Below are 212,962 nucleotides of genomic sequence, written 5' to 3' on the forward strand. Positions count from 1 at the left end.
AGAGAGAGAGAGAGAGAGAGAGAGAGAGAGAGAGTTGCTTGGACTGGCTGTGAGTTGTTTTTTCTAAACTAAAAGCAGTTTTCAGGGTTTTCTGTACTGTCGGCACTTTGTGATAAATAAACGGGTTTTGGGTTGCAGTTTGGGCACTCGGTCTCTAAAAGGTTCGCCATCACTGTCCTAAACCATTTAGGGTTTTATAGGTCATTATTAACACCTTAAATTGGGCCCAGACTTCAATTGGTAGCCTGTGCAGACAGTAAAGGACAGGTGTTATGTGCACATACCTACCTATATAATGGTAAGATGCAATGGGTCAAGTCACAGTTTTGTATGGGAAATCCAGGAAAGGATCTCTGCTCATTCCGCTTGTAAAACCACCTCTGATATACACATGCGTGCAAACTGAAATAGGCTTATGATGCTGGGGTGGGGGTTAGGGTTTCCCCAATTGAGATCCCCCATGAAGCTGCTATTGTGTGTGAGTGTATGCATACAAGCAGAATACAGGTCTGATATTCCCTCAGGGATTGTTTGAATTCCATTCTCCCTCTCCCAAATTGTTGGCAGTTCAGAGCAGCCTGAAAGAGCTCTTTCAGGAAAGCCCTACAGCATTCCACATATGAAAATATCAGTTGTCCCTTGCATAGTTAGAGAGCTCAATGGAGAAAGAATTTACTCCATGCAATAAAAGACAGATATAGCTTGACCATTCCACTGTAAACACAAGACCATTCCCAGGGCTTGCCCATGGGACTTATCTGTCCTTGAGAAAGTAATTCCTTTTCACTATACATTTTTGGAATATGGAGATCTCAGGGAACTTTGATGCCCTGGGAGGAGATGTGACAAAGTTCTGCCTTGCTGTCTTTCTTGGCTTACTGGGTCAGACATGCAACTTTTGGCAAGAAACATCTCATCTAAATTTATCACCCAGCTCTCCACCCAAACAGCTTAAATGCTCTTGACTGTTGGGCAATGTGAGGAAGTGATCAGGAGAGATTCTTTCTTTACTTACAAAGCCACAGGCTGCCACCTAAATATAAAACTGTTGCCACAACTATAAAGGAAAGATACTAGTTTGCATTCTCTCTTTCAGCAGCTCTCATGGCCCCTTCACACATTACATAACAAAGATAGATTTGCCACTGAGTGGGCATTCAGCACAGAATCAGAAGTAACTGTAGCTGCTTGTGCATCTGTGTGTCTATTATTTGTCATGCTGCTGACCCTATACAAATAATAAACAATGACATACACATTTTACATGTTTGATGTAAACTTAACATGTAATATTGGAGTTTCACTGGTTGATACTTATTTGTACATACTGGGAGCACAAGGTTGTCTGGATACAGGACTGAATGCCTCCCCATTCAGATCTGGGTTCTGGGATGACCTGCTGGTTCCAGTGGTTAGAGGCAAGACCCAGCCAATGCAACTACAACAAGGAGTGGATTCAGCCTGGCTACATCTGGCTGGCCAAAGGCATGCATAATGATGTGATCTTCTTGCTCTGTCTTTTGAGAAACAACTTGATGTGATGGTCAAAATGCACTGCATGAGGAGTTGGCTAGGCAATGTTCTCTCCCAAGACTGTTTGGTTGGTTTATGTTACACTTTTCTATAACAAAAATAGGATTCTTACATCCATATATAAGAAAATCTTTATTATAACAGTAATGAAACAAATACCTTAAAAGCACCATTAAAACAGTAACAGAATAAAAGCAGCACTAAGCCAACATATCCACTCACACATATAAAATATATTGAACCCTGCCTCCACAGAACCCTAGGCTGCTGCCAACAAAACAGAAATTTCAATAAAACAAATACAACTGTCAATAGGCATGATACCAATGACAAGAGAAATGCAGGTCCATACTCCTGACTCAGCAGTCACAGGAACTGTGGAATAAATAGGTTTTATATCCTTTCTGAAAAGCTGTGAGACACAGCAGGTGTGATTGTCATCAGGTCTTTCAAAGCAATTGCAGCAAAATCCTAGCTGAGAATTTTTTTAAAGTACAGAACAAATGTCTCCCCCAAACCAGGGCCCCCCAACTATGTCCCTACCACCCACTCTCTCCTGTCCCCAGGTATTTGCCTTGATGTTTACTCAGTTCAGCAATGTAAGAGGCAGCTGCACAGCGCATCTGTCTTGCCCAAGCTCATGTCACCTGCAGATGGGGAAAACCCTTCAAAAATGTTCTTGTGCACAAACCTGCAGCCATCAAACTTATAGAAACATGAGGGAGGGCTTTTTTAAAGGGGATCCCAGGGATTTCAATAGCAGCATACTCAGAGGTATGCCCTAGTGCAAATCCACCCATGTTTACCCCAAACCCCCTATTTGAAGGAACCCTGAGGTTTGACAGTTGCCTGTCAAAGCTGGTGTCCCGTCAGAAAAGTTAAACCCTTCCCAAAGCCTTTAGATGCTCTTGACAAAAGGGGAAACTTTGGTCTCCACTGGTACTATAGGAGGGCACATGAAAAAGATGTAGGGTTTGTTGAAAAACGAGTGTAATCACCCCCAAACACTCCTTTCCTGGCAAAGAATTCCTTGCACCTTTGCTTTCAATGGGCGTCTCACCTGCAGCAAGCTGTCAAGAGGAAGTGTGTGTGTGTGTGTGGGGGGGGTGAATTTACAATGTTGGCAGTGGATGTCTGCTGCCCTTTGGCAGAAAGCCCCCCCCACACACACACACAGTATCCCAGCTGAGGCTAGACCTGATGCAGAGTGATTCTAAATTCAAGCCAGTGGTTGTAAAATCACCCCAGAAAATTAAAACAAAATAATTGAACAACTGCTCGAAAGCCACTGGAATTTTGCCACAAAGTGCTCCAAAGGGCACTTTGAAGGGGCATATGGGGACTGGAAAATTAAGCCAGCTTTTGTGATCTCTGGATTTTTTTTTACTGGATAAAACAGTTGCAGTGGGCCAAAAATAACACAGTGTTGTGATGGGCAAGAAGGGACTTTTTACTCCTTCCCCTGGGAAACTGCCTGGAAGAATATGGAGGAAGGAGGGAGTGAAGTATTCATGATGAGCACAATCATTTTTGAGCTAATCACAGGAACACTGTAGAACAACTCACTCACTGCAGCAAATCACCACAATCACCATGTTATGTATTGTGACATGTCAACCTGTGCAAAGATTTATTTATTTATTTATTTATTTAAAACATTTTTATGCCATCCCCATCGCAACAAAGCCTCAGGGTGGCTCACAACAAGAACAAAATTATACAATAAAATAAAAGATGGTTGAACTCTGTAGAAATAAGTGAGAAGTTGTCAGCATATCTTGTAAATTTCCATGGGTTGCTAAAATGAATATGTCAGCAGTGTTCAGTACCTTTCTTTTTTCCACCTTATATTTAAACAATGTAAGGAAAATTCATGGGATTGACCTGTAGGGCAAAGCAATTAATATGGTGTATGGTTTTTACTAAACACAAGTAAAATAAACATTCTACATTTGATCTCCCTGGGGCGATTTGCCAAAATTGGCGAACCCCAAAGCCTCTTACAAAAAAATCCCAATAACAAAAATTATTCATTATTATTTTGTTTGCATTTGAATTCAGTTCTCTTTTGTCCATCAAGACAAAATCTAGAAATCATCTGAAGCCAAAGGCAGACTTGATCAGTAAGAAAGTTCCACATGTTGGCAACAATGTCAATGAGAATGCAGGAACAAAGAAGTCACTGAATTTTATGTTCACAATTGGGATTGATTTTACTGTTTACAATTTATTTCCAATTACTCAATTTATATTTGAATTTTATGCACTGAATTAAAAGCTTATTTTCTGAGTTCACTTTGTTCACGTGCAGTACTGTATGCGGTTCAATAATGAGAAATACGATCTCTTCATTTTCAAATATGATATTACTTTTGTAGGGGGTGCGAATGTAAATCAAACATTTTCTGGGTGTGCAGGGCATAGAAAAGGTTGGGAACCACTGCTCTACAGCCTTAATGATGAAAAAGGTGTGTGTTTCTTGCTATTGCCCAATTCAGGTGAGGGACGGACAGAAGAAATGAAAGACAGGCAAGACTGCTGATAGGTGGGTACAATATGAAAGCCTGCCGGACTACCTTTGACTTCTGTAAAGCATTATTTTATATCTCCTGCTTCATTTTAGCTTCCCACATGCTGAATTCTCCTGTCATGTATTTAAGGAGGTTTTCTTTTCTTTCTCTGCAGGCTTCAAAGTTTAAAGTTTAACTCTGATCCTAATTTATCCCCTCAAGACATACTGAAGGCTACCATGCCAACACAAAGTAATCACAGAAAGATTACTTAAGACGCAGATCCTGCTATCCCACTGGAAAAGAAATGTAACACCAACCTGAGTATCTATTCAGAATTAACTCATGTGAAATTCAGATAGATTTACACTCAAGAAAGAGACCCCAGTCCAGTACCCTTTTAAAAGGAAGCAAGACACATTTGGACTGTAAAAGTAATGAAATAACACTTTACCTAGCATTAGCCCTGACTTTTGCTAATATATTTGCTTCACATTTTGCCCAATCTATTCCACCTCTCACAGCAATTTTGTGAAATTAAGAAATGTTTTACATCCTGCTTACCACAGTTTTCATGCGCTAGCTGCTGTGTTTTTGCTTGATTAATAGAACTGAAGACTTTAGACACTTTTCCAAGCAAGACATGACTGTCTGTAACATATTTATGATTTATGTTTGATTTATGTCTGCTACATATGCTGATTTATGTCTGCTACATATGCTGTTGGCTATTAGCATAAAAAATCCAAAAACTGTTATTCTGTTTGTGTTGACTATGCCTGATGAAGAATGTGTGTCTGTAAATTTACAGGAGGGGGAGAGAGTACAAGTTTTCTGAGTCTAATCCACATTTCTGTGTGTTAGTTGAAAAACAGTGAGGAGAGACAGTATCATCTTTACTTTTTCTACAGGCAGAAATGTATGTAAGGTCCCAAGGCTTTTACTTGAGGAAACTTATGACCGCAAATCATCCTCTCACATGTATTGCCTGATGTGATTTATCAGTTTTAATTTATCTTCATACATTATTTGCAATTACGTCTGCTTTATCTTATTTATTTATTTAATATATTTATATTCTGCCTTTTTTCCTTTCAAGGAACACAAGGTGGCCTACCCTGTGAGGTAGGCTGGGCTGAGTGTTTGTGACTGGTCCAAAGTCACCCGGTTAGTTCCATGGCTTCATGGGGACACTCTTCATGGGGACACTGTCCCAGTCCCACACTCTTAATTGCACCACACTCTCTTTATTTCAAGATTGAACACCTCTGAGAAGCTCAGTTACGGCACAAGATCTGGAACAAGACCTGTTCATGGAATTTTGCAACATTTCCAAGGATTACATAAATGAGTCGTGGCTGTCCATTTCTACAGTGTTGCTTCTGGGCAGGAAATGCAGTCCCAAAGGAATGCCAAAGCACACACAATTCTATTGGATTGGCAGGGTTAGAATCTTCAAGTTGGCCTGCTACCTGCCAGCATGGAATCTGGTATAATGCCCATTAGACAGAGGCTTCACCAGCATTTCCAGTTAGTGATCTCATCCATGGCTCTTGTTGCCTATAGTTACAGAGCAAAGCACTGGATATAAAAGACTTGACAGTTTAGAGGTGAATAGTGCATTCATAATCTCATCCTTTAATGACAGCTTATTTTACTATCTACCAAAGCAGAGGCAAAACAGCAACATGTATAGGTGGTCAGCAAATGACAAATATCCAAATAAACCTGGTGCTAAAGAACATTGCAGCAAGGCAGCAGTGAGTGACACCATTGTGAGTTCTTGGGACATTAAAAAAAGCTAATACTGAGATTCTCAGATTAGTATAAGAAGTTTGTTGGTTGAACAAAATGAGTTCTTGAGTATACACATGGGCCTATCCCGATCTTGGCATATAAGTGGCATATAATACAACATTTCCTCATCTTTTTACTATGTGATCTGGAACACCTCAAAGTCTCACACACTCCTTCATGCTCCCTTCTCTCCTTTTCCCTTTCAGCAATAATCGAAGTGTAGTGTTCTCAACACTAATGTGAACCATGCTTAGCTTGTTAATGGTGGTTTGAAGGCCTGAGTGGCTGCAACAACACGTGACATGGATCTTTCCCCAGATTTCAAAACAACCACTCAATCTGCTAGGAACAGCTTTGAAATGCTGCTATCTTGAATTAAAGAATTGCAGATAAGTTCTGTACCCTGTTCTCCTTTAGCTGTTTTTGTTTAAAATCTCTCGTGCACTCCAGATAGGGTGGGTAGCAACAGCAAGCTGCATGTAGGAAAGGTGGCATTTAGCAGTCCCTAGGCTGCTTTGTTGTTTTAATTATTGAGAAAAGGCATAGATGATGGCACATCTACGTATCTAGGTATCTTTTCAACAGCTTCTAAAAGAAAAGCCTGAAGGAGTTCTGTTCTCCTTTCTAAAATTTCCCACCATAATAGGAAATTTTAGAAAGGCCTGCAACTTTGACCCCCTCAAAGTGCCCTTCATCTTCTGATTTTTTTGGTAGACTTTGCATGTGCCACTGAAATAATTGATGCTAAAGTACTTCTGTGAATTCAAAGATGTGGAAATGTTATAAATAATGATTAAGGAAAAGGATTATACACCAATTAAAAACATGTCCCTACTTATTCACAGAAAAGAAGTTAATACCTGCTTGGGCTCACTGAGCAAGACTGGGTCAATGTATGCAAGCTGTGGTTTAACTCTTGTTTCTCCCCTGCATAAATTTTCCTTCTTCCCTGAAGCTGCCAACAGTCTTAGGAAGTAAAGCCACTGGTATTGCCCAGCGCTAATAGCAGCTTGGTTAGAGGGAAGAGGATATTTTCATCAGGACCACTGAAGGAGAAAGAAAAGGTTACTCGACCCCAATGATCTGCCATATGCAGGGGATTCTGCAGCTATTTAATTTTTAATTGTCTACACACTATTAACATTGCATCCAGTTTGGCCCTTAAGCTACAAACCTATCTACACCTACATAATCATTTTACACTGGCTACTTTAGTTTTATTGAATTGTTTCACGTATTTTTAAAAGCTGATTTTTTAAACCTTTGTATGACACAAAAAGTTACACAATTCCTAGAATTTCCTAGCTGCATGCTGGGAGTTGTAGGATATTTTTCTGTCTAAGCATGCAGAGGATTATACCTGTAAAGTTATTTCAAATGAGGGAGTGACTTTAATTGTATTATCAATCAAAATGCCTGGGTGGATACTGTCTCTTGGCTGTGTCATTTCCATACACACAAACAATATGACACCTTCCATCAGACAGATTTGGACAGCTAGAGCTGATGAAGGCCCTACCATGGAAATCTTCTGTGCGAGCACTTGGCATTTAACATGGAAGTAACTGTGCTCTGAAGGAAGAGAAGTTACCTAAGGAAAGCATCTGATGTTCTGCTCTCTCAGGCATAGCATTACTACTGACTGGTAGATTCTGTAGAATAAACATTTGCCTTCAGAAGCCAATACCATTCTTTTAATTCCTGAATGGGTTCCCCATATGCACATAATCCACATAATGGACCCATTCCTACCATTCAGTAGAAATGTATGAGGGGTGGGGATGGGGGGGTAGAGTAAACTGAAGGGAATCAAGTGGCTTGCTACTTGCCTTCAATGCAGGATGTCAATATATGCTTCCTCCATGACCATCCCTCCTGGCCCCATAAAGATCTTTCAGACTGCAACAGGAAAATTCTCCCTTTGTAATTTAAAGGACTATGGGAGACAGAGGAGATATCCTTCCTTCAAGACCAATTCCCACCATTGTGAACATTTCACAGTATTTCTTTTCTGAAAACATTTATGTCTCGTCCAATACCAAGGGCCAGGGAATATAAATATACAATAAAACCAATCGTTAAAGCAGCAATAAACCTTAAAATATGGCCTGGCACTAATAAAGTGTTGGCACCAGGCACACTTCTCAGGGGAACAGGTTCTAAAGCCAGGGCACTTCCACAGAAATGGCCCTTCTCTGGGTAACCACTCTTCTGATCTTCTTCAAAGAAGGCTCCTGAAGAGGGACCTCATTCCAAGACAGAAACACAGAAACAGAGCTAGTCAGAAGGGGCCTCTGGGGCCATCTGGTCTGACCCCCGGCTCCAGCTGACTCTGCTCATGACATGCCTACCATGTGCATGTCTTAGCCTATCCTTGAATACCCTCACCGATGGGGTCTCAACCACCTCCCATGGAAGCCCGTTCTACACCCTCGGGGTCCTAACTGTCTGGAAGTACTTCCTGGCATCCAAATTGAACCTTGGTTCCCTGAGCTTGGCTCCATTGGAAATATTTTAGGGGTTGGGCAGGTGCATATAGAAAGAGACGTTCCTTCAGATACCCAGGTCCTAAACCATTTAGGGCTTGCTTGCTTATTTATTTATTTATTTGGAGCATTTTTATCCCATCCTATAAAGAATTCTCAGGACAACATATGTCCTTGTTAACACTTTAAATTGACTTCAATTGGGTCTCCAGTTCACATTTATCATTCTGGAAAAAAATCATCTTGGCGAATCTTCTCTGAACCCAACTATAAGCCGTCTAAGTTTATATAAGTAGTAACTACTGAATTTACTGCATCTTGCCTTGAAAGAGACTGTCCAATTTAATTCACTTGTGCATGACATATCTTCCCTTTTCTCTCTTTTCCATCTCCCTTTTTCCTCCTCTTGCACTCTGTTTCTTCCCTTTCTCCTTTTCTCAGTCTCTATTTTCCCTTTTTCCTTTACATGTGGTGTACATGAATGGGTGGAGAAGAGACAGCATGGAGAAGTCCATGAATTTAATGTTTTTCCTAAACTAAATGGCCAGATAGGGTGTATTTTTCAGGTCAAGGCAGTATATGAGGAAAGTATACTCTCCCCCAGCTCAGCTGCCACCCTCTATTTATTTATTTTATTTATTTATTAAAACATTTTTATGCCGCCCCATTCGCCGAAGCCTCGGGGCGGCTTACAACAAAAAATTAAAATAACATTTTAAAATATATACAATAAAATACAAATATATAATATAAAACATACAATATAAAACAAGCCGCCCTGGCCAAATAAAATTCAATAATATTAACATTTAAAATACTGCTTAAATAAAAAGGTCTTCGCCTGGTGCTGAAAAACAAATAACGACGGCGCCAGGCGGACCTCTCTGGGGAGCGCATTCCATAACTTAGGCGCCACCGCTGAGAAAGCCCTCCTCCGAGTAACCACCCTCCTAACTTCTTCCACGGAGGGTTCCCGGAGAAGGGCCTCTCCCGCCGATCTCAGGGGGCGGCTGGGCATATAAGGATGTAAGCGCTCCTTCAGGTAACCAGGACCCAAGCCGTTTAGGGCTTTATAGGTCATTACCAACACCTTGAATTGGGCCCGGACTTCAATGGGAAGCCAGTGAAGCTGACGGAGAACTGGAGTCATGTGAACATAACGTCCAGTCCCCGTCAGCAGCCTGGCAGCTCTATTTTGGACCAATTGAAGTATCCGGACCGTCTTCAAGGGTAGCCCCACGTAGAGCGCGTTACAGAAGTCCAGACGGGAAGTCACCAACGCATGTGTCACTGTCGCAAGGCAGTCGTTCTCCAGATAGGGGCGCAGCTGATGAATCAGGCGAAGCTGGAGGAAAGTGCTCCTCGCCACTGCTGTTACCTGAGCTTCCAGTGAAAGCTCCGGGTCAAGGAGCACTCCCAAGCTGCGGACCTTGTCCCTAAGAGGGAGTGCAACCCCGTTCAGGACAAGGTTCAATTCACCCTCTCCGAAGCCCGATCCGCCAACCAACAGGACCTCCGTCTTGTCTGGATTGAGCTTCAGTTTATTGGCCCTCATCCAGCCCATTACCTCGGCCAGGCACCAGTTCAGCACAGCCACTGCCTCACCTGGATTGGTGGAAAACGAGAGGTAGAGCTGGGTATCATCAGTGTACTGATGGTTCCGCAGCCCACACCTCCTGATGACCTCTCCCAGCGGTTTCATGTATATGTTGAACAGCAAAGGGGACAAAATGGACCCCTGCGGTACTCCATGGCATAGCTGCCATGGCACAGAGCCATAGTCCCCCAGCACCACCTTCTGGAACCGGCCATTGAGATAGGAGTGGAACCACTGCAAAGCAGTGCCTCCGACCCCCAATCCCGCAAGCCTATCCAGAAGGATACCATGGTCGATGGTATCGAAAGCTGCTGAGAGGTCCAGAAGAACCAACAGGGACGCACTCCCCCTGTCCTTCTCCCTGCACAGGTCATCGTACAGGGCGACCAAGGCAGATTCAGTACCGTATCCGGGTCTGAAGCCGGACTGAAATGGGTCCAGATAATCAGTTTCATCCAAGAGTGCTTGGAGTTGTCCCGCCACCACTCGTTCTAACACCTTGCCCAGAAACGGGATGTTGGCCACTGGTCTATAATTAGAGGCCATCTCTGGATCCAGTGACGCCTTCTTCAGGACCAGTCGGACTACCGCCTCCTTTAAAGGGGCAGGCACCCGACCCTCCCTCAGAGAAGCGTTAACCACTTCCAAGATCCAGGTTCCAATCCCGTGCTTGGAATCATTTATTAACCAAGACGGGCAAAGGTCCAAAAGGCAAGTGGTTGGACGTACTTGCCCAAGCACCTTGTCCACGTCATCGGGCCGCAGTAACTGAAATTCATCCAATAAATCTGGACCAGACGGCAGCGTTGGTGTCTCCTTTGAAACCTCTGAATCAATAGTGGTGTCCAGCTCGTGACAAATCTGAGCGATTTTCTCCCTGAAATGCCTGGCAAAGTCGTCACAGCGGGCCTTTGAGGGTGGAATCAGGTCTTCCTTTGGACCTGGACGAACCAGGCCTTGCACCACTCGAAAGAGCTCCACCGGACAGCATTGTGAGGAGGCAATGGAAGCGGAAAAGAATCTCTTTTTTGCCGCCCTCACCGCCACAACATAGGCCTGATAGTGGGCTCTTAAGTGTGTTCGGTCAGATTCATCTCGTGATTTCCTCCACCTACGCTCTAGTCGTCTCCCAACCTGCTTCATCGCCCTCAATTCAGGAGTATACCTCTAAATCCCTCCAGACATGGTAGTCAGGCTTAGGAAGGAAAGGTCTGAGCCATGCAAATGAGACATTTTTCCTAATACTAATTGTTACAAACTGAGCAGAGGCTAAATCCAAAGGTCTGCAGTCTGCACTGGGAACTAGAGGATTTGTGGGTTGCTTTTGGGGGTTCTCCACCCTTGATATAAAGACAAGTAGCTAGAAGAGAGGGAAAGGTTTCTATGCTTCAGGAGGCTGGAACCTTAGTTCATAAAGAAAGGTAGTAGAGGCAATAATTAAGCTCTCTCTTTTTAGGCAGAAAAAGCCCTGGGACCTTTTGGAATAATTATTAATCAAGGGGAAGAGGATCAGAAAGAGTATTATCATAATCAACTCTACAAACAGATTCACATTCTGGGTGTGAATGCATTACAAGTGCACTGATGTTGCTTCTTGTGCTCAAATCTGGAAATAATAGAGAAGTACCTGATACTTGGATTGTGGCAGAACAAGCAGAAAGATAGCATGTTCCTCCGCAGAAATGTGGAGGAACAAGATACAGAAAGCTGGGATGGGCAACTTTAGGCGGAGCCTTTTATTTTATGTCATTTTGCTGACAATATAACCTATTCATGAGGGCAGGGTGACCAAGCAATGCACAACTTTCTCAGGGTATTAATCAAAATTGCATGCAGTCCCAGGTGCTTCCAGAAGTCCTGACATTTCTCAGCTGTTACTGCAAGTAATTTTAAGAGCATATGAAAGAAGAGAACCACTACAAGAAGCAGCATCCATTGCTACATCTATTTTCATTTCACCTTATTTTTGCAGGATATTAGATATGCAGTATTTTTCAAATTGGTATCAAGAACTGCGGATATCTGAGGAATACACAGAGTAAAGAGTTACTCAGCCAAGAGCTATACATCTGAATAAACATAACCACTAAGAGCAATAACATCTGGTTCAGAAATAATAGAGCACATTGCAAGCTACTGGACTTGCAAAGCCTTGGACTTGTATGTATCCTTTCCAACTTTTCCTGCTTGTAAATTCTCCTTTCCCTGCCATGCTTTAATTTACCCATACTTTAGCATTCTATCAGCACAAACATGGTTGAAGCTAACCAGGATTTGCTCATCAATATGGTTTGTAAAACCTCTATAAACAATTGCTTCAAAACACAGTTATAAACTCGATTCACATTGATAGTGACACAAGTCATAGTTAAACCAAAGAATACACAGGGTGGGTAAATTTGTGTCTAAGTGGGGATGGCTCATTTAGCCTAGAACCTTTGCAACCATGGTGTTCCCCATTACATCTACACTCAAACGGTCTACATAAGAATCAATTTTTAAAGCAACATACAGCATCTGTTGATTGTAAGGTGTGATAAAAGCATACATACCTATTTAACTGGGTATATGCCAAGCAAAAACTGTGATGGGATACATCTGACCAACTCATGAGTATGAAACAAGGTATCTGCTTATACAGTCAATCTAAATGTAGATTACAAAATACTTCTTCAGTTTCCATGAAGTTATGTTGCCGTAGTTAGCATGATCCCAAAATGTGTTTAAAAACCATCTAAAACACTAATTTTAATCATTCTGTGCTTGTGTGGCCAGAACTAGAAATGCTATGGCAATAGTTAATCTAGATAAATTATCTACTATGATTATGAATGCCCACATGGGGTATCGAAACATTGGCAACAATAGCTCTGGCACATACTATATGCTGAAAGAACCTTCTAGGGAAAGTTGAACAAAGACTGTTCTGTTGCAAACAGCAAAATGGAAATGATGATCTACTAGAGGCCCACTTTTAGCCTTGGAAAATTACTAAAAAAATCTACCGTTGGGTTTCTGAACAACAAATGTGAGCGAAGGCTATTGCATCAGCAGAAGCAATGCTAGAAATGCTGGCCAGAATCCAACTGTGTGTTGTCATTAGGTTTCCCACCTGGGAGATACTGCAGGAAGATTTTAGAAAATAACAACAGAAAATAAATAAAATTCTGGAATAACTCCATTCCCAACAGCATCTGGGAACCATCTTTTCTATGAGGGAGGGGGAAACCAAAGCATGTCTCTACCTGCAAAAGATGGCCATTTTACTGAGCTAAAATAGCAAAATGAAAAAGTACTTGTTTTTCATTCCAACAACTCAAGATAGCTCTTTATTGGTAGTATGGTTGCCCTGGCAGTCGTCAAGGCTACTTCCTCAAACCACTAAAAAAACCCTCAATCATAAACTAAACACTGAAGTTTATTTTCTTCCTTTTTTTTTTTTTTTTGGCAGAAGTATTAGGAGGACAGTATACAACCATTTAAAAGAAAGAGACTCTTTGTCAGCCCAGACACTGAAGTATTGTAATTTTAAACTTTATTTAAAGCAGGTATGATCCAACCAAACACTTGGTCCTGCTGACTTCAATAGGGCTGTAAATGGTTAATTTAGCTGGACTGTGCAAGAAGGTACCTATATTTGTGAAAACATAACTAGATTTAACTTGAACTATTTTGCACGTATGTTTCCTAAAGTGTGTTTTTGTTGTATTTTACCTTAACTCACATTGCTTTGTCCTTATGTAAGCCCTGAGAGAGCTTGAAATTATAATCCTATTTCATTTTCTTCAAAATAAAACTATGCATCACGGCAAGGGCAAATGCTATTTTGTGATGCATTAACAGAAGTATTACAGTGGTACCTCGGCTCACAAACACCTTGGTTCATGAACAAATCAGGTCACGAACAAAAATTTCTGAAAATTTTTGACTTGGGTCATGAACACAGCTTTGGGTGGCGACCAAGATCGCAGCCATCACGCCCCCACCGAGTGGGGAGAGGGCCACAATCACAGTTCCATTTGTGCAGGGAAGGCGTCCGTGACCAGTTCATGCCGCTGCACTAAAGACGGGTGCAGCAAAGCAGAGCCGGGGGGTGGGGGGGAGATTGCCGAGATTTCGTTTGTCATTTGTGTAGCCGCATGCCTCTGATCACGGATTGCAGTTGCTTTCGTGCAGGGAAGGTGTCCATGATCAGAGGCGCGCTGCTGCAGGAAAGACGGGAGCAGCAAAGCAGAGCTGCGGGGAAGATGACTGAGATTCCGCCTGTCTTTCCTGCAGGAGTGTGCCTCTGATCAGGCACGCCTTCCCTGCACGAACGGAACTGTGATCGCGGCCATTTCCCCACCTCTAGCGCACCACTTGCACCCATCTCTCCCTCCCGCAGTGCGCCCGCAATCATGCTCGTCTCTCCCCCCCACCCCTCAACGTGCGGGGATGACGGGCACTTGCAGGGATGACAGGTGCGATCTTGGTCGTGCTCGGGAGGGGGGAGATGACCACGCTTGTGCTTGGGGTGGGGTGGGGGAGATGGCCGCGATCTTTGTTGTTCTTTGTCACTTTGCTTCACATTTTTCTGATTTAAAAAATGGTTACAGAACGGATTAACCTTATTTACATTGAACCTTATGGGGAAATTTAACTTGGCTCACGACCAATTTGGGTTACAACCAGAGTCCTGGAACGGATTAAGTTCATGAGCCAAGATACCACTGTATTTCCAAATCATGAGAAGTAGTTCCTCTATACTCCTCACTAGTCAGACCTCACCTGGAATATTGTGTTCAGTTCTGGGCACCAAGATTTAAGAAAGATGCAGAAAAATTAGAAAGGGTCCAGCAGAGGGCAACAAAAATTATCTGGGGTTTGGAAACACTGCCCTATGAGGAGAGATTGAAAGAACTGGGCATGCTCAGTCTTGAGAAGACTGAGGGGGACATGATATTCCTCTATAAGGACCTCAAAGGCTGTCACAAAGAGAAAGGTCAAGATCTCTTCTTGCTGATGCCATAATGTAGGACACAGAATAATCAATTAAAGTTGTGACAACCCAGATTCAGGCTGGACATCAGGAAAAGCTTCCCCACTGTCAGAGCAATACAACAGTGGAACCAGCTGTCTAGAGAAGTGGTGGGCTCTCCCACACTAGAGACATTCAAAAAGAAACTGGACAGCCATCTGAGTGGGATGGTGCAACATGGTGTCCTTCAACAGCACAGGGTTGGACTCGACGGCCTTCATGGCCCCTTCCAACTCTATTATTCTATGATTCTATAATTGTGTGTATGCACACATGCAAGGTTCAGATACCACTGAGATAGAGCAGGACCATACGCAAAGAAAGTATCCGGAACAATCAAGGGTCAGATACCCTGCATGGGCTGGCAGGTCCAGATGCAAAGGCAGCACCAGGAACTAGCAAGGGCCTGATGCCAAGCAAGGCATGGGAGGTCCAAGGGAGAAGGCAAGGTTGGATAATGACAAGAGATTAGGAGATGTCAAAGGCAGGGATTGGGTACCTGGCAAAGGGGGGTCAGGTACACTCAGGTCACAGGGAAGAGCAGGCAGTCAAGAGCAAGACTAGAAGTAGGCTCAGGGACAGAATACAGCCACCACAAAGGCCTGTGCTGCAGTGACAAACTTGAGCAGCACAGAGAAGCCCTTTATACAGCATTCCAGAGCCCCCAGCTACCCTGCAGGATTGCACAGGCTCCATCCCTACTAGCCCTGGTGTCTGGTCCTGACCTGACAGGCACTTGCAGGGTAAAATGCACTGCCTGTCACTGGAGAGAGGTGTGTTGTGGCTTCAGATCCTGATGCACAGGTGTAAACCTAGCAAAACTGTCTAATGTCACATATCATGAATCAGCACATAAATGCAGTACACATCTCTTGCACCAAAGTTAATAGTGTGAATTCATTTTGCCTGGTGAACCTATGGAAGTATAAGCCACTGTCTTAACCAATAATTTTTATCATACATTGTGGTAATTACTTGCTAGGTATTAGTAACTGTTTGCTCTAATCATGTGGCAGCAGACAACACCATGGTATATTATCCAATATCTACCAACAAAATCAAAGTTAAGCAAACAGTACATGCATGTGTAAGTGTGCAAGAGAGAAAGCAGAAGGTGTAAAGTCAAGATATAAACAGTAATATTCAAGGTATAAAGCAGTGTATTGCTATTAACAAGAACAGAAGTTAAAAGTAAGGTGTGGAATCACAAAGAAAACCTTGATGAGGATATTCAAAGGGACTGGGAATTGTTAATTAGATTGCAACTGAGTTTAACACCTTTGACTTGTGCATTTTTGATGCTGGCTACAGCTGCTCCATCGTCCAAGAAGTGTTTTGCAACCATGACACTACAAGGAAGCACCTTATTGTACAGATGACTAATTTGTTAATTAATTCAAAACTTTTTAATCAAATAAAAACAGACAGAATTTTAAATAAGTTCTTTTTACTGTTTACAGTACTTGTAACAAAAAAGGCATGCCCTCATTTCTGTGAAGGACTAGAGAATGGGTATGTTTTTATGTCATGTCAATGCACCATGCAACTTGGCTATGCAGGGTGAAACAAGCAACAGTGTGCTTGGCAGATAATTGGACTCACAATGGATTGTCCTCCTGCAAAAATCCCAGAACACCCTGAAGGAGTACCAGTTTTGTCAGACTTCTCTGCTGCAGTATCAAACTCTTTTGCACTTGCCACAGAATTTTCCCCTCTCTTTATCCAAACGAGATCACAAAAAACCATCTCCAAATTGACAGCCAGTAACAGCTCCTTCAAAACGCCCAAGTGGCACACTGGAGCAGCTGTTACTGGTTCATCACCTTTGTTTAAAAAAAAAAACAGTTTGGCACCACAAATGTACACAAATATTTTCTTAAATAAAAAAACCCAGGCTTGCACAAGTGTGCACTTCTGTAGGTTTCAAATGCCATGCCTTTCCTGTCAAACTGCCACAGCAGGCACCCCTCATGGGCACTGACCCATAGAGGCTGCTGAAGGCTTTATTTTTTACTCTGGTTGACAACTCTGATAACCTTCAAAGGATAAACTGTCAAGGGAAAGCACATGCATAAGTGATCTTTCCTCAAGGAAACGGAGTGGCCACTAGATCTTCAAGGAGGTTTTCTGTGGCCTGGGCACTTTCATGGTTCCCTTACCTTTCCATCCTTTCCTGAGATTCTAAGTGCTTCAGGAGTGTGAGCCACTGCCTTCTACCTGAGCACAGAGATTTGCCGATTAGCTGTTTAAGCACTGGTTGCTTCTAAAAGGGTTTAGGAATTTTTTTGTCAGGGCTCCCCATGGTTTCTTCACAGAGATAGTTGCAGACACAGTTGCTTATGTCCCCATTAATATAACCCCATGGGCAACCCTGTCCAAAAAATAAAGCACTTTAAAAGGAACTGGTGTTGTGGTAACTTGCTTGACTATCTCACACTTTCTACCTTCCCAAGCAACTAGAATCTTAGGAAAGGGTGGAAAAGATGGAGAACCCTCAAAGGAGCCAGGTCCAAATAAAATGGGTGGGGGGCACCTTTGAAGATTTCGTTGTGAAGGGAGTGATCTAATGGCCACCCACTTTTCATGAGCAAAGATCACTCACAACTTTGATTCATCTTGACAAGTCACCTTCTGAAAGCTGTCAAGACAAATCAAAGTGAACATCAAAGCCCTCTCTGGGTTAATGTCCATGAGGGGTGCCTGCTGCACTTTGACAGCAGACATTGCTGCTTACCTAGGCAAGGGATGCCATTTTAGTCCTGCAAAAGTGTGCAAGTGTGCACTTGCACAAGTCTTACTAAAAATATTAAATAGAAAGAAAAAAACTGTACACATTTGTGGCTTTTTTAAAAAAATAGGGTTGATGAACCAGTGAGAACTGCTCCAATGTGGCAGCATGCTAGAAACATGGCTTGATTCTGTCCACCATTCCCCTCCCCATGAGGATTTTTTTGCAGTAATAAAGGATGGAGTTAAACAAAAGGCCAATCTATCTCACCATTTTAATCTTTCAATAAGAAGTTCACACTCTGACTAACCTACATGGTAGTTCATATTCAACCCATCTACTTATGCAAAGTTTTCTGAATGTCACACTGGTCTACATAGTGAACTATTCACTAGAGCAGTGAAGCTAACATATTGCCAGAACAGAATACAAACCAATGTCCGGGGACACAAGCAAGACAAACCAAAAGGCATGACATCACCTACATTTCCTCTTTATTTCATTTTGTTCTATTTCATTGCTAGTCACAGAAGCCCATTTTACTGTTTTACTGAGTGGCTAGATGCAGGGCACTGAACCAGGTATTGTTCACACCCAAGCACTATAGGTAAACTGTAGGTTAAATAACCTACAGTTAATCTACAATTAGTTGTTAGATTAACTGTGGATTGCTTAGCCCACAACTAAACTATAGTATTTAAGTTTCAGCTGAAGGTTGCATATGCAAATGATGGCAGCATGCACCTAATTATGGAGTAATTAACACATAACTTGCCAGACTTACATGGGAATAGATCCATCACCACAGCCCTACACACCTTATTATATCCCACACCTAATTAGTCAACTTATGCCCCCTCTAATTTGCTAATTTTAGAACAAGCTGATGGGAAACAATCAGCCAAACCCAGTTAGCTCCAAAGATGACTCCAGCCGTGAGGAAAATCAACATTTTGGCTACATTCCTCTATGGTTCCGGAATGCCTTCATTATACGCTCTCTAATCATGTTTTGAGGCAGCTTATGTGGAGAAAGACTGATCCAGGCAAATATATCCTCAAGGAATAGCCTTAAATTCACATAACTTAATTTCAAGTAGCATGTCCAGATATATTTTAGAGAGCTAAATGTATTTTACAATACAATACCACTGTTACAGATACAGGGTCTGAAACCCACAGGTAGAACATCCCCCACTCATACCAAGCTTCCTGATATTTAAAATCTGCAAGTTTGTCCACCATCATAAGCAATTAAATTAGAGGACATGAGGACTAGAACTTTCTTATTCATGGTCTCTTATTTTCATTATGATCCCTTATAATTCCCTACTCCAGGATTTATGTTCCTTTCCTAGTTGAACTGGGCTTGAAGGCATTTCTATTTCAATGTCATTAAAATGAATTTCTAGTTTTTAGGCAGAAATGCTTATTATTTGGTTGGCTAATTTTTTACAAAGTTGAGCATTTTAAATATTAACGTTTTATGCACTTTTAGATTTCTTTCAACATTTTCCCTCTTTATGTGTAAACCACTATGTTGGAGCGGCAGGGGAGAATGGGCTGTAGATAATTTTGAAAAGCAGACTATGGATCATGTAAGAAACAGAGAGATAAAATGCAGCAGCTTCCCAAGGCCAGCCAGGGACTCAGCTCAGATCCAACCTGAGGACTTCTCACCTCCAGAACTCCTGCTGTTAATCATCCCAACATACATCAATGGAGTTGTTTTAACCTGGTCCCCAACCTTTGCGAGATCAAAAAAGCTCAGTCCCCACAGCTTCCCCCACCCACAAGAAAGCATCAAGCCAGAGCAGCTAGGAAATGCTCTGCTATGCATGCCCTAAGCAAAGTGCCTGGACTCACGCGGTCTTGAAAGCCACGTTCCCTTCGCCCTGTTCCCTGCACGGAACTTCTGGGCCTGCCTGGCTGGGTAGGAAAAGGCTCCCTACACATGACCAGGGGCACTCTCGTTTGCCTTTATGACGGCGGCACTTACTGAAAACAGGTTCCAGAGGCTAATCCCTCTGCAGGTCACACTTATGAGTAGGTCGGCCAACCACCCTCAAGCATGGAGGCTTTCTACACACACACGCGGAGCAAGGTACTTACTGCGGTTCAAGGGATGTCCTCCCCCGTCGGTGAGCACCACCACCTCCAAGTAGGCTGCGCAGAGCCCCACGGCCAGCACCCCCAAGATCAGCACGAGGCGGAACCTCCTCCTCAGCACCTTGCTCACTTGGAATGGGCGCTTCCTCATCCCGGCTCAGTCGAAGCGGTAGCGGGACACCATGCCGCCGCCGCTACCGCCTTTCCCCCCGTCGTTCCTCAGTAGAAACGGTGGCTGCGATGTCCAGCACGTCACCCGTCACTGCTCGCCTCAGGTCGGCTGAGGCGGGCCGCCAACATTTAATTTCTCCCGGCCCTGCTGCTCGGGGACTCTTGGATTCCTCCTCCGCCCCGCCCCAAACGCGCCTGCAATGTGGTCCCCTTGCCCGGCGCGGCAAAGGCAGCCTGTTGTGGCGCCCGTCAGTCGACCGCCACGAGTCGCCTTTTGCTTCAGCGCCCTCGGCTCCGAAATCCAGGCTCTTTCCCGCCTGTCCTGCTACTCTCTCCTCCGAAGTGGCGAGCGCCTGCGGAGGCTATGGCTGGGCGAAGGGCAAGGCGGGTGAAGAGCGGGCGAAGCCACAGGTAGGTGGAGCTAGGGCACAATAGGCAGAGCCGGCATCGCCGGGAAAGTCGACAAAGCCGCTGCAAAAAACCCAAAGCGGACCTAAACCCAGAAACACCCTTGCACTGTCGGGAACGTGGCGGCGGCGTTAGGAGTGCCTTTTCCAAACGGGGGCACGCGCCAAAGGAGCGAACTACGCATTAAAACGCGAGAGGAGAATGGGACAACTGCAGCAAGGAAGTTTTTCCCGCCGTTGGGGTTGTGGAAGTTTATACTCCCTCCTCTCCCGAGGCGCCTTGACCCCGATCCGGGCCGCACTCGCCTACTCGAAAGAAAGGCGGCTCAGCTACGCTATTCCGATGATTAGAAGTGTCGTTTGGACTCAAATGTAAAGGAACCGAGAACTTTAGGGATCAGTCAAAATTGGGAGGGAAGGACGACTCAGGGGCTTGAGAGAAAAAGGAATCCAAGGTAGGTGAATTAAAAGTATGTGTTAGGAGAGGCAGGGCCTTTTAAAAAGATCCCCCTCCTCAAGAAAGGACAAAAAAGTCCTGAAAAGCATTGCCTACCTGTTAACTGAGGTCTGGGCACGGCAGTGCTTTTTTGGAGGGCTCACGCACACACAAATCTAGGATGCAATCCTTTGCACGTTTAGACAGAAAAAGTTGCAACTGCCAGCATGCCCCACCCATCACGGGAATCTCAGGATTTTTTTCTGTCTAATTATGCATAACATTGTGCACTGACTTAATTCCCACGATTGCTGTAGCCAGCTGTGACTTCACATTCACAACGTATGAGCTTGTGGGTACATGAATCATTCAAACCACAGCCGTGGCTTCTGCCATCTGAACCTGGGCAACAGAAGTTGTTTCAGAGTTAAACATCCTTCAAATAACGCATGGTTTACTGTTTGTTTATTGAGGCTTTTTAACCCTCTAGCAACCCTCACTCCCAGGTTTGGATGGCACAACAAACCATGGCATTCCCCCAACTGGCAATTTAATATTCAAATGCCTCATAGATACATCATAACCTACCATCATGGGGTGCAGTGATTGGGCAAACCAATCATGCCTTTAATTCCTTTAAATGCACGAAATGTGTTCATTGTTGCACTGGTGTTCTGCCAATCACAACTTGAACCCTGCACATTCTCCAACAAGAACAGGATGTGGCCAGCACTGCTCCTGTTGGCTGCTCCTTTGAGTATGACCATCAAGAAATATTTATGACCCTCTGGGAGTGATTGTCTTGCCTTTTACTGCTCTTTCCTTTCTGCTGTGTTTCTGTGAATATTGTAGGGAAACCTCCAGTTGGTTCTGTGTATAAAGCTGGAAGTTTGGAAAATGCATGCAGATTGGACTTGCTGATAAAGGCAGCAATTTTTGGGAGTGCAGATGCTGCACTGAAAACAAAGCTGTAAGGATTTAAATAGCTTTCGTGGGTGTTGAGAGGGGAACATGTGGTGTAGTGGTTAAGAGAATGGGACTGGGACTCAGAGGATCTGGGTTCGAGTCCCCGCTCAACCATGGAGCCAACTGGGTGACTTTGGGCCAGTCACAGACTCTCAGCCCAACCTACCTCACAGGGTTGTTGTTGTGGGGATAAGATGGAGGAGGAGATGTAAGCTGCCTTGAGCCCTTTGTAGGAAAAAGGCAGGATATAAATTGAATGAATGAATGAATGAATGAACATAATGGTACAGCTTTGGTTGGAACTCTGAGACAACATTCAGGTCCCCTAAACATAAAGAGCAGCAAGTGATCAGTACAGCAGAAGCAAACTAACTTTTATTCCTGCACTCATAATGATGCTATGATATAAGTGAGTTTAAAATGCAGAACTGTGCCTGCTTGAAATCTTTGTTACTATTCTAAGATAGCAGAAATTTAGAAGCAGTTATAAAGTGTGGAATGGTGGTTGAGAGGAAAAGAGAGATGTTAGTTGTGTGCTTAGCAAGTGGAGTAACACACAAACCTGTTGGTACTCTGTGACTTAGATCAGCATTGGTCCCTACTGCTGGAGATTTGGACTTGCCATCCAGCATTGTCATGGGAGCAAGCAGAAAGGGAAGTAATCAGCATGAAAAATACTAAGATAATGAGTGAGCAGTATAATGGACTGTCACAATGCCACTGATCCTTTCTCAGGAGGAGAAGAGAGAAGGAAACTTGGGCCTCCAGCAGCAGAGCATGAAGAGGGTTTGAGAAGCTGTATGTGGAAGGGGAGGCATCATCAGTACAGCATGAGGATGTGTTCATTGTGCCATATTCCTTTGCACACCACCTATGCCATATAATAGGTAAAGGATGAGTATACTATCCAGTTCCCTTGTATTCATCCTCTTTTTTCAGGGGTGGGCAACCTCCTACCCATGCTGGCTCGCAGAGGTCGAACCTTGTCTTTCCCAAGCCCCACATTGGGAACAGTAGTGCAAAGATATATCTCTTTCTTAACACTGATCAGGATTTGTTGGGATTCCCCTGCACCATTCAGCAGGGGAATCTGTGCTTCACTGGAGTTTGCAAAGCCAGCTACTTCAAGTCCCTTCTAGTTCCCTTTATGATAGGATTGGACCACGGGCAGTGAGGGAAGGAGCAGTCCAGCACAGACAGGGTTTGCAGAAGTTGGTCCCTGCAATCTCCATCCATGCTTTTTCTCTGTGCCAAGGGAAGCATCAGGCTCTCCACCTCTCTGCCCAAAGAAAAAAAGTGGGTGTAGAGCAGGATGGGTGATGTCATGAGGAGAGCTCCCTTGGTGCACCCCCCTGACATCAGCTTTCATTCCACCTTGATTTGCTTGTGAAATCAAGCTTCTGGGCTAAAAATGGTTCTCATATCCTGAGATTAGGATACACTAGATGGGATTAGTTTACCTGGAAATGCACCTGGATATTTCTGAGTATACCATCATGTGTGTTAGGCTAATGGTATATTAAGTTTGTTTCAGATATGAGTATGAATACTGACAAGAGATACATAGGGTGATATCTAATAGAACTGCTTGCATTCCCTCTGATAGTGTTATTCCAGTGGGACCCTCTGGTTATGCAATGTGGAGATAGTACTTTGTAAAAGAACCCTGGAAACATACAGAAACATTTGTTTCTGGTTCAAACCAGGTCAGCAGAACTCCCTTCTGCCATTTCTATCAACAAGTCCTGTTCCAGAAACAATCATTCCAACTTGATTCAGACTTCTTTAATAACCACTGCCACATGGGCAACTTAGGATAGTACCTTTGGTACTATCAGAAAACTCTTCAGGAGCACTTTAAACAAATGGCACATAGACTGACCAATGAAACGTAAAGACTCTAAGACTAGAAATACTACTGTTCTGCTAGAGCAACCAGCAATCAGGATGGACAGTCTTTCCAGACAAGTAAACATGTCCTAACAGCTTCCTTTTTGCTGTTTTATTAGCGTAGGAAGGGTGGAGGAATTAGATCAGATTCTCAGAAGCTGCAGACAGCCTTAGAGACAGTTTTGCAAGGAGCCTAAAGTGACATACATGCTGAAAAATTGTTACAAACAAAATCACACTGTGAATGAATGGTACATTCAATAAAATGATCAATAAGGGAAAAAAGTTCCAATAGAGGACCATTCAGTAAGAAGGAGTGACTGTGCCCCCTAGTGTTTTTGACTGTTAAGACAAAAACAAGATGATGCTCCTGCAACTCAACTGAGAGGAATTTTAGGAAAGGAGCCAGGGCAAAGTAGGGGAGAATTTTTTTATTTGCAAAGTGCAGTCCCTGTTCAGTAACACATGGCATCTCCTGTTGAAAAGATAATGGAAACCTGACTCTGAAAAGCTTCTTTCAGTGAAAACAGAGTCCTCCTCAACCTGGTGTTCTTGAGATCTTTTGGAGAACTGGTCCCATTACCCCAGGTGTTGTTGATGGGAATTGTACTCCAGCACATCTAGAAGCTGCCTAGACAGATCACCTGTCCTATAATACTGTTTTTGATATTACTTTCCTGCCTGCCTGCATCTTTACGAAGTTTGTTGGAAAATGGGAAGAACATGGTTGAAGATGTGAGTCAGACATCTGAAATTAGTAACTCTCCAGTATCAAACTCACATATGACCATATTCCAGCATTACAAGATTCCCCACTTCCCTAAAAGTCTTTAATGCTAAGCCTTTATAAGCATGACCATTCCGCCACCCTCCCGGTCACCTTGGAGCAGCTGTCTGTGTGCATCTTTGTTAATGGCTCAGTGAATGATCAAACTTGGCTTTTCTTTTCAGTACATTTTTCTATTCTCCCCCTCCACATTTCTGCCCAGTTCCACGTCTCCACTTACACTGATTATAGATGCATTCTAGGAGCTCATTCCATGGCACACTAGCATGCCTGCTTGGTATTGTGTTTCAAGCTCAGGAAGATTCAGAATGTTTTCTTCTGGAGAAAAGGTATGCTGGGAAACTATTTTCCCTCTTGGAGGAAGTGAGGCAGGACAAGAGAGTATATTCTTGATTAATTGCATGCAATGAATGTATGCCATGCAGTTGAACTCCTTGGAAGAAGGTGGGTATGCAAATATAAATTCATTTAACTTTCCATTAATTATTGAACTCTTAGATTCAATTTTAAATTGGTATATAAGCAAATGACAAATGTAGAAAAACAAGTTGATACAGGGATCTCTAGTACCATTTGATAATTTTTACCCCATCTTTTCTTGAAGGAGCTCAAGGCAGCATGCACAGTTCCATCATTATCCTCAAAACAACTGTGTGTGTCAGTTAGGCTGAGAAACACTAATAAGCCCAAGATCTCATAGTACTTTTCTGGGTGAGCTGCTAATTAGACCCATGTTTTTTCTGTCTATCCAGTACACCAGGAGTAGAGATCATAGGCCCAAAATTTAAATCCAACTCCTCTGTGATCCCAGTCCAACCCTTTAGAGTTCCCTGATGGCCTTGCCTCCTGTTCCCAACCACTGATCATTTCTAATCTCCCAAATTTTGTGCAGTTCTCCTCCCCACCCGTCTAAAAGGTTGAAACACCTATTCTAAGATTTAATCCCTAACCAGCGGGAGCTTTCAGCTAAAACAAGCTGGTATTTTAGCTGAAATCCTCTCCCACCACTGGAATGCAGCCCTCAAGATGTTTCCAAAATTAGACTAAAAGAGTCCACCCAACCACTATACTATATCATCTATGGCAGAATTTCTGTCTGTGTAGACTTTAACTAAATCCTGTTCCCGAGAACAGTGGATGTTGTACTGGCATTTCTTACAGGGTACAGAGAAGAGAAGGAGCAGAACTGCCTGCAAAGAGTCTGTAAAAATGATCCAGACATGATTTTAGACCCGCTGTACACATAGCCTGAGATAGCTCTGAGCTGTTCTCATCTCAAGCAGCCCCTGGCCTCGTTATACATGGATAATGGAAAGGCATCAGATGTAATGACCCTTCTTTGGTGAGAACACCACTGGAGCCCTGTTGTATTGCAGCAGCTAAGGATGACCAAGAAAAAGACCTATGGCTGATGTCATCTGTACATTTAAAGCAACCAACCTCCTGTACACGTGAATACATTTAATAAAAGCAGAACTTATAAAATAAATATTTCTCCAAGTCTGCTTGAACAAAATATATGAATCAGTATACACAGGAAAAATAGTTGTATTGAAAACCATTGTGGTACAGTGGTTAAGAATGCTGGACTAGAACTCAGGAAATTTGGGTTCTAGCCTGCACTCAGTCATGAAGTCCACTGGGTGGCTTTGGGCCAGTCACTGTCAGGATCTGCTCAGCTCCAGTACTCCATCTGGTGGCCAGAACCAGAACTACCAACACAGTATTTGCAGGATTGGTCTCAGGCCATTCTCCAAATCAAGTTCTCGGCCTTCTGATGAGCACCAGCTGGGATCCCTGGTGGAAGAGCTACCAGCTCTTCCCTTTGCTAATGGCCACAGTAATGCAGTTTTCTTGCTAGTTGTGGTCTGTATCCTGCCTTATTTAAAACATTTGTATGTTGCCTTTGTGCCACAGCATCTCCGGGTGGCTCACAATCATATGATAAAAACCATAATAAAATTAAAACACAACAATAAAAATACAATAGAAATAAAATACAGATAAAATACAAAAACAGAGGTTAGTGGCATCAACTATTCTATTGTTTTTTTTTTAAGGTTGATCTTTGCCTGGCACCGAAAGAAATATAAAGGTGCCAGGCGAATTGAACAACACAGGAGTTCCTGTTCGCTGTAGTGCATTTCGGTGCCTGTATCTTTCTTGACCCTTGCTGTATCTAGTTCCGGCTTTGTTATCTAGCCTTGTTTGTTATTCCTGCTGCTCTTCTTAATCCTGCCTGGTTATCCTACCTCATGCACTGGCCCCCTGTTTTGTTTTCCTGGTTCTAGACTTGTGACTTTTGGACCTTTGAAATCTGCTTCTAACCTAAATACCAGGCTCTGAACAATTTGGACTTTGCCTTGCTTTGTGCTCTGTTGTTCTGGTCCTGGTGTCGCTGTCTTACTTCCTGCAGGCCAAGCCGCACACTGTGATCCTGTCTCTTAGTTTAACCTACCTCACAGGGTTATTGTTCTGAGCATAAAATGGACAGGAGAGCCTTGTAAGGTGCCTTTGGCTCCTTGGAAGTGGAAGAAAGGCAGGATATAAGTGCAATGCAATAACATTTCCTCTTTTTTATATATAATAGGGTTATTTCTTCATTGAATGTCATACAGCGTATGTGTGATGTTATTCTATCCCTCCACAAGCCTTGTTAAGGATGTCATGCTTTTTGTGGCAAAGACTGAATAAAACAAGTTTCATATTTCATGGAGGAAATTTCAAGGCTATTCTTCTACTCTTTGCTGTTGACAAATTTGGTTGGGATTTCGGTAGATGATACAACTACATGCACTTAAATTATTTCCAGGCCTTTTCTTTAGAAAACAGACTTTATCATATAAATTCTAAGATTTCAGCCTGAATTATGAGAATTATACATTTTTTTGTTTTATCAAAATATATTCCAAGAATATAATCAAAGATTTTATGCTAAAAAAACCTGGATCATTTAAATATTTTGTAGTGGTCTGTTGATAATATTAGTGACTACCTATATTTTCATCTCAACTGGTAGTTTTACATCTGCTTTTATTTTTCAGCAAAATGGGCTACTTTTAATCTAGAAGTTAAACTTCTTTTTTCTTCAAAAATCTGCTGTGTGATTTGGGCCTGGCTATTCTTATAGGAAAGTCTTCAAGCTCTGTTTCTTCACCCTTATATCTCACCTGCTGTATGTGTGTGTCTACCTGTCTTTCCTGACAAAGTCTTCTAAATCCTGCAAAAACTCAAGTAGGTTCAGCATATATTTTTATAAAATGGCTGATTTTAATAGTGTATTCTGGTCAGGGAACTGAGGTTATATGGCTATGTCACTTTCCAGAATATAGTCAGCTTTGCTTATCCTGATCTAAGGTGTAATCCTAGACAAACTGTGTATATACACACCCTTTCAAAAATAGGTTTATATTAAATATCATCCTTTAACAAAGTGGGAGGATCCTTTTCATGAGGCAGCTGGAGGCAGATGCTCCTGTAGGCAGGTGGATGACAGTCCAGCTGGAGACTTCGGAAGCATCTTTGCCTGCTTCCTCCCTTACCTCAGTGACACTTCTGGGCAAACCTACACAGGATTACTTGGTTCTTTAAACTTATGTTTTACACAGACCCATATGGCTTTATTTCAAAGTTGTATGAACCTAGTGCCAGGCACAGTAGTGATTATTATGATACATGAACTGCTGGCTCCTTTACACTACTCTTTATTACTTTTCAGGCTACTCACCTCAATGGGCTTCCTCCCTCAGTAAGTCTGCCTATTCAGCACCACTGTCACCAGCTGGGATTATGCCTCATCGTGTTTCACAAGTAGTGTTTACTAGCTTCACAGGCAGAGAGCCAGCACCACATAGTGCTGCTTTGTTGACACTATCATCATTGCCAGAGGCAGGTAAACAGTAGGTTGCAGTGATAAAAAGCAGCTGCAAGGGACTTGTGAGTCTCCACTGAAGTTTAGGCCATCGGCAGGTGCCTACCCTGTGAACCTAAAGCTGGTTTTCTATCCAATTACCGGAGAGTAAATCTCATTGACACTGATGGGAGTTATTTCAGAGTAGGCACATAAATTATTGTAGCATATAGAACTAGGTCACCCATGTATGTGTCTGCCTTACATTGTTTTTCCCATATGCTTTTCCTACTTCTAAGGAAGACTATGGTTGGTTTAGACTAAATGTTAATCAGAAGCATGTGTTAATATTGGTTTGTTGCCAAAACAGAATACTGAGATAATGATTTCGAACATACTTGATCATACAAGGAAGCCCAACTGCTTATCTCTATGCCTTTAATGGCTCCTAGTCTATAGAAAGCAGTAATTTAAGTTTACAAAATAAAGCCAAAGTTTGAAACAGTCTGCTGGCATGTTCATCTATCAGCAATGCTCAAAGGGAGAACACATATTCCAAAAATGCAGGATGACTTCTGAAGGAGCCAGGATCTGCTGGAAATATGTAACCACTGGAAAAGGTCAGAGTGCTTTACACACCACATATCCATAATATAATACAAAATCAGTTGGTAAAACTCATTTCCTTCTCTGAAAGTGGCTCCTTTTAGCAAAGAATGTAAAATCTGGATGATTGGAAAAGTGCTTATTTAGAGGTGCATACTTGTTCCAGCAAGGCTCAAGGTTTGAAACAGTCACAGGCCAAGTGCCCTCCAGCAATGGGTCATGTGAATTTATTCAACACTGGAGGGCAACAGATTCTAAATGGTGCTGTGCTAGGTCTAGCTGTAATTTTAATTTTCACAGTGTCTCCAAGCAGAACTACAGTGGGGACAATTGCAGAGAATTCAGATAGTGGCTGCTGGCCATGGTGTTGGGTCTATGACACCACCTGCCCACAATTGGTGATAGCTTCCCCCATTTCTTTTTACCTATTTTTCCTATAGACGTGTTTTCTAAGTGGGAAAACTATGTCTGACATGACTGTATGATTTTAAACATTTAATATTCAGTAGGTATGGCTATTCCTTGCTGCAAGATGTAACATCCTGTTTGGGAAGTAAAGAAAACTTCTGCCTTCATGTTTTTAAGTGGATGACCATGTTGGGTTTTCAATATTGCTTATCCTGAGCATCAGGGCCCCTTAGTTTATTCATCAAAATATATTTAGCTGACCCAACCATGAAGTCCCTCAGAGATGCTAGTTATATATTATTTTTTTAAAAAACAAAATAACAATTACAAACAAAAACAGTAGTCAGCAAAATTCAGAATTAGACATGCCAAAATCAAACATCTTTGTGCAAAATGTTGAATTACTATGCTAAAGCATACTGAAATATCAGGGAGCCGGATGAAAGCTAGCTATGCTTATAAAGTATGTCCACAGAAATGGTTGGGATTTCATTCACAATTAACTTACCCCATGGATTTCTGTGGGCCTGATGTAAACATGACTAAGTCTGGATCCAAGCAATAACTATATTACACCAACTGCAGAGTTTTCCAGCTCCTTAAAACATCTCTACATCTAGCCTGAAGATGTGTATGGAACTCAAGCCTCTCAGTCTTTTATTAAGTTCTAATAAAAGGATTTATGCTACAGTTATTTTTCCCCTAATGGGAACAGCACAGCAACTTGCAATTTCTGCATTATATATATTATGAAAAGCTTCGCCAAAAGGCCCTACTAAAAACTTTGAACTGCACTGGAATCCTTGCAAAGTTTGACTGGGAGCTAGGGATAGCCAAATTTGGCCTCTAGGGCCTGAGGTTTCCCTATCTTGATGTATATAGTTGAGCTTTGCATATTAATGTCACAAATTGTACTTCTTGCAGTACAAGAAGTATCACTTTTAGTGCCACTTTTTGCATTCCCTTCTTCTGTCAACTGAATAACAAGTGGGCACTAATCCCTGTATATTTATACTCCAATACATGTTAGCCTTTAACGCATGACTGAGCTATGATGCTTTTATTGAAAAGGGTTTCAACTTCAATATTGATAGTGTAAAATCTGAATTAGAAGAAATTTACAGGCATATGGTAACAGACATAAATACAAAGCAACAGCTCTAAGGCACTTTCAAGCATTAAAAAACATTTGCTCTCTGGAAAGTCTCAAAATATTCTGTGAATTTTACTTGGTACATAGTTACAGACCAGTTGAAGCAAGCCAAAAATATAGTGTAGATGTTATGTTGCAAGTGTAGGCAAATATGATATAGCACATCACATTTATATTTGAAGTAGAAACAGATGATTTGGTTTCATCTATTGCAGTATTTACCTTGTCCGATTTCTAACAGCAAAACACATAATCCAATTTTCTGTGGTGCTGTTTTGCATTCTCAGCTTCCTGCTTACCGTAAATAACTTTTAAAAAAAGACAGTGACCCCTTGTTTCTGATAGACTTGCAAGCTGTAGTGATTTAAGTTTTGACCCTGTGTAGAGGTGTATGCTAACGCTACAATTTGGCAACACTTAAATATCCAGACAAGAATAAAAAAATTCCAAAAGGGAGAGAGCATCTCATGCGATAAAGATTGCTTGAAATGATGCAAAACAGCTCCTTACAGAATAAAGTGTGAAAACTGATTGAAGATGATTATACATGGCAACTGCATATATTTCAATTTCACAGCATGTGCAGGAAAGCTGTGTGCAGCCACAATTTCCCAACTGTGTTATCAACAGCAAATCAGACTGTGGTGTAGTTGCCATAGCATACGGCTATAAATTTTGCTGTTTAGAAACACTTTTCTTTGGAGAAGTGATAGCTTGACATGTTGGTCACTGGCCAGCAGTTGTGCACATGATCATTTCTTTTACTGTTTGCAGAGCTGAATTAGTGAAAAATGCCAAGAAAAAAATGCCGATGTTGATGTTACAGAAGAACTCTTCCCTAGATATCACACACCAGAAGGAATTCTGTAACAGAAGTATTGCCTCTATCAGGGCCTGAGGAAGACTCATGATAAAAGCAGTGGTTCTAAACTGCTTCCCAGTTTATTTGGAAGCAGGTCCTGCTGAGTATATGTTGGATTGCAGCTTACATGCTGTTAATTCCAGGTGATAGTCCTGTGCCCAAGGCTGCAATACTATTACCTAGGATAAAGGGTAAATGCACCTTAAGTCTAAGGTACACTTAAAGTAAAACCCATTTTAAAATCAATATGGTTTACTTCCAAGGAAGTTTTAGTATGATCTAAAAATATTTGCTCCAGGGACCTGAAGATAGCTGAGAAAACCTTCTGAGTTTGGAGACAACATGCTTTGAGTAAGAGATCTGCTCCCTGCTGGGAGCAATAATCTTGAAAGCCTCAGAGCTCAGAAGTTTTTAAATTAACACATAACAGCTTCTCATCTTCATTCCTTCCTCCTTCATTCCTGATTACCTTCATCAACCCTTCTTTATAGAGTAGGTCTTGAAGGACATGTTGAAGCTGTTATCTCCTCCATTATATACCAGTGGCACAAATGGTACTTACTTCACTTAGTTGTTTTCTGGTGGTTCCTGCACAGTGCATCATTTGTAGAGTAGGCAGAAAGAATTCCTAGAGAGTGCAAGTAAGTTAACGGAGAACGTAAGAAATTACCCCAAATGACTTTGGCCCAGTTGCATCTACTGTCACTGCAAGAAGTGGAAGTCAAATCTGGACAAGTGTAAAAGAAAGGCCAAGTTTCCTTCTAAATCTCACATTCTGTTTAATAGGCTCCTTTAGTCCTAGAGCATAAAATTAAGTCCTAGGGTCAAAGCAAACTAAAAGTTCTGTCACAGAGCAGAAAAAGCTATTGGAACAAGGATCTTTGTCAATCTCTCTAGCATGTCCTTATCAGCAAACACGTAGCTCATTTTCCAAGCCATAGATCTTTGACTTTAAATTTTTCAGTTCCCCTTGAATCTTTCTAGTTCTCTTATTTCCTTGGCGAACTTCATGCAGAATTGCAAGGTCTTGGTCTGGCCCCACAGACATTGTCACCTATTAAAAGGCAAAAAGGATGGAAGGATGGAAATGCAAAAAATTGATCAGCTTTGAACAATAATTTGGAACTGAATACTTATTTTTGAAAAATGAACAGACACCCAAACAAAAGAAGTATAACGTACTTCTTGGTCTAGAAGGATAACATACCTGCACAGTCTTATATTTACACATCATCTTTAAGTCTATTGCTCTGGGTTCCAAGAGTAAAGAGATCCCCGCAACCATTTTCTGAAGGTGGCATTGCTGCCGTTAGCTGCTTTGGCTGGTATGGCAGCTACAACACTTTTGGACAATCGTCTGTTACCTCCAGGCTAATCTTCTATATTACAGTCTGTCAGGCTACCTTGAAAAATGTTCAGGTTGCCTCTATTGTTTGTGAATTTCAAACAGATGCAACATGCTGCTACCAAGGTGTTCAGAAGGTATTTTTCCTATTTTGGTTACCCCTTCATTTCCACACTCAATTCAAGGACCAATTTGTCAAGTTAGCATCTTCTTTTTTCTTAAACTTAAATTTGTTTTGTGAAATTTCTGCATCAGTCTGAGATTGATTTAAAGCTCACTTGAAAATTTGTATACATTTCTCCTAATATACACATTTGCCTGATATATGCATTATGCAAGTAATTTTTAATTACATGATGCTTTTTCTATGATATTTTAACTAAGTGATGCTTTTCTGTTCACTTTTCATTACTATACACGTTTTTATACATGTCTTTGATTGGAGAACTGTATCACCCAAAGTACAACTGCTAAAGGATAAGTACATATTACTTTCTGTATAGCTTTGTGAAGTGCAAATTAGGCAAGAATGAATTTCTCCCCATGCTGAATTGAAGATGCCAGTTTAACCTTGAAAGCCCTACACAGATAAGTTACAGAGAGTCTTAAAGTGGGGTGGCACTGCTCAGAGGTCCCTGCCAGCATGGTCAATGATCAGGAAGGCTGGCAGCAGAGTGGATGTCCAAAACACCTTGAGATCTACTGGTTGCTCGCTCATGCTTTAAGGACCACCTCCTTCCATAAGCTTCCTCCTGCATAAGCTTCTGTTCAACACATGTGATGTCCAGGGATCATTTTTCAATGAAATATGGTAGGCAGTCATGAGTAGCAGAGCCTTTTCAGTAGCTGAGCCCAGGTGGTGGAATGCCTTCCCACAGGAAGTTTATTAGAGCAATATTTTATTCTTTTGGGGATTTGGCAAAAGGATGGCTGTTCTGGAATGTTATTTTAAGCTGATTACTTCCCTTAAATTTTGGAATCCTAATTCAGAGGATGAAAACATTTAAAATTAATTCTTCCTAATAAATCTCATACTTGTCTGTCTTCTGGTCATAACAAGCATTACCTTGAAAAGTTGCCTCTCCACATCCTTCAGCCGTTGCCGAAGTTGTTTAATGTCAGTTTTAAAGCCTTCCACCTCCATAACACGTCGTTTTTCTAGTGCCTCATAGCGCTGGGTCATCAGCTGTAGGCGTTTTCCCATCTTTTCTGAGCGTTCCTGTAAAATGAAAGCAAACAGAAGATTACAAGTGGGGAGTATCACAGTAAGATCATGGAAGTAGCGATTGCAGCATGTCAGAGTGGCTGCTGTGCCAACAGCAGCCAAAAGTTATTACCTTGAAGAGCTCTCGCCCTACATCTCCCTCCTCCCGGATCTTAGCCAACTGCTCTTCCAGGGAAATACACTGTTCTCGGTACATGTCTGCTAACCGCTGCTCCTGTGTCAATTGCTCCTGTAGTCCCTGAGGTTAAGATAAAAAGCTGAGGATTATCAGATGTTATGCATGGGGGTTTATGGACAACTGCTTCCTTTTCAAAAGATGACAAATTCTTTCCAAAAGAAGACAGGGCTAAAATCTGGAATAAGCTATACATCACTTACAGCACCATGATGTGTACCATGCACCACACTTTTAAAGTGTGGTTGACTTAAGATAGCATCAATACACCGGGTTGGTGTTCTAGCTACAACTTGTTTAGGATGTGACATGACAACGACTGTGGGCAAACAGCAAACAGTGGGCACTAAACTATGTTCAGTGTTGTGTACTTTCTGGATGAGAAACGAGAAAACAGGAAAACAATAGCCTTTCGAACAAAGCTCAGTTTTAATAACTGAGTAGGGAGCAGGCAAAAGCAATGTTTGCAAAGCAAATTTTTGTGTTTCAACCATATCTGGCTTTCGTCCCCTGTGTTCAAGGCAGAAGCCTCTTCTCAATCCTTCATGTATTTGAAAACTAGCTCCAATCCCTGTGGGACTTTTTCCTCCAGACCAAATAGATATAATTCCTCCACAGTCTTCTCAAAATCCAAACTCTCAGCTAAAACCAGTGACAAGAATAGAGCATACTGAAATTATAACATAGCTAACAATATTGAAGTAAAAAGGGTAACTAGAGGCAAAGAAAACCTAACACTAGAATAAAATATGGCAATTGGCAGGATAACACAACACTGTATCAATGTGGCACAGCACCACAGATGTCAAAATTTCATGGTATATTACCAAGCCCTCAGAAATGGGCAGTTACATCACAGCAGCTGCTATTACCTTAATCTCTACACCATATCCTTTATGCAATGCATGCTGTCTTCGAGAAACATGTTTAGTATCTCTCTGTTTCCTCTTCTTGTAACCATCTACTTTCTTGCCAGGAGATGCTCCCTTGCTGAAGCTGTGTTGACAGGGACTGCTCTCCCACTGGTCTGGGCTACTCTCTTGTTGATCTGGGCTACTGTCTTGCCAGCTCTGACCACTGTCTTGACTTCTATTGTGGTCCTCCTGGTCATGCCGAACCCTGCGCCGTTTGGCTGGATCTTTGCTTTTGTCCAACTTCCTCAACAGAGTGTCTTTCTCTGCCATCCAGGATTTCTCATTTGCCCGTGCCTCAAACTTCATCTGGAGAAAATCTCTGGTGCTCTCATACAGCAAGTTTTGAGCTTTGTGGTATCTGGAGAGGCACTAAATGAATTAGTAATCAATTTGTCCCAGGGTGGATTTGATTTAAATCACTACTCAGCAAGATTAGGTTTAAATCATGCTTTTCTACATAATTTGCATACATGCCTGCCTTACCTGTAGGTAGAGGAACATAATTAAAATATTCCCAAACTGGATCCCTTTTACAGCCTGCTGCCATTATAAGTTTTCTCCTCCAGGGAAAGAATAACATGATAAACTTCAGGCTATACACAAAAAGATCCAAAGACTTGTGGAGTATTCTGCTCAAAAGGTTTCACTTTCATTTCTACTGCTTGTCCCTCCCTCCTCACACTTAGTTTCTTGTGCAGATCTATTCCATTCCCAACAATCTTCTATTCATTTACTTTTTTGAAACTTAACAATTAAGAGGTATGGGGTTGATTCTGTGTATATATATTTGCAAAGGAACAATGGGATTAAGGTCTTTTCAATTCTGCATGTTTATTTTTTAACATTTTTGCTGTGAAAAAGAGGCATGTGATCTCTGCAGTCACAAATTCACATTTTTGAGAACTGTAAAACCAAGCATCTGCAATATATCCTAGATCAAAAAAATGGTCAAAAACCTCTGGAAGAGCATGACATTGTGAATGGATTAATGAAATTCATTTACCAAAAAATGTAAATATTGCATGAATATACAGCCTCATGGTACATTATTAAAAACTAATCCTTATTTCATGATAAATAACCTTTGGACTATAATATCTCTTAAAGTTTTCTTAAACAGAAAACTGCATAAATTTTACTCAAAAAGCATTTTATTTTAATAAAATCCAATTTAAATTTTAAAATATCTAATTTAAATGAATAAATCTGATTTTTCTTAATCATGGATTTTTTTCCACCCTTATTTGTCCCCCAGTTCCTACATTTTACCATTTCCAAGCCAAAGTAGGGAATGAGAAGCAATGGCTTTACAGTTCTAGATCAGTTTACAGGAAAGAAAACATGTATTATCCTGTTTAATACAATTTTATCTAACATTGTATCTGCACTGGTATTCTGCCCATGGGCTGTTGTGGCCTATTTTTTTGGCCTACACTTTTGTACTACCATGAAGGACCTGAAAATATGAAACTGACTTGCACAGGTGCCATGGCATTTGTCCATCTAGCCAAGAGAGGCAGAGGATAGATTAGGATTTGCCAGAGATTCTGTGGGGAATCTGCCACAAAGCTATGCAACTTCTGACAATAGCAACCACTTAAAAGCACTCCCTCCCTTAAATTATGTCCCTGAAAAAGAATTTTAGGGAGAAACAAGGAGCAGATCTTTGTGTACAAAGACTTGTGAACTTGGTTCTGGTTACAAATGACAAAGGTCTGGGATGAGCTTCTGCTCAGGGCACCTTGCTCCTTAAGTGGTAGGGTACGTTTGCCTGCTTGCCTGAGCTGTTACTCTGTGACTTATTTAAATTGGTAGATGTTAGGTTTCTGTTAAAAAGCAATCAGATACTGGAATCTTGAAATCTGCCCAGCCTAGTCTATTATAGTACTATCTTTTCTAACAGGTAAGAACTCTCCAGGGTTACCAGGCACAAGGTCTTTCTCAGATCTGATCTGACTGGGAATTGAACTTGATGCTTCATATGCGTGCAAAGGTGTGCTCCACTACTATGCTATGTACTTGCTCAAATTAAAAATAATACCCAGAGGGAATAAGAAAGTTATCATTCCCTCCTGTGCTTGAGCAGAGGTTCATACTATGCACTGTCAGATTAAAAATCTCATTCTCTGCCAACACAACTCCCTGGGCAATTTGTATGGGTTTCTAGTCCATATCCACAAAGTAGGACAGTGCAAATTTGCTTTGATGTTATGTCAAGAGTAGGTTCTATGTGCTTCCCCCCTTGCTACCATACTCCTGCTTCCAGAGATACACGGATTCCAAAATTCTCACCATATCAAATCACCACCAGCAGGAGGCTTCCAGACACAGCAATTATGAAGCTGACAGGCCACCTATGGAGTTTATCTTTATATGAGACATACCCAGGCTCCCATCAAAGAAAAGTATACTTACTTTTCGGTAAGGTCTTTAATCTTTTCCTGATCCCTCTGATGCTGGACCTGAACTTCTTCTATACGGATTCGTCTGTCCTCTAGCAATGCTTCAGTTTGTTCCTTGGACAGCTTTGTTTGCTCTTCTAGCTGAGCCTGAAGAGCTTCCACCTGGAAAGGATAGGAAAGAGGCAGAGAATCTGCTTTAATATCAGGGTGAAGCTGTATAACCATACATTTCTGCAAGCTCCCACTTTAGTCATCACAGCTCTAGATTAATCCTGAACTGCATCCACAGAAGAGTCTGCCAAGAGCACTGCAGTATGTGTAATCTTAAATAATCCACCCTTTATCTGTTTGGGAATAGAATCCAGCTTTTCCATTTCTTCCATTTGTAAGCTGCTCTTACAAATACAGAATTTGTAACAGTTGCTCAAAAAGCCAATGCTGAGGCCTCAAAGTCCCTGTGAAGTGCTGCCTCTACATGTTATCACATGAGTCCCATGGTCCACATTCTCTATCAGCAGGAACAGCTGATGATGGAGGTAAGTGTTGCCATTAATGCATCCTGTAGTGGCACTCTGAGCTGGTCAATAACTTCCTGAGGGAGTATATACCAGTTGGAAGGCTTTGCCATAGCCAGATTGTCCCATTCAGCTTTACATACTTTCCTAAAAGAAGAGGGAGGAGGCATTCTGGAAGGCCTTGCTCCTCCTGAAGGAATACTGTGCTAGTTTCCAATGAGAGAGCATTCTTGTCCTCAGTCTCTAGTTTCTTATCTCCAGTGAGCTGAATGGTCGAACAGACTTTAAAACAGGAAAATTATTCTGGCTGAACAAGTCTGATAACTTGGGGAATCATGCAAGCACTATCCTCCTCAGATAATCCCCCTCTTCCTTGTGCTTAGAGTTGAATGGAGTATCTGAACTGTTAGGGGAAGAACTGGGAGAGAGCCTGAGAAACCACTCTGTTGTGTCCTACCCTATGTGTTGGTTTAAACTTAGGTACCTTCAGTGTAGGCCTGGTTGCTTTCCCTGATGCACCTGGAGGCTGTTCTGCAACCTTTCTGTGTTTGCCTCCCCTAGAGAACCTTGAGCTAGATGGAGAAGAACATTTGGCAGAGGGACTCCTGGAAGGGGGGGGGGGGTAGGGAAAAGAACAGGGGAATCTATGTCCCTTCTTGTATTTGCAATGAGACCAGACCCTGGAAGGTCTGTCTGTCTGTTCTTTCCCTCATGGGGCTTCTTGAAATGGCAGGGTGATCTGTTAAAGAATTCCCTGTCTGCCCCCACCTCCCAACACCAGTGCCAGAGCCCCTTTGAGGACTACAGCTTGCACCCACTGTACAGACTCAGGGTGTGCCCCATCCCCACTTAGGTTTGGCAATTTGGAGACTGCACGGTCAGGACAACCAAACAGCACAATACAAAAGAGTGAAGAAGCTTAATTCTGATTCCCATATTTGCTGAAGTCCTCTTCAAGAGTATCAACATCACTGAGCTTTTGTTGGCAAGTTCCTAAAATAATTCAGTGCCGACCCAATCCCAGTTCATGATTATTCCAACTGTCACATGACAAGCTGGCTATCTGAAGCAACTTACTCTTTAGCAGCTTTTGTTTCTTTCAAAATAAACTGTGCTTATCAGCATGAGAATGATATATTAGTTGGTCATCTAAAAAAGCCCCATTATGTTGGTTTACTAGTGTGTATATGAATACATAGGGTGTTGACATGATGAGCCATCTCAAGTACCGATTAAAATTTCTTTGAAGTCAAAGATGGAACAGACAACACTTCTGCTACACTTGCTGGTTCTCTCCTTTCACTGCTGGCTTTGAGGCAAAGCCTCAAACACTTAAAAGCAGAAATCAAAGTATGATTGTGTGTGAGAAGATCAAAGACAAAGAGAGTAGGGTCAGATATTAATGTACAGAGCAATTTTAAACAAATATTACAAGCTTGCCTCACTTACTCACTCAAACACAATATACAACCTCTTGCATTTGATTCAGATGGGAAGTAATGGGTTTATAATGTACTTACTAGCTTTGATCCTTAGCTAAGTTAATTTAAGTCAGTTCATAGAGGGAAAGGTTTCCATCTCTCCACTGGACCCCATCTCACAATGCTCTCTCCAACCATCAGAACAGGCTTTGGGGAGGGGGATTACAAATGGTTCCTGGGTGCAGGAAGGGAGAGGAAAAGGTCTTTCCAGGAAGTTCTTTAATTCATCCTTGGATCGATGCCATTATTTAATACATGGTCAAAACGTTTAGGAAATGGCCACAACCCTTCTTGCCCCGTGCTTCACTGCTGTCTGCCTCTTTTTAAAGTGGTTATCATGGTCCTGAACTGAAGTGCCTCAGATTTCAGTGGCAACAGCACACACAGAAGGCTAAATGAATCATCCCCACCACTGGCAAAGCTGAGGTTTCATAGATAATAAGTGCTTTGTTTTGAGATCTAAAAGCAGCAGAGGTCAGGTTGCACACATCCACACATGGCCACCAATTACCTGTAACAATAAAATTTGATCATCCCTCTGGTATTCATTTCTACTCTCTGGTTTCTCTGTCTTGGGTTTTGAGCCACAGTTTTTAATACCTGAAGCAGAAATAAAAGTTTAATTGATAAGCTATGAAACCCTTTCTTTTAACTGACTTGAAAAAAAATGTCCTATGCCACAGTGAAATACAGAAGAAAGAGGTATTTCCATCTCATATTACCCATGAATATTCACTGTACTGCGTATCACAAGGAACACACTCCTACAGTAAACTCAGATCTTTCCCACACACGTGCCCATGACACCCCAATGTTTTAGATGCTGCCTTTTCTGGAGACAATTTTTCTTTTCCCATTACCTGTTTTTAAAGTGTGCTTATTACTTTGAGTATGTGAATCCCTGCTCTTGGTTATCCTTTGAGGTATTGTGACCTATAAGAAACAAAGGAATTTGCTTATTCTCTGCCTTTGTATTTGAGGTAGACATTTCAAGAAAGTCCATGCCAAACAACAGTAATACAAAACCCTAAGAGGCAGTAATTTTCAAGAAATCAAAGGCTTAACAGTATGCCTAAAAAACAGTGTCATATTGTGGTTCAGCTTCTACTGCAGCTGGACCCTAAACAGTGCTGCCTTGGCGCTGTATCATCTAGGCCTGCAACTCGATGCAATAACTATGCATATGTTTGTAGGTTCTCATTACAGCACAAGGAGACTGGTAATGCGTTATAAGTCATTAACTAGGCTCAGAGTTGACACTTGAACAATTTAAATTTGGCTTGTGCTTTCTGACTTTCAAAGGGAACGTTGTCAGATCTTCCTGGATGCCTTCAGAATGTATAGAATTCAGTGAAAAAATTAGGAAATGGATTAATAAGCTCTCCACTCCACATCATCATGGTACTAAGCAGAGTTGCACAATAGCATATCTGAGCAAAGTCTGGTCAAAGACTGAAGTCTTCAGGTGGAAACTATTCAGTATAACTATTATCCAAAGTCTTTACTGTGATTTTTTTAGTAAATGGTGAAGTTCTGGCAATGTAAACGTTATAGCACATCCATTGTAGGTCTGCACATTTCTTAAAAGATGCTGTGGAATGCAGGAAACATGTTCCAAATAAGAGATATAGATAGTAACCCCTCTAATTACAGGTATCTTTCTCATCTAGGTTTATTTGATGTGAACATTGGTGTATGGGAGCCTAGAACTTTTTTTAACATCCTACACCAAACTCCCTTTACTTGGCACCTTCAAGATGTATTACACACTGTGACTCCTAGAACTGACCATACTGATAGGGATGATGGTAGTTATAATCCAAGACATGTGCAGTGCATCACATGAACAGAGGTAGGTGGCCTACTGAAATAGTTTTCAGTGACTTGCTTCCCATGACACAACAGCCTTCTGTGGCTTCATTTACCCACCAGGGTGGTTGCATCATGTTGGTCACCATTTTTGCATTGCACCTGACTTGTCAAGGCTAGTTGTGTCATATGAATCCATGTATGTAAGTATGTATGTATTTAAAACTTTTCTATGCCATCCATTATGCATGGCATCTCCGGATGGCTTACCATCATTAAAATCAAAATACAATACATACAAATATAATAAATAACATATAACCAATAAAAAATAAAAGTGACTGGTGAAATGTTAAAATACTAATTTCTAAAATAACGAATAAAATGGTTTTGACTTGGCGCTGAAAAGAATATAAGCTCGGCGCCAGGCGAACCCCTCCGGGGAGCGCATTCCACAATCTGGGTGGAAAAGGCCCTACTCTGAGTAGATATCTTTAAAGTGTTGGGCAAAGTTGTCACAGCAGGCTGCTGAAGGTGCAACCACTTCATTTTCCTGGCCAGAGTGTATCAGGCCTCTCGCACTACTTGGAAAAGCTCCACACTGTGAGGAAGCAATGAAAGCAGAGAACTGCCTCTTCGTTGCCCTCACCACCACAGCAAGGCTCGATAATGAGCACGTAAGTGTGTTCAGTCAGATTCGTCCCGAGATTTCCTTCACCTGTGCTCCAATCATCTCCCTGCCTGCTTCACCACCTGCAACTCAGGTGTATACCATGTTGCCGAGCGGGCTTTATTATGGCTATTGTTCTGGAGCAGGGGTCCTCAAACTTTTTCTAAAGGGGGCCAGTTGACAGGTGCCAATGGTGGGTGCGGACTGCCAAGGCGGTGCCGATGGGGGGGCATGGGCTGGTGAGGGGGTGGGGCGCGTGTGCATGCGAGATGGGGATGGGGTGCACTGGGCGAGGTGCCGGCTTGCTCGTGAGACATTTTCTCTGAGCTAGTCCAAAACGACCTAATTGTGAGCAAGCCACGAGTCCACGCGGTGACTGGAAAACCTGTGGGGCAGGCCAGTTAAATGAGCATGGCGGGTTGGGCTTAGTTTGAGGACCCATGCTCTGGAGCATTGGCTGGGGGATGGTGAAAGTTATAGGGTTTTCTGTTTAAACATATATAGGATTGTGCCCTTGATCTACTATATGAACCGCAACCAGAAACAAATCGAACATAATTTATAATTCCAAAAAGCAATATAGAGAGTTCAAAAAATGGGGTAATCCTGTGGATCATGCCCTTACTAGACAAAAGCCTTTGATCTCAGAGGTTTCTGAATCTCCAGTGCCCAGAGGTAGAAGTTACTTTTGCCTCTCTGTCCTTTATTTTACATTTTTTCCCTCTAAACCTTTGAGCCCATCTAGAGGAAGTGTGCTGGTATGATCAGGATAAGCAATATGATTTCTTATATTCCAGCATCCCCGCTCAGAATGACCTCATCCCCCTCCACATTTGGGACCTCAGGAAGCAGCTGACACAGTTTTTTCCTGCAGGGTTGCAATGGGCTGGGAGGAGAGATAGATTCTGCAATCATCCTTCCAAGGTATGCCACCATCTACAGCCTTGGAGGGCTTTTGAAGAACCTGACGTTCCTGAGAAACTTAACTGGGACCATCAAATTGCTCTCTAAATAGAAATGTCTACAATTTACCTTGTGAGTTATATTTACCTTGTGAGGTGGTTCCTTGTGAAAATAAGTTACTTCACCAGTGTCTGTTCCCACTAAAGCCAAAAGATGTTGAATCTTCTTTCTGTCCTCCAATTCCCTGAAATTCATTTAAAGAAAAGTGACTCATTTCTATTTCTCGATGCACCCACTGGCAGACCTTGTCTTTAGAAGTTGTCTAAAACAAGGTCAGGAGACATCTGAGAAAACCCCATATCCATTTATACTGGAGAGGTTCTCTTTTCTGCAGAGTCTGCCTGCTGCATGAGATCTCATGAAAAGGTAGCGACTAGCAGTTAAAAAAAAAAGCCAGGAAACCAGCCTTTTCTAACAGAATCACCTTTCCTATCCCTCTCTTATCCTCTTTTCCACATAAAGAAACTCTCTTGTAACCTCTCTTTCACATACTCAAAGTGTACCTATTCCATCAAGAACACAGGAACTAGATTGCTTCTCCTGCCATAACCCCAAAGAGGCAGCATTAGCAAGGCAATAAAAATTCAAAGTTGATTTCCCTACTGCATTCAAAGTTCACTTTAGGTTACAAAAGAACTGATTTTATAGACCAGAAACTGTCCAGTGTTTAGATTGTTTCTGGCATGGTTTTTTAAGGAAACATGCATATAGTCGGGAGACACACACATAGTAGAAACAAACAGGCATTCTTTCTAGAACACAAAACTCATCACTTAATAACTTAATGTGCAATTCTATGCATGTTCAGACAGAAAAAGTTGTACTACTAGCATTCCCCCAGCCAACATGACTTCAGTCTTTGTTCTGTCAGAACATGCATAGGACTGTACCTTTAATTATCCTTAAATTATATTTGCAAGTATGTACAATTGCTCTTGAGTGCTCTCTCTGGGGCAGAACTTATACACTTCTGTGGTATACCCCAGAGCTAAGAGCTATGAAACAAAACAAGACACCTGGAGTGCAGAGGGAGAAAAACTAATAGCCAATGCAATTGAGCCCTGGTATGTGCTTATAGTCAGTTATATTTATGGGCAGGAAGAGCAACAAAGAAACAGTATCTCACTGCCTCCATTCCCTCTTCTATTTGCCACCCAGCAGAGCTTTTTAGGGCCATCAAGGACCCGTGATATGCTGGCCTCAAGGACATCATGGATCAGTCTTTCCCAAGTTTTTCACCTTGGACAAACTCTTGAAATAATTTTCATGTCTCAGATAACCCTGCATAAAAATTATTATAAATTTTAATTAGTAGGAGTATAAATAGGAGTATAAATCTTTCAGTCTAACCTATGCCCATGCACTCAGAAGTACCAGAACTTTTATTTATATAACGACTGTTATTATTTATTTTATCAATATGATTGACTCTCCCCATAAGAACTGCTTTGTGGATTAAGAGGCCAAAGGCCACTTCAGCCCAGTCTGATCGGCTTGTGGGAAGAGTCACCAGCCAGGGACAAAAGAAGCAGCCTCCTCATCTTCTTTCTCCTAGCACCATGCCCCAGAGATTGACCATCTCTACCCATCCAGGCTTTACTTGGTGCTGCTGCTTCCTCAGCAGAGTCCATTAGTTACCCCTTCATCTCAGTGACTGGGGCCTGTCTGTAAATCGTGGCGGGTGTGTGCAATGAAAGGAAAACATAAAATAAGGTCTCTTGCTGGTCATTTAAAGCTGGGTACATTCAATTGCTGCTGTGCCACACTCCATGAGCCTGAGGATGCACTTCCCGCCCTGGCACTTCCCTCATGGGCTGCGGCACTCCTTGAGTCCCCTTCCATCTCCTAGGCAGCCAGGACAAGCGCAAGGGCTCCTTAGGCAATAACTCACGTGCGTATGCATGTGCATCTCCACGCCCCGCCCACTCCGCTCTCTCACAAACCCTTCAGTGAACTTTCATGAAATTGAGGGTTCCAGAGAAACCTAGTTGAGAAAGGCTGTCCTGGAGCTATCTGAGGAGCTATCTACGATGTATTTGCCAGGCAATTCTAGGAAAAAATATCTTCCATCTGCCGGGACTTTGTCTCACTATAACTTGGAATTGAGTCAGGTGAGCTAGTCAAAGCACAGTCCAGTTTTTTTTCAGATGAGTTTCAGCTGATACAGCTCAAAGATACTGACAAGGAACTTGAACAGCTTCGTGCAGCCACTTCCATATTGAATCCTTGACTCTCTTGGCTTATAAAAGCCAGCAGAGGGGTAACAACCAACTGGGCTAGGGAGATGTTGGCCATGGTCCCCAAAACCAGACCAACATATTTCAAATGCATAGCTTCCACCACTTTCAGATTCTGCTCTGTTATCTGCTAGCATATGACTCACACACAGAGATGGGGAGAAACTGCTTCTATTTTGACAACTTGTTGTTCTGACCTGAACAACAAACCTGATTTTCAGTCGATCATTCTCAGCATAAAGACGCAGAACGTGCTCTCTCTCCTGGAAGAGGTAAACCTGCATGTCACTTAAAGCCTTCTGCAGCTCTGCAATTTCTTCTTCCCGCTGACGCATTTCCCATTGTAATTTGTGCTGTGTAGAGAAAATGGAAGCATATTATTGATCACTTGGCAGTTAAAGCAAAGGCAGGACAGATATATTTTTCCTCATTGATCACTGTATCCCATTGCAGGAGTGGCAACAACAAAGCAGCCAGACAATGTTTGTAGTATACCAGCTTAGGATTCACTAGACTCTTCCAGATACTCATACTTAGCCACAGGGCTTTGAACCACTTTCATACATGGGTGTCTTTGTCCTAAGGCTGCTTTAAATGTATGTAAATACAAACAAGTTCCCCCTGCTCACTTCTTAAACCCATTGCTCGTCCTTAAAAAGTTATGATAGCACTTTTCAATCAAATACAGTATTGATTTAATTTTGACAAATTCTGTCATAATTAAATTATGGCAGAATAATTTGTCATAATTCATAATAGCATAGTTTATTGCTATAATTATAGCATAATTTAATGCTATGTTGGACAAGCATACAAGATGGTGGACTCCAGCACCCATTATTACCAGCCAGTATGGTCAATGGTCTGAGATGATGGGAACTGTAATTAAATATCTGGATGGCCATGGGTTCCTAAGCCCTGGAATAGATAGCCCCAAAGGATTACCACTCAAGCCCAGGGTTACACTTTTAAAACTAAATAGCACAAAATCCTCCTTCACTGCTCAATAATTTAAAGCAAATCAAGTTTGGTGGTCCCTCTCCAGCTATATAAGGAGCTGGCAAACATAGCCAAGTCCCAGACAATTAGTCTTTACTTATTTTAGTAATTTAAAAATTGAACAATGCTCCTTACTTGGGTTTTCCCAGAAAATTTAAGATGGAAAACGTGCTTTGCAAGAGAAAGGGCAGTAAACAAGAGTGCAAGCAATAAAGCTCATTCAAAATATTAAACCTGGATTTAATTATCTGGCTGGATAATTGCTCCCCTTTCCTACCTGCTCATCATATGTTGCCTTGTATTTCTCCAGTCTTTTGACCAGTTCCTCATGCTCTTCATCAAATTGTGCAATCTTTTTTCGGTAGTACTCCAGTAGTTCCCGGGAGGGGCGGAGGTAGGCTAGGCGTTTATTGATCGATGGAAGAGGAGTAGAGTCATTCTGGTGAGGAGATGGGGATCTAGCATATCTAGGGGAGCCACGGCTGGTGGCTGACCTGAAAGGTGTGGTTGAACACAAGAACAGTTACTGGCGCAATGCTATGCATTTTTTAAAAAATCCCTACACTTCCCAGCATTCCTCAGCCACAGCATGTCTAAACATCCATGGGATTAAATTCCAAGTTACTAATACCATAAAAACTGTCTAGTCACAATACTTGCATAATTACGAGAAGACAGAGTGATGCAATTTGCACCGTTTCATGCAGGTCAAAGAATGTAGGTCTGAAATTATTGTTTTTTAATACTGAAAATGTACCTTGCTGCACATGGGTGGGAAGTGTTTTCTTCTTTCAAGAAATTTCTGTACAAAATTACTTTTAGGAAATGATGAAAAGCTTTCCCATTTAGGTACAGATAATTTTGGGTCAGGGATGTCCATGCTGATCCTGTGTCTGATTGTGTTTAGATTTTATTTTGATCCAATTATCTTTATTAATTGTTTTTAATAATTATACACCTAACAGTTAAATAATTCTCAGATATTTTAATATATGCAAGCACGGCTGAATGGAATGAACATATACATTTCCACAGATTAAAGGTGCAATCCTATGTAATATACAGGTAAGAAGAAGTCTTGGAGGCAAGTTGGGAAGTACCAACTTGCTCAGAGTGCTCTGTATGAAGCAACTCTTCTGAATTGTGCCTGGGATGACCTAGGAAGTAGGGATAGATGCTGGAGCACTATGATGTTTTCCTGCTTACCCCTACCCTTTGTAACATTTCACTTGTTTCCATTGTGTGCCTAGAACAATATAAGAGTCTATTTCTAAAATAGAGTATTGATACAAATGCGTTAGCCAGGTGGAAAAGATAATGATAAAGGCACCTCAAATGAGCAAACATATACAAGAAATATGGGTCTTTTCACTTAGTCAAAACACACCGACCTTGTAGATAAATGAAAGGGAACCAACAGAGTCATGTGAAGGTAGCCACTAGTTATCCACCTTACCTTTTGCAGGAAGAGGGTGTTCTTGGAGAAGATGCCATGGCTCTCAGTCCTGTCACCTGCATGAATGATGAGCAGACCCTGTAGTAACAGACCCTTGTGTAACACTGAAGGTTCATAGTAACATTTGTTATATACCCCCCTCCACCAACATCAAGCCTCCTTACAGCTGCCTGCTACCCAGCCTCAATCACATAAAAACCTCCATCATTTCAGAACTTTATTTCACAGGTAAAGTGGCTTTCACTTTCAGTTCACATTTCACATTCAAGTTATTTAGGCAAGTTTGGAATGTTTTTTGAATTTCCATTATGTTTAGCTCCTTCCTGTTCAGCTTGATTGATCCTTCAGTGTACCTTAACCCACTGATCCATATGTCAGGTGTCTCTGGGGCTTATCCAGCTTTTCAATGCCAGATCTCAACCCTGAGATACATCAAATACTAATAAAGATGAAGAGCACCATGCTGCATGAATAATCAGTGTGTCCCTCATCACTGGGCAGTGTTTAATATGTATTATTGTGTCTAAGCAGATATCATCTCTGTAGAGAAAAACATTTGTGCAACATTCTGCCTGATGCACAATTAATATTTGCCACTCCATACCCTGTCCACTATAATAAACTGAAACATGATTTTTTCTACATAGACTCTCTGGTAGGAAGCAGCCCCATCTTCCCAGAACAAGCCGCAAACAAAAAGTTAAGTATGCTTTTCAGGGATAGTGACAAATATTCAATGGGCTTAATCGTCCATCATCTCTGCTTTTGAAAATTAGGGATTGCTATCTGCCTATGAAAGCTCAAGCCACCAAAAAAAAACCAAAGCAAAACAAGTTAATCTCTGGGGCGCCAAAACACTTTATGTCCCTTTAAAAACAAAACTTCACACGGATGTTGTGAAACTGGACAAGGCAAAATACAAAGGCCTCTTAAATCAGTTATCAAATGTACGGCCTGGACCGGGAGGTCATCCAAGTGCCAGCATGCCATCCCAACCACATGCCACATATATTCAGGCCTAGAAAACAATGCTTCCAGTAAGGCAAAGGGGCCAGGGGCGTCTGCATGCCTCAGCATCAGTCCCTTCTTCCATTCAAAGTGGTAGCAAAAATATCAAGCAGAGCAGAGTGAATTTACCAGGAGTTGCAGCTGCAGGAAAGAAGCAATGAATGTATGGCAAAATGGAAAAACATGGCAGGGATACTCAAGGCAGCAGGAATTTGGGATGGGGAAAGAATAGGTTGGCACATGAACATTCCTTGGGAAGGGGGCTTAAGGGAGGGCTGGTGCGGTGGTTAGTGTTGGGCTGGGGACCTTGAAACTCAGTGGGTGACCTGGGGCCAGTCACACATTCAGCCTAACCACCTCACGGGGTTGTTGTGAAGATAAAAACGAAGCTGTGTAAGCCATCTTGTGTTCCTCAGGAGAGGGGAAAAAAAGGTGGAATATAAACGCAATGTAATAGTAATTAAAAATACATTGAGTGGTGAGGTTTGTATCCAATCTCTCCCTATCTTGCCGTATTATTTTCAATGGGTCTATACTAAATACAATCCAATGGGATCTCCAGCATGGGCGCTGAAACAGGCGAGAACAGTACGAGTCACTCATTTTCTCTCCATGTGAGGGTTGACTGGGCTGAGACCATCCATGACTGGCCCCGGGCCACACTGCAGCTGAGGAAGGAAACTAAACCAATGCTTCCAAAGGCTGGCTGGCTTGCTTGCTTTCACCACCACGTTGCCAGCTGCCAGCCCTACACTGGCTTCTTCCCCACCATCCTGATGAGGGGACTGGCAGCAAAAGTATAAAATTATTTAGGCACGAGCGTGAGGACGAGGAGAACCGCCCCGTTCACTCAACTGAGCTTGACACTCCTGCTCTAAACTTCAGAAGAAGTGCTCCTCAATAAGGAGGTGCTTCTTCCCTCACCCGAACAATCCCCAGAGATCCGCCTCGGTCTCAGCCCCAGAGCGAGCAGTCCGCGCTCTCTGCCTCCCCGGACCGCTTCCCTTCAGCGCTCGCACTAACCGCTGTAACTCTCCCGTTCGCGCTGCTGCCAGTGCGGATCTCAACGGAAAAACCAAAAATCAAGCCCGAGGCGGTGCGGGAGCTCTCCAATCGAGCGAAACGTGACAAACGAGGTCAGCGTTTTTGTCCAATCATAGCTCCCCATCTATCCATCCGGCTTCCTTTTTAAAAGTTCGTTTACGGGGCCCCTTGGGAAATGAAGTCCCAACGTAAAAACAAAGACCCGATAAACATCTCAGAGATCTCGTGAGACTGTTTCAGCGGTGCAGTGGTTGTTTTTCAAGTTCTTCCTCCAGAAAAGGAAGCAAAGAGTGGATTAGTGCAATGAGAACAAAGAAATCCAGTTTTATTCACTTATGCTGCCTTGTATCCTAAGTGCGTAATTATTAATAGTGTGCCACTTTTTTCGAGAAAATAATTCCATTAGTTTGCAGCACCAAAACATCTTGTAGGATATTAAAAAGCGCAATCCTATATATGTTTACTCAGAAGTAAGTAACACTACGTTCAATGAGCTTAATTCCCAGCTAAGGGAACTCTATGCATTCTCCCCTGGGAAAACGAGTGCTGCACAGCTGCACGCCTATTGAACACAATGACGCTGTTTGCAGGACACAATAGCCCATTGCTCTGGTTTGTACGGATACTACGCTGTACAGTCCCTGCTATTTGGTTGTGTTGTTCAGGCGAATCTGTGTCAGGCTTAGGTAAAGATCGTTTAACACTCGCGTAACCAGCTCACCAGGTTTGCATGCTGCGATTTCCAAACGGGAGTTGGATTTAAGAGCTGGGTATATAGCCAGGTGCGGATGACTCAATGGGTCATGTGGTCCAAACCTGTGTTTAATTTTCCTAGTACTGAAGACCAGAATTATATGTTCACTGAGAAGAAAGGCTCAGTTAGTTTGTTCCTAAATAAGTATGCAAAAGATAGCAGTAGCAATCAGTGGAATCCTATGCCAGTTTACAGATCTGTTATTTGACAGAACAATCCTATGTATGTGTTTTTTTAGAAGCGCTGTGCTATTTCAGAGTGCGTAGTCTTGTAGCACAATGCTATTTCTGTGTGTCTGTAAGTCCCATTGTATTTTGTGGAACTTTCTCCCAGATAAAATAGTGTTAGGTTTACAGCCTCGGGCTGCCATCTTTACCCACCTAAATGGGAGTACAGCTTACCACTATATCTGCTGTATGTGAGGCTACCTTTGAGGATGGATTGGAAGATTCCGATACATTGATACAAGATGGGAAATAAGTGGCTCTACAGAACTGAAAAAGAAAAAGATCTTGGAGTAATTGTGGACAACAGGGTAAATATGAGCCAACAATGCGATGCAGCCGCCAAAATGACAAATGCTATTTTGGAGTGCATTAACAGAAGTATTACTTCCAAATCATGAGAAGCAGGAGGGCAACAAACATGATCCAGGGTTTGGAAACACTGCCCTATGAGGAGAGACTGACAGATCTGGGCATGTTCAGCCTTGAGAAGAGAAGACTGAGGAGAGACATGGTATCCCTCTTTAAGTACCTCAAAAGCTGTCACAAAGGTCAAGAGCTCTTCCTGCTGATGCCTTAATGTAGGACACAGAATAATCAATTCAAGTTGCGACAACCCAGATTCAGGCAGGACATCAGGAAAAGCCTCCTCACTGTCAGTAACACAACAGTGGAACTAGCTGCCTAGAGAGGCAGTGGGCACTCCCACCCTGGAGACATTAAAAAAGAACCTGGAAAGCCATCTGAGTGGGATGGTGTAACCCAGTGGCCTTCATGCTCCCTTCCAACTCTACTATACTGTGAATCTAGTGCAGAATAACCACCTGGCTGTTCTTGAGGACTAGGCCATCAGCTTATATTACACCAGTACTGCATTGAAATGAGTTCAGAAACTGTACTGGTTGCCAGTGTTTTTCCAAGTTCCATTTAATGTGCTGGTTTAACCTTTAGCTTCTTAATTAGTCTTAGTCCAAGCTGTATGAAGGGCTGCCTTCTCTTGTACCATTTTGCCCACACTTGGATAATTATGATGATGCTGTTGTTGTTGTTGTTATTTAATTTTATACAGCCCTTAGCTGAAGTTCTCTGTGTGGTTTACAACAAATATATGTATAAAGATAGAGAGAATTACAAGCAGAAGAATTAAAAAACAATTTAAAAGAACATACAAAGACAATAAAAAAGACCTGGCCAAGAGTAAAAGAAGGGCACCTGCCTAATCATGTCAGGCCCCTGAATGATCAGGGAGGTCTTTGAAAGCCTCCACAAAGAGGGCTGTCCTAACCTGGCTTCAAAAAGATGGCAAATTTGTTGCCTGGAGGGCCACAGCAGTGAGGTTGTTCCACAGATGGAGGGCCACAACAGAAAAGACCCTCCTGCTAGTTCCCACCCTCCAACCCTCTTGGTTGGTTTGCACTTCGAGGAAGGCCTCAGAGGTTCAGCATAGTGTCCAGGTAGGGTATCAACAGAAGCCCTTCACACCTGCCCCCTTGCCAAGGACAGTTAGGCTGACAATCTTCTCACTGATGGCCGTGAACTTTCTTTTGGGGTACAATGGACTCCATGGCTGGGCTTCAGGAAGGCTCTGAACACCCACCTTATGTCCAGAATATTGGGGTGGGTTGGGGTTGGAAGTGTTGCTCTTGTTTTAAATTGCCAGTCACCATTATGGAATTAGCATGTTTTTATGGACAAATCAATCTGCAGTTTTTGTGTTCTTTATCTTTTATACCAGCTTGAGAGGGCTTCATTATTCAAGGTAGCTTAAATAATTTTAGATACATACATGATGGTTATTTCTGAGTAAAATATATAGGATAGTGCTATTTTTAAGATGCTACAAGACTTTGCTGTTCATACTGCTTTTTATGCTGCTATCCTGCATTTTGGTTTTTAAAAGGTAAATTTTTTCTGGGAAAGTGAGCTATAAAGTACCTTAGAAGATCATACTGGACTACCTGAATGAGACAATGCAAAGTTATTCACACTGTGCATATTTCTGGGCCAGATTTTCTGGACAGACAGCAGCCTGTCTTCCAGCAGAATAGAACCAGGGTCATAGTGGGAAATTGCTTCTCTAGCATAGAATGGACAGTTGGTACATCTCCAGATATTTTGGATTTTAACTCCCATAAGCCACTGCCAGCATGGGCATTGCTCAGGAATTCCAAAAGTTGATCCAAAACATTTGGATACACCTTTTGCCAACCTAGCATATTTAAGCTAAATTCCCACATCACTTATGTTCTATTATTCCCTAAGCACAGTGCTTTTTTTTGTCATAGAACGCACCAGAACAGAGTTCCGGCACCTTTTTTCAACAGATTTTCCAAGTTTTAAAAGTAACTTGAAAATTTGATGTTTGGTCCACGTGGATTTGAGTCGCCCTGTTGAGCGTAGCAGGTCGGCGGCAAAATCATTAAAATGGTGCATGTGGGCTGCTTGTGTGTTGAGTCCGATGCATGCATACTTCGTCACGCTGGTTGTGATGGCGCTGCTCAGCTTGTGATTGGTCGTGTGATCGCGTGCTGAGTGCTTACTGCAGGTGGCAACCGTTATGTTTTGTTACACAACTGACATGTGTGGGTGTGTGTACAGTGATTGACTACGTGCGAAAGGTAAATAATTTCATGAGTTCCGGCACCTTTTTTCTTACAAAAAAAGCACTGCCTAAGCATATATCTGTAGACATGTATAGGGACAGGTCTTGAGGAAGTGTGGTAGCAATGTGACAAAGCAAAGACCTTTTGATTGAAGCAAGCATCTGGGCTGAAACCTGGTGTTTCCTGTTATTGTAGTGGTTTTGTTTAAATTCTTTTATGTTGTTTTCTTCATGATTGCAGGCCATCTTGAGTGCCCATCTTGATAGAAATATGGTATAAAAATAAAGTAGGTGGGGATAGCCCAGTTAGTCCAAGTAGTAGTAATCATTTCCTTGAGAGATGGAGAGATCTCAGAGCCTCAAGAAAAACAGCAATGTTGATGACTTTTGAAGAAACCTGCACAGAACCTAGAAAATCTCAATAGAGAATGGCTTGTAAAAACAGCACCTGGCAGTGCCATGGAACAGTGAACTGCACTCAGTTTGGGGGATCAGTTTGTTCAAGCATGAATTAGTCTTAGCATATCTTAACTTAATGTCAAGGTGAACCCTTTACCTTTTATCTTAACAAACGTATTGTAGTCATAACCCAGGAGGGTTACCCAATGGTAAAAATTGTGGATTGTTTCTAATTGTCATTAAATTAATTGCTGTTTTATGCTATTGTGATTGTATTGTTGTTGGGGTTTTTTAAAATAAACTTCCCTTGAAGCATTATTGAAGGATGCTTCATCCTTGAAAACAATCCAAATAAATATGGACTTGGATAGAAAAGACCCTTAGTTCTTGCTGACTACCTTGACAAAGGCTGAATTGTAGCATCAGGGCTGCCACAAGAAAACTTATAGAACAGCAAATGGCATCATGCCTTGTCAAATCAAGGTACATGATACTCAAAGCTTGTAAAGTCATTTTGGCAACTGAGGTTGAAAATCCCAAATGCTGCCCTTCCCAGCAGTAAAAATGTAGCAATAAATATGCTGCCTTTCATACCACCCATAATCAGCTACCTGAGGTACAACCCAGCTGCCATAGCTGAAGCTGTCACCCCCTCTACCTTTGCTTTTGCTCTGGCTGGAAATGGCAGATATGTAGTTCTTTAAACAATAAACAATCGTAGATGGTTTGATTTCTGTTCTTTTCAATAGATATTTTGAGCAATTAATGACAAAAACAGGAGTGTATATTCTATATGATGTAACCTGAAAATACACTGATTTCCCGAAGGTAGGTCCAGTAGTCTGTTGCAGCAAAAGCAACCAAGTTTTTTGGCCCCTTAAAAATAAACTTATTCTGCCATAAGCGTTTGTGAACTATAGCCCACTTGGAGTGTTAAGAGTTTCATGTTTATATACAGTACACGTGCGTTACATGTGGGTGGTGTTGGGGAAAACTGTAAACAGTGAAGTCGGAAGGAAATCAAATGCAGAAAGTAACAGTGACTGCAAATCTGAAACGCAAACTCTTTGTGCATGTAAGGAAGTGAGCAGTGCTCCACAAACCTTATGCTAGAATAAATATTAAGTTTAAGGTGGCACAAGACTCTTTGTTGTTAGCTTGATATTATTCAAAACAGTACCTTCCAGGTTTTAAAAGGCATTCAGGGAGGTCTTGCTCTCTTGACCATTTGGTCAACACTGGGAAGATTGCCCGCCAAGTTTTGTTGTTAAAAAGAGCTGTAGTTAGGCAGCCTTGCCCAACCTGGTTCCTTCCAGACGTTTTGGACCGACGTTTCAAAATCCCTAACCATTAGCCATGGTGGCTGGGGCTGATGAGAGCGGTAGTCCAAAACGTCTGGTGAGCAGGAGGCTGCAACTGAGAAAAGACCCATCCAATCGGCCCTGGCCTTCAGTACGTTATCAGGGGAAAAAGTGAGGGGAAGGCCACAGATGCCCGCTTTGAGCTCCTTGAAGTGGGGCAGACGTCATCAATAAGTAATATTAAAACGTGTTGCGCATGCAGGCCGCGTTTTTATTTACAGGCACGAAGACGTGGCTGTTGAGAAGTGATCATGTCGAAAACTGCCCTCCAGGCCCGGGCAGCACATCAAGTCCCGCGCGGCGGTGGCCTCGGAGGGTCTACGAGGGGGTCAAGGAGCTGCGGTGGTCCGGAGGGAGGGGGCGCGTTGCTCTTGCGATGGGGAGTGGGCGGGGGGATTTCTGAGCGGGGTGAGGACAGGTAACGCAGGAGGCGCGCTGGGGATTACAAGTGGGCGGAGCTCAGGTGTTCTGCGGAGGGAAGGACGAGGCGGCTTCAGCAGGTACCGTACGCGAGGAGCGCTACGGCTTGCGAGCGCGGGCGGGGCTCCGCGAGACTTCCACAGAAAGAGGCGGGGCCAGAGCGCTCTCGCTGCCTCGTACGCGCACACGCACAAAAAAGGACTAGGCGGCCTGTCGGCACCGGAAGTTCTCGAGTCGTTGTGCGGCCTCATACCAAAACACGGCACATTCCTCCGCGAGCGCAAAGGCCCAATCTCGGCCGCGTCTATCGTGGCCGTTGTAAAGGCGACGTAACGCCCATCTTGGCCTTGCGCGGTGTGGAACCGTGGATACAAAGGGTGACGGGCTGCATGCACGGAAAATTGCCTCCGTCTGTGGGAGAGGCCTCCGGAACTATTTTTTAAAAGAAAAAAATCTTACCGGCGGAAGAATATGTCATTCTAGCTTCCGTAAGAAAGAGAGGGTTTTAACTGAGACGCGTCACTTCCGGCGAGCCTTAAAGAAGGGGAGGAAAAGGAAAGAAGAAAAATAACAAACCCCCTGAAGGGGGAAACAAAAACAAACGGAGGCCTGTTCAGCAGCGGGCGCTGCGAGCTCGGCGGCTGATCCTGAGGGGCCTCGCTGCGCAAGGGCAGCAGCGCTTCTGCCTCTCGCTGGGCACCAGGATGTCCCTCCGCCCCCTGGCCCATCCTTGAGCTCCTTTGCCGTCCCTTCCCCGCCGCCGCCGCTCCCCCGCCCAGCCCGGTCCCTCCCCAGTCCTGAGGCAGCAGGAGCGCCGGTAGCAGCAGCGACGACAACGGCGCCGCCGCCATCGCCATCATGTCGGGGGACGACGACGGCCCTGGTGGGTCTCACTACGTGGCAGAGTTCGTGCCGCCTCCCGAGTGCCCCGTCTTCGAGCCCAGCTGGGAGGAGTTCAGCGACCCCCTTGGCTTCATTGGGCGCATCCGACCTTTGGCCGAGAAAACCGGCATCTGCAAAATCCGGCCGCCCAAGGTACTTGGGGAGTGGGGGAGAAGCTGCGAAAACTGCGAAGCTGGGATGGAGATGGGGCGCGTGTGGGTCCTCGAAACTCTGTTTCGGCTTTCCTAGAAGTCGCTCGTTTCTTCAGTTGCTTTATCTCTTGGCAAGCCCCGCTCGCCCCCAAAATTTATCAGGCCAGCGCTACGAGCCGCTGCTACTCTTGATCCAGCTGGTCGATGCTTCGCGATTGAAAGATGCCAAATGAGCACGACTAGCCCTTGGGCTTTCTGTAGTGCTTTCAAAGGCCTTCATGTACACCATAATTCGCAACAATGGCGCATCTTTCATGAGGAGGCGACTGTTGTTGTTTGTTAAATGGTGATCGGATTTTAACTTTGGCTAAAAATTAAAGCAAGAAGAGTAGACTACATACCAAGAAAATCAGGCAAACAGAATCGAAAAGGGGAAGGCGAGGGATAAATGCAGGGTGGAGCTCCCCAAGAAACTTAAAGGATTTATGTATCAATGATATGCAAAATACAGTAGCAGTAATAATTACAGTAAGATTATTTTGTTACTGTGTGGTGGGGGTGGATTTTAATACTAACCTTCTGCACAGACCATGAATTGTTGCTTCAGTCCTACTTCCTTTGGTTTAAGATACGAAGTCCTCAGGCTTTTAAGTTGTATAGAAGTCTCCATCAGAAACAAGTATATAGCTCCTGCATCAATGTAAGTTGGTTTTTTGCCTTTAGGGACAACACAGCAACAATAGAGGATTGCATATAGGTTAAAAAGGCTCAGTAATAGTTTGCTTAGTTGTAGGAGATGCTCTCTCCTGTATCCTTTCCCTTTCTAGTCTATATGATACTGTTTTGGTAAGTTAAACGGTTGTTTTAGTATGCATGGTGGCTTTTTAGAAAAGAGTTTAGAGTTTTAAAGAGTTTAGAGTTTCTGGGTCTCCTTTTGAACAATTCTTAATTGGTATAGAATCTGGTTGCTGCATCCTGTTTTGAATGTTGCTCACTCCCCTTCACTATCCAAGGTCACTCTAAGATACTGTCTTCCATCTTTGTTGCTGCTTTTTCTGTGTATACAGTTACAGCTAGTTTTTGTGCTATTGTACGAAAAGCAGATGAACACTACTTACTCTGTCTCATTTCATCCCAGAAATGATATGGCTTGGTAGAGGTTATGTTCTCTTCTTCCCTTTCAATTCCCCACCTTATAAACTTTAAGGATAGGAGTAACAATACCTGGTAAATTCTGCTCCCTTTAATAGCTGTGTGACAGTCAGGATTTCAGAAGGTGCTGTCAAGAGTCCTGCCAAAAGAAGAACTGGCAACTCTACTTGTCACACAGATTCTGTCAGATTCTTTTTTTCTTCCCTAATATCAGACTAGTGAGGGTTTTCTAGATTGGTTCAGTAAATGGTTTTAGAGGCTAAAACTGTTTGACAATCAGCTTATAAATACATTTATGGTACTTGTTACTAGAATAAATGAACTATGAAGTAGCAGTGTAGCCTTTCTGATTCATATTGTTCAGGTCAGAAAAGGATTGGTAAAATTAAAACCAGTAACTGTTAACATATTGTACTTTAAAACTCTCATTTTATTCAAGACAATACTAAATTATATGTAAGGCTGATTATTGTATTGCACTGTTAAAAACAGTGCATTGTTTGAACATGATGACAAAGTTAGACTTCTAGTAAAATTAGTCTTAGTTCACTTGAGATTTCTTTCTGTTGCGTAGATGAACATTGTGCTTTTAAATGCAAAGCAGATCAGTGTTATACTTAAATTCAAAATATTATCAATTACTCTTAGAAGAGTGTAGCTTACATATTGAGATATTTTGGGAAGTAGAAGTCTATTCATGCATATTCAAACATTGGAAAAAGCTACAATTTTGTAGCTCTTGGATTTTTTTTTTTAATTTTTATTTTACTGGCATTTTATGTTCCTGTGGAATTTACCTACTTGTCCTTGTGGCATGTTGTTCTGGAAGCAGTTGCATATTTTAGGATGACATCAAATACATTGGATTGTCTGGAGTGTCTACTGGGGCCTAAAATAATAAATAATTCTGTTCAGTTTAAATTACTTGTTATTTATTAACCACTTTAGCACCTGTGTAATGGGCAGGTTACACTGAGAGGTAATAATTAAAGACATGCACTAAATGGTGAATAATTAGATTTGTATTAGTACAATATTGAAATTATTACTCTGAATGCTTTTGTGACATACTGCATTACAAGTTATAATAAACTGTATCTAGAGTCTGCCCTTCAATGAGAGGAAGGGCTTTGCTCACATAAGATCCCTTTGTGTGAATTTGGGGGTCCACCCTACTGCTTTCTCCATTCAGCAGGGTTTCTTGACTTTATAACTATTTTTAGGTGATTGGAAGTGTTGCTGTGGGAATGGGGAGAGGGGGAAGTTCACCTCCACCAGTTCAGTTGATCAGCATAAATCTGGATCTGGACTTGTATCTCTTCGTTTATAGCCGTACACCTACTATTTAGTACTTAAGTGTAACAGTCACTTGGAAAAATACTGTTTTCTGTGTAAATGTTCCTTTAAATAATAATGAAAATGTGTAGTCACTTGTCTAGTGGCCTGCAGCAAGTGGTTGTCCCCTGCTGCCTTCAGGTCATAATAGGCCTCAAATGGCAAAGGGATGTGGGCAGGCAGGCAGGTAAAATAATTAATGGGATTGTAACTTGTATAGATATAGTTTCAGGACAAAGTACTAGAAAAATTGAGCAGTATTTGTTGCAGTCAGTATCTAAATGGGATTTTTAAGACTAACTGCTTGGAGAGGGTCTCTGGTATCCATGTTTCTTGCATGCCTATATCTCTCTCACATGAGTGAAACTGAAAACCAAAGTTTACTTAGATCTCAAATTATGTTCCTGCTCACATATACACAGTCATTAGTATAATAAGGTCTTTGGTCTTTTAACCCCAAATAGATTCTCAAACATGATACCATATTGGCATGTTACTACTGGGTTTAAACTGAATTAATCTGATTCTTTACCTGAAATCCACTTCACCTTCTAATTCAGTCTAAAAAGGTTTCAAACTGAAATAGTTGCTCTGGTGTACTGAGTCTTTGCAGATCATACAAGAATTTAAAAAAAGTTTTCTAAAATCTAGAAAGCTCATTAGCTGTGTAGTGTGTTAAGAGTTTTATGGAAATCTTGAAGCATTTTTTTCTCTTTCTCCTTAGGACTGGCAGCCCCCTTTTGCTTGTGATGTACAGAGTTTTCGTTTTACCCCACGAGTTCAGCGCTTGAATGAACTGGAGGTGAGATCTCCAATCAGTTCCATAAATTTATATCCATGCACATAGCATTAGGTCCGTTTCTTTAAGCTTTGATGAGGTTTTACAATCACCGGCTTAAGAAACTCACAGAACATCTTTTTCATCTTTTCTATTGACATGGTTTGAGTAAAATAACTCTCCCAAGTGTTTACAAAGGTACTTTTGTGTTAATTCCACATATTACTAAAGAGTATTTTATATGCTACTGGGAATATGAAATAACACTCTTCCTAGAGACAATTTGCTATTTGGGTGTTAGCCCTTTTATGAAAGGGGAGAATGAGGCCATACCATCTCCAACTTTTCCTAATGGCTCAGTTCCATCAGCTTTCCATATATTAGAGGTGACTTTCTGCAGTGTGGGGGCTGTTGTACTATGTAATTTTGCTGTGAAATTTGTTTCCATAATGGTAAACATAGGTTTGAACAGAAACATAGGCCCTATGTAGCTTTCAGGAATTCCCATGAACATAGTATTCTGATGTTTTTACATCTAAATTTACTTTGATACATTTATCTTATTGTGCAGAGGGTTCATTTGAAAATGCTTGAAAGTTATATGTATCTTGCAAGAATCTCTTTAATTTTTGAAAAAGAGAAAGTATTGAGTATCTAAATGAAAGTAGTGTTCTTCGGTCTGTTTGGATTTTCCCTTCTTTGGCCCTAATGTCTGCTGCTTTACATGTATCATCTATCAGTGGTAAAGAAGAAGTTTCCATCAGGGTGATGGTGAAATAGAATACTTGTATTCAGATCTTCTTCAAGTACCCAGATGTTCATATCTGACATCAACTGAAATTTCCCTGATTCTCGATAAGACATTTTCTGCTCACTAAGCTCTAGAGACTTTCAGAATGGATGAGCTAACTGAGCATGTTGCTGTTCTTTTCCTTGGACAGTTGTCTTCTCTCATACATAGCTTGTCTGATGTCCATCTGCTGCCTTGGTTTGTTTAGGCAATGACTAGAGTGAAACTGGACTTTCTAGACCAACTGGCAAAATTTTGGGAACTTCAAGGATCTACATTAAAAATTCCAGTGGTGGAAAGAAAAATATTGGACCTTTATTCATTGAGCAAGGTGAGTAGAGATCTGCAATGGTTTAGACTTTCCAAGCTTGGATAACCCTGTGTAAATTCTAGTTTGCTCCTCATGAGCTGAGCAATATGCATGTAGGGAACAAGGAGTTTTTTCTCACAAATGCTTGCAGATGACTACAGATAGCAGTGAAAATTAAAATGAAATCCCAGCAACACAGTAACACTTTTGCCTCTCGGCGCTGCTTCATTTGTTAGCTGAATGCCTTCTCAAAAGTACCCTGTTAACCTCACTGAACATCGCAAGGAAGAACACAGCTTCCTGGAATGTGAATCTATGGACTCTTCATGACGACAGTAGTGGTATTGCATAACTCCATAATGTGTTATATTTCTTCAAGTTTCTTGATTCAGATATGGCTAAAAAGAGAAATGTTTAAAACAAAATTGATTCTGTTGAATTTCCTTGGCAAAATGAAAAGCAGGGAGTGTTTCAGAGGAGGTCTGTCTGGAATGACTGACTTTTCATGATAGACTTTATTAGGCCAGTGATAAAAACAAAGTTTCAAATATTGCTACAACAGTAGCCTGCTCCTTGGAAGCAGCAAACTATTCTACCTCATGCAGAAAACTGCTGCTTTAAAGCTCTACTGAGAGTGTCTGCATAACCTATCATATCTTGGCTTTCAGTTTTCTGACTACTGATGTGGCTATATGACCATCAGTTAAACTTTGCATGTCTGGTTTGTGTGTTTCTGATGGATTTTAATCTTGTGCTACTTCAAGCACCTCTGGAGCTCTTTCTAGCAGTTTGGGACTTGCAGAGGTGCTAGAAGTAGCATAAGATTGGAAGGCATTGAAACTTTCAGGAGAGAGAGAAATGAAACTGTTGGTTCTGTAGAAATTTCTGTATACCTGTACATTGTACACCTTAAAGCAGAGGATATGAGACCTTGTTTAAGCTCTGACCTATATGTTTTTGGAACCACTTTTATGCAGCTTTCTAAAATGAGACGCTATAAAGGATGGGATACGAAAATGTTAAATTAAATAATGCAACTTTTATTTTATTTTTATTTCAGATTGTTGCCAGCAAAGGAGGCTTTGAAGTAGTCACTAAAGAGAAGAAATGGTCCAAAGTGGCTAGTCGTCTTGGTTACTTGCCAGGAAAGGCCACAGGCTCACTGCTGAAATCCCATTATGAGCGGATCTTATATCCATACGAGCTTTTCCAGTCTGGTGTCAGCCTTATGGTGAGATAGCTTCATTTGCCAGAGATTATGATAAAACTAACTTAGTGCAAGTTGCTTTTTACAATATATGCAAACTCAACATGATGTGTTTCTGTTCAAATGCCTTGTGGAAATAATCTTTTTCCTAATAACTTCAGTTGTGCAGTATGCTGTCATGATTATATCTTGTTTGTGGTTGACTTTGATAGGATGGGGACTTTGTTTGAAGAGAACCAAACAAGAGAAGGATTCTTATTCTTATTTTTATTTTTGGCTAGGCAGCAGCAGCTGAGAATCAGCTTTATTCAGGTTTCATGAATGACTCTGTTCCAGATGACATTTGTAATGTAATGTGTCATTGTTGGTAGCCCTTTTCCCCCCAGTAGTGATGCTCATTTTGAAAACCAGAGTCTGACGTCCTGGATCCAACCAACCTGGTGTCCTTCTGTGCTCTGATTCTTTAGGGCATCCAAAAGCCAAACTTGGACCTTAAGGAAAAAGTGGAGGTTGCGGACCTTGGCATTGATGCCCAGTCTCCCCCAAAGCAGGGTTCAAGAATGAACGTTGTGCTGAAGAGAACCAGACGTGTCAAGTCGCAGGTACCCAGATCACTTGGCCACTGTAGACACAGTGCCTTTAGTTTTTGCACCAGTGCAAAAAGCATTGGAAATGCAGTAGCCTTTGTCTGGCCTTGCGGGCTTAGACATACCATGAGAAGATTGTCCTTTAAAAGACTGTAAGTGGGTATGCTAGACAAAAATGCACAAGTTGGATAAGTCACCAGACAGATAAACTAAAAGAGCAAACAGACTTTTTTATATGTTCGCTTTTGAGTTTTATATCAACTTGAGCAGCTGTAACGTAGTGGCTATAATTCTGAACTGAGAAGTCTCTTGGCTTCTGCCTCTGCCATAACTGGCCTTGGCCTTGGGCAAGCCACCATCTCTTTAGGGCCCTCCTGCTAAAATATAAGATGATAAATTTTTCTATCCTACAGGGTTACCATAAAGATTAATGAAATGTCTGTTTTGAGTATTCTTGAAACAGTCAAGTGCATTGTAAAAGCTATGTACTAGCAGAATTACTAATACACACCATACTTGCGGAAATTGATAAGAGGAACTTATGCTTAGCTGAGACTTAATATGTAGCCAACATTTTTGTGGGTTGCATCAGTTATTAAGCATGATCAGTTCTAGCCCTAAAGAGAAGAAAGGACTTGTAGGAGAAAGGGCTTTCTAAGCAATGTCTGGTTCTTGTGTACAAATTCCCCAACCTTTCCATTAAAATAACCACTTCCTTTTGTGTGGATTAAGAGTATCATTTTCAGGACATGGTATAGAAAACTGCTTTCACTCCATTAAGACCCAGTTCCTTCCTTGCAAGCTATCCAAAATGGAATAAAAATATAGCTAGCACTTTCCTTCTTTGTAATAGTTTCAACAACATGTAAGACTATTCATTCATAATGTTTCATTTAAAATCATCCCAAAATCTGATAGCAAGTACAATTGTAGCTAATGTAAAAGATCAGGCAAAGAGAAAATGAACAGGAAGTATAGGAACATCACTACTTCACTTATACATTGTATTTATATTTATAAAAACATAAAATATACTGAATTCTTGAGTACACTTCGAATAGCTGAGGATCTATTTCAGAAGTAGCAGTAGTGGTTATATAGCAGCTAGATTGCACATTCACCCAGCCTCAGTGATCCTTGGTTTTTGTTGGAATACGGCTGCTTGCACTGGTACAGGAGTGAGGAGGGCTGAGCCAGCACAGCAAAAATCTTCTATGGATCATGGCCTAAGAGTAAAAGTTAATGGAAGATGGAAATTTTCCCTATAATATATGTTAACTTCCTGATTAGGCTGTGATAGTATGTAATTTAAGTTTTCTGCTTTGATAGATTAGTCTTGAAAGTTGAAAATAAATGACCTTTGATGTTGTTTGGAAGACTTCAGAAAAATCTAATGTGAATCTTCAAAAAAAAAAAAAAAATAGAGGAGAGGCCATTACATTCAGAACTGGAAAATTGATATTTTGAGGGGACTCTTCAGTTGATTTTGTTTTGTAACTCCCACTCAAAATGAGTAGTAGATCTTATGATAGCATGACTGGTAGAAAAAAATCAGGATTGTAGTTTGAACTTAGTCCAACTTAGTAGCATGAAGAAACCTGAGTATAAAGTTAATGATAATGACAGAAAAGTAACAAATCCTATGTTCTTAGGTGCTTGAATAGTGCTACTAAAATGTCATTACCAAATAAACATAATTTTAAATGTGTTATATTGTTTGGTTGGTTCATCTCTTCAATCAGCCCTCATGGTTTATCTTGTTTTGCTGCTGTTTTTGGAATTGGATATGTAAATTAGCCAGTTGGTTCCCTATGGTACACTTTTGTGGAGTATTCCCCAGACCACAGTTATGCCTCCCTCCAGATTCAATGATTGAAAGTGTTCTTGATTTTTCAACTTTCCTGCTCTGATGATAACATGAGCAGAACTATGCTGCTTCTGAGATTTGTCATACACAAAAGAAATCTCTCACATTTTTATGGTTAAGGATGAAACAGGCCCATTTTGGTGCCTCATATTAGTATGACCAGTTTTCCCAATGTTGGAAGATCTTGGTACTTAAAGTAATTTAATATATTTATTGCATTTGATACTGGTTTTCCATACTAAAAGTATTATATAGCATACAGCCAGTTTCTGCAACAAAATTCTGCTTAAGAATAACCCGGATGAAAGTAATTAAAACCCCAGAACACTTTTCCAATAGTATTTTTGTACAATTTCCTGTTCAGTTCTTCATAATTGTGCACTTGTTTTCAAAGTAAGTCTTAATTGGCATATGTTTGATGCAGTTAAACGAGAAACCTTGACTTTGGGTAGAACTATAAAGCTATCTCAAACAGCTACTAAATAAATGCAGCTGAACTTAAGCACTTGTAAATTCTGTGGTGTCCAAATGCTTAATTCTTTCATTGAAATCAGTGAAGGTGTTTAATAAGTTTCTGCTGTTAAGGTTTCAGTGAAATATTACATGAATGCTATCCTAAAACAGGTTCAAACCTTTTAGTGGCCTTGGGAGATGATCTAATTTTGTGGTTGACAAAGGTTGATTGAGTCCTCAGTTTGACTATGGGTGGGGCTTAATCCTGCAGTTCGGAACATGAGGAACATTTGGAGACAGCAGATGACAGCCTCTGAAGCCCATAATGAAGTCAGAAAAAACACTTTCCCCTCAGAACTCTCTCTTTTGTGTTTGGGCGGGTGCCACAAGCACTTTGCCATAATAAAAATATGCTTGCCCTGGGTGAAGTCATTTGTCTTCTCCTAGACAAAACACTGTTTTAGAGTCAGCTCAGCATAACAAAATGTCTCACATGTGATTGAGAGCAGCCTGCAGGGGTCATGGGTACTCCCTTGCCATCTCTTTTTACTGTAGTTAAGAAATGTGGTGCTAGCCTTCACTACAAGATTGTCTGCTTAACCAGGATTATCAAAACATTCCAAAGCCATGCTTAAATGGAATATATATCTTAGTTAAAAACCTTCTTAAATAGAAATCTGGTCAGGCTTAACGGCTGTTAATGGCAGTACCAACATATCCCTCAACTATAGTTAAATTAGAAGGGAGGGATTTGCTTTAGGGACTACAAGAGTTGTGGAGGGGAGTACATGCTCCCAAATCTTTTCATAGCCCTTTAAATAAATGATAATTTAAAATAAGTAGACTGTGTCTGCTTGCCTTGTCGGTATGCAATGCCCAGTCATTTCACTTGGCTCCTCCCGCAGGTGGAAGGAGCTAAACAAACCAGGAACTCACAACCAAAATCAGATACTAGGATTGTGACTGCTTCTGGCATATTGTCCACAAACAGGTCAGGAAATATAAGCTAAGAATAGCTACTAGTTTATGCTTCTGACTTGTTGAGGGTGCAGCACTAAACATTTTCTTGCTGGTGAGTTGTTTAGCTACTGCTGTGGTGGAAGGAGTCAAATGGGAGTGGCTAGACAGTGTATACCATTCTGTCAATGCATGAATGATAAACAATAGTTCTTCAGAATCCTGACATCAGTGTATTGTGTGAACATAGCCTCTAGTTAATAGTGAAGAACATTGTGTCTCTTTTGCACTTTTATTTTCCCTTAGGAATTGATCATTTGGGAAAGAAAAAAACCCACAGTATAATGTAAAATGAAAAAATGCTTAACACAATCTCATTTTTCTGAACCTCACTTACTGCTTGTTGCCTCCAGATACAAATGATCTCTTTTCCATCTAGTGGGAGGCAGGTTCTTTTGAATGTAAACATATTTTCAAATTATGAGATGCTACATGATGTTAAGCATCTATTTCAGAAATGAATAACCCACTTAGGCTGTTGAAAGGTAAAATCTATTGGAAGATTTGTGAGGAATTGAAGATCAGCATCTTAGCTTGATGCTTTCTGTGAGAGAAGAAGCCTGTATGTTATAGAGAAATGGTGTTTCTATCAAATAAGATACATATGAGAATATCCAGTCCTGCAAAGCAACCTCATCATTACAGGCTAACAATTAGTACAATGCAGATGATAGGAGTAAATATAAAAAGAAATTGCTTTTTGTTGTCTGAATTGTTTTTTAATAACTAAATTAATCTTTGGTTTTAGTCTTTGTCCTGGAACTTGATTTAAAAATGTGTTTGTCGATGACACAAGAAATAGGATAGGAAATATTTATTGATTACATTTTATACTGCCTTATAGTCCATGGGCTGTCTGGATAGTTTACAAATATTAAAATGTATAAATACAATTCATAAGAAACTCAGATACAATATACTCATAACATACAATAAAAATGAAAACAGTATGGCAGGACAACAACAATCACAGGGCAATAAGCTGCAGCAGCCATAAGAATTTAACACGCCCTGGCATAGCAGCAAATAATAATAAAACTGACTCAGCTGATAATAAAATACACAGACTTAACGATGTAACTGGAAAATAAAAAGGGTTTTACATGACACCAAAATGATGGCAGGAAAGGTGCCAGGTGTACCTTTCTGTGGAGTGTGTGCCAGAGATGGGGTGCCAATACTGAAAAGGCCCTTCTCCTGGTTGCCACCCCCTCACTTGTTTAGGTGGTGTTTCCTGAGAAGAACCTCAGCAAGACATTCTTAAAGGTTGGGTAGGAACATAATGAGATAATAATTTCCTATTTTACGTTTTCTCTTGCTGTTGACACTTTTGCATCTGGGTGCCATTCCAGAAAATAGAAATTGTGTCATTTACCTGCAACTTCTTAAAGGAGATGATGGTAGAGGTGAAAGCCATTTTTTTTGCTGAATTACCTGTTCTTAGATGTGACCTTGAAAAGCCAGATGTCTGTGGTAAATAAATTTAATCCAGCCTATAATTCTTTTAGCATGGGGAACAAATAGTTTCAGCATAAATACTAATAGTGAATAATGTGATTTTGTCTTTAGGCAGAGGCAGGAGAGATGAGTAGGAACACTGAACTGAAGAAGCTTCAAATCTTTGGAGCAGGACCAAAGATGATGGGACTGGCACTGGGAGCAAAGGAAAAAGAAGGTAAACAGTAGCTTCTGAGTCCCTGCATGAGAAAGTATTAATTTCTGCAGTGAAGAGCTTTAAAGATCATTGTTGATGTGACTTTTGTAGCAGGTACAAGGTAGTCATTTGTACATTTTAAACCTTGGTAAAGCAAGGTTTGAGTGAGTCACTGAGACTCCTTGATTAGTACTACATTTAAGAGTTGTGTGGGTATAATCAGCTGTGACTTCTAGTAGCCAGTGCAAAAGAACTTCTATGAGGATTCTGAGAAACTTTGTAAAGATTTGGCTAATAACGTAATGCACTGTAGTTGGAAATACATGCATTTCTGCAATCCTAGTTATATTTATATTTCAAAGGTTTTGGTAGTGGCTCTATTAATGTGATTTCTTATGCCTACACCCTCAAAGGCAGGTTAAAATTTTCTTAAATAATAGTGATACACTGCTTGTGATCCTAGTAACCATGTAGGTCAAAAGGTTTTCTCACTGTGTGGTATGGCTGATCTGGCTTTTCCCTCCATTTCAGATATGCACTTCTAAAAATACGTATGTTTTGGTTTGTTATAGTCTCACCATTTCTAAGATTTTAAATTGGATGTAAGTGGGAACTTTGGAACAGAAACCAAGAATGAGATATGGAGGCCTTGAAAAAAGGGAACTGATCCCTACAAGTCCAGTCAAAACTCCACTGGTTTCCCTTCCTTTAGAATACTTACAGATTTAAGGTTCCCTTGTGCAGCTGGTATGATTGAAACTTTGCTCATCTTAAAAATATAAAGGTTGGAGTTTCTAGGATTCTGCAAGGCACCAAATTCCATTGAAAAAGTATGTGACTAACTGTTTCATTTTAGCAATATAAATGACATTCCTGTGACCACTGCTTTGTACATTCCATATATTATTTTGGCTTTCTCCGGTTGTTTCTTTGATTGTTCCTACATTTAGAACAGTAAATCAATCGTGTGCAATGTTTGCAAAGAACATACTAGCCTCCCTCTCTCTTATCCCCTCCCCCTCTCCAGATGAAGTACCTCGAAGACGCAAAGGTACTAGGTCAGAAGCTTTTGGCATGCAGATGAGGCAGCGGAAAGGAGCACTTTCAGTCAATTTTGTAAGTTTCTACATGTAAGGCTCTGTTACCTTGCTTCTATTTAGGATGGGAAAATATGAATGGATAAAATGTGGGTGGATTAAGAAGTATAAGATGTACATTTTACTAAATTGCTGAAAGCTAAGAAAACTAATTTAGAACACCAGTTCTGTGACTGTATTGAGAACAACTTCAGTCTAGTTGCTGAAGTCAGACATGCTTTGGGGAAGACTGTGCCTCTGGGGTGGGAAAGGAAGTCTCAATCTGAAATCCCCAGAGGAGGAGAGAAGCTTCTTACTGGAAGCTTCAGGTTTTCTTGCTTTACAGTGGGAATCAGTGTTAGGAAGCTCTCACCTGGCCATGAGAGCAACCAGCAGCAACAAAAATAGGAAAAGGAGAGAAGGAAGCAGATAGAGAAAGGTGCTCAGAAGTGAGGAGGAAACAGAAGACCAGGAGAAAGCCCCAGTGCAGTGGCTAAGCAGAAGGGAAACTTGCCTGTGACAGTTCGCCAGTGGGTGCAGAGCCTTGTCCTGCTACTGGAGAAGTGTGCATGCTACTAGCAAGTCACAGCTTCTTGAAAGTAGAAGCAGTCAGCCCATGAGTCTCCAGCCTGCCACCACTACACAGTGTTGGGAAACTGCAAAGGAGGTGCTTCTTCTTGCCATCCCGTAGGTGATCCAGAAAAGTGCCTGGAAGCTGTTGTTGTAAATCTCAGCATTGTAAACACCTTGCCTCCATTTGGTTGGCCTAATCAAGTGTCACATCAGATGCATCAGGCAGGGCCCAGAGAGGGTGGGCACTAATGAAGGTGGCTTCTGCCTACAGGACTGGGTAAGTTTCCCATTCTCAGCCACAGGGCTTGTGTGGACCAACTGGTGAATCTAGGCACAGCCATCAGATGGCAAGGTCTTCCTGGGGAGATTCTAGATGGGGAGCAGTCACCAGTTATGGCCTCCCTTGGTAGCTGCCCCTGCCGCCCCCCTCTTTCTCCCCACAGACTCCAGGGGCATCTGCTGCTAGATGCTGAAGCTTGGTCCTTAGCCCAAGGGTCCAGCAGGAGCAATGCAGAAAGATGGTCTCCCTGCCATTCCACAGGCCTTTCTACTGCTTAAGAGGCCCAAAATGGAGTCATACTGAGACTATTAGAGGAGGCCCTTCACAAGAATGGAGCCTCTACACAAGGATATGAGCACATGGGAAGTGGAGGACAGGGGCATTGTGCCCATAGAGAATTGTGGTTTTGTGTGGGGAGAGATCTTTCTTATTTGCACCCATGAGAGTAGATCAAGAAAGAGATCTTGTACGGGCTGGTGGAGCTCTTTTTGCTCTCATTTGCCCAGCCACAGGAGGGACGGAAAAAGCCGGTCCTGTTACAGTTCAAGGCCAGATAAAGCTAAGGGCAGAGACCTCTCAGCAGACCTTGTCCACATCCACATTCAAGACATAGTCCTAAAACTGCAAGGACAGGTGGTGGTGGTGGGCTTACCATCTCTTGTAAACCATATTCCTGGTTTGGCAAGTCCTTGTTGTCTAGATCCTCCTCTTCCCGGGTACCAAGGATGGGGAGCTTTCTGATGGGTATGACAACAGGAATAAAGGAGAGCCCCAGAGAAAGAAGCTTTCTTCAATGTGATGTTCCCCCTGCCCCAATAGGAAAGAGGCTTTAGATCTTCTCAGGTATCTGGAGGCAGTTCTTTTCCAACCACTGGCTCTTGGGAGACAATTCAGAATGGAAACTTGCTGAAGTTCAGGAAGATTTCTGGAGCAGACTTCAGAAAACACCACCATGGAGATCCATCAAACCTCCTGATAATTTGTGCAGCTAACATGTGCTACAAATCCAGGCCACAAAGAAGATCCTGGAGACTGAAAGAAGGAAGGACATCTTCTCAGTTGTCTTCACTGTCCAAAAGAGAGATGGTGGGGTTTGCCCCATAATGGATTTGAAAAGGGTGAATTGCTGCCTGAAAAAGCAGAAATTCAGGATGGATCTCCTCTGATCCATAAAGGACTGTCTCATGGAGGGAGACTTCCTAGTCTCAGTGGACCTGACATAAGTCTGTGTCCACATCTTCATCAGCCCAACCTACTGAAGGTTCTTTTGTCTTAGCTTTGGTAGAAGACAAGACGAGTTCAGTTCCCTCCCATTTCAACTGGACTCAGCCCCTGCAGGTCTTCACAAGGAACCTGGAAGCTTCAGTTGCAGTTATCTGGACCAGAGGAGTTCAGCCTCAACTATATCCTGATCTACTCTCCTGGCCTCCAAGACATCAGCACTACACTGACAACCCTTTAGGATCTGGGCTTTATGGTCAATGAGAACAAGAGCTCGCTCTTCCTGACTATGTCACTCCTCCTCCTGGGGATGACCCCAGTCCCCCTTGGAAATGTAACAATTTTCTCACCAGGTAGATAGGTCTCAGTGAATCATCTGACACCCCATATTCATTCTTAAGGGGATGGTGCACCTCAGAGTTCTAGTGAAGCTCATGGGATGGTCTCATGCCAGAATTCTGTTCAGTGAGCAAGGTTCTACTGAAGGTATCTGCAAATCTTTCTCCTGAGATTTCAAATTTTAACTCAGTGGTAACCCTCCCAAGGAATGTATCTCTTTCCTTGCTCTGGTGAATGCAACTGTTCAACCTTGCAGGGTGTGTCCCCATCCTAGCCTTAATCTGTGTTTCTCTGATGATGGGTTCAACTGTGGTGAGCCCAACTCTCCCCTTAATGACCTTAAGCTCCAAAAACACCAGGCAGTCTTTTTTTGCAAAGCAGATCCTCATTTGCTCTTCACAGTTACAAGACAAGGTAATTCTAAGCCCTTTAGTAAACTGGAAGCTATGCCTCGGCCAAGAATGTCAAGAATAATAATTGAACTCAAGCTTCTGAAACCCTTTCCTTTCAGTAATTCTGAGTCTCTACCCTCAGAGTAGATCCTGCTGTTGAAGGGCTAACCAGCAGGAGCAGTGCAATTGCTTTAACTGGGCAGTTCAACGCCATGTCATTGAGTCAGGGAGTGGACAAAGCAACAGGTCATCGTTGTTCTCTCCTTTGATCCCTCTCTCCATTCCAAGACATTCTTATGCTCCTGGTTGGCCTAGGAATCTGTGGACAGCAACCACAAGGGTGCGTCAAGGGCTTGTGCCTCTTCCTGGGTGTCCCAAAACATCCATCTCCTTTTTGTCAAGGCCCCAATCTTCAAAATCCCAGCAGAGTGGTGTCCCACTCACTACAGGGTCTTTCAAGAGTAGTGTGAGAAATTAGGAGCGATGAATATGCTAAGTACATGGAATGTAATTATAATATGCACTAATTATAATTTGTATTAAGTGGATGATACAACTAAATTCTAGGTAACTTTACATATGACAACTCAAGCCTTTAAGATTGTGAACGTGAACAGTTAGCTGTAATTGTTGTATGATCCACTACACTCACAGCTCTGCAGAGTTAACTCAAGAGTGGGTAGATTTAGAGGCCATAGTAACGTACTTCCAAAAGTAGAGGTAACAAAAAAGATGTACATACAGCTAATCTTCAGCATAACATTACTGGTTGATTCATGTGATCTCCTTGTATAAAAGTACATAGCATTTTATGCAGTTATACAAATTGCTGTACCTTGCTAATGTAGAAGTACAATTCATTATGTTAAATCATTGAACTCAATGGGATACTATGAACAGACTTTTACAAGTATATGTACATAGCATAAGGACTGTGGTGGCTTGCATAATTGACACAAAAGATTTTGACTTCCTCGTAATCTGGTAGTATTTCTACAGATGTTCTGCTAAATTGAAGTGAATGAGTATATGTTCTTCAATTTGGCTACAAAATTCTAATTCTCTGATTCTACCCAAATGATCTTGTACTAATTAAACAAGTACACTGGGTGATGCTGACATGGAACAAAGAGCCTGTGAATTCATTTTAAGGGTAGTTATAAAGTACTATTAGGACATTCTGCTTTAGATAATTGTAATTTGAATGTGTAACTAAAATAAAGCAGCTCTGAGCAACCTTGTTAGTGTAAACATAAACGTAACAGTCTATGAATGCCTTAACCAGAAGTTCTAAAGGGTTGTTAGAAATAGTGTCAAAACTGAAAAATGTCAAGCCAGCCTGTAATGAGATTGCAGCTAATACCTTTCTTCTTTCTGTTGCTGGACTCAGCAACTGCACTCCATTTTATGTGTTCTGTAAATGCAGAGGTGTGTTTTTACCTGTCCAGGAATTATCCTGGAGATTTCTACATTATACATGATGTTGCTACATTAGTCTTAATGAAGGAGACTTGGCTGGCAATTGTTGCCCTTTGTATAAATCCCACGAGACTCTTTTTTTTTAATAGGTTGACCTATATGTCTGCTTGTTCTGTGGTCGGGGAAACAATGAAGACAAACTGCTGCTGTGTGATGGTTGTGATGACAGCTATCACACTTTTTGCCTAATACCCCCTTTACCTGATGTGCCCAAGGGTGACTGGAGATGTCCCAAATGTGTTGCTGAGGTACATTTTTTTGAACTTTTTGGGAAGTACTGGGGTAGCAAAGACAAGTGGTTCCTGCTTTCTTCATATGGTTACCTGCCCCTGATATACAAAATGGGTTAGATTGAACTTGACCGGTTGGAGGAAGTACTCATTGCCCCTTCTCCTCCAACAACCGTCACAAATGCTTCAGACAAACTTTACTGAATAGGGAAGGTTGATGGGAATGAGAAGGAACACCAGAAAATAGGGTGGAGTTATATTCCATAAGTAAAACTGCACTTATAGTGGTTGCCTTCACCTGTTCTTTGGAAATAGCACCTTCCCTCTATGGTGATTCCACCCATTCAGCTGGATCCCCTGAATCTGTGTGGTGTTTTGGGTGGTTGCCATGCGGAGGACAGATGGGGAGCTGTTCTTCCACAGTCATACTGCATACTGCTAAAACTGGATGCAGCCATCTGTGTGTTTATACAGGAAACCAGTCAATTGCGGCTAACTGGGAAATGAAGTTCTCATATGATGCATTTGATGCATCATGATTTTATTGTTTTTTCCCTATTTGAACTGAATTTCAATAATGTATGTAGAAGCCCTAATTTACATACTCTTGCTGCCAGAGTATGTATTTTTGCTGAGAGTAGCTGACAGAGTGACTAAGACTAAGAGAGCTGTGGAAGCTGCTCACATCTGGACTGTAGAACAGTTATTAGTTCCTGTTCTAGGCTCAAAAATCAGATGTTCACCGCTTGCTTCACTCTCTTCCTTGTCTTTCTGTCCCCATCTGTAATGTATTGCAGTCGGTGCAAGGACTCATTAGTTTGAGAAGTGAGTTCATCTGTGCCATCCTTGCTAAATATGCTAGCTGGCTCAACTCATTTAAACATGTGCTAGCCAGGAAATCAGTCTGGTGAAATGTTTTCTTATACTTGGTCACGTAAAATGACAGAGTATCTTGCAGTAGGAGATCCTATTGCCTGCTTTCATCAGTGGTAATACATTATTTCCCCCCTCTCCTTCTAGGAATGTAGCAAACCACGGGAAGCCTTTGGATTTGAACAGGCTGTTCGAGAATATACCCTCCAGAGCTTTGGTGAGATGGCAGATAATTTCAAGTCTGATTATTTCAACATGCCAGTTCATGTAAGTATGTAATTGCTGAGGTAGGGATGGGGTGTGTGTGTGAGAGCATGCGCGGGAGGGAGGGAGAGCACGTGTGTGCAGTAGGGAGAGCGTGTGCACATGTACATGCACTCCATGTCCATTTGTTCTGTGAAGGTGATTTATGACTGTAAATCATAAGAGTTCTCAGTAGCACCCTTAGCACTAATTTGGACTTGTGCTAAAACACATCAGTACCTGTGGGCATTAGTGCAACTCCTCCCCCAGTAAAAAGAAACAATCAATGTACGGATCAGATTAATAGAAATCCAAACTTTGAATCTGTTGTGGATTTCTCATGCATCCTTACTAGGGACTGAACTCATGGTCTTGGATGTACTAAACGTAAGTTCTATACTGAACTGCATCTTTTCTTTTGCTTTCCTCCAACACTGTGTGCTATTTTCATTGAGTAGGCCCTAGTGAAACTGTATATACTGAGGAGGGATTTGGATTGGTATTCAGGTGTTGCCTATCTTTTCATATAGAGAAGACATAATTTCTGACTCTGGGTTGATTCATCTCAGTACCTGATCAAATTTTAGTTTAATGATATTTATATGTTATACTAAATTGCAGTTGTTAAGGTGGGTCATGCATTAGCATAAGTGCAAAGAATAATACAATCTGAAATGCCTGGGAGAAGAGTCTTCGTCTGATGCTGAAAAGTTAATTGTGGGTTCTGGGCATTTCTTAGGGAGAACATTCCAAAACTGAGAAAACACTCTCTTCTAGTCATGTGCCTTAACTTCATTTGGTAGAAGGCCTCTGAAGATGATCTATGGATTCCAGCAAGTACATTTTGAGTTTGGCCCACCTTACATCCATAACATTTTGAGGTTGGCCCACCTTTCAAAATCACTAAGATGATGGTAGCTGTTCCTAGTTCCCACCTATCTACCTTACTGTCTGTCACTGCAATCTTTTGTAGAGCCTGAGCTGAGGTGAAGACAATAGCAATAGAATGCTGTGCTTGTCCTTCTCACTGCGGTAGAAGGACTAACACATTGATAGATTCTTACTCACTTCAGTGAAATATATGAATTTGGGGGAGGTGCAGCATCTAAGTGCCATGTTGAACTTCTTGTGTGCTTGTTTGCTCATGCCCACCCAACCACACTACTTCTTTACATGTAGAAAACCAGCTTTTTAGGAAGAAGGGGAGCAATCATTCATGTTTTCTCCTCCTCCTCCTGTCTGAATGTTACAATTAAGGGAAAATCAGCTCTGTGCGGCACTACTTTCCCCACTTACCATACTAGGTACACCATCTATGCTTTAAAGTTACCTGCTGAGAAAAATTCAATACTGCATTTTCTTCTCTTTGTCATAGAGACATTCCTACGTAATTAACACATCTTAAAATAAGTATTTTATTATTGGGGGAAACATTTCAAGTTATTATTGGTTTGGGGGAAGCATCTCAAATTTGGAAAGATTTAAGAGTTGCTCTGCACCATTTACATGCAGCTTGCCAGCTTCAGAGACCGATTTTATGTACTTTCTTCTGTTTTCAGATGGTTCCTACTGAGTTGGTGGAGAAGGAGTTTTGGCGATTAGTCAGCAGCATTGAGGAAGATGTAATTGTTGAGTATGGAGCTGACATTTCATCCAAAGACTTTGGAAGCGGCTTCCCTATAAAGGATGGCAGGAGAAAATTAATGCCAGAAGAAGAGGTGTGGCAATGATGCAGACTACATGTGCCTCTGCATACCAGAAAGCTCCCTTTCACTGTGTTTAGGAACAATCTGTTTGGGCTGTTTCAGTATTTATTTATTTATTTATTTATTAAATTGCTATCCTGCCTCTTTCTGTAAGAAACCCAAGGCGGCTTACATAATCTTCCTTCTCTCCAGTGTATCCTCACAACAACCTTGTGAGGTGAGTTAGGTGGAGATTCAGTGACTGACCCAAGGTAGAGAGGCAGTTGATTTAACATGTGGCTTAACAAGCTTTCTCATGTTTACTGGCTATCGTTAGGCCTAGGGCTAGCACCCGGCATGGTGGGACAGGCCAACACTCTGGTAGGGCCCACCAGCATTGGAGTCTTAGTGGGGCCAGAAGCATGGGGGGAGTTTTAGAAAGTTTTAAGCACTCCTTTTTTCTCAACTCCCTTCCTCAAGTTGTTTTGTAATGGTGAAAGGGCTTTTTTTACAAGACTGCAGTGTTAAATAGTGTTTGCACATAGAACTGTCTTAATATCATCTCTTACGTAGTTAGAAAATTGAACTTGAAGTAATGTCTGCAGAACCAAAGCTACCAGTTCTTTTTTGTAAAACTGAAGGTGAGAAAATGAAAAGAATATAAGTATTCTAGTAATGACATCTGTGTGGCTTAAGAAAACATTATAAGCAAACTAGCAAAATGTATATTAGGTGCTGTTGGGAGGTTTGACTTGTATATTGGGAGACATAGCTTCTGCCTCCTGAGGTGAAGAAGTGAAGCCTGAGTTAGCAAGTTTTGCCCTCAGAGGAGTATATTCTCCACCTACCCCCACCAAGAAGTTTAAACAGTGTATAAAATATTTGAGAAGGTGAATTTTGTGTCTGTCTGAGTGTCAGAACAGTATGACCTGACTAGAAAGGTAGTGGAAAAGACTAGGAGTTGTATTGCATTAACTGCCTTCTGTCCATTTTCTTTACAAACTTTCTTCTTTCTGTTGGCAGGAGTATGCCATTTCTGGCTGGAACCTCAACAATATGCCAGTACTAGAACAATCTGTCCTTGCTCACATCAATGCTGACATTTCTGGCATGAAGGTGCCCTGGCTTTATGTGGGAATGTGCTTCTCTTCTTTCTGCTGGCATATTGAGGATCACTGGAGCTATTCCATCAACTACCTGCATTGGTATGTCCTCTTGCTGCATAGGTGGTGTGTATGCCTATCCAGGATGACAGTGATGAGAGAGCCATTCCTATTTGCTCAGTTTTCATTTTCCAAAATTTACACAAGCTGTTTGTTCAGGGCAAAAGAACACTAACTGAAACTGTTACTCTTCTGTAAGAAAATAAGACATTTATAAGAGGATTAGGAACATCTCTAAACTGAAAAATATTTCAGATATATGAAAGGAGCAGGAGAATGTCTGTGGGTCTATCTCTTACACTATCTCTGAACAAGCACTGCATCACTTGGTATCTGCCATATTTCTGTAATTTTGTTGGCATGGCATGAATAAATGTGAACATCTATTTGCCTCTTTTGATAGTCATGCTGGAAAGTTATGAACAAGTTGTTCATCCTTGTATTTTTCCAGTTCAGTTGAGCTTTGAAAAAGTCTGAATATTGTTTCTAGAAAAGTGGGCCTGTGTTTATAGATTAGGGTTGAGAAGGTCCATAGGGGGTTACCTTACTATAGAATTGCTTTCAGTTGGCAATGGTTTTATCTGCTCTGTTAGGGGAGAGCCAAAGACATGGTATGGAGTGCCCTCTCATGCAGCTGAACAACTGGAGGAAGTGATGCGAGAACTAGCTCCTGAGCTGTTTGAGACACAACCTGATCTTCTGCATCAGCTGGTGACTATCATGAACCCCAATATACTGATGGAGCATGGTGTGCCTGTAAGTAGTGTGGGATCTTTCATCTAATTATAGTCTTTTTGTCTTGTGTTGTGTAGAATCCTTTGGAATAGCATTTTAAGCCTTCTAGTTCCATTTCAGTTCATCATCAAGTTTCCATTATGATGAATCAGGTGGACCTCTAGGAACAGGGCAAGGATTATGTTCCAATTAGTTTCACTGGACCTCTCAGTGACTTTTGATCATGCTGTTCATTGCACTCTAGATGGTAGCCTTTGATACCCCACAAGATTTTTATCTTGTCCTCTCTACTGCCTAACATCTATATGAAACTGCTGTGAGAAGTTTGGCATCCAAAAGTTTGTCACCAATATCCTGAAGAAGCCCAGTTCTCTAACACAAATTGATTTTGAATTGGTGCCTGAATTGGTAATGGACTGAGTGGAAACAGAAAATTGAAACCTAACCAAATAAACACAGATGTGCTTTTATTCAGTATCTGACCATCTGAAAATAGCTCAGCCTATCCTTGGTTGCATTCCCATTAAAAAAAATGGGTTGGCAACTTGAAGTTCTCCTGAACCTGACCTTGCTCCTAGATACTTCTGGCGACTATTACCAGAAGAACTTTAGTTAGCTGCACCTGTTCTTAAAGAGGCCACATTTAGCCATGGTAGCATGTGCCTTGCTTTGAATGTGAATTACTGCAATGTGCTCTGCATGGGATTATCTTTGGAAAAAAGTGACAGTTATAACTTTGGCCAGACCTGGGTTTGGCATTTTATGGGATCCTCTTTTGTGACAGTTTCACTGGCTTCTATTCCATTTCCAGCCCTAAATCTAAGTATTGTTCTTTTATCTTTAAATCTGTAAACAGCCTGTAATCAAAATAACAGGTACTGTAAGGCTTCTTATGAACCTGCCTGCTCATTAAGATATTCTGGAGAGACTCTCTTGACATTGTTCGAACATTTGATTGGGGTTGTGGGGAGATATTTCTCTGTAGCTTCCTTCAGAGGCCTTCCTTTCACCCCCCCTTTTTTTTTTGGTGGGGGGACATATATTTGGCCTGCTCACTGTTAACTGATTCACTGGATAATGAATTTTGCCATTTTTTCTGTTTGTCTATTATTGTAAATGAACTTTTCTGTAACATTTTTGTTAAAATCTATTAGCTGCTGGGAACATTCTTTAAATGGGAAGCAGGATAAAATATTTTAAATAAATTATTAAAGCAATGGTGTTTGCTTTCAGTTTCATCCTTGCAACTGTGTGGCTTTTTGTCTTGACTTTCCCAGCAAGTTTACATCAGAACTTGGAGTGCCCTTTTACATTAATGTTCAACTGCTATAATATTGATGATACTTTATTTATAAATTAGCTCAGGAATTAGGCACTGTACAAAAATTGCCTTATTAAAACTGAACTTAGAATGCTTTAATTGAAACTTGGAAACCTGTTATCAGAATCATTACTGGTGCATACTTGATTACAGTCACTTTGATCTTTACATTTTGATCTTTAAAAACTTGAGTACAATTTGGAAGAAGCAAGTGTTGCTGATGCATTCAGATGTTACCAGGAAACTACACTTCTTGGAGCAGGCCTGGTGTTGGACCACAGAATCAAATTGGAAATGCTTCAAGTGTACCACCCATAGTGTACCGCCCAGCATCCTCTTTGACTGAGCTGGCAGAAGTGGTCTCAAGCTTGGTACTGGAAAAGCCCAGGTTGGTGGTCCTAGGTGACTGCAGTTTCTACAGTGAGGCTACTTCTGGAGGCCTGGCTTTGGGACTTAATAGCCTCCATGAGGTTACCTTGGTTCACCATCAACCCAATATAGGAAGAGGGATATTCCATTGATTTGGTCTTTGTGCAGGTCATGAAATGAGTAGTTTGAAAATTTGGGGAGAGGGTGTTTCCATTGTCCCCAAGTAACCCTATTGCCATGCTCAGGCCATTTTTTGGTGAGGGTTATACTTAATTACATCCCTCTTGTCAGGTTAGGGGCCTATTTGGATGGTTTGCCCCAGGAAAGGAATGGAAGTCAGCATATTTTGGAATTATTTTGGGGTTTTCCAGTGGATAGAACTGATGATCCAGCCAAGGCCCTAGTCTCACTGTGGAACAGTGGGATACAGAGGACCATAGACTCAATAGCACCTGAATGCTCTTTCCAGTGCTGTAGAGTAGGGTTCCTCAAACTTTTTAAACGGGGCCAGTTCACTGACTGTTATGGGGGGCGGGGACCTATAGTTTGAAAAAAAATGAACAAATTCCTTTGCATACTGCACATAAAAATTAATTAAAATTAAAAAATTAAAATTAATTAAAAAAACATATGTTTACTCCACTCACTTGGAATGCAGCAGAAGCCCAAGATGAGGTGGGGAAGAGCATGTCCATATTCAAGGGACATGGCTACAGTGTCCATGAACATATGGGGGGGGGGCAGGAGACAGATGTGATTGCACTCATGCAGGGAAGACGGGTGCAATCACGGCCATCTCTCCACTCCCCTGAGCATGATAGAGCAGGGAAAACAGGCACAATCTTGTGGGTGGGCGTGATCGTGGCCATTTCTATCCCCAGCACGATCACAGGCATCTTCACCCCCCCCCCAAGCATGACTGCGATCACGCCTGTCTTCCCTGCACAAGTGCGACCATGATTGCAGCTATCTCCCCACTGAGTATGCCTGTGCTGACTCAGAGCTTTTGGACTCTCGGAGATCATTTTCTTTGAGCTAGTCCAAAACCTCTGCAGCGGGCTGGATAAATGTGCATGGCGGGCTGCATCTAGCCCATGGGATGTAGTTTGAGGACCCATGGGCTGCTCTACTTCTTGATATACTGGGAAGCTGCAGCTGATGAAACAGGCAAATGGTATAAAACTCAAAGCACAGGCAGCTATGCATGCTTAGAGCATATAATTGTGCCTCTTGTGTAGCCCTGTAAGCAGCAAAGAATTGTTACCTTGCTCTCTCTCTCTGCTGTGAAATCATGTGGCTCTTCTGGGTGGTTTGGGGGCTGTTAACACTTTCCCCAGCAAATGGGACCCCACCCCATCACAGACTTATTCTCACCCTTTTTCATTGAAATTTGAGGGTAAAATTACTGGTTTCCACAATGAACTGAATGCTGTTAACACAGCTCCAGTTGAAGCATGTGATACCACAATCTGCTCAATTTTGTGGGATCAATTTCAGCTATTAGAACCTAATGAGATGGACAAAGTGTGTGTAGCAGTGTGATTGGTCACATATTCTCTCAATCCTTGCCCTTTCCAACTAATGAAAGCCAGCTGAGGGTGTCTAACTGGGTGGGTCCAGGGAGTGGTAAACTGATATTTGCATGAAGGGGTTGATTCTGCTATCTGTCCTCAAGGAGCTAAGTAGTGAAACCACTTCTGGGAAAACCCACTCTGGAACTACTTTTTGATGACTATTGTCCAGTAGCAAATGCTCCTTTTCAGGGAAGGTACTTCAAAGAATATTTGAATTGTGTGGTGCTGGAGGAGACTCCTGCGAGTCCCTTGGACCGCAAGGCGATCAAACTGGTCAGTCCTAGAAGAGATCAACTCTGACTGCTCTTTAGAAGGCCAGATACTGAAGAGGAAACTCAAATATTTTGGCCACCTAATGAGAAGGAAGGACTCCCTGGAGAAGAGCCTAATGCTGGGAACAATAGATGGCAAAAGAAGAAGGGGATGGCAGAGAATGAGGTGGCTGGATGGAGTCACTGAAGCAGTCGGCATGAGCTTAAGTGGACTCTGGGGGGATGGTGGAGGACAGGAAGGCCTGGAGAAATGTCCATGGGGTCGCGATGGGTCGGACATGACTTTGCGACTAACAACAACAACTTCAAAGAGTAGTGAGATCATTGCTTTTTGAATATTTTAATGTATTGTTTTTATTCTTTTGTTTTAACATACTGTTGACTGTTTTGGAATCTGGATGTGCAGCAGTACAGAAATACTGTAAATTGAGAGAGCCAGTGTGGTATAATGGTTAAGAGTACAGGACTCAGGTGATACGGTTTCTAGTCCCCAGTTGGCCATGGAACCAGTTGAGTGACTTTGAGAGCCAGTCACAGACTTTCCGCCCAACTTACTTTACAGGGTTCTTGTTTTGGGGATAAGATTGACAGCAGGAAGGGGAGAATTATGTAGCTGCCTTGAGTTCTTTGTAAGAAGAAAGGTGGGATTTAAAGCTAATAAAACAAATAGATAAATAGCATTTGATTTAATTTTCTTTGATCCCATAAGTTATTTCTTCATTCTTTGCTCTTGCAAAACTTTGCATGCTATGTTCTAAAAAGCTTTTAATTCTTATGAAAGCAATAAGTGATTTTACTTCCAGAAAATGGAAGGATATTCCTTTGAGAATTTACAACATGTGAAACAAAGCTCTTTAAAAGAGTTTTGAGTCATTAACATCTGTTGCAGCTGATTCCAGTTAAAATGGTCGAAATGAGGAAGTATGAGTGAAATATGATGTACTGATAAACTGATAATAGCAACTCATTTTCATGTACACTTCTGAAAAGCTAATGATTTGTGATATGAAACTTCTATTTCCAAATCTTATGCATATCATTCCTGATTTTCTAGGTTTACCGGACCAATCAGTGTGCTGGCGAGTTTGTTGTGACTTTTCCTCGTGCCTATCACTCTGGATTTAATCAAGGCTACAACTTTGCTGAAGCTGTGAACTTCTGCACTGCTGACTGGGTCTGTACACCTGGTTTAACCTAATTGATTTCTTGCAGTATGTGTATAAATTTTATATTTCACTGCCCGGTGCAATATAATAAAGCACAGCCAGGTAGTACCCATCTATAAAGGATTATTTTGGTTAAACTTTAAAGTATGGATTTGGCTACCTTGGACTAGTGTGGATTCTGACATTTTAGCTATCAGTTAAGAATTTGGCAAACCACCTGTTCTCATCTTGCTTTGTTTCCATTACTAACAAATGTTATGATGATAAAGCAAAATAGGGTTCATTATCCATTTTAGATGCCAATTGAAGCCCTGCAAAATTTCCAGAAATTTTGAGTTGCTATTCACAGGCACAGGGTTCTCTCTTTTGGAAATTTAAGGGAAAAATTAAACCTTTGGGGAAAACCTGAAACCTTAGAAATGTTTTTTTTTTACCATGAAGAACACATTATGTATGAATTAGAGGTGTTCTAGCAATTTCAAGTGCTTTTTGTGCTGTGACATTTTTTAAAAAGGTATACATTAAATAATTTCTAATATACACTGGAAGATATGAATTCTGTGTTACAGCATATCAAAATGAATAAAGTATATATTTTTGCAATTGGCAAATGGGGATGAAATAAAACCTAAAAACAGGAAATCATCATCATTGTAAATGAATAGCAAGGTTATATTATTTAAGCTTCAAAACAATATTGTTCTCCATGCTATGCAGAAGCAGATGAAAATGATTTAGAATCGGAGCTCAGAGAAGAACAAATCTGTAATATTATGGATTAATCACTCATTTACTGATCATTATGAAAATTGATCTGTTTTCATTTTTCCTTTGAGTTGCCAAAACTTTTGTTCAAATCTTCTCATGTTATCTGATCTCTGTGATCACCTTGCTTGTTTTTGCTAGTCCAGTATTTAGTCCTGACAGCATGCTAAGAGCTATGCAACATTTGCTGTTTTAATCTTATTTTCTAGACCAACAACAGTGCCACTATGTGTCATATTAAAATGCAAGAAAGAACTAAAGACGACACAAGATTAAGCAGACACCTATTGTTTAGATAGCTTTACTGTCTCCCGTGTGAGGTGTTCACATTTCCTGTTTCTTTGGATTAGGCTTTCCAAGTACTACTTTCCAAGTTATCTCTTGGGAAGCTTATTTTCAGGCCTCATCACTTTTGTTTTGCTTTTTTGCCTTTCTCTCTTGTTGTTTTTAACTAATGATATGGAGCTTCTGTGGGAGAGGTTGATTTCAAACAGGCAATTTGAGACTATTTTTTCTTAATTTGAAGCAGTGCCCTTGGGATCCTGGAACATGCAAAACCAATTCCCTTATCTTTTTCTCAAGTAGACTCTGAAGCATTTTCACTTACCCATGGTCTCTGTAGACCCTACCAAAGAATACTATGACACAATTTCTGTATTAATTGCTTGCAGTCTTTAATGAGACTATGTTAACCTGTTTTTCTCCTTGCCTTCTGACCTCCAGCATGGTGGAGGAGCCTACTGTGACATAACTCTAAACCAAATTTTATTTGTGCTTCTAGCTTCCAATAGGACGGCAGTGTGTAAGTCATTACCGGCGACTGAGGCGCCACTGTGTGTTCTCTCATGAGGAGCTAATCTTCAAGATGGCTGCGGATCCTGAGTGTTTGGATGTTGGGCTGGCTGCCATGGTCTGCAAGGAAATGACTATCATGACAGAAGAGGAGGCACGCTTAAGGGAATCTGTTGTACAGATGGTGAGTTCAGGAAGCCTTTGAGGCATTTGAAGTTGAGCAAAGAAAATGTGTAAGCCCTTAGAAAAGAAAGATCATCTCCTGACCTGATTTCTTATCAGATATAACCTTATTTTCATTAGGGGGTGCTGATGTCAGAGGAGGAAGTGTTTGAGCTGGTTCCAGATGATGAGCGTCAGTGTGCAGCCTGTAGGACTACATGTTTCTTGTCTGCTCTTACATGTTCCTGTAACCCTGAGCGCCTGGTATGCTTATATCATCCCAATGATTTGTGTTCATGCACTATGCAGAAGAAGTGTCTAAGGTATGCTTTGCCCGATGGCCCCTATCCATACTACTGCCTCCTGTAGATTTGCTTGTTTTTTTGCGCACTCTCACTAAGACACATTGTATTAAGGTCATCTGTTAGCTATAGAACTACAGTATATATTAGTCTGACAAAATAAAGGATGTTATCAATTATCATCATCATCTCCACCTCTTTACTTCTCCCAGATCTGAAAGTTACAATATGCTTGAAACCTCCTTCTGCTGTTTACCTCCAGATACCGGTATCCACTAGAGGATTTCCCTTCACTGTTGTATGGAGTGAAAGTCAGAGCACAGTCCTACGATACTTGGGTCAGCAGGGTCACAGAGGCATTGTCTGCTAACCTCAGCCACAAGAAAGGTTAGATACAACATTGTTTCCTGTAGAAATTTGCTAAGAGCAGTCTTTGGCACCTGATTGAACAGCACACATTGGAGATTGGTTTGGGCAAAACCAAATTCTTCAACCAGGTGTGTAGAACCATCAGCCCACAGTGGCTCGTGCTACATGTGTGGGTCTTGCCAGCCCCACCCTCTTCACAATTCCAGTCCTACCAGGAGTTGAAGAAAAAGTGGGGAGACAAATTGCCAGCATTCTGTAAATGCAACTAGGCAAAAACTTTGGGATTTACCCAGGGAGACAGGTACAACAATCCCTGCTGTTTTTTCTGATCACAGATGGAAGTTAACAGATTGAACTCTGCTTTGCTGCATTCAGTAAAAACCTGATGTATTGTCATGTTCTACCTGGCGAAGAGCTGGCAGAGCAGGCCCCAGTCACAGTCAGATGCAGGGGTTGAGGCTACAGCCAACTGGCTTCCATTAGAGAAGCAGCAAGGGCCTGGAATTCCTCAAGGGCAGGAGCCAGAGTTCAAAGGAATTCACTCTTTAGAAAGGAGGAGGAGTTGATAGATGCAGCAGAAGTTCAAGCAGCAGGCTGAGCATGGAGCCTCCCATAAAGCAACATGCTGACCAAGTTAGCCAACTGTACTGATTTACGGCAGGCTATATGTTGGATCAGCCAGAATCTGCTCTTTGCAGCAAACAACAAGAATTGTTACAGGCATGCTTGACTTCAATTAAGAATAATTGGTACCTAGATTTTGGATTGCTTCCTGGGCATTCTTTTGGACACCCCCGATTTAAACTCTGGATGCATGAACTATATAGTCTTGACCTTTGAACTGAATTGACTATTTCTTTGAAAGGTAACACAGGGCCTTGGCATTTGCGGGCACAGAACAGGGCATGTATAGTGAAGCAAAGCCAGCTGAGTCCACTTGGCTTTGCCCTACATGCAGCAAATCTTTGTCCCTAGCTCAAGTAAACCTGACACAAGCCTAGGAACAAATCATATGGGGTGGGTGTGATCATGCCCACATGATATTATACAACCCACAAAGGTTTGGCACAAAGGTATTTGGCACCTCCCACCCCACATGGTTCTGCATGTTTGCCTTAAAACCATAAGAAGATATTTCTCCATAAGGAGAAATACTAAAGGAAATACTTCACTATTGCAAACATGTTAATGTATGCTTAAATCCAACAGTAGAAGATTGCGTATTTGGTTCTATTTTAAAGTCAGCACATTATTTAACATTCCTTCATGTCTCTGCAAGACACCTTTTTGAAAAACATGAAACAGGCTCCTTAATTTATCCCAAACTTGCTTTTTGAAGCTGGGCTTGTGGCATAGCTTGTGAAAAGGAATATAGAAGGGTTGCTGTTTGGGACAGGGTCATACAAAGATAGTGTTGCTGGTATGGTATGTGAAGTTGCTTCCATAGTTTTCTCCATTAAGGCTCCAGTGGATAATTGTTTCATTTAGCACAAAGTACTTCTCCATATGCATAATATGGAATTATATAATAGGTGTGTCTAAAATATTTGCCCCTTCAATTATTTATTTATTTAAACAACTTATATGCTAAGCATAATTATGATGTGCTTAGCTTTTATTTGTTCCTTTTAAAAAAATGGACCAGTTGGCCAGTGTCTTAAACTGGTGTACTTACCTCGGTGAGAGATTCCTCTGATTTGGAGTAGCTATCAGGCAAGTTAATCAGTCAATTTAACTAGTAGAAGTTTTTGATTGCCAACCTGCCTCCACACCTCATGTCCAAGAGGTCTTGGTGCAGGAAAATAGCTCATAATGAACTGATTGTTATGCTGAATTATGATGATTTGAGTAGATTAATTATACTGTTCTTTGGATCTAGGGGAAAGTAATTGCAATGCTTTTGAAAATTACCTGTTAGCTAATTTGTTGCAGATGTGATTGAACTGAGGGTGATGTTGGAGGATGCTGAAGACAGAAAGTATCCAGAAAATGACCTCTTCCGCAAGCTGAGAGATGCTGTGAAAGAGGCGGAGACTTGTGCTTCAGTAGCCCAACTGCTTCTAAGCAAAAAGCAAAAGCACAGGTATTACCCAGAATTGTGGCAGTTTGATTGTTTTTGCATGAAAATAAGTTTAAAAATCAGTAACACAAAACCTATGATTCTGTAATCAGAATAAATTGTGCCTCCTTTCCTAATGTGCTCTCTTCTATCAGAATATGTGGTGGTAAGTTTGTTGGGTGGTTATTCAGGGGAAAAATTAATCAAAAGAATGCTTTCAGGTAGTTTGGTAGGATTGTGAAAGCCTGACTACTAAAGTATCTGAAGCAACAGTGAGACAATTAAAGAACAGGAGCAAGGTTTTAAATTTGCCTGTGGAAAGGCTTCAGAAACTACCTTGTTCAAAATATGGCCAGTGTTGATCATATTTTGCCTGTGCTTAAGGAACTTCCATGACTTGCAGTCTGTTTCTGGGGTCAGTTAGAAATCCCTGACTGGAATGGGACATGGGTGCCTGAGTTACTGCCTTGTCTTGCATGAACACGCCCATTTGTCAAGATCATTGATAAAGTCTCTGCTCTGAATACCCCACTGTCAGAAGTTAAGTGGATGATTGCTGTGGATAGAGTGTTCTCTGGGAAATGACTTTCCCAAACATATTCATCTGAAGCTGATGCAAGAGATTAATGGCTTCTAGGTATGAGGTGAAGCTTCTAACAGGCTTTAACACTGATATATTCTGGATTTGGGATATTATTCTATTTGCTGTAATTGTTTTATTTGTGTTTGTTGCTGTATTAAGTTTGGTTGTATTTTGTATGTACTTGTGAAATTACTGTCTCTTTGAACAGTTTGATAGAAAAGGCAGGATATGCATTTATATTAATGACATGTTGACTTTCTTATAGTTCCTATCATGAACAGCAGGTTTTGGTATCAATGGCAAAGTCTCAAACTCTTTCAATGTCTCTGTTTATGAAAGGGATGTTACCTTGCCCTTCAGAAATTTACAAAGACTTGTTCATTGACTCTGCAGCTTTTCAGGAGTTATGTATGGGATTTACAAAGTTTTCTTCTTTCCATGTAGTAGACTGACCCCAGAGAGTGGAAGGACACGGACTAAACTGACTGTGGAAGAACTGAAAGCATTTGTCCAACAGCTATTTAGTCTTCCCTGTGTTATAAGTCAAGCACGGCAAGTAAAGGTGGGTATCTGGGGAAGGCTCTGCATTGATTGTCTTAAGGATCTTTTTAGAACATCCCTCCCTTGTTTGAGATTAATATTCTATAAATTAGCACATACTTCTGAAACTCCATACAGATAATTTCAGGGACAACCTAAAAATATTGTGCACTTGGTAGATATGTTTAATAATATACAATATTCTGTTTATTAATGGATCTACAAACTATCATATGCCCCCCTAATATTGCTTTAAAAACTTCCTTTCCTACAACCTAGATTTAAAGGTAGAATAAAGCCACATTGGAAGTGCACTGGCCACTATAGTATCCCAGAAAAATGAAGAAGGGGCAATATTTAACCTGGCCTAGATTACCTCCAGGATTTAGTAGTTGAGAAAAGTATTTTGAATGGTGCGGTTCAGGTTTAACATAACAGAGCCTGGGTCTAGTCACTTAGGACTCTGTTTGCTAATCCAGTCAAAGCACACAGGGCAGTGTGGTTCTTGTGTCTCCCTTGTCATCTGTCAGAGCCTTCATGGAGCAACCTCAAGCCCATCTAGTTATAACTGGCTTGGCATCAGATCTCATGCCTCAATTCTGAACATTTGGTTTATTCTATATATACCTAGCTAAACACCTAGGAATCCCTTTGGAGTTAGTGGCACATACCATTACTGTGCTGAATGATCACGTTGTTCCATATCTTTTAGAACTTGCTAGATGATGTTGAAGAGTTTCATGACCGTGCTCAGGAGGCCATGATGGATGAAGTCCCAGATTCAGCCAAGCTGCAGATGTTAATAGACATGGGCACTGGCCTCTATGTAGAACTTCCTGAATTGCCTCGCCTGAAGCAAGAGTTACAGCAGGCCCGTTGGCTGGATGAAGTGCGAGTGACCCTGTCAGATCCTCAAAGAGTCACCTTGGATGTGATGAAGAAACTGATTGACTCGGGAGTAGGGCTGGCACCACATCATGCAGTGGAGAAGGCCATGGCTGAGTTGCAAGAGCTGCTGACGGTTTCAGAGAGGTGGGAAGAGAAAGCCAAAGTTTGCCTCCAAGCACGGTGAGTATTCCTCTTGGTTGTTTTGCTCGCTGCTTACAGTACCTCTAAAATAAGTCTTGGCCTCCCAATGGCTGAGCTTCACTCAAAGTCAGCCATAAATATGTCTGTGCAGTGGCCTGCCTGCCTTGGACGCTTGTGGCTAGAAAAAGAGACCAGAAAGTTCCTATCTTACCTGCCTGCATCTTGGGGCAGGTAAGTTGCAGTCTGGCAACTTCCTATTAAAATCAAATTTTAAGACCTTCTGGAGATGTGAAGATGTATTGGGGCAGGGGGACTGATTCAGGAAAAGGTTTTCCCTAGTTTTGCTGGGACTTTGTGCTTCCATTTTTCCTATGGGAAAATAAGTTTGGAGTAACACTAGAAATAAGAACTCTTTCCCCTTATGGATGAGTGAAATGCTTACTAAGCAAGGTTTTACTTGCTGACAATGTGTAATTACCATTTTTACATAAAGCTATCTGCAGTGTTAGAGAAGGATAGTATACCATTGAAAAGTTGAACTATTTCTATGTAATAAAATATAACTTCTCAAAATAGGTGACTTGTGCTTAGTATTGCAACTTCATGCAACTAATAAAAACTGGGATTATAGCTAAGTCCTGCTGATAGATCCCTAGTCTATCATAATCTAATCTGATAGAGTAGGGATCACAGAAAGTTGATTCAGTTACAGGAATCAAGAGTGTTGTGCTAGAACTAGACCATGGTGACTAGTTGTTTCTGATATCTAGTCTGCTTTGAAATGTACTGGCTGGACTTGAGCAAGTCACTCTGAGCCTTACCTTTCTTACAGGGTAGTTGTGAAATAGAGTGGCCACTCTGAAGAATGCACTGCAAGTAGAATACGTACATATACTGCCATGCAGAATGCATTGTTTTAGCACTCTTTGAGGTGATGGATGTGTGATACAGTCCTGCTTTAGTCAGGGCTTTCACTGATACAACCAGAACATTTGCCAACCAGGTTATCATCTTTTCCTCCATCTGTAGGCCTCGACAAAGCATTGCAGCTCTGGAGAGCATTGTCAATGAAGCAAAGAATATCCCAGCTTACTTACCCAATGTGCTGGCACTGAGAGAAGCCCTGCAGCGAGCTCGAGACTGGACAGCCATAGTTGAAGCCATTCAGGTATGGTTAAATGCAAGCAATACAGAATCTGTAAATTGGATTCTTCAAAACAAGCATTTGCTTCCTTCTTCCTCAAAAGTACTGCTTTATAGGTTTTGAAATCGGATCTGTTAGTTGTTACCCCTTTTATTGTTCTGTGAACTTTTTAATTGATTCTGTTGCCTCCAGCAGTGTATGATAGTGTTCTTTTTATTAGTAGTATATTTCTAATCCTTATCTTTCTGTTCCATTCCATGGAGATACCCAAGGCAGCTAACAATAAAATAATATAGCAATAAAACAAAAAGAATAAAATGATAGCATTCTCAGAAGTGCTATTGTAGCTTTCTTTTCTTCTCATGAAGCCAAGATTCCATTAGTTTGCAGAGTTTGTGTTTAAGTGTGATAGGACTTTACACTCAGTTCTCTGAACTTTAAAATTTAAGGGTAGATACTCGGTGGTGGTGCTGAGTGTGAGCATTTTGAACAATGAAGCCCTCTGCCTAATGAATTGGTATTAGCCCAAACTGTATTTGGCTCAGCTACTGTGCCCTTTGTCTTTTAAACTTTGGGTTTTGTTGCTACATTTGCTTAAGCAAAGTTAGTTGTATTTTATTTCTATTTCTACACCTCTGTAATCTTGCGTGTTCTCAAAAGGCAGGGGATTTTAATGAAATTATTTGGAATTTAGAGGTGGGAGTTCAGGAATTGTGAGCTTTAAAACAAATATAAATTGAAATTAAGGCTATTAGAAAAATGTATGGGATAAATTATTTAATATGTGTTTGTTATTAGATACTGAATTGATAGAATAAGGTATGGCTCAAGATCACCTGCACATTAAGGCCATGCTTGAAGCCTGTTCTCCACTTTCTGAGGCCAAGCAGGTGGCTACCAAGGAGAAGGCTTTTCTGGTTGTGATGCCCTCCCTTTGAAACCCTTTCCAGGGAAGGATGCTAATGGCCTGTTTATGCCTTTATGGGGACAGACCATGGCCAAGTCAAAGTATGTGCTTTTCATGTAGACAGTCTCAGGTTCAGTCCCTGCCCCTTCAGTTAAACATATCAAATAGAGGTTGATATGAAAGACGTCTCTCTGAGTCATTGAAGAACTGCATCTGTTTGCCAACGGTACTAGACTGGTTGGCCAAATTATCAGACCGAGGATAAAGCACTTTCCTTTTGTTGCCATTTCCTTTCCATACCAGAGAATGATCCTTGTATTTTCTGTCCCTCTTTCTAACCCTTGGTTAACCAGCTTTTATTATGCTGCTTTTATTTTATCCTCCTGTTGTACTGTTGCACTGATTTGTATGTGATTGTATTGTATTTAACCATTGAATTTTAGTATTGGTCCTGGGAGAAGTAATACAGAAAAGCATATTCTTAATTAATGCAAGTCTTGAAATCCAGCTGTGGCTCTAAGTTGGGGAGAAATTCAGTTTGCTGTGGTGATAGGAATGTTTAACTGAGCATTATTCTTCACCCTGTAGAATGGAAGCAACTATGCATATCTAGAGCAGCTGGAAAATCTGTCTGCAAAAGGCCGCCTGATACCTGTCCGCCTTGATGCTCTACCACAAGTTGACTCACAGGTAGCAGCAGCCCGTGCATGGAGGGAGCGCACAGGCAGAACATTCCTGAAAAAGAACTCAAACTACACACTCCTGCAGGTTAGTGATGGGGAATCCTGTACCAGGTCCAAGGGAAGCATTCTTTACATGGTTTTATAAGTGGCAAATGGGTTACTGGGTTGTTGGGCCACCTATCTCTAGTGCAGCGGTAATGCTTCCTTGATGCTTTAATGCTTTTCAGTCATAGATTGAGAATATGTACAGGGTTGAAGTGAAAATAGAAATGTCAGTTCTGTAGAAAGAGGCTGGTTTTAAAAAAGAAACTGAAATATTTTGAATGATTCACCTTACTAACTAGCACAAATCTTTTAAAAATGAATATGGACTGAAGCCTATTTCCCATGGCAAATCTTGGCTAAGTCTGTTTTCTAATGAAATTTTGTCTTTCAGAATTTCAGGACTTTGTAGAACTATTTATATATCTGAGCCTATAACCATTTAGCATTCTGTTTGCAGGTTCTGAGTCCTCGAACTGATATTGGCGTTTATGGCAACAGTAAGAATAGGCGAAAAAGAGCAAAGGAGCTAATAGAGAAGGAAAAAGAAAAGGATCTTGACATGGAGTCCTTGAGTGAACTAGAAGATGGTCTGGAAGAGACCAGGGACACTGCAGCTGTGGTGAGGAATTGCAGTTGTTGTATGTTTACCCATTGATAATCACTGCTGAGAACCTGCAGCAAGCATCTGAGCCCATTTTAGGTTACTATTGGCTTTCCTCCTTTGGCAGAACTTTGTGCAGCCTAAACTGTGCCCACTAGTATGAAACAAAGTTTTCCATATAATAAACTGAAGTTTGTCAACTTCAGCAACAAAATGTGTTTCAAAGCATAAAATGTACTGTCTGCAGACTTTATTTCTCCATTATCCAAACCGAAATATATGCTCTTTTTTTGATACAAATAACTGCATAAAGCTGTCTGTGAAGCAAAGAATGATCTAAATGTGCGGTGAAGCCTTTTTCATTCACTACAAGGAAATATACCATTTAGATGAGCTGAAGTGTTGTTTATTTCTCAGTTCCTAACCACAAATGTATAGGAAATCCCATTACAAAATATGATTGTTTCTCCATTCATACAAATGTTGTTTAGTGCTTTTCTGTGCTCAGAGTGCTTCATGTCCACTACCTGCTTTGTAATCCTTAGCAATCTTGTAAAGGCAACTCAGTAGCATTACCTCACCACCATATTGAAGATGGGGCTGAGAGAGAGTGACTGACCTTGTGTGTTTACGGAGGGACTGAGATTTAAGCTGTGGGCATGTTGCTTTGTAGTTCAGTTTAACCTGTGTGAACAACACAAATATACTTTGGGTGCTGGATTTAATTATTCCAGTGATAAGTGGGTCTGTTTCTCTCCCTGTTGTAGCAAGGAGGCACCTGCAATGGGTTATGCCCTGCTTCCACCTAGGGCAAGTTAAGAAGCACATAACTAGGCTTTTGCTTGATCCCTTCATCTGGCTCTTTTCTCCAGTTTGTTCCCTGTTTTTGGTCCAGGCAGAGCTTCTAAACAACCTTTTCTGTGATTTCTTTTTTTGCAATCTCTGAGACTATTCAGTTTGCTTCAGTCTTTTCTGATATTTCTGTCTGTATTTTATATGCCTGTAAATACCATATCTCCTTACTCTTTCTCTTTGAATCTGCTTCTGTTTTTCTGACAAATACAAAAAGAGGCTGCAGCTGGTCCCAGCACAGAGAATGGTACATCTGGACACCATGAGCCACACAGTACAGGATCTTGTTCACAAACTACAGGAGGCTGTCAGTCCTAAGAAATAAAAAAGGCAAACATGATGCTGATCCACCTCATACGTTTCATATCATGTTGCCTAGGGATCCTCTCATGTGCTATATTCCATTCACAAGCTCAACAATGGCTTCTATTACCATAGAAGGACTGCATTGCTTACAAGAAACGCCTCAGTTTTCCTTCCACTTTTGGTCAGGAAATCCTTAATTTGGAGGGAGAAGTCTTCTCACCTACAGAAAGACACCCTACTACTGGATCTGTCACAAATCACTTATGACCACAGATGACAGTTTCAATGGCTGGGGCACATACTACCAGGATAAATTTGTGTAGGTTTCTTAATCCTCCTAGCATAAGATTCTTAAACTGGTTTACAAACAAACATAGATTGATGTGTGTTGATAATACCACTGCAGAGACATATCCGAACAGGCAAGGTGGGATAAGATTGCTTACCCTTCATCAGGGGCAATACACTTTCTGCTCTGGGAAGAGTGAAATCTTCTGTCTAGTTTGGCTCAGTGCATATTGAATGTGCAAGCTGATTTCCTTGGCTGGTTACAGACCATTCCAGGGGAATGGTGTCCATATTAAGTAGTTTTCATCTTCATGCTGGAGAATTTGGGACCAGTACTAATAGGCATTTTTGCTACCCTTCACAACAACAAGCTCTACAGGTACTTCTACAGGTTCCTTACACCTGTAGGTACAGTGCAGTGACATCTGTCTGGTCAAAAAGACACCGGCATGTCTTTTTGCACAGCACTTTAATTGCCAGTGTTCTGCAAAAGGTTCAGCAGGCACAACCAGGGATACTTCTGGTGACTCTACACTGGTACTGCTAGCTGTGGTTCTCAGCAGTCCTGAAATTGATGTGTGGGAATCCTTGATTCCTTCCAACTGTGTCTTTCTCTTTAGTTGTGCATTTAGTTGTCTCATTTAGTTGTGCATTTAGTTGTGCATCTCGTTTAGTTGTGCATCTGGACTCAGGTAGCATTGTAGTTAATTAGGTGGATTCTGAACAGCAGGACTATTTTATACTAGGATATCCTGCTAAATTCATTGACATATTGTTAGACCTTATTTACAAGTTAACAAGGAAAGCCAGTAGGAGAAAGTGTAGGAGAAAGGTGTCAATTACAAGCAAGCAAGCATTTAGGAAGTCTGTTACGTCCTGCAAGTAACTTTTGGAAATGGGGCTGTGAGTTAATGTGCTATGTTGGCTGCTTCAGCACTAAGTCTGGGTCTTTCCTATCACAACAGAACTCTTTTGTGGTATACACATGCCAAGCATAATCTGAAAACAGATTCTACTGCACCTTGAGTTTACAGGTTATACCCTTGGCTCTTACCAACCCTTCCTATAAACTTCTTAAACCTATTTAAGGCTATTTCTTTTAGCCTTCTTTTCCAAAAGGTTCCTGCTAGCAATTATGTTTGCCAGACAAATCTCAGACCTGGTGGCTCTTTCTGTGAGAGATTACCTTTGTGTTTTTCATAGGCATTACCTAGCACTCCATTCTGATCTGTTGTTCATCCCAAAAGTCTCATCAATATTTCACAAATCTCAGATCACTGCAGCAGGGGGTGCTGCATATTGGGTCTCAGCCTCTGCCCTCCCATATTCCACTCGTTGCCTTGTGCACGTCCCATCATGGATGCCACTTTCCTAGAATGGAAAAGACAGTGCAACACCCAGTACTGTTTTTACCTGTTCTAAGCCAAAGAGCTTCTGTGCTGTACCCACAATTTACAGAGTGAGTTATATGGAATGTTAACTCCCTTAAAGTATCTATATGCTTTCAGTTTCCCCTACCTCTTGGTGGAGAGGCTACTCCTTGAACTGCATATATTCTCTTCTACTTTCTTTCTCCTTCCTAATTGTAATTTGGTGGTACATAAATATAATTTGTAATAAGTACTTACAGCTCCTCAGAATTAATCTGCCTATTGTTCAGTCAGCACCCAAGGTAGGAGTGAGAAGGAGTCAAATTTTTTTTTTTTTTTTTTTTGGGGGTGGGGATGCTAGGTGTGCAGCTTGTGGCTGCTCTTGGATTGAGTGCTGCTTTGGAAGGTCAGCCAGCAGAGATCACTGCTGCAGGTTGTGTGCCAGCTGCACATTTCCTGAGGAATGTCCTTGAAAAGTATTTGGAAATTATAGTTAGCAGAAAATACAGAACCAGTTAATTGTCCAGCAAGAGTGTTAGACTATCTGATACTGTTCTTGAATCACCTAATTTGCCTTTTAGTTGGTCTGTGAGGTCAATTCAAAGTGCTGGTTTTTACTTGTAAAGCCCTAAATGATTTGGAGCCAGGATACCTGATAAACTGCTTCTTCTCATATAAATCTGACCATATTCTACAATTATAGAAGTCCTGTTAAGAGTCTCATCACCTAGAGCAGATGTTGGTAGTTTCTCAAGGCAGAACTTTTCTGCAGCAGCACACCTCCTGTGGAATTCTTTACCGGGGAGGCCAGAGTAGCCTCAGTGTTTAGTAAGTTTCATATGGGCAGTGAATACTATTTGTTTATCAAGCTCTTAATGATTAAGGTTTTACTCTGATTTTACTGTACTAAAGGTTTTGATTCTGTGTTTTGATTATTTTGATGTATTAGCTTTTTTTCATGGAGGTGTTTTTTATTCAAAATGTACATTGCTTTGAGGGTCCAAGGAGGTAGAAGGGCCAACTCATCAATGTAAAAGGACAGGTTTGTGGGGTTAGCAAGTAAAGTAAGTGTTTTCAGTTGTTCTTTCTATTGAATAGGTGGCTGTTTTCAAGGACCGGGAACAGAAGGAGGTTGAAGCTATGCATGCCCTCAGGGAAGCTAACCTGGCAAAGATGACCATGGTGGATCGCATTGAGGAAATAAAGTTCTGCATCTGCCGCAAAACAGCCAGTGGGTTTATGCTCCAGTGTGAACTCTGCAAAGACTGGTTTCACAGCACCTGTGTACCCCTTCCCAAAAGCAGCTCCCAAAAGAAGGGCTCAAGTTGGCCCGCCAAAGAGGTCAAGTTTCTGTGTCCACTTTGTATGCGCTCTCGAAGGCCACGACTTGAGACCATTTTGTCCCTGCTGGTGTCCTTGCAAAAGCTGCCAGTGCGACTGCCAGAGGGTGAAGCATTGCAATGCTTGACAGAGCGGGCTATGAGTTGGCAGGACCGAGCACGGCAAGCTCTTGCTACAGATGAACTGTCCTCTGCATTGGCCAAGCTTTCCGTGTTGAGCCAGCGTATGGTGGAACAGGCTGCACGGGAGAAAACAGAGAAAATAATTAGTGCAGAGCTCCAGAAGGCTGCAGCTAATCCTGATCTACAGGTAGGAGGGCTAAGCAGTATATTACTGTGTCTGTTCATTAGTTTCTTGGCATGTAATACTTTTTTCCCTTTTTCTGGAGGTAATTGCTGTTTCTTTCAAATGTATACTAAGAACAGTCATTCAGTCTGGTCTGAATTTTTTTTTCATTCTGTGACCACAATGTTTTGAATTTTTTCCCCCTTAGATATCTTGAAAGGCTTACAAAATAAGGTGACACCATTCATGGGGAGAAGTCACTTGGAATAGGAGTAGGTACTTTGATTTCAGTAATGAACTGAAGTTGTTACAAGTGTAGGAAAGTGGCCAAATCATAGTTTACCTTAGGCACAAAGAATATAGATTGACCAGCAAGCAATTTATGTATCATAATAATTCAAGAATAAAACTTCTCTATTTCAGTGCAGGAAATTCTCGAACTTTAGAAACCGGACAGCTTTTAAAACATAAGGACTGCTTGCAAGCCTACTTGCATATTGCTTTATTTATGGGAGTATAGCTCTGCGATTGAAGAGTTAGTAATAATACTTTATCAAGCCAGCCTTTCTCTTCTTTTTTTAAAACTTTATCGGTTTTATTCCTCTTCCCTTTTTCTATACCTTTATTAATTTTATATTCCCTGGTTCCTCTTCATGCTCATAAGGGAGATGCACCTGAGTTTGAAAATCTTGTAAGAGCAGATATTAAGGGTTGATAATCGGCATTTCTTCTTTCTAGTTTATTTTTTTCTTGGACCAACTGAATATTTCCGATATTGAATTACACGTAAAGTTTTGACCACTGAAATGCAGTGCCCAATGCAACTTCTTTGTAGTTGTTTTGCATTTTGAGATTATTTAGGAAAAGTTACTAAATGTTCAGTTTGGATGGTAAAGAAACTATTTGTTCAGATGCTCTCAGGAGCTATGGATAAAGAAAAATACTTAGAATCCCCACAGTTTTCTTCATAAGGATGAGAATTAAAGTTTCATGTCTTATTCCTGAAATCTTAGCATCTGAATTACATCTAAAGGCCAAAAAAACCTCCAAATAAAGGAGATCTTTTGCTCTAATTTTCTTGCCTCCTTTGTACATGTTTTATTGGAGATCCTGTTTTCTTCATGAATTTTCTTTCACTCCTTAGGGCCACTTGACTAGTTTTCAGCAGTCTGGCTTTAACCGGGCTATGAGTAGTGTGTCATCATCTCCACGACAAACTATGGACTATGATGATGAGGAGACAGATTCAGACGAAGACATCAGGGAAGCATATGGCTATGACATAAAGGTCAGTACTGCAATTAAAATCTCAGAACAGTGGTGATAATTTTAGTTTTATTCCTCAGTGAAACTTCTACCAATTTAAGTGTAGGTTACCATCATGTTGCTTGATACTCCAGGATTACCCAAGGTCTGTTTAATGTTTGCAAGGATTTTACAAATTGTGGTTGGATTAGCAGATTGGAAATGAGCAAAAATGCATTGTCCTCCCCATCATTTCTGGAGTATTTATGTTTCTTTAAGCTGTCCACTGCTGTGATTAAAAATAAACAAAAAAAGGTTATGTTTCCATGAATGGATGTGCAAGGGGAGTCTCAACAGGATGGCTAGATTCCATTCTGTACTGCTGTGACTGTGGTGTGCTCTGTTTTAGGACAATGCCAGTGTGAAATCTTCTAGCAGTCTGGAGCCCAATCTCTTCTGTGATGAAGAAATTCCTATCAAATCTGAAGAAGTCGTAACACACATGTGGACAGCACCATCCTTCTGTGCTGAGCATGCATATTCATCAGCTTCTAAAAGTTGCTCTCAAGGTAATGGTATTTTCTGTATAGGTGGGAGAATCTAAAGGATTGTTCTACCCCAAAGTACTGTTTTGCACTCAAGTAGGCCTGGCTTGCCACTGCAATGTTTGAATGTACAAGTGACTATATGCCTCACTATATAGCAAATTTTGCTGTCAGTTACCAAAAAATTGAGTTGTTGAAATACTTTAAAATTCTAAAAATTCTTAATCCTTTTTATGTTAATGAAAAATCAAAATATATGACTTTTTTGTTAATGAAAAATCAAAATATATGACTTCCTCCACTTTGTCCTGTGTTATCTTGGGTTCTCCCTGAAAGGTTCCAACACCCCAAGGAAGCAGCCCCGTAAAAGTCCCCTAGTACCTCGCAGTTTAGAACCACCTGTGCTCGAACTGTCTTCTGGAGCCAAATCGCAGTTAGAAGATCTAATGATGATAGGAGATCTCCTAGAAGTATCTCTGGATGAGACCCAGCACATCTGGCGGATTTTGCAGGCAACACATCCACCTTCTGAAGATAGATTTCTCCATATCATGGAGGTAAGGATTTCCTGCAGATAGTATTTTATCAGTCCAGTACTTGCCATTCCCATCTGAGCAGAAGGGAACCATCACGGTAAGGTCAAGTTCAACTAGGTTGGTTTGAGTTAAATAAAGCTAATTTGAATCAGCAAGAAAAAAGGTTGATTTACATTGGAAAGTTCCAACTATCTTTTTTCATGCATTTCCTGAACAGTGCATGTCTGACCACTGTCATGTTAATTGGCAACTAAATAGCATAAGAAAGAGTAAACTTCACACTGTTTCATTCTTACAAGCAGACGTTGCATCTCTTTGTCTCTCTACATATATTTGGCATGCTTTTTTAACTTATAGAGGGAATGTCTTTAAGATTTTTTCCAGCTGCAGTTGGTCTTATGAGCAGTACCCGTGACAGCTTGAGGTTAACAACATGGGATAGATGTTGATTCTGCAGTAGTTTTCGGTGGGGTGTTCTCTCTGATGAGTGGGTGTTAAATTGCAATCTTAGTGTGGGAATGCAGAAAGATGCCCACTGGAGAATTTTGTCTTTTTCTTTCCATTGTTGCTCCTTCCTGTCTCACTCTCTTTTGGCACAACTGTGCCCACACAAAAAACAAGGCAACAAACAAAAATGATAGCTCAAAGCAAGGTTTGATAGTTACTGGTCAGAAAAAAAAATCCAATTTAAGCCTTTAAAAATCTGACTTTTGGGTTTTTATCCATTCTTCTATATAGTTTTGCTGTCCTGCTTTGCCCTGCAAATTGAAATTAATGCCCATGTTTGATTCATAGGTAACTGTATGAGACTGCAAGTGCAGATTGAAATTGAACATGGTTATGATGAAATTAAACTTCAGTACTTTCAAGTGAGAGTTTCTATTTTTTTAAACCAATCAATTTAAATTAAAACTCCATATTTTAATTTTTAAAATCTATATATCCACCATGAATTCTATCACACAACTCTCCTCAGCTAACCTCCCTACTAATGGTTAGCAGGTGGAAGATGAAGAAGCGTGGGTATGAGGCATTTTAGTAGTTTTGGCATCAGAGGGGTTTATTGTCAACCCTGGCCCTCTTTCTGCAATCACAGTTTTCTAAATAAATAAGTCTTATGGGCAGGATTGGTGCAACTTCTGGGATTTTTGAAAATACACTCTAGGTTATCTACAGTGCTAGTTTAAAAGGTTCAGCAACAACTCTTGCTTTAGGCCTCTTTTGCCACATGTTGCTCAGGTTTTTGAAACTTGAATGCTGAAAGAGAGCCTCATGTTTGGAATCTGTAGCACCACAGTTCCTTGACACTCCATTGCCTTTTTGGTGATATAGTTGGCTGCTTTAGCTGTTTGACATCAGTGGCTTCTGCAGGCACCATCTAATTTTATTCTGTTTTTTCTTTGGGAAGGTCTTGTTTTTGCTTAGTCTGGTTTTTCAAACTCACATTTTCTGCCTCAGCACACTCTATCTTGGTCTTGTATACTGGGGAAGGGAGGTTCTGGTTTATATTTCCATTCTTTAAACTTTTGTATAGATGAAGTTTTGGAAATCTGCATTATTTCTTCTTTAATTTCCATATTTGAAAATTATGCATGTTTCCCCTCACTTAATAAAAAGCTTTGAAATATGTGCGCATTTCCAAGAAGTGCAGATTTCCAGTGCACTTAAGAATAGAATCTTAGACAATGCCAAATGGAATAAATAGAGAACCTCCCCATATCATTCCAGCCACTCCATCCCATCCAGTTTCCTTGTTGGCATTTTTGACAGCTTTAAGTTACTTGTTTTTTGGCGCCAGGCTAAGATCTTTTTATTTAAAACTTATTTTTATTGTTAAATTACTGAATTAATTAGGATTTTAAAATTTTTAGCCGAGAATGCACCAGGGGTTTTTAAATGTTTTTTTAAAATTGTTTTATTATTATTATTTATGTATGTTTTTATGTATTCTTTGTGAGCCGCCCCGAGGCTTTGTTGCGATGGGGGTGGCATAGAAATGTTTTGAAGGAAGGAAGGAAGGAAGGAAACTGCAAAAAGAGCCACAAAAGGAGAGGATGGCCTCAAGATCTTTTCTGGGTCTTCCTGACTTGGGAAGTGTCTGAAGGTACATGGTATTGAGAAATGTCAGTGTAGTGCTTAAAATTCAGGGGCTTGCATTACTAAGGGGGCAAAGCCTACCCTATTTGGTGCACTTCCTTTTGCAGGTTCTTTCCCATTTGCCAGTGCATTCCAATTGGTTGATCACTGATTGAACAAGAATGGCTTCTTGGTCTGATCAGGCATGGCTCTTCTTGTATTCTTAACTTTCAAGTATTTGCAGCTTATATGCAGCCTCAACTCCTTATTCTGTTACTGTTTGACACCTATTACTGACAAGGTAATAGACCAAGCATGTCTGCATATATTTTGAACAGCCATAAGTATGCATTTGTGAAAGACCAGCACAGATCCAAGTTCTGAAACACCACGAAGACATTTGTGCCATCCACATTATTTTAAAGGTGGTAAACCACCAACAGTCCCTCCAAAGTGTCATTTGAGCATCCATAGAAGATTTTGGTAAGCTTACAGATAAGCTTACCAAAATCAAGAAAAGATACACTTTTATGGCTTGCTTATTGCTTCCTGCAACTTTGACAGATCAGTCTCCCCACCCTGGGTCATTGGTTCAGCAATTCCTACAACAAGCTATAGGTTGTTAGGTTGTCTTGTTGCCTGAAAGCATGCCATCCTGCAGGAAATGGACTGGGTTCAGTTGACACAGCAGCCTACCATGGCAGGTACCCATGATGGGCTGTTATGTTATGTCAACTCATTTTGTTTATGTAAATGTTGAAAGATCAGTAACTGAAAACTCCAGGGCTAAACCCATCCTCTTGAATAATACCACCTGCTCTGTCATTTGCCAATTCAAGAGACAGAAGACATGTATGAAACCTAGGTACTCGTTTTAGGAAATGATGAGGAATCCCTAGACCTCTCTTCACTTTTCAGGAAGGTTCTCCAAGAAAACTAATAGGTAATTTAGGGGTATGCATATACCCTACTTTGTTAAACTTTCACCTATTTGGGGTTCAAAGTAGAACTCAGCACTATAGACTTGAAACCCATTTTCCTTTGTCTGAATGAATCTACTTCATTCAAAATAGGCATTGAAGTTTCCAGTTTCTGTTTGAGTTAGTTCCTAACTTTATTCCTGAACTCTTAATACATGATATCCAATTTTAAAGATCGCTAGTATCTAGACTCAGTTGAGGTAGAATAAGTACAAGCATACCTGACCAAAATGTGGATAGTAGTGCTATCTTTTAAATTTCTCTCAGACCAAACTGTAGTGCACCTACCTCACAAGTAGAAGGCCCAAGGTTCCATCTGTGGCACTTCCAGGTAAGACCTGTGCCTGAAACTTTGGGGAGCTGCTGCCAGCCACTATAGATAGTATTGGGGTATATTGATTTATGGTTGGTTTTCAGTATAAAAAACTTCACTATTTTTGGTTGCTAAAACTCTAAAACACCCATTTATCTGGATCTTGTTTTCTGGAGCATCACTACTGTGTGTTTGTGCAGTCTGCACATGGAGCTGCATTACAAATTTCTGTTGTATTGCCTTTACCAGTGGTGGCTGAGTTGATAATATCAGGTGGAGGCTGGAAGAATGCCAGCTTGCCTCCATCCAAACAATGAACAGTATTGCTTAAGTGCATCTAGAGGACAGGACAAGATGCTTACTGGTAGTGTTTCCTGTAGCTGGTTCCTTGGCAGGTTTTTTTTTTCTTTTCCTTTTGCTGTGCCATTGAAATAACTGCAGTTGCATTAACCTTTCCTTTATCAAATCATTCACTGAAGGATGACAGCATGGATGAGAAGCCATCAAAAATGCGTGGAAGAGATTCTTCTGAGAGGAAACGAAAGCGCAAGCTAGAGAAAGCAGAACAGTACTTTGGTGAAATGAAGCAGAAGTCTAAAGAGCTGAAGAAGCTGGAAAAACCGAAGAAGAAGAAGCTTAAGCTGACCATGGACAAGACAAAGGAACTGAACAAACTGGCCAAGAAACTGGCTAAGGAAGAAGAACGGAAGAAGAAGCGTGAGAAGGCAGCTGCAGCAAAGGTGGACCTGGTGAAAGAGTGCACAGAGAAAAAGAGGGAGAAGAAAGTCTTGGATATTCCTTCCAAGTATGACTGGTCAGGAGCTGAGGAGTCTGATGACGAAAATGCAGTGTGTGCAGCACAGAACTGCCAGAGGCCCTGCAAGGACAAGGTGGGTCACTTTGACTGAACCTTTTCAGAGTTCAGTGCTAGCTTGCTTCAGACTTCAGGGCAATGTCTTAGAATTTTATCACTTTTATTTTAAAGGGTAGAGACTATAAAATACTTATTAGTTAATCATTAACAAGGAATGTAATGGGTATATGTATCTGACTAGGCTATGCTAAATCAGAATTTGGTCTTGCCAACTTGATGTTGCATATTGGCAGGCATTTAAGAGATGAAGTAAAGAAATGGGTGAATTTGAAAATAGTTTCCCCATCTGATAAGTTTTCCCATTTCCTCATCTTTCCTTCCCTGCTGGCACTCTAGAACACCTGCTGACTGACACCCAGGAGTTAATTCCAGACTTGAGAGAGAACTATTCCCAGGCCTTGGTGTGTATCGAAGTGAAAGTCTGTAAGCTGGTCGTGCAGTCTTCGTCTAGGAAAGTTAATCTTCCAAAAGCTCTTGCATAAAGCCTGTGAGCCCTGAGTCTGCAGGTTGAGGGAAACCACATGCCGCACTGCCCCACTTTCTTGCTGGAGGTAAATCTGCAGAGCTTTTAGAACTGATCGGATTATAGCAAATTAAATCTCTTCTGCCCTGGAGACCCTTTTCAGGTCCACTTGCAGCAACTTTGGACTCGAGTTTCAGCTCTGCAGGGACAGTCTGCTGGAAACAACTCTCATTCTCATAGTAGTTTTGTGTTTCTGTTCAGGGAACATTCCACAAAGCTGCTTTGGATATGTATGCACACAAGCTAGGATTCACTTGTGCATCAGCAGTGCTAGCTGGCGCATATGTACCGTAATGCAACTGATTGTGTTGTGGGGAGGGGAAAGAAAAACAATGCATGCACTATTAGAGGATACTTGTGCCAGTGAGCAAGAGACATTACTGTTGGCAGAGTGTCGTTCTTGCTGAAAATAAAGCTGTCTTTCTGCATAAAACACTTCATTGTAAATCCTGCACAAGTGTATAAGCTGCTGCAGAAATTTCCATACACTGCAAAAGCCAGGGTTTTGCTGCAGGATTCAACTGCAGGGACCTAGGAAACACATTGTGATTATACTTTAAATGTTCTTGTTTTCTTGGACTCATCACCCACACAGTCCAGAGCAGCTCAAGGCAGATAAATTTGTATAATGTCCTTGCTAATTTGTTTCTAATAAATTTCCAAAACACTTCCAAGACACTAGTTTAAAACACACTGCCAATCCATGCTAATCCCTGTCTTCTAATCACTTGCCCAAACAATAGTCTTCCATTTTTTGTGTTGACAAACCATGGAAAGAAGAGTTCTATGGCTGAATGCACTTGTCAAGAACATTTCTTTGCATACCTTAATTCTACGTGTACTGCATTGCTATGCTTAAGGCATACTTGACTGATCTATGGAGTCATGGTTGGACATACAAAAAGTGGTGGTCCTTAACAGTGTAATTCTCAAGCCATTTGGAATAAGAAACAGTCAGTATGGCAACGTGCTCCCAGTGATTCATTCTAGAGAAAAGGGACTGTGCATTCTGCATCATTTGAAGCTTCTGAAAAATCTGAGCTTACATCGTGGCACTCCAGCCTCTAGGTCACAAAGGCATTGATGATTCCCAAAATCTAAATATGAAAGTGAGGCTGCAGCTGCCCTGGCAAGAAGAATGGTAGAAAGTACCTCTGGCTGTTTCCCCAAGCTATACGGCAGGACTCTGACTATAGACTCTGTAAAACCTGGATAGAATAAAAAATTGGTTACTTCATCTGCACAAAGACAACATCTCCCAGTGTCTTGTACATAGTAAAGACATACTATGCAGTTCCATAAAGAAGGGGTGGGGTGGGGTGGGCAGCAAGCTCATTTTGCTGACCTCTGGGATCAAAATTCCCCAGATGATTTCTGTGAATGCCATTCTGCAGCTGTGATAGCATTATCTCATGACCAATAATTTTAAAATCTGCAGAAAAGTCTAACAATACCAGTAGGATTTTTCTCCTATGTCTCATGAAACTTAACCAAAAACGCACAAGCACAGGCTGTTCCATTCAAATAAAAAACAAAAACAGAATAGCTGAGTTTTTTTAAAGGAAGCTTCCAGAATGCAGATTATCATTTGGGAAAGATCCACTTGATGGTACTGTGCAGATAACAATTGTGGCAGAGAGAAAGGAAACTCAAAGCATGCCTTGATATATGAATAGTACTAGATTTTGGAACAGATTCGTGGTTGTTATGGAGTTTCCAAGCCAGTCTGAAGGAACTGACATCTTTGTTGATCTTCAGCAGAGTGGATTTGTCTAGTCTCCAGCACCATGGAAGTAGACTTTGCATTGGATGAACTGAGCATCACTTTCCTTGATAAAGAACTAAAGTTGTTTGGGGCAGTAACAGGCACTTCTTTCCCCACACTACAGTTTGAATATTTGAACATGACCAAAACCAGGCCTTGGTCAGCCTGGTCTCATAAACACATAATGTCAATTGGCTTCATCCACAATTCAAATAATGGATGATGTTGAATTGACTACTGACTGCTTAAACAGTATCCGTGAAAGCTTGGACAACATTGCTGCAACAGGCCTTCAGTGGCAAGAAGCAGAGCTTTTGTAAATGTGCTTGATGTCCACTATTTGGACACAAGATAAACTGAAGAATAGAGGAAATGTTGGAGTACTGTGAATTTGGTGCCATTAGTTCATCTTTGTGATGGACTTAAACTTTGATCAAACTTAAACTTAACATTCTTTTGACAGCTAAAACACTTTTCAGTGCAGAAAATCAGAGCTGTACTGGTTTCTGGATGACAACATACTTGTCTTTTTTGTGTGTCAACTATCATTTTAATACTTTTACCCAGTTGTGCTCTTTTATATGCTCTGCCACTACATGGTGTCCTCTGTCTGCCACATCTATGTAAAAGCATTTTTGATCAGTTGCTAAACACTGCTAGAAACCTCAGTGTAGGCTTGGTTTAGAATAGCCACAAGAGGAAGAAATAGTGTCTTTAGTATGGACATGAATGTATTTTACTGCAGTCCTTGATTTCAGTGGTCTATGGCAATTGTGGGTTTTTAAGGCACTAAGAGTACACGATTAACAATCCCTGGGGGCAAAATCTAGCGGTACTCGAAAATCAAAGTTTAAATGCTAAATTAGAGGCAGGGGGCCTACTTCAACTTTATACCTGTGGTGCACCAAACATACGAAGCTGCCCTACAGTTATCAGACCTTTAGCTCATCTAGCCTGGTACTTTCTTTGCACATTGGAAGCAACTATCCATGTTCTTAAGTAAAGATCTAAAATGCCTGGGGATTGCAGTGGGACTTTTGTATTAAAAGCACATGTTCCATTATTAAGCCATTGACCCTCCCCTTAGGTTTGAGATTCTTTCCTGTGTTGCTTTTCTTTGTGGGGAAAGACACAGATTACAGCTTTGCATCAGGAAAGTCTGGTTAGCACTCAGGATGTTTTAATTCTTGGTGATGTGGTATGAAAATAATAAATGAAAAGTTGACATTGCAGTTATTTAAATGGTAGAGACACAATCCCATGCAAGTTTAGACAGAAAAAGAGTCTGCGACCAGCCTGCCCTAGCCATCATAGCTGGAAGTGGTAGATCGTTTTTCTATCTGAACTTGTATAGGATTGTACCATGGGTTTTAGATACAAAGTGGCTGCTCTTTCCCTTTTCTCTGCCCCGACCTACGGGATCTTAACTGCCATTTGTTTCACTGAAGCACTGAGGTAGTGCTAATACGATTTTACTGGTTTTTTTTATGTAAAGCGCCTTGTAGATTGATGTTGAAATGTAAGAGGCTCTTTACCCATGTACTCAAACCACAAGATTTTCCATGGTAAAGAAATTTATGTAAGTACTTTATGTTCATACTGCAAAAGTGTTAGTGTATTGCATGGATCTCAGACTCTTCTGAATGTTGGTGCTCTCCAAAGACTGCTTGTATATGGAAGGGAACGGAAGCACAGTCGCAACATCTAAACTGTAGGGACTGCTCTGGTATTTTGGCTTCAGAAAGCAAGCACATCCACTCTACTATGGGGCTCCTGCTTCTTGGGCTCTTCCCTGGGGCCCACCTCTGTCCACTACATCTTCACTTTAGTTCTCAGCCAAGTGTTCAACAGTCTTAGTCTCCTCTTGAGCAGCTTTGAAGTTGCCTGGGGAAAATGCTACAGGTGTGGTAGTATCCATCACCACTTTCTGGTTTCTCTAGTCATGCTGCTGTCAGGCTGAAGATAATAGGGTGAGATGGAAATCTGTTCTGTTCTCTGACGAAGCACGGTTTGGTGGTAAGAACGAACATCCTACATTAACCCTTGTTTCTCTAGTGCACTCTGAAGAGTACTATATTTCTCAGACAGTACTGCTCCTATAATGATAAGCCAGAGAATTCTTACCACCTTTTTGTGTGTTTTGTTGCTTTGCGATATAGTTAACACAGCACTATTGTCTTTTACAGGTAGACTGGGTGCAGTGTGACGGTGGCTGTGATGAATGGTTTCATCAAGTTTGTGTTGGTGTCTCGCCTGAAATGGCAGAAAGTGAAGACTATATCTGCATAAACTGTGCAAAGAAACAGATGCAGGGGCCAGGCAGTCCAACATCTGCACCACCTGCTCATTTCTTGCTGAGCTACAAACTTCCCATGGAGGACCTCAAGGAGACAAGTTAGCGGCTGCTTGGTCTTGCTGGAACTTAAGGGAAATGGAACACTAAGAAGGTGGTGTGACGCTAAAGTAGCCACTTGGGAAGCTGCACGACCGCAAACAAATGGCCCTCTAGTGGAGCTAGCCCCATGTAGCTGGCTTCCCTTACAAGAAGGGATGCCATGGGCACTGGGGTACTGACCCAGCTATGCAGGTACCAAGCACCCTGTTGGAAGTCCCCCCAGTATTTGTACTCCCATGTTTCCTACATAAGGCTGAGCGTAACTGCTGCCTTCAAGCTGAGCAGATATAAGCCCCGTGGTTTATGTTTCTCGGCCTCAGCAGTTTAAATAGTGGGTACTAGCCCTGAACCCCACAAGTTTGCCCCATAGAGGCATGCTGATTGTGTGGAGATGAAAGCTCCCATTCGGCCTCTTCAAGTTGAGGCATCAAGGCAATGCTTACATGGATAAGGAATCTGCTTCAAGCACCATGCAGAAGGAGACAGGAGTGGGTGGAAAAATACATTAGTTCCTGTTTGGTTGATCGAAAGCAAAGGAACTTTAGGTCTTGAAACCATTGGTTTTGTGTTTACCCTAATTCTCTTGGGGTATCTTCCCTTCAAGAAAGCTCGCACAGAATTAAAATGTAGCTGAGGTACTTATCCTTGGCAAGGCACTCCTTCCTGCACTGGTAGCCATTTCCCTCTGTCTTAGGCTTTATGAACACCCTGCCACTAAGTTGTCTGAAGCAAGGTGCAGCTGGTAAGGTGGATATCATGAAAGCACGGGATTAATGACTGGACCGAGAACAGCCCAGCTTTCTCATGATTCCACAGTGACATGCTTCTGTGAAAACATCAACTCACAAGTTATTGCTAGCATCATCAAGCTAGTCTCAGAGTTTCAATATGCAGCCCACAGAGGCAGATTGCAGCCCTGCTTCCTTGCCTTTACATTTCAATGGATTAAAGGCCTAAATGTGGCTACAAATCCGTTCCCCCTTGCTTTTCTGAAAGGCAGGTTGCTTGGGGTATGTATCCCGGGTGACAATTGTTTTAGTAAATCCATTTTTTAAAAAGGACTGGTTTTTACTTTTTTCTATGTCTCAAACTACTGACTTGTTCTACAAAAAAATAGATTATTTTTCTTTGTTTTTTATACTTACCACGGTTACCAGCAGCACAGAAAAAGAAAGAGAGGCTCACTAAAAAAAACCTGCCTTCTGGCTTGGGTTTTTTTACTTCATTCCTTCCTTGTAGTACAAGGAATTTAGCAGTTACTTCCCACATCCTTGTTCCACCTGCTGCCTGTGTTTTAAATAGGTAAAAACATTTCATGTGCTACCTTCATGTTGGGGTTTGTTCTGTTAGCAAGGCAACTTGGTCCTTGCTGTCTCCCAGTTTCTACTTGCTTTTCTGTAAGTGAATGGCTGAAACTGGCCATAGTGGTGTCTTCCCCTTCCCACTCCCATTATCTATTGTGTTTCCATTCTTCTATGGTTCTAGGAGTGTTGTAACTATAGTGTCCAGTCTTATTAGATGCAGGGGTTGGGATTTTCTAAAAGATAAAATCTGTAGTGTTCTGCCTTGACTGTTTTGTGTCCCTTCTGTTGTAATCCAGTACTTGCAGACTTCATCGGTAAGCATCTCCTTCATGATGCACTGTGTCGCCGCCTTCTGTCTCCATACGATTAATTTCATTTAATTAGAATACGGAGTGGGGGAGGGACTCCCAATAAGCCAGGGGGTGGTTCCTTGTGGCTTACAAAACTTTGTTCTGGGGCCCAACAGTTTTCCCTGGAGTATTTTCATCTTAATCTGAGACTTCTGTGAAAAAGAGCAAAATGCTGACAAGTTTATTTTAAGTACGCACCATATGCTGAATAGGCACCCAATTCTTGCTTCTGTTTTAAAATTAAATTGAAAAACAGCTTGCTGCCTCAGCAACTCAGGTGGGTACAGCTCTCATTTCAGACAAAACCATATCTATATACTTGGGTTTCCCCACATTTTACACCGCTTTTTGGACTGTAAATTGAGTATTTGATGCAGAAGACAGGTGTCAGCCCAAGAACAAGCCAGAATATTGATCCTCAGTACAACAAAGTTTCTTACCTGATCAACATCAAATACCAGTCAAAGTTATAACAGAAAGCTCAGGTGCATATACTTGAATTATCACTGATTTCTTAACAAAATGTGGCAACAGGAGATATGGTAGGCAGGCTGTTCTATAGTAAAAATTTAAAGTACTGGGTTTATGGGGTTGAGGGGCGATTTTTCATTTGCCCCATACCTTCTGTCATCTGGTCTTCACTTACCAAGCATAATTAAGGTGAAGCAAACAGATTTTCCCCCTTTTCATTGCAAATTTACAGTCTGACAATTCAGTAAACTCACAATTTTTACTTTCATTGTACACCAGTCTCTCCCTAGCTTTCCAGCCCATTTGAAGTCTGCTTTCAAAATGTGATTCTGTTTTTGTCCTTTTTGGTGTTTTCGTTTTCTTACAGTTTTTGTTAAACACAACCAAAAATTAACTTCAGCAGTTGACAGGCAGGGCATGAAGGCAACAACCTTCTCCAGCAACTGATATTCAGGACCATATGGCTTCTGAACATGGAGGCCCATATAGCCATTGCGACCAAGGAATTATCCTTCCTGCACCACCATTTCACTGCCTGTATACTTAAACTTGCCACTCTACTTCCTGGCTGACCCATCCTGGCTGACCAAATATATCCACATATACAATTGCCATTCCCTTTTCATTCCTACTTTTCTGCATAGTCTAGTGCATTTGTGGGCATGAGCTTCAAGTCCCCAGATTGTACCTCCACTAAGCCATACATTCACTGGGCTGTTGTTAGGCCACTGACTGCTGTGCATAGTGTGCGCTCCCACTACCCATAATAGTAGAGGACAAGAACATACATGCAGGGGAACCTTTACCTTTTTACTGTACTGCTTTATAGGGTTGTATACAAGAAGGCTTCTGAACATCCAGGAAAAACACACAAATCCTATGTAGTGTTTGCTGAGTCCAACTTAAGCTGGTCAAAGGTGAGAGATAGGGTATACCTAATGCAATCCAAGGAGCAGAAAGAAACATGCCATCCCTATGGAATCTAGATGTTGACGTGGGTGCACAGGTGTCCTCACCAGTGGTGAATATATCTTGTTCTGGCAAGTGAGAAATGATGGGAAGTGGGGTTGTCTGACCTTGAGCTGAAAATATGAGCATTGTCATTGCTTTCATGCACCTCTGGAGATGGAGACCAATTCCTACATTCATATAGAGCTTCTAGGGCAGAGATGGCGAACCTTTTAGAGACCAAGTGTCCAAACTGCAACCCAAAACCCATTTATTGCAAAGGCTAACACTGCAATAAAACCTGAATACTGAGGTTTTAGTTTAGAGAAAACAGCCAGTCCAAGCAAATATATATATCCTTGGCAGTGCACTGACCGGCCATGCGAAAGCTCAGATGAGTCGCAGCTAATGAGTCGTGGCTCGTGATGTCATTGCCTGGTGCTGCTACTCCTTTCCGAGCATGCGCATGGCCCGTATATGCGCTGTTATCTGATGCTTGGCTGTTGGGGTAATGCTGGGGTGACTTGGCTCGTGTGCCAACAGAGCGGGCTCTGTGTGCCCAGTGCGGCACGCATGCCATAGGTTCGCCACCACTGTTCTAGGGCATTTGAAATAAATGAGATGTTGGAATGTGTGATATCGTACCCTTCTCATTCTAGTCTAGAGCAGTTTCCTTCAGAATATCTTCCAAGGTCAGTCCTACATTTCTGTCTAGGACCAGTAGTGGCAGCAAATTTTAACCTAGTAAAGCCAGTGGCCCACCGACCAGTGGAAAAGTTTTAATAAGGATAGTGAGGGAACTGTGCATTCCTCTGGTAGGCTGAAAAGGCCTCACCTTGCAGGCATTCTTTGGCTTGTAAGCAGAAAGTGTACGTTTTAAAATGATTTATGGTTTCTATATTACTTAGAGGTTCTGCCTCACTGTAACAGTTGTATATTGCTTTCTGCACTGGAACATGGTGACTCGATGTGAGAAAAGGATGAAAACCTACATATTCAACTTGGAAGTGGTCTGATACCAAATGATCCCCAGGTATACTGTTAAATGGACAAAATGTTTTGTTCTATTTCTCTTCTGGCTAATTTTGGATATTCAACACATACGCTTGGACAATGAACATGTTGAAGCTCAGCTCCCATCCCAAATGTTAGGTTTTCTATGTGAGCACTTAAACTAACTGGAATTTATGGGTTTTGGGAACTTCTCATGGATTTTGATGGATGATCTCTGTATTTAGATAAGAAATCTATGCTCTGTTGCCAGTGTTAACTAGGGTGCATAGATTCTGCTTGGCTGTTATTAGCAGCATATATAACTGACTCATCCTTGTGCAAAAGCAACTCTCAAGTGGGAGAAGATTGGGCATATGCTTGAATGGAAATGGGGAGTCCGTATATGACCAAAAAGGAAAGGCAGGGAAAATGTCATTTTCCAAATGAGGGGAAAATGTCAAGAAAACCAACAGTAGGATTAGAGATGAGAAAAATTATCCATTTTGATAATCTGAAATAGAGTTGGGGAAGAGCATGATAAGGGTGTGTATTCAAGGAATAAAACATCTCAGAACTATAGATGGAGTCATGCTGTAAATTTTAATATTAGAAACAATGACTAAAAGATGGAAAGAAAAACAGATAATGGGATAGAAAGGCGTTTACTAAGTAGGAGCTGATTCGAGAAGGTAGCAAAGTTGGGTGTTTTCCAGAGCCCCAGGCAGAGCAGAGGCTGCTGCCTTAATACTGCCATCATTTCAACTATACACAGACTGCATCAGATGCAGCCCAGTGGTCACAAAGTTCTGGAGCTCACGCAGATACCAACAGATGAGGACGACTCAAGCTAAACAAAATAAATGTAGGTTATAGTCTATTTGGATTTTCATATATTTGATACAATGATAAAGCCATATAGGAAAGCTTTAATGGCTGTGCTAATGCTTCTCCTAACAAACAGCTTCTGAAGTTGACTGGCCATTCACTGAAAAGTGCTTTAAGATGAAATTAAAAGTCTTTAAAAATGAATTTTGGCCAGATGAATTTGCATTATAGGCCAGTCTCTATGGCTTCTGCCTATAGTGCTAGATGAACCTCTATGTACAGTGGCAATACACTGATTACCAGATGCTGGAGATGGCCATTATCTTAATTTCCTCTTTTGGAGTCCCCAAAACATCTGACCACTCTTGGGCACTGAATATCAAAATAAAGATTAAAAGGTTTTTCAGTGATTCAGGTTGGGAAGAACTGAAGAGTGCAATGAATTGGCTTACTTTGGGGATTCAAATTATCTAGTATTTCCAGTTGTGAATTGCAGGAGAACAGTAGGGAATATTTATGATTGAAACGTGCAGGTGATGACAAGACAGGAAACAAAAACAATGTTGAGATGTAACAGCAGAAGAGAAATTAGCTTCTTGATTTTAGCAGGGAAGTTAGTGTTGGTAACTTGTTCAAAGCATCCTCTTGTCTAGAATATACTGTCCAGTTTTGACAACTGAACCTCAAGATGAAGAAAAATGAAATAAATACGATGCCATTTCTCTGGAAGAACCTGCTTGGGATTCACTTAGGTGTTGAATGAAGTGAACCTTCAGGCAAAATTTCCTGGTAGGATCTAAACAATCTTGGGGCTCTCTTGTAGTCATAGGAGCATTTCCTGATCAACGCCATCTCAATAGTCGTCTCACAAGGATTACATCATATATACAATGGACATGTTTTTCAGTGTCTTGTCATGTTGGCCCCCCTGTCCATCAGGTGTACTGTGCCCTCCTGTTTCGGGTGGCAATGCTTGTGCGACTGGAAACACTGGTGCAGCAATGCAGTGAAAATGTGTCGCCTTCCTTTGCACAGAGTCACTGCCTTCTAGGTTGTTAGCAACAGTCCTGAAGCTAGTATGGAGCACTGTGAGGAGTTAATGTGAGGAAGGTAAGCCCCCATCTTCTGCAACCGTGGCACAGCCAGACTGCTCTGTGTTAATTGAGAGGAAAGTGCCTAACCTACTGTGGTGAGTGGCAGGCTGAGAGCCTCCCGGGTAAGTTGTAATTCTAGTGTGGGGCATTGACCCTTTGTTGGAAATGAGGGGGAGCAGAATAGCCATCTGGAGGACCCAGCCAGCTGGCATGACAGGCAGTTAACTATTTTACAATCATTGGAACTTTAAATGTTTTGTAACTTGCCACTGATTTTGTATTGCTACCTGTCCTAAACAGTGGGATGGGATAGCCAGAAACTTTAAATAAAACAGTACTGTTCTCTTTTTGCATATTTTGCACTTATTCCCCTCCCCACCACTGTGCAAACCATATGGACATTATATACTAGCAATTAGTTAAAGCATCATAATCCTTTACAGATAACTTCTAAGATTATTTGTATATTCAAATTGATTTTTTTGTGTATCTTTTAGCATATTTGGTTGTAGCCAAGATCCCTTAAAGCAGTGATTGCAAGCTGCTTTTGCAAAATTGTTGCTGTTTCTCCTGTGACCACTGAACCTCCAAATTTCACCTTGTGGAGAGAATTTTTAGTTCTTATACCTGTGCAGCAGAACCCTCCCTCCTGTATATCATCTATGACCCCATGCTCAGTGCCAACCACTCCCCTCCTGCCATGCATGGGCTTAGCGGGAGGAGGGCTACATCACGTTTATGGGAAAATTTGTCAAGTGAGAGCACATACATATAATTGATTTTCATAATTGATGCTGACCTCAGAATCTGGAAGCTTCTGAGATGCAGAAGGTGAATTTTTCAGGTCACAGATTTCTTTAATGTGTTGCAACTTCAGGCTAACTGCAGGACTGTCTAAACAATCCAGAATATCGAAGTGTGAAAGAACTTAATTTAGAATTGTTATCCAGCAGTTTTCTAAAGTCCCCTGTGAGCACAGTGCAATATGCAATGTTTTCAATACAGTTCAGGAATTTCAGTTCTTGATCTTTTTTTTCCCCCTGGTGGGGTTAGCTGGCAATAACATTTCATAAATCTGCAAAATCAGAAAGTACCATTCTCTTACTTGACCCTATTACTTAAAAATAAACTGCAGCTATCCATGGAATTTCACTCAAACACATATCAATCCTACCTTCTGATTAAACACTCATATGCTTTATTACATCAGACTCCAAGTTGTCCAGAGCTCAGATTCACTTTTAAATAAATGGCCAAGAACACCAATTAGGAACGAACATTGGAAATTACCAGAAGCTGCTTAGTTAAAACAACAGCAACAAGTTTTTCTAACACTTTACAGATTACCCACCTTTTAATTCCAGCCATATATCTGTGCTTGCATGTGTGAAAGCACATCTCTGACCCCTTACATTTTGTCCTGAAGGCAACATCACCCAAGAAAATGGTGGTAGTTATGTTGGCATGGCCATTTTGGTGAATGAGATAAAGGTCACTGTGCACCAGCTGAATTCCAGAGCTATGTTAAATCCTACTGAAATGTGCCCAGATAATAAGATCTGTTCATATACATTTCTTTTTTGCAGTTGCATTCAGTGTAATTTATTGCCACATCCTTCACTGTCAACTAAAGGTTTATTTTCTTTATTGGTAGCTTTGTCCTACTTTCTGAGGGTGTAACTTTTGTCTTTGCAAGACATGAGTGACTTAGTCTACTATTCAACAGAAGAGAGTTTATGGCAGAGTTCTCTGGACTCTTCCATTGTCTCCTAAAACCAGTGGTGGAGAGTTATGTATCAACAAACACATGGTTGGAAAGCCTGTGAAAAGAGTTCCTTCTGTTCTACTGCCTTGCTGAAAATGCCCTTCAGACAAACAGCCTAGAGGAAAACTCACTTGTCACAGTTACTCATCATCAGCGTCTACATAATTACCACTCCAGTGAAGATGTATGATATGATATATCCATTGTAGGATGTAGGTCTTGTAGGATCATAGGTCTTGTTTATCTTTTATCCATCCACTACTGACTTAGCTTGGTTTGCTCTGTCTGGTGATATCACTCAGTGATGAAATAATGGAAAAATCGAATAATGTCCACTTTTATTTAACACAGGAAGTTGCCTTTAGCAAAATCAAACCATTGATCTATCAAGTTTAACCTTGTCTCCTGTGGCTGGCAGCAGTGATTGCAAACCTGCTATTTTAGAGTTTGGGAGATGCTAGGCACTGAACCTGAGACAACCAGACAGGAGATTAAAAAAGACTCTCCCACTCAAAGCTGCATCAATGTATCGATCCTGACACATTTCAAGAATCTCTGGATCAGGGAAACTTGGTGAGGCAGAAATGAAAGTCTTAAATGGTTACTAGGAAGTCCTAGACGAAAGAAGTTCCCTTGATTTTCTCAAGACTTATCAGGAAGAATACATTGGTGCATTAGAATACCTGAAACTGAACTGTGGGCTGCTATATGGAAGGCATTTAAAAAACAGGAAAAATAATACCCAGCATAGTTCTCAGTATCCATATAGATTTTAAGAAAATAACATGATTGGTTGATTGTAACCAAAATATTAACTTTCAGACTAAGCCTGGCACATCTGAGAGCAACGGTTGGCCGAGGCTTCCAGCTGTTGGCCAAGGCATCCCCGGCATGTTTTTCCTCAGGTGTTCCAAAAAGAGATAGTTGGCTTGATGTGAAAATGTAGGGACCTCTCTTTGGGTAGCACATGAAGCCATCCTTACATGTTTATTTGTGAAGTTTAAAATATGCCATGCACCCCATTGCAGAGATCTACACTGAAACACCTACGTCCATCGTGATGGGAAAAAATGCACTTTTGCAAGCATCCAACTTGCCTCACCAGTGCCAATCAGTATCATTCCCTCCAGTCCTGAACTTGAGTGAACATATACCCATACAACTGGAAATGAAATAATGTCACCCCAAAACAAGGTAGTGGTCTGCAGACATGGATGTCTTAGTATACAGATATATATTCATAAATTTTAAACAAATATTTTTTCCTAAATAACCCAAGGTGAACCTGCACGGTTCCAGGACCTGTTTCACAATCAGGTTGTCAGTTTTCTGTAAATAAATTAAAATAGGGAGGAATGCATAACAACTTAGCAGCCTGGAGGGGGAAAATGTGCATTATTAGCTTAAAAGCTTTCCTCCCTATAGCATAAGAGAGAATTTCAGGAGAGAGGAAATAAAGTCATTTCCCCCCTTTTCAACTGCCTTGAATTTTCTCCTTTCTTGCTAATATAACACTAAAGGTTTCAGATGTGGGACGGTAAGATGGTGCAAAGACTTTTATTAGTATATCGTGTGTTTGGGGGAGGTTTCAGAAGGGTGGGGAAAAGGTCCATTCTTTCTCCTCATTAACTTCCACACTCCGGGCCAGAAGCAGCTCTACAAGCTTTGTTGTTCCCAACTGCCCAAAATCCTGAAAAGGAGCGCCCCCTTCAGGGGCAGAGGATGCCCTGCACTGACTTATTGCAGCTCCTTCGTTGTTGCTTAAAAGAGTATTTTCATCAAAAAGAAAAAAATAAAAAATAAAAAGACGTGGTAGAAATCTATTATTCTGGAAAAAGTGTGGATAAACAGATATAAAATATCAGGAGTCAGTGCTGTATATACGTTGAATTCTTGCTTTTCCTTGGAGAATGTCTCTGCAAATAAAAGTCCGTATAGTCGTATGAGGCATCTGCAAAGTTTAGAAGACAAGTTATAATGTCCTCCAAAACACAGGCAGTTTAGTCCCATAAAATATCAGCTATTGGGAGCTTTTCTAATGTTGGATCTCTTGCTTACATAGCCCTTTCATTTTTTGTCCCATTCAGATAGACTCAACATGTCTATGGCTGACGATGAATGTTGTTAGATGACCCTGAGTTTGGAGAGAGGGAGGATCAGTTCTCTGTTTCCTCTCTCAATATCACTAATAATTTCCCATTACAAGATTTGATGAATGCTACTGTAAGGTTTGTGGCAGAGGAGCTGGTAGAGTCAAAACCAAACAGAAACTGAGCACTGCCAAACTTGCGTACAGACATTGAAGGAAGAATTATCTATTTGCATGCATTTCTTTGCTCATGGCAAAAGGAAGGGTGGGGGGAGTTATAAGGGGCAGTGGGAGAGAACTCCTTTAGTAAGGAGCATCAGAAGTCATGTGTAGTTTATTGTACAGCCCTGGGGGGTGGAGGAAGGAATGTGGGTTGGGCAAAGTCTAGAATTACACCATTGCAGAATAGTTTTTTCTTCCATGCTTTAAATAGCCAGCACCTTTTTACTATTGCTTTCACGTTTCCCCAGTCAACGAGACCCTGACAGCTCATTTCTTAAGGTAACAACTGAGTTTTGTACTTTCTCCTCTGCTGCCTTCAGCTATATTGTAATCATGAGGTGACAAGTCTGTGTCTGTATTGCTTAACCATTTTTATTTGGTAACAATATCTCTGTGCATCTCTCTCTGACAGCCGCCTCCTATTTTAAAAAAATACGGTTTCTTGTTCCTTCTGATGTATTTGTGTTCAATGTCCAAAGTAGTTTGAGACATAATACTTAGTTTTCATAAGAATCAACACTTGGTTTTCTTCACAAAGAGATCAGGGATTTGATTGAGGGAATGAATGAATCAGAAAATTTGAGTTGGTAGGGCACTATCATTGATTGACCAATGACTGATGCTTTCTTTATCAGTCCTAGCAACACTGCATATTCCCCTAAAGCATGCCTCCGTACAGAGTAGGCTCAAAAGATAATTTCTGACATGTATGGAAGTGGCTTGGGCATGTGGTGCAGCCTCCAAGTGCTCTGGTGCACAGACCACTGCATTATTAAAGGACTCTGCAAACTGGGGTATGGGGAAGGGGAGGAGACCAGCAATGTATGCATCACACAAAGTATAGGGAACATTCCATGAGCCTGACAGCCTTCCATGAGACATTTCCCTAGTAAAAAGACTATGCACTTTCTGTATGATGTAAACACAGACCTTGCAGAATAATTCCAAAATAGAAAGATTTCTTTTGTGTCATTATTAAAATGCCTCAAGAGATTCTTTGTAGTGGCTGGCTGACTGTACCCATTAAATGGATATAACAGGTGTATTCACAACAGATCCTTCATTTGCTAGATCTAACTTTCTCATCGCCCTGCTGCTGTCTTTTAGGTCCTATGTTTAATAAAAGGGCAATGCTTTGGAAAAGACATTATAGTCCTGAGAAAATTTAATTACTCAGTGACCTGATTTGCATGTAATGCTAACCTATGGTTTATTTAACCCATGGATTGTTTAGTTTTTGGTCATCATGATGTGCAAACCCAGTCACACTAACAAATCAGTTTGTTAGTCACAAACATCCCGGAAAGAGAACCCAAAATTTGTTTACATATATAAAAAAATCCACATTGGAGTCTTATTTCACACTCTCCTTGCCTCCCCACTTCCCAAATGCAGTTAAGGGGAGCAACGCTCATACATTCAACCTATAAAGCATGCTGTATAGTCTGTCTCCTTTGCATGGCACAGATGCCCTACCTTAGCAGAACCATTTCTAGCATGCTTTTCTCCTGGTGCTAGGAGTGATCCTATTTCCTTTCCTCCTTTCCCCTCCCTTCTCATTTAAGGAGAATATTACACCTGCCTTCTTGCCTTTAATGGTTCATTTTCAATTTAAGCTCCAGAATGACCTCCAAGAAACCATGCTAATAATTGCATGAATGGGAGTTTCTGACACTACAGTACATGTGTGATGCTCTCTGTCATTAATCATTTTCTTAGAGTTGATGCTATGGACATGTCTAATATATTTACAGCAGCCTTCAACACCTTTTCACCCTCCACATGTTTTGGACCACAACTCCCATTGTCCCAGCAAGAGCCAAGCAACATCTAGAAGGCACTAGGATAAGGAATGCTGATTGGTGGCTATGGTGTACATTTGATTTTTATTCATTCAATTTATATTGCATAATAAGTAATAAAATACACAGAACAGCAAACTTACAATTATAAGCAACCAATAGCAACAAAAAACCATAAATAAAGTACCAAAGTTAAATCAAAATAATAAAACAAATAAATGAAATATATATTATTCCAGGCTCCAAAAATTAAAACATAAACCAATTAAATTTTAATTAATATCAATACCTAGCATAGAAAAGCACACCAGGCTTTGCAGGCTTCCTGAGATGACTTGTCTGCCAAGGAAACCCTCTGTCCGCCATGGAGCCCACGCCTGTTGCAGAAGATTCTGGGGGCACCTGCTCGGATGTACACTCGGTTTATATGGGAGACTGGCCAGGCTTGTTGGGTCAAGCTGGGTCACCCAGCTTGAGCTGAAAGTGTCCTCTAAAGCGTCCTCTACTAGCCCTGACACTAGTGTTGGTATCCCAGTGGCCTGCTTAATAAACTTTTGTTTTACATGGAGTTTAACAATCATATTTAAAAAAAAACTCTTCAATGCCAGCTTCACCATCAAAACTAGTGCTGCATTATGAAAAAACTGGGGCCTTAGGCCAGAGGTGGGTCCAATTAATCTGACCCCAGCATGCTCTTCTATGAAATCATCCTGGTCAATCTAGATCTGTTTAGAATCCAGCCTTGGTCAAGCCAATCTTCGTGTCTGTCAACAGGACCAAGAACAGATGCCCTGGTGGTTCTGCAACCTTTATGCAGTTCTCCACTGGTCTGTGGACCACAGTTTGGGAAGCTCTGATGCAGAAGATGCCTTAAATCTTTACTGTGGCTGTGTTGAAAGGCAAGAGAGGTAGGGGGGCAGCCTCTAACTCTAGCCCTGCCCAAGATCGTGGCTGGAAGCCATGAATCCAAAGGCTTGTGCACACTGGCATCCCAGCAGGAACATTGCAGAATGATGGACCCTGACAGTGCACCAGAACTGCTGCCCTGGAATTTCAGTTGACATTATTTGATGCAAGTGTAAATGTCAAGGATGAGTGAGAATATCCACTGCAGAGCAGGAATGAGTAGGCCATGTGCATCGGGGCAGGACTGATGTGGATTTAGTCTCGGAAAGTAGTATAATTAAATCCTGGAACTCATAAGTACAAAGCTGTGGAAGGTATGGCTTTATGGAATGAAAGAGGTTAGGACTTCACTCAGTGAGACCCGCTTCTGAATTAAAAAAAACTTAGAATCAGACTTCAGGTCTTTTTGAGCTCTTCTTGGTCCTTAAGAGTACAGTTTGTAATTCTGGAGTGACCTCACTGACAATATGAATAGCATTAATAGTAACACTTGTATTATTTTAACACTGCCTTTTAAACCATCGTGGAAGAATTGTACTTTACAAAATAAAGTAAAAACTAGACTTATTGATTTAGCTTCTTGCCAATATGTGTCTAGTCAAAATAAATCTCATTAAGTCTAAAACTCTTTTCCAGATAAATGAACATAGAATTGCAGCCAGAGTTAAAGTCTTGTTGCTTTCAGTGGGGAAGTATGCTTATGCAGACAATTTTTTGTTGAAATAAACAGGACTTGAAAGGGCTTAATTTTGTATTGTGCCTGTTCCTATCTATTAAACAAATAACGGTATTATGTAAAAAGATATACAAACTACCAAACTGAAGCTGGATTACTCTGCAGAAAGAGATTTGGAAAGTGCATTGAAAAATTACCCTCCATGTGCAACCATCTCTGCCAAAATTTGCAGCCAGTTTTCAGAAACTAGATTGATCCCTGTCCTTGGATGGTGCTACTATGGCTGCCATGATAGAATACCACCGGTGCAGTGGTGCATCTGAAAGTGGGGACCTATTTCACAAACATTTTCATCCCTTCAAGCGCACATAATTTTCATATTATTTGTTTATTTGCAACTCATCCCAATCCAGCTGGGGATGTGCATTCAAATGCGTATCTAGATATCCTGCTACATCCCTCTTCCGCCTCATCTGGTCCTGCACAGTTCTCATTGTCAGAACCAGCACAGAAGTTTTTGCAGAACAAAGCAACTTTAGGAAAATGGACAATAAAGGTACTTTGTGAATTAGCCCAGAAGCATAGGAACTGGGGGTGAATTCTTTCTTCTCATCCTCTACCACCTAGCAGATGAGGAGATAGGCTTAGGTGCTAAATGGCAGAATTAGTTTGGATTGGATTTTAATTTATATATTGCCTTTTCGCAATAACAATCATGTTCCAGGCAACCTACAATATGTAAAAGATAACAGAAATGCATTGAAATGCATATGGATTCTTTGCAGAAGAGCGTCAGCAAAATACACTTCATCATCAAAAGGCAATAATTAACTGAATTTGTTTCTTTTTTTAAAAAAAACTGAAGCTCAAAACGCTGGTGCGATATTAAAATCTAACCAAGCTAACTGAAAGTTAGCCCAGTAATGAGAATCTTCAGAAAACCAATAACTGGGTTTGGGAAACCACCTCTCATCCAAGTTGCCCCTTCCCCTCTCCCCAATCTCTCTTGGGGTAATCCGATGCTCCTCTCACCAGGTATGTTCTCAGGGTTAACCAGTTAGTGCTTCCTTGCCAGGACTAAATCCAATGTCTCCCTCAGCCTTTGCTCCATTACAGCCAGCCTGTCTCCTTCCCTCCTGTGCAGCTCCTTCCAGGATCAGCTTCCTTTGGATGACTTCTGGGACTGAGGCATGGATAAGGTAGGAGGAAGAGGAGGGCAGGCAGGCAGGTTGGCTATGGGGGCAACTTCCTCATGCACAGCAGAAACCAAAGACAAAAAGTTGCTTAAATGGAAGTGGGCAAGGCTGCAGTGGCTGTTATACTTTGGAAACAGCATGAGACTCACAGGAGAAGACCATCATGCTAGGGAAAGCCAAAGGCAAAAGCAGAAAAAGGAGACCAAATAAGAGATGGATTCACTTCATAAAGGATGCCACCACCTTGAAGGCTGCTTAGAGCAGCTAAGCAGGGATGTCATGGATGGGAAGGGTTGCCATAAGCTGGAGAGGACTTGGTGGCACATAACAAAAACAAAGCCTGCAGCCCTTACTTGCCTGGGGAGAGGCCTCATTTAATTCAGTGGAACTTAGTACTGGGTGGGCAGGCATGCAGGTGGTTGCACTGTCAGAAACCCAATCCACTTGTAATAACTTCTGTCACTCTCCTGATCCCTCCCAGCTGATCTCATGTCCTGCCATAAAAGCTCTGGCCATGTGCATCAAGGATGTTGTAACTTTACAGCACAGAAGATTTTCTACAGCCACTCACCCTTTTAGTTGCCATTTTCTGTGTCCTTCTTCCCAACCCTACAAAAGTCTCTTCTAGATGCAGCAATCAGAACTGTATTTAGTATTTTGAGTGTGGACACACCATTGCTTCATATAAAGGGAGTATGATGTTGGAAGTTTTATTTTCAGTTTTTTCCAATTATGCCTAACATGAACTTGCCTTTTTTATTCAGTACCTACCCAGTGAGTTGATGTTTTCATTGAGTTGTCCACCACACCCCAAGATCTCTTCTTTGGTCAGTCACTGCTGCCTCAGACCCCACCAGCTTATACTTGAAGTTAGAGGTTTTGCCTCAGTGTTCATCACTTTACAGTTGTTTGAACTGTCTTTGCCATTTTGATGCCCATTCTCTCAGTTTGGAAAGATCCTTTTGGATCACCCAATGCTTTGTTTTTGTTTTAACCATGCTAAATAATTTGGTTTCACTGGCAAATTTGGCCACTTCACTGCTCACATCTAATTCCAGATCATTTGTGAAAAAGTTGAAAGACATTGGTTCACATTTTTTTATTCATTTGGAGTTTTTGTATGCCATCCCATTCGCATAAGCCTCAGGACAGCTTCCATACAATAAACAAACATAAAATTAGTATATATAAAAATAGTATACATAAAATATTTTATATATAAAATAAAATGGTATACACATGCAGACCCCTTTGAAACCCCACTGTTTAAATCCTTCTATTAGGAGTATTTACCATTCATTCCTACTTTTGCTTTCTGTTCTTTACCAGTTATTGATCCATAAAAGAACCTCTTCATTTATTTCATGCCTGCTAAATTTGCTCTGGAGTCTTTAGTGAGAGACTTAGTGAAAAGCCATTAGAAGTCCAAGTAAACAAATCGACTAAATCACCTCTGCCTACATCCTTACTGATACACAAAGGCTTAGTTACTCTTGTGGAAACCATGCAGATTCTTTCTCAGCAAAAAGCCTTGTCCTTCTTGATGCTTACTAATTTTACCTTAGTAATGCATTCAGTCAGTTTGTATACAACATATGACAAGCTAACAGGACTGTAATTTTCCAGGTCATTCTAGAGCCTTAAACACACACACACACACACACACACACTCTCACTCACTCACTCACTCACTCACTCACTCTGATGTTACGCTGGCCTTTCTCCTGTGGCCTGGTAGAGTCTGGTCTTGGGGACAGTGCATCTTTCTGTTGGAGGACCAGCAATTTCATAAAATTCTGTTCATTAAGAACTTTAGGGTGACTACCATCTAGGTCTGATAATTTATTAAGTTTTGGTTTAGGGTTAGGGTGATATTAAGTTTATCAATAAGCTTGAGAATGTCATCTTTTGCCACCGTTATTTGCATGAGCTCCTTCGACTTTCTTCTTGGAAATTGCTGGCCTTAACTTTACTAGCAGTATGGCTCTCCCCTCACCTCCCTTTTACATCTCTTACTGTCTGCTTGCATCTCCTTTGTACACATGTGTGTTCCCTTTTGTTTCCGTCATTTGGGCAAGAATTCTATTTTCTGAAGAAGCTTCTTCTCTCTAATAGCTTCCTTGCCACTGCTAGTTAGCCATGCTGGTGACCTTCGGATTTGGTATTACTTTCCTAATTTGTATGGAGTACCTTCTAGCCGAGCTTCTATTAGAATGGTTTAAGGAACTGCCAAGCATTTTAAGTCTCTTTATTTGCCCTTTCAGCTTCCTTTTTATCAGATCCCTCATTTTAAAGAAGTGTCCTCCTTTGAAGTCAAATGTGCAGATTCCTTTTCAGTTTTTCACTTGAACAGATGTTATATCTGATAGCACTATGGTCACTGTTTTGAATTTGTTCAACAATATTTATGTTTTGTACTAGGTCCTAACATCATTAGGGTTAAATTCAGGTTCCCTTCTCATAATTGGCTGTCTGATCAGGCTCTTGGTGTGTTAACAAAATATTGTTGGCAGCATTTTTGTTTTATTTGAAATGTTTATATCACACCCTTCCAAAAGATTTTGCAATATATCAGAATAAAAATAAAATCAATAAATTGGAAGAAGCTTACATTGTAATTATGTAATTAATAAAAAGAGTACGTAAAAGCAGCTTAAAAACAACTCCAGAAGGAGAAAAACTGTTTACAGACTTGTAATAATAATAATAATGGTTTTGCCTGGTGCTGAAAATAACGAAAGAAGTGCCAAAGAAACCTTCCTGGTGACAGCCTTCTGCAGCTAACATAACACCATGCAGAAGGCCTTCTGTTGTGCTGCCATTGCTTCTAATTAGATAATAGACAGGGGGACTCTGAAGAGCATCATAATATATGGGCAGGCTGTTATGATCATTGAGAGCACGATGCTAATGGGTAGCTTTTAAACTAAACAAACAAACAAACAAACGGCAACCCCTCAGGATGGGTATCCCGGTTCCAAGGCATTTTGGCTGTCATTGTATTGGCTGTCATTGTATATTTTAACTTATTGGTTTTATTTATTTTTGTAAGCCGCCCCGAGGCTTCGGCGAATGGGGCGGCATAAAAATGTTGTTATAAATAAATAAATAAATAGTACTGCAGAGGCATCTGCTATGGGGCAACCATTATAAGGGTGCTATAGGACTACTCTTATGGGTTCAGGAAAGAAATAATGGGTCAATAACAGGAGCACACATGCTCCCCCAAAATGCAACGAATTCAGTGTTTCTGTGCTTGCTCTTAGAAAAGTGAGCAGGATTGCAGTTGAATTGTTTTTACAAGTGAAATAAGTTAAAATGAAAAGAGGGGAAGTAAATAAACAAAATACCTGGTGGTATACAAAATATCTGTGAATGCTGACTGAAAAGATGCTCTGTGAGAAACCAGAACATTTTGCAATGGCTCTCTTAAAAATTTAAGCCGTCAGTGTTCTTCTAATCCAAAGTAAATACCTCCTACCTCTGTACAGTCTATGGGTACAGCTTGTGCACAAGGAACATCAACATCTCCTGCTGTTGTAAGCAAGGCAACTGTGGTGTGAACTTTCGAGGGTGTCCCTCAGTTTGTCTCACTTCTATTCCAGCTTGAATTTTCATTGTTGTGAGCAATAACATTGCGGGGGAGAAAGACAGCCCTGTTCCTTTGAAGGTGGAATGGATTACAGTGTCCCTGGGGCAGTTATCAACGGAGAAGTACCTGCACAGCCTGTTGGGCAAAAGAAGAAGCAAAAAGAAGCAACAAATGAAACATTAGAGCGAGACCATTGGAACAACAAGCTGGAATATGTGCTGTCCGTGGCTGGGGAAATCATTGGTTTAGGGAATGTCTGGCGTTTCCCTTATCTCTGTTACAAGAATGGTGGTGGTAAGTGCAGCTCTTGTTCTAGCAAATGACATCCGTGTGTCAAACCTCTCCATGCGAAATTCTTTTCCTACTGATTCAAGAAGCACTTAAACACTCAGATTTGCACTCTACGATGTTAACCCCAGTGAAAGTGCACTCAGTGGCAGCTCTTTTCAGCCTGCAAAGTAGTTTGCAGTGTTTACACCATTTATCATCAAAATCTTGGCTGGGGAAAGAGGGAAGGATTGGAACAAGGTGACCCAGACAGCTTCCTACCCAAGCCCAGTGCTCTTTCCCCATCCCCACACAGTGGTTTTGATGCCCTGGAGGGACCCAAGACTCAGCCAGTTACTTGCACACTTTAGTCATGAGCATCAGTGTGAGCAGGTGGTGCATCCCTGTGATCTAAGGGTCAATCCACACATGAGGTAGGATCTCCCAACTTTGAAAAAATACTAATATTATAATGCACCTGTAAAGGTCTCTGGCTTTGTACTGATGCAGTGGGAGGTGAAAGTGGAAACTATTTTAAGACAGGGAAAATGGTGCTGGGGAAAGGGTTAAATAGCTCCCACCAAGCTCTTTTACAATTTCGCACTGGAGTGGGTACTTACACATCCAACCCCCAAAAGAGGACACCAGTTTCCACAACATTTCCCTGAGTAGGTTTTAAATATAGATGCAAGTTTAGCAATCATGGTTAAAATTTAGATCTACATATGAAGTTTTCCACCATAGCCACCAAAACTGTCTAAGTGAGCCATATACCTGCTCAGTTGGTTGTCCAGGTGCAGTTGATGGGTCTCTTCTAGGTTCCTGTTCTCACCCGTCTTCATTGTTTGCCTATAAACATCTTCCATCAGAGGATTGTTCTCTGTAAATAAGACATCTGGCCACCCTGGCTGGCCCTGAAGCCTATTTTGGGCCTGTAGCAGCAGATGGTGTGCAGCTTTGAACCACCAATTATATTTTCCACAGTGCCCCAGTGCATCTAATGTAGAGTTGTTCTGGAAAATCCTGGGCAATTTGAAATGGTGGCTTATACCTGCTTGTGGCCATTGCCAGGTAAGTCCTCTGCTGGAAGGCTCTGAGGCAGAATCGGGCTGTGAAGGGCACCACCCCCTCAGTCCTGGCATGTGCATACTGCTCTTTTCTATGAAGTTGTGTTCGGGGCCAAGATGCATCCTGAATCAAGCAGATGTTTGAAATCACATGCTTAAAAGCCTCTCTGAGGGCTTTCCGAGCCAGACTGGGACCATGGCACATGTGAGGGAAGTTCACCCTTTGTCCATGTGCCATTTTCCCACAGAAAACCACCTTTCTCCCAAAGCTGCACCAAATAGTTTCAGGAGCAATCTCCCTGCTTTGGAAGTTGGGATGTTCAATTGGAGGAAATGTGAACTTCCTGTTCACCATGGTCTGATCCCCAGCTGTGCTAGCAAAGAAGCTATTTCCTTCTTAAATATGGAACCTGGCCTTTAGGGTTAGATACAGAGCAAAATTATGTGTGTTCAAACCATTCCTTCAGTCTACTGATTACCATGATACACAGCCTAATTTTATTTTTCTACAAGCAGATTGAGTCGGTTGTCCTGTATTTAAACTGTTTTATTCCCAACTGCCCTTTGCTTTAAATGTCAGCCATCGAGAAGTACTGGAGTATGTTGTGGTAGTGGGAAACCAGCATGTAGGCTGAAAGTAGACTTTGGGACCACATGATAACATCTGAGCAATTTGGCTGCCTTATTGTAGAACTAGCATGTTTTAAATGCAATGTTCATGTCCTACTGCTTAAATGAATTTGCGAGACAGTTAGGTGGCATGAATGTGCAACTTTTTACGGAAGGAGAGGGAGAAATAGGTTTCTCTATTATGAATTTTGCCTGCTGGGAATACATTTACTTCCTAGAATAAATAAAAACACTTAGCATTTGTATATTGCACCAGATGTTCAAAGTGCTTCACCAAGCATGAAACTATTGATAAGCTGTAATTGGGTACATTCGCTTCTATGGCTCCTGGCATGAATGAAGACACTGACTTCCTCTTTCACTATAGGTGTTTAATCAGCAGTGCGTATTTAAGATGATTACCATAAAGAGTCCTAAAGTGCACATTTAGACATAACTGTGATTTAAATAGGAATACAATAAATGCTGAAGGCATCTCAACATAGTGGAGAAGACAGACCCAAGTGATCTGTGGTCCTGCTGAGTTTGCTACTCTCCAGCAATTAACTGTTGATGGGCATCGTTTAGGGGAAAAGGGAAATGAGCCCTTAGAAGGGACTCATTCTTGGGAAGACAAGCAATTATCTGCTTGCACTGAGGATGTACCTCTGGAGCAAGTGGCTTGTGGTAGTGGGCAATTCAATCTTTCAAGACATAGACAGCCGGGTTTGCTATGGGTATGTAGACTGCATGTAAATTGTCTGCCTGGTGCAAATGTTTGGACAAGACATGTTACTTAGCCTTGTAGATAGTGTTTGGGTAGAGTCATTTGTCATGGTCATGCTGGTATAAAATAGGGAAATGTAGCCATGAGGTCCAAATTTAGGTAGCTGGTAGACAGCTAAAATCCAGGATGGCCAAGGTGACTTTCCCTGCAATGCTACCTGTTCAGCCTTCAGGGCCAGCAAGACAAGTGCAGCTAAGGAATAATATGTGGATGAGATGGTGGTGCAGAGAGGAGGGGTTCAGCTTTGTTAGGCACTGGGGAACATTTGAGGACAAGACAGGCTTGCCCAGGAGAGATGGCTCCACTTGAACCAAAATGGAACCAGGCTGCTGGTGCATAACATACAAGCAGGAGCAGAGCAGCTTTTAAACTCAACCCTGGCAGGAAACTGACTGCACTCGAGAACAGTTGGTCATGGAACCAACCAGAGGGGAGGTAATCCTGGATTTAAATCCTAGGTGGTACCCAAGACCTAGGAAGAGAAGTAAATGATGTTGAACTTACTAGAAATACTGACCATAGTGCAATCAGAGTTAATACACATTTAGCAGGAAGATTGCCAAAGAGATTCACCACAGTCATATTTGGGTTCTCTAAAATGAGAGAACTGGTAAGAAGAAAGTTGATAGGGAGAGTGAACCGGGTCCAATTCCTTCCAAATGCTTGCAGTTTTCTTAAAACCACAATAATAGAAGCTCAGATAGTATGTATACCACAAGTTAGGAAAGGTAGCATGAGGTTACTCACATGGTTTTTTCAACCTTATTGAAAAACTGAAACTCAATGACTCACCCTGCTCAGATGATATCCATCCTAGAGCTATATGAAATAGCTGAAATAGCATATAAAATATGGAACATGCCCCTAAGATCAGCCTCTGTATGAGAAGAATGTCCAATATAATACTAATTTTTAAAAGGGGATCCAGGAAATTACAGGCCAACCAAAGAAAAGAAGGGCAACCAAAATGGTGAAGCTGCTGGAGCAACTCCCCTGTGAGGGACAGTTACAACATCTGATACTATTTCAATTAGGAAAAATGCAAGTAAAGGGAGACAGGAAAGAGAAGTTCAAATTATGCATGGTGTGGAGAAAGTGGTTGAAAGTGACATTTTTTTCTCCATCTCCTGGATCATCTCATGAAACTGATTGGTGGGAGATTTGGGACTGATAAAAGGAAGTACTTCTTCACACAGCACATTGTTAAACTACGGAATTCACTGCCACAGGAAGTAGTGATGGCCACCAGTTTGGATGGATTTCAAAGGAGATTAGAGAAATTCATGGTGGCGGTGGTGGTGGTGGAGGTGGAGGCTAAGGCTACCAATGGCTACTAGTCTTGATGGCTTTATGCTCCCTTTAGTATCAGAGGCAGAATGTTATGAACACCAGTTGCCGGACAGCTTGGGCAGGAGGGGCAGCTGATGTACTCATACCCTGCTTGAGGGAACCTGTGGGCAGCTAGTTGGCCAGCGGATGAACAGAATGCTGGACTGGCTAGGCCCTTGGTCTAATGAAGCATGGCCTTTCTTATGTTCTGGCAACATAACACAGGCTTTTGTCACTACTTGTATGCTTTCCTGTCCAGTGTAACTAAGCATTGTTACTGGGGGAAATTCCTACTGGGTTCTATGACAATTACTCCCTTGTAAGTATGCTTAGCATTGCAGACTTAGCTATACTTTTAGAATAGGCTCTGCTAGTCAGTTTTACTGATAGTAGATACAAGAGATGGAGGAATTATTCTTTTTGAGAAATGGTCACAAAGAAAGAAATGTGCTGTGAATGGTATTTTGGATTATCATAAAAATGTACACCTGGCTTTTTACCTTACACTGATGAAGTATGCTTGCTTAGTCCTGGCTCTGGTTATTGGATCAGATGTCTTCTGACACGTGTAATCTTGACTACCATCCAGTAGCCACTTTAAAAGTATTGAGTACTTGCTCTTTTGTAGAATTTGACAACACCTGCTGTTTACTCATGTCAGAGTTTGCTATTCAATCACCCATGGTCTGCTTTAAACCAGACCTGTCCTGGATGGCCCATCAAACTTATCTTTTCCCGCCATAGCACAGTTGGAGCACCCTTCACATGCAGCCAGAATGCTAAAACTAAGGAATGCAAATTGGCAACAACCTAAGTGCTGGTGATGCCATAGGTATACTCCCATAAGTGTCCATATCATGAGTGAACCTATTTTCCACAAAGCAAATTATGTTAGGACAAAAATATCAGTATACCACCAGCTGATAGACTTTGGCATGGTAGTAAACAACCTTTTCCTCTAATCAGAGGTACTCCCTGAGGAACCTGGGAACAATTTATGTGGGTTGGAGAGAGCTGCCAGCGGTCTTCTTCTTGCCTCTGCAGGACCAAAGAACCACACGTTCTCAAACAATTTGATATAAAAAATATAATGTTAAGGAAATGTATTTATCCCAGGCTGTGCTTTTGTCACTGGTGAGATAAGTTGTAGTTGTGAGATACAGGTGTTCACCTCAACCAGTTATTTTGAAGTCAAAATTACAGTAATTGTCTTCAATAGGATTTTAAATCAAAAGAGATGTATAAAATGAATGGGTATCTTCTTCAGTTAAGGTAATGTTTAGGCTTTTATAGTATTCTAAGGAGCATGTTTCCTTCAGAATCCTTTAAAAATTCAAGAACAGAGATTTGCCACAACACCCCTTTGCCCATGTGTGTGTATCTGATCTGGAAAATAACCTAAAGACAGAAATGGGAATTATTCTCCCTGTTTTGTTTTTGGGAAAGATTTGCTTAAACCGACTTTTCACTAACCTGTGGGAGAACAGGTTCAGAGGACTTGTAACATGAAGAGTTCTTGGTGAGTAGGTTATGAACTTTGGCCTGGAATCTCTTGGATTTGCCTGCCAGGCCTACCTAAACCGCTTTCTTGTCCTGACAGCAGGAAGCAGATTAGCCAGTTAGCTACTTTCACACTGGCTTTCATTTTGCTTCTCTTTTCTTTTATGCTTGGGAATTTCATTTCTGAGGCAGGATTAAAGGGGAGAGTTCTTGTTTTTATGTTTGTGAATCCGGAATGTTCCTGAACTTGTACTTGCTTTGAGTTCCTCCTGCTTTTACAGCGCAACCCTATGCAGGCAGACTTGAGAGCAAGGGTCACTGAATCCAACGTGTGTGAACATTTTCTCCCTAGCTTTTCAACAGTCTCTCCATAGACTTCCTTCGTTGGTTCAGAAGCTGAGAGGACAGCAAGATAACTCCTTTACTCCTGGGATGGTAAAGGCAAAAGCGCCTGCCAAAGCCTGGCTTTGTGAATGACTGACTTCCTGAAGGCTTTTATGATGCCATCCTCCTGCATCATTGGCAGAACAGTACAGATGTTGTCTTCTGTGAATGCTTGTCTTCTCTTCCATGCTTTCTTACAGTTTCTTCCATCTTCTTCCTGAGTGCAGAAAATGCACTAAGGATTAAAAGAGGGACTGCTGCAGTCTACTCACACAAGGAGCTCCCTTTCAGGAAGCTCCAGTAGGATGCTGAGGTTGCTGACTTAACCTGTTTTAACCTGCTTTTCAGGGGTTGCCTCCAAACAGAGGGCTCTTAGTGCAAGCAACCAGAAATCACTGTGCAGCTGTTTTGTATCTGATTTTTCTTCTCTAAGGAAGAAAGGAAGTGTTGGGGGGAAATGCCACGAGTTTTCATTATCTGCACCCTTCAAAAATGTCTGTGAATGAGGCCAGGGAACAGTGTCAAAAGGATCTCCAGCAAAAGCAGCTGATTGTCAGGTTTGAGAAACCCAAAGCCAGACAAGAGGCTTTGCTCATTGGGCATCCTCATCAACCTTTCAATAGTCTAAAATTAAATCCATTTACTTTTCCCAAACTGTTTTGCAGGTCCACTGTCTGTTTAAGAGAGAAGGTAAGCAGGAAGGACATCACTTAGACATAAAATATTACAGAAACTGACAACCCTGTGGGCATGGAATCCTACATGGTAACTAGCGGTTCCATCAATTATTAAATGCTGCGAGATAGATTCTACCCCTTTTCCATTGCCCATCACTTTTGAGCTCCATAATGTGTACCTGAGTTTTGCTTTGAGCCACAACAGGTGTATTTATTTATTAATTCATGAGGCCTCACATCAACAGATATTATCTGGGTAGCTTATAGAGTAAAAAGAAAATAAATTACAATAATTGGAAAAGGAAAAAAACCCATAAAATATAGCATAAATGCATCCCTTCTGCAGAATAACTTAAAAACTCACTAACATGCTGAAAGCCCAAGGTTTGTTTAAGGCATCTGTACAAGAATTAACATAATGATCTTCACTTTGTGCCCAAAGGGCTATAAAGAAGGTGCCAAGCAACCTCTTGGGGCAGCTATTCCACAGTTGCTGTGCCACCACTGAGAAGACCCTTCCATCAATAAGCTATCCACTCATCCCACTTGGTGAGGACATACAGCACAGGATTTCCAAAGAGGATCTTAAGGTTTGAACAAGTAGAAATGAGAGAAGGCATTCTTGACGTAACCCGGTCCCATTACGAGCTTTATAGAGTCAGACAAGCACTTTAAAATGAGCTCAGAAACAATCTGCAGCTAGGCCCAATCATCCATGTAATCATCTTGCACCTTTTTCAAAGCAGCTGCCTTTTCTAAAGTCAACCCCATCTACAATTGTGTTACAATAACCCAGATAGAGTATTAGAGTATGGGTCATTGGTATAGATTATTAGAGTATGGATAGGTATCTCTATCCAGGTATGTAGAAACCTTATGCGTTTAGCTTATCAGTTTTACACCCCTTTAATAACTCTGGCCTCTGAAAAATATTAGAACAGAAGAGCCCTGCTGGGTCAGACCAAAAGCCATCCTTGTTCTCAGAGTGTCCAACAAGAAGCCTGAGGGAAATATATGAATATTCATAGCACATTAATATTCAAGCATTTCGGCCTGTTTGCTTCATCCGTAGCAGTAGCTGGCACAAGTTAATCAATGGAAGCGTGCAGAGGACACTGGATAGAGCTCTAATCTCTTATTTGAAGTGCAGTGACCAGAACTGTATGTATGAATGTATGTATTATATTTATATCCTATCTTTTCTTCCAAGGAGTCCAAGGCAGTATACATGAACCTCCCCTCTCCCCTTTCCCCTCACAACAGCCCTGTGCTATACTGAACGTCAGCGTCTGGCCCAAAGGAACCCAAGTGGAGATTAGAACCCAGATCTCCCAATCCAACCTTCTAACCAGTATGCCAAATTGGCTCTGTGTACTGTAATACAGTGTGGTGACACCAGAGATTTACAGAAATGCATTGCAGTATTAGCAGTTTTATTTTCAGTTCCTTTCCTAATGTTCCCCAGCCTTGTCAAATTTGCTGCTCATTGGGTTGATGATTTAATTGAACTACGCAGCACAACCACAATATCTTTCTTGGTCAGTCACTATCAGCTCAGATGCCCTCCGTGAGAGAGTTTGTGCTCCATTTTACAGAGCTTCTGAATAAATCAAATAAGCCTTTACAATCCCAAGAGCTAAGAATAAAGCACCAGCAAATGAGTTTAGAAAGCTGGTTTGAGGGGGGAATTGATGAAGGAATCAGGATGGTTTGTTGTTGTAGGCATGTATATGATGCAGGAATGCAGAAGGGATAAAAGACAGAGTGGACAGGTAGGGAAATGGAAAGGACCAACAAAGCCCCAGCTCTTATGGCCTGTGTGAATTGCCTTAAGATTGGTTTGTAGATTACCAAACTTCTGCATGTGGGATGGGCGTGAGTGCCTGTCTCACCATATAAATTCCACAGCAAAAGAAGGTCTGCTCTGCATGAGAGCCAGTGTGGCACAGTGGTTAGTTCTGGACTAAGGGCCTGGGAGGTCTGGGTTCTAGTTCCCAGCACACTGGGGAACTTTGGCCCAGTCACAGACTCTCAGCCTAACCTACCTCACAGAGTTGCTGTTGAAGGGATAGAATGAGGACCTTATAAAGCACCTTGGAGTCCTTGCAAGAGGAAAAAAGTAGGATATAAGTGCAATATCATAATAACATTGCACTTTTGGCAGAATAGATACGTAATGCTGCATGCAGGAAATGTTCAGTTTCCTATGTGGAAATATCAGTAGTAAAAGTTCTTATATATGGAATGGCCCTTACTGTTAAGGAACATTTGTCGAGTAAAAGTAAGTACCCCTTTTTAATATTTCATGAAAGGATTGCTTTTCAGAATAGCATGGAGATAATAGATTATGAAAAAAAAACACTTCACATGTGTCTGGTGCATGTTACTAAGCTACCTTTAGGGGAAACCTTAACTTTAGACTGGTTGCAATCTGGAAAACACATATTTTAAATATTTCTACTCTAAAATATGTGCATTAAGGAAGCATAATCACTATTGGGTTCCCATTACTTGCTGAAAACATTTCCTTTCATGCATATTTTCCCTGATCTGTGACACATGCCATATGCTTACCATAGCTTTTTAAGGCTGGTTTTATAATTGGCATATCTGTATTATATTGCACTGCATTTGTTCTTTGCTTGCATATTTTTTATAAAGAGAGTGGCGTATAAATTTAATTAATGAAATCAATATCTAGTTTTCCGTACACAAATAGTTCCCAGATAGAGTTTCAAAGGTAATGTAGTAAATGCTGCCAGGGTTATTGGACCCAGTATCCCAATAAGAAATCTGACCTCCTCTCACATATGCACAGTTGGAAAATATACCAGCCATGGCATATGCAAAGCAATTTCCCACATAGCAGGTTCTCTGGCTGCAAAGTGATAACGTCACTCTGTCATCATTATCCACTGACCTAAGCTGGGACCTCCACATATTTTGTGTGTGTGAGAGAGGAAAACTTGAATCCAGATTCTGAAATTTGAATCTAATGGTTTCAGTGGTGCATCGAAGCACTTCAAATTATGCACAGAAGCTTTCTTATGTCCTCTTATAGTTGCAACTACTTGTCTTGCATCAGAGATTCTCATGCTGCAGGTGCTACTTCTCAGTTTGCATGAGGGGCCATGACAAAAAGGATCTGAGCAGACATTGTGTATGAGTGAGTAAGAAAGGCAGGCAGGCAGGCAGGCAGGCAGGCAGGCAGGCAGACACAATGCAATGTTTAGGACCTCGTACTATTAATCTGAAACCTGGCAAACAATGATGAGAAGGAAGACTAGGTTCCAGCACTGCATCTTGGTTTGGAATTCTGCCTGGCATTGTTCACTGGAATTTCATATATGAGAGATATTAATATGGTCTACATGAGAATACATACAGAGACATTTGCATTAATTATATTTTAATCCCACCTTGATTCTCAATAGCTCAGAGTAACATACGTTCCCCTCCATCTTATCCTTGCAAGAATCCTGTTGAGAGTAGATTGAATTGCAGCTCTCCTCTAACCACTGAACTCTGGTGGTCCTTGTTGACTTCCCTTGTAAACCTGCAAAAGTCTGATCCTAAGCATGCTCCCCAAATGCTTTCCTTCTTTGGGACAGTTGTCATCACAGGCATGAAGAGACAAGACAACATTTCAAATTACCTGCATTTTGTCCTCTGCTTTCTTGAGAATCCCCAGGAGGTCCTCAGTGATGCATGTCTGTGCTTCTGTTTTTTGGGGTTGCCTTCATATCTGTAGGAAACACTACTCTTTGATTTAGAATCATTTTTGCACAAACCAAACAATGACAACGGCACAAAGCAATATCCTATTGAGGCCCAACATTTTGTGATGCCTGGAGTCAGGCAGTTAGTTATTCTGATGGGTAATACTCAAGAATGAATATGTAATATGGTGCAGGGGAAAGATTGAAGAATGATTAATTTCAGGCAACATTTTAGAAAAACAGCTATAATCTTAGCATATTTCAGACTAGAGTCATTATCTTTTCTAGAAATTATGTCAGCATATAACTGGGATGGTTCTTGGCCATGTAGGAAGTTCTGGGCACAGCACAGCCTGATGATCCCATTAGCCACACTCCATTGGTGGGGAGGAGAAATTTGGCTTTCATATTGACATGAACCAGAATTTCTGCTTGTCAGGGTAATACAGAAATGCGATTATCCTTTGGTGGTTGCAGTTCTCTGAATTTTGCAGTAATTTTGCAATCAAAAATTAAATCAAGATAAAGTGAATCAAATCATTCACTTCTTTGAATTTGGCAATCCAGAACTGTGTACAAAAAATGTGAACATTTGGAAAATAGCATAGAGAAAGGCAAGTGTTAGGGAAATCACCTGTTAAAAATGTGTCTATTGGGGGAAATGCATGCAAAACACATGAATTTTCATGCAAATAACAAATAAATAAATTGCAAAGCAATGCAAAAAATAGGATGCAATGAACGTGTGTTGAAATAATGTGAAAGTTATAGAAATTCACATACAGATTTGTTCATCCAGACACTCCTCCTCTGCCTGCTGTGGGAAGGAAAAGGACTCTAGCTTCTTCCCAAACAGGCAGGAGAAGCATGAGGTGAGGAAGGTGAAGGAAGCAGTAAGGGGGAAGGGAAGAGGGGGCATGGTGACTGCAATCTCTCCTGGTGCCTCAAAGCTTTAAAAAGAGTCAGAGGCACCTCCTTATGTGAAGGATCAGCAACACTAAATCTCTCTGGCTTTTCAGATGCAGACGCTCTGACTGTGACCCCTGCTTCCAAGTGGAAAGCTTGAGACAGGATGTTTTGGTTCAAGTGCTAGGACAACATAGCATAACTTACAACCTCCCTTCACTGAGCTAGAAGTGTGCTTTAAGTGTGGTGTTGAGAATGTCCAACCCCAAAGGTGACACTTATGTGATCCCATGTGTCTGCTGGTACACCTGGGCCTCTATTGACTGCTTCAGCAAGAAGTGATAGGAATTTTCTTGTTGGTCCCATGTGGTTGGCCTGAAAGAAGGCATAATGTCCTGCACTTGAAATGCAGTTATCTTTTGCAGATTTTCCACTAAGATATACAAAGGTGATGCTCAAGGCTGAGCAAAGCAACCACTTTTACTATTGAGCAGGAACTGAGGAAGTCAGTGAGAGGCCCAGCTTCCTTCCCTGCCTCCCCTCCTCTTTGATCCGTCTTTGCAAGCTTGTCCTGCCCCTTGCTGTGCCAGCCAGTTACAGACTTGGAGGAGGGAGATACTTTTAGTCCAGTTAGAGCTGAAGCCATGACTGTGAGTTAAGAAGGAATCACGCTTAATTTTTACTTTTGGTCAGTTAAAATCTGGCTTGATTTTGGAATGGGTGGAGGTATTGAAAAAAGTGCTGGCACAGGCATCCTCATCTGTTTTAAGCCCATAGACACATTTTGGAATTTGGGAAGTTGCTAAGGGCATCAGCGCACAAGGATAGTGACTCGCCAATTTGGCTTCTACCTGCATAAATTTTAGACTGTATCTTTTCATGTTTTTCTGGCATCTTTTTCTGGGTGCCTGCAGGCTGTATGTTGAGGATACTCATGGGCATCTGTAACAATGCCCAGGGATAAATGAGGCCCAGTCGACCATGTTGGGAAGCCCTGTGCCAGCACTGAAAGCCAAACAGCAGAGTCTGTACCTATCCGAACCCCAGAGTGCCATTCAGGAGAAGTCTTATCAATTGCCTTAATTCCCTCATTTTCCAGCTGAAATTGTAGTCCTGTGTAAAAAGGGTAACAGCTGCTGAATTGGCTGGTGCTACACAATAGAGACATGTAGGAATATCTTGGTTGTTTTGGTTTGGTTTTGGATGGCAAAAATATAAAATGCCATTTTATATTTGATTTTGCATGTCAGCAATTGGATGGGGCCAATCTTTACTGCTCTTGTATGCCAGCTATCAAACACTGTGAAATATGAAATACACATGCTGAGCAGTAATAGGCGGCATTCAAATGAAAGTATAAATACATGCATGCATTCATACATACAGATAACAAATATAGAGGAAGTATTTGGTAAATGATGAAGGCCCATGTGGCAAAGTGGTTGGAAATTAGGCACTCCCAAGTTGTAGTTGTGTTCGCTGAGGTAATGTCGTGCCAGTTAGACTTTCAGACCAACCTACCTCACAGGGTAGTTGTGAGGAAAAAATGGAAAAAAGGAGAACTTTGTAAGCTGCCTTGAGTTCCTTGCAAGAGGAAAGAAGTGCAATGTAATAATATTTTTTAGTCTATCTGAAGAATATTCAATGTCCACAGAGGAAAATTTTGAAGTGAATATTTTTGGGAGCAGATTTATTTCAGCTTTCAGGAGCTAGGTCTGCTTTGTGGCAAGTGTTAAGTTACTGGCTTTTTAATTCTACCCAACTTCATGATGTAAATGAAACCTAACTGTGTTTTATTCATGCATTCTAACTGTGTTTTGTTCTAAGCTTAGTATAATCTTATATGTAATAATATATATCATGTCTTATAAGAAGATCAAAGATTTGATATTTCCATTTTACTCCTAAACAAAGAAGACAATATTCCTCATAGTCTGGGTTTTCTATAAAATTCAGATTAAATCTTGACTGCCATGTGGTCTCCTTTACAGTCCTCTGTTGGAAGGGCTGTGGATGAGAGTCCTCCATTCAGAAAACTGTTCAGGGCAATCTGGCTCAAAGATAAAGCACCCTAAGGAGCGGGGGCCTGAAGTTGCCCATCCACAGATAACACCTGGAGAGCAGGTACACAGCCACAAGTGTTCCTCACCACGGTGAAATGCATTTCAATTAATTAACTATAATTAATTTATATTGCCACTTTCCCCCTCTTACAAGCAATCCAAGGCAACTTACATGGTCCTTGTTCTCTCCATTTTACTTTCCTAACATTCCTATGAATTAAGTTAGGCTAGGAATCAAAGGCTGACCTGAAGTCTTTGAGCTTCATGGCCATGTGGAACTAGAACCTGGGTCTCCCAAGCCTAAGTCCAACACTCTAACCACTAGACCACACTGGCCCTCCAATTCTTTAGGAATATTCCTATTGCATTTTGTTTTGTTTGCAAATCCTGCATCTTTTTCTGACCTCTTTTTAGTCACATGTAAGATAAGGGCCAGTGGGGACCTTGTGTGCCCTTGCTGGAGGGCATTAAACCACTAGGGGCTTGCTCTGCCTTCATATTTTGTTGTCAGGGTCCTGGTGAAGAAGTGTGACACCACTGCTAGGCAAAGCCAAAAAGTGGTGGCCAAATCCTCTCCAATATTTGGGCTTTCAGGCTCAAATCTGCCTGCTGCTTACTCCTTCCAGGTTTCCCAGTTGTTGCAAAATGGCAGTGCTGGGGTTGTGGCTGTGGCTGTGGCATGGCTTTCACAGGTAGCCAGTCTGGCTGGGTGGCGAGTTGGGAAAATAAAGAGAGGTAGAGCATGTCCTTATGAGGGGTGTTTTGGAGTTTTGCATCTACAGAGTGCTCTGCAAACCAGCAAGCCTCCATTTGCTCAGTCATGGTCCCTCTCCCTCATCTGGAAGACTACAGTAGAAATACTGGAAACTCTACTTCATAGATCTGCTGTAAATGTTGCCAAGTATGCAAAGTGCTTTGAACCCTCCAGAGTGCTACATAGGTACTCAGTATTGCTATTAGCAGCAATGGGATTGAACAAAAGGGGTTCAAAACTGTAGAAGGCATGCAATCTTCTGCTTGATTTCCACCAACACTGTATTAATTTTATTATTATCATTAAACACTTTTGTTTTGTTTTGTTTTGTTTGTATAGAAGGCTGTGATCCTGTACCTACTTATTTGGAGGGAAGCCCAATTGAACTGAACTGAGCTTTCTTCTGAATAGACACGAATAGGATTGTACTATACATGCCCTCAAGAGCAACATCATGTTAGAGTCTCATTTTAGAAGTCTGTCAGTATAATGCATTCATGTGTTTCTGAATTTGCAGGTGCCTTCTTCATACCCTACCTCATCTTCCTTTTCACCTGTGGGATCCCAGTGTTCTTTCTAGAGACAGCACTTGGGCAGTATACCAGCCAGGGAGGGGTTACTTCCTGGCGGAGGTTGTGCCCTCTGTTTGAAGGTAAGTTGGATGTGATGGGACCAGCCCATTGAGCTGAAAGCTTGAATCAGATTTCTTAGAATGGGAGAAATGGGTTGTATCCAGTGTGAGTCTAATTTAACTTTCATTGACTAACAAGGGATACAACCCAGTTTTATGAGAAACAAACCAAGCTTCTTTCTCTCTGGCTAGGTTCAGACAATAAAAGAAGCCATGGTGGTTTTCTGCTGTGGTGATTTTTTGCCATTGTTGGTCTGTTTTGTTGTCTGAAGTCAGCCATGATATTTCATCATGCTGAGTTTGGCCTTTAGAACCAGGATAAGAAACAATAGTTTATCCCTGGTTTCTGCATGCCACCATGGCTTGTCTGAACTCAGGATTATGCTTTTCAATGGCCCTAGTGTGCAACTGCCTCAGGGTCCCCAGGAAAGAGCAGCAACTGCAAGAATTGCTCCTGCCATCCAGCCTCCATAAGGCAGGAGCAGGTGACAAAGGCAGAGAGTGGAGCACCTTGGAATTGAATTTCAGGCATGATGGTTGATGGGATATGAGCCAACAGTAGGACTGTGCAGGGAGAATGGAAACCACAATAACATAACAGTTATGTTGAGCAGATCAACATAATTGTCTATTGAGTAGATCATAGTAATAAAACTCCAACCATGATAACCAAGCAGGCTTGCTGGTTGGGTTGTGTGGGTCCAAGGCTCTGTGTTAGGAAGAAACCAGACATGACATCAAACGCTTCAAAACATGGAAACACTTAATAGTCTGACCTCTTGTTCTTTGGATTGCCCTGAAGGCCCCTGCAAATCAGGATTTTGATCTTGGTGCACAGAAAAGGGGGCTTTAAGTCTTTTCTTGTATGCCGTTGTCCAGAGAAAGATTGCTCACCTACGTACACTGCTATGAGTCCCAGGAGAGTTCCTTCTGTTGGTGCCCTGCTGCTGTTTGAGGTTTTATTTGCTGTTCTCATTGTTTTAACTGCCTCTTTTGTTTGTTTAATGCTTTTGAGTGTGTTCAGGTGTTATACCTGAATGTTTTCTATTGCTCTTGATGGATTAATGAGACTTGCAATCTTGAAAATGCTTAATTAATAGATGGGATCTATATATTTTTTAAAAAATGTAAGCTGAGTGACATGCTTGTCCAGCCTTCTCCAAACTGGTGTTCTCCAGGAGAGTTGGACTACAACTCTCGGCACCCCATCATACTGGGCAGTCATGGTGAGAGTCATGCTACAGGTTGACTTAGGGATGTGTGAGTTGTACTTAAAACATCCTGAGGGCACCAGGTTGGGGGAGACTGTTTTAGCTCTTGTCTATTTTAGCTCTTTGTGGGACATGTATTTGTGGATGCTACTGAACAGTGAGTGAATAGAGTGTCATGACTGGGAAACCCAAGGTAAAGCTTGCAGTGGACTGTATTAGATGTTAGTCCTGCCTAGAGTATACCCACTGAAATGAATGGGCTTAAGATAGATTGACATTCTATGAGCCCTGGTACTGTGTGATCCTGAATTTATAGGGGCTTAATAAGAGTTTCCAGTACTCTGGTTTGTGTGGGAAATGTGACTGTTTTAAAGAGAATGCATATGGAGTTCTGTATATTGAAGTGGGAGTGATAAAACAGGCAGGAATTATTTGTGGAATTGGAACCAATCGACTGTCAGAGATGAGGTGCTTAGGAGAGGCTAAGGCAGTGGTCACATTCATCTCTTTTATAAATCAAGATAAGCTTCTGCAATAGGGAAAGAAGGAGCTGACCACTCTGTGACAGAATGTCCTTTGGATTACAGAAGCCTAGAAGTATAGCTGTAATTTCATGTGCAGCTGGAAACAAAATCAAAACAACTGTGTGCAGCTGAAACACGCATGCCTGTAAGCACCCCAGGTGTCATTAGTCTGACTTGCACAAATCCGCTTTGCTCAGAAAGTTAAACACACATAACTGAGTAAAATCTAGCAGAGATGGACTTGAAGTGATTACAAGTAAAGCTCTGACAGTTTCAACTTGGATTTCATTTCTGCCACAAATTTCAAGAGGAACAGAAATAAACTCAAATCACCAGTCTTAAGACCTAGTTGCAGAAAACTGATATGAGTATGATGGAGCAGGCTAAGCTTTCCCAGCCTGCTAAACAAATATGGCCCACATGTTGTCCAAAGTCCAAATTCACCCTTCTTCTGAAGTTTAACATACCAGACGATAAGATAACTACCTACTGTGTTGCTATGGCCATTTCTAGTGTTCCTCCCCCACAGGTGTTAAACCCCTGATAGGTAAGTACACATTTATAAGAAAGGCTGAGCTGCGGTTCAAAATGACAGTCCCATACTGAGTTTCCACTACCCCAGAACACATATTCTCACATCATGATATGGTTCATTTTCCCATCCTTGCTGCGCAGAATTGTCAGCTGCTGCCCAGGATGGGAAAATATTCCGCATGACATGGGGTTCTGTGAACATTATGGGGAGAAACAAGGAGAATGCCACGCAGCTGCCAGTTTTATCATGCACAGTTCTGCTATGAAGAGCCCTGCAGAGTCCTGCATGTCTGACTTCCTTGTCTATTCTACACAAACAATTTTTCTGGGATGCAAAACAAGTTGTTGCTTCCTTTTAGTGATTTAACTTCCTACCAAGTTGACCTTTCGAATGGACTCTGCCATACTTGTCTTATGAATTTTGTATTAATGTAATGTATTTTGTATTCGATGTTGTAAGCCGCCCCGAGGCCTTGGCAAGGGGCGGCATAGAAATGTTTTAATAAATAAATGAATGAATGAATGAATGAATGAATGAATGAAGGCTGCAAGCGTTTCAGATTAACAATGCTAGACAGAAAGTGTTGGGTGGGCTTTACTTCCAAATGTTTTTCAGCCTAAGATGAGTCTAAGCATCAGTCTATGTCAGTGCCAGGTAACTTATGGGCACTGAGCATATACATAAACTCTGAAATGGAGTGCATATATCTAAGTTAAAGTGTCTACAGAATGGATTACAACTTCCAATCTTAATGGAGCATGCTTTACACATAGGACAGATTCAGAGTATTCCTCAAGAATTTAGATTTTAGAATGTTTCTGCTGAGCCAATCTGTATTTCCAGGAATATTTGCAGTTAGTATCTCCCAGGGTAGGCAGCATGAAGCCCTGGGTCCTGGACACTTTCTTTGGTGCCCAGCAAGATGTCTTACTTTCTTAATTTCTTACTGGCATCTGGGATCACTCCAGAGCAAACTGAGAGCCTCTGGCTGCTCCCATCTTCGTTTTCCATGAATCCCTAAAGGCTGCTCATGGGTCTCAGTCATTGTTAAAATCAAGATGGCTGCAGGCTGCTCTTCCATCTTTAGCCATGCTCATTTTGTTGTGCACATAATAGGTTCTCAAAGCACCAAAGTGCTCACAGTCTCAAAAAGATTTCCTACCCCAATTTACATAATCCCTCCTATAGACTAAACTGATGATGTCTGATTTTACTGTTAGAGAGATGGGTATGTGCATGGTCATTTTCTGTAATTTGTACTCATAGGATTTATCTTGGAGGTTTGTATGTCATAGTAACCCAACCTAGCAATAAGTCACAGTAGTCGGTAGCTTTCCAAACAACCAGTTATGCACCTGACAGATCATTCTCACCTTGAGTTTTTCTTCCTCTTTTTCCCCTTCAGTCCCCCAGGACACTTGGGACCTGAAGCTGCTTTATCTTCTCACCCCTTTTTCGTTTACTGTAGCTTTCCCCTCCTTTCCTGTTTTTCCTTTGGAGAGCACAAATAGTCCCTCCAAAGGGCCCAAGTGACACACTGAAGAAAGGTGATTGGCCATTGTCCTTGTAAAAAGGAATTTCTAGAGCCCCAAATGCTGCAAATAAGCAGTGTGCATACTTCCCTGATCAAACCACCCAATCTATCAGGTCGGATGAGATCAGATGTCCAGATTTGGATGGCATGGCAAGATATCATGGGTTGAACAACCCCTACAACAGCCCATGGGTTCTTAGGATGGCTTGCTGGAAAGCATACTACATACAAGCTATCCTGTGGGAAGCTGTCTGGATTGAGACAATACAAGTTATTGTTAGTTTTTATCTCAGGTGAACCAAATTTATCTTTTTCAGGGTTCTCCACAGGCGCCCTTAGAAATACAGACCCCTGATGTATCTTGGTCAGGGCCCAAATGTGACATTCAACATTCTGAGACTTTGTTTTTTCTCTCCATATAGGGAAGTCTGACAGCCAGTATAGAGGCAAAACTGCAATATCACCAGCGATCTGTGTGGGGCTCTGGCTGTTGATTGCTTGTGGAACAGTATGCAAGTGAAGGAATAGTTTGGGCAGTAGCCACCTAAACTAGTGATGTTAAGGAGTAGCTATGCCAATGGAGATACCATGTTTTATTGATTTGGTGATACGGTATGAGATAGGCTATCAGTTGATATGTGACCAATGTGACTGTCATATGGAGGAGGCTGTCAATGACTACTAGTCCTGATAGCCACATATTCTGCGTCAGAGGCCATGTGCTTATGAGCACCAGTTCCAAGGAAACATCAGTGGGGGTTCTGTTGTGCTTGTGTTTCTCAGGGACAGCTGGTTAGCCACTGTGTGAATGGAGAGCTGGACTAGATGGCCCTTAGCCTTGCTCTGCTACTCCAGTTTCTTAATCAGTGATTACTCTTGGCAGCTCATCTGGGGCACACTGTCCTACTAGCCAGGGGAACTCTGTAAATTTGTCACTAGTGGGACTGCTGTCCACAGGAGATAGTGTGGCTCCAAACTGAGGTATTCTGGGGGCAAGAGAGGTGCAGCCTTGGATCTACTGGATTCAGAGCTCCTTGTTTAGGGGAGAAACTGAAGGACTTTTCCTTTATTCTTGGGTCAGTGTGCTTAATTCCCCTCCTATTGGAATCAACAAGGGGAATTTTAAAATGGCACATCTGCATGGGAAAGATGAGTGAACCCCCCTCCTTCATGCACAACCTGGCTTTGCTGATGCAGACTGTCAGGACTTTGGAAGCCATGGAGGATCTGCCGGTTTGTGCAGGATTGTCCCCCCATCCAGCCCCACTGCCAGCTGCTATCAGGACTGCTCTGCTGCACCAGTTGCTTGGTGAATATCTGTTCCAGGAAGGTTTGTTAGTACATCTAGGAGCACAGCTGCATGCATGCAAAATGAACTGCACTATGACAGTTGGGTACTGTCAGTTGAGTTGTGTTTTGTTTTATCAGTGATAAAGTAGCAGATCCAAACAATAGTCTAGGGCATTTGCTAGTACACCCACTCCAGGTGAGTGGAGTAGCGCAGAGGTTGGCAACAGTAATGTACTGCAAAAGGTGACAGTCCTAGGGCCACTTTGCAAAATGAATGTTGACAGTCACCTAAGTGTGAATGACAGCACTTAAGTATGTTTATCTCAAAGAGCATGGAAATAGAAATCTGTTTTCATGCATTTACAACATTCAGCCAAGATTGTTAGCATTCAGGTGTAGATGTCAATGCTCACAGCAAAGTCACATTTGCTGTGACTTCATCAGGTTCTCCTACATTGCCACTGTTCCAAAAGAAGGAGTGGTGGGGAGGGGAGAAAATCTGCAGATGTTTTGGAGTTCAGCTCCCAGCATCCCTGATTATTAGTCATGCTGGCAGGGACTTCTGGGGGCTGAGGTCCCAAGTACCTGCAAATTTGCTTGCTTTAGAGGCACCATGGGCCTTGCTATGTGAGCCCTTTCCCCTCACAGTGTGAAACCAGTGAATTTGCTATTGCACCTCATGTCTTACTAAGGTACTGTGTCATGAAGGCAACAGGGCCAGGGTGTAGAATCTCAGAGTAAAAAAATAATAAAAATTAAATGGTGATGCAAAACAGAGGTTGTTCATCAGCTGAAAGGCAATGTCAGAGGTCTATGATGGGGGAAGGGGAGAAAGTTTGCTAAACTGATTGCAAGAAAAGTCCTGTCAGGCTGGCCAACACAGTACAAATGTAGTGCTGGCCAGCATGGGGTGCATGTTAATCACAGCTTTTTTATTGTTTGTGGATTCTGTAAATTGCACTTTCAGGTTTAATTTTTATTAATCAGTTTATGTTGGCTTTAAATCAAAAGCTTCCTTCCACTCTGCTAGATCAACATTCAGAAAAAAGGGACATAATGGAACTGGGGCATTAAAATAAGGGATGTGTATTACGCATTGTGAAAGTGTAAAGGAGTGACTGAATAGGGGTTTCTATTTATTTTTCTATAGAACTGCAATGTTCTAGGAAGAATAAATGATTCCTGTCAAATGTAACTGAGGTAGAAAGGCTGTGAATGGCAGAGGGAAAATTAAAAAAGAAAGTGGAAAGGGAACTGAGAAGACTTAACAAAATAAGTCTCTGTACTTTGTACAAGCAAGTAAAAAGAAAAAGAATAATTGGGATTGTAAAAAGGAATGTCAAAACATCTTGCAATGATGGCAAAGGCAAACTGCATTCTATGGGAACTGGTTATGTCTCCCATTCTTATATAAAAGTTTGCTGCCGTCTTCTAGGATAAAATGGTTGCAACCTCTGATTTCTTGTATGAATAATTCAGAGCAGCTTTCTCCCACCTGCTGCCCTCCAGATGCATTGGAATTCAACTCCCATCACTCCCAGCCAGCATTGGAACATCAAGTTGAGGAAAGCTGACTTAGGGTTGCTCAGACTTTGGAACAAATGGAAAATGAGGCAAAAGGTCCCTTGGTAATTAGGGGCACTTGGTAGATTTCTGTTTTGTTCAAAGGTGAGTTGCTGTGGTTGTTGGTTCAGATGCACACAGAATCATGACTGACTGCAGGCCAAAGCAAATGGCTGTGCCTTAAACATGTTGAAATGCTTTACCCATTTAAAAAGAGGTTTTTCATTGCAATCGGCAGTATCTCCATCTGATATAGCTGACTTTTATGCAGTGCTTCTCAAACCATGGGTTGCAGTCTTCAAGTGGACCTTGATATGTTCCTAGACGGGTAGTACAATGTAGACACTTTTCTCCCCATTTCCAGGTTATTTTTTCCCACTGTACAGACTGCACATCCTTAAAGTTCTGCATCCCTTTAAGAGACAGACCTGCTCCTTCAGTTGCTGCATGTCATATGGAACAAATCAGTGGAAATTGCAAAAAGGAGATCATTGCCCTGGCCAGTTCTGGAAATGGCAGAGAGGTGTAATGACAGTATTGGCAGAGAGGTGTAATGACAGTATTGGATATGCAGAAATGAAAAACAAAATGCAGATTGGTCTGGTGTTAAAAGTAGCAATTTCCTGTGTGTTTTCTCTTGTGGAGGGAGAAAGTAAATTTTGAAAGGCTGAGTAACTTGACAGGTGGGACCCACTTCAAAGACATTTTAAAAATACTGCTTTGGTGTAATAATTTATTTTTAAGCCCGTGGTTTTTGTTCACTGTGTTTCTTCTCTCTCTCGGCAGGAATTGGTTATGCTTCCCAGGTTATCGTTGTACTGCTTAATTTCTATTACATCATTGTCCTCGCTTGGGCCTTGTTTTACCTCTTCAGTTCGTTCACCATAAATCTTCCATGGGGCAGTTGTGACCATGATTGGAACACAGGTAACCTGGCATCTACCTTCTGCCTTTTTGCAAGACATCGAGTTGGCCTTCCCAATCTGGGCCCCCCAGAGGTGCTGGTTTGCACTTGACAGCCATCGGAAAACTGACCCCCTCACAGCAGAGGTGGTGGTTGAAGCCCCAGATGTCTGGGAGGTCCTCTGCTCACCATCCTGTTGTCCATGGGTGCTTGCTAATATAAGAGGCCCTCATGATCTTTGTTGCATCTAATTCCTCTGACTGAGCTGGCTTTTGCCTCCCCTCCTCATTCTTTTCTGGAATCAAATACTGTCCTTGTCCCAATTCAAACATCCCTCTTTTATAAATAGAGATGCTCTTAAGAAACAGGTTCCTTTACAGATTTTAGGCCATATGTAAATTAGCATCATACACATTTGCTGCATTTTTTGTGTCCTGTGGGTCTGATCCTCAGATCTTTTTGGTTTCTAACATAGATTTAGGGCTGCCTAATGTTATTGCTGGGCTTGTTAGAGGGTGGTGCTTTAGCTGCACATTGTGGGTATGTCCGGTTGTCTGCATTCAGTCTCTGTTGCTTGTCTTGCAGAGAACTGTGTGGAATTCCAGAAGGCAAATTCTTCTCTAAACATAACGGGGGAAAATGCCACCTCACCTGTCATTGAGTTCTGGGAGTAAGTGAAGATATTTCTTTCCCAGCCCCCTGCCCTCTTTAGGAGCTTCACTTTTCCAAGTAATGAGAACCAGCCACATAAGTGGCTACTGGATGTGCTCACACTAATTCTGCCTGTAGTTAATCCTGGCATCTCAGGTCACAGTCCCTGGGAAAGCTCTCTGTATCTGAAGAGTTGCTGAACAATTGCTCCTCAGTAAGGACCATGCTGAGGAATGTTCTGAATAGATTTCCTCTCATGTTCAGAGGAGTTTGTGTTCTGAATACATCCCCTCTTATTGTTCAGGGGTGTGTACAAAGAGGAGACAGCAGGTTGAGGTGAGGAAGGAAGGGAGGCATGCAGGATTGGGCTCTGGAGGCATCTGGTTGTCTTCCTGGAGATCTGCTGTGGGAACAATAGATTGCTTACCACTTCTCAGATGGTTTAAGTAAGCACCTCCATCTTTTTGTAAATACATGCAAACATTATGAAACTCCAGCAAGCCTCCAGTGACCACCCTCAAAACAAAATGAAATCTGGCTAGGGCACTGCACCTCTGGAACCTCAGAATTTGGGGTGCATGGAACTCTTCTTCCACTTTGCAACAGCAGTCTGTTTCTACAGCATCCTTCTCCAACTTGGTGTCCTTCAGAAGTTTTGGATTACAACTCTCGCCATCTACAGATACGTGTATCATGCCAAATGGTCCCAAAGAGTCCCAAACAATTGGAGAAGGCTGCTCTAGATGGACAGGTAGGGACAAGCAAACCAAGGGACGCTTGTCTTTGTCATGGAATGGCTTCTCTTGAGGGCTGAGGCCAGTCTGCATCGTGGTCCCCCAACAGTGTTGGGGGATGGCAGCACATGCTCCCCCCCCCCCCGCACCAAAACACCAGCAGTGGTGGCTGAGAAATCTCTTGCTGGCCTTGACTTCTCAGGCCCCTCGGCCCTGGCTCTTTATGGTGTGTCCTGGGACCTGAGATGGAGGCTAAACCCTTGGCACTTTGGGCTAAATCCTGAGACCTAGCACAATGAGCCATTGTGTGAAAATAGCACGTCCATTCAGGGACTCAGCATTATTATTATTACTGAGATCTTAGTGAACCTGAAAGAAATCAGGCTGGGCCTGCTTCTTCTACAGGAGGAGAGTCCTAAAGATTTCTGATGGCATAGAACATCTGGGCACCATCCGATGGGAGCTGGCGCTCTGCCTCCTCCTTGCCTGGATCATCTGCTACTTCTGCATCTGGAAGGGAGTCAAGTCCACTGGCAAGGTGAGCATCTTTTTCTCCCACTCCAGTTACAAGTCAGGCTACTTGAAACCCTTTGAATTGGTACACTATACTAGAGAACCTTTTTTTTTTTTTCTTATGAAGGGCCATTGACCTATGACAGGTGTGAAGAACCACTTCTAGCCTGAGTTTTGATTTTGGTTTTGGAGAAGCTCTCAGGGGCTCCTCTTCAACAGTCCGTAGAACCAAAATACCAGCCTCTTAAAGCACTGACTGCCACTGATTCAGCCTAGGAGAGGCAATTCCATATTTTAGACTGAAAAAATATGTGAAAAAGCCAAGAAATCATCAAATGAGCAACTGTTGGGGAAAGGGGAAGTGGTGGCCATAAAAGGACCATTTGGGGGACCGTGGAAGACTGGGTTTGGCTTCCAGATTTGATCCCTGCCTATGGGAAGCATCAGTTGGGGACTGTAGCAGATGAGCAGAAAGTATAGTTGTATCTGTGTAGGGTTGCACAACTGTCTTTCCATGTCACAGGCAGAAATTTAACTGGGGCAGCTTTTTCCTCAGTGCTTAGGCAGAATGTCGATACAGGGCAAAAAGCTTCTAGCAGCAAATGATGGTTTCCAGCTGGATCCTTAGAAAGATGGCCTCTGTATATACATTTTCCCCAGACACCCGTTACCCATCTCACTGCCCTGCTAAAATGTCACTTGGATCTTGAACAGATTGGTGGTGTAAGTTCTGTAACTGATGTGACACTCCAGCCATCCTGACAACTTTCCATGGATCAGCCATGGTGTACCTTAGCATCCTGCAACAGCAGGGGGTTGGACCCTATGGCCTTCATGGCCCCTTCCAAATCTACTATACTATGATTCTATGAGTCTTATGTTATTTAGAGAGCATTTGCTATAGAAAAGTCAGGCAGGAAGTAGATAGAGAAATTAGTAGATATTTGGGTGATTCGTGGGTGGATCAGAGAGGGTTCCTGACATCCAGTTATTGAACAATAGTAGTAACACTAAGGTATTCCTGGACTCCCCCAGTTGAATTATTGTTGCAAGCCATCTGGAGATGTGTAGTGATTGGATGGGTTACCCCAAATAAATAAGTAAGTAACTAAGTAAGTAAGTAAGGCTACCGAAATGAAGAAAATTGGACATGATCTTTGCATCAGAGGATTCTGAACTTCCACTTTTCCACCTGGGCCCAGCTAGTGGCTCTTGAGAGTCAAGTAAAACACAAATTGCTTTTGCAGGCTTGAATTCTGCCCACCCACGTGCATTTGCTATCAAGTTGCTGTTTGGCAGCTCTGAAACTTTCCCGGTATCTCTGGTTGTGGCGTGGATGCTGGTTTGCTACCTGGCTAGTGTCCCCCATCTTTGCAACTCCCAGGCTTGTTTTCATACTAGACATTTTCTCTGGCATTTTCATGTTAGGATGCAACTACCCTGAATGCCACTAAAACTTCTTTCCTGGGCTGATTGCAGATAAGGAGTGTAGAATTTTTGTTAGGATCACAGTGGGGACAACAGGCTTAAATCAGGCTTAAAACTGTGGCTGGTGTGACCCATTCTGAGTCTTGGTCTGAATTCAAAGGAGGTATGTATTTTGGGTCTGGGGTTTAGCACCAGGGCTAGCTCCTTAAATAGCTGACTAAAGCTTGATGTGCATTCATTGGTGCCTCTGCTGGGTTCAGCCTTATATGTGTGAATCCTGCCACCTCCAGCTCCACATTCCTGTGACGAATCTTATATATGAACTAACAAACAGACCTGGCTTTATACAGGCTGGACTTGCCCTTAGTTTAATACTGCACAGTGAGCAAGCAAATATCTGCAGTTGTTACAGTTGGGCACACTGTTCCTGCCCTAATTGGATTAGGACTTGCCTCTAGGCATGGCCCCTTCTGTGGTGAAGCCCTTTAAGCCTCAGTAGATGTGCCTGTCCAATCTAGTCCCCAAGGGAGATGTCCTGCAGTGCAAGGGAAGGGCAGCCCTGTACTTCTGTCCCTCAGCTGGTTAATTTTCCAAGGCTTTAAGCTATGTAAGTTAGAAGGCTATGTTCTAGGTAGGGAAACCTGACAATTAGTGACTGAAGATGTTGCTGCAGGCTTCAAACACATGGATACATTAAAATGAATGAGAATTAATAAATGCTTGTAAAAATGATCATAAGGTGCTTGTCCTTGGGGACTCCTTAACATGTGAACCACGATGCAGGTGTCTAGGTTTCACAGACTTAGCACAGATGCACATCTTCATTTATTATAGATAATGAATTAATTTTTTGAGTGGTGATCCTTATGCGGCTAAACCATCCATGCATTACATAGAGAATTAGCAGGCTTGGGGGAACCTCATGATTTGCCAAACAGAAACATCTGTCAGAAAAAACCTGGGTGTTGCGGGGAGACACCTGAAAAAGCCATGTGAGGACAGATTGTGCTAAGCAGGCATGAAATACTGACCTACCAGGGACAGGGAGGCCGAAAACGAGGGATTCGGAACAGACTAGTGTATCTTGGAAAGGCTGGCTAGAACCCTGAACAGAAGCATTCCACACTGCAATGTTCGGAAGCTTCCTTCCTCATTAACATTGGCAGAGAAGTAAATAATCACATGATCTGCACATGAAAACATGGAGGCATGTCATTTGAGGATGTGGCAGCAGGAGAAAAAGGTCTAGTCCATGTTGGGTTTTTGCTTATCAAAGGTTATAGTGACTGGTTGCATGCAAGAGCTGGGCTGTTGACAATCCATTGCAGATTCTCAAAAGCAAATGCCAAATCCTGTGCATCCCCGCCCATGGCTACAAGCTGCTCTGCCTACAAGTCACTATTTTATGTCCTCTGTGCATCATGGAAGTTATGAGATGGCCTCTTGACTGCTCTATCTTGTCCGCCTCTTCCTCAGTTCACACAATATGCTCCTGTCACTGGGTGCTACTATCATTACTGTCATTTAATACACATGCTGAGCCATTTCCAGCCAGCTTCACATTTGGAGTTAAGAACAGATGGAAGTAAAATGTTGTCTTAGTGAGAAAACAGCTTTTTCCTGGGAATGTGAAAACCAGAATGCTGTGATGAGACCAGGCGGAATCAACATGCATGGCAAAGAGTTTGGTGCTTTCTTCCCTACAAATGAATTTGAAGTCTAGCATGGGATTCCTCACAGAGACAGCAGGTATCTACCAAAATAATGAGGGGAAGATGCAGCCATGTTGTGGGTCAGGATGAGGATGATAGGAGTCTCTGGAACCAGGGCTAGAACTGTTGATGGGCCAGAGGTGGGGAGCTCTTTCAGCTGAAGGGCTGAATTCAGTGTTGGAGAAGCTCTTGGGAGCTACATTTCAGTGGGCAGAGCTGAGGGCAAAGAGGCAGAGCCCAAAATACAAAGACTACCAGCACATCATGGCTTGAAGCTCTTAGTGCAGATGACTAAGTCTAGAGGAGGCAGTCTTGCTTTTTAGAATGCAGGAAAAATGTCCACAAGCCATGAATTATATAACCATAGAATAGTAGAGTTGGAAGGGGCCATGAAGGCCATCGATTCCAACCCCCTGCTGTTGCAGGACACCAAGTTACACCATCCCAATCAGATGGCTGTCCAGTTTCTTTCTGCATGTCTCTAGTGTGGGTGAGTTTACCACCTCTCTAGGCAGCTGGTTCCATTATTGTATTGCCCTGACAGTGAGGAAGCTTTTCCTGAAACCAGGCTGGTGGAAAGAGGGTCCTTAAGGGCCAGATTTGGCCCACAGGCCTGAGAGGTCCTCCACCCCTCCATGGTGGGGTGGATGCCTTGCGCAGCAGATGCTTGGGGATGCAGCATGGCAGCTCCTGCCTCTCCTCATCCTGAGTCTCCCTGCACTCCTGGCTGTCCCCATTTTCCTGAGCTGAGGCCCTGGTCACTGCAGTGTTTGCTTGCTAGTGACTTGACTGGCTGTCTTACCTTGTCACCTGTTCTCCGTGCCTTGGACAGTGTCACTGGGAAAACCCCTGAGCCAGTGTGCAGGCAGAAAGTCCAGACCACGCACTTCAATAGACACTGCAAGTGCACAAGCGTTGCTATGTTGATGAGCTACATGGTGGCACAGCCTACCTGACGCAGGGGGGAACTTCTTGCTTTGCACCGCAACATTTGCATGAACAAGCATCTGGTCGGGCATTGGGCTAGTTGTTGCATTCTGGTGGTCCCTTTACTTGCTTAGGTAGGTTGCTACCCTCCGGGATGGTGGAGAAGGCTTTCCCATTGCCAGGAGGGTCTGGTCTGGTCAGCATCTGTATGTGGGTGATTGTGGGTGGGTAGCCAGAGGTAAGAAGGAGTGGAGCTTCCATGCCTGTAAAGAGATGCATAGAGGAAGGGATTTCAGCAGATGTAGCCTGCCTTGTAAGCTGCATTTGCAGACATCCTCTCCCCTGTGTACCCACTTACAGGTGCAGGAACCTGGTTTTCTTTGAATCTTGCTATCCTGATGGGTCAGTGCTGGTGGCACCTTGTCCTTTGTCTTAGGTTGCAAAAGGTATTTCAGGCCACTGAGTGCTCTGAAGACATTTTGGACCGTAGTCCCCAGCCACTGGTCATGCCGACTGGGTCTTATGGGAGTTGTTAACTTTTCGGTGGGTTGCCACATGATGGAGACAATTCGATGGCACATAACATCTATTGGGTTGGCTCCATCCAGAGCCTAAGAAATAAGACCAAACATGTTGATGTAAAACTGATGTAGCAAAAATCCACTGGGTTTTGAATTACATGCTATGTTGAATGCAAAGCTGGCAGGTACCGCATAAACCCTAGAGAAAAAAGATCTAAACAAAGAGAATGTGACAGCTTAAAGTCTTTGGCACCAAGTCCCAGAACAGAAGAGCTGCACTTTGTAGGGTAGGAACTTGCATTAGGCCCAGGAGAGCCAACTTCCTTCCCAAACAGACATGGAGTTTTCCTTTTCTAGGCCGCAGAAGATGAGAAAAGAAAGCAAGTTGGATTGTTTGCAGTGTCTGATGGGCTGTATGTGTCTGTGCCTAACGGTCAACCACAGCCCTTCCCTATTCTGAACAATTGGAGCAGCAAAGAAATGCACAATTGAAAGCACACAATTGGCCCATAATTCCAATATAGCAATGCTTCCATTCATTCTCTCCCACTTTTTTCTTTTCCGATATCTCTTTAATTTTTAGGCTGTTGTGCCCCACTCTTGGGAGGGACATCTATGTAAATATTATTTTGTATAAATATAATCTCAGACAAATACATCCTTTTTATCTGGAATAGTCTGTAAATAGTTTAGGGATAACTTGTATACTCTAGCTAATTAAGATAAATGGTATGTTTGCATTCAGCAGTGGCTGACCAAAAACAATGCTGATTTGGCTGCTTTTTCTAACACATGCCGGGCTCCTGCTGTGTGAAGAAATGGCACAAGATGAAAGTACTGGAGGGGCCAATAGATCAGAGAAGGATTAAGGTAGTCCAGGAAGAAAACAACAGTTCTAAGAGCTTATACAGAGGTGCAGATTTCATGATCTTGAAGCCCACTCACACTGGGAGTAGAGTTGTCTGGATTTTGTTAAATCCAATCTGTCTGTGTTTCACAGATTGTCAGCTGCCTTTTGATCCATTGTCTACTTGTTGACAGAATCATCTTTATTTTTAAGGGATATATGAGAACTTAATTCCACTTGTGCGAATGTGCATTGGTGCTCTTTTATACCTCTGCCAATATGCATTAGCACAAGTGTGAATGTGCACACATTCTCCATCTGCTACAACAACAACAGTAATAGTTCACAGGTCTGAATGACTCAGACAGAGTTAGTCTGCTGCAGAATCTACAGGTCACATTCACAGAAATCAGAATTCATTTAACTCTACTGTGGATTTCTCTAACATTCCTGATTTGGAGGCTTGCTATTAGTCAATGTTGTCCCTGACTCCTACCTACCCGTGTGGCTGAGATGCTGTAAGTGACATCATGGATGGTGTAGGATCAGAGGAAGGCAGGAGGTTCTTCGGAATCATCTCTTGGAAGGTCTATGGTCAGTCTTCTGTAGATCGGCAAATGCTTCTATCTCCTACCTGTTTGACAACAGCAATAACAATCTGGCTTCCTTCCCACCCTAAATTTGGCTGCTAAAATGAGGGAATGGTGAACTTTCAGTTCTGGTGCTGAAATCTCCCCCCCCCCCCCCAAAATCCCTTAATTCTATGTGTGCGATTTTCCCTGTCACCCTACTCACTGTTTTGTATGCAACTCCCGTTGGTGGAGTTGCCAGGCTCTGCACAGTAAACAAGCAAAAAGAACATCTGACTCTTGCTAGCTTGAAGTTTGCCACTGCCTGGAGATGCTTGCTTTGTCTGAAGAACCTATTCAGCCAGGGTAAGGGTCAGACTAGGTGAGCTGCCGTGGAAGGTGCATGATTCGCAAGTTTGTCCATGGCTGCTGGTCAGGATAACAGCTATATGTTGCCTTTTGGTTTCAGAGGCAGCAGTCCTCTTGGTTCTCCTGGGAATGGAGACAAGGGCTCATCATTTACTGTTCATATTTTTGAAACATGAACAAAAATCTGTGAACAGCAGCAGGTTTGGAGGTGTGCAAAAGAATCTCCAAGTCCTGCCCTTAAAGAGCTGTTGTAGGCCAGACTGAGTATTTTTGAGAGAATGATTGGATGTAGGACAGAGCTGTCATTGGCTACACGGCTTTCTCTGATTTTGTTTTAAATTCGACTGAGCAGCAATTCTGTGCCTTTAGGAAATGCATAAACAAGCATCAGTACTACACGAGGAAGAAACTTATAAGGGATACTGTTTGTTCTTTCCAAATGGGTGTCCTAGATGGGATAATTTGGCAAAGGCATGTGGATCAGACCCAAATAAAATCATGTTTGTTATAGAACAGCATGAGACAGGGAACAATGTTTCTGATCACAGCAGGCTTTCTAGTAATATAGTCAGTGTGAACAGCGCTTAGAGATGGAAAAAAAGGTCACATCTAAGCCAAACATCTGCTATTGTTCACTGCACTCACATGCTCACAGTGTTGGATTCAGGCCAGATCTTTACACCAGAGCAAATGTTCTACTGTTTTCCAGCAACCCCTTCCATGGCAAATTCTTGCAGACAAGATGTTAAGGCAAAGCCTTAAAGTGCCAAGTGCTGCAAATTTACAAGGAAGACTTGAATGGAAAGCTGAGTGTGATGGTGATGAATGGTTTGGGAGACTATATTCTGTCATGTTGTCATCATAGCTACATAGGTGTAGGCCTGATTTGTGCTTGGATGTACGGTAGTCACTTGAGAATCATAAAAAAGAAGATAATTTGGATAGCATTTGCAAATGTTTACTTACATGTATAGATGCTGGGCTTGATGGGTCATTCAGCTGGGTCATTTTGACCACATTTTACCCAGTTCCAAGAAAAGAAATCAACCACAATGTTGGCAGAGGTCATTTCAAGTGCAGTCTCTTCCACTTAGCAAACCTATTGATTAATAAACTGTCCAGGCAGGTGAACAGGAGAAATCTTCTAGAATCCATCTCAGAGCTGGGCATGGGCAATAACCAGACAAGCAGCAGACAAAAAACACCGGATTCTTCTGGAATCTATACACAGGCAAGTGAGAGGAGACCAAAGGAGATACACTCTGCTGGAAAAGGGGTCTGAGGGGTTTTTCTTTCTCAGTACCAGTGCTAACAGCAGCTTTTCCAGAAAGTAGAGGAGGAGATTGTATCAAGGTTTCCTCCAGTGGTAGTGCAAAGGTGTAGGGTTCCCTAAAGGAGGGGGCAGACCTGACACAGGCACCAGTAGTACTTCTCCGCAGGGACTGCAGGTCTCCAAAGAACCAGGTAGACAGCCTAACTCAGGGCTGTGCCAGCTATACTGTCTTTTCTCGTTTCTTTGCCATTTGCTGCAAAATTGCCACTTTAAATCATTTATTGTGTCATGCTCTGAATCTGGCTAACTCTTTCCTATTCTGTACTTTTTCTGAACCCCTAATAAACGCATTATCCTGTTTTTATCACAACCTAGTCTGTGTGCTCCAAGGATGAAAGGGGGGGTAGTACACAAAGGGGTGTGCCACATCATTGGCGCAGTCAGGCTTATGTAATACTAAGTTGCATGCAATGTGCTGAGCAAAACCTGTAACCTAGTTCTGCTCCCTAAGGACACACTGGGGCTGCAGAGATACCCAGCACAAGAGACACCAGTGGGATTCCTTGCCCTGGGACTGAACGGTGGTGGCCGAGACCAGTTTACTCTAATAAACCAGGCCCTCAACAGTATTTAGAATTAAGTATTATAATTTAAATAGAAATGCTGTACATCTCACAATGGTATGGAAGACTGTGACCAGGTGACCTGTGTGTCTTCCTCAGTCTGTGGTCCAGATGCCATTGATAGGCAACTTCAAGGATCAGCTTTTACTTCTTGTGATGGTTCTTCTTCAAACTGATCAGGCAGCTCTCCAAACAGTTTCAAAGCAGCCCTTCAACTAGAGATGACATATGGCCACTCTGACTGGAGGCTGGGATACCCCCAGAAGCTCAATGTGTTGGGAACACTGCAGGACCTCCACTCTGCAAACCTTCACATCCATGAAGAAGGGGGCTGTATTAAATACTGTCAAATACCCATTCACACAGTTCATTTGTGTCTTTAAAACTTTTGTATACTGTCCCATCACAAATGTCTCAGTTTAAACTTAACAATAAAATAATTATTACACTTATCAGTTAAAAATAACAACAGTAAAACTGCCAGGATGTGATTAACTAAAATTGCCTCATTAAATGCTCTCAACTACCTGACAGACTTTCCTGGGGGTCCACCAGCTAGAAGGCCCTTTTCCCTGTCGCCATCCTCCAGCTTCCCCTGAAGAGGACCTCAGAGGCTAACAGTAGCATGGAGGGTAGGTTCATGCAGGGGGGCAGCTCCAAGTGATGTAGGGCTGTGTAGGTCACAACTGCTGTCATGAGCTGGGATCAGAAATATACATGTAGCCGGTTCCGCTGGGACAGAACTGGCATTATATGCTCAGTCTTTGTGGCCCCCACCATCCATCGGGCTACCCTACTTTGAACAACCTGCACCTGCAGACTGTCTTCTAGGGCAGCTCCATGCAGAGTGCATTGCAGGAATCTAACTTGCATGTAATCAGAGCAACACCACAAGTGGCCTCAGAACAACATGGTTTGGTGGTGTCCAACTGCGTGAAAGGGTTAATGAGCTCCACCTTGTTTGGTCTTTGGGAGAGAAGGTTTGGCTTAAAAGGGATTTGACTTATGCTGTTTCTAGGTTACAAACTGTAAATCCCAATCAGTATGAAAGCTGGTTTTGTTCTAGTGTTGGTGGCCTGTTTTTTGTTTTTGTTTTTAAAGGAAAATGAAATGCAAAGCAGGGCCATGACTAGGACTCTTACTTTTTTAAGAGGCCAGTATAGCATGATCGCCACAAGAACTTGTTGGATTCTTGACATTAACAGCTAACTGAAAAGGAGAGGTTAAAAAAAATTGCCATGCTGGTGCCTTCCAGATATACTGGCTATCCAATATTTTGTAGTCCAAAATATCTGTCCAAATAGCCATGATATTGAGCAAGAATTTGTTCTATGGTTTCTCTGTACCACCGTGGCCTCTTGTCTGGGTTAACTGAACCCATTTTCCATGTTTCTAGTATGCAACAGCCCCAGAGTCCTCTGGAAATAGTGGCACTCCAGCCATCTAACCTCTATTTGCAGGCCCATGAGAAAAGAAGCAGGCATCATAGGCAGGGACTGATGCACCTCAGAACTGAATTTCAGGCATAATGGCTGTGTCAGAGTCCAAAACATGGCAGCAGCTTAAACTTATGAACACCAGGACTCACACACCTTAGTCCACAGTATTAATTAGTGTTCGATCGAACTCCAAGCTGACAGTAGGTAAGCACAAACCAGGAGTCAAGACCCAGAAAGTCCACACAAGGAGGAGGTACCTTAGGAGAAGGCACAAGGTCGAGGAACAGGCATGTGTCCAGGGTGCACAGTCAAGGATCTGCATAGCACTAGGAAACACCACAACAAGTCAAGGGCCCTTCACTGTTGAGACAGCTTCTGGAGGGAAGAACCAGTTTTTATATAGCTCTTCCCTCAGAGCTTCCAGGTGGTGCTCATAAGGGCCCTGGTAGCTGCAGTAGGCTGTGGGTCTAATTCTTCAACTTCCAAGTTTGTTATTCTGGCCTTTGGCCAGAAGATGGAGCCATGAAGCTGCCTCAAATCCTGACAGGCTGGTGGAATACATTACAACCATGGGAAGACTCAGTGGGGAGGATGGAAACCATGGTAATATAGAAATCAGTTGATTGTCTGTCAAGTAGGCCATGGTAAAAACGCAAACCACGGTAATCATGTAGGGCTGCTTCTCATGTTGTGTAAGCTCAGCCAGTGTGATAGCAAGGTTGATATCTGGGGGAGTGGGTTGCATTTGGCTCAGGTAACCCACAAACTGCACTCCAGTTCTATGATTTCAGTCATGAAATAAAAGAGAGGAATCCATTTAGATCCTCTCTAAAAGGGTGCTGAGGGCAAGAAGCAAAATATCTAAGCTTTTGCTTTAGACATTTGATCTGTACAATTTTCACCTGAATTGTAATTTGGTTTTCTGGCAAGCTGGACATGGAAAAAGATTGACCCCCTCCACACACACACACTCAGCTGGAAATTATGACACCCCAGTGATTCATTGTGAATTGAGAACTGAACATAACATGTGCCTGGAAAACAGCACCACCATGCTTCATCTACAGAAGGGCTCAGGTTCAGCCTCTTCATTCTTAATGAAATGGGAGCTTCTGTTGCAGGGCTGGGAAAGGTCCTTCCATCTAAGACTTTGGAGATCCTCTGATAAAGAGAACAGGCAGTAGTGAGTAAATTGACCAGTGATTGCCAGTTTCACATGCTTATGCTCTGTAAAATTGTTCAGGAACCTTATGTTCATATCATGCCGATGCTTCATAATCCCCAGTGAACTCTAGTCCCTTTCTGGGCTTAATGCAAAGTGCTGCATTTAACCTTTAAAGCCCTAAATGACTTGAGGATAGGCTGCATGAAGGATTGCCTCCTTCCACACATACCTGAGATCATTATCTCTGGTCCTTCTGTAGGTGCGCTCGCTGAGTTAGGTGCAATGGAAGGTTATTGGGGAAAGAGCCTTTTCAGTGGTGGCTCCCCATTAGTGGAATACCCTCTTAGTGAGGCTTACCTGGTGCCTACATTGTATTCTTTTTGGTATCAGATGAAGACCTTTTTGTTTTCACAGGCTTAAAAATGATTTGGGTAAATAAAAGGTTTTGTTGTTCTTTTTTCGAAACTATCAAGGTTTGCTTTAGCATCTTTGTTGTACTGTGTTGTTGACTGTATTGATTTTATTACTTGTAGCTGTTTATATGGTGTATTTTCTCTTGGATGATTGATGATGATGATGATGATATCCTGTCTTTTTTCCTCTTGTGAGGAACCCAAGGTAGCTTAAAAAGTTTTTCTCCTCTCCATTTTATCCTCACAGCAAATCTGTCAGGTAGGCTAGGCTGGGAGTTGCCCAGAGTCAGAGAGCTTTCATGGCCAAGTAGGGACTAGAATCTGGATCTTCCAAGTCCCCAGCCCTTTTCTTTAACCATTACACTGCACTGATATAGTATTTGGTTATTATAAAGCATTATAATATACTGTAGTATTTGTTTGTCATGAGCCACTTAGAGAACTGCATGGCTTAGAAATGGTGATAGAGAGGTGAAAGTTGAGCACCTTATCTGAAGGATTTTTGCCTCGCTTCTGGGTAGCCAAAGCCATAAGGGAGAGGGTCCTGGAGCTGACTCTCAGTTTGCATGGGAAAGTGATGTTAGTTGATAGGCTTGTGACCGGTAAAGTAAGTGCTCCCAAATCATCGGGTTTGCATCAGATGCACTAAGTCTCCTTGGCAGTCTAGCTCACGTGGAAGGAGTTCCCTGGAGGAAAAGAAAATGTGAAAGCTGCTTTCCTTAGATGAAAAATTAATAAGGAAGCTACCCCTCTATCTGATTTTGGATTATGTAATAACTCTGCTCCCACTGGCAATGTTATTTCATGGAATGTATGACTTGTCTATGGTAAAAAAGAAATTCCTGCTAGTAGTTAAGGAAGCAATCCCAAGCCAACAGTGTGCAGGTCTTGGAAGGTGGTGTCTTCCGAGCTTGTTGGTAGTGGCAGGAAGGCTATACTGATGACCAAGAGGGAGGTCTGCTGGCACGCTGTCGGGAACTGGGGTTCCTCCTTTGCGCATTCAAAATCCACAGACCTTTTTCCTTGCAAAGCATTCTTTATTGACCAAAAACATGAAACACCCAAAATGCATCTCTGAGCATGCACAGAGCAGTTTGTTGATCCCAATCTAGTATTCACCTCCAGGAACTCTCCCTATGAGCATGCCTGGGCCCCATCCCCTTGGGAGGGATCTTCTGAAAATGAGCACAACTCCTCTCTGCACCCCACTCCCCTACTTGGGCTGCCCTCCTCTGCTGACCCTGCATCATGTGCTCAAGAGCAGGGGCCACGTTGTCTGTGCCTAAGAAACGGCCCTGTGCCAAGTCCCCTCCCACCAACCATGCATCCTGGCCATTCCCAGAGGCTGCCTGCCCACCTGGGGAGTCTGGCCTTGAGATAAGTGCCTCTGCCTCCCTCATCTTGGTGTCTCAGGATGGCTCACATTCCCAGCCCTCCATTCTCCTTTTGATTCCTCTGAAGCCCCCCTAGCAGCCCTTGATGATGAGCGTTCCACACAGCCATCTTTCTCACCCCCAGCACTGGTTGTCCCCTCACCACCCCTGCAGCAAACTCTACTGGCAGGGCCACGTCTGTGCTGGTGGGGAGAGAAGCCACAGCTCTGCAGAGTCCTATGGCTGTTTGTTCCCCTGATAGGCCCAATACAAGGGCAGTGAAATGTACCAGTGAGTTTGGTGTAATCAGAGTTAATGGAATGGAGAAGAGAAATGTACAGGACAGCAGGGTAGAAAAGAAGGAAAAGCCGCTCTTCCTTGCCACAGCTACTGCACAGGATTTTGGATGGGATGGTTGTTCCCAACAGGAGGAGAATGATGTAAGCCACTATGCGTTATTTAAAAGAAAAAAGCAGGATATAAATATAATAAACAGATAAATAGCAAAAGATTTAGCAGGGAATCCGATTTATTAATTAATGAGAAACGCTGCAGTCACTTGTTGCTGCAATTGCCCATTTTACTTAGTGATCGTGCTACATCGCGGCATGTGTTTTGTTCTTCAACATGATTATCGATACACGTAGAAAGCACACTGCAGAACAGTCTTCCTGTGGCTGTGAGGCACGTAGAATAAGCAAGAGTCTTTTTATCCAGGATATTAATTGGGGACCTCCTCTCGCTTTTGGTTATATCGTTAGCTGTCACTTCTCCATGCAGTGGAGCACTGAGCTCAATGGCATAAAATAGTTTGGCAAAAGTGGCTGAAGTGACTCTTGCCATCTGACGCTGTGGGGTGAGGATTTATCAGGGACAGGGACAAAGCCCCCACCCATGAGCTCTGCAATGGAGCTGCTTTCCTGCTTGGTTGCATCGTCCCATATCCTCCAAGCCCAAGGTTCCAAGCCTGGCCTGGGCCCACCACTGGTTTCCCCAAAGCTCTGCTTCTGGCTCAGGCCAACCTGGCTGCATGTCACAGTGATTGCTCAGGCTTACTGTATCTTGCTGTTTTGCTAGGTGGTGTATTTTACTGCCACGTTTCCATACCTCATGCTGGTAGTTCTACTGATCCGGGGAGTCTCCTTGCCTGGGGCATCGAAAGGGATCCTTTTCTACCTTTACCCAGACCTCACTCGACTCAGCGATCCCCAGGTAAGTTAAACCCTGAAAAGAAGAGGCTTGTTTATGTGTGTCTATCAACATGGTGTGCCTTTCTCCTCACTATCCTGTTTCCTTTTATTCTCTTCTTTGGTCACCTTTTAACCCTTCTTTGCAGCCTGATGATTTGCCTTCCATTTCCTCCTCCTCTTAGCCTTTAAATCAGGGCAGTGGAGACTTTTGTGCAGTGTAAACAAATGCAGCACAGAGCAGGCAGAGCAAAAATTTCAACAAAGAGGAAGCAAGCAAGCAAGCAAGCAAGCAAGCGAGTGAGTTGTTAGTGCAGGTAGTGATCTTTGGTGTGGAAACTTGACTAGGAATAGCAGTGTGGTGAAGGTTTCCTTGGGCTGAAGTGCAGGGCCCATTGTAAAGCCTCCTTCCCCGGACGATCACCCCAAAGACAGTAAGTGATGAGAGCTGTGGCAGATAGGCCTCCTGTCAGCACCTAGGCTGGCACTGGCCCACTGGGGGACACTCGGGTTGACAGTGCTTGCTGAAGCAACCTTTCATCTGATTTATTTTTGTCACATGGTTTGAGGGCGGTCAGCCAGGCATATGCCTGGCTATAGATGCTCATTTTATAGGTTGTTCCTGAGAATGTTACACCAAAATGGTGCTTGTTTCTAAGGAGCTGTGCTTGGCATGAGGGCATCAGAAGCAACTCTGTTTTATCCCATAACATCATGGTGGCACTGGATTTGCATTTAAAACATGACACCACACTCGTATGTTCTGAATATTCCTCTTTCCTGGTAAACAATATTTTTCTTTTGTTTTGCTTTTTCCACTGATATATAAGAATATATCCGAGAGAAAGAGAATGAGAAAGAGAGAAAAGATACGATATTTAAGTGGGGAGTGAGAAGCTTTCAGAATTCATCCTTCTAGCATCCATGGACTTCCTCCTGTGCTCAGCCCAGTCCAGCCCGAGAGGAAATCCATGAAAGCTCACAGAGCCCCTGTTGCCCACCTAATCAGGTGCAGCTGCCCAAAGAGTGGCCACAGGATGGGGAAGAGGAGCACCACTAGCAGCCATGCCAGGCACCATTCCTGGTGACCAACCTTCTTCCCTGCCTATGGCAGAGTTGGGCACAGAAGAGGGGTGCTGCTACCAGCCATCCCAGCAACCAACCTGCTTCTCAGCCTGGTGCAGCCAATGGACAGCACATGGGGCTTGATGCCTGGTGGGTGTCCTGGGAATGCTGGTGGCACTCACCAGGAATGCAGGCTCGAGGTCGCTTGAGAGCCGCCGTGAGTTTGGGGATCTGAGCCCATGGAATCCATCAGATTCCCATCCCCAGATGGTTCCCTTGGAGTCAGCCTCTCCCAGCTCTGCCTGCCAGGGTTCTCTGTCCAGTAGCAGGCAAGACCTGGGGACAGGGAGGAGGGGCACTGTTTGCAAGCCAGTGCCCACCCCTGTCCAGGTTCCTCTCGCACAAGCGGCAGGATGCAAGTGTGTGTATTTGAGGGTGGATTCCTGGGACAGAGCAGGGCTTCACTTGGTGTACCACCCACCCCGCCACACAACAGTATCCCTTCCTGAGCAAGCTGAGACCTCCCAGCACCAAGGTGGAGCACTTTTCCAGCCTCAGAGCTGGGAATCCAAAGGAATCTTACTGATGTTGAAACTATAATTAAACATCAAAAAGACTGGATTGCTCTGTCCAGCACTACTAGCTACTGTGCATCTTAGCCATGGGCATGGGACCATTTGCTGTTCAAAACAGATCTTGGACTGACTTGTCTCCTGACATCTCTGAGTTTGGAGGAGGGAAATTCTTTTCTGGCCAAAGGGTGTAACTTCCCAGTGAGGACGGAGTTCTGGAATCTCTCCCTTGGTGTGCATTAGAAATGACTCAGAGCACTTCCACAGGGTGGCCTTCCTCAACCTGATAAGGCCCAGATGTTTTGGACTGTAATCCACATCAGTCCTTGCCAGCCTGGCTGATGGTCAGGAATGCTGCAGCTGCAGTCTGAAACATCTGGAGGGCACCATGTGGGGAGGTCTGCTGCAGGCAGCATGCCTGTGATGACTAAGTGTAAGCCTCGTGGACACCAGAGTAGTGATTGTGAATACATAGCTAGCCTTCACCCTTCAGTGTGTACCTGATCTCTACTTATTGTTATTCTCTTGATCTTCATTTAAATATGTTCTGATCCTATCAAATATACTTACAGCATCTTACAGTCTAAAGTAAAAACAAGTTGCAGTTCTGCCAGTGAAAACATCTGCAACAGCAGCATCAATACCAGCAATTGTGATCTCTGTGGCTGGTCAAAAGGTGTTCATAGTTGCTAATGATAGCTGGCCCCGGGGAGGGGGGGGGTGCATGGCTAGAATACCCATTTAGGGCTGAAGACATGTAGGTTCAAATCCCCTCTTGGTCAGTCTTTGGGCAAGTCACCATCTCTTAGCTTGATCTACCTTACAGGGCTCTTGTGCAGATTCAGTGAGGAAAGGAACTGTATATGCCACCCTGAGCTCTTTGAAAGAAGGACAGGAGGGTGATAAATCAGTGATAAATTCATGGGAACTGTATCCCGTTTTCTGGTCTGCAACTCATGGAAGTCAGTTGGGTGCACTGAGGAGTCTGAACTTGTTGCTGCAATTGTGACATACAGTGAACTTTGTACATAGTATGCATAGATCCATTTTGTGGCGGTCTGGTGACATTTTCACTGCTAACTTTAACAGTGTTGCTTGTAGCCTCCTATATGCTTTTCATAACCATGAATAAGCAACTGTTCTCAATGCACAGAGTGGTCATGGGGTCACAGCACAGAGTTAAACAGATCTGGGCAATCTGCTCTGAGGTACTGACTGTAGTTTGGCCTCCAGAGCTGCTGCACTTTCCCCCATGCTATACTCCTCTGCTCTTTGGTCACACACTCACTCTAGTCTGCCTCGCTGAAGCTTCCCCTGCCAAACTACTGCTTTTAATCTTTTCAAATCCTTGCTCAGGCTGAGCTTCCGTACTAGCACTTCACATGGAGAAGGTGGCTCCAAAGGAGATTAAAGGGGAGCCTGCCTTCAGGGAAAAATATAGGTCAATGAAACCTTTTGTAACCCTTTTAACTCTGCTTAGGCCAGCCTTGAATCTGGTGAATTTTTGCTGAAATAAGTGAAGAAGGGACAACTCCCACCATACTGGCTGTGGATGGTGGGAGTTGTAATTCCATGTATTTCGAGGGCACCAGATTGGGAATGGCTGGCATAGCTTTTATCTGGCCTGCCCTTCCAATGACTGAATGCCTGTGCAAGAAGCAGCTCTTTTAATAGGTATGGGAATCCCAGCCTTTTCTCTGCTGCAAAAGTGCGGAGCTGGGGAAATCGGCAGGGCAGAATTGCTCTCGCTGTGTGTGGGCTGAACCCTTTCCATCACCAGTGGTGCTTCTCTTGTACAATGTGCACTTCCACCTGCTTTCTCCCTGGTCAAGATTCTCAAATGTGGATTTGTTGTGTCTGGTGAGGGGAGCTGTTGCAGGAAAAGAAAGAAAAAGGAGGATTATGCAGCTCCAGTGAGCAGTGTAGTGGCAAATTTAGAAGTGGGGGGTCCCCTTACGATAGCGCCATACCACAAAGCCACACCTATTTCTAAGATTATGCAACAAAAATCAGCATTGTCACTTTGTTTGAATTTCTATTGAGTAATGAATACAAGATGAGGGTATCTCTTTTTGAGGTGAAACAATGACAGCTTCTAGAAGTTATTTCTTATTATCTTATTTATTAAGAATGAATGGGTTTTTAAAATTACATTCATATGCTGCTCTCCAGAAAAAAAGCTCTCAGGGTGGCTTATGTGGAATTAATAAGGCAGTTCCTGCCCACAGGCTTACTCTTTAAAAACATAACATGCAAGGGGAAAGGGAAAGGGAGGGAAGAGGAAAAAGGAAACTCAGACTCCAATTACCCACACTTACAGATACATAGGTAGTTATATTCTCTCAAGAGCAGCAGTCTGAATTGACAGTCACTGGTTTCTTTTAATTTTCTGTGACTTTTGCAACCACTGACTTTGTATGTGCATATGTGTGGGAGATCTGAGTCCAGACAGAATCCATGGTTTAGGGATTCCAGTTTCTCAAAATATCCAATAATCTTTTATTGTGCTCTCACTTGGATCCATGCTGAATCATGTGTAAAGTAGCTTAACTGAAGTAAGAGGAACTTGAGGCTATCAGAAGTCATGGCTAATTTTCCCCATTGATTCCAGTGAACATACTTCAGTTACTATACTTTTATTCCACTTTAGACATTATTTCTCCAAAATAATTCTGGGGCTAAGAGTTGCTAGAAAACACCCATTTGCCTCACAGAGAGCTACAATTCCCAAAATCGTTTATCAGTCCATCTCTTTTCCCCAGGAATGCTGAAAACTGTACCTCTCTGTGTGAGGAATAGGTGCAGTGATGAAACTCAGCACCCTTGACAAACTACAATCCCCAAGATTCCATGGGGAAGTAATGACTGTCTAAAGAGGAATAAAAGTGTTCCAAATGTGTTGTGTAAATGCAACGGGGATGGGAGGTTGTTTTTGGAGCAGCCAAGCTAACCACGTGTTGCTGAGGAGCAGAGGCTGACCATGAAGGAAAGCATCATAGAAAATATGTATGAAAGCCCAGCAGGCCTCTCTAGAGAGGTAGTTCCCAGGAATTGTTCGAAACTGGCAAAGAAACACCCCTGTTCTTTAATCCATTAAATTCAGTACTCTGACACAGTGGCAGCTGCCAGACATGGGCCAGCAAAGTTGTCTCTTGAGAGGTGGTGGGGGAGGGACAGTGACCATGGCTTCAGGGATTCCTGAGGGTCCCCTCCATTACACCTTGTCCCTGACAGATTACCACTCTCACACATATGTCTTTCCAGTGGAGCACTGGAAGAGACACTTCCCAGATTCAACCATGAGGAGATTCTTAGAATAGTAGGGTTAAAAGGGGCCAAGAAGGTCATCGTGTCTAAGCCCCTGCTGGTACAGGATGCCAAGTTAAACCATTGCACTTAGACGACCATCCAGTTTTGTCTTGAATGTCTCTAGTGTGGGAGAGCCCACCACCTCTCTAGGCATCTGGTTCCACTATTGTATTGCTCTGACACTTAGGAAGTTATTCCTGGTGTCTATCCTGAATCTTGTGTTGAAGTTCATCATTCCATGTCGTACACTAAGGGATGAGTGAGAAGAGGTCTTTTCCTTCTTCTTTGTGACTGCCTTTGAGGTACTTGAAGGGTGCTTTCACATCCTCTCATAGTCTTATCTTCTCGAGGCTAAACATGCCCAGCTCTCTCAGCCTCACATCATAGGGCTTAGCTTCCAGACCATGAATCATGTTTGTTGTCATCCTCTGAACCCTTTCTAGTTCTTCGTCGTGGCCTCTGTGCATCACACATATGGGTGCTGCGCCTGCGCGGTGCCTAGGCTGGAAGATTAGAAAGCTAACGGTTTTTGGCAGGAAACTCTGCTCCCCTCCCCCTCAGTGGTATAAATAGAGCGGAGTGTCCACCATTTTACTCAGTCTTTGCGACCGCCATTCACTGTGCCTTGTGCCTGTCCGCCCCTCGTTTAGATCTTTGTGCTCCTTGTCTGTTTTTGCATTTATCTCCTAAACTTTTCTTCTGTTGCTCCAAGTTTGTTGCTCTTCCCGGTTCTTCTTAAATCCCTTCATTTCTAGTGTGTGTGTGTGTGTGTGTGTGTGTGTGTGTGTGTGTGTGTGTGTAAAATCTTACCCTCTACACTGTCTTCTCTTTCTTCCCTTTCCACGATGGCGCAGCAAGCGGCATTCTGCAAATGCATCAAATGTGGATCCAAAATGTCGCCTGCTGATCCACATGATCTATGCCTCCTCTGCCTTGGCGAGGGGCATAGAACTGACAAATGCGGCCATTGCTTGGCGTTTACCAAGCAAGCGAGGAAGAACAGGGAGAATCGTCTTAGAAAACTCCTATGGGACCAGGCATTAATGCAGTCTGACCAACTGCTCCTACGGCTTGGTTCCTCTTTGGCCGCGCCTCCTCAGCGCTCCTCCTCCACTGCGAGCACTCCTGTGAAGCGCCTCACTTCGACTTCCGCCGATCCTCTGCAGCATCCTTCGGACGAAGGTGCCGCTTCCATGGAGACTCAGTTGCTGCCTTCTTCCCCAGCTAAGAAACGGGAGAAGCGCAAGCACACTGGCTTGGATAAACCTTCCACCCATAAGAAGCTGAGGAAGGAAAAGGTGGACAAGCCCGCTCGCAAGAGCAAGAAACCTGACTGCCCAAAACACCAGGGCTCAGGCTCATCAGGCTTCTCGGTACCGACAGCTGCCATGGTACCGACTCCCTCGGGACCGGCCCTGCAATCCGCTATGCAGGTGACTCCGCCAGGATCCCCCAGGCCAATCACTCGGCCTGAGAGCATGCCGCCTCAACAACAGGAGGAGCCGCTTCAGGAGTCCATCTCTGATGGCGAGATTAGAGACTCCCCGCCGAGGGAACGTTCTCCAACGCCTATGCCCACAACTGAGCCTCAGTTCGCTCTTGCCTCCCAGGTGCCGGAGCCATTCATCCGAACATCGGGATGAGGATTGGTTGATGCCTGGATATGGTGCTCCCCCCGGCTGGGGTGGTTATCAGCCATATCCTTACTTTCCTCGGGGTCGTAGATCACCATTGGTCCTGAGGGACGTACCATCCACCTCGAGGCCTGTGGAGAGAGGGCGTCCAACCTCTCCTGAAACCTCCTCCTCAAGTGACCGCCGTCACTACGATGAAGACTCTGATGAGTCGGAGGTCGACTCGACATCCCCTGATGTGGCTGTTACATACCAAGGGCCTGCTTCACCCGACGAACCGCATGTCTCCTTTACGGAACTCATGTCCTGCCTCGTTCGGTCTCTTGAGATCGAAGCTCATCAGCAGCCAGGTCCTTCCACAGATCGGTTTTACGACGTCGTTCGGGAAGAGCAGTCCGCATCCATAGCCCTGCCGCTAATAACTACACTTCGCCAGGCTATGGTCCAGCCCTGGGATCAACCAGCCCAACCACAAGCTACCTCCCGCCTGTATGAGGCCATGTATAGAGTTTGTGACGATGATATTCCCTTTTTGCTCTGTCACCCAAAACCAAACTCTCTTGTGGTTGAATCCTCCCAGGGCAGGGAGCCCAGGGGACATACTGCTCCTCGTGACAAGGAAGGGAGGAAAATTGATATGCTTGCGTGCCGGGTCTATGCGGCCTCTGGGCTTGGTGTACGCATATCGAATTATGAAGCAACACTGGCGCGTTACCTGTACTTTATCATGCAAAAGCTGGATAACGTTGTTTCCTCCCTTCCAGACCACCAAGCCGACCTCGCCAGGGTCTTCATTAAAGAAGCGATGCAGGTGGCAGTGCAACAGTTGTCTACTGCACGACACCATGTAGACACCGATTCAAGGGCCCTCTTCAATGCCATCTCGTTATGCCGACATGCGTGGCTGCGCAACTGTAATTTCCTGGACGAGATGAAATGCAGAATCGAGGAAATGCCATTTGATGGTACCGGTCTGTTCCATCAGAAGACCGACCGCAAGTTAAAGGCAATACACAAATTGCGCCTGACTGCGCGCCGCATGGAGCTCCCTCCACAAAAGCATAAGTGGCAGTGGCCTCGGTCTTCCTATCGGAACCAACAATATTACCCTCACCAGCAATATCAGCAACGGCAACGTCGGAGGCAACAACCGCAACAGTGCTTCTCCCAAGGCCATCGACGCTTTGATGCCAATAAACGCCCACGTTGACGGTCCGGGCCAGCCATCCTCTCTCTTCCAACACCACCTTCCCTTCTCCCTTGTGGGGACCGGCTCCAGGGCCGACTCCCCATTTGGGAGTCCATTACATCTGATAGGTGGGTGTTATCTATCATTCAGTTCGGATATAGGATAGGATTCGATGTTGTCCCTCCGCTGAGCCCAATCTGTTTTACACCTTCTTCATTGGTGCTATGCGAAGAGGTCTCCCAGTTGCTTATCAAGGGAGCGATTCGACAGTTATCCTGCTCAGAAGGATTGCATGGATTCTACTCCAGATATTTTACGGTCCCGAAAAGAGACGGTGGTCTTTGTCCGATTCTGGACTTACAAACTCTTAATAAGTACATCAAACCAAGGAAGTTGCAGATGACCACTTTACAGAATATCTTTCCGTTATTGAAGAGGGAGAATTGGTTCGCCTCACTGGACTTGAAGGATGCCTATTTTCATATTTCTATCCATCCTTCACACAGACGCTTCCTACGTTTTACTGTCGGGTCCGATCTGTTCGAGTTCAATGTTCTACCTTTTGGCCTGGCTACCGCCCCTCGAGTTTTTACGAAGTGTATGGCACCTGTATGCGCACACTTAAGAACACGGGGAGTGCAAATATACCCACATTTAGACAATTGGCTAATCGTTTCACAATCCGAACAAGGTCTTCTGTCTGCTATACAAATGACCTACGCTCTACTCGATGCTCTTGGTCTGTGCATTAACCGTGAGAAATCGTCCCTTATTCCCACGCAGGTCATCAGCTTCATCGGGGCATGACTCAACTCGACACGGGAAAGAGCCTTTCTTCCACCGGAACGTCAAGATGCCTTATGCAACCACATTCATCGGATCCAGCTGCATGGAACAGTCCCAGCCTTATCCGTTCAGAGACTACTTGGGCACATGGCTGCTGCAGTTGCCATTGTCCCGTATGCCAGGCTGCGTATGCGGCCCATAAAACTGTTTTTCAACGCCGCATTTCACCCGCAACAGGATCCTGCCACCAAGCTGATCCAGATTCTGTTTGCGGTCTTTCGTACTCTAACTTGGTGGACCATCCCAGGCAACCTGCTATCGGCGCCCCGTTTCGACCACCTCAGCCAACAACAACCCTGTACACCGACGCATCCCTCCTCGGATGGGGTGCAACTTGTTTGGGATTTCGGGTTCAAGGTACTTGGAACCGACGAGAAGTAAGGAAGCACATCAATTTCCTCGAACTTCTAGCAATTTTGAACGCCCTCAAGGCCTTCGAGACTGTGCTATGCCGTCAAGTTGTCCCGATTGCATCAGACAACGTACCTGCTGTTTTCTATATCAACAAGCAGGGCGGCACAAAATCTCCAGCCTTAGCACACCTATTGATGGACATTTGGGATTGGTGCATACCGAGGAACATAATGCTCCTGGCGGTTCACCTGGCAGGAACGGACAACATCGAAGCAGATATGTTAAGCAGACAGATGTCAACAACCCACGAATGGGAGTTGGACAGACAAATTTGCGAGAAACTCTTCCGTTTGTGGGGTTACCCAGACATGGACCTGTTCGCCACCCGGGACAACAGAGTGTGCGCCCTGTACTGCTCCAGAGTGGGCATCGGATCGGGATCGATGGGGGATGCTCTTATGATCCCTTGGAACAACATGACTTTTTATGCGTTTCCTCCGATCCCACTTCTAACTAAAGTGGTGGTGAAAATAGCCCAAGACAATGCCACAGGGATATTAGTAACTCCATGGTGGCCGAGACTACCATGGTTTGCCACTCTTTTGCTACTATCCAGAAGAACGTTTCTTTGCCTACCAACTCTTCCGCATGTGTTAACACAACAAGACGGAGTGAACCAGCATCCGGATATAACCTCCCTGAAGTTGACAGCATGGCGGATCAACTGAATCATTTCATTGAGTTGATACCAATGACACCTCACTCTACAGAGGACCCTATTCAGCAGACTGTACATATGGCTCCTACCTTGGATTCAACAGCAATCGCTGTGGTACCTACGCCTACTGACCAAGAAATTCAGGCGATTCTCGAATCTGCATTGAGACCGTCCACTCGTCGTTCCTATGCGGCTAAATGGAAAAGATTCTCCTCTTTTGCAGAGTGCCATTCTTTTCTTCCTAGGACGGCTTCAGTTGACAATATTCTGCAATTTCTCTTGCAACTGCATCACGCAGGACTCAAACCATCATCCATCAAAGTTTATGCAGCCACCATATCCCATTATCGTGGCACTGTCCACGGTTTATCAGTTTTCTCTCAACCGCTGGTTCAACGCTTTATTAGGGGACTACAGAACTTACATCCGTCTATCCGCCCTGCTATGCCAACGTGGAGCCTTTCTGTAGTGCTCCAAGCGCTTACCAAACCACCGTTTGAGCCTTTGGCAACGGTGGACCCATGCCTCATGTCGTGGAAAACGGCCTTCCTCGTAGCAGTAACATCAGCTCGGAGAGCTAGTGAAATTTGTGCTCTTCGCATAGACCCGCCATTTCTGAATTTCCATAAGGAAAAAGTCGTTCTTCGGATGGATTTTTCCTTTCTCCCTAAAGTGGCTACGCCATTCCACCTGAGTCAAGACATTGTTTTGCCGGCATTCTTTCCATTGCCTTCGAATCCGATAGAACGTGCTCTACACACGCTTGATGTTCGTCGTTGCTTGGCCTTTTACAGATCCTGCACTGAATCTTAATAGACCTTTTTGTTAAGTACTCCGAGCATGACAAGGGATCGCCGATCACATCTCAAAGACTTTCTAATTGGATCGTCCAGACTATTGTCCTGGCTTACCAGCTATCAAAAATAGACTTATCTGTCTTTCCAAGAGGTCACTCCACACGAGCAGTAGCGACTTCGTCCACGTTTGCCGCAGGGGTTCTGCTACAGGATATCTGCAGAGCTGCGACGTGGGCTGGTCCATGTACCTTTGCCAAGCATTATCGGCTTGATGTACGTGCCAGGCAAGACTGCTCTTTCGGCAGAGCTGTTCTTTCATCCGTTCTTCGCTGACGACACCTCCCTCCTCCAAGTTTGGTAAGCGTGCGAATCACCCATATGTGTGATGCACAGAGGCCACGACGAAGAAAAACAGGTTGCTTACCTGTAACTGATGTTCTTCGAGTGGCCATCTGTGCATTCACACAACCCACCCGCCGGCCCCACTTGGTGTCGGTGAGTGGATGTTTTTTTCTCTCGGTACCGTACTCTAATTTTCATCGGTACCGTTGGGATATAATGATGCTTCTCGTTGATTTTATTCTCAACCTCTAGAGGGCGAATGTTCGGTCTTCAAGACTGAGTAAAATGGCGGACACTCCGCTCTATTTATACCACTGAGGGGGAGGGGAGCGGAGTTTCCTGCCAAAAACCGTTAGCTTTCTAATCTTCTGGCCTAGGCACTGCGCAGGCGCAGCACCCATATGTGTGATGCATAGATGGCCACTTGAAGAACATCAGTTACAGGTAAGCAACCTGCTTTTTTTCTGCATCTTTTTAAAACCTGGTTGCCTAGAGTTGAACACAGTATTCCAGGTGAGGTCTGATTAGTGTGATTAGTCACACTGATTTGGCCAGGGCGACTTAATTTATATTGTTAATTTATATTGTTTTATTGAATTCTATTTATTTATGGTTTGTGAGCCGCCCCGAGGCTTCGGTGAATGGGGCGGCATAGAAGTCCCCTAAATAGATAGATAGATAGATAGATAGATAGATAGATAGATAGATAGTTTATTTTTGCTGAACACCCCTTGGTTTTGAGTCATGGTTCTCCAAAGAATTTTGGCAACTGCATTTGGTGAGAAATCTCAGGTAAAAGGACTTTCTTCTTAAGGAACTTTTAAAATGTCCCCCCTGAAATTTCTGATTCAGAGAGGGAAATCAAAACATTCACTGAACTTGATTTGTGAATATTTGTTCCAGCTATTTTTTGTTGTTGTTGGGCTCTCTTTGCCTTGTGTTCCTTTTTGGGGATTTCTAAAGAGAAGCACAGGAGTTATTTACAAGTAGGTATACCAGCCTGCTAAGGCAAATGGAAGACTAGGGCACTTATACAGAGACAGGATTAAAGTTCTCCTCTCCTTCTTTGAATCAAAATGAATTATACAATCTGGCATGATGTTATTGTTTATATGAACAGGATGAATAATCAGCATAATATCTCCTCTTCATACAGAATTTTCTGGGTGCTGAAAAGAGTTTTGAAAAGAAAAACTGATCTTGTCATATGCAATTGCTGTTGAAATAAATAGTTTAAGTTGATAGGTAAATATAACTTGGTGCCTATTGACTAGCTAAGGTTTATTTTCTTTTAATTGGTTTATTATTTATAATTGATGTCACACTGATGAAATATTTGTGTGTATGCATTATTCATTTGAATAAAATCAATTAAACATTAAAAAGAAGCCTTCCTGGCAACTACAGAGCTTCTGTTCTAGTTAATCTTACTGTTAAGTGGACAAGTAGGATAGAGAAGGAAGGCTCTCTTCCATGTTGCTTGAATCTACTGACTGGTGTTTGCTCTGAGTGGGCTTCCTAAGTCCTATATGCTGCCTTTCATATGGAATGTGACAGTTCCTTCTATAAGGTGTGATGAGCTTCCCCAGAGAAAGCAAGCTGCTGGAAACGCCCCTATCAATGTATTCTTCCTGTGTTTCTCTTTTGCTTGCAGGTATGGATGGATGCAGGCACTCAAATCTTCTTCTCTTATGCCATTTGTCTGGGATGCCTGACGGCTTTGGGCAGCTACAACAAGTATCACAACAATTGCTACAGGTAACTGAAGTATGATGCTAATTTGCTTCTTCCGGTATCATTTCTGTGTAGCAGAAACAACTTATATGCATTGAAGAATTTCTGCTGTGTTTTCACATAATAGTGTTCTTTCTTATTCCTATCACTTCACAACTGCAATCCTACCTGGACACTACAATCAAGATCTGGGTCTTGCTTGTGACTGCCACCTTCAAGGGAGGCTCAGTTGGTGGCAACAAGTAGAAGGGCCTTTTCAGTGGTGGCCCCACAGTTGTGGAACAAGCTTTCCACTGAGGCCTGTCTGGCACCAACCTTTATATCCTTTCAGTGCCAGGTGAAAGACGATTCTTCATTGTGGACAATTGATTTGTTTACTGGGGTTTTGTTAGCTTCTTAAACAACTCTTAATGATTTAATGTGTATAAGTGATTGTAACTTTTTATATGTGTTTTAAATCTGGCCTTAAATTTTTGTAAGGTAACCTTTTAATGATTTTTAATACTTTTTTGCATTTTAGATTGTATTTTTACATGTAAACTGCACAGAAACCCTCAGATGTTCGTCAGTGTAGGAAATAAATAAATAAAATGAGTTTCTTATTTATTTTCTCTTTCTGAAATGAAAGGACAAACTACATGTTGAAAGGACATGTGTCTGCCACCAAAAGTAGCCTCCTCATTTGAAGCTGTCTGTCCCCACTATAATGCATTGTACGATCTGCATTCTCATATTGGTTGCTATCATTAACAGAGATGCAGCTTTTTTCCAGTTCATTTACTCTTACAGAGAACCGAGAAGATGTGTTTGTCAAGCTGTTACATTTCTGTGTTTTCTGTGTGTATTCCTGTCTAATATTTTTAGACCTAATTTGTGGCAATTTTTAAATTTAAAGAGACAGTCACAGCTGGCAAAGTTGGGACTTTTCAAGGCCAATGTTGCTTTAACTTAGCTCTTTATCCTTGCGGTGTCTGGCTCTCGTATGGCTTCTTGTTCCATGTGGCGACAGAATTACTGATGTTTTACTCAACCTGTTCCCTGAATGTGGGTGGGATGGGGCTTTAATGACTACAGATGAAAATAAAAAACATTGGGAGGAATTCAGTAATTAAAGCTTTCCCAGAGGGAAAGAGGAACTGAGTGAATAAATTTAAATTAAGAGGGTATGCATCAGCAATCTCTTTGCTGTATTCACTTGGTAGAATTAAATGGGGCAGAAGCTGTGAGGAGGATGCTTCAGCTTAATGGACTTAATGAGACTTACTTCTGAGTAAACAGCTGAACCCTCACTATTGGAATAGGTGTTGCTAAATAATGAGATATTATATTGACACATGGAACGATTACTGATATAAATTAGGGCTGTAATATTCAACCAGATTATATTTTATTTTATTTATTTATTAAAACATATATGTGATCTTTTGATTGAAAAGGCATCTCTGATTACTTGGGTAAGAGTTTTTAAAATTCTATTTGCTTTCACTGTAGGTTAAAACCTACGAAAACATGGTGACAGACACCCCTTTAAGAGAGGAATTTGTTGTCTGTCATATGCAGGACAGAATACTGTGTCCAGGTTGGTGTCTGCTGTCCAGAATACTTGCTTCATATAAGAGAGAAGAGGATTCCTGTTACATTCACACCAAAATAGATACAAATGTCATGGACGATTTAACATACATGCAATTGATCTAGTGATTGTCCTATTATGTGTGCATCTTTATACAGATACTTCAGTTTTATTGGCTACAAATGCTCAATATTTGATTGGCTGCCTCTCCTTATAGCAGAGGGTTATTCTAATACTCCTTTCTGACTGGCTGCTGCCCTTCTGCACTGATGGTCAACTCTCCTTCACAGGGATTGCATCGCTCTATGTTTTCTGAACAGTGGCACAAGTTTCGTGGCTGGTTTTGCCATCTTTTCCATCCTGGGCTTCATGTCCCAAGAACAAGGAGTGCCTATTTCTGAGGTAGCTGAGTCAGGTGAGTGGTTGTTGAGTGGCTGGGGATGTAACTTGCTATGGAGGGTTCAGATAGGGATGACGGTACTGCTCCGTGGCTGTAGGGATGCCCTTTACTCAACCTGCCTTGATAGGCTGCCCATCCTTCCATAGGCAACACATGGTCCATGACAGGAAGGGCAAGCATCTCCAGCCAGCAGTCAAGGCATTCCTCTTCCTCCTTCCACTGCAACAACACCTGCAGCTTTCTTTGCTCTTCATAATGGCGCCCACCACTAGGGATGGACAAATCTGATAATTTCAGTTTCTTGCCTTTATCCATTTTTGCATCCTTAAGTTCATCCCTAACCTCTGCAAATGTTTCCACATTTAAGTTCTTAAGTCCACATGTTACAGTGTTTAGGCATATTAGAATTTCCACTTGCACATGGTAGGCATGCCATGAGCGAAGCCAGCTAGAGCCGGGGATCAGACTAGATGGCCCGGGAGGCCCCTTCTGTCTTGCTCTGTTTTGCTCTGTTTCTATGTTTCTATCTAAACATGTAATGTTTCTATCTAAACATGTGGATGTGGCCAACACATGCCTGAAAATACCTGCGTTATGAAGGTACATTTGTCAGGGAGCCAAGATTTGTTTGTGACATCCTCCTCTGCTATGTTTAACAGCTAAAGAGTCTATTGCTATGTATTTGGTGTCGTGGACAGTGTGAAGCAGCCTTCGGTGTACCTTTCTGGCAAGGAATGTCTGGCTTGCATCGCAAGCCTGTTTCCTCAGACATGAATCATTTTCAGTAGCAAGTCTCCCACACCTTTCTTCTAGGATCCCTCCATCATGCAAATAAATGTTCACTTCTCACACATTCTTAGCTTTATAAAACTGAGTTGTTGCTTGGTATGCATGATTTTAAATTGACGTAATATTTTTTGTAAGCGAACAACTAATCAATGGAGTATGTGGGTGAATGAATGGATGGATGAATGAATAACTCTGAATTTACTCCTGCCAATTGTAGTTCATGCTCATAAGAAACAGTGCTCCCTCAAACCCCTTGAAAACTAGATGCCTACAAAACAGAAAGCAAGAAACCCTGCACAAATCAAAACAGCATACCAAGGAAAGAGGATCTAGTCTACTTCATTATTATTTTTTTTACATTCCACTATGTGAAGGTAGGTGAGTGTGCCTAGGAATATTTAGTCATGTCACAGGGAATAGACTTGATCTAGTAACCTTTTGAAGCAAAGTGGGTTTAGGTCTGTTCACTGCCTACAAGGAAGACACTTAGGGACCCTATGCATGCATGCATGCTTCAGTTTACAGAGCAAAGGTGAGCGTTCCACTTCAGTTTGGAGCAGCACACTTCCTGTGTGCATTTGCCACTTCAGGAACATCTAGGCCTGTCTTGCTGGCATTGCTGCCAGCGTGTGTCGAGTTAAGAATGCCTCTGTACGAGGGTTCAGATTCAAATGCATCCTGGGTGAGCAACTTTCTCTTGACAGGACCTGGCCTGGCATTCATCGCATATCCCCGAGCTGTTGTCATGCTGCCTTTCTCTCCATTATGGGCCTGCTTCTTCTTTGTCATGGTCGTGCTGCTGGGCTTGGACAGCCAGGTAAGGATGCCTTCAGTGGCAGCTTCAGCCAGGTATTTAGCCATTTATCTGGCAGCAGGGGGTGTGGCTGTTGCTGGCAGCTGGTTTTGGTTGTTAAGAAATGGCTGCCAAGTGTAAGTTGCTTCCTATATTATTGCTGCATTTTTACTGCCAGGGAGAGAGGAGTGTTCTGGCTCATGTTAAACTAACTCGACTAGCATTGGCTACTTAGCACTACTTACTTGAAAGATCTCTCTCTCTCTCTCTCTGTGTGTGAGTGTGAGCTTAATGCATTTGAGCTTAACTTGTCATGCATCTGATGAAACAGACACAGTCCATGAAAACTTGGTTAGTCTTGCAGGTGCCAAAAGACTTTAATAATTTGATGGATTCTTTCAATGATATATATTAAATGTGTTTTCTGTTATGCCACATTTTCCAGTCACTTTATCTACATGATACCTGTTAAACCTTCCTTTTCCAGAGGCAAAGGTGGAATGAGTTTACACAACATGAGCCTCAACCCTTATTTAAAACAGCAGCTACTACTGTCCAACCACAGTTTCCCAGACCATTCTGGGCCATTTGTGGGTATCTCATTGAACTGAAGGGAAAGGAAGGGTTGCCATCCAGAACTGATCGTTTGCTTCCATCCTTGTCTTCCTAGTTTGTCTGTGTGGAGAGCCTGGTGACTGCCATAGTTGACATGTATCCTGGGATTTTCCGGAAGAAGAACCGCCGAGAAATGTTAATCCTTCTGGTCTCCATCCTCTCATATCTCGTAGGACTAGTCATGATCACAGAGGTAGCCTATACTGAAAAAGCTGCACATTTTCTTTGCTCTTTTAACTCTTATGAAATTTGACTAAAGTCTTTTTAATAGGGGAATAATTTTGCCACAGTTCCAAATTATATGAGAGGACTGTCTGAGGGCACGTGATGCAGCCTTGTTGGTGAATCCATGCAGTGCTGGACCTGGTCAATGCCTGAAAGTGACTGGAGTTGCCTGGAAGAAATACAGGATCAGATTTATAGCAGTGGTTAGGGGTGATACATCTGTCAAGTTTATTCCTGATCAGTGTCTCATTTATCCTATGTTAATTTTGCCCCATCCAGTTTTCATTATCAGATTGCAAATTTGTTTTTTTAACAGTATTTATTTTTCTGCCCATTTTTCTAAATGTACACATTTTTGGATGCATTTCCCCAAATATATTCATTTTTGCATGTACATCTCTAAAAATACTGATTTTTTTTCAAGTGAATATTGTTCCTTACACATTTCGCCTATTGTGTGTATGTGTGTGTGTTTGTGACTTGCACTGCAGAATTCAACAAAGGGCAAATATGACTTCCTGTTCATGTATAGGTTCACAAAGTACAAATTTGGTAAGCTTATATTAAAATGCAAACCCAACAGAGTTTTTGCGTTACCTTCATGGTGGTTGATAATATATCAGGAGCGTGGGGACTCACTTGGAGACTAGACTGAGTTATCGATCTAGAATCATTATTTTTGCAACTGTGAAAAGATGCACTCAGCAGCTTTCTTTAAAGCAGTTTTTTTCAAATGCTGTACTTTGAAGAAATTCATTCCTTGTCAGCTTGGGTACTGGAGGGAATCCCTGTTCATTGCAGAGGCTTCTGGGTATATTCTAGGGAAGAATGCTCAAATAAAGCAGAACACTGGTCAGACCTGTTGGGCAGTGCCTGTTGGTTCATGTGAATTGAGAGTACAAGCTTGACTTTAACTAGTTCTTTATCTTTGCATTGTTAGAGGTAGTAAATCTTTTTTTCAAAGAAGGTCTGGTATTGGCAGTGGACACCCTCAGGCAACTGCCAGAACCCCCTGCCTGGAATATTTCTTCCAGTCCAAAGAGCACCAGGGAATGCCCCCATTTCCTTCCATGGGGAGGTTGTTATGTCAGGAGTGGAGATCTTTGGGGTTTCCTTGGTACCAGTGCCACTAAAAAGAGTTGAATGCTCTGCTTCTTTGAGACACTCATCTCAAAAAAGGGAAGACCACCCCAGAGGTCCCTGCAGTCTCTTCAGGAAGGGCACGTGGCTGATGCAAGAGCTTCTTGATGCAAGCCGAGTGCAGCAGCCAAAAATGTGTGGGGTCTAATGAGAACTAGGGAAGGAGGGGCACACATCTCCTTCCCCTGCGCTGCAGTGCTGATGGAAACCCCTCCCCACACCTTGGATTATTCTGAAAAAGGTTCCCTGAAAAGCTACAAGCCATGCAACTAATGTAATATATAGTTAGGCCCCCCAGAGGTACAAGGGCAAAAGTTGGCTTTGGGGCATTCCTGGTTAATCACAGTTTTACTTTTAAGTGATCTTCAACACTTTATTAACTGGGTTGATTCCTTAATTAAAATTGCAGCCCTACCTTTCATAGCTAATTGCAGGACTTTTCTCATATTCAAACATTCATCCTACCAACATTCTTATTACTTTTCATTACCTAGTTAGGGTATATTTTCCACCACTGAAGTTGGGACTGAAGTGATAATGTTTTAGAAAAGTGCACCATAGCCAGCAGCATTCTGAAAGGGGTACCAGAACCTGCAGTTTTAGTGCCTAAATTTTGCCGAAATTGTTCATTGATGTTGGATGCAGTTGCATAGTACCCAGAAAGAACAATCAAAATGAACAATTATAACTGTGAACCAAACTGTTGTAAACTTCCCAGAGAGCATTGGCTATTGGGCAGTGTAGAAATAAATAATAATTGCAATATAATAACAAATGATTAAGGGCCCAAAGTATTTTGGAAAATCTTTGGTTACTAATTTATACTCTAAGATGTAGGTCTAATGATCTTCTGTCCTATTTACTGAAGCAGGAGTTGCATCTTTATTCTCACAAAGGTTCCTTTTATTTCATTGTCGCCCACATGAGCCTCGTTGAAAGACTTATTTTTTTCCTCTCCCCTCCCTGTTCCTTTTCTTTGTGTGCCATGCCCTTTTAGCTTATAAGACTGAGGGCATGCACTTTGTTGAATGGATTATACTGAGAGCCTTTTTAGCTGCAGAATAGTATAAAAATACTTAAAATAACCAGAGTCCAATGGTGCTTTTCATAGGCAACTCCTTTGATATTGAAGTCTAAAATTGAAGTTGTGAAATTGTGTGAATTGCAGTGTGTTGCTTATCAACACAAATTTCTTGTAGGCTTTTGCAATCAGTAATGTGCCCTTCGGGGAAGAAATGTAAAAGGACACTGAACAAACATCACACAGCGCAGTGGCATCTGTGTGGCAGGGCGCTCTCTTTTTCCAGCTTACTACAGAGGCATAAAATACTGTTTGGAGATACCATGCCTCTGGATACCTCACATTCCCAATTTCTCTCCACGCAGAGACTTAAATATAGAACTCCTGCATTCCCAGACCATAACTTATCTTGTTTCTCATTCGTGGTAATAAGAGGCTGAAAGGAAAACATTACTAAGGTTGCATTCTAAAGACAAGTTCATAGTACTGGCCTTCCCATCATGTTATGCCGCATTTTAAAGAGTAAACCCTGAGTCTGGTCTTTTACCAAAGTTACTTATTCATCTAGGATCCTCTTCCACTCACCTACCCACAAATCTGTTGTTTAGGACACCCAGTGTTAAATAGTGCAATATGTTTGCATGGCTACTTAGACCTTCAGTTCTTTAACATATAATATTTGTAGGGAGAAGGTTGAATGTACAGAGAGGATGGCATCATCTTCAGCTGCCTTTTGGCAATCAGGAGGAAGAAGGCAGCTAGAGGGGGACAGACTTAAAGTTTAAGCCTTAAAGAACCAATCTACCAAAGTATGATAAGATCTCCAGATGACAACCACAGTCAGATGAAATGAGCTGCAAGCATCCCTCTCACTCCTGCATGACTTTTCTTGACAGTAGGATGACTAAACGACCCATGAATTTCAAGCTTACCATGTTGCCTCAGTCATTCCGTGCATAAAAGGTATCTTGTTGCAATTATATACCTGATTCCATCAAGAGTGCATTTTTAGTAGTGTTTTATCAATGCACACTTGCAGATTAACTGCAAATGAATAAAAGATGCAGATGAACCAGGCAAATTGAAAGCTGTAGCAAACACCACATGTTTCATTTTTGAATTAATTTTTAAATCCTTTAGCTTCACTGTGATTTGGGAGAAGTTTATTACCAGGCAGAGTGAACTAGAGGAACAATAAGGAATGGAATTAGGGTAACCTCCATTCCTGTGCAATAGTGTTGTTAATTTCATTTCCATACTGCCCAAAAAAACAACAAAATGCCATAAAATCTTATCAAAAATACAAATATTTCAAGCAAAAAATTAAGAACACCGCTAACCCCCCCCCCATGAAAATAGCTCCATAAAAACCATCTGTGACAGGTATTCCCCTCAAGCCCTTGGATAGCTCAGCCTATCTTTAAAAGCCTCAATATAAAGGTTTCACCTGGTGCTGAAAAGAGAAAAAGGTTGATGCTAGGCAGGCCTCACTGGGGAGGACATTCCAGAGATGTGGGGCCACCAAAGAGAAAGCCCTCCCTCTTGTTGCCACCCTCTGAGCTTTCCACAGATTTTGCACTCAGAAGAAGGCCCCAGATGCTGAGCATAGTGTCTGGGCAGATTGTAGTTGCGAGAGACACTTTGTGAATATTGCCTAAGGTCGTTTAAGGCTGTATAGATTAAAACCAACGCCTTCAAACATACAGGCTGCCATTGCAAATGGTCCAGACCTGGTGTTATATGATCTGGTCCCAGTGATTAATTTGGCTGGTTCATGCTGCATGAACTGCAATTTCTGAACAGTCAGTCTTCAAGGGTGGCACCATGTAGAGGGCATTGCAGTAATCGAATTGAAAATTCTTTTTAATGTGTATGCAACCATGTGACCAATTTGATTCTGGCATTATGTCTATGTGGTCTGAACCAGTGTGAGAGTAATAACATTTATTAAGAGGAACCATGTAGATTAATTGAATGATTTAGCTCTTCCCTGTGCTAGGGAGGAAAACTCACAATTTACCTTACTCATGTGGTTTCTGTTTGCATATCCTTACCCAAGGAAGCGTGGGATCAGTCAGCAAAGCAGTGTTTCCTATGCTCCAGCAGCAAATAATGAATTGGGTCTGCAAATAATGAAGAATGGTTGCATCTATCTGTCATCTATCATTCCATCCATCCATCCATCCCAGAGTTGTCTGCATAAGATTTTTTCCTCTTTTCCTACCTTATGAATACATCAAATTAGGGAAGATTAGGGCTGCACTGAGTATTTCATCATTACAATGTTTGTGTCAGAAATAACTATTCTTGTGGGGTAGATATTCTGAAGAAAGTATTTATTAATTCATCTATTACATTTCATTTCTATACCACCCAATAGCTGAAGCTTTCTGTGTGGTTTGCAACCATTCTTAAAACAGTACGAAGGCATAGAACATTTCGCAGATACAAAATAGAGGACCCTCAAGCCAATTTAGCAGAAAATAAATATAAATAAGTCTTTAAAAAATTAAAAGCACCACAACAACCAATATAATATTCATTACAAAGTAGATTTGCTAAAAAGATGGTTGGCCATCAAGCCATTAAATATCTCTAGTTGTATTTAAATGCTTCAGCACAGAGGGTTGACTTGACCTTGTGCCAAGGGTTGGTGCCAGATGAGCCTCAGTCGAGAGAACATTCCACAGTTTGGGGGCCACCCGTAAGAAGGCCCTCCTTCTCATTGCCACCCATAGAGGAAGTCCTCACCTGTCCCAGTCTTGTTCAGTGCCAGCACCCCTAACTGCATCTGTTTCCCTTTGGTGTGGCAGCAGCTTCCTTCTTTCTGGGTTCACTGCATGGAGTCATCTATCCAGTCAAGGAATATACAGTAAATGGCATGACACCAATGACACATGATGGCATGATGCCAATGATACATAGCTAATCGAATTCGGCTGTGTGATAACATCACAGTGGACAAGTGGAAGCGACAGAGAGCAAAAGAAAATGACAACAGTATAAATAGGCATTTATTCTGGGCAATATTTTTTTGGAACAAAAAGTGTTTTTCAGCAGTGCTGAAAATATGTGCAATAAGTAATTTCAGGTCTAGAGAAGAAGAACCTCTGGCCTTGTATCAAAAGATACTGTATTAAAGTGTTAGGTTAACAAGTGAGAATTATAAGGCAATTTCCTGAGCTAATCTCAGAGAAGCAGTTTCTAGATTAAAGATGTGATGCTGTATGAGATTAACACAAGAAGACTCAGTGCCATTAACGGTTCTTTTGAAAAGGAGTATGCATACTTTAACTACAGCTCGTTAACTACAGATCTCTCCTCCATCTCCTCCTTTCCTATTCGATGATTCTGCTCCCCTCTCTAGGGTGGGATGTATGTCTTCCAGCTGTTTGACTACTACGCGGCTAGTGGGATGTGCCTGCTCTTTGTTGCCATTTTTGAAACCCTGTGCATTGGCTGGGTATATGGTAAGTATGAACACGGCAGGAAACATGTGCCACTTCCTTAGAATCTTTTCCATGCTACCTGAAGCGGCCATCAAAGTCCCAGTCTAAAACAACTTCCGGGAAAGCAGCCACAGAGATGCTACAATTGAACTAAAACCTGTATGCCAATAAGGGGGAAAGTATCATGGATGCTTTTCCTTGCAACAGTTGGAGGCAAGCATCAGCCTGTGGTCCATGGCTAATGTTGAAGTGATCCTCTAACCAATGTTCAGCTCCTTTAGTTTCAGAAGCCCTCGTCCCATCTTGTTTCATATTTGTGTTTGGCTGACTGGCTGCCCGCCTCCCTCTCTCCCTCCTATCACACTTATTTCCTTTCAAAGAACTCAAGGCCACCTGCATAATTAACTTCCTTCTTTCAGTCTTATCCTTGCAGCAGCAACCTTGTGAGGTAGGTTGGGCTGAGAGTCTGTGAGGGGCCCAAAGTCTCCCAGGGAGCTCCATGGCTGAGTGGGAAGCAGGACCCGGATCTCCAGAGTTCACGTCCCACACTCTTAACCACTACCCTGCGCTGACTCTATAGGAGGCAGGAAACCATTCACATCTTGTAGAAGCAAAGGAGAGAGAGAACAGAGAAATGCTGTTTCTCTAACCTGCCCTGCATTCTTCCATTGCCCAGATAAGTTGCCATTCATGGAAATGCTTGGATGTGTTTCCCTCACTCACTCCTTTCTGTGTACCCTGCTAAATCTCCACCCACCAGGCCCTACTGTTAGTGCCTTCTCCACACCACGTGTTAACAAGCTGCTTCTATCCTGGCTTGTAACCCTTTACTGTTTCTCTTTTCACAGGTGCTGACCGTTTCTATGATAACATTGCAGACATGATTGGCTACCGGCCCTGGTCTGTCATCAAATACTGCTGGTTATTCATCACCCCAGCTGTCTGCCTGGTGAGTGAGGCACCGTGCATGGAGGACCAAAGAGTCAATAGTCAGGGGGCCAGGCTAGTTTGCAGACGGGAGGCGTGAGTGTTCCCAGAGCTGGCCCAAAACAGTTTGATGCCTGAAATGAAAGGCAAGATGGTGTCCCCTGCCCAAATCATGCATGAAGTCTGGACTGGCAGCAGAATCTTACTTCAACACTAGCAATGGGGAGTCATCTTCCACCATACCTGAAGCAGCACTGGGGCCAGGAGAGGTTGGGTGACGCACACAGGTCAGTCCTCAGATTGGGAGAATGGAAGAATAGCTGGGAGGTTGTTGCCGCCACCCCACCCAACATTGGCTGCCTGAGGTCATCACCTCAATCTACCTATTGGTAGGTCTGGCCCTCACCATTCCTTATCAGTGCTGTTTCAAAGTGCAGCGCTTCCTTCCACAAGGAAGGTGCTTTATCTCAGGCTGATTGCTGAAGATGTGGAAGAGCTCATGCCAATTATATGCATGCATTTTGGAGCTGTGGTAAAATTAAAAGCTCTTGGCAGTTAGTATTATAGTGAACAGACTATGGACTATAATATTCCAAATGAAGCATGCAGAGGACTATTAAATTATTTGAAAGGTGCATTGGCAGAGCTGATGTGGAGGTGATCACTGTTTTATTAACAGTAGCCAAAGGGTCTACTGCTATGCTTTGGAAAAGAAAGAGGCACTATTTTTCTCAGAGTGCTGCTACAGAAGTGACTCTTAAAGTGTGCACATTATATTTTGGGCTCATAAAAACCTAATGTATGAAAACTAATGCATAACAAAATGGTCAGCTTAATTTCTGGAGTGATGAATTTCAAGATAATGTGCATCCTTATATTTGCATATGGAAGCAATTGCCTTCATAGTTATTTTTCTATATTCAGAAAATAAAATGTACTGAAGCAATGCTCCCCAAGTTCCTGGTCCACCATATCACAGTTTATTGGATATTTGTGCTGGTATCAACAAAACAGAATCCTCATTCCAAATAGCAGCTTTAAAGAAAAAGCTGCTATTTTACTTTGTAGTATGCAGTTGGAAATGTAATTAAATATAGTCTAAGAGACTATATTCTAAAAGTTTGTAAAAAGAGGAAAAAAGAAAGGGGCTTGGCAAACTTTGCTAAGTCATGAACAATCCCCTGGCTGAGCAGCCAAAAGTATAACACAGCAGGACAAATCAGGCCAGGCTTCTAACAGAATGCAACTACCAACACTACCACCGAGCACACTGAGCTTGCTCACTCCTTATAGACACAAGAAATCCAGTCTAAAAGGAACTGAAACTAGGTGATATCCTTCCTACCGTGTGATGTCTGTTCACACCCATATTTGCAGTGGGTCAATTACCTCTGCATCCTGAGTAAATTTTCCACATAGCAACACAGCTAGTCAAGGGGAAATGGTTTTTAGCCTTTTCCATCTTCCTGATATCTTAGTTTTTCACATTGAATGCGAATGTTTATCATGTGGAAGAACACCTATTGATGTGAACTCCCACCTGTGTTCTGAAGTGGTCCAGAGCAGATGCACATTTATGCCTCACTGAGAATCAGAGTACCTATGCTAGCTTTCTCCAGTCTGGTGCCTTTTGGATATGGTAGACTACAGCTCCCACAATCCCCCAGTCTGCTGTGCTTCCCAGAAGGCACTTTGGGTGGGAACCCCATGTGGAATGCCCTTTCTCCAATTGCAGAGGTATGAAATACTCCCCCTGTTCTAGATTTGGCCTCCCTGAGTTATTATCTTGGGGTCCAAGGTAATTACACCAGCTGTAACAAATGGAGTGAAGCAGGAGTGATTTGACTTTAATAATTAACAACCAAATTCTTGTAGAATCTCCTGGACTCAAAGGGCTGAGCTACACGAGATGTGCAAAGACTGTCTATGCCCTACCATGGCTCCCATTTTCCCTCTTCTGCAGGGCTGCTGCAACTGTATTCAGAGGAACTGTCAAGTCTGAACGGGCCCCACGTATCCCTAAACCCCCTCATCATCCTCAGCCCCAGGTGTCAACAAACAGTTCTTTTTACTTTCTTTTCCTCAAACTTTTTGCAAACTTTGCTGCCCAGCAGGCCTGACAGAAGCAACCTCTGCAAAATGTTCTGCAAAAGTAAAATAAAAGAGGCTTCTTTCTTATTCTCCTCCGGAGACACTCTGGGAAGCAGGAATTAAGAGGATGGGCATGACGGCAAGGCATTTTGCCTTAGAGTACCTGCTGATCTGCAAAAGGAAAAGAAAGGTTGCTGCAGGGCCCCAGACCTGTGTCTGTGGTCCTACCCTAATAGTGCCATAAGCTGCATTTAAGGAAACAGAGATGCAACAGACAATCCAATTATGCACCTCCCGTGTATCTTTGAGTTTGGCCTTGATTGTATCTATAGTATATTGTGCCAGCTTGAAAGGTTCATCAAGGAAGAACTTCTTAGGCTGAAGTAGGATCCTAAATTAGTGAAGGGATCTAAATCAGGGACCATTTTGCTCTGAGCACATGTGAGTTTGCAAAGTGAGTTGGCTGAAGTTTGCATACTTACCCTCCCCCCTCTACTCTGCCTTTCCAGGCAACATTTCTCTTTTCTCTCATTAAATACACTCCACTGTCATACAACAAGAAGTACGTGTACCCCTGGTGGGGGGACACCGTGGGCTGGTTGCTGGCACTCTCCTCCATGATTTGCATCCCGCTCTGGATTGTCTACAAGCTTTCCACCATTAAGGGATCCCTGAGAGAGGTGAGGCTGATGCTTTCTGATGGGGGCTTGGTGTGCAAAGAGGTTGCCTGGGTGAGGGAGGCCTGCTGGCCAGTACATTACCCAGCAGGCCTTTGGGGGCCTTTATCTTGTTGTACTACAAGATGATTGTTGGGGCCCGTACATGAGTTTGCCAAGGTTCACTCTGTAACTGGCAGGCGCTAGTGGCATAACTGGAGCTAAATTGGCTGGAGGGCTACACAGACTGAATTCCTTCTTCTGTGCTTGTTATCCACTGTAGAGCAGTTTAGAAATGTCACCATTCAAGGGCTTTGCTGTGCAGTGTCTATGCTTATTGACTTCCAGACAAAACATGATTTCCTGTGTGGCATTTTCAACTCGTTTCCCACGATTATAAAGACTGTCCTGTCCAGGGCTCTGCTGAAGGAGCTGCCGTGTCATGGCTACCATGCTGTTGCGTTTTTTTGACATCAAGGTTAAAACTGAGTGGTATCTTCGTAGGTTTCGGGGACACCTTTTCAAGTTTTACTCAGTGGAGGGGGTTGAGATTCGAAGGCAGCTTCAAAGACTTTATTCAAGATTAAATCATCTCAAAGCAGACTGTTACTGGGGGTTCCTAATTTGTATAGTTCATTATAGCCAGCTTGTGAGGAGTGGCCAAGTAGGTTTGAAACACAGAACTGTGTGCCACCACCTGCATTCCAGGTGCCCCAGGTGCATTTCTGTACCATCAGGTGGCTGCAGCTTGGCTGGGTGGGTGGGGTGCTCTAGAGCTTAAGGCATATAAATATGGCCTTGTGTACATGCTGGGCCTCTTTATGCCATGGGCAGGCAGCATGGAAGCCAAAACACCTGGAGGGCTAGAAGTCAGAGGCTAATTGTGGGACTCTCATCCTTAATCCATCATGGTGAACAGTTCTCCAGGGGACTTCCAGATGAAGGGCGCCTGGAACTAACAAAAGACATTGTGCAGCTATCTTGTCATTTTCCTTCTTGATAATGTTTTTATGTGAAGAAAACGGATGGAAGAAGTGGTGGAAATGCATGGGTGGGTTATAAACAGAAGCCTTATAATCCTCCCCTAAGATTTCCCAAATGATATTCTGTGTAATTGCATGATATTTGCATGAAAAGCTTACCTGGAATCACCTTAAATGTGCACATTCCCCACAGAACTGAAAAAGTGTCTTCCTCATTTGTTGAGGTTAGATTTCCATTCCTTTTTCTGTAGAATGATTTCTTTGAAGGGATGTTGTGAGTACAACACACAGGGTGATATTCACTTGTGGTGTGTATGCAACATGAGGTCCAGAGGGAGTGCCAGATGGCACAGACTGAGAGAGGCTCTTTCTCAATTTCTTTCTGGAAATTGTTGTCTGGAATAGCTTTGTTGAGCTCCAAAGATTCTTTGGCTGGAATGCGGTTCACCAGAATGGCATTGAGCAAGGACCTCTCTCTCTTGAAGCTTCAGTGCCAGTTCCTTTGAGGGTGGGTGTTGCAGAAGGAGGGGGAGAAGCAAATATATTGCTAAATGCCACCCCTCCTCTTCCTCCTCCACTGTGCTGCACACATGGTCGGAACAGATGGAAGAGACGTATGGGAAGAGGATGGAAAGTTTGGCTCTTGCTCTCCGAATCTCTTCTAGCAGTCCTATTTGGCAAGCCCGTGAAAACAGCTCCTTCCGCCCCTCCTCATGCCCGGCCTGCTTTGTCTTTCAGAGATTCCACCAGCTTGTCTGTCCAGATGAAGACTTGCCCCAGAGGATGTGTCCAGGTCACCAGCCCTTTGCTGCTGCTGCAACCGGGCTCCTCATGTTGACGGAGTTGGATTCTCACTGCTAGGGGGAGGCCCAACCCTCTGTGTTGGACAGTCCTGGACTTTGCCCGCGGCCAAGGAGAGAGGGACCAGACCAGAGAGCGGCTTCCCCTTCCCCCCTCCAAAGGATCAGTGGTGGCTGCCAGGGAAAGAGAGCAGGCCCTGGTGCTTTGCCTTCTGTCTGGCAGCAGATTTTCAGGAGATGATTCAAACCAAAATGTTCCCCTACGAGCTTTTCTGGGAGTGCCACAGGAAGGACTTGCCCTGGGATGGAAATGCATCCCATGATTGTGGAAGAGTTAACCTTGCGCGGGTTTTAGGGAGTGCCCCATTCCATCTATAAAATCGTTCCTTCCACTGATGTGTTGTGTAAGTGTGTTTTTACATGGGTCGTACTGGTCTGTGATTTGGGATTCTGGCTTTTGCTGCATCCTCAGCTTCTAGGGACATATTTGAAACACCAGTACAGTTTTTCTGTAACCTGCATTGGCTTTTAACATCATCACAGTCCAGGTCGGGGTTTTGCCCCCTTCTCTCCTTTCTCTTTAAGGGACAAGGTACGATGGCACCAGTGGGCATTTCCCCCTCCTTCAGGACCAATGGTTGTTTGGGAGCAATTATTAAGGTAGCAGAAGGAGGAAGTGTTTAAAAAAACAGTGCTGTTTGACCCCATGGCAGTGCAGTTATGTTTAAAATAAACTATGCACATTGATTGCTTACATGGCAAATCTAGCTGGTCCTTGGCACCCTCAAAGGAAAGGATGAAAAGAGCTTTTATTATCATGGAATCAGAATCACTGAATAGTAGACCCGGAAGGCCATCAGGTCCAACCCCTGCTCAGTGTAGGACACCGAGTTAACCCATCCGTCTCATGTTGTTATTGCGTAAGATTTATAAGCTGCATTTCTTCCTCTTTTGTGCAAGGGTCCCAAGGCACACTTGGGTCCTTCTTGCATTCTTACAACAACGCTGTGAGGTAGGTTAGGGTGAACGTCTGTGACTGGTCCAATGTCACCTGGTGGGCTTCATGGCTAAGTGGGGCTAGAAACCAGATCACCTAACCCTGTCCAGCACTTCTAACTACACTGGCCTGGAAGGTGCTTGAATTTTCACTATTATTTGAAGATGGATGAAACACTTTTTGGAGCTGGCTGCAGGGGAGGCTCTAGAAGTGCTCTCACTCTGACTTGCGCTCTCAGTCCAAATACGGTACTCTTGGACTCCTAATCCCCAGAACACCATTCGCCGTTCCCTTGTTCTCGCTGCCTTTCCCCACCCCTAACCCTGGTGGCTTCCCCACTTCCATTCAGTCTTCCCCCAATTCTGAATGCCTCTAAGGTTTCCTTAACTGCTTTGAGAGCTTTAGACTGCAGCATGCTGGTAATTTCAGAATTGTGGCTCCATCTTTTTTGTCTTCAGTCCCACCCACTTCTAGAATGTGCCCCCCTGAGAGTTCTGCTGAAATAGGCTTAGCCCTGGGGCCAAAAGAGGTGCCTTAACTTTGTTGGAGTCAACCCCAAACATTCAGCCCTTTGCACTGTGAAACACTGCGGTGGGGTGGCGTAGCCGGTCTGGCAGATACTGGACAGTCAAACAAAAATATATGGTGACAAAAGAATGGGTAGATGCATGAGCATTCACACGGAAGTTATCTGCAGGCAGTGGCAAGACTGATGACATTTGAGTGAGCCATGAGCAGGGCTGACTGGCTGGGCCTCAGTGACTCACCTGCGCAGTGCTGAGCCAGGGTCCTCCGGAGGATGAGGATGATTTGCATTTCTACACCACACCATAGCTGAAGTTCTCTGGGCAGCTTGCAACAATCCATAAAAACAAGATTGCAATGCAGTGCAATATCATAAAATCATAGAAACATCAACATTTTAAGATAGCTAAACACCAAGAGTGAAGAATGACCCTGTAAAAAAGGATCTTGGATGGGCAGTCCTCTCAAGGCCCCGGGTATCCAGGCCAATCTTTAAAAGCCTCAGCATAAAGAGCCGCCTCAACCTGGTGCTGCAAAGATGGCACACTTGGCACCAGCCAGGCCACTGTGGGAGCATCTCTGGTTTAGCATCGCAAGGCCCATCCATGGAGGGCAACCTGGCAGCAGCCTCTTCCTATGCAATGCACTGCTCAGAAAACTGCATTAGAGAACAGTGGCTCCCTGAAGGCCGGCCAGCAGAAGGCAGTTCTGCTCAGGTAAGTCATCCAAGCAAGCATGGGTAGCTCTGCTGAAAAGGACTGTGTTCTTTTCAACTCCAAAAGGATTTGTTGTGATGATCTTTCAAATATTCTGACAGCCCAAGCATGAAGATACTTGTTCAGTACTTCCTTTTATCAGCTTGGTTATTTGTCCACTGTTCAATTGTCCTTTCTGAGATTTTGCATGGTGCAGGTTGATGAAACCGTATTGTGCAATGAAGCAAGAGATCCTGAGGACTGGAGCAGGGAATACAAAGGACGTCTTTGATCAGTGCGAGATCTAAATGCACCTGTTTTGCTAACTGCTGTGGGAAAAAAGCAAAACAAAACACCCAGCATTCCTGGGTACCCAGTCATGATAATGTCTGACTGGAGCAGGGCCGGTTGGAGGGTGGGTGGTGCGATTTCAATGAGTATCACCCAATGATCACCAAAAGCATCAGTGAGTGGACACTGTAACCGACATATCATTGTTCCCATCTCCATCTCACCTTAATATCCTAACTGCAACATCCAGTCAGACGCTGCCTCCTGCTCCTGTCCATCGCCTGCTTGGAAACCTGCTTTTTAGACATTTTGCTTGATGAAGAGGCTGAGTGCATATCTTGAAATCCTGCACATTTTTTGTGATTAGGTCAGGTCAGGCTAATAGAGACATCACACAATAACGGAGCTTGGAATTTTCCTTCTGGCCAAACATGTCTACCTCTGTTTTTCCCACAGCTTCAAAAGAATACTGAGCTTAATTTTAGCTGCCACAAGGTGTCCCCAGTACTTTAGCTGTCTGCTGTACAAAAGTTCAGTTCACCACTATCACTGTGTCTTCTCAGAATTGTCCAGCAGAGCTTTTCAGGTGGTCAGAGACTTATTCCTCTCAGGCCCATGTGAAGAAGAGACAAACCATATAATAGCCCACTGGGAACATTTGTACAACAATTGTCAGATAAAGTCCACCACATCTGTACTGGCTTGGATGCCATCCTTGATACTGGTTGGGTCAATGCAACATTGGCGCTGCTTTTCCAGTTACAGTGGATACGTTCCAATTTGTACGGTCTAAGGATGCTGGCCAATCCTTGGACAGGAGAACCCAGCACTTGTATGCTGAACCCTTGTCCATCCTGGCTTATAAAAGCAGCTGTTGGTGATGGGGAAATGAGCTGAGTGTGCTACTCTAGTAGTAAACACCTGTTTGAGGCTAGGTGTGATTCTGTCTTTTCTAAAAGAACTTTAAAAATCCTCCCTGAACTGTGCTGTATCGGATAATTTCTGGCTGGTCTCTAATATTCTATTATTGGGGCTGGAAAATGTTGCAGTTTCTCAGTTTGAGGGATTTCTGGATACCCTATCAGGACAGTCCCTATCTATTACAGTCTGGCTTCAAGCTGGGTTCCATAAAAGAGACTGCTGCACTGTCACCTTGTTGGATGATCTGTCCTGGGAACTGGACAGGGGGAAGGTGTCCCTGTTGGTTCTTCTGGATCTCTCTGAAGCTTCCGGTACCATCAACTACAGTGTCTTGCTGGGGTGTTTGTCTCAGGTAAATCTGGGAGGCACTGTTAAACAGGAACCATAAGTGGTGCTGATTCCTGTTTGATGCTTTGAACCTGTGATGTCCCTAGCATTCCACCTTGCCTCCATGCTATTTAACACACACACACACACACACACACACACACACACACACACATATATGAATGATGCCATGTCTGTGGCAACATGAAGAATCTTGCACTAGAGTCCATATACTGCACTGAATATCAATGGTCATGATGCTCATCCTCATGGTAACAGAGCAGAAATTTTAGGTTGCATCAGACAAGGTAAGGGTAGGCTAGTGCAGAGGGAATATAACTTCAAACTGTCAAGAGGTCTTTTTTCCCTGAGTATTTATCAGATAGCTGTCAAGGGAGCATAGCAGCATCCTGACATTTCAGGAATTGTGTGGGAAGAAGTAGGATGCTACAACCAGGGTTGGTACAACATGTCCTGCTTCTGCTCTTCCTTTCTCTGCTCCCCAGCCATGTGCACCTGCCCTCTCCCACAAAGAAGGAGTTGTGGCAGACACTGCCTCCTCCTTCTCCACCATTCCCTCACCTGCTGTTTCCTCTGCCTCTTCTAGCCATGAATATGTGGTAGCAGCCGATTGCTCACCTGCTCGTCCCCCAGCAGTAATGATGATACGGAAGGTGGCAGCCACTGTTCTTTGAGGAACACTTCATTGGTGCTGGGAAATGACCATGTAGTTTAGGAGAAATTGATAAACATCTTGATGCTCCTTCTCTTTTCAATGATTTATTAAGACTGGTCAATACTGAAATGAATAGGAAGAATTGTAACTAAAAGTAGAACGAAAAAATCTGAACCAATTAGATCATCCTTTGGGAGTTAGAAGAAGCTTCCATTAATTCAGCCAAGTCCCTGCTGCAACGTGCAGAAGAAATACTAGTAGAGTTTTTCTGAGCTAGATGGGGAGGGCAGCAGCGGGAGCTCATTACAGTGCAGCTCAAAGGGAAGGCAAGCTTTGCAAGGCCTCAAGTAATTCCTCAGCTTGGACCAAATGTGTTGAAGAGAATTGCTAGTTTCTCCATGTGACAGCAAGATGACTCCTTTGCATGGAATAGGGGAGAAGAAAGTGTGTGTGTGTGTACTGAGAGGAGGAAGTCCATCCTTTGTGGAGGACACATTTGGGATAGCCTTTCATCCCCACATGTGCTTTTCTTCCTGATGTTTCTTTCTGCAGTTGCTCTATTGCATTCAATAGGGGACATTTCAGAGGCTGAATCTGATGTGGTGTTAGAAAATCTAGGATTATTTCCATATGAACTTGAGGATGTTCACCCATATCTAGTCTTGGACATCTATGGAATTACTGAAAAAATTGATCTTTTCTTGGTTAGATAAGAGGAAAGAGAAAGGTACAAGATAGAAGAGTCAAGGAAAAGGAGGGTACTGGTCAGAATGGTTATACATTATCTCCAGTTCCAGAGGCAGCATGCCCCTGGGGAACATACACATGAGGGGGCTGCTGCATTCTGTCCCACGTGTGGCTTTCCCAGGGGGACCTGGTTGGCCACAGAAGGCTGGGCTAGAGACACCTTTGCTGGACTAGAGAGACCTCCTGCAGGCTCTTCTATTCTTAGGAAATCAAGAGATTGCAAGTGGTGTTTAGTTGTCTATTTGTTGGGCAAGGAGTAGGATTAGTCATAGCCAAAGCATTCCGGAGAAACATCCCATACGCCATGAAGTTAGCGAAAGGTATCCATTTGAACATCTGTCACTTGCTTTCGAGGGGCCATACTCAGAAGTTCCCCATCTCAGTTATCTCTGTCAGGAGGGAGAGCTGCATTTTGAAGCCTGTAAAAGCCGTTCTCTGGCAATTAAGACATTCAAGGCACGAGCATCTTATTTGGAAGCCATTTTGCTGGAATGCAACCAAACAGAAAGTGAACAAATGAGCAGTCAGAGCCTATGTCTAGTGTGAGGTTGACTCTTTGTTTGGCAACCTTCCCAAAACCACAAATTACCTGACAAATGCCAGATAAATGCCAGATAAATTGAAGATGGCTGACAAGAGTCAAACCGAAGGAGCAAGGAGGTGGAAAAGATGCTGCCACATAGACAGAAGTGCTAAGCGGGGAGGTAGCATTGTCTCATGGTGGACGTTTGTGCTGTCAGTGAGCTGAACTCCAGTGCAACGCTCCGTAGACAAGGAAGGGAGTTCCCTGGAGCATCTCCCAGTACATATTTTAAAAACAAAAACAGACACCAAATAACCAATCAGGTGGATGGGTCATAAGAGAGCTTATGCAATTCTATTAAAATCTCTGCACCTGTTTTGAGATGAAAAGGCTAAGAAGAATAGGAGGCAGGGAAGTTTTGCCAGCTGGTGTGAAATAAATAAGAGAACAGCAGAGATGCAGCACACGCTCCTAGTTAGCACAAGCATTTAGGCAGAAAGAAGAGCAGCAGCATTCACTGTGCAGGGGTGGAGACTGAGTCTCAGCTCATAGTGGGGTGGATCCTTCAGCCATGGCGGACAGAGACTGAGTGGCTGGCAGAAGGTTCCACATGGAGATGTTTGCAAAGATACATCAAAGAGCACCAGTGCTGGGAGTGTGAGAAGCTGCTTCATGTTCTGGGTTCTGAAGGAAGTAGCTCAGTGATTGAGAAACAGAGCAGCCATTAATTGAGCCATGAAGCCTGTCTGAAGGAACGTGGAGGGGAGAAAAAGATAATTGGCTTGAAAGAAAGTGTGCTACTTCATATCTCATCCTCCCAGTAGTTTTATGAGATAGGAGGTCGTAGGACGCGGTGAAGTTAGAGAGGAGTGAACTACTGAACTTGTAGTTCTAAGCACACAGGTGTAATAGGTTGATGAATATTAACTCACACACCTTGAATAGACAATGGGCGAATTATAATGCACATGTGATGTATGTAGATGTATGTAGTATGATGTGATGGATGGGAGATATGTAGTAGGTGGACAGAAAGACTGTAACCTCTTAGTACCTTACCCAATGAGGGAAAGGAGGAAGACTGTGGCTAATGGATTAAGGGGTAAAAGGAGCTGTTTTTTGTGTTTGTACTTTGGAGAGATTCTGATAGAGCAGGCTCTCCCCGTCTATTGCAAACGAAGAAATCGCCTCACTCTGTTGATAGTCTTGGTTATTTAACTTGAGGAGATGTATTGTTGCAGCTTTTTGCATCACAGTTCCAAGAGTACATCTCAGACAGTGTTTCGGAGAATGGGCTCCTCCAGGTGCTTGCGGCTGTCATCAAGTCTGACCATTGACCATGCTCTTAGCTGGGGCTGAGGGGAGTTCTAGCCCAAAACATCAGAAGAGCATCATGGTGGGGAAAGCTGAGCCAAGAGGTCTGATGTGTCCACTTAAAACAGACGTGGTGAGAATACCCTTGGTGGTTCTTGTTTGTTGGGTCCTGTCCCAACTTTGTAATCAGCAATGTAGTTGAGGCAATGGTCTTTCCCACATGGAATGGCAACATAGGCTGGTGCCCTTTTCAGAGCCCATACCCTAGATAATCTGTTCAACACCACCTGCGCTCACCTGAAGCAGTATTTCAACCAGAGGCCATTTTAAGCCTTCCCTGGGAATGCTGGGGATTGAACCTAAGAACCCGAGAACCTGAGACATTGGTGTGCTGCCAATGATCTTCTTGGCTTTAGACTTCCTTCCTTTGCACACCTACTTAGTAATGTCCAGCTGATTTGTGGAAGCTGGGCTGAACACCCAAGCAGCAAGTGTGGCTCCTTAGCCTGCCTTGACATTTCCCACCCCCTAACTTCTAGGGCTCAGGACCCCCACGATTCCATGCTTTGACCTAGCTCTTTACCTGTAATACCAGGAGAGGATAATAGGGTGCATTTTTGTAGCAGTGAGAGTAATACACACTGCACATGCTCAAGTGCACAGTGGCCTCGACTACTACCTTTGAGGTGCCAAGGTTTGGTCCTAACAGGCTGGTTCTAGAAATATGCCCAGTCCTGATCTCATAATTTCCAGAGATGAATCCAGGCACATGAAATAGAACAGTTAACTGATGTGTCCTACCTGGATCATGTGGGTCATTCCTCCCCCCACCTCCATGAGCACCAGGTCCCACTGCCTGTGCTTATTTAATCTGTCAAACATTTGAGGGTCTGAAATACTGATGGTAAAAAATAAATCAGAACCTTTTGAAGGGAATATACAGCTTATTCATTACTAATGTTAGTATCCCACAGCTCCAAATATTATTTCTGTTGTATAACTTCTGTTCCAAATGTGTCTCTGCAGGAGAGTGTTGCATCACTAACATTTGATCTCTAAGTAGTTAAACATTCTGTAATATAAATCAGAAGAAGGTATGTTCAATAACAGCTTTTCTGGAAAACAGATTCCTCCTGCAATTAGTAAGAGGCAAAGCCTCATGCCCTTTTTCCTCCATCCAGATCAAAAATCCTTTCCTCCAAGATGCAACTGAAAATAATTCTGAAAGAGCACCCATTTTCTCTCTTTTGCATTCTGCCTTTTCCATCAAGTATGAGACAAATCTATTTTTTCCTTCTAAATCAGGACTTTGCAGACCAAAGGATAGTGATGAAGGTGGAGCAAGAGGCAGGGCACAAACAGAGGCCATAGAGGGTGTAAAGAAAGGAAAAATGAATGTGGATCAATATAAGAGAAAGTTCAAGATGCAGCATTGATTTACTAAGAGCAATAAGGGGTAAAGGAAGAATGGATAAAATCAGTGGCTATTTCCTGCTAGACCTCTATGGGTCCAGGTTGGCCAAGTTTACAGATGGCAGTCCTCCACTTGAAGATGTTCTCAAAATAGCTGTCCAGGCTAAGTCAAGTTGACCTTGGAAGGGTGAGCAGCAGCCTTGAAGCTGTTCATCCATTATTAGCTGGGAACTTAGAAAACTGAGTCTGTTGAATTGATTGAATCCATCTAGTGCAGTACTGTCAAAATGACCTTGGCAGCTGCTCCCCAGGATTTCAGCCTGGAGTTTTTCCAGCCCTACCTGGAAACGCTGGGAAATAAACCTGGCACCTTTTGCATAGAATCATAGAATATTCGAGTTGGAAGGGGGCACAGGGCCATCAGGTCCAACCCCCTGCTCAGTGCAGGACTCCAAGGGAAATCATCCCTCTCAGATGACTGTCCAGTTGCATCCTGAATGTCCTTAGTGTTGGAGAGCCCATAACTTCTCTAGTCATTTGATCCATTGTCATGCTGCTGTAACAGTCAAGATAATTTTCCTGATACCTAGCCAGAATCTGGCTTCCTGTAACTTGAGCCCATTATTCTGTGTTCTGCACTCTGAGATGATCAAGAAGAGATTCTGCCCTTCCTCTTCATGACAGCCTTTCAAATACTTCTAGAGTGCTATCGTATCTCCCCTCAGTCCTCTCCTCTCCTCTCCTCTGCTCACAGGGCTTTGTTTCCAGTCCGTGGATCATCCTTGCTGCCCTCCTCTGAACCCTTTCCAGTTTGTCTGCACCATTCTTAAGCTGCGGTGCCCAGTACTCCAGATGAGGCCTAACTAATGCTAAGTAAAAGGGAACTAGTACCATGATTTGGAAGTGATCAATGCACCCTGAAATAGCATTTGCCCTTTTTGAAGCCATATCACATTGTTGACTCATATTCAGCTTGTGATCTACAACAATTCCAAGATCCTTCTCACTTGCAGTACTGTCGTGCCAAGTATTTTCCATCTTGTAATGATGCATTTGGTTTCTTTTTCTTAGGTACAGAACTTGGCATTTGTCCTGATGGAATTTCATTCTGTTGTCTTCAGCCTAATGCTCCAGCCCATCAGGATCACCTTGAAATCTTCTTTCTGTCTTCCAGGGTATTAGCTATCTCACCTGAATCTGTGCAATCTGCAGATCTGATCATTGTTCCCTGCACTTCCTCATCCAAGTCAGTAATAAAAATATGGAAGAGCTCTAGGCTTCAAGTTCCAGATTAAGTTCAAGTCTAGGTTCAAGACTGAGCCCTGCAGTCCTCTCCCCAGTTTGAGGACTCACAGCAGAGCAGTCCTGGAGTCCAATTCCGTGGCATGTGCTGCTACCCCTGAACGGCGGTCCTTCAGTGGGTGGCTCAGTCCTCCCCACTAAGGACTGCATTTCTATTTACATTGGAGCCCTTATTTCAAAATATGCACCAGTGTCTGCAAGATGTAAGCATAAATGCCATGTAAGTGGCTTGTCTTGGGATACATTCCTTCTTCCTCTGGTGATGCATAAATGAAACCCTCACTGAAACTACGGAAGTTAAAGAGTTCAGGGGTCCAGCACTGAGCCCATCCTATGCCCTCCACAGAACTTTGCTTCAAAGGGGATCTGTCAAGATTCACACCAGATGCCATCAAAATTTCCAGGGTTGTCAAGCACTGCAGAAGTATGAGCAGCCATGCACCAAGAGCAAGCAATGTGTGCACAACGTATCCCTGAGCACTTTCTTAGGTACCCCCCCCATGTGCCCACCCCTACTCAGTAAAAACAACAATAACACGTTTTCTTGCCGCAGTTGCAATGGTGGTGTAATAAGTTTCTGTTGGTGCTGAAAACTGTGGGTTTAAAGGAGGACTGCCGTGTGTGTATGTGTGTGTGTGTGTGGGGGGGGCTGTCCTGACACCTTTGCCTTGCGCCTGTTCCTTTGTGCAGCTTGTCTGTTCTTTGTGATGTCTGCCCAGGCAGCCATTCTGCAGTGGTGCCCAGGATAGATTCGTACCTTGTCAAATTTTTCCACAGTGTGAAAAGTCTGGCCTATGCCTGTTGGGTACAAAGAAGACTTTGGGATTCTGCAATCCTGGGCAGCTGCCAAGGCCCACATTTCATGCAGGCAGGCTGCCCATCTGGCTCACTCCTCCTCTTCCTCCTCTGCAGTGTCTGGTCACCTCTGCCCCGTAAGTAAGACAGCAGCAGCAGCAGCAGCCAGGACCAGTGGCAGCAGTGGCAGCCACCTCTGCTTACCTTGCCTCCCCTTTAGCTTGGACCCGGGCACCAGTGAGGAAGAGGTAGGCCTGCTAACGGAGGCAGCTCCCTGTGGGCATCTTGTCCCACACCTGAGCTGGGCACCGATTCTATTGCTAGGGACTTGGGGATGACCTCTTGGGATCCCCAGCCCCTCGGGATTGTAAGAAGAGACTGCTGAAATGATTGAACAAATTTAACTTGGCAGGTTCTTGCATGTTATGGAGATTAGTTGATGGCTGTTTTTATCTAAAGACCTGGAAATATCTCTAGTTGCCTCTTCTCTTTTCCTCCCTAAGGAATTTGTTAATTAAGGTCTCTTTGTAAGCAGAGATCAGAGGGTTATTCTGACAGCTCTTCTGCTGCTCCTGCTCAGGGTTTTTTTTTTTTTTTTTGATGGTGGGTGGGCAAGTGCAGACCAGGAGAGACACAGTGGGCAGATCTACTCTCAGAAGGTTTTGAAGGTGCCAGCTGATGCCCTGAAATCTGGTGGGAGTGCAACGAACTTCGGGTGTGTTGCTGTGAACCTTCACTTGTGCCCAGTATTAGTAAATAAACCACCAAGATTATGCAATGAAATTAGCCTCCTGCCACCTCCCTCCAAAGGAAAACCAAGCAGCAAATATTGGAACTCTTGAAACATGTCGCTGCCTGGAGAACTGGGTGACCAGAACCCTATGTACATGAATTGCACCATTTGAGTTTTGGATTGAATTAGATCAGGGTCCGCCCTCCAGAAGATAAGTAATCTGTTAAAGAAATAAATGATACATATATTGAGTTCATTCCTACTACTGTTGTTGTTGTGCATAGAAAACCTAGGGCAGCGATGGCGAACCTTTTAGAGACTGAGTGCCCAAACTGCAACCCAAAACCCAATTATTTATCACAAAGTGCCAACACTACAATAAACCAGAAAACTGAGGTTTTAGTTTAGAAAAAACAACTCATGGCCAGTCCAAGCAAATATATATATATATATATATATATATCCTTGGCAGCGCACTGACCGACCATGTGAAAGCTCGGACGAGTCGTGGCATTTGACTTCATTTCCTGGCATCACTACTCCTTTCTGAGCATCCACATGGCCTCTATCTGCACTGTTATCTGCTGCTCGGCTGCTGCGGAGATGCTGGGGCGACATGGCTCTCATGCCAACACAGAGGGCACTGCATGCCCACTGTGGTACGTGTGCTATAGGTTCGCCAGCACTGGCCTAAACCTACCCTGGGCAATTTTGAAAAAGCCTTCAATGAGTAGCTTTTTCTGCACAGCTCATCATTTCTACCCATTCTAAACACATTCCAACCATTAAAATCATGCCAGGACATCTCATTTTTTAACCCTAACCCTGCCCTCGTGCATACCCCTAACCCTAATATAGGGGAAAAATATCATTGAAAATAATGTAATTTTGAAAAAGCCTTCCTTGAGTAGCTTTTTCTGCACTGCTCATCATTTCTGCCCATTCTAAACACATTCCAACCATCAAAATCATGCCAGGGCACCTCGTGTTTCCCTAACCCTACCCTGAGGCACACCTCTGAACCTAATATAGGTGTAAACTTCCTTTGAAAATAATGCAATTTTGAAAATGCCTTCTTTGAGTAGCTTTTTCTGCACAGCTCAACATTTCTGCCCACAATGGATCTTGGACAAGTTTTGTTAAATTATTTTTGTTTATTTAAGGTGTACAGTACCTATTTTCCACTTTGTTAGATTTGATGCTAGTAATTACATGTTATTGCCAAAAACTTTACCACAAATCTTTTTGTTGACACATAATGTTTTTAATACCCAGTGATATTCTGGAACATTTAACAAAGCCTTTTGCCATCCCCTGGAACAAGTTTATTCAACCCACTAGCTGAATAGATCTTCTCTCTTTCATATTCTTACTCTCTGGGATATGCACCTCTTATCCACCAACTTCCTCTTCATCTCCAACACATATTTATTAATTAAATTCATATCTCACCTTTTTGTTCCTCCAAGGAACTCTAGGCAGCTTTTCTAACCCTCCTCTCCATTTTATCCTTCTAGCAACAACGCTGTGAGGAGGGCTAGGCTGATGGGGCCAAAGTGAACATCTTGGTTGAAGGGGACTTAAGCCTGTATCACTGGATTTGGCTTTGTGATTCCTTTTGTGACTGGTGGTCCTTTCCCCCACTGATATACCACCTTTCACATTTCCCTTATTTCTCCTGCTCCACAGCAATGACACTTCCTTCTTACATCTGCCCACACTATTATGAATCTGTCTGAATTTTTTGCTCCCTTCCAGGCCTGTCAACAAGTTGTGCTAATTGCTCCAGATCTGAGGCTTCCCCATGAAGACTAAGCATGTTCTTCCTCTGAAGGCTTAACTTTAACTTTTGGATCCTTTAAAATTTGAAACAAGTTTAAAATTGGGCACGTGTGTGTGTCATTAACTGAGAGAAGGTTGCTCCCACTTTGGTTTTGCAGTTTCTTCTTCTTTGTACATGTGCTGTATTGTTGTATTCCAGAAAAGGCCATGGAAAGTTGTGCAGGGCAGACTCCAGACATGCCTTGCTGGACAAATTCCCGGACTTCGGACTTCCCCCGCGGTTCTTTAAGACCAGCAAGGTGCAGGACGGGAGTTGCAGTGAAGCGCCGAGCTCTTACCAATCACTGCATGTTTTACACCAACATGAAACAACATATGGGACCCAACATAACACACGGACATAACGCTTTTAAAAATGATGTTACGAAGCTGAACGCATTGCATTTTGCCTCCCTGGGGAGCTGCCACTGGGAGTTTGGCAACTCCAGGAGTTGTTACTCACCAACTTTTTTTTTAAGCAAAAGAACAATGTGCTGCAAATAGAAGACAGAAACTCTGGTTTTAATTTAGTTAGACTTGTGGCCAATTTTCCTTCGTATTGTTGTAACTAATTTGTATTTGCAATTTGTATCCAAAACTTCAGAGCGCTTCACATGTATGCTATATACTTCAAGTAACTAGCAGCACAGTCCTCTGACCTCCTGATCTTATTGGGGAGGGGGGGAGCCTTTGGAGTCCCAGCACCGGGCTCCTGTGTCCTCAGCTGGGATTTTGAAGGCCACCCGCCCCCCACCCATTGTAGCTGACGTAGAAGGAGTCACGACAGCTGTTTTTCTGCAGTGCAGAAGTGCCTGGGTGTGGGAAGGGATGTGCTGCCAGGGCAGGAAAGGACGGGCTGTGTTGTCCACATGGACCGCTTCTTGTCTGTGCTGTTCTCTTCACATGGGTGGAAGCTACTCCCACAGCTTGGAAGGACCTCTGCTTCGATTTATGTAGCTTGCTAACAACTCTCTTCGGAAACTCCCTGTGTCAGAGCAGAACCTCTTCTTCTCCAATAAAAGAAGGTATTTTACAAGCTTTTCGATTTAATCGTTTGGAAAGGAAAACTAGGGGGAGCGATGTACTCAAAGCACTGCTGGTGCCCACTCTCCTTTCTTCCTCCTCTTTCCCAGAGCTTTATCTAGATGGAGGGAAAAAGACACCAAGGTCAACCGCACGGGGCTGGGCGAGGCGCGGTAGCGATAGACACTGGCAGAGGGATCCTACCCACAACGGCTCGACACTGTTTCTGCTGTAAAAAGACATCAACTTGAATGTGGTGTCTCATGGCATCCTGGTGCTCAGGCTAATGACAATGCAGCAGCCTGAACTGACACTTGCGCAGTGTAACTCATGCAACAGGAAAGAAGGTGACTCGTCACTGGATGTCGTGGCAGTTGATTCTTTTATCCATTCTGCTGCTTATACAAGTCCGATGTCATTAGCACTCATGCTTCATTGTAACCCCTCCTGCTATCTTGGGACATTAAAAGGCTCAGCGCAACCACTGTCTGTTGAGAATTGGGTTTCCCCTTCTCTGTTTCAAGCCACAGCCTCTTTGCAGAAGAGCACTTCATTTGCAGTTCACAGCTAACAAGCCAGAGCCTCAAGAAGATGAATCTCTGTGCAGAACAAAGAGATTCATTGAACTCAAATGAGAAGCTGCTTCCAAAAACCCTCCTTTTCAATAACCATGGGCTCCACTGCTCTGCAGAAGGGCTAGCCTCTTAGATCTATGCAGGCCCTCTAACTGGGTAGCCCTTCTAGTCCAGTGCCACATCAGGGGTGGGGTCAGGATGCGGACTGGGTCTTCCTGCTCCTCTTCCTTGTCCCCTCCTTCACTTCCAAGTCCTGTCTGTTCCCAGGGCCTGCCTCAGCCCCTGGAGTTGGCAAGTCCTGAAACAAGCTCACTCTCCTCTGCTATCTTGATTCCCACATTCCTTGTTTCCCACCTGCTGCAGTCCTCCTCCAAAGAGTTGGTGCCACCCTGGCCTGGAAAGTGTGCCAAGAACAACTGCTTCCCCCGTTCCCAACAGTGTCGGGGTCTGAGTGTTGTGGGGAAGGGATGGCATTGCAGTGGCAAATTTGGAGGTGACCCGTGTGCTCAGTTTTTGGGGCAGAGAGTCACGGCCATATCTGATACAACTCTGGGCCATGTGTTGTTGGGTACCGACTGACATATCTTTCCAAAAAGGAAATGCAGCACCAAAAGAAAGAAAAGAGAGAAGAGAGAAAAAGAAAAAAAAGAAAAAGAAAAGAGAGAATAAAAGTGGGCATATATTTGCATAAAGCATTTATATGTTAATTTATCTGTGTAAATACACATTTAGAAAGACTTATAGTTTAAATATGCATCTTGCTCTGCTGGGGTCAGACAGGGTGACCCGTGTCCCTGCTCAGGTTCTATCCAGGGGGTCACTGTTGCTCCCCCTTTTGGTCCCTTGCTTTGATTTGGGCTGGACAGCCCTTCAAATGGAAGACTGTCCTTTGCAAAATAGGACATGTGGCCACTTTAGTTCAGGGGAGGGAATGTTAAAAGTCATAACCTTTTGCTCCCAGATAAGTTGATTTAATGAGTTTGGTAAAGGTCAGTGTCCTTTCAGAAAGTTTGCTGCTTTGCCCCTCAAATTAATAGTTTAGATATGACCCTCTATTTAATAGCTGTGATGTTCATTTTTAATAATCATTTTATTTTTGATCACCAGGAAGATCAAGCGGCTGAAGAACAACTGATAGCATGCCAAATACTCTGCAGCCAGTAGGAACTCATGGATTGCAGGTCTGTGTTTATTTTGTCAGCACTGTCAGCCAGAGATCTGGGGAAAGCTGTTGAGTTTGTAGAATTAGTTCCACCCATTTCTGTCCAAATAATCTGGGGTATATGGAGAGATCTCCAAAATAGAAGCAACCTTGCTTCGATTGCATCCTCTCCATTGAAATAGCTTGTGAGTATCTGTGCAATTGTCCATTATAGAAACAAGGGAGAGTTTTAATTGACATTTGGGGAGGATTATTCTTGGCATATTGAAGCCAGTTTACTGCAGATGAACTTATGCATTCCTTGCATTGTGGATAAACACGGAAGCATAACTAGAGGTTAAGTGAGGCAAACAGTTGCACCAGACAGCTGGGCAGAACTGAACCAGCCAAGGCAGGCATGGCATGACCAGGTTTAAGCCTGACGCATGCTCAAGGGTGAAGGAACATCCGACTGGGGAAGATGTTGTCCGTTCTCCAACCATTTCTGTCCAGTGAGGTTACAGGTAATACCTTATGCATACACACTCCTTGTATCAAAATGGGAGCATGACATGTTTTGGTAGCGGTAATCAGTGTGGATGCATAGCCAAGATTATTGGTATTAGGGTAGTCTGAAGACCATCTGTCTGTCTGCAACCAGACTATCAGCATCTTGTGGAGAAAAAGCTAGTTCTTCTTCCATTAAGCATGGGAAGTTTGGTGAGATACTATGAGTGTTAATCTGCCTAGTACTCTGGAGGACTTAGGAACCATTTGTCACATAAACAACATTTTATTGGGTGTCTTCTCTATTTGGGCAAGGAATAGCTTTGTATAGGCTTACTGAGTAAAATGTTCTTTTGCATTAGCAATGGCCACAGAAACAGCCGCAGACATCACACCTGATCTTTCAGAGGGAACCTTACCTGGAGCATGTAATGAACATAGACCTGGGAACCACTCATACACAGGTCTTCCATCTTACCAGGATTTAGGGTATTTAGGCTATGGGGGATTTAGGCCCTATAATTCAATTTCCATGTATAGTCACCCAATGTTACTGTCTGAAATGGACCCCACAGGTAAGACACAGAACAGACGGATATGACTGGTTGGAGCATCTTTAGCTAAATGGGATATCTCAATACACACCAGGCATGATCCAGGAAGCAAAAGGTACTCTCAAAAGATGGGTTATGCCTAAGGGAGAGATCACAGACCAGTGGTGGAGCACAAGGTTTGCATGCATTTCCAGTCCTTACATCGCCAGCCTGGTAGGGAAAACTCTGCCCAAGACCCTGAAATCCTCTCTCAGTCAAAGGAGACAAATCAGGGCTCATTGAACAAATAGGCTGAGCTGGTCATTTGACAACTTCTTGTGTTCCCCATGGGATTTAAAAAGAAAATCTTCTCCATTTCAAAAGTGCTGTATCATGGGGCGTAATAGACTGTTGTTCTAGAAATCAGAAACCCAGAGCTTCCTGCACTATGAAGACTATTTTGTGTGATTCCTTGGATCCGCACCATGAAGAAGAAAAGCTGTGGTATTCATCAATCAGCATTCTGGTTTTTGTTTTGTTTTGGGCCTTTCTGGTCATGTGAACTGGGCCACTCTCCTCCACCCTTATTTTTTCTTTTAATAACATCCTTTGAAGTTTATACAGCGATGGTGCCCCATTGTTAGACGCTAAATGGGAGTGGTTGTAGTTGTTCAATGAGCCATAGGGGTGTGGGGTAAGGTGTACAGTGATAAATAATGGCAATATTGTAGAAGGTATCGAATCAGACAGGCATGGGAGTGCTTTATTTGATAGGTTATTAAGAACACAGTTTCTGTTTACTTAATCTATTGTGCTATTTCAGCACACTGCCTAAAGGCAACATGGGAAAGGAACTGTAACGTGCCGAGCACTTTAGATAATCCAGCCTCCACTTGGGTGTGGAGTTGTGGTTCAATAATTGGGTTTTAAATTGAGGAAATCTAAAGTTCAGATCTCTGATCAGCCATGAAATTTTCTGGGTAACCTTGGGCTACTACTGTTCTCAGCCCAGACAACTTCAATAGGATTGTTCTGAAAACAGACCATGTACAGTGTCTTGAGTGCCTTGTATCCTGTACCATGTGACCAAATAAAAGGCAAACATTTAAAAGGTTAAATATGTGTAAATCCCACTTATTCCAATAAACTAGTCATTGCTTTGGGGCCTCTTGAACCAAAAGATGTGTTATTTAAATTAAGTAAATAGGTCATATTGCTAAACACACACTTAATTCTTCCGTTAAGATCAGTGGGAGTTAGAAAAGTGTGGCTGAACTGTGACTTATGTTTGTATTTTAACATGTGCAATTTAAATTGCTTTCATTATCCATCCATTGACTGCAAAACTTGCATTGCCTGGAAGAAAGTTCATTCGGTTTGGGCCCCTGGCACTTTATCCTAAATTAAGAACATTTGCCCATGATGTCCACCTGTCAGTTCACTGATTAATCAGCCAGTTGGAAGAATAAACAAGTTAGTTTGGTAGGATTTGCTTAACAAGTGTGTTTTGGGGGTGATGACATCTAAGAAAGCTAACAGAGATTTGTTTAACTATCTTACAAAATTGTACTGTTTGGGAAACCATCTTAAAGGTATTGCTTAAATCGTGCAATGGATATAGAGGGTTTAACCAATAGCAGCAACACTGGATACTTTTATTCTCTGTAAGGAACAGTCATGGTTATAATCTAATTATGTAGCTTTCTTTTGCAAGTGAATTGGATAATTGAAACCAAGATTCACACCCTGCAATATTATCTATTTACCAAAGAGATCACATAATATCTTCATCTTGTGTAAAAAGTTCAGGAATTGCACCAAATTACTGGGAAATGCGGGTTACCTGCCGTCATTGATATTGATTTTGTCTCGCATGACCTTCTAGGGCTGAAGTGGACATTTAAATCACATCTTTATGAGCTGGCAGTACTGAATTTTAAAAGCTTTAAAACATGAGTGGGGGTTTAGAAAGTGTGTGACAATAAAAAGATAGAGATTTATAATGTTTGTAAAGCAATCCTATGCACAAGTACTAGGAAGTAACTGTGCAATTCTAACCTGAGAAGCCAATGGCTGGAAGCATTTTGATTCTGCCCCCTCTACCTATTCTGTGGTTCACAGAAATCTGCATAGGCGTAGTCCTGCGAGTGAGTGGTAATTCATGCATTTATTTTACATATGTGTAAATCCCCTCTCTGGCTGTCCTACTGAGTACTCAAGGCAATAAACACCTTTCAGATAAAAACAGCTGTAAAAACAGAATAAAATGAATACACCATAACAATAAAATAACAATAAAAGTAGGGACATTGCAGTCAATAAAATCAAAAAGCATTAAAGACCACTAAAACCACCTCAGTGAAAAATATAGACTTGGCAACCCATATAAAATGTAAGAAAGAGGATGTATTCTGACCTCGCTAAGGAAAGGCAGGCATGTCAGCAGGCCCTGGGTCCTGTTTTCCTTTTGCTCTGCTCCAGGATCAGGCTGACCATCTCCAGCAGCCAGTTAATTTCTCCCCTGTTGGTTTCAATGTGAGAAGAAAGAATTCAGCACAACAGAGAAGTGCCAGACCCATTTTTGGGAAAATGCCTGTCTCCACCCAGCTCAGTCTACATTCCAATTGCAAAGAAGGGCAATGGCAAAGAATGTTCAAACTACTGTAGCATTGTACTCATTTCACATGCAAGCAAAGGTATTCTCAAAAGCCTACAATTTATGTGGACCGAGAACTACCAGAAGTACAGGCAGGATTTCGAAGAGGCAGAGGAACTAGAGATCAAATTGCCAACATACGCTGGATCATGGAGAAAGCTATGGAGTTCCAGAAGAACACCTATTTCTGCTTCATTGACTATACTAAAGCCTTTGATTGTGTGGATCACAACAAATTGTGGCAAGTTCTTAAAGAGGTGGGAGCACCAGACCATCTTATCTGTTTCTTGAAAAAATCTGTATGTGGGTCAAGGAGCAACAGTGAGAACTAGACATGGAATTACTGATAGGTTCAAAATTGTGAAAGGAGTTCGGCAAGGCTGTATATTGTCGCCCTGCCTATATAACTTATATGCAGAGAACATCATGCAAAAGGCTGGGCTAGATGAATCACAAGTCAGAATTAAGATTGCCGGGAGAAATATCAACAACCTCAGATGTGCAGATGATGCCACTCTAATGGCAGAAAGTGAAGAGGAACTAAAGAGTCTCTTGATCCAGGTGAAGGAGGAGAGCGCAAAAGTTGGCTTGAAACTCAACATTAAGAAAACTAAGATCATGGCATCTGGTCCTCTCACTTCCTGGCAAATAGATGGGGAAGAAATGGAGGTAGTGACAGATTTTATTTTCCTGGGCTCCAAGATCACTGCAGACAGGGACTACAGCCAAGAAATTAAAAGACACTTGCTCCTGGGGAGGAAAGCTATGGCAAATCTAGACAGCATACTAAAAAGCAGAGACATCACCCTTCTGACAATAGTTCGTATAGTCAAAGCCATGGTTTTCCCAGTTGCAATGTATGGCTGTGAAAGTTGGACCATAAGGAAGGCTAAGCACTGAAGAATTGAGGCCTTTGAATTGTGGTGCTGGAGAAGACTCCTGTGAGTCCCTTGGACTGCAAGGCGATCAAACCAGTCAGTCCTAGAGGAGATCAACCCTGACTGCTCTTTAGAAGGCCAGATACTGAAT

The 212,962-nt window shown here is 42.5% G+C and overlaps 4 protein-coding genes across 11 annotated transcripts in view; 2 read left to right on the forward strand and 2 right to left on the reverse strand.

Moving 5' to 3' along the window:
• Window positions 1–19,927, reverse strand: part of B4GALNT3 (beta-1,4-N-acetyl-galactosaminyltransferase 3) — an 86,012-nt gene extending 66,085 nt beyond the window's left edge. Inside the window, exon 1 of the mRNA XM_044416985.1 lies at window positions 19,780–19,927. Within this exon, the coding sequence (XP_044272920.1) occupies window positions 19,780–19,927 (148 nt within the window). The remainder of the gene's footprint in view (window positions 1–19,779) is intronic.
• A 12,139-nt stretch (window positions 19,928–32,066) lies between these two features.
• On the reverse strand, window positions 32,067–49,584 carry CCDC77 (coiled-coil domain containing 77). 4 transcript variants are annotated; one of them, XM_044417042.1, is made up of 12 exons: window positions 49,535–49,584; window positions 47,504–47,559; window positions 46,325–46,541; window positions 45,259–45,401; window positions 42,899–42,995; window positions 40,230–40,302; window positions 39,881–39,969; window positions 37,387–37,535; window positions 34,930–35,329; window positions 33,995–34,120; window positions 33,724–33,876; window positions 32,067–32,366 (listed from the first exon to the last, which is right to left on the reverse strand). In XM_044417042.1, the coding sequence occupies exons 2-12, from the start codon at window positions 47,539–47,541 to the stop codon at window positions 32,220–32,222; spliced, it is 1,632 nt and encodes a 543-aa protein (XP_044272977.1). In that variant the 5' UTR covers window positions 47,542–47,559; window positions 49,535–49,584; the 3' UTR covers window positions 32,067–32,219. The 4 variants fall into 4 exon arrangements, with proteins under 4 accessions (XP_044272977.1, XP_044272976.1, XP_044272975.1 ...); XM_044417041.1 differs by having other exon boundaries at window positions 49,436–49,561; XM_044417040.1 differs by lacking the exon at window positions 49,535–49,584 and adding an exon at window positions 49,436–49,527 and having other exon boundaries at window positions 47,504–47,581.
• Window positions 49,585–55,892: 6,308 nt separating this feature from the next.
• Window positions 55,893–109,735, forward strand: KDM5A (lysine demethylase 5A). Of its 4 annotated transcripts, XR_006413457.1 has the most exons (29): window positions 55,893–56,350; window positions 59,561–59,638; window positions 60,613–60,735; window positions 61,775–61,945; window positions 62,389–62,523; window positions 67,415–67,520; window positions 68,527–68,615; window positions 72,949–73,107; window positions 74,110–74,229; window positions 75,765–75,923; window positions 76,914–77,095; window positions 77,647–77,809; window positions 82,379–82,498; window positions 84,037–84,231; window positions 84,351–84,532; window positions 84,774–84,898; window positions 86,813–86,963; window positions 87,967–88,084; window positions 88,775–89,130; window positions 90,121–90,259; window positions 91,731–91,910; window positions 92,328–92,489; window positions 96,386–96,937; window positions 98,058–98,201; window positions 98,568–98,727; window positions 99,040–99,260; window positions 103,088–103,498; window positions 103,819–104,033; window positions 107,957–108,089. XR_006413457.1 is itself a non-coding variant. In XM_044417046.1 (28 exons), exons 1-28 carry the CDS (start codon window positions 56,174–56,176, stop codon window positions 108,167–108,169), a joined length of 5,088 nt encoding a protein of 1,695 aa, XP_044272981.1. In that variant the 5' UTR covers window positions 55,893–56,173; the 3' UTR covers window positions 108,170–109,735. The 4 variants fall into 4 exon arrangements, 3 of the variants coding, with proteins under 3 accessions (XP_044272981.1, XP_044272980.1, XP_044272983.1); XM_044417046.1 differs by lacking the exon at window positions 103,819–104,033 and having other exon boundaries at window positions 87,970–88,084; window positions 107,957–109,735; XM_044417045.1 differs by lacking the exon at window positions 103,819–104,033 and having other exon boundaries at window positions 55,894–56,350; window positions 107,957–109,735.
• LOC123016538 (sodium- and chloride-dependent GABA transporter 2-like) lies at window positions 108,306–192,802 on the forward strand. 2 transcript variants are annotated; one of them, XM_044417049.1, is made up of 15 exons: window positions 108,306–108,357; window positions 126,412–126,692; window positions 140,978–141,112; window positions 148,535–148,675; window positions 149,238–149,322; window positions 150,443–150,575; window positions 164,287–164,421; window positions 176,877–176,980; window positions 178,820–178,944; window positions 180,423–180,535; window positions 181,182–181,319; window positions 186,880–186,982; window positions 187,810–187,910; window positions 190,489–190,659; window positions 192,357–192,802. In XM_044417049.1, the coding sequence occupies exons 2-15, from the start codon at window positions 126,482–126,484 to the stop codon at window positions 192,477–192,479; spliced, it is 1,818 nt and encodes a 605-aa protein (XP_044272984.1). In that variant the 5' UTR covers window positions 108,306–108,357; window positions 126,412–126,481; the 3' UTR covers window positions 192,480–192,802. The 2 variants fall into 2 exon arrangements, with proteins under 2 accessions (XP_044272984.1, XP_044272985.1); XM_044417050.1 differs by lacking the exon at window positions 108,306–108,357 and adding an exon at window positions 120,303–122,809.
• The last annotated feature ends 20,160 nt before the right edge of the window (window positions 192,803–212,962 follow it).

The sequence above is a fragment of the Varanus komodoensis genome, unplaced genomic scaffold (genome assembly GCF_004798865.1).
Source record: "Varanus komodoensis strain SLA01 unplaced genomic scaffold, ASM479886v1 scaffold85, whole genome shotgun sequence".
Lineage (NCBI taxonomy): Eukaryota > Metazoa > Chordata > Lepidosauria > Squamata > Varanidae > Varanus > Varanus komodoensis.

Excerpts from the sequence above, each read along its gene's own strand:
- LOC123016538 (XM_044417049.1), top strand. The coding sequence starts at position 126,482 with ATGGATTACAGTGTCCCTGGGGCAGTTATCAACGGAGAAGTACCTGCA. Across the intron at positions 141,113-148,534 it reads GTTGTGCCCTCTGTTTGAAG|GAATTGGTTATGCTTCCCAG; the intron begins GTAAGTTGGATG and ends CTCTCTCGGCAG. Across the intron at positions 176,981-178,819 it reads TATCACAACAATTGCTACAG|GGATTGCATCGCTCTATGTT; the intron begins GTAACTGAAGTA and ends TCTCCTTCACAG.
- CCDC77 (XM_044417039.1), bottom strand. The coding sequence starts at position 47,619 with ATGAACCTTCAGTGTTACACAAGGGTCTGTTACTACAGGGTCTGCTCA. Across the intron at positions 45,402-46,324 it reads AGGCAACATATGATGAGCAG|CACAAATTACAATGGGAAAT; the intron begins GTAGGAAAGGGG and ends TTCTCTACACAG. Across the intron at positions 40,303-42,898 it reads ACAAGGAACCACCTCACAAG|GTCACAATACCTCAAAGGAT; the intron begins GTAAATATAACT and ends TGTTTCTTATAG.
- KDM5A (XM_044417045.1), top strand. The coding sequence starts at position 56,174 with ATGTCGGGGGACGACGACGGCCCTGGTGGGTCTCACTACGTGGCAGAG. Across the intron at positions 56,351-59,560 it reads GCAAAATCCGGCCGCCCAAG|GACTGGCAGCCCCCTTTTGC; the intron begins GTACTTGGGGAG and ends CTTTCTCCTTAG. Across the intron at positions 73,108-74,109 it reads GTCCCAAATGTGTTGCTGAG|GAATGTAGCAAACCACGGGA; the intron begins GTACATTTTTTT and ends CTCTCCTTCTAG.